Source organism: Takifugu rubripes, chromosome 5 (genome assembly GCF_901000725.2).
Source record: "Takifugu rubripes chromosome 5, fTakRub1.2, whole genome shotgun sequence".
Lineage (NCBI taxonomy): Eukaryota > Metazoa > Chordata > Actinopteri > Tetraodontiformes > Tetraodontidae > Takifugu > Takifugu rubripes.
Genome location: NC_042289.1, coordinates 5162096 through 5380580, shown reverse-complemented (window position 1 = coordinate 5380580; position 218485 = coordinate 5162096). Strand labels below are relative to the sequence as shown.

The following is a 218485-nucleotide window of genomic DNA, read 5'->3' as shown; positions in this document are numbered from 1 at the left end:
AACGTAGTTTCTTTTATTGGCAATTTGTTTCAATGGATAAATTAAACCTGTGTGCGCGTGGATGACTACCACCAAGAGACCAATCCGTGAGAGCTAGCGGCTACGCTAACGCCAGAGAGGAATCCGTAACTGTTGGGCTCTTTAAAACCCTCAAAACCCTTAAAACAGAGTCTCAGACTCTGTTTGTCTGACATCTGATCGGGTGAAACTCCGAATACATTGGCGCACATATTGGCGTTTTGCCATTTGCCCCTTTTGTCTCGATCGAGCGTGCGAGATGCTTTCAGATGTCGCTGTCTGGTGCATTCAACCAAAAGTTTGTCACTGTGGCAACAAAAGTGAGTGGTAATCTAAGAGTATCGAGCTGGTGAACGGTGTGTTCATAGATGGTTGTTCCTCTGTGCTCCCCACTCCGAACAGGAACACCAGTCCAGTGTAAACTGGTCTGCGGGCCATTATAATCCCTTTTGGAGTTATTTATTTTGGGTTTGTGGATTTATAGTCATGCGTCGGCTCCAGCCGTGGAGCCGTGGAGCCTATCAGCTGCAGACTGGAGGCTCTGAGTCACTCCGCTTTGACTGTGTGCATGTTTGCAGAGATGGTGGAGTGTTTGCAGTGGCCCCGAAGTCAAACGAGCGTTCATTATCCTGGATTTACTGTAATTGATTAAATAGGAGATCGTGGCGTGTTGTGTTTATTTTGATATTTAAAGCTTCGCAACAGAAATGTTGTCATTTCCATCCTGATAAGTGACATAAAACCCCACGTCATCAATCCCAACTGAGGTCCCTCAGATGTTTGGTGAATCTATATTAATGCATTAGTTCATTTCTGACCCTACTGACCTGCCCAGCTCTGGTATTGACAGCTCTTTGTAATTAATGTATTTGCATTATTTATGTTTGTTTTCTACCTCTCCTCCCTCTTCTCCTCTCCTCTCTCTGCCCATCCGGCCATCAGCAGGAGGGTCCCCCATATGAGCCTGGTCCTGCGCAAGAGTTCTTCCTGTTAAAAGGGAGCTCTTCCTTCTTTATTTGGGGGTCTGGTCCTGGGTTTCAGTAAGAGACAGTTTTGATTGTAACAGACACCGTATGAATGGATGAAAGGATTAAATTAAACCTATTTAATGCTTTTTTAGTTATATTTGTAGCCAGTAACATCCCTTTCATGCCAACTCCTGGTCAAACAAGAACAAATGACCTCTGTGACTCCAGTTCCTCACCACCTGCACAACTCATGTGTGTACTCTCAATGGATGACTTACTTCTGTGCTTCGCAGTGCAAAGAAACCCGGCGGAACGGTTCCGACTCGGTGCAACTTCTGCTCCCAGCGGACGCTCCGAACAACGCAGACCTGAGCGAGGAGTCAGCGGAGAGAGGAACGGCGCCTTCAGGCTGATGAAACTGGCAAGATAAGAAAAGAAAAGGGGCCTTTTCTCCTTTACATTATGGGTTTTTCTTTACATTGTGCTACAGCACAGGCTTTGGTTTGGTTTTAAGATGATTTTTCAGTGGTTTGGCTCTCTAAATGGAGGGAAATGGTGAATGAAACAGAAAGACCCATCAACCTGGAATGAGATGGCTTTGCTAACTGCAGCAATTAAAACCAAGTATTCCCAGGTCACAGTTCTGTCTTCATCACTGTGAGACACCGGAAGAAATCATGCAAAGCATCTGGTGGAGGCACCAAACAGCCCAGAGGCAGCACATTTACACAACTATCCTTCATCTGATGATATTATGTGTATGTGTATTAGGGTCAAAGGTCACTCTTCAATGACCTAACCATTTTCACGTTGTTAGCAAATACTGGGCAGGACCACATGGACGCCCTGTCAACCCAGGTTGGACCAGTCAGACGCTCTCCTTTGAAATTTCTGGCAGCATCTCCAGGCCCCTGAAAGTTAAGGAAGGCGCCGTCAGAGTAGTAAAATGGACGACGGAGACTTTTGATGGCTCATTTTCAAATTGTTAATTGGGTTTTATCTGTTTGGAACCACGATCTGATGGCACACTTTTATCTGTCTGTGGAACGGGCCATTAGACAGTCTAAAGTACCCCCATCAGGAGGGCTTAATGAAGTAATTACAGGAATTAACTGCTCGTGTTCAAGAACACGCTACAAATTTAGGGGCAAAATACGCATTCCTCTAGCAAAGTGAGGACATTTTGTCTGGTCCTGACAGCTCTGAACGTGTGTTTGAGGGTTCGGACTTGTTTTTAACGTTACGATAAGAACTGCGTCCAGGTTAGGAGCGATGGTTAGGGTGAGGAGCTCAGGAATGTCCTCACAAAGATAGATACATGTGTACGTGTGTGTGTGTGTGTGTCCCTCCCCTCATTCTCAGCTGTGAGCAGCGGGCTGAGCGATTGCTTTCTGTCACCTGTCCTCCTTCCCCCACCCCACCTGTCCTCATCGGCCCCTCCCGCAGCTCCAGACCCTTGGAGCCCGCATCTACTTTGCCATGAAGCCTCCTCCCCAGATGCCTCCTGTGGCGTCGGCTCCAATTCCACTCCGAGCTCAGCTGCGTGTTCAGAGGCCGCAGGCCTGGTCTGATTTTCGTCACTGCTGCGAACATCAGCAGCACTTCCTGCCTCGGGGGGAAACTAAAGGACAAAAGTCTAAACTTCGGAGTAATTTATCCTTTTCTCCTTTCCAGATAATCCCATTGTTCCACCTTAGGCACTGGTTCTTGAGGACGTATCAGTGCTGGTGATAAGCTGTCAGATGACATATCTTTTTTGATGTATCTTCTCTCTTTATATCCAGATTTATCTCTCAAACATGTGATCCCACCAGTCTGGATCAATAGGAATTTCTGTGCTTCCTACATTTGGTCATCCATCAGCCTGCGCTCTTTGCTCCACTCTGCTTCTTCTGGACCACTTCCCATCCCCCTATCCCATCTCATCATTCTCCACCCTGCCCTTCGCTGTGAATCCCACGCTTCCATCACACAGCCTGCCCTTCCCTGCTCTAGCCGTCCGCGCACCATTGATCCGACCGGAATTTGGTTCCAGGTTGGAAGTAAAACTGACAAACTCTGCCTTTTATCTCATCAGATTCCATTCTGCAGGATGGGGAATGGATGGATCCAGAATATGTGATGGAGATGACGCATTACAGACAAGTTGGTCATGAAAAAGACAAACTCTGAGAGGGAATCGTGCCATCTATCTCTGTTTCCTCATAAACAAACCCCACCACATCCTCCTCCTCCTCCTCCTCACTGCCTGCTGGATCCGGAGCCTCATTAAGCCTTCTGACGTATGCGAGGAGGGGGGAGATCCAGCACTTCTTGCTTGAGGGGGCTTCCCCTAGCAGCCATGCAGCACTCCTGTAGCTCACATGTGCAGCGTCTCACCAGCATATCTCAAGATTCTGTGAAATATGTATGTTGTTGATGTATTATTGAAACCTGGCAAAGAAGAAAAAGACACAGAGACACCATAAAGTAAAGAAGAGAGCATTGCATGAGAGAGGGAGAGAGGGGGGAGAGGGAGAGAGGGGGGGGGAGGGAGAGAGAGGGGGGGGGAGAGAGAGGGGGAGAGGAGAGAGAGAGGGGGGAGAGGGGGAGGGGGAGGGGGAGAGAGAGGGGGGAGAGAGAGAGGGAGAGAGAGAGGGGGGGAGAGAGAGAGAGGGAGAGAGAGGGAGAGAGGGGGAGAGAGAGAGGGAGAGAGGGGGGGAGAGGGGGAGAGGGGGGGGAGGGAGAGAGAGGGGGGAGAGGGAGAGAGGGGGGAGAGGGGGAGGGGGAGAGAGAGGGGGGAGAGAGAGAGGGAGAGAGAGAGGGGGGGAGAGAGAGAGAGGGAGAGAGGAGGAGAGAGGGGAGAGAGGGGGAGAGAGGGAGAGAGAGAGGGAGAAAGGGGGGAGAGGGGGGAGAGAGGGGGGAGAGAGAGGGGGGAGAGGGAGAGAGGGGGGGAGAGAGGGGGAGAGAGAGAGGGGGAGAGAGAGAGGTGAAGGAACATTACAACGAGCTTCCTGAGTGCTCAGCCATGTAGCTCAGTCATACGTGTTGGCATGTGAAGTGCACGTGTGTGTGTGTGTGTGTGTGTGTGTGTGTGTGTGTGTGTGTGTGTGTGTGTGTGTGTGTGTAATTTAGTAAGATCAGCTATCATCTGTAAATTGTTTGTTTACAGTTAATCATCTGTTGTCCCAGCTGCGTTCCCACACACACACACACACACACACAGATGGGAGATGTATGGTGATTAATGCTTCTAGGGTCCGGCTCGATGCACACGATATTCCTCCATGTTCCCACCTCGCCACGTCCACGCAGGGTCCCAGCTGCACCTGAGCGTTTCCATCAGCACCATCAGAGAAACGTCTCTTCGCCCTTCATGGGTTCCTCCAACAGAAGACACCAACTGCGTCGGCGGTGACACGCAATGAAACGATCAAAATTCCAAACGGCGTGGAACGTCAGTGACGTCTAGCCTGCGTCCCACGATGGAAGGCTTCAGTGGAGCGATGCAGTTATTTCTTCTGCCTCTGAGGGAACGCTGTGGGTCCACCATTAAACGGAGGTATCGGTGGCTTTAGCTTTTCAAGAGCTTCACGTGAGGCCTGATATGCTGCCGGATTATTTAGGTTCTTCACTGGAAATGACTCACAAACCCGCGTGGGTGTGTTTTTGGATCAGCTCTGAAGCCGGACGGATTCTCCGGAGTCTGCTTTCATTTTCCTCGAAATTCAAAGGAAAGGATGGACAGACAGACACCGCCCGCTACCCTGGACTCATTTTTGGTGCAGAGGCCTGTGGTTTGTGGGGGAGGGGAGAGTAGTAGGAATACAACCCCGCACGCCCGCCCGCACCCTGGCGGCGGACTTCAATCGCCAAAAAAAAAAAAAAAAAGGATCACGATCCTGAATGAACGAATCAAGATCAGGCTGAAAAGGTTTCAGATCATTTGGAGTTCCGATTGCCGACTTCATCTCTAGTGACGGGATCTCAACTATTAAGGGATGTAAAGACTGTGTGTGTGTGTGTGTGTGTGTGTGTGTGTGCGTGTGTGTGTGCGTGTGTGTGTGTGTGTGTGGGTCGATGGAAGTAAAGGTGACAGACAGAGAGACCCAGCAGATTCCCACTGCTGACTCATAAACTCCTGCCACACTTCCACACGACTCCTCGCAGTCCTCCCATACTCAGCTGTGTGATGACACACATGTGCATGCGTGTGCACGGGCGTGCGCGCACAGCTGTACATTCCAATCAGAGAGTTTTAACCCCCTCGCCCCCGTCAAAGGTCCCACCCGGCCCTGGAACAATCCCCCTCCCTTGATCCGTTAATACCCTCTTGCTGCCCCACCATCTGGACCAGTCAGCGCACCAGTCGGGAGCGGAGCCGCGCCTCCACTGTCCGAAAGGCGTAGCTGCTTTATAGCGTGCTAACGTGAGCCGGAGGGCCAAAGTGCGTTCAGTTATACTGTCAGACAGCGAGGACAGTTGCACGGTTGAAATATTTTGCGCATTAATATTCATTTTCCCGTATTAATATTCATTCAAGCTGTTAATTCATACACGACCGAAATTGGGGGATTAATATGTACCTTGAGTGACGGCGCCATACGTTTAGCATAATAATCACCTGCACCGTTTTCAGAGCAATATTGTACATTCTTGTCATTTAGCTCCGTGTTTAAAATTCCAGATTAAAATTCAAAAGGTTTTAATATATTCTCCAAGGAAACCATGAAAGATTTAGTGCACCAACTTGCAGGTCTGCGGTTCTAAAGCCAGGACACTGCAGAGCAGCTTTCTTTTTTATTAAATCCATTTTTAGGAGGAGGTTGGGAATCGCATAATGGCAGCGTGACACCTGAAGCTTCAGCCGGGACGTTCGCAGGCAGCATCATTTGTAATTTAACTCTGATGTCTTATTCCAGTCAGGGGTGGAGGAGCGGCTCCCGTCAGGCGGACCGAGGAGGGCAAATAGCGCGGCGAGCAATGAGCACGCCGAGGCCACAGCAGCTGATGGGCGCTAACGAGAGAGGGATGATACGGCTCCGTGGCTGTGAGTCATCAGAAGCTGGTGCATCCACCTAATCTGACCTGTATATTCTCCCTCTTTTGACTGTCTAATCATAGAACTTCCTGTTTAGGACGGCTTTATGTCTAATACAGTCCATTAGCTATGAAAGCTAAATCTGTAACGTTCATATCATAATAATGTATCATAATCTATAACGCTGAGCGTGTGTGCACAGCCGCTTCTGGGTTGAAAACATACATGACAACACGGACTAACTGGTTCTGACGTGTCCATAATAATCACAACACACACTCTTACTTTCCAGGTAATGGGTTCTAATCTTATATTACACACCTCCGAGAATCGATTAAATGGTGAGAAAAAGATGCTCCTATGTACGTGTGTGTGTGTGTGTGTGTGTGTGTGTGTGTGTGTGTGTGTGTGTGTGTGTGTGTGTGTGTGTGGCCAGAAGGTCCTTGTCTGGGCAGCTTCTCATAGATAATCCCCTCCATTTCTCACTCTCCCTGTGGCACAGTCACATTATTTTCTTCTCCTTTTTTCTTCTCGCTCCTTTCAAAATATTGTTCTCCTCCTACTGTGATGTGCTAAACTGCATGTGTGTGTGAGAGTGTGCACGCGGACGCGTGCATGTGTGGGATTTAAACATATGTTCATTAAAGGAGGATTATACTCCAGTGGTGTAATTCAACCTGCTGATACTGATCACACACACACACACACACACACACACACACACACACCCCTGACCCAGGGTTATGAGGCTGGTGATGCTAGTTCACTGGTCCGATATGCATCCTCCAATGATAATCATCTTCCTGCCCCACTGACCAATCAGCACACAGCTTCTAGGAACAGCTGGCCCCCCTCTCTAATCTCTCTCAGTATGACTTTTTTTCCTCAAACGCCGCCTTGAGGAAGGTGTGTGTCAGTCATCGCCGCGCCGCGTCTCATTGCCGTCCGGCGTTAGCAGAAAATGTAGCTGATGCGTGAACATCGCCTGGATCCAGATGATGTCTGCAGGAACGGCCCGCCGCTCTTCCACGGATGTGGGGAGAAAAAGGAGTTGACCACACAATAACCAGGAACGCTCGACTCAGCCGCCCCTTCACTCGTGCTGCACGCTGACGCAGGAGGACGCTGCACATCGACCCGTGCTTGGAGAGCAGACTCCAGAAAGAATCGCAAATGTTGGCGAGCCTCACAAACTTCCTCTCTGAGACCTGACCTTTCATGACCTCTGACACCGTCCCGTCCTGCACACCGCAGGTGGGACACATGGTGCCAAATGAGACCCGGCCTGCTTCAAAAAAGACCCCATAAACCCAGCTGCACAACGTAAACCTGTGTGTTCTTCAGGCAGGTGGGGGTCAAAGATGTCCCGTCCCCGGGGGGACCGACAGGGGTCCTGAGTCTTCAACCGGTGTGTAAACACACCGAGGCAGTGAGACGACACATGTGACCCACAAGCAGGAGATTTAAAAGTAGCCAGCAGCTGTCGTATTGAGCTTAGAGAATAGGCAGAAATGTTTGGGGGGGGGGGGGGGGGGGACGCATGTCCAAATAACGGCGGTGGTCATGGACAGTTATTGTCCCTTTGTTTCCTCTCCAAGTGAAACAGCAGTTACATACGGGCACAACGTGATTCTGACGCAGTGGAAAACAAGTCTTCTAATCATGTGTGTGTGTGTGTGTGTGTGCGTGTGTGTGTGTGTGTGTGTGTGTGTAATTTACGGGCATCAGGGAAGCTGTGCAGAGCAGCTGCTGTCATATCACAGATCAAAGGGGATTCCTAGACATGTTGATGGGAAGAGGGGGGGTGGTGAGGGGGGGTGGAGGGGCGTGGGGGGGGGGGGGGGGGGGGGGGCTCAGTGCATTAACGTGCCCCTGTGCCTCAGAACATAACCAGTGGTAAACAGTGATCTAGCGGTTTGTTCAATCAGGAAGTGGCCAACAGCCACAGGAACACCCTCTGGTTACCACGGTAACACCCTGTTACACCTGTGTTACCGTGTTACTCCCGTTGCTCAGTTGAAATGGAGTTCCTCACTGGTCCTCTCTCACCTGCTCGGTCCAGCCAACACACGCGTGCAGGTGTCACACACACGTGCACTGAAGCCGTGGTGTCGTCCCTGCCTGACGTCCCCGCCTGTCGTCCCCGCCTGACGTCCCCGCCTGACGTCCCCGCCTGACGTCCCCGCCTGACGTCCACGTCTGATGTCCCAGTTCTCTCCAGTTCCCTCCGCAGGGGCCAGTTTGTGTTTTTGCTCCGCGCCCAGCAGGTGTATCGAAGAGAGAGATGAAAGCTTCCATCTCTTTGTCCAAGGCCGGAAAAACTTAATGACGGAGGGAAAATCAAGTGCGGCTCTTTAAAAACATGGGCTCTCTCCTTCCTCGGAGCATTAGCACACATAAAAGGACTAGAATAGAACGCGGGATTTGGAAGGGCCTGTCTCCATAGCAACAATACACCTAACTGGTGTATTCAGATTTATTGTTAAAAAAATACTCAATGTACACTTTAAAGCTGGCCATGAAGACCTCTGTTGTTGTTCTACTGTAAACCCCCGTTAGTTCCTTCACCATTCACCGATCATCTCATATAATCTGCAGGATCAGATCCAGTAGATCTGCTCAGCTCATGGTTCGGGAGAGTAATCCAGCGCCCTGAACAGCATTCAATCAAAAGGATTTGACTGATCATTGAATTTTATTTAAAAGATTCTGTTGACGGCGCGTTCCAAAGCATCAAACCCGTGACTGAATAGATCCAAACAGCTGTAAATGAACTCCGACTGGAGTTCAACTCCGGCACGCTTGTGTGGGACCAGCGCCCGGGACTTAATATGTGAAGCACAGAAGAGCCTCGGTGGGAGGGAGGCATCAACTCTCTGCTGAGATTCCCTTCATTGAACGAACAGCACGACGCGGACGGACACGGCGGCGTGCCGACGGCCCCAAGCGGAGACAGAGACGAGGTGGACAGAGGCCGGAGCGCCGCCCGACCCACGGACCCAAGGCTGCCGAGGACAGACGACACTGCGGGGAAACACTGAGCTCCAACAGGTGTGTGTGTGTGTGTCTGTGTGTGTGTGTGTGTGTGTTTCCTGCTTATATAGGGGCATCAATTACTGCCATTGACCAACGGAGGATTTACTGAAAGAACCATCGCAACTACAGTCAGACAAATACACTCAAGTCATGGGGGGGGGGGGGTTCCAGCGTTCCAGGTGGAGCGGCTGGATTAAGATCGGCTTTTTTCCCTCCCTTCTATAAAGGAACACTTTATCGGGGCTGTTTCAGGTGAGGAGAAGCTCCGTATGAAACGGGCCGATAAGCTTCACACCGTCGCCTTTAAAAAGCTTCTAAAAAGCTTTAAAATAAAGTCTGTGAATATTAAACGTGCACAGCAGGTGAAAGGACGGTGGCACGGGCCGCGTTGGTGTCTGTCGTCGTCGTAACCACGGCTGCATCCATCCCAGGTTAAACCAAGTGTAAACTGGGAGGAGCATGACTCGGCTCTTTTGTCTCCCACGACACGACGCGGCAGGTAAAAGCGTGCTGGTGCCGGCGGCGGCGGCCCCTTTGATCACGGCGTAAATGGCGTCGCCCGGAGCAAACGTGGAAATCAAGTCTCCTCCGTCTCCTCCGCGTCTGAGATATTGTGTGTTGACACACCCGTGAACAAACACCCGCGCGACGCCGCCAGGCTTTAGACAAACGCCGGCGGGAAGAGTTGGTGGGAAGCTAGCGCGGGCTGGGAAGGGCGGAATAACTGGGAATACCTGGAAGCTCCCATTTCACCGCCACGCGCTGCTGTCACATTTGTTTAATGTAACAGTCCAACATTCTCTCCACTCTTTTCATTACGAGTGTTATTTATTCTAAAGAGAGTCAACAACATCAATCAGGCGCTGACGTTTTGAGCCGCTATTGCTAACGCGGATGTAAATAACAGCAATAAACTAGCGGACAGACAGCAGACCAGGCACCTTAATGTGAAGCATCAGAGTGTCAGGAACCCTCGTTAGAGAAGGAGATCCTGAGGAATAATTATAGTTTCTTGTATATTAGCGCTGAGCTGCGGCTAAACTGATCTAAAGTGTCGAGTCAGATCTGAAGGGATCTAAAGTCAGGGAGTTCTGACACCCCTGCTCTCTGCACCCGCTCCTTTATTTATGTCAAATACCATCAATCACTCGTTTCCTCCTCCTCTCTCCAATGTACAGACAGCGAGGGGCTCCATTATAAACACACACACACATACACACACACACGCAGAGGTGAGTGATGTCATGGGGGTTTGCAGGCGACCTGTCACTGAACCCGCAGGCCTCCTGTTACTGTAGGGCAGGAAATATGTGCTCACGGAACCGTCAGTGATGGATGAATTGTCACGTGCACATGCACGCGTGTGCGCACGGGTCACGTTTATACGGGGGAAGGGGGGCGACGCCGTGTGAGGTTTAAAGGCTCGGGGTAATTAAAGCAAGAGGTTTATTGAGTGTGTGTAAATGCGGAGGGACAGTAAATCTCAACACGTCACCACTCTGATTACTGACAACTCTTTAGTGTGCGCGTGCACGTGCGTGTGAGCATGTGTGCACCGCTATTGTAAGTCTGATGCTATTAGACTCATATCAGATGTACTATCAGACTATAGATCACATTTTAAAATAGCAGACGCAGATAGCGAACGCTCTTTCCCTCCATCGCAGCCTTTAATCAAAGCCTTTAAGAACCTTCTCATAGTCCCACATTTAAATTTGGGTTTTCTGTGGCAAAACTGTGGCTAAGAAGCAAACCAAAAGAAATGAAATTGGTCCGTCTCTTTGTATTCATGTAGCTAGCAGTTATGTTCTGCTTTAAGCTAGCAGGGACCACCCAAACACAGAATTCTGATGCCCAGAAAGGCAAACAGAGTCTTTTCTTCTAAAATATGTCTGCTGAAAAATGTGCCTGTGTCCAGTTTACCGCGTACGGAGCCTTTAAAAACCAGCTGTGACAGTTACAGAGGTCTGACGATGGCGTAAATAAGGGCTCGGGCCATCAGACCTGACCCCAGAATCCAGCAGGTGTGGCCACCCAGGCAGCGCCGCCACGCTGGGAGCTTCACACACACGCACACACACACACACACACACACACACGCTGAGGTCAGAACACGAGGTCGGGACTGGCCGTGGGTTATTGATGAGGCGGTGGGTGGAGGTTCCCCCCCGTCCAACCAAAACTGTTGAACTGTGAGGATCCAGATTAGGACCAAACACAGGAGACCCGGAAATCTGTTCATTGTCCCTCCCGCCGTCTGTGACAGCCATTACATAAGTAGCCGTCCTTCCTTACGTAAGCGCGACCAGGCGGCGATACAATCCAAGGCATTAAAGCACCTGGTTTTCTCCCCCGGTGGCCTGGATTCATCCTCACAATCCAACTGTGTTTATTCCAACACGTCCGTCCAGAGGGTGAAGGAACGCTGAAGCATCCCGGAAGGCTTTCGGGAACATCCCGACTCATTCACTATCTGTTTCTCCCTGTAGAGCCAACTTCACCCACCGCTGCAGCTAAAACGCTAACGCCTGTTTTTGACTCCAAAGGTGCTCGAGGCTGTTTTAGGGTTCACCAACAACCACGTGAGGGCAGATTCATCTGTCTAAGAAGGCCTGTTCTGCCTGCACCCTCATAAAGGCCTCGTGTTTCTACAAGGAAGCTAGCAAAACAGCACCAGTTGAGCACATTAGCTTCCCTTGTGGACCTACTTCAGCTGAAATAAATGAAAGTAAACAGCTATAATGCAGAGCAGTTGGAAGTCCGTTAAACACGATGAGACGGAGCAGCTTCAGTGTCTAAAGTTGCTCTGCTCCATCACAGAATGTGGTGAACCAACGTTAAAATCTGCCTAATTCAGCTGTCCGTCCTTTTAGAGACAGAGTTGTGCTAAATTAGCCGCCCCCTGACTTTTCTGTTCCTCTTTCCTGTCGGCAACATCGACCCCAAACTCTGACTCTTTAGGTAACAATTCCAACTATTTCGCTCTACAGGAGACGTCTGAATCATTTATCCGTGCGTAACCCAAAAGATTACAGCAAAACAGGTGATCCGTCACTTTGGATGACATCGATTATTCAGTCAAACCAACTAGAGGAGATTTTTTAAAAACATCCGTCCAGGGTGCAGCCACCAGCGCCTTGTTGTCCTCCTACCTTCAGCGCTGCTTCAGGCACCAAATGACCATTTTTACAGACTCCAAAGGCTCCGCCTCGGCTCTTTGATCTCCTTTACTGACAGCCCGCAGACGCCGCTCTCTGATGCGGCCGCTCAAATGGCGCGGCCTCCTGTCAGCAGCCACTGACGGAGGGAACTCGCCAAGAGTCGGAACCAGCCAGCCGGCGGCGGGAACGCTGTGTGCAAAACCGCACAGAAGAAACTGGCTTCCATGTGCATGTGAAATCATTTCATTCCCCCGACGTGCGCTAATCCTATAAAAGCACAGAGCTGTCAGGGTGCCTGGATGAGGGGATGGGGGGGGGGGCACAGTTAGGCTATAACTTTCCACCATGGGGCCGAGGTGCACAACGTACCACTCTGGTTCCTGGAGCGGAGACAACAAGGCTCAATTAAATGTCCAAATAAAGGGCGAGAAGAACCCGGAGGCTCCCGTACGGAGGTTATCCGTGTTTATCTCCGTGGCGACGGCCGCCCCTAAAAGGAAGCCAACCAGCACAACTTTTCGTACCTGAGCTCATAGGTCACCTGGAAATCATCGCCCCAATGGATTATGGGGGAACGAAACAGGGGCAGCCTGTGAGTGTTGCACGTTTGTGTGCTGGTGAAGGGAAATAAAAGTCATCAGAGCGGACTTTGACCTTTTTTAAATAAATAAAAAAGTATATATTTCATAATCTCATCAGCATCAGCTTGCAAGAGAAAGTAATTACTAAAGATTCAGATTCAGATTCAGATCCTTTATTGTCCCACACGGGAAAACGTCTTTTTTAAAAATATATATATATATACACACTGTATATCCTTATCTTTTATCGCAAATTACAGCATATTAGCCAAACAATTTGAATGAATAATGAGTTCTGGGTCATTTAAGGCAACAGATGAAGGTTTTAGACCTCATACACGTTAATGAACATGCTAATGTAGCATGTGTGTAGCATGCTAATGTAGCGTGTGTGTGTGTGTAGCATGCTAATGTGGCATGTGTAGCATGTTGCAGCGCTGGTCAACCAAGCGTAGAGCTTCAGCTGCTGCTACACTTAATTAAGGTTAATTTCCTCTGTTTAAACTCGAGGCGACGAGGTTTTTAACGATGTGGCGATTTTGAAGCCGTGTTCATTTCCATCCCGACAGTGATTTACAGCTCCTGCTGGGACTCGAGCACAAGCGGCGCGGCCGATGAGTTTTTCATCCCAGTTATTTTAGGACAACTTGTGAAGTTTCTGTTTCCCTGTGTGACGCGCGTCTTTGATCGCTCTGCTCCTTTGATGGTTTTTTGCTGCGTTCTTCTTTGATCCTGTCAACATCTTTGGCTCAGTGTGTTTTCGGTCCTTGCTCATCATGGGCTCGCTCTCATTTGGGGGGGAAAGAGAAAAGCATGTGTCAGAATAGCGCCGGTAATCTGCCTTCTCCTCCCACTTTATCCAGTTGATCCCAGTCATTAGACTGGATTCTCTGGAAGGAATCCTCTCTGAGGGGCTCTGGTTTCGGGGCGGATTTGTGACTCAGCAGCCATTTGGCTCCAGCTTGCATCACGACTGGTGTTCGAGTACAAGAGAGTATCAGCGCGTTTGTTTTACAGCGCTTTTTCTTTTCTGCAGCACATCTGTCTCCGAGGGGACGGTTGGACGCCGAGGAAGACTGATCCAGACACCAGGACTCGGGAAGAAGTGCGGAGCGAAGGAGGCTGAGGGCGAGGTCATGTGAGCTTCCCCAGGAGCTCTGGGGCGACTTCAGGCGGCGAGCTGAAACGGTGTTTTTAAAAAAAGAGAAAGAACATCTGTGTTTCCACTCTCGGCTTCGGTGTCGGGTCAATTTTCTCTCTCTCGCCCTTTCAAACTCGTCTTCTCTGCTAGGCAGAAATTGTGGAATAAATCCCTCCGGGAGCCGAGCGTGAACGCAGCGTTTCCTTTAAAGAACAGAGCGTTTGCCAGGTGCTACGTGCGCTATTATCTGTGAATCATGGCAGATCGCGTCGTCATCGGGAACATATAAAGGCCACAGATGAATGGTTTGTCCTCTTTGAAGTGGGAAAACTGGGCAAGCGGAAGAGTTTCACCAGTCTGTCGAGGACCACGGTGGAAGGACTGGGGGGACCGGGTCACAGCAGCTCCAGAACTGCCTCTTCTATAGGTTGGTCCTGGTCTGGAGTGCTCAAACAAAAGGGGTTCTAATTGATGCTAGTTTTGATAGAAGAGGAGTCAGACCAGTCAGGGTGGACGCTAACCCCTGTCCACCACTGAGCGTCCCACCTGGCCCACAAATTCCATCCCATCAGGCACGTTTGGGGCCTGCTGGGTTCCGTGGAGGCTCCACCTCCCAGCTGAGAGCACTTCAAGGATCTCGTGCTAACATCTGGGTGCCAGATTCCACATCACTGATCACTGCGCGGTCCTGGCTAATTAGCAAGCTGATCCACCTAGCGCATCTCCGCTAGCACCGGTGAGACGTCACATAAACGATCCAGAAAATCCTGTCAGCCCCCACGACTCCCAGCATGGAAGCACAGCAAAAACCAGTAAGATGGAAGACAGAAGGTGATAAATGAAGCCCAGTTCAGAGCAGCTCCCCATCAGGGAAGCCGGCGGCGGCGCCAAGGACGGGCGCGGCGTCGCCACGGCTCCCGTGTGCTGCCCTGCAGACGTTTGACAGCTCCCAGCAGCCGTTTTGCTACGGTCGCTCCTCTTCAGTCCATTTTCCTTTGGAGCCTTTCAGGGTTCAGCATCCTTTGGGACAAAGTTGCTATAAAGTCGTTCGTTCCTGTCAGCCTTCGTGTAAACACGCTCGTTTTCACGATGCAAAGCTAAAGGAGAGTGACGCGGCAAGATTAATGTCTCCAAAGCCAATATCCAACCTGCGTGGCACCAGCAGTTATTATTGCTCCCCTCGTTTCTGCTGCTCAACTCCCGGAGACGCTGAACTAGCTAAACGGCTAATGTAACGTACATATTTGCATACAGACAGGACTCATGTTGGCTCCTGAAAACAATGGATCCCAAATTACCTCCACACTCACTCCCGGCACAGTCTGGACCCCATCAAGCTAACGCGTGCACGCACACACACACACACACTGGAGCGACAAGTGGTTTCAAACCACAGAGAATCAGTAAAGCTAGCTGGGTAATTAGCTTGTTGGCAGGTATATAGATATACTGAGGTTCCTCTCATTCCAAATATTTATTTTTGATGGACAGGTCATGTGCACGGACACATGCACACGCACAGAGATGAGGTGATGGGTGAGGCCAACCATTCTTCCTCATTCCGCCGCTCCCTGAGGTGAAGCTAAAGCAGCAGAATTAGCCGCCTCACGCTTTCTTCTTCTTCTTTGATGATGATGAATTGATTTCAGTGATTCGAGGATCTCACATTGATCTGAGCAGTTAGCGTGCGGCGGCTAAGCTAACACCTTTACACAGCACGCTGTGCTTATCTTTAATGCATGAGAGGCCGTCACGGAGTCTGGAGCAGACAACGGATAATGAATATGGATCCAGACGCGTCTGGTCCCCCTTTTATTTCTCTCTCTCGGGCCCGACTTGTGGGCAGGAGTCAGAACCCAAACTGGTTCTGCATCCTGACGATGACAGAATTACATTTTTCCACTCACGGATGAGTTTTCCCTGTCCCGTCTCCTCGGAGGGCTACAGCCGATCCAGGTAGAAAGGGCCCATCTGCATCTGCTCCTTGGATAAAACCTGAATAAAGCGGATCGTGGGAGCTGGATCGGGATCATCAAAAACCTCGGCTGGTCCAGACTCCAGAGTGTCCTGTCTCCAGAGTGTCCTGTCTCCAGAGTGTCCTGTGTCCAGAGTGTCCTGTCTCCAGAGTGTCCTGTCTCCAGAGTGCCCTGTCTCCAGAGTGTCCTGTGTCCAGAGTGTCCTGTCTCCAGAGTGTCCTGTCTCCAGAGTGTCCTGTCTCCAGAGTGTCCTGTGTCCAGAGTGTCCTGTCTCCAGAGTGTCCTGTCTCCAGAGTGTCCTGTCTCCAGAGTGTCCTGTGTCCAGAGTGTCCTGTCTCCAGAGTGTCCTGTGTCCAGAGTGTCCTGTCTCCAGAGTGTCCTGTGTCCAGTATGTTCTGTCTCCAGAGTGTCCTGTGTCAAGTATGTTCTGTCTCCAGAGTGTCCTGTCTCCAGAGTGTCCTGTCTCCAGAATGTCCTGTCCTTCACAGTTGTTCCTCACCTTCTCAGCGGGGACGTGATGTGTTTGACCACACCCACTTCAGGAGGATTGACCACACCCACTTCAGAAGGATTGACCACACCCACTTCACCAGGATTGACCACACCCACTTCACCAGGATTGACCACACCCACTTTAAATGGACCAATCCCAGCAGTTCTCAGGCCTTCACTCCTCAGCTATGATCGGTTTCTCCTGGAACGCCATGGAAATATTCCTGAACGCTCCGGAGCCAAAGAGCGCAGCGGCGGCAGAATTAGCATTTTAGCCAGGCTGGGTCCTGTTCCCCGTTCCTCTGGAAGGATTTGGCCTTTATTAACGCCGGGATTACTGGGACGTAACAAGCTTACCGCCAGGCTGCGCAGCGAGACGCCGCATTACCGTCGTGTTGATCCAAACGGGATCCGTTTGTTTTGCTGCGCATTAAAGGGCAGGCGGCCATCAGCGCCCGCGTCGGAGATTTGGAAACCAAACTCGGAGTTTGGAGCAGCTGCCGTTGGATTTGTGCCGCACGTACGCGGTTTCTCTCTGATAATCTAGAGACAGGATCACACAAGATCCCCACCTGACCCGAAGACACCTTCTCCTGGTCCGCCTCCCATTTTTGCCGGACCAAATGAAAGCTGACAGGAATTATTGGACCAGGTTTTGACGAGGACCAGTGGGTGAGGAGAGGAACCCAGCCATCCCATCATGAACAGATTTGGTAACAGATCTCACCTCTGGCAAAAAATTGGAGGCGGACAACATGGAATCGGGTCAGGTTCTGGCCTTCGCTTTGAGGGCGTTGGACCCCCCCAGGAACACTTGGATTGGGTCCATTGCAGGAGAGCCCAGGATCAGGGCCAGATAGCCCAGGATCAGGGCCAGACAGCCCAGGATCAGGGCCGGATAGCCCAGGATCAGGGCCGGATAGCCCAGGATCAGGGCCAGACAGCCCAGGATCAGGGCCGGATAGCCCAGGATCAGGGCCAGACAGCCAAGGATCAGGGCCAGATAGCCCAGGATCAGGCCCGGATAGCCCAGGATCAGGGCCGGATAGCCCAGGATCAGGGCCAGACAGCCCAGGATCAGGGTCAGACAGCCCAGGATCAGGGCCAAATAGCCCAGGATCAGGGCCAGACAGCCCAGGATCAGGGCCGGACAGCCCAGGATTTCTCCGGTCTGGCCCGGTCTGTGCACGACTAGTGTGAAGGTCTTGGTGGCCCATAAAAAGGGATCTGGTCCTGAGAGGTTTGGAAATGGGGCTGTTTGATAGGTGCGTCTACATGGCTTTGGTGAGGCTTCAGACATTTGGGGGGGGGGCTCATCAGTTGACCTTATATTGTCCGGTCCAGGTCCAGGTCCAGTCTAGGTCAGTGGGGCTCAGGATCCAGCTCAAAGGACCCATTTTATCGGGGCTTTAAGGCTAAATCGGAGCCTCGCAGACCTCATGGGAACCAAGGCAGCCCTCAACTCTTAGTGCTATGTTCTTACGCTCAGGAAGTTGGTGCCAGAACCGGAGGAGCACCGCCGGTCCCGCACGGACAGAACCGGAGGAGCACCGCCGGTCCCGCACGGACAGAACCGGAGGAGCACCGCCGGTCCCGCACGGACAGAACCGGAGGAGCACCGCCGGTCCCACGCAGACAGGAAACAGACAACAGGGAACCTGGATGGTTCCTCTCGGCTGCTCCAGAATGGGATGTTTTTCTTCCGTGATGGTTGTTTGGGGCGACGGCTCCCCTCCGGCGCGGCGCCGCAGACGTATACGTCTGAGCTGCGCGTTATTGATGCGAAGGCGACAGCGGCGTCGGGGGACATAAAACTCCAGCGTGCTGCGTTTATTTCCACCGGAAAGGAGCGCGCTCGCGGCTGCAGGGCGGCTAATGAAGAGACACGTATATATTTCACTATGTGGGCCACGGGGAGGCGATGGAGGGGCGTTAACACAATTGTGATGACACGGAGAAGGTTGGCGAGGAGCAGGAGGAGTAAATAAAGGAGGGGGGGGGCAGAGGATGGCTAAGAACATCAGTATTCAGCCACAGCAGAGCTGCAGCCTGTCGCTGATGCTGCAGAGGCTCTGTTCAGATGGACCATAAGAGAGGCAAAGGTACACACACACACACACACACACACACACGCATGCACACACACACGCCTCGGTGTCTGAGGCCAGGCTGCGCCGCCACCGTCGAGGAGCCTTCTCAGGCTGCGCATCGAAGTTCAAGCATTCAAGCAGAGGAGCGGAGCGGCGGTGGGCGAGGGGGGGGGGGGGGGTGGAGGGGCTGTTGCCATGCAACCAGACAGTGCTGTTTGAGAGGATAACCAGCCGCTGAGTTACCACACGCCTGTGAACACACACAACCGGAGTCTTCACAGATCGGCTGACACACACGCACACGCACGCACACGCACGCACACACACACACACACTCTCTTATATTCCCGTTTTTGCTACTCTAACACTCCGTCTTACGAGTCCTTACTCTGCTAATCACATCCATATTTTGGTGCTTGATATGTAACAAATACACACACACACACATTTCTCTCCACCATCGGCACGTTCTTGACCTCAGGGTCAGTTTCCTCACAGGTCAGACGGTCCTCCGTCTGCTCTGGTGTGTCAGACCAGGAACAAAGATCCAAACGCATGAAGAGATCTCATTAGATCTCATTATTCACCTTCTATTCACCCAAAACCTGCTGGCGTTACGTTTCCTCTTAGATCTCAGAGACGTACCGTCGTCCCAACAGCACACACACACACACAATCACGTCCCATTGTGGATATTCTCATTCAAGGGGGGACATTTAATTTAAATCGGACTCTGGAGTTCATCCCCTTCCTTTGTTGATCCGCTACATTTGTTCCACAGTCAAAAAGAGAATGAAATGAAAGCTGACGCGACTCTTCTCCATCTCAGAACAACCGATGAGGTCGGCAGATGGAGAACTTCGTCTGTTTTGCCCGTGACGGCGTGTGATCCGCCTCTGGAATGTTCCCGGCACGCGTCTGAGGAGGGAAGAGGAGGCTCCCGCTTCCATCCCTTTAATCTTTGCTTTAATTCGCCGAGCGGCGTCTGATAGCGGCTATCATGGACGCCGTGCTTTCCCAGATAGCGCTTCTCCAGCGCTGGCGTTCGCTAACTGTATCAGATCTACCCCCCCCCCCCCCCAACCATCCACCCCCCACCCCACCCCACCTCCCCCCTCAAGTGCTGGTCTTCAAAGCAGGAGACAGAAGTCTTCAGCATCTCTGCAGCTCCTGAAATATAGATTCCACCGCCTGCGGAGCCGAGCGCGCCGCACCGCATCGACCGGGAGAGACGCAGCCGCATGGCGTTCTGGCGCTAGTAATTCCGTTAGCTGGATGCTAACAGCAACGATGGAAGCCTCTCCAGAGCCAGCGGCTCCACTCTAGATGCTGCAGGATGGATAAAGTGGGGTCATTACCCCTGATAGGACACCCGTCTGCCCTCGTCGGGGCAAATCAGACGGCTGAACTCCAAAAGAGACGGAGGAGCCGCTTTTGAAGCAGGGTCGGTTTTCTGCTCATTAACAGCAGAGAAAAAAGGAACTGGAGGGAAGAACAAACTGATTTGCGGACTAATCTGCTAACATTCCTCCATTTCGCTCTCTCTGCTCCGGCTTTCTGCCGGTTCCGGTTACTCCGCGGCCCATTTGAGCGGCCTTACGGTAAATATGGGGCCGGGAGCGTCGGAGGTGCTTCTCGCTCCATCAGCGGATAATGGAGCGAATGAGGAAGCTTTCCCCCAAAGTGGATGAGTGGATCTCCGGGCCGGGCTGGGCTGGAGGGGTCTCGCGGGACGACTCTCCGCCATCTCTCCGCTTTTCCAGCCACTCACCGCTTCCCTCCGGTCGTCCACGTCACGCTCGCGCGTCTGAGCTCCGTCTTTCATTTCCCCTCATGCCTGCGTTCATTATTAATTAGTTCAAAAACCCTCTCCAACCCTGAAGAGCTGCCCCGTGTGTGTGTGTGTGTGTGTGTGTGTGTGTGTGTGTGTGTGTGTGTGTGTGTGTGTGTTTGCGTGCGCGCCAAGTGGGATTTTGGGACCCACTTTACTCCTCTGACATCAGCAGTTGCCGGGTGTGTTCATAGCTACGGTGACCCTGTTTTCTGGGCGACGGCCATCATGTTGTCAGGGAAGCACTCAGGCTAATGGAGGAGCCGTATAAATGATGATACTTTGCCCCCCCCACTGTTCTCCTCTCTTGCCTCACTTACACACACACACACACACACACACACATAGGCATATGTTACTAATGGGCCTCCATAATAAATGGATTGCTCATTCCAGAGGCCGCTGCTCATAAATCGATGTTACCTGACCTGCTTTCTTTTGTTTACGCTGGCGCGCGCAGACGCGCACGCAGACGCGCACGCAGACGCGCACGCGGACGAAGTCGCAGCCGTGTCGTGGATCACCTGAGGCTCACAATCTATTGATTAACGGTTGAGGACGCGCGCTCCCCGCCGCCGCTGAGGCTTCGGCGTTTGGGATCGGGAGTGAAGTCATTATCAGTCCCGTCAGGATTTCCTCCGGCCGGCAGCAAAGACGGCGGGACGAAAGAAGACATCCAGGCGTGGCGCCACGCCGCGTGGCTTTCCACTGGGGTAAAGGTCAGGGGTCACACAAACATCATGGAAAGATGATTTAACCCCATAAGGCGTGAAGTTTGACCCTTTGAAACACCCTCCACCCCTCCCCCACACCGCTAAATGAACCTCTGGGGTCCCATGTCACCCAACGTCGCTATGGTAACCGTCCACCAGCTGTTGCAGCTATAAACTGCCAGAACTACAGTGTAAATGCCGACTATTAGGAATGATCAGTCACGCTGTTAGCTGAGGTGTGCGGAGCACAAGTCGACCCGGAGCGTCTCGGGGCTTTAAGCAGTCGACACCGGTGATCGAGGACCCGTCAGCAGCTAATTGGTCTGAAGTGGTGCTGAGTGCGACGGACCTCCGCTACATCAGAGCGCCATCGGAGCCCGAAAAGGACACGCTGCTAGCAGCCGCTAACACGGCCCGGTGGCCAATTACCAGCGTCTCTGGTCAAGTCACACTAAAATACAACCCCGTTTAGAAGAACAAGAGCCTTGAAAACATCCTCCGCAACATTTCTGATTGAGTGGTGATGAGATCTTCTGTTCAGCACGACGCTGGGAGATCGACCAGCGCGTTGTGGAGGAGCCCCAGATGGAGCACCACCCCAGGAGCAGCTCAATTGGGCACAGCAACCGAGGTGGACGAGCAGGCTGGAGCAGAAGGTCCGAGCTCTCTCCGCTGACCTGTTCAGGTAAAAGGGACGTTCATGCACGTGCATGCAGTCATGCATCTAAACCCCTCCCCCAGATAAACACACACACACACACACACACACACACACACACACACACACACACACACACACTCCTTGTTCTGTGATGACTGTAGGTCTTTAGAACCGACGGGTCAGGGAAGCTGAGCAGGGGAGGTTAAAGGGGGGAGGATGGAGAGCAGGTCTGCAGTAATAAAAAGGTCAAAGGTCAGGGTGTGTGTGTGTGGGGGGGGGGGGGTTGACAGAGCTGCTGGTTGGACAAATTCGGTCCATTAATTGGTCGAAGGCAGCAAAAGACCAGGGCCAATAAACCATCGAGGTCACATCGAGGATTCTGGTTAACCAGGGACGTCTTTGGGCCGCAATCTTTTAATGTCGTGTTCGGGGTTTGTTTGCTTGTTTGTTTGTTTGTTTGTTTGTTTTCATTTGATGTTTATTACCTTGCCTTGACTACGTCTCCGCCCGAGCTCGGCCTCATTTGCGCGCCGTTGGCTGGGATGTAGGAATAAATCTCACAGAAACCACGACAACAGAAAAACACGCTGCAGTGAACCAATGTCCTGCTCCCTCCTGGAGGTCATCAGGTGACGACCCCCCCTCCCAGTCCATCTACACACACGATCCGCCCAGCGTCCATGTCTCTGGATCGGAATCAACTGGAGACACAAAAAAAAAACCTCACCAAGAAGAAGCCTTCCCGTTCCTTTGTTAAACTGGGGGGTTGAAAGCCAACAGGAAGTTCCAGGAGGAGCAGGAAATGAGGAAATGATTTACATAAGACGGGAAGAATCTCAACTTTTCCCAGGTCTCAGAAACCTCATTTTAATGAAGTTTGACCCAGCTTTGGAGCGCCAAAAGCGCCGTAATGCTGCCGCCATCTGGACAAATTCAAGTACTGTGTCGGATACGGCGTTTACATCCTTTTTGGACTCTATGGGTAGCCGTAGGCAAAAGAAAACCGTCTCCTTGACAACCGTTGTAGTGTCAGCTAGTCGCTTTTAGCTCAAGTTATTCAAAGTGCATGTAAAATAAAGGGGAAACGAGAGGTCCTTCAATTCGGCGATCGGGAAACGAGGCCCTGATGGCTACAAGTAACCCGTCGGTGTTTCTCCTCTCTGTCAACGGACAAATTCAAGGAGCTAACGTGAGTAGCATTACTCGCATTAGCGGCTAAATTGAGCTAGCGTCAGCGACACTCGTATCAACACGCGTGAACGTCGTAAAAATTGCATTAGTCTCACCGACTCGGTCTCTTCAATGTGATCTTTTGGTTTATTACAGTTTCCGGAGTTTGATCATTTGTACTGCAAATTTTGTTTTGTCTACGGCCACGACTGGGTGCCCACCGCGGTGAGTAGCTGGCTAGCAAAACATTAGCCGAATGCTATTCGGTGCCTCTCATACTGTAATTTACCCATTAAACACACTAATTGTCGAGGTTATATCCTGTTCTTGATGGCGTAACAATAAATCGAATCTCATGTGTGTCACGTTACTATTTTTCTTGCCATCATTTCAGCCGAACATGTTTTTAAGGCTTAAAAGCCAATGTTATTGTGTTGGTATGTTGTGTTTTTATTAATTACAGGGGTTGGAGGAAGGAATAACTCAAATAACCTGCAAAGGAAAACAGTCCCCACACACCTTAATATGGAACTTCCCGTTAGAAACAACATTTAAGAGTACAAATCCCTCTGGATGTGAGCTTTACACGCACACTTGTTCTGCTGCCATTTTTTATTAAGTTTATAGATGTGTTATAAATCTGCCTTTGTTCTTCCAGGGCCTCAGCTGGTGTTAAGCGTGTACGGTCCAGATGTGTTCGGCAACGACGTGGTCAGGGGCTACGGAGCCACGCACATCCCCATAACACCCGGACAGTCTGTATCGCTTTCATCCGCCAAACTCGACCAGACGGGCGCCGGTTTCGCCTGAAACGTGTTTGTTTCCGCAGGCACACGAGAAGCGTCCCCATGTTTGTTCCAGAACCCACGTGGAGACTCCAGAAATTCACCAGGTGGGATCTTTGGTTGTCTCTGCAGCAGAGCCGGACGTCTGAATGTTGCACTAACTTGTCTCCTTCCCGTGAAGCTGGCTGTTGGGACGGCGGCCGGAATACACGGATCCCAAAGTGGTGGCCCACGGCGAGGGCAGAGAAGGTTGGTTCTTGCTTGGTTTCCTCCCTCCGACCACATCACCCCCCCCCCCTCCGTCTCTTCCGTTGCAGTGACGCGCGTGCGCTCCCAAGGCTTCGTCACCGTTTCCTTCCACATCATGACCAAAGACATGAAGAAGCTGGGCTACGACGTGGGGCCGTCCGGCGCCGAAAACACGCCCGGCTGGGCTGCAGAGTGACCCCAGAGTGACCCCTGGAATCCCAAAAGACTGTTTTACACCCCAACAGGTGCCTGGTTGTAGAAACGATCCACTTCTCCTCACTTTTACTGCCTTTTTACACTTTTTTTTACGAATAAATGAGAATCACCACACCCCCGCCTGAGATTATAGAGCTGAAGTGATACATTTTATTTTGAACCAAAGCAGCTACAGAGTGTGACCCGCTGCCTCCGCCTGTTTAGATGCTGTTAAAACACCACAGGGACTTTTCCTACAAAAACCCAGGACACAGAATCAGGGAGGAAACGGTCTGTTACAATAGTACAAATGATAAATTATATTATACAGTTATAATGCCAACAGGTGGAGCAGATGTCCGATAAAAAAAGGCAGCCTGCTCCCGGTACTATGACGATACGTAGACGGAGGTGAAGAAGACAGAACGCCGTTTATGCGTGATGACGACGCTCCACAAGCTGTTAGTCCCCCTGCTGAAAGCGTGGTGAATATATGCTAATACGCAGAGACCTTAGCTGCTTCCAGAGATCAAGAAAGTTCATCTGCAGTGTGGAATCCCACCGGCGCCCCCCTACATCATTTTTTTATTTTATTTTTTTTTAAAGTACATAAAAATCCCTTCTTGGCCACGTGACTGCAGCAAGGGTCAAAGGTCAGAGGCGACGTCGCAACATCTCGCTAAACGTGTTAGTTCGTTAGCAACTCTAACGGCAGAACGCACCCGGAGTTCTCTCGTCCTTCGCGCTCTCCAACGACTGCTTGCATATTCTGAGCTGATGTTAAAACGTTTGCTGGTCTCTGGAAGTCGAAGTCAAAGTCGCGCCCCCCCCCCAATAAAAAGCATCAAAATCATCGCCGTCCTCGGTGTTCCATAGGGAATAGTGTTCAGTAACCCTCCTTTAGCCTGAGAGAAGTAAAAGTCTGCATTTAGTGAAAATAGTGGGGTCCTGCAGCGTGACTGTCATACCACAGCAGACCAGGAGGGGGCGCCAAGTCACCCGAAAGGAAGAGAAGCAAGAGAGCCCCCCCACAGTAGAAACATTGGCAGTGAGAAACTGACAGAAGAAAGAATAAAAGTGACCAACAGGGAGGGTGCAGACATCATCCGCTGACACCAGCCCACCTCAGATAAATGTTCAGTTTGCTCTCAGTATTCAGCCAGTAACACGTTCACACACAAACTCATGGAGAACTCTAACATAAAGGTTCAGACACGACAATAATGGAGTTATTGAACCATGAACGGGGAAGAGGGAACAGTCAGTGAAGTGTGAGGCTACCAGAGGAGGCCGTCTGGGGGACTTCCAGACTTTGGTAACAGTTGTGCTAACAGAAAAGAGGGACAGACGACCCCGGAGCGACAAGATTAGTGACGCGCCGGCGGTCGGACATGCTAGCAACACCTTCAACACAAAGGCTTGGCTACACAGTTACATCAAAAAAGAAAATAAAAGACACCGTTAACAATCGCTTGGTTAGAAGCTGTGTTTCACTGTTGAACTTCCTGTACTACGAATCCACCAATCCTCAAAACTGTGTGTGTCACCCCCACTGGCTAATGTTCTTGTAGCTAGATTAGCACAGAAAATCCACTCAGAGGTAAACGCTCCATGATCCCCGGCAGCTGACTCCAATCCTAAGCTTTGCTAACGTGTAACTCACACCTCACACACACCGGAGTGGCTCAGCGCCACGTGGAAATGCTTGTGAGCGAGACGGTGCTTTCAACCGTGTCAAAGTGCGCCCTCTTCCCTTTAACCCTGGAAACGGCCTCTAAAGGTAACTAGCATGCGCTCAAAATAAAATAAAATACTGCTGCCGTAACGCTCGTTTATCAACAGTGCCTGCGCGGACACAAATAGCATCCTTAGCATAAAACCCCTTCCATGAGAAGTTCTTTGTTCATTCCACGACCGCCGCGGGTCGAAGCTCGTGTCCGAACTCGGGAAGGGGGGGGAACGTCCTCGATGATGGAAGTGACCAGTAATCACAGGTTGGTACCAAGAGCCATGCCGTTACATGTGATGCTAAGCGGCTAGCTCGTCTCCTTTTAGCTAAGGTGTGATGGTGAGTCCAACAGTCACAGATTTAAAAACAAAAACAGACAGAAATGTGCAAAATCCCCAGTAACATACAAACACAAGAGTAAAAACACGTCTGTCCGTCTCATCCGCAGTGGTGTGAGCGAGCGAGCGAGCGAAGCGCTGGAACAGTGTAAAAGCACTGATGGGCACCCGCGCACCAGCTAGGAGGGCTTATAAAAGATTAGCATGAGTCGAGATTACGATCCTGGCGTCCGTGGGGTCGCGCCCCTGCACAGGAGAGGAGCGCAGCGTCAGAGGCCCCCCCCCACCCCCCGGCACCGACCTGGAGGAGCAGCGGCCGTGGAGCGCTGACGGAGGGGAAAACGCCAGGATTAAACGGCCTAATTAGTTAAGAGGAAGCCTGACCTGACTAGTAGTTATAAAAGAGATACATGAGTAAGACATCTGGTTCTGTTTAGTCCTTCAGCTTTAAGGAGCCAAAGTGAGAGACTTTAAAAAGGGGGGGGGGACTACGTATGACCCCTCACAAGAGGAAGGGGTTGGTGGTTCCGGCGGGCTGCGCCCCAGCCTGGGGGGGGATGCTCATCAGGGGCTGGGGCATGGACGACGGGATCCCAGCGGTGGCGCCCCCGACGGCGCCCGCCGCCATCGCGGGCCCCGCGTGGCCCATGGGGGCCATCCCTGCCAGGGGGACCATGGTGATGGGCTGACCGGGCACGGAGGGGAAGGACACGGGCTCGGCCACGGCGCCGAAGCCCGCCGGCATCGGGCTCAGCCGCATCTGGTTGAGGGTGGGCGGAGCGGGCTGGCTCACCTGGAAGGGGTTGGCGTGGGTGGCCGGAGCGGCGCCGCCTGCACGGAGACGACAACAGGGTGAGAGCAAATTCTGGATGTGTCACAGCAGAAGCGTTGGGATCAGTGGGCGTCACCTTCCCCCCCACCTGTGGAAGCCAGGAACGGGTTGACGGCGGCCACGGGCTGGGCCGGCTTGGTCACCAGGGAGTCCAAGTTCACCAGGGCGGCGTTGGGACCCAGGAAGGACTCCGGGGTCTTTCTGGTGGGGTGTGTGGACATGGAGAGGCTGGTGGGGAGGGGGTCGAACAGGTCCAGGCTGCTGCTGTTGGCCAGGCTGGCCTGGGAGGGGCCAGAGGACGCCATGCCGCCGTCGCCTGGGAAACAAGGAGCACGCTGCCGAGTGTTTCTTTGAGGCAACAAAGGCAGGTACACTTTAGCATTAGCCCTGTAGCCCTAGTCCTGTAGCCCTAGCCCTGTAGCCTAGCCCTGTAGCCTAGCCCTGTAGCCCTAGCCCTGTAGCCCTAGCCCTGTAGCCTAGCCCTGTAGCCTAGCCCTGTAGCCCTAGCCCTGTAGCCCTAGCCCTGTAGCCTAGCCCTGTAGCCCTAGCCCTGTAGCCTAGCCCTGTAGCCTAGACCTGTAGCCCTAGCCCTGTAGCCCTAGCCCTGTAGCATTAACCCTGTAGCATTAGCCCTGTAGCATTAGCCCTGTAGCCCTAGCCCTGTAGCATTAACCCTGTAGCATTAGCCCTGTAGCATTAACCCTGTAGCATTAGCCCTGTAGCCTTAGCTCTGTAACCTAGCCCTGTAGCATTAGAAGTTAAATTATAGCCAATATTGTGTAAATGTCTGTAATAAACTTCAGGGTCATCAAACACTGTGGTTACCATGGTGACACCCGCCCCCACCATTCACAGCCCAGAACCAGCAGCTTTGGACAGCCCTGCTGGACCGTCCCCCCCCTGGACACGGATGCTGGCTCAGACCAGGACATTTCAGAGACAAAGGGGTGAGAAGTGGGCGGAGCCATAATGAGACGCGTGTGATGAGCCCGAGGCCTGAGACAAGGGGGACATTCCTACCCATAAACCCCGCGCTGACGCAGCAGCGTCGACTTTCCGCCCCCCCCCCGCGTCGCCATCCCACCCCCAGTTAAAACACACAGTCCCAGACCAGGACCAAACTGGCTGGAACCCTCTCCAGGGGAGACCAAGCCCGCGTTAGCATTTGCTGCTAAGCTAAAAGGAGGATTCCGTAAACAGCTGGCCCAGGTGTGTGGAGGGGGGGGGGGACACAGACAGAGACATGGGTGAGTACCAGCGAGGACAGAGGAGGACGAGCGCAGGCTGTCAAACTCGGAGAAGTCCTCTTTGGACGTACCGTTGGAGGCACGGAACAGCTCAAAGCTACCTGGGGGGGGAGACGCAGACAGACAGACATGAAAACAGACGGACAGATGGAAGGACTGGACGGGGGGGGGGACACTCTGGAGACGGCCACGTTATTACCGTGTTATTACAGTGGGCAGCGCTCACCTGTGGTGGAGGTCTTGGGCCGGGCTGCTGCGGAGCTCCAGGGGGCCGGGGCCGAGTCCGAAGCCCAGGGGTCGCTGCTCTTCAGGGGGGGCACCGAGGGGGTCGTCCCCCACGGGTCCACGGGGGCCGCCGGCTTAGGGCCCGGGCCTTGAGGACAGAGAGCACGAGTAAGAGAGGGCCGTCCTTCAGCCCAGCCTGTCAGCTCTGTTGCCGTGGCGACTGTGCTGCATGGAGTTGGAGCCTAACCCCGGAGCCTGGCCCCGCCCCTTAACCAACCCACGCCGCCTGCACCCCTCCCAGAGGGAGCGTCCTTCCTTCGGGACGCCCCCCCCCGACAGGCGGGGCAGGAATGCAGCCCGGCCAGTGCAGCAGCATTCCTGCTCAACACGACTCCCAGGCTGGACAACACGTCCACACGTCTGTCCCCCCCCCCACGAGCGTTCCTACCGTAGGACTGCCAGGGGTCTTCTGGTGCTGCTGTTGCCCTGGATACGACCCCTGACCCCCAGGGGTCCGCACTGGCACCAGGCTCTGGGACGTCCATCAGGTCCATTAAAGAGGACTTTGGCTGGAGGGAGGGGGGGGGGGGGGGGGGGGGGGGGGGGAGAGAGGGGGGGCTGTTTTCAGTGTGCTGGAGTTCCTCCACAGTTAATCTGCTGCATCACATCACAGTTGTCCCGCGTGCACGTGCACGTGCACGGCTGCGGCGGGACGCTGGGCTCCGCCCGGTGCCGCCGGGTCGGCCCGTTTACCTCTTTCCTCTTCTTCAGCTTCCCAGAATCGGGCCCCCCCCTTCTTGCTCTCCTCCAGGGCCATCTGGAGCCTCAGGTCGTCGCCTCTGCGCAGCCGCTCCTCCTGAACGTGCACAGAACAGTGAGTGCACGTGCACCCAGGGGCGTGTGCACGTGTGTGTGTGTGTGTGTGTGTGTGTGTGTGTGTGTGTGTACCTGCTCTGCAGCCTCTCTGCTCATGGCCAGAGCCAGCTGCAGCTGGAGCTCCTCCTCTCCGCTGGTCTGAGGTCGGGCCTGCTCCAGTTCTGAGCCCACGTTGGGGGACGTGGCTGTGAGGGAGGACCAAGAGAGGTCAAGAGAGGTCAACAGGGGTCAACAGAGGTCAACAGAGGTCATGTGACCATCAGGCCGACAGATTGGAGTTCGTGTGCAGCATCTAGCAAGTGAACAGCAGGTGGGAGGTGGGGGACCGGGTTCTTCTGGTCTCCGGTGGGAGGAGCCGGTGGGAGGAGGAGGAACGTTCTCCCTCGTCCTCTGATGAGGTTCGGAGCGGAAACGATCCCGAACTTGCTCCAACATGTCAAACATGTCTCTGACGTGCAGCCGGTTCCTGGGTCCAGCAGAAACATCCCAGTTTGGGTTTCTGCTTAAAAATGAGCCCTCGTCGTTTCCGTGGCAACCGTGACGGCCTCGCTATGACGCAACTCTCTCGGCTTCCTGGAGATTCCCTGATATGTGTTGGGGGGGGTCTAAGAGCACTTCCTGGGTCTACAGACCCAACAACGAGGCCTGTCGCATCATTTCCTGTGTTACATCACTTCCTTCCCCGTGTCTGATGGCACCTGCCGCCCCCCTAGATCAAGATCAAAGCAACAGCTTCGATGATGCCAGCTGGGGGGTTGAGGTGACAATCAGGAGGACGAGGAATGTGGCCCCCTCCAGATGGAGACGCCAGTGGAGGAGCAGAGGTCGCAGCCAAGGGGGAATCTGGGAAAATTCCATAAATGGAAGAAAATCCTGATTTCTGTGGATTCCTCCGAGAGCGCCGGCAGCTCAGGGACCAATGGGCCAGTCGGGGGGGGATCACACACACACACACACACACACACACACACACACACGTCCACAAGGTGAAGCAGTGCAGCGAACCACTGGGGGGTTCTGGACCGGCCCACCTCAAGTCGACCCACTTCCCATCGCTCACTTCTCAGAGGCCCTGATGGCCCACAGTAACGCGCACGTGCAGTAACGCGCACGTGCGCCGGGTCGGCCCGTGTGTGTTCACGTTACCGACACGCACGGTGGGGGGGGGGGGGGGTACTTACAGCCGTGGTAGGAGGCCGGGGAGCCGTCGGAGCGGCCGTACTCCTCGCTGTAGGACGTGGAGAGGTTGGGCTGGGAGGAGCCTCTGCCGAAGCCCATCTGGCTGCTGCCCGTGGACACCTGGGCCATCCGCTCTTTGGTCTTCAGCGCCTGGGACCTGTCACACACACACACACACACACACACACACACACACACACACACACACACAAACACACACGGGGTCAGAAAGCAGGGTACTTTCAGACGCTAAGCTAGAACACAGGGAGTAGCCGTTAGCGTTAGCTAAGCATCCGCCCGCATGAGCCGTACCGGCCAGCGCGGGACCCCCGGGGCCCGCCGGTGCTCACCTCTCTCCTTTGAGGCGCTCCTCGTCCTTGAGCAGCACCACCAGCTGCTTGCTCTTCTCCCGGACGTTGATGCCCTGGTCCTTCCCGTCCCGGTCCACGTACTGGAAGTCCTTCAGGGTCTGGATGGCGAAGATGTTCTCCTTGCACTGCAGCGCCACGCGCTCCGAGCCCGTCTTGATCAGGTAGTCCAGCAGCGTCAGCGCCTTGTAGACGTGGCGCCAGTTCTTGCCGTGGTCGTTGAGGCGCTTCCAGATCATGCTCATGATCTCGCTGAAGGCCACCACGTTGTAGGTGAGGTCGGCGATCTCCGACATGAGGGAGGAGGAGGGGCCCCAGGGGTCGTTGGAGGTCGCCTCGCGGACCTTCTTCTCCGCGTCGGAGTAGTTGTTCACCATGTTCTTCATCTGCCGGCGGATGGTGGAGCTCGGCATGGCGGCGGCGGCGGTCGGAAACGGGGCTGAGAGGAAGCAAAGGCGAGACGCGAGGGCGCCGCGCTACGTGTCCATGCACCCGCGGGGGGGGCGGTGGCGTGTCAGGGCGGGTCTGGCGAGGGTTTATCAGGCGTCTCTGGGCCGGTGCAGAGCTCCCGAGTCCTCCAGAGCAGCCGTCAGGACCATGTTCCGTCAGAGAGCGCCGGCCATCGCCTGCACAGGGGAGAGAGAGCAGCGTGAGTGGCGGCGTCCACGGCTGATGGCGAGGACGCAGCGCCACGTCCTGCGGTTCACGACCACCCCCAGGACTGCAGGCTCCGGACAACCATGGGAGTTTTACAGGACTCAGAGCAGGAAACCGGAGCGGTTTTCCCTGAACCAGGATACGGATTCAGCGCGTTCCCGCATCCGCTGCCGGAGGCTCCGGGAGTGATTTACGACTCCGGCCTCGGAACACATCGCAGCTCGCGGAGTCACTTCCTGTCCCGGGATGCCCCCCCCGATCCATTAGATGGCGGCATCACAGGGAAACGCCTTCGCGGGTTCTACCGACCCCCCCACCCCCACCTCCTGATCCCAGACGTGCGCCGGCACGCCCGCCGAGCGAGCGCTTCCAGGAAGAGTTCGGCGTGAACCCATCTGGGCTGGTTCCAGGGGCGGCGCCCTGCCCCCCCCCCCCCCCCGTTTAACCTGTTGCGTGAGGGCGGCGCTGCACAGCTGAGGAAGCTCCAGGAACAAGGAGCCCACTTGGCGCCCCCCCCCCCCACATCTGCTGCTATAATCACTGATTCAGTCGGGAGGAAGAGAGCGGGGCTTGTCTGCGGCCCCCCACCCCGGAACCCCCCCCCCCTGCATTTAGATGGCTCGAGCCGCCGGTGCTGCCCAGCCCGCCGGTCCTAAAGACGCCCCCCCCCTTCAGGGGATACAGAACCGGGATTTTCTAAACCAACTAAATACATTTGGGCCTCCACCTCACCCCCTGGGGGTCAAAGGTCAGCCGGACCCCCCCACGACCCGTTGCTCCGCCAGGCGACACATTCCAGCCCAGAACGCAACAAACCCCCCCCCAGGTCCTCTCCCACACTCAGCAACTCGCGCGTGCGCGCGCCGCGGGCGTGCACGGCGCCTCCCAGCTCTCCAACCGGTTCCGCTGCACCAGCTGAACGGCACCGATGACCTCATGCTGAAGGGATGAGGACCCCACCTGTGGGGGGGGGCACCGGGACAGATGTATAGGATCTATAGCATACCCCCCCCCCCCCAGAAACGGTCCGTAAGACAGCGGCCAAAGGGAGGGGGTGGGGGAGGGACCCAAAAATGTCAGAAATCCCGAAAGTATGCGGATGCAGGGCAGGAGCAGCCCGCCGGGGGGGCTCCTGCTGCGGGGAGAGCAGCCCGCCGGGGGGGCTCCTGCTGCGGGGAGAGCCGCTCAAAGTTCCCCGCTGGGCGGATCTGAAGCGGCGCGGCTCGAGCAAATCTCAGCGTCGCTTTCGCGTTAGCTAAACCCGGGTTAGCTCCGATTTCCGCCGGACTAAGTGCCTCGTTGAGGTTTACAAAGGGTTCCGCTCACTCGTGTGACTCGTTTGAATCGGTAAACTGGGTCAACTTTTGAGGGGAGCGTTTCTGGGTTCATCAACTAGCAACAATGGCAACTTATTGTTACCCCGAACGTTAGCGGCTTGGGTGCAAACTTGCGGCAAATAGTTATCCCGGGCTAGCCAAATAAGCTAGCAAAGAAGCAATAACTAGATGCAGAGTCATTTAGATGAAAAGGTTGGACGGGGAGTGATAGTGTCCACGTTATATTTGCTTTGGGGTGTGTTCTACAGAGCAGCTTCTGGTCGAAGAGTTATTAAATGATCTCGGTGTTCGCAACTTCGCTCCGAAAAGTTGGACCAACGCTAACGCTAGCCGAGTTACGCCAAGTTAGCAAACCTCGGATATCTTGCCTTTACCTCAGCCCAAACTGCCAAATATAGTCGAAGGCGACGGATTCCGTCCATATAAACAACGTTACGTACGAAGAATGAGAAGCATCGGTCACACGCAAAACATATTTTCGACATCAAATCAGACAGATAGCATCCGAAGCTAGCTAGCATCCTCTAAAGCTAACAGCCCAGACGGGTCCTCGGTGGAGACATCACCGGAGCGTTGAGCAAACTGGATTACAGGACAGCCTGGCAAAACAAAACAACTCGGCTGTTTTGAAAGCTGACTTACCAGCTCGTTTTGTAACACTTCAACTTCTACCGTCAGTCCGGGGCTGGTGAATTGCGAACGCGCCTGGCCAGTTCCCGGAGGGGGGAAACGAAAATCTGGTACTTATTTGTGCGCTTGGAGAGCTTGTTGCGCCTCCGCCGCCGTGTTGCTAATGCTAAGGCAGCTAACGCCAGGCTACACGTCTCTCCTCCTCCAGAACATGGCGGGCAGACCGGGGGGGGGGTGTTGGGAAAGGGTGTGACCACGGCGTCACCACTCGGTCGGGTCACCGTTCGTCTCAGCCAAGTTCTGAACACCATTACCGGGAAGACAAACCAAAGTTTGTCCCTTCTGCTTCAGTCCCTCCGCTCCGGGGGGTCTGTGGGAACCCGAACTGCGCGATTTCCCCCCGTTTTTACAGTGAAATTTGGCTGGTTGCACAAGCCCGTGCATTCCACGCTTTGTCAGCGCAAATGGTGGGCGAGTGCGTGAGTTACAGGTGTGTCCGTGCACAATCATCGCAGAGCAGCATTCCATCACCGGTTTTCCTGCCTGTATTTTAAACTAAAGAGGCCCAAACGTGCATACTTTAATGCTTCTATGAATAGACAGTTGTTTTAAGAAATAGTTGTTTTAAGAAACGCAACAGTGCCGCGTTTTGCAAATGTGCCCGGATAAACGGCACATTTGAAATCAACCACACCCTTTAATGGATGGCCGAGTCTTATCTTTTCACCTCTAAACAAGTTTGTTTGTGGAGGAATAAAGGTTCTAATTTGACCGAGAGGGTCGAGGCGCCGGCCTGGTCAGCATCCTGCAGCTCCCGCCTCGGCCAGCAGGGGTCAGTAGCGCCCCGCGTCTATTTCAGAGGCCTTTCAATTTCCGATTGAAACCAGTGAATAAAACTTCGGTTCTTCTTCTACGGTCCCTGTTTTTGATCAAGCACTCTCGAAGTTTAATTTAAACATAAATTAAATCTAATTAATACAAAACACCACAGCGATAGTGACCATCAGTCAGTCTGCTTTACAACTGAGTACTGTTATTGTGTAAACACACGGTTATTTCATCGATGCTAATATAATAATTATGTATAATATAATAATGCTGATAACAGTTTTTCCATAGGTCCTCGAACGCACCAGGAACCATATGGAATCACAGTTAAAAGGCTGCAACACGTGTGGATGATATATATTCTATAGAAGGTGTGAAACGCAGAGATAAAAAACTGTTTTGAAAGTGAGCAGTGCAAGAATTTACACATCTTATATTAAAGCAGTTTGATGTGGGAAAGGATTTTTTAAATGGCAGGATTCTGTCCTGGACATCTAGAGTCTAGATGAGCACCTAAACTACACGGAGCAAAGAGAGCAAGAAAAAAATATTTTAAAAAAAGCATTTTCTTATTATATTTTACCAAAGAAGGGAAATGAAAGCGTCATTGTAAGCTATTTAAAGAATTTCAAGAAAATCTACTTTGGAAAAATGTGCCGAATAACAAAATGTATGACTGACTGACTAAGAAGAGGTTATTAAGTGACACTTTCTGTCAGTGCACATAGGTTAAAATATTTTTAATATACAACAATAATGCAAAGCAATGTTTTAACGTACTTATTTCACATCTCAGAAACTTCTCCTGGTCAATTTGGTTGCATAAAATTGATGGAAATCGGGTCTTTTACATTCATGTCTTGCAACTGTATATCAGAAACATAAAGAGGTCATAAAGAGTTTGACATTTTTATTTTTGTCCCTCTGTGTTTTTACTTCACAAGTTTCTGTCCACATTTTCGCAGCACGAGCATGGGGGGGTGCAAAGGTGCCAATGCTTAAAATTCCTTTGAAAAAAAACCCCAAAACAAACATGAGCGGAGGTGCAAGAGGAGAAGAAGACAGGGAGAACGTGGCCGAGACACCTGACCCACACACGTTCTTCAACCATGATAACGGAGGACAGAACTGTGGAAGAAAACTCGTGAAAAACTTTCTTTTCATTGGTGTTTTTAAATAAAGGAAGTTGAAACTTGGCGTGCTAATCTGTTTCTCTCTCTCTCTCTCTCTCTCTGTCTCTCTCTGTCTGTGTGTGTCTCTCTCTCTCTCTCTCTCTTTCACACCCACCTGCATGTGTTCGGGGGTTTTACACAAGTACACCACAGAATTCAGAGTGAAACTGTGAATCTAAACCATTTCACACTAAGACTCATCAGAAATGCTAAGATCACTTTAAAAACGACACATACAACCAAAGCTTTTATTGTGCAGCTACACAAGCACAAACCAACTTCTTCAGCACCTTTGCCTAAATGCTCTGCATTATCAGGAACTTCTGGGAAATCACCCTCGAGCAGCGTGTCATGATCGATGTTTTTGCCTTTAGCCTGGACGCCAGTTGCACTTCCTGTCCTCTCCTGCTCATCCTCTTTTTGCCTTCCATCTCCGACCCACCGTCCCTCTTCTCATGCTTGAGTCAGTCCAGCCGCTGACGGGGGATTTCCTGGAGAGTTGCTGAAGCCGCACTTCTTTTCACTTCTCTTTATTTTTCTGCAGATGAGTCCCTGCCTTTCATCTGTAATTGTAATGAACTAAAACAGAAACAGCATTTCTTTCTTTCTATCCATCTATCTATCTATCTATCTATCTATCTATCTATCTATCTATCTATCTATCTATCTATCTATCTATCTATCTATCTATCTATCTATCTATCTATCTATCTATCTATCTATCTATCTATCTATCTATCTATCTATCTATCTATCTATCTATCTATCTATCTATCTATCTATCTATCTATCTATCTATCTATCTATCTATCTATCTATCTATCTATCCAATCACCAAATGGGTAATGTGCTGCTTTTGTATTGTGATACTTTTCCTTGTATCTCATTTCTTGCACATTTCCACCCACGGTGTTGTTATTGTTGGACCAGACCTGCATCACTGCTAAATATGGTCACATCCACCCCCCCACACCCCCCGGACTAATCGCTCGCCGTGGTCTCTCTCCATCTGACATTTGAACTCGGGCAACTCTGCAGAACCAGCTGCTTCGTCCCAGTGTTGAATCCTCAGGACAGGAGGCTGCCCCCCCCCCCCACCCCACCCCCCACCTTCAGGAGCAGTAACAGAGGAGATTTTGATGACATGTCGCCTCTGAACGTGCGACTCTGCAGCAGGGGAAGGCGACGGCAGGAAGTGTGAAGGCAAAAACCACAGTGGTGTGTGGAGCACCGAGTGATTGACAGCGAGACCGACGCCGACTCTGTGAGACAAATATACACGGAGGAAGTGCCTCCCACTCTCCTGCCCCCTACCTCTCTCTCCCTCTCTCCCCCCCCCTGAGCATTACTCATGGTAGCGTTGCCGAGCAGCAGCCAGTCGTGTCTTTCCCCGCGCTGGGCTCACTCCTTCCTTCATCCTCTCAGCTCCAGCAGACCAGACCTCCTCACCTTTCCTTAGCCTTCACATTCATTCGCCTTATTTATTTCTTTATTTTTCTCAATTCACCCCCCACCCCCACCCCCCACCCCATCTCCTCGCTCCTTGCTGGGGGCATCAGCAGGGGCATCAACTTTTGGTGGGTGCATGCGTGTGTCTGGGGTCTTCAGCATGGAAGCGGTGGCACTTTACACGTTCCGTGCCACTGAGGGCGACGAACTCAGCTTCAACAAGGGAGACGTACTCAAGGTAAGAGCTGTCGGACGTCCCTCACGTGATTCACATCTGGAAGCCGCACTTTTAGCAGTGACAAAGTCAGTGGCCTGTCCAGAGCAACGGCGAGCACGAGAGCTTGGTCCCAGGGATGCAGATTTCCTGTTGCAGCGCTTTTCCACCCCCCCATCAGAAGGATCTCTATCTTTTTAATTACTTCCACTGTTTTGGGATAGAGATAACAACTATCCTTCCTCTGTTAATAGCCGGGCATGCTAATTCGGCGTCAGTACAGCTGATCCTGAGATACATCCTGCACAGTTGCGAGTTGCTGTGTTAGAAAATCCCTCCTTCCATGACAGCAGGAGTAAACCGCTGCTTCCAAGAGCGAGAACACAACAGCTGTTCGAGAGTCTTAGAGCGATTGAACACAAGATGTGACTAATAGTTCCCTCACTGGGAAGGCGGCGGGTGATCAGCACACAGTTGCACAGCAGGGTTTTGTTTCAGGGTCAGTTCTAATCTGCCAAATCTGCCGTATGGGGCTTGTTTTAATTCCAGGATTGTGAGCCGTAGCGTTTTAGAAAGCTCTTCGGATGTTTCCGCAGCCTCGTTGTCTCTGTAGACTTGACGCAACTTTCATTCCTGCCAGAACATTTCATCTCCTCCATAAGTGTCCTCAACATTTGAACCCATCCTTTCATTTCAAGGGGTGTAGAATCTCAGCGTGAATCTCTACCATGCTCCAGACCACAAATCCATCTCCTTCAACTGGAAGGACTTCCCATAGGAACCTGGTTCTGCAGTTTTCTACTGCTTAAATGGGAGTTCTGGGAGGGTTAATCTTGATTTGAACAAAAGTAAGAGCCGCGTTCGAGCGATGAATATTTGAATATTCAGGTCTTGTGGTCACATCCTCTTTTGTAGTTGCATCTAAACGCCTCGGTGTTTGGGCGTGTAATGTGCCGTTAAATTTACCTCCGTAGTAAAATGAAATGTGTTTAAAGCTGTGGCCAAGTCTGACCCAAGGGACTCAAAAGTGGAGCGTGAAAACACACGTTGTTTTTGTTCTGCAAACACCAATGCAACAGCGCAGTGGTTTGGGGTTTCAGTTGGATTTAGATCAAACCCCAGATTCGTCTGTTGTGAGCTGCAAAGTGTCCAGGTTGATATTCAGCAGGGTAAATATTCCAGTAGGACACCGGCTTTCTTCTCAGGTATATATGATATATATAGTTGGGAAAGGGGTCGTTTGGAGAGGAATCAGTGGCTGTGGATAAATCCAGTATGGTTAAATTAGGAAGAAGAAGAAGAATAGACATGGATCAATGGGATCTGCCTGGGATCTTTTCCAATTTTCCCTGTTCAGATCAAGTGGGACAGTAATGATGCCAAAGTGGAATAAAATTACCTACAAAGCGTGGCAACTGCAATACGCTGAGAGACTTTGCTTTGTTTCTATAAAAATCACACTTTCACACGTCTATCACGCCACACATATTTGGGAAAAGCGGGACACGGGGCCCAAAAATAGTTCCCGAAGCTGCGACTTTGGCGTATCGGCCTTTTTCACTTCAAAGGAAAAGTTAAAAATGTACCAGCGAAAGACGACTGGAAGCTAGCTTCCTCATTTTAAACTCGTTTGATATTTCACCCCCACTTAATCCCATCTGCCCAGCCAAAGAACAGAACCCCGAGCTGGGCCCGCTGGAGGACGCACCGCCATCGCGGGCTTCGAACGCACCGCTTCACTGACGCCCTTTTATTTGAGAGACGCTAACAAGTCTAAATTAGAGTCAACAACTGATGGTTTTGGATTTGTTTAGGCTCATTAGAGCATGCAACCCCAGCTCCAGGATACCCCGGAGAGCCTAAATGACTCCTAAATGTGACAGAATGGTGGCAACAGTTGTAGTTTGGTGACTGAAGCTATATACAGCCAACCCTTCCACACCAGGTGACACTTTTTAAGTGCACATTAAATCGACGGTGCGTGAAATGAGGGTCCCACATGCACCGAGATGACTGAGCCAATGCGGAAAGAAAGTTCTCTCTTCATAATTCTCTTTTTTATTTCCCTGCGATAAAGGGAAGCCTCCAAACATCGGCTCTGAGGCGATAAAGACTGATGACACGACACGTGTCGCTGGAAAATAAGCGGGCCGCAGCCAAAACCCATCAAAATGCGACTGAAGGAAGATCTGAAACGAAGAAAGAACGGCGATGGATCGAGGACTGTTAAAATAGCAGAATGCCCTCAATACGTGACGCTCTTCTCCTGCAGCTCCACAGAATCCACACCTCTAAGCAGACGTGGCAGGCTGTTTAGATAAGCATTGCGCAACACTTGTGGTCCCTCTTTTTGCCTTCTTCAACCTTCACCGTCTTCACCGTTTCTTGACACTTCTCTGGCTGCTCAACAGATTCTGCATCAGGGCAGGAAAGGACGTTCCATTTGAGCAGAACCAAGAGTTCATCAAAAGTTGCAGCTGTCCTGCAAACAGGCAGTTTCACACCCGTTTGCTTCCTCCGCTCACCTGACGTCACTCGGCCCCCCACGCTGCTGCCTAATATTCTGTAATAATCACAAGTCTCAGACGGAACAAACTGCTTCACCTAAAGCTTCCTGCAGCTAAAATTCCCCTGTGTGCGATGGCGCGGCATCTGCGGGGGCTGTGAAATGGTGAGAGAGACAGAAAAAAAGGCCCAACCTGAAATCCCTCTTTGGAGCAGGTGTTCAGTACAGTCTGATCTAAATTCCCCTAAATCCTCCATAACAGAGCTTGAGAGCGGCGTGCGCTGGCAGTCGTGCGCGCTGCCAGGACGGGGTTCAAGAAGTTTCTGTTTATGATTGATATTTTTAATGTCTATCACAGTAATTAATGCGGATGTGTGTTTCCCCTTCCTGTGTCTAGATCACCAACATGGAGGATGACCCTAACTGGTACACAGCCGAGCTCCACAACAGGAAGGGCTTCGTGCCCAAAAACTACATCAACCTGCGGCCACACGCGTAAGCACGCGCGCACGCCTCCGACGTGCTCACGTTTCACCCATCTCGGACGCACGTGGCTCGGGGGGCTTTTCTGTCCTGCATCGGACATCTGCACTCTGGCATAAGGCAGCCTCCCCCAGAGGGACACACTCACTGGCTGCCTTATGTAACCACATCACACGTGTGTGTGTGTGTGTGTGTGTGGGGGGGGGGGGGGTCAAATGTATCTCCATTAGATGTTCATCCATCGGCTGGGTTCTACTTTATGATTGTGACAAAATTCTAAACGGTCCCTGCAGCCATCCGAGGGCCTCCGAGCTCATTAGGGAGGGAGCTGGAGCTCTCTGAGCACATGCAGCAGCTTTTGGGTTACGATCATACGATCATCGCGTATCCCTGACCCGCCTCAGCACACGGGTTCAAGGAGGCAGAGTCCCTCATTCCAACGTCCCCTGCAAACAGAGGGATGATTAAAAAAGAGAGAGCAAAGTTTCTGCATTGGTGCTTCGCTGCTGACAGCTGACGTCCACTATTTTGGGATTGGTGTTGTCTTAAAAATATCTCCTCCGACGAGCTAATTTTAGCTTTTCGCCCCGCTCTATTTTTACCTTCTCGTCTTTTTGCTCTGATGTGGATGTTATAAGTGATTGGATATAGGTTTGCTACGGAGCCTGTGTGTGCAGGCTTTGCAACACTGGACCTCATCCTCTCGTCTTCCTCCTCTTCCAGCTGGTTCGCCGGTCGAATATCCCGCAGTGTGGCAGAGAGCCGGCTCAGGCAGCGGGAATGTGGGGCCTTCCTGGTCCGAGAGAGCGAGAGCGCCCCCGGGGAGTTCTCCATGTCCGTCAGGTAAGGGACCACATTCAGGGTTTCCTTCCCTCACGTGAGACCTCTGGCACTCTGACACGCCAGTTTATCCGCTGGCACCATTAAAGTTTCATTCTGTCTAATTCAATTAGTGCGTCGGTGTAAACATGTTCAGTACACTGAGGCGTGCACAGCTCCGTACTGCCCCCCCCCCCTCTCCCCCCCCACAAACACACACACTACCTCATCAAATTTTCAGGCACATAACTACAATGTTGGTGGCTGTGAAGGCTGGGGGTGGGGATAAAGATTGGGGGGGGGGAATGTAGGATGTGCAACCCCTGTGGCCAGATGTCAGCTGATCCTGTTTGGCACGCTGCAGCATCTGGAGCTGCTGATGGGGAGCGATTAGTTGACTTGTCAGGGGGCGATGATCCGGGATGCAGCTGGGACCCAACCTCTCCTCTCTGGAGTCTGGACCTTTGGCTCAGGGACGCGTTTGGAAGTGAAACACCGAGGCCGTTAATCCGAAGTGGCTCACGCTGAGGGGTTAGGGGTGGGATTAATTGGTTTATTTGTGTCTGGTTCTGACAATGTCTGGGCATGATACGTCTCCCTGGGGGATTTAGGACGGGCTTTTTGGAAGCCGTAATGCAGGAAAGTAAAAATAACCACAAAGAATTAAGTTAGGCAAATGATAGGGAAGCTGTGTGGAGAATGGCCGAGAGGGCACGGAGAGGATCTGTGGGGAGACTTAAGAGGGTTTTGGTTCTTTGTCAAAGTCCCCCCGGCTGCTGATGTCGGATGGTTGAAAACTGGGTCAGGTGCGTGTGCATGTGTTCTCGCAGCGCCAGGGGCGTCTCAGCACAGCTCAGCTCCATCGCTCCACTGAAATCTGATACTGGCTATATCTTTTCTACCAGGGCATATTATATATTTCGCATGGCTAAGGGTTTTTACCCCTTTGGTTTCTATCTAGCTTAAACTTCAACTTAACGCTGCGAGGCAACTGTGCTATGCAGCGCGCGGCCCTGCTGACCTTAGCAACAGGACAACGGAGAGTTTGAGATGTTTTGCTGGCTGGAGATGAAGCCGTGGTGTAAAAAGCCTTTGTAGGGATGGTTGCAGGAGCACTTCTGCTATTTCTTTTTCTTTAAAATTCCAACTGGTGTTTTACGTTATCACCAACACTGAAATGAACCGAAGATTATGAAAATGTGGCTTTCGCTTTCCTGGAATGTCGAGTCTCACCCTCCCGTTCATGAACATCGACCCACAACTGCAGATCTGTGACACAGCATCAGCCCGTCGGGCCCTCCTTCACTTCCTTTCGCTCTGTGATTATCGTGAAATCTTGAGCTGCCTTCACTTCCTGTAGTGGAGAGCGCGGGCGTCAGTGTGGTTGTTGGATGTCTTGCTGAACTAAAGAGCTGCAGCCTGTTTCCTTTAGCCGAGCAGAGAACAAATGAGATTTGCTTTCGATTTTGTTCGAGCGCAGCAGACAGTAACGCGGCCCGACTGTGGCGGTGCAGCCCAGACTCACACTGCTGGAACTCTCATGGTGAAGCCGCCCATTTTAATCCCGCTCCAGGTGTCACTGACTCATGATTTCCAGTAGCTACAGTGCTGATTCAGACCTTTCGTTCAGCATCATCGATGCTTCTCTTCTGTCTTCAGAGGAGAAACAAAAATATCATTAACTGGCTCTGGATTATGCTCTTTTAACCATCATTGGTTCCCACATATAAGCTCCACAGGTTTTGTGTAATGAGCCAGACGAGCGAAAGATGCGTGACGGGCTGAGGAAATGAAATCTGTCAGCGCGGCCATGGATCAAGCTCCTTTCCTTCATGCTTCCACAGTAGACGGAGGCACCAAATGGTCTGATAAGACCAAAAGCAACATGATTGATCCCACTGATAAAGCTGCTGCTGTGTGAGCTGCAGCTAAAGTGTTCGTTAAGCATCTGAGAGAGCAGTCAGGGACCGACAAGTGCCACCTTTAGGATAACAGATAACCCCTCTAGCATCATTTTTAATGTTAGAGCAGCCCAACATCACGATTCATCATCACGTATCATAATTCTGTTGCCCCCCCCCACACACATGTGACGCTCTAGGTTACATTATTGTCAGATTCAGTCCTCATCAAGTGACTGTTTGAATGTGGGATGCTAAACGGGATACTTTAAGGATAGTGTCTCACAGAGTCAACCCATTTCTGCTTTTTCATTTATTATTTATGACTAAGAGGATTACTGAACCGTCGCACGGTTTTATAAGACAAACTAACTCCACTGTCTCTCTCACACACACACGCACGGGTACACACAGACACACACTTTTGTTATATTGTCTCCGTTAATCGGTCTCACTCTCATTATCCCTTAAGCTGTCTCTCTGTTCATGGCTTGAAAAAGAAAATAATCTCTGTTATCAAGAGCTTTAATTACACCAGATCGGGGGAGTCGCGAGGACACACATGATTGCTTGTGGTCTGTGCCAGTAACACTGGTTCTCTGGTTGGTAATTGTTTGATTTGGAATGATACTGAAATGGCCAATGTCATTTATTAATACCGTTTCATAGCATTTCTGGAAAAACAAAACCAAAAACATAAACCGCTGCTGGCTGCAGTAACCATGCCACACCGGTAGGGTGCAGCAAACAGTGGGGTTGAGTCGATCAAACTTTTTGTGCTGGTTGTGATATGCTGTGCACGTGAAGGAAAAAGGCCTGCAGCAAACACGGAGGCACAAGCGATCAGATTACAAACAGAAGAGAATGGAGAAGAAGGAGTCTGATAGACGGCCAGATAGACGAGAGGAATGCAGCCTGTGGAGGAGACAGACAGAAGTCTTTCAATTCTGACAGGGAGAAATGAGGACATACAAAGAGTGAAATAGAGGAGTCAGGCAGATGGGCAGCGTGGAGAAACTGAATGTCACCAAGTCATCGGGGAGTCGGTCCTGCTTGCCTGTGCAGATCAGTGTTTGAAGAGAGAGTGGGCCAGTGCTCTTTCTTTCTTACCCAAAGAGAACCTTGGTTAACTGAGGTGAACCAGCAAGAGTTGAGACACAATAATGGGGAATATATGCAATATTGCATCACCGTGGTGTTAAAACATGGGAGGAAATGATACTTTAGCCATTTGTAGAGTAACAGAAGTGGTTAAAATGGATGGATGTATCAGTATGCAGTTGCATAACAGTGAGAGGGTGGTGAAATGTTCAGACTTCTAAAGATACGCTGCCAAGTTTCTTAGCAACCACCAAGCAGCATAGGAGGGCAGGTAGCATTAGCAAATCTGGCCTCGCGCTGCATGCTCCGTCTAGGCTGTTTCATCCTATTTTGTCTCGGAGCAGCACAAAAGTGGTGAATCTAAATGAAGTGGACGGCACGTTGGTGCAGGCCAGGCCAGCTGACAGCTGTGGAGTCAAAGGGACAGCTTTGATGACGAAAGGCCGAGACTCTTGGTCCCGACCCAAATACCCTCTTCCAAATTTATCAAACGCTTAGAGCAATATGGGATGTGGGGACAGGATTATGTCTGGATGCCTGCATCAATCAAACCTGCTGTCACACACCGTATACGCACACACACACACACACACACACACACACACACACACACACACACACAGATCATTCTGCTGTCCTTTTAAGCTCTCCCTCTGCTTATTTCACAGTTACGGGGACCACGTTCAGCACTTCAAGGTGCTGCAGGACCGCGGCGGACAGTACTACGTGTGGGACGAACTCTTCCCGTCTCTGAACGAGCTGGTGGAGTTCTACCACTGCAACAGCATCGCCAGGGAGAGGACCGTGCTCCTGCGGGACCCCGAGCAGTTCGCCAGGGTGAGCAGCGTCTTTCGCCCAACGCCAACCTGGTTTCAGAGCCAACTGAAAATGCTGTTAGCGACACTGGCTCGGAGAGAGTGTTTGTTTGTTTGGCTTGTTTGAATTAGAATTACAGGCATTTCTAGTTTTACAATATTTAAGAGGCATAACAGGTTTTAAACAAGAGGATTTCTTGGATGAGCAGAAAGTAGCTTCTGTTTGAACAACCAAAAAAACTCCGCTTGCAACAAATATCTAATTCTGGGACAAGGATGAGTTCCGAATGAGCGGCTGTCTCCTCTGAATTATTGATGTGAAGCTGGGAAATGTTGCATCTGTGAGCTGTCAGGTGGGTCGTGGGATCGAACCGCGTTCTCTCACAGCCACGGATGCCTGAGAGGATTGGTTCCTCCATATGATTATTAATGATATCTGGGCTTCGGTGGGGATTTTTCTTTTTTTTTGTGGATAGCGAGTGAGATTGGATCAGTGCCTTCTCCCCCGACCAATCAAGTCCAAATACAAATCTTAAAAACCTGCTTCCATGCAGTCATCCCTATTGGTGACACTGGCCGTGCATGCAGAGGACATCCAGAAGGACCCCTGTAACTGAGAGACTGGGAGACAATGCCAAAAATCTTGAGCTAATCCCTTTTTCCCCCTGCGACCTCGCTTCATTGTGGCTTTCAGGCCTGTTCAAATCAAAGACTGTGAAGCTGTGACAGGTTAATTTTAACTTGCATGATTCACAAGCTTGTGGCCACGAGCTCACTGCAATTGTATACATTGAAAGGGAATAATACAATGCGTGCAATCACGCGGCCTCTGTGCTATAGAATGAGACAGAAAAACCCCCAACAGCTTTTCTCCAAATCTTTCTTCCTTTTTTAAATGAATAGAAGGCAGAAGCTCAGACGAGAACGAGACCGACGGACTGATGAGGAATCTCAGGAAGACCATCCTGTTTACACTGAAACATCGGAGGTTTTTTTGTCCCAGTATTTATATACACGTGTGCAAGACAAGGACCTGATTGGTGGAATTTTGCTCTCCGCCATCTCACCGCGGTCGGCAACACCTCTTCCATCATTACAGCCGGAGAGAGTCGGGGTTTATGCTTATTAAACGGGATTTGTCAGACAAAGCAGGGCGTTTGCATGTGAGCAGATCTGAGATCCGTCCTTCCTCAGAACCAGATTCCTGTGCAGAGATGCAGCTCAGGTGCGACTAAAGAGTTGAGCCCTGGCAGAATCACTGCATCCTCTAAAAAGGGCCGCGATTTAACAACGGATGCACGCTATTTACCACAAACGTCACGACAGCACTACTGATGATGTATCCAGGTCAGTTCTGAGGCTTCCACGCGATCCTTCAGTTTGCGTACATCCAGCTGTGCCTGAGGTCTGATCTGGGCACAACTGCTCTGAATCAGGATCTAATGAGGTCTGCGTGCCCAGGAAGTTAGGTTGACAGCCCTAAAGTACAACTATTTACTTTGTTACAGCTTCCTCACAATTCAATGAGAAGATCTGCAGCCAACCCAGCTTTAGCGCTGTTTGTTTATCTATTTTATTTATTTATTTTTATTGTTTATTCATGTTATTTAGATGGTTGTGGCGTCACTGCAGAACTGGTAAACTCACCTCCCAACAACGAAGACTCGCTTTTGGTGGGCGTGTGTAGTTTAATCTTGTCCAAAGCTCGTCTAGTTTTAGGGTTAGGGTTATGCACCGTTTAAACCGTCATTTCCCACCGCAGGGGGAACGCGAAAACATTCGCCAGGACTTTGAATCGGCCCCTGGAAGAATCGCTGGATTGAGTTAGCAGAGCTAAATGAAGGACGCCCGCTGAAACGAATCCCTGAATAGTAGAAGAAGCGTCATGAAATGATGAGAAGCCAAAGGATCACAATAGTCGCTACGGTTACCGGCTGACCTTAGGCTAAACTCTCAGCCGTTTGCTATGAAACCGCAGCCTGCAGGTTAACAAACACGCCACGCCGGCCGGCCTCGTCCGGGCCTTGGGCATAAACAAAGCTGCGACACCCACCCGAGCCTCTGTGGCCCAGCGCAAAAACCCTTTAACGTTTCCCTCGTTAATGTTTCACAGAGCGAAGCGACGCCGCGGCTCAGACAAACTGCCGGGAAGCTTTCGCTGCCCTGCTCCTCACACCTCATTTCGAGTTATCCCGCATCTCCATTCTCGTTTCGAAGGACCACGTTGTGTGCGTTAGGAGTACGTGAAATATTTATACCATAAGCACTTCCTCCGTTACGGGTGAAGCTTCATCCTAACACGCGCGTGTCAAACAGACACAGAAATAGCAGCCAAGCCTGCAGCTCAGTTTTGATCCCTGCGAGGTAATAAAAATCTGATAAAACAAGCTGGACAAAACCTCCTTTTTTTATTGATGTTAAGCAAAACAATCAGACAGACGTTGTGGAATTTATTGCGTGAGCGATGGATGTAGTGTAACAAAGAACCCAGACCTGTGATAGAGCTCTCATCTGAACGGCTTCCTGTCTAATGACAGGCTAGTTAGGCCTGTTTGTCTTGTGTCAGTGGTAGTCAGGATGGTTTTCCATCGGCTCGACTGCCTCTTTAATCCCCAATAATCCCAGTACAAAGAACATATTAAACAAGTTTAATATGTGTTCCCCTTTGGCTGGATCTTTGTTCGTCTATAAAACCACAACCACCTCATTTCCACGCTGCTGTTTTGGTCCATTCTATGCATATAAGGAGAGGAAGTAGTTTTACTGAGAGTGATTCAGTGCAGTTTTCTTTGGCAACTAGTAAACAAGCTTTTATAAATATATATACAGCTACTTTAAACAGTCGAGGGCCACCAGGCCTGTTTAGACTGTCAACAGACTGTGGAATTCAGTCTGTAGATGCTGCACAGATCTTCAGATTGAACTAATCCGTTGACCTCCTGAAAGTTGTGGAGGACATTTTGTGTCATGGCCGATTATCTGTCGGCGCCTTCTTGCTGTGCGCCGTTGTGTGATTTTAAAGAATCGCAGAGTTGCTTTCTAACGCTTCCACATCAGCAAGCTGTCCAACTCTCTAAGATCAGAGGGAATCTGCGTGGTTTGGTTGCCATTAACTCCTCCTCCTCTCCCCCCCCGCAGCGTCCTCACCACGGCCACGCCCTCTTCGACTTCACGCCTCAGCATCCCACCCAGCTGCACTTCCTCCGCGGCGATGTCATCGAGCTGCTCGACACCTCGGATCCGCTGCGCTGGAGGGGACGTTGCCACGGACACGTGGGCTTCTTCCCGCCTGAATACGTCCAGCCCATTTACCACTGCCAGTGACCCCACCTGTCAAACGGACCCGTTGGAGGGAAGTTCACCGCCGAGCGACCCCTGGCTTCCCCCCAGCACTGCTTCCTCCGCCCTCGTTAATATTTGGGGCTTATAAACGTGGGAAAAAATAAGAAATATGAGGACTGATTAACGTATCAGCCTGGACTGAGCGCCAGAATCTGGCATGTAGTGAACATGAGAGCCGGAGGTTCTGAGGATCCGGACAACAGCGGGTTCTCGCTGGTGTGGAAGGTGCTGTTGGAGAACACACGCAAAAACCTCTAAACTTCATGTAGGTACTCCTGGTAATGTGAGCGTATATGTGAGTAAGCCTGGGGGGTGTTTAATCTGAGAGGGGCACAAATCATCAGAATTAATCGATCTCTTTGGTTGTTTTGCATATTTATTCAGAATCGCCTGTAATCGTTGACGTGAAGCATTATAAGCAACGTCGTGGACCACAGCCACGTTTAATGTGATTATTAAGTGAGGAGAACCTCTGAACCAGGAAAAGAAACACGGTGATACATGTACTTATGTAATCTTGAAGCTGTCTGAGTTCTAAATGATTTATTGAAATGTAACGAAGGGCTTCCACTTGAGGTATCTTAATTAAACATCTATCTCCCAACGGCGTGAACATGTTTAACCCTTCGTCGCCGCACAGCCACACGTCTCTTAGTTTCAGATCAGTGTTGATGGTTGTGAAACTACTGCGATAATGGAGGAATCACCGTCACCAAACACGCCAGAATCATTTTGTTGGTTGGTAAAGTCAATCTAGTTAACGGAGGGGGAACTCGGAGAGTCGTTGAACCGGTAGATATGAATCTCAAATAGGTTGTTTCTGTGTTAACAGCTCTTAACTGGCAACATATCTGGCGCTGTGAACTCATGAGAAATATGTTTAAACAGTTTCTGATCCAGCATAGGACGTCAACCATCTTAGTCTAATTCCTATTTACATGAGATTCTGTTGCCTCTTTTTGGTTCTGATATGTTGTCACTGATCCTCTGATTATAGGTAAGAGACACGGAAAAATGAGCTGCTGCTAAGTAGCTCACCTGAAATAACTCCTAGCGTTAGCCTGCCTCTGTCTGAAATAATTAGACTCTGAACGCTCTTGCCATCCGGTCGGGACGTGTCTCACTTTGGAATCAGATTACGACAGGGTTTTATTTTAGAACCACGCTCAAAGGGGTGTGGGCATGGCAGTTGAAATGATGTATCACACATTTGCTTTCTCGTGTGACAAATATCAAAAGTGGACTGGCAGCAAGCATCCCTGTTTTGTCAGAACAAAAACTCTTGCACAATGTAGTGCATCTCTCCAATCTAACTAGCTAGCTTTAATCAAACAAATTGCTGATTACCAGCACTTGAGCTAGGCTAGTTAGCACTTAACAATTTGTGATGGTGTCAGCACAACGCTGAAAGATGTCTCTTCAGTGGTTCCATCGGGAACAGGTTTTTAGTCAGGACATGAAATAAAAGACAAATGCAAATATCCTCGACAGTAAAAATACACACAGGAGATGCAAACAAACAAAAAAAACACAAAGTTGAACCCATCTGACTGACCGATTTAGGCCTTTGCAGCAAAGGACACAGACACAAGAGAACCAGCCGAACGCCCTGTAAAACAAAGGCACAACAATAGGCCACATGGCCCTTTGCCAACGCCAAGGTCAGTAAATCAAATATGGCACTTGGTTGTTGATGAGTCAGTAAGACTTGCGACTCGGTCATGCGTGACCAAGAGTGACAAATGTAACGTTTACTGCTTCAGAAGCCTAGCGCTCCTTCAAAAGTTGCCATTGGGCAAATCAAGGAGCCAATGGTCGTTAAGGTGCTTGGGCACATCAGACCCGCAACCTGTTCTATCTGTGTCCTCGTTAACCTTATAAACTTATGACAGTCTGTCGTAATTACATTTCGCCAGGCACCCACAGTGAAGTTCAAAGGTTCCTCGTCATGTGGCGGCAGACCTCGGCTCGGCTCACGCGACGCTATCTAGGAAAATGTTTTGCGGTTAAAATGAGAGAATTAAAATATCCTTTTTAAAAAAAGATCTAGGTTTGTGTGTTTGATCTGGCAGTGGTTCAAGGGTGTGTTGTCTTTGAGTACTTCAGAAGCTACTTAAATACCTTCCATGGGAAAGAAGGCTGTATTTTGATCTCTGCTACCTGCTTCGATGACTTTACAGGACATGATTAAACAGGCCTGCCCAATAAACTTTAATGGTTTTCATGTGACATTTCGTCCGTGGGAGGAAAGAATGGTCCAGACACTGAAACAGAGCAAAGATGTGGCTTATAAGCGTTCAATTCCCCAACTGTTTTCCTCCTTTGTTTATCCCACAGTTTACTGGCGCTTATTCATCCACTTATCACTGTGTGATTATTTAAGATAATATGACTGATGTTTGTCACTTCTTTATTTCTGCTTGTCTAATTTAAAACATGTAACTAAATGCAGAACATCCATCGCAGGCTTGGTGTGCAGGGTTTTAGGATTTATCTCCAACGATTCTGAAAAAGTCCCTGTTTCAATTTGAGACATGATAATGACAAAGTAAGTGGCTACGTGCCCGCGCGAGCCCACGCGCGCCGCCCCAGCCTCCAGCTTCCGTGTGTTTCTGCGGGTAGGCGCGTATTTTATCGTAGGGAACACACCTGTGGGGCGGTGCTGCGGGAATTCACTCTCTCTCCCCGGCCTGACATGTTCAGTTTGCTTTGACAGTGGCCGGTGGTTCGGGCACCATGGTCGGCAGCCGGGTGTACAGCACGTGAAGTGTGGTTGGTTACGGGACACGTGTTATTTTACTAGCTCTGGTCACTCGGGGCTCGCAGCTTTCTCCGTCTCATGGCTCTGTCACAACTCCAGTGTTTGGATGAGAACCACGTCAACCCGCGGATCAACGAGTCCAAACCAGACTTCCTGTACTGCGAGGACCAGCGGCTCGCGCTGGAGACCCTGCTCCGACATGGTCGCGAGGCGTTTTTTAAATTCTTGGAATCTCGCGACCTGCGGGGCTTCCTCTCGGACCCCGAGCTGGAGACCCTCCGCGCTCTGGCGGAGCCTTATCAGCCAGACTCGGAGCTCTTCCCGGACAGCGCCGAGGACGACGACCGTCCGCTGTCGCTGCACTACTGGCCCGACCTGTCGGACACCTCCGTCCCCCAGATGGACCTGGGCTGGCCGGACAGCGAGTCCTACCGCGGGGTGACGCGCGCCACCGTTTACTGCCAGCCGCCGATCGGCGACCAGGCGCACATCAAAGAAGTTGTGAGGAGAATGATTGCGCAGGCGCAGAAGGTATGACAACGCTTCCAAAGTAAACATTCACCTGAGGTTCGCACGCCACCAGCGGGTTTTCAAGATATGTTTTGTCATTGTGAACATATGAAAAGTCTATTAAATGCCTCTATTGATGTTCACAAACATCTGTATGCACACACACAAGCCCCCCCACTTTTCATTTCCGGCACACGTTTATAGGATTGTCTGGCAGATGCCATGGCTGACAGTGGACATGAGGTCAGAGTACAGAGCCTGACCGGGAAAAGCTGTCAGACTAAAGTACACAGCGATTAAACTGGTTTATCAGAGAATGAGCGTGGCTCGCAGACCGGTTGTGACAGACACTGTATGAATTGGGTGTGAACCCAAGCAGGCAACATCTGTTTGAACGTGCGACTGTCTGTGGTGACAGTTACAATGAAACTACATTTCACCGAGGTGCAAAAGTAGTGGAAGTCTGAAGCGGCTTCTCACTCTCACACCACCACAAAAGCCTGCGGGTGCTCGGCTTTAGTTGAGAAAGGGATTTAATTGACAAAACAAAACTATATTGATATTTAACAGCTGTAATATAAGAGATAAACCTCAAACCTCAACTTTTTGTTGATGCTATTGCTTTTATTTCTGATTTAGAAGAATAATTTCATGGCATTACTCTGCTTTTCACTTGCTAATTTGTGTATCTAACTCTAAAGTAACAGTCAGTGTCTCTTATTTCCTCATAAATATCTTAAACATGGGCATTTCTGTGAAGAGAGAGAAGGATAATGTGTCGCACACAGAAGAGTTTGACAGTAAATTCAAGTCCTTGTAAACAGCCGATGTGGTGCGATTGGTGTTGCTGTCCCTCCCCAGGTGATCGCCGTGGTGATGGACGTCTTCACGGACGTGGATATCTTCCGCGATTTGCTGGACGTCGGCTTCAAGAAGAGAGTCTCGGTCTACATCCTGTTGGATCGCACAGCGTTACCCCATTTCCTGTCCATGTGTCAGAGGGCCAACATGCACACCGGACACCTTAAGGTGAGCCGCACACACACACACACACACACACACACACACACAGCGAGCGGCTTCAAGTGAAATAAGGTCCTTTATTCATAGTTCAGATTGGAGGGTGTTCTAGGCAATAGGGGCTGAAAATTTCAAGGCTTTTTCTCCGTTCCAGTCCAAACTCAAGGTGCAGACAGATGCAGAAGTGTCATTTGATCATAACGGTTTTCTATTCTGCATAAAATAACGGTGCATGAACAGGCAGGGACCAAGTCGAGGAGAGCCTTATAAACCAGCATCATTCAGTATGCGGCTTCATGCATTAAAGCATGAGAGAGACGTATGAACTCTTTCTGGAATATTCTCCAGGACAAGACACAAGTAAACTGAACTATTTTGGATTTTCCAGCATTTAAATCCAGCTTCAGTGTCTATAGGCTGGTGTGAACTAACTCCAGCCGTCTGAACACATTGGCTTGTACGAGCCAGCTCTGACCGTGTGGCTGCTTGTTCCAAGATTCCGATCTTAACAGTTTGGACTCAGATGAGCAACGCAAACTCAACCATGCCATTAAAGCCATGTCAGCCACGTCAGCAGTGACATTAAGCCATCCCATCAGGCCTTGGTTACTGCCCTTCCAGATGTCCCACCTGACACCGTTTGACTCCCAGACCTGCTCCCTGTTCAGCGCCACTGGAGGACTTAACAGCTTCAGGATATTCTTAGCAAGAAGTCGTGCAACCAGTCTGACAATGTTATGATTCTAGGGCTCCAGTCCAATAACAAGTCATGAAAAACGGGATCATGAGATGACGTAAACACAGCGCTCCTTTGAGGATTTGATCCAGCTTAAAAAAAAAACAACACTCCCATATAAATGCAAATCTATTTACCGTTTCTATTTTTAAAGAAAGACCATTGAAGTCAGGACAGGCAGCCTGTTAAATATTTGCATCTCATCCATATACATAAATAGAGCTTCTCCAGGACTGATCTACAGTAAAGGGCATTAGCCGCCCGTTTAAACCAGTTCAAGTGAATGGATCAGGTCACCGCGTCTTTGCAACATCTACTGATTGCCGATAAAGTTTCGTTGGGATTTCAGGGCGAAAAGCACAGAGCGTCATGTGGCGGTCATGTGACCTGCAGGTCAGGAACGCTGAGGTGTAGTGAGCCCAGATGAACGCCTGGAATCATCTTACTTCCATGCTAAGTCAGCGACGTGACACATTTCCGTGTGACAGATGAAACTGACGAATGTGTCGTCTGCGTGAGGCTGATTAATGCTGCGGCATCGGAATGCGCAGGGATATTAAACACAAGCAGGCAAACCGAGGCTGTATCATCAGATACGTACAACATTGCACTATTCCCGTTCATCATATCACCTTACGGACGTGCTACGTGCAGTCAGAACGGGCACACGCCTGACCACAGCTTAGCATAGCAACCTTGACTTAAGAGGAATGTGTGGAATAACAGCCCGGAATGTTCTGGAGGTGAAATTCAAATAAGTCTGAGTGGCACTAAGAGGACCTCGACACATGTGGAGACAGGGCGGTGCCGGCCTCAGGGACTCAACAGGTAAGAATCTGAGCCTGAATCACAGATGTGGATCTTAGGAATGCGGAGATCCGCCGAACGTGCTCTTCCTGGAGTTCCTAATGGGTTTTTTAGGCACAACTGCATGTGATATCTTGCAGGGGTGTTTAGCACCCATCAAGGAAGCAGCTCGCTGATACATTCTTTTAGTCTTCTGTCAAAAGAGGGCGTTTCTGGACCCGGGTGACCCTTAACCCCTGAGACCGTGGAAGGATGTAACTCCAGTTTCCCACCGTGGCCCCGTTATCCAGCATCCTTAATCCACTTCTCCGTCTGGACCTTTTCGGAATGACATCATTCTCCATGTGTTACAGCACCTTCGTGTTCGCTGCGCAGGAGGGTCTGAGTTCTACACCCGGTCCTCCACCAGGGTCAGGGGGCGCCTGGGACACCGCTTTATGTTCATAGATGGAGACAAAGCTGTTTCTGGGTCGTACAGGTGAGCGTCCTGCTGCCGGCTCCTTGTGTCGCGCCACAGCCGTCAAACGTTGTTGTCTTTGTTGTCGTGTAGTTTCACCTGGATGTCCTCGCGGCTCGACGGCAGCCTCGTCACCGTGGTCACAGGCCAGGCCGTGGAGACCTTCGACAAGCTCTTCCGTCACCTCTACGCGAACTCCAGCTGGGTTGATCTGCGCCAGGTTGCCATGGAGCCTGAACCTGAGAAGGATCCCCTCCCGCCGCCCCCCGCGGTGGCGCCCTCCTCTTCTGCTATTGCCATGAAACTATACAGCCCTAAATACGCTCTGGCTTTATGCGGCACCAGCGCCATCTCCAGCGCCCCCCCGGCCGCTGGCCAGGACGGCGGTGAAGAGGTCTCAAAGGATCCAGAGGATCCCAAGAAGAAGAGGTGCAGGGGAGCAGGTAAAGAAGAGCCCCCTCCCCTCCACCCCTGTCTGTCCAGTCTGGAAAAGGTGTGTTTGATAACGTTCCTGCCGACCTGGCCCGAGCCCGACCCCCCCGGTGATGTCATTGGCTTCATTAACATTCGGGACACCAGCAAACCGGTCCAGGCCCACCTGCAGAGGTCGGAGATGTTCGAAACCAGCAAGGTGATCAGGTTCAGCAGTCCGATCAGCATTCCGAAGGAGGTTTTGCCAGAGGTGGCAAAGCCCAGGCAGCTCACTGCTGCACAGGATACGATCCCAGCTGGGGGGGAAGGGCGCGCACGGCCTGGTGGCCCCAGGAGCCCTGAACACAACACTCCCAGCTGGGAAATGCAGCCTACGGCTGCCAGAACGCGTGGATGTGAACAGGATGTCAGCAGCAGCACGCCCGGAGCCTCCAGCGGCGAGGGACTAAGACCCACCACTCCACTTCAGTCCTCGATCCCTCCTGGATCCAGCGCTAACGTGGGTGACGGTAACGTGATTAGCAGTGGTTCCACCAGAACACCAACCTCACCACTAACCCGTGAGCCCACCGGCTCAGGTGAAGGTGTGCACGCCAGTAAAATGACCCCCGGTCTCCACACCCCAAACTCTTCCTCTCCCACCTGTGCGCCACTGTGTTCTTCAAGCTCTCCTCTCCTCAAATCTCCTCCAAATCCTGGATCCTCGTCTTCTCCGGTCCCAAAACCTCGTACGGTCCAGCTGGTCATCGAGGACGCCGTCCACGAGGACGGCCAGAAGCAGCAGGTGGTCAGCATCGTCAGGGGGCAGCAGACCGGCGCGGAGCGGCGGGGCCAGGACACACCTGCTGCAGCGATGGACCGTTGCCCTGTAGAAGAGTCCCAGAAACTCCAGAACTGTGCTGAACCCGTGAGGGAAGGAAAGCCCGGTGGGGCTCAGGACAAGGTGCTTGGGAATTCCCGGGAGACGGTGATCCAGGAAGTTGTCAAAGAGAAACCGAAATCCAAGCAGGCGTCCAGGTCAGGTGATTTCAGCGCTGCTGCAACAGGGAGGAGGAGCACGGAAAGAGGTGTGGCAGGCTTCGGCTGTCAGGAAGTGACACGTGCAAACAGGAAGAGTGCGGAGAAACCCAAAATGAGGCTCTCCGGTGGACACGCCCTTCAGGAAACGCCCCGAACGGCACCGACTGAAGGTTTCAGCCCTGCACCGGATAAAGCAAACGTGCTCGCTGGTGCTTGCACCCGAGCACACGGTGCAGCTCTGAACCGGCCCAAGATCTCGGAACCTCCCCCTATCTCGCTGGACGTCCCGCCCAGGAATGGCTTCCCGGACGCCCAACTGCCCCCTCCGTCCCCTCCAGGACGCACCCCGTCGGCGCCCTCTCCAGACCCACGGCCGCACGCACCAGACGGCGGGGCGTGCACGCCAGACGTCCGCACGCCAGACGTCCGCACGCCAGACGTCCGCACGCCAGACGTCCGCACGCCAGACGTCCGCACGCCTACTTCCGACATCAGCGACGAGTGCGCCTCCTCCAGAACCCTCTCCACCACTTCGGACGAGTATTACGAATGCAGCGACGACCCTTTTAACGAGGCTTTCCAATGGTCAGATATTGATGAGCGAGACAGGAGAGAATCATCCACAGGTGACAGGCGTGGAGAGAAGATGGCGGCCAGAAATGAGCCGCCTAGCGTATCGCTTTCGTCCCTGTTCGACGACAAAATGGTCAAGCTAAAGGAAAAGGAAAGAAACTCGACAAGTGGCCCTTTTAAAAATGGCAGCCTTCTGCCAGAGGTGCTGCCTGAGGAGAGCAGGAAAAGCCCTTCAAAGGCTCCAAGACTGGATGACTTAGGAGGAACCAGCGAGTCCAAACCATCATCCACAGGTGACACGCGGGAAGAGAAGGTGACGGCCCGGAATGACAAGAGAGATGCAATCAAAGAGAGATCAAAGAGGGGCGGGATCAAAGAAACTGAGGAACAGAAGGTATCGATCTATCCATCTTGCTATTTGTCTAGCTAGCTATCTATCTTAGCTAGCCAGCTAGCTATCTATCTTAGCTAGGATAGATAGGTTTTGTGTTTTTTTTAGGTTTTGTGTGCTCTCGTGTGCGTTTGTGCACCAGCAGAGCGTCACTAAGCCAAAACACGCGACCGTTGTTCATTATTGAGCAGAGAGGCCGCCTGAATCGAAGTGACACACTCAATCAGGCGCTTGCTCACGTTCTCGCCAGCTGCAATTTTTATGAGCATGAAACTTTGATGCCCCCGCGCCCGTTCCGGCCTCCCTCTTTCACGCGCCGCTCAGCCCACTGCGAGCTGTGCGTCTAGCGGTTGTTCACTCAAGCCCGGCGAGGAGCTGTTGGCGTGTTTAAGCCCGTCGTGCAAGATTACCGGCAGCGACGATGAAAGGCAACCATCCCAGTGATCTCTCTAAACGTGGCCCATCAGCTGGTGGTGGGCTCTATTAGGGCGTTCCTTTCTAACCTTTAGGGCGGATGATTCCGGTCCGGTCCTCTGGAACGACAGCACAATGACGTGTGTTCTTTCCTGTCCTAGCTGTCTCCTACTCCACTCCAGCCGGACAGAGGAGCAGGTCCACCCTCCCCTCGAACCATCCAGGCTCCAAACGGAATCCTTCCCAGGGTTACAGACAACCCGGAGTCTCCTGGAAGACCCCCTAAACCTCCTCCGCCAGGAGAGGGTCAAAGGCAGACGGCGAAACCCAGACAGCGGCACGCTAAAACCCCCATCCCGCAATTCCAGACTTCCCACACGCTAGCCGCGGCGCCGCGGCCGCATCCAGATTCCCAGAGGCCGACGTTCCCGGCAGAGGAGACGCAGCGGCGAGTGGACGGGAAGACTCTCCTCAGCTCGACGTTTCACCATTTGTACAGCTTGAAGGAGAAGATTAACAAACTGCCGGCACAGAGCAAAAGAGGCAGCGGCAGCTCCTCCACGAAGACACGCAAGAGCAGCGGCTAGTCAGGGGTCGTGGGCCGCCCTCCTCAGACTGTAGGAAGTCCGTCCTGGACCGTCCTGGACCCAAAGGTGCTAGCTGAGCTGTGTTGTGAATGTGATGAAGCTGCTCGGGGCTGATTTTGACGCTGGATCACCGATGATTTCGCTGTGTAAGATCTGCTCATCTTCATCCTCATGAAACAGGAAACTGCTTCTTTCCTCTTGCTTCTCCGAAGCCTCCAGTTTCCGCCCCGGTGCTCTGCCACGTGGAGCTCCTGGTCGGTCTCCACCCTCACTCAGGCCTCAGCTCCAGCTGCTCCTTGGCCTCCTGAACTCTCCTCAGAACAGGACTAACGCTCCCCTTCTGCTCAGATGAAGAGATGGTGGCTGCCATTTTCTCCAGGTGGCGGCGTTCCTCTGTGAATCGCAGCCATTGTGGAAGCTCCGTGTTGGGTTTCCTGCTGGATGAGTGGCGAGCGGCCTCAGAAGCATCAGCGGGGCGGCCCGGCGTGCTGGCGCTGCCTCTGACGCGTCCAAGCGCCCGGATTAGCATAAGAATGGGAAGAAAAGAGCCTCGCAGCTGCACGGTTGATAATTATTCCGCCAGGATTCATCTTTGCTGCTTTCTGTAGGAAATGTGCTGAACCTGGTCCTGGAATGTCAGCAGCTGGAACCTTCATCTCACACATGGCTTCATGCATTTACTGGCTAACGTTGACGTTATTTATTACCCAGCATACACCTCTGTAAATATATACATGTAAAGGTGCGTTCTTTGATCCTTCATGGAAATGATTTACTTTGGAAATTGTCTCTGGGATTATGTTTAATGATGTGGATTTGCAAACCCGGATGTTTTTAGCCTCCCGAGGGTGATTGAGGATTCAGATGCTGATTAACAGCATTTTAGACGTATTGAATGGCGGTTGGATAATGGGGGAAACATTTAAAACATCGTGCAAAGATGGGAAACATCGTGAGGGAAGGAAATATGGTGAAACTGCTCAAGTCTCTTCAAAGGCAGGGAAAATCTTCCCGGAGTGAAAGGAGACTGGGATCACCTGCAGGTTTTGAGGTCACGTTGAGATTTAATGAGTCACTGTGGACCATTAAAGTATTTTTGTACCAGTGGTAGATGTATCAGCTCGTCCTTCTTATGCTCTTTCTGCCCAATAAGCACCACTTCTTCATTTGGAACGCGCTGCTTCCGATCCTCAGGTGTGCTCTCCATCACTCCGAGGGGGGTCGGGGCTTTAGCCGCTAGCACAGCAGAGGCTCCTCACTGCTGCTCCTCAACATTTCCATCATCGTTAGCATCCGTTGCTCTCCGAAAATAAGCTTCCTAGTTCGTCTTGAGCCACCAAAAAGTTGCAAATGACGCCTCAAAGGTCACATCTTTCATTTACTATCAATCATTAATGAATTATCGCTATCTTTTATGCTAGCAAAATGCTTTGAGAGCCCTGTCCAGTGACCACAGGTGTGTGTTCAGCCTGTTGGTGTCACATTTATGGTGACACACACACACACACACACCAGTCGTGGAAGTGTTTTTTCATGACATTTCACTGGTTGATAGTGATTCTGGCCCCATCCCAGAATAGAACATCAAACACATTCAAACACTCATTGAAATAGAAGCCATCACTTTTCCCTCCAGCTATTTATATGGAGATGAGAGGCTTGTTTACTGAGCACACACACACACACACACACACACGCACGCACGCATGCACAGTGGCGTGTTGCACTCATCCTAATCTCCCTTCGGCTGAGGCCTCCGAGCTCATCTATGATCGTGTCACAATCCCGCTGAGCCTCAGGGGCCACAGTTCGCGAAATGACGGTATAGGTACACACACACACACACACACACACACTTCCCCTCACAGTCACGTAAGTGTGCATCATATTTCCCCTACAGATGAACAGATTTAGGAGCCGCGGATGTGAGTCACACTTTAATGGTTGTGGCTTCACGCTCACTCGGCCCAGCGAGTAATGAAGCATCGTATTAGCCTGGCTGGACTCAGTCAATGACTCAGTTCTCTCATCGCCTCCTTTTCCTAACTTTGTCATTTGAATATGTTCCCTACTTCCCTAATAAGGTCCGGTGGAAGCCTTTTATCACATTAAGCAGGTTAGCTGCAGCAGTTAGCAACATTGTAACAACATTTGTTACAATCTGTGGAGCCCCGGGACCTTACAGAAGAGAGGGTGTAATAATACGGTAATAATAACAGACATTAGTCTGTGATACTGATGGTGGAGTTCACCCAGCATGTTGGGGGGGGGGGGGGCGTCGGGCCCCCATAGAGAGAGGGAGAGAAACCACCAACGCAGAATCACCACAGATCTGCGGCGGCGGCTCGCATGCATACTTGCATGCACAGCGGTCTCATCACCTGTGTGTCTGTCCTCGGGGGAAGAACGTGCGGTGGACGCCGCGGTCGCCACGGACGGCAGCTCTCTCAAGGCCTGCCGTCCTTCGCAGGCCCCACAACACTTCCTCCATGATAGCAGCTGGCAGGGCGTCAGAGCCACTTAGAGGACGAATGCACAAGTGTTTGGGTTTAAAAGGAACACGTGCAGACAAAAGCTGCACGTCACTCAGGTGACTCTGTCCCTGGATGTGTGTTATTTACACATATCCTACATTTGTGTAGAGGGTTTATTCTGGATGAACTTGCATACAATGCAAACATGCATTAATGAAAATTAGGCGTGTTCATCAAACCACTCACGAATATTGTCTGAAACCTTGAACTGCTCGGTGTTCGGGGTGGGATGCAGGTGTTGAGAGCCAAATCATTGGAACAGACGAGGGATTATTATTAAAACTCCTTAATGTGTTCAAGGTGCACAGGTTTGGTTGGCGTTGGCGGCCGTTGTGATGCAGTCCTGGGAGGAAACAGTATTTATCTCTCTATTGAGGAATGAAAAAAGGGCGATAAAAGACACAGACGCCCAATAGTCACCTCATCTGGTCTGCAGCTGATATTCAGAGCGACGTTTAATTAATCCTGGAAGAAAAGGTCACGGGGAAGGTGACGCTGACGGACGGGGCGTCTCTGGGCGCAGCTTCATTAACCCACGACAGGAACGTTAATTCATCCAGAGCAGATTCAGTGTTCCACCTGCACAGTCGCCTGTGGAGGGTTACCTTTGCCTTTTATCCAGGGGTTGAAGCAGTTTTCCCAGACATTCCTAATGGAGTGGAAGATGCAGGGATCCATCCTCATCTGCAGAGCCATGTCCTCGCCTAATTACCCATGCAGCTCCTCTCCAGATGAGACGGTGCTTCATTGTTCCACCGTCATCAGGTTTGACATAGTGTAGGATGTGGAGGCCATTGTTGCCCACGGAGCTCATCAAGACTGAAATAGTCCCGAATAAAAGAGTACGATCATGTACGCTACACAGCAGGATCTGGTCCTGCTGGTGCCCTCAGACAGAACGCATGTAAAATAGAAATCAAATAAAAGCGTGACAATGAAATCTTTAGAAGTAAGAATTTAACAAGGTTCTCAAGTTATGCGTTATACTACGGGGGTTTTTAGGTGTCGGTGTATACTCGGTATTCAAACTCTTGTGGAATCCAGTGATCACATTTGCATTTTATGTAAATAACAAACAGCAGTTATTCCAACACGAGATGACCTCAGTTCTTCCGCCATGGTCGTAAAGGCGACCTTTGTCTCCCCCTAGTGGGCAGCAATGCGAAGTGCACTGCATCCGATACACGGAAACGTTTACAAATGAATCACGAACATCCGAAAATCACGAATCTGATTTTACTAAGATGTTTTAGAGACATGAATAATAAATGAATCCCCTTCCCTTGGTGAAAGCAGTTTCTGCCCGGAAGGACGCAAAGCTGGGGGCCTGGATTCGCCCCTCCCTGCTGCTCCGGAATAAGACTCATCGCTGCTCCTGGATCAGATCATCTAAAAATCCGAGTGAATGAACCAGGCAGAGAGGAGCGATTGGTCTGTTTGAATATGTTTATTATCTTTTAAAAATAAGTATTAATGAGAAATTACAAAAACGCAGGATATCTGATCGTCAACAGCCAATGCAATGGATGCAACGCTTCCTTATTTCACAGGTCGACAGGCTCAGGCCTGCAGGGCGTTTCTTCAGCATAGATATGATATCCGTGTGACACCAACACAATGATTTGTCCCTCACTGCTAACACGTGGTGATCATGTTTCTTTTCCCAGTGCAACAGCTTTAACATCTATCTTAGGTCATTGCTAAGGCACTTTCTGAAGAAGCTTGTTTAACCCTTTCTTCGCTTACACACATCCACACATCATCTACTGCACTTAAACCGGTTGATGAAAATCGGGGGAACTGGAGTTTTGACATTCATCCCCGCTCTGTCGCTGACGTCAGGCGTTTGATTGGTGGGATTTTTACTGCATGACATGAAATCACAAAAAGCTTCATTGAGAATATTTGCAGCTCACACGAATAGACACAACTGCTAAATAAGTTACAAAACGGTTTTTCTTCTTCTTACAAAGACAAATATTAACATCTGTATAACAGCTGCTGCGACCTTAAAGCAGCCTGTGGATTAAACAGTTTAACAGTAACATGTAGCCCCATGGAAAAACACCAACACTCATATTGTCTGCAGCTTTGTGCTTCAATAAGGTCAAATTTTCAAGTACGGATTATGGTCACCCTAATGCATGATTGAAGAATGCAGCGGCTGAGGAGGGGCAGAGGAGAAGGGACCGAGGTGGAGGCCTGGAGGGTTCCGCTGCAACCACACCTTTCACCCCCGGCATCGTTGTCGTGCGCAGGGACGACCAGCAGGGGGCGCGCCCGCCCCGCGCTCCTGCAGCCATGACAAGGCAGTTGCATAGCTGATGCCTGACCTCGCGAGGCGGTGCTCAGACACCTCAGCGGGCTGCAATTTCATGAGAAGGTAACGAAGCATCCAGCTCCCAGGCAGCTTCACAGAAAACACACGGATACTTTAGACTTCAATACAGTACAAGTCATGTGGAAATCCCAGAAATAAAGGCAAAAGAAATGGCACCGCAGCGATTATCGAGGATGGAAGAGGCGACTTCAAGGACTGCAACTGAAAGAGGGAGTGTAACGTCAAGTGAGGGGGTTGTTTTTCTTTCGTTAGGACAGCAGGATATCCCACTGAACCACTCGAGGAGATGAGGAAAATCAGGTCTAAAAACATCGGATCCTTCAGCTTCCTTTTTGAGTAGTCGGCCGCTTATTTATTTACAGCGGCTCGTCTCCTGCACACCAGCAGCAGTCCGCCTGTCCATGCAGATAAAGTGAGACGCTGCGTTCAGACAGCGCTCCGCCGATTGTCACACGCTCCCTAAGGAGACCCTCCTCTGCTTGATGATTGGGAATGGGAAGATTTCAGCCGTTCCCCCACATGACTGCTGCAGCCACTGGATTGTTAGTCATGGAAAAGCTTTTAATTAGCGTTTCATCCAACCCAATTAATTGGTCTCCTTCTCTGGGGTGTGAGGGAGATGGAGAGTGTATGTGTGTGTGTGTGTGTGTGTGTGTGTGAGAGGCTCCCCTCTAGGCCGGTGCACTAATGCTCATCACCACAGCGCTGACAGAACGCCACGCTTCCTGGAGCTGCCATCGATCGCTCCTCCGTGGACCGGGCTGGCATGTGCACAATACAGAGGCCGTAAATCCAAATATTTAGGGCCTATTTAGGCTTTAAGAGAGGATCAATCCAAAGAGGGAGAAGTTCACTAAATGAGGAGAAGCAATAATCGCCATCATCATCCCGCCCATCCCCCCCCCCCATGGAGCACAGCAGAGATGTGTGTGTGATCTCTGTGCAAGGGATGGGGGATGGGGAAAGGAACAGGGAGAGCGTGTGGTGTGTGCAGAAGTGTGGACAGGTGAGCCGAGGTGACCCGGGCCAAGGTGACCCGGGCCAGGCCGGGCCGGGCCGGGCCGCTCTCTGCTCCACCGGACAGACGCTGCTGCCAGATCTTAATCCGCATTGTTGGACTTTCCCTCTTTACATAACCTCTCCAAAGATTAAAGATTTGTGTTTTTCCATATTCAAATCCCTCTCCGGAGGATTTCCATCAGTTAAGGAAGCGCGGCCCCCCGTAGAGGGATGGTAGGCCCGCCCGCTGCGCCGCCGGGAGGGGGCGGGGCTTGGAATAAAGTGTGCTTCTCTTCATGTGTGGAGCTTATGAGGTCAGACAGCGGAGTGCACAATGCACTCCTCAGCTGCGGCGTGCCGAACCTCCTCACGCACACGCTCCGCTGCACTAAAACGCACGTGAATGTTGCTCTCGTGCGCCCCCCCCCCCCCCCATCTCGCTCTGAGCTCGGACCAGCCAGCAGCGGCGGGGACCGGATCGAGTGGAAAATAGGAGATTCTGTGGTTTCAGTAGAAAAAATAGACATTTTCGAGGCAAATAAAACATCTTTGGCACTTCTGAAAACACAGCATACGGAACGACGGTCGGACGCTCCGGGCTCATCCGCACACGAGCCTGGCGAGTCCCGGGTGGATCTGGGCCTCCACCGGCCCGTACTCCACCATCTCCCCGTCCACGGTGATCATGCCCTGCGGGGAGATGGGCTCCAGCCGCAGCGCCCTCACCTTCTCGTACACCAGGTGAGGGCAGCCGCACGCCAAGTGGGCGCCCTTCTCCATGGCGAGGAACAGCCGCAGGAGGGCGGGACGGGAGATGCCCGCCGTCACGTAGAACAGGTGGATGAAGCCGTCGTCCGCGCTGGCGCCGGGGGCCGTCCACAGGTCCTCAGCGAGGTGCGACTGGTAAATGGCCAGGACCAGCACAAAGTCTTCCTCCCGCACCACCGTCCAGCCCTCCGGGACCGGCTGGTCCAGGCCGGCGAGGAGGGAGTCCGGCGGCGCTCCGGATCTGCCGCCGCTTTGGGCTTCGGCTCTTTTCGTGGTGATGGCGTTGTTGGAGGAGTTGGCGATGCTGTTGTGGTTGGAGTTGGCGCTCGTGTGATTGCGGTGGGAGTTCTGGTTGGGAGAGGCGTTCGGGAGCTGCTGGCACGGGAGGGAAGAGCAGAGGGAGGGGCGCTGGGGCGCGGCGGGGGGGTGGACGGCCTTGGCGTTCCCTTTGGGGTATCTCGGCGCCTCCTTCACGGGCAGGTACGCCAGCCGGCCCTGGTACACTCGGAGGGTGGCCAGGCGCACCAGCGTGCCCATCAGGAAGCGGATGGCCCCCACGTGACGGTACTTCTCGCTCTCGATGTCCACGTCGGCCACGAAGCCCCAGGCCAGGGACAGGAAGGAGAAGAGGTGCTGCTGGGAGGCCAGGTGGATGGAGACCAGGTCCAGGGGCCCCACCAGACCTTTGCACAGCATGAACCCGCAGCTGAGGAGCAGCTCTTCATTCCACGCCGGAGGAGACCTGAGGGCGAGATGATGACGTGAACCCAGCCCCTTTTTCCCCGGGTAAAAGACTGTGCTCCACCACCCAGTTCTCCAGCCCCCCCCCCCCCCCCCCCCCCCCCTATGAAAAGACCCCCCAGACTAGGTGCCTTTTTAGGGACCCGGGTTGTTGCAATGCTTTTTCCTTGGTAATTCTGAAGGAAGCGCTCGAGGTTTTTAAAAATAAAAGTTCCTCTGGTGGCATTTGGTCTCAACAGCCAAACGGGCTCATTAGGAGGAGACTTCAGGTGCTGAAGTTCAGCCCCAGCCACAGTTTGGAAGTGGGTCCCTGTGTTCCGTCTCCCAGAACCTGCGGAGGAACAATGGCGGAAGCGCCGCCTGCTCCTAAACACATGACATCGCCCCTCTGAGTTATCTGCCGCCTGAGATGACCTCAGCGACCCCCCCTCCCTCCAGTATAATTACAGAACAAGGAGATAAATCCCTTTTTTAGAGTAAAAGGAGGAATGTTCTCTTTCTCTGTTGATTCATGCATTTAAATAGCTCATTAGCAGACGGACTCACTGTGAATAGTGGTGGACGGAGGCAGCCAGGGCGTTACCTGAGCCCCCCGGCAGGATGCCCAGAGGGGTCTGGATGGCCTGCTCCCAGTCCTCCCTGTCCATCAGACCATTGATCACCTGGATGGAACAGAACAGGGCAAAGGAGCCACATCAGGGTGCTGCATATGCACCCATCAGAGAGTCCATGTGACTACATCAAGAATCTGGTCCAGTCACGGACGACAGAGTTGAAATGAGGGTTATTATTCCAAAATAAACCTGAAGAAATGGTAAAACAGAGGGGTGATAAAAGAGCACCTGGGAGGAATCGGATCAGGTCCGATGCCTTTACGTGCACTTCAGGAACGTAGGAATAAGTAATGACGTGAGTTTTAGCCTGGGCTGATGCTAGTTTCCACTGCTGCTTATTGTCGCCCGCTCACATTCAGGCGACAGCGCTCCCTTTTGTTTCAGCCCATCCAGATATAAAAGAACTACAGAAATAAATCGGATTAACGTGCACACGGAGAGTTTTAGGGAGAAACCAGGCCCGCTGATCCGGTTTCCTCCAACAGGATTAAATCATTAAAGGAGAGAAATGTTTGCGGTTGTATAAATGATGTTGTGCTACTTGATGAAAAAAGAAGAAAATAACAACAGTAATGAGAATAATCCTGCGGAAACGAAGCCGAAGCTGAAACGGTGCGTTTAAGTGTCTGCGTTTGCAGTGGAACCCCAAGAGAGAGTTTATTGATTAGCGCTGAAAGCGCCGCCGACCTCGAACAGCAGCCCGTCTCCCGACATGATGACCAGAGCGTCCCACTGCGACAGGTCGGCCTTCCTCACCAGCTCCCGTGCGTGGTTCTGGTGTTCTGGACAAACACGGAGAAGGACAAATGTCAATGCAAACCGGGTCGAGGACGGGAGGGGACAGAAGACGCGCCGAGGGGGAGGGGGATTACTCAGAGAGGTTCTGCTCCCCCTCCGCGTGGTCGGCGGCCAATGGGGCGGGGCTTAGACGCCCCGGAAACATCTGTGGCTCGCCAGCGTGTGCGCACGTGTTCGAGGTTAGCGTGCGCGGTGTAGCGTAAGTGGCGCTTAATGCGCTTGCTCTTCTGTGAGCTCGTGGGGGGGGGTTGTGCCATCACGAAGTAAGCAAGCTTGAACTCCTTTAGAGGAGGAGCTGCTCCTCGGAGCCGAGTCAGCACTCCGGGCGTGCCGGAGCTTCGCTCCAGAGGCTGCTGGCAAACAACCGGCGTGGAACCGGAGGCGGCGACGGCGGCGGCGCCGGGCCCCTGCCTCTATTGATCCACTCTGGGCAGATATGAGTGTGTGGACCTTAAATGATGGATGCGTGTAACAGATCTATAACGCGTCGCCGCTCTGCGAATGTGACGACGTCAGCAGAGCTGAGGCCGAAATGACCCCTTTGATGTTTCAAATGGCAGAGGGCCGCCCTGCCGCGGGGCTACAGATGCTACGTGCTAACCCCCGCGTCGCGGCCACGGTCCACCTCGACGTGGGACCGGTTCGGACGGGCTCCATCGATTCTCCTGCTTGCTGCAGCCTCTGCGGGCGCCGTGCTGGGAGGTCGCCCAGGGTGAGGACGGAGCCGAGGCTTCATACAGTATGTAGAAGCTACATGCTGACACAGGAGGAGCCTCCGCAGGAACACGGCCCTCCCCGGGGCGAGGCTGCGCCACACGCGTTGCGGTCCCGGCGAAAACCCCTCGCTCGCTCCTGGTCCTGACCATCTCAGCACAGTCTGTCGCCGACCCATTTCCCCCCCCCCCCCCCCTTTCTCTTTCCTGTTTTCTTCCTCGACGTCAAGAAGAGCTCATCTCTATTCATCCGCCGACCTTCCTCGAAGCCCCAGGAGTCCAAACAGAAGCGCGCGCGTCAGCACTGGGGTAAACAAGCAGAACAAACACAACAGCCTTTCCCTCCGCGGTTACAAGAGAACCCGCCGGTTCTGTCAGGCGGCGTTAGCTGTCGAGCTAAAGCGGGAGCTAAAAACCCATATGATGTGGTGTTTTTGCTTCCCTCTTCCTCTGGCATTGAAGTCTGCCCCCGTTTCCTGACAGCTCATTGTTATTCCCAAAAAGGTTCACTTGGAGTTGAGCGCCTGTGATGGCAGCAGCGTCGCGCGGCAGACGCCGCCGAAGGCCGCCGCCATTTGACGGCGTTGCAGACGCGGAACAGCCGGAGAGACTGAAACATGATTTTAATGAACTTCAGTGTGCGTGAGCTCCATCTTCAGGGGTGTGTGTGTGTGAGTGTGTGAGTTTGGAATCTGGATGACATCAGGAATGCACCAGGATGAGGGTTTGCGGTACGTGCGTGAGCGCCGCTGACCTGTGATGACGAGCTTGTAGGGCACGGCGGCCTCGGTGAGCATCCCCTGGACGTGGCCGCTGAAGAGCTGGAGGGCCTGGCCGCGGCCGCTGTGAGGGTTGACCAGGATCATGACCCTGCAGGGCCGACGCACCTCGCTGTACACCACACCTGCACGTGAGCAAGGGCGGAAATGAGACCACCAGTCTACAGATTAAGGCTAGCATAGAGGGAGGCTAAATGCTAAGGTGAGGTGCAGTTTTATTTGACAAATCCAGACTAACGTGCTTCAGAGGGAATATATTAATTGTTATTAATAGTTAGTGACACTTTATTCAGACTCTTGAGAACATCCTCCTGTTGCTCAGGGAGAAATCTGCACTTAGCACTTTGCTCGAGGGCATTTCATAGCTGGGACGCTAGGCTTACCTTTCAGATGTCTTTATCAGGTTGGGGGAAAAGGGGAGGTATAAAAATAAACTTATACAATAACCGAGTTAGATGGAAGTTGTCAATAAATGATAAAAGTAATAAATGAAACATGTGGAAGCTGGGTTAATACAACGATACCACACTGCGCCTGCTGAAATGGCAGCTAGCAACCAGTTAGCAGATAGTATACATGTTTAAGAGTTTCTGGTTTTGTGAGTTCCACCCAAGAAACCGGTGATATTTATTTGCCAACCGTTTGTTAGGCTAAGCTAAGGGCAGGTTGGCTAATGCAAGATAAACACCACTTCCATGGCTGTGGACACTAAAAATTTGGACTCGTTTACTTCTGGCTGGCCTGTAAAAACACTAATTATACATGAGAACAAGCAAACTTTTGATAAACAGGTTAAGTAAGTTTCCCCTACATGACTTCACAACATAAGTAAACAGCTCTAAGAGTTCCATTTGAAGGCGGGGGTAAGTAAATACCAGTGCTGGCTACCGTCGAGGCTGTTTTTGCACCTGTTGCGTAACAGGCTGTTAAAGTTCTCTTTCAATGGTGATATTGTTGCTTTTTAAACCCGTTAGAGTGGGACAGACGTGTCGATGCCTTCATAAACTTGCATCCAAACAAACGGAAGATGATTCCTAGAATAAACCGAGCAGAGGTGGTTTTGTGGGCTTACCCCAGCTTCCGATTCCACAGTGGAAGGAATTTTCCAAAGTCATGTGATGCTAAAAAACACACTAAATGTTTGATCTTAAAGTAGCATCACTGCGCTCAAACATATCATTAGCCTATAGCAGTTTTCGGACGAGCCCCTGGTGTCGGTCTTATCTCCCTCCGAGGAGGAAATATCCAAACGGAGGCAAAAATTAGCTGTGGGTGGTGGCTTTAAATGACTCTAATTTTCTGGTTGCGATATCCCATCAGCCAATGCAGAGATGGCTCCTCCACCTCCTCCGGTGATCAGGTTGGTTCTGATGCAATGCAAAAGGAGCCACTGGCTTTTTCTGCAGACGTCCTTGACCTTTAAAATAGACACAGACTCACCAGAGAGCAAGTCTGAGTGGATCAGAGTGGGCAGAGGCTATTTTTGGTGTTTGCCCAGGGCAGAAACTATCAATTTCCACCAGTTTTTAGCTGTGGGCGATGACTGTTCGCACAGTTGAAGCGGCCCAAAAAGCGAGCGGGTTTGGAGGGAGGCTGTCATATACCGGCCACCTCGACTCACGCGAGGAGACGTTAGCGAAACCTCTCGGGGAAAGAGGTGCAAAACGCTTCGGGAAGAGCGAGGGCGGAGTGTGAAAACACACGGGCAGATGTGATCCCCGGCTTCCATACGCAAACACACACGCACGAATACAAGGTAGCTATTGTGTCGGCACACAATGTGGCTTTGAGGGACAAAAGCTGCTGTATAGGCGTCCAGAACAGAGTGGAAACAGCCTTTTGACACTCAAGTATGCTGGGCTCAACAGCCCCGACACCCTGCATTAACCCACAGGAGGCCTTCAAATGTCAACACTCAACAAACGTGTTTGCATCCTCCTCCCGCGGCTCACGTGGGAATTTAGCTCGTTTCTTTTCCCCCTCCGTGTGCTTTGCTCGCACCAGCAGCGGCCCCCGTGTCCCCAGGTCTTTGAACCGCCGCAAAAACAGCAACTTGGCCTGAAATAACCTGAATGTGCCCAGAAAACAGGGGGTGGAGGGACTTTTATTACATTTACTTTAATTAGACTTAATAATGGGAGATATACGCATGAAAATGGGTATTTAATCTGAGCAACAAGGCTGGTATGAGGAGAAAACTGCATGTCATTAACTGATTTTAGATGGTGACGCAGATCCAGGATGGTCAGATAATTACTAGGAAAAAATAATGAAAGCGACTTTAATTTATCATTTCTCCCACTCTCGTGTTTTAAGTTGTTACGTTTTCACCTTCTGATCATGTTCAAACCATAAAAGGCACAAATGTAGACAGTGGGGAAGGGGAGCGTTTGCAAAACACAACTCTAAAAATAATAACACGAAGATTGTTGATGAGGCTGCACAGAAAAGACCCCACAAGGATAGCAGAACCAATGCACGCCTGCCGTGTGTGTCAGGAAGATCGATTTGGAGGGATAAGGGTGTGTGTGTTTGTGTGTGTGTCTGTGTAAAGTCTGTGACATGAAGGCTAAAACCTGCAGACAGATCCTGTCCACATTTTCCACAAACACACACACACACACACACGCACACACACACACACACACACACACCGGAGATGAGCCGTCATCCCGCCGCCACATCAGTATCCCGATGGCTCCTGAACACTGCTGCCCCTTCAGCGCAGGTGGGATTTACACAGCTCGGAAAAGCCTCACGGGGGGAAAAACAAACACGTGGGACGTGTCGGCGTCCTTCAGCGGCGGCTCCACATCCAGACGGGACTGTCAACCAGGTGACGCTCCAAGGTCGGAGCGTCTGTTCCCGCTCCGGAGCGCACGAGCCCCGGTGCCCGCTGATGCGTCGCCAGGCCAGAGGCGGCGGCCGCTGACAGGCCATCGCAGCCGCTTGTCAGCGAACCGGGGACGGGGGCTCCTCGGGGACCGAGATGCTGCGGCGGCGGGGGTCAGAGGTCGCGCGGTGACGAGGGGGAGGTTTATGCCGGCGTCCAACGCTGCAGACTGGGGCTGGCAGCCGCTTGCGGATTTCGGAATATTGCGCTAACGGAATCAAAAGCAAGCAGCCACCTACAGCGAATAGCATTAAATATGCAGCTGGTCTCCCGGGAGACGGCTGGAGTAAAGTCAGACCCGGTAACCATCAACTCCTCCCTTTGCCTGTGATCTCACCGAGGTTCTTCGGGGGGGGGGGGGGGGGGGGGTCTATATCGCCGCGTATGCGCTTCATTATTCACGGCTCATTGGTTCCAATGAACCCTCACTGGAAGTGAAACAGCCTCTGAGGCTCTGCAGCCTTCGACGCCTCAGCATCAATCAGGAGCGGCGCCTGTCCGGCGCTCTTCATCCAACCGTTGCTCCTGCACGGCCAGCTGAGGTGGTGCGCAATTAACTGGGGGGGTAAATACGCCAAAAGGGGTGAGTTAGTATCGCTGAGGTGAGGGCGGGCGCTGCATCACATCAAATATGCTGCTAAATGCTTTATTATTGGCTGGCCCCGATCCGGGAACGCTAAAACAAGCTCATCCATTAATGATGCCGCCGCGTCCTGACTGGGAAGCTGAGCTGCGGAGGGGGAGAAGAGACAAAATAGAATAAAAGAGAGAGTTTAGATGATCCGCTTGATGAGCGGCAGCGCGTTGATGGGCGGGCCCTGGTGATGCTCTCAGGTTACCTCAGGGCGCCTGGAGCTGGCTGGAGAACAGAGGAAGACGCTCCTCTTCGTCGCCGGCCCCTCCTGCACCTGGAGGCCCCTGACCTCCTTCCATTAATGTCCTCCCGTCCAACATTCCCGATTCTTCACCGTCAGGTCAAATATCCGGAGCTCCTCTTCTCTTCATACTTTAAACAGCCTCTCATGTGAACCGGGAATTGGGGGGGGGGACGCCACAGGAGCCGACGTGGAGCTTTTGCATCCAATTATTTGGCGTGAGCAACAGCCGGGTACCTCTTTCCTCCCAGATGATTGACAGAATCAGCCACATAAACACTTTTCGTGCGGCGTTGGCGTTAATTACTCTCTGGTGGTGTCCCAGGGTGGCACAGAGGCGCTAATGAGGTTGGAAAGACGAAGGAAGCCGAGGACACGGCTATTTTAAACAGAGGGAGACGACGGAACCCGACGAGACAGACAAGAAAAGCGGGATGGAGAACAGGCCCTGCGGTGTTGTGGTGGGAGGGTTGAGCCATTTAAAGCCTGTAAATGAGCTCTTTTGTGCTCCAAATTCCATGAAAGAGGCTGCTGATCACCTTTCGGGGCAGGTGGAGCAGGTTACTGGGAGGAATGTGTGCACCACGTCGGACCAGTTTGTAGCAACAGGATGGATCGTGGGAATTGCAGGTTGAAACTTGCAGTTAAAAAAACAAAAGCACGCGCGCGCACGCGAGGAGAACGCACGCAAAGTTGCATCCAAAGACACCGATGACCTGCGGGTTGCCATGTTAAGGGGCTGCTTTCCCCCACTCACCGTCTCTCCGGGGCGCCTGCAGCGCCGAAGCCTCCCTGATGGCCCGAGCCCACATCTCCGCCTCCCGCAGGTTCGCGACCGGGTCCTGGACCAGCGCGACCCGAAAGCACTGCTCCACTCTCTGCCGGGCCACCCCGGCGCTCATCCACCGCCTCTTGAACGGGTAGAAATAGGCGGTGAAGTAGGCCCCGGCGTCCGCGCCGTCCGGCCCTCCGTGCGCCCGGCAGCCGACACAGTCCGCCAGGTGAAACACTACCTTCGTCCGGCCGGGTGACGCGGAGATCTTCTGGATGGACAGGGCGCTCTCCGTCAAGCTGACCGAGTACCGGACCCTGTCGTTCAGCATGTCGGTGAACTCCCCGTACAACACGCCCACCGGCCCGTTCCGGTGGCGGGATGGGTCCGGTTCAGATGCGTCTTTCTCCATCCCGGACGGAGAGAGCGCGGCGCGTCCCGCAGGCCGGTGTGCGTTTGGCGGTGCGCTGCGAACTGTGAGCCTGTGCCTGCCTGCCGTGGGACTCTTTGAGTGTCTTACAGCATCTTTCCTAGTCCAGAGTCTCTCCCTAGTGACCGAAACAAGGAATGGCAGTGATGGAGGAGTGTCGCTCCGCTCTCCTCGGAACACTTTTGCGCGCCTGCTCTGACCCCAGGTGGCGTCAATCACTCAGCTAATTTAAAGTTGACCCGGCCAAGATGTTTTATCTTACAAATCTAACCAGTTCTCCTCTTTTTGTGTAATTTTTTAACCACATAAATCGAAGTAAGAGGAGGCCAATTTTAGCAAAATTGGTTTGATCTCTCTTAGACGTCACCAGACGTTTAAACCTTAAAGAAAACATCGGGAGGTTTGTTTTATCCCCTCATTTAGCAGATATACGTTTAAAAATATTTGCATAATAAACGTCTCTCAGCGTGCCCTTCAAGAGTAGCCTGGAGAAAATTAGTTTTTTCCTAAAAGTATATTTTGGTATGAGGGAGATACTAAAAAGAATAGGGAGTAATAAATATTGGGCATAGTTGTAATAAATAGAGCAACTTCTGCCACGCCCACGGATGTCACGTGGGTAATGACGTGGCCGCTACATATCTGCCTACTTTGCCGAACTTCCTGTCTCGCGCTATGTACTGGCGGCGTGAAGGTTGTCCGTGAGAAGGCACCATTATGCTGCTTTCATATGCAGGGATAAATTTATACATTGGTCCGGATTTTTATGTAGATGAGCCGCCATGAACAGGTAATCTGATCTCTAGTTGGGGCAAATTCAAGTGTTCCGGAGGCGGTTATGAAGAAATATGCGGCCCTATTAGCCGTTAGCCACTACTGAGGCTAACCCGCACGTGCTGCAAGACCACGCCGGACTGACTTCTTTACTCATCATTCTTGCTCGGCTTAATGTTGCAAATAAAAGGTAATGTTGACAAAATAGCTGCTTGCTGTGCTTTTAACCGTCTGCGGTGCATATGATGATTTTGTTATCCCTGTCTGAATTAAGTGTGGACACAATGGTATCTGATCTGCACTGTCGTGTGTTATCGCGTATTATAGTGTTTACAATCGGTAATGGGGAAAAAATTGTTCTGTTGCAGGCCGATCTTCTATTCCACGTGTGGATGAAGGAGTATCGAAAGGTTTGTACTAACACGTTTAGGATTCCAGTTGGTTTCAGTGATGAGAAGTGCTGCATAGGAAGTGCCGTCTGACACGATAACTGACGATGGCACAAGCTGCTCTGAGAAACCTGCCAAACCTTGTCTTTGGTGACTCTTAATCCGGTTATGTGATCCATGCATCCAATGTCTTCTTACAGGTGTTTGCCTCTGCAACGTCGAAACCGCAAGATGGCACGTGGGCGTTGAAAGGAGAACAGGTAAATGAAGCAAGGCCTACAGTAAAACACGATGGAGCCCATGATGATACAAGTTATCCCTGTCTGAACCTAAGTGTGGAGTCATGGTAACCTGAGGCTCAAGTGCTGAGACACAAGGACGGCATACTTTTTTTTGTGTTGTAACCATCTCCTTTACTTCTGACTTCAGGTACAAACTATGGCGGAGTGGACACGGGCTTGATCCAGAAGACCGGTGCCACCATGAACATAACAAGAAAGCACTGATACAAAATTGTAACGCCACTATAGCTAAATCACTGATGGCCTGTGTGTGCAAGCATTCTCTTTAAATTTTCTAAATAGATCTTCTCCTCTTGAAGGTTTCCTTGGTCCTGTGGGCATAAGACATTTTAGGTCGGTTAGGAGAAAAGATTAATAAAAGCACGTTCAAACAAGTCGTCTGTGTCAACTCTTGTTTCGCATGAAGGCAAATTCAGCTAAACATCTTAATCTGAGGAGTTAATTGCTTTTGAACCACATCTAAACTCACAAGTAAATTATAGATAAGTTCTCAAACACTAACTGCACATGTTGGTTATAAAGTATGTACACGCGGAGTGTGAGGCGTTACCTTCTGTGCCATGTACCCCCACATGGCAACAAAAGCATCGTAACACATGGACTCTTGGTCCAGGGCGGGGTTGGAGGGGGGTGGACATGCAGGGCTTGGCAATGGTGGATACAGATCTGCAGATAGACAATTTTTGTCCTTTGCTCCATATTAAATTATTCCGTGGAGTCACTGAGTCCATATCTGATCTAACCTGGCAAAATGGATGGTTCCACCCGAGGTGCAGCTGTGACTGGAGGCTCAGTTCTCCACTGCTCCGACACCTTCTGCACTTGACTGATCCTCAACTGCTCCTGTGTGTCAGAAGGGTCAGTGTTCAGACCAGATGGGCCCCTGATCCTCCCGTCGGTGATGACACATGCCTGCAGGACGTGCTGTTCCCGCTTCCACAGCTGCTCTTTCCGCCTGTGGATGTCGGTGAGCTGCGCCTCATGCTCCGCCTCCACGCTCTTGGCTTCCTGTAGTGCGTGCTCTCCCTTCTCATACTTTTGGACAGCCAGCTGCCGAGTACAGAAGATGGAGGGGTTACATTTTACTCCTATTAATGTTTGGAAGATCATGGGGGGGGGGTTACCTTTCTGAGAGCCTCCACCTCCTGGATCTGGGTGTTGAGTCTGGATTCCATGCTGCCAATTTTCTTCTTGCTGCTCTCCAGCTCTTCCCTCAGCTGTTCCAAACTCTCCCTCTCTTGTGCCAAAGCGTTCTCCTTTTGCTTCAGCTCTGCCGCGTGCACCTTCAGTTCAGCTTGTTCCTACAACATCCCATAATGTTGACACGCGCAGAGGCATCCCGAATCAGTCCCAACAACAGCAGCGTGTAAAACCGGAGCGTAAACACTGACGTTGGCCAGACTGATGATGGCGCTCTCTCTCTTCTCCAGCAGGCCGCCGACCTCCTTCTCCAGCTGCTCCTGCCTCTGCTTCTCGGCGCTGTGGAAGTTGGCCCACTCGGCATCCAGCCTCCTCCTCTCCGCTGCGCAGTGCTCCATCACCGACGCCTGCTCCTCCACGAGTGCGCTCTGACGCAGATAGAGGTCAGCGCGCCCGGCACATGCTCTCAGATGGAGTGCACTAGACCCTCCTCACCTTAGCTCTTTCCAGCTCCTCTTTCTCTTTGCCGACGGCGCGTCGCTCTTCCTCCAAGCACCTTCGGATCGACTCGGCCTTGGCCTCTTCCGCCGTCGCCTTCCACCGTTCCTAAGGCACAGACAAATGTGTTTGCGCGTCTTCCACCGCGCTGCGGCGGCGCTTGAAAGCACCGCGGTAAAGCCAGCTCCGTCCTCACCTTCTCGAGCTGCCTCTCCTGCTCTCTGAGCTGCGTGTGCATCCTGGAGATGATGTCCTTCAGGAACGCCCTCTCCTCCACCGCGGCCTTCTGCTGCTCTGCCAGACGGTCCTGCATCACCGAGAAAGAGCAGAGCTCTCCGAGGTGAGAGGAGAACTGCTCCATCTGCTCGGTGACAACTGTGAGAGACCTGGGGGGCAGAAAAAGCAGGAACATGTTTATTTGTGCAGTTTTAAACAAGAGGAGAGAAAGGAACCCACATACCTTGCCTGGGAGGTTGCACTTTTAACCACATCGATCTCATCGTTCTTCAAGCGCTTCAGGTGCTGGATCTGGTCCTCGTGGTCTTTCCTCATCTCAGAGATCGAGTTCCTTGATTGTAAATACGAATATTATGCACCAGTCTTTTGCTGCCTTCCAGTGCGCTGCTACAGCGAGCACTGCCCTCAAGTATAGCTGAATTTCTATCATGTACGTACATTTTATCATAAGAATTTTCTTTTAGTAAAGAAGCTGCGTTACTCGTTGTCATTTCCTTTGCATATTAATCAATTCAATAATAAAAAAGTGGCTTCAATTGGACTGTATATCTTGCCGTACCTGTGGACGTCTCTGAGTTGCTCCACCTCCTGGTCCCTGTCTCGCTTGGCCTGGTCCAGTTTGCGCTGGTACTCAGCTTGCTGCTCCGAGAGCCGTCCCTTCAGGCCTTCACACTCCTGTCGCGCCAGCGTCTCTCTCTGGGCTGCCGATTCTTCCAACCATTTCATTTTAGTCCTGAGAAGCAGGAAAAACATGTCTAAATATAGAACATCAACGCATAGTTTGTGGTATGGAGCACATGTGTTTGCATGTGTAATTTACTGACTTGTATGTGTTTTCCATGAGCTCCACGTCCTGTTTATGCTTTAACTGGACATTCTCCAGCAACATTTTGCTTTGTTCTTGGGCCAGTTCCAGGGTCTTCACCTGGGCAACAACACACAGGAGGGTCAGACTCTGCGGACTCTACTCGGCAAAAACACAGCAGCTCTAAATGTCCCTTTGGTGTGTCACCTGTCCTTCCAGCTGGATGATGCGAGCCTGTAAAGCCTGATCGCCCCCTGGCTGCTGCTGTCTCTCTCTCACTCTCTGTAGATCCCCTGGCTCTGTGAGGCCCCTGTTACTTTGTAGCTGCACCACCTTCAGAACAGAAATCAAAAAATGAATCAATAGGCAGGTAAAGGGACCGTGGTTCCTGACAGAAACTGGGAAATATATATCAACAGAACCACCCACAAGCTGACAAATGTAAGATTACCTGTTGCTGGCCAGATGTTGCTGAAGTTCTCACTCGGTTTAGCTGTGAAGCTGCTGTTATGAAAAGGAGAAACAACCAAAAAGACTTCTTTATATTAAAATCCTGTTTGCATAGTGAGCAGCTCTAAAAGTGAGCTTTATTTGGTCCCCCTAAAAGGGCAGAACATTCGCAGAACATCAACAACTCCTGGTTCCGCCAGGAAAAAGGGTCTGATGTTCCACTTTAGCACAGAGAGTGAGGCTGAAGTCAGAGTATTGTATTGGGTTTGCGGGATAGGGAATGCAATAAGGATCCAAAGTTCACTTCCAAAACAATAAATAATAGAAAAATCAGCTGGTATTAGAAACTGGGAGTGAAGGCGAGGAACTCGGCGTACCTTGATAGGTTCCCTTTTCATCGGTGGAGAAAATGCTGTGACCGGGCTGCTCAGGAAAGCTGCCAGTGGATCAGAACACCGCGTCACGACTGTGTCCAACGGGGACATCATTCTGCTTAAACTAAAAGACGATGCACCTACCTCGTTTCTTTAACGGATGGGAGAGACTCCCGCCGGCCCCTGGGGGCGCCTGACGTGGCATCATTGCTGTAGAATCATAATAAACTAATCAGCCTGAGTGGACACACGAGCACGGTAAGACAGCTGTAAATCCACGCTACCTGACGGTCGACTCCAGATCCAGGTCCTGTCTCGGGCCTGAGTCTTCGGCTCTAATACGCGTCTTCCGTCTCAGCACCGCTGCTAACCAGTCATCTTCCTCCCCCTTGTGTTGGTCTTTAGAGGCCTCCGGCTGAACTTCCTTGGCAGCGTCATCAGTGTGGGCCGAGGCCTGTCTGTCAGTCGAGGGGGGTCTTCTCTCTGATGAGGCAGACTCAGACAGAGCCTTTCTTCTCAGTGTCCCTGGGAGCCAGTCATCTTTGTCTTCCTCTTTAAAGTGGCTTTTCAAGGATTCCTGCTTGGTTTCATTGAGGACTTCGTCCGTCGGGGCTGAACGTTTCGTTGCTTCAGCAGATGTGATGTTGGTGTCAGCTGGGGAAGGTCTTCTCTCCAACACAGGAGCCTCTGCTGGGGTTTTGGTGTTGATGGCATCCGCTGCTGGGACGTCATCATCTGATCGGAGTCCTAACCAATCAGATGCTCTATGGTCTCTGGATGAGGAGGTGGGTTTGGGTTTCTTCTCAGGTAAACTGATGTCAGGTTCCTCTGAGGAAAACCTAAGACAGAATTAAATTTAATAATATTTTCTTGAACCCAGAAACTTTCTTGAATAGCAAAAATGAACAGTAGAGCTCTCACACCTGAGAGATGGTCTGCTGGACGGTTGCCCTCGAAGTTTTGGTCCCAAAGAGGGCTGATAGGATCCGAATGCCAGGTCCTCTTGCAAAGCTGATACTGAACAGGGGAAAAGCTTGATACAGAGTTGCAGAACAAAGGAACTGACCTGAAGTCATGGGAGGCCAGCACCTACATCTTTAAAGGATATTTACACTAAGGTCACGGTGCACACGTACCTTTCCCAGAAGTGTTCACTCTTTGCTTTTCTTCAACCAGAGGATCCTTCTCTCTGGTCTGAGGTCGCTCCAAAGGACGCGGGGAATTCAGATTTTCCAGAATGTCATCTACTCTGGTCCGAACTCTCTGCCGGGGTCCAGCCCTGGGGTCAGAGAGAAACGTCTCAAAGTTGTTGTTTTTTAACAATCAATCTAACGACCTTTTTTCTAAAAAAAAAAAAAAAAAAAAAATTCATCTATTAATCCTCAGGTGACCAGAAAAGGGAAACCCTTCAGCAGGGTAGAGAAGGTGGACGTGACTACTACAAAACGAAAATTCAATGTAAATGTGTCTGAGGCTCCATTGGAATAAAATCTTCGGTCACTTTAAAATTTCAACATTCCACATATTTTTAGGTCAAAAAGAGCACACGTCCAGGCAAAGAGGGACGTCTGGTCACCCGAGACATTGCCAGGATCGCGATCGCTTCAAACAGTCATTGATTTAGTGGCCAGTCTGGTCAGATTAACGGCTGTTAGATAGTCGGTCTTGCATAGGACGGCCTCTCACAGCCTCTGTCCTCTAGTCCAAACGCAGCACCCACCCGTCATTGTTGAGCCATGAAACCGGTTCAGTTTTCTTGGAGTTGTTGTTGTTGTTGCTGTCAAAACCAAGGGCGTCCAGCAGGTCATCCGTGTGGTCGTCATCAAACAAAAGGGGGTTCCGTTTTCTCCCCAACTCCGCTGAGGAATATACACACGGCAAAAATACATCATTGGTGTGTTTGCATCACTGGAGGAAAAAGTTAAAAATAGAAAACTGTTGAAGACTCACATGTTTTAGTTCTTAAGAGAGGAGACGATGAAGGTCTGGACTCTTGAACGTTTCCTCCAGAACCAGGCTTGGTCTCTTTTAAAAGCAGCTCATCTTGTCGATTATCTGAATGAGCGGGAATTACGTGTTTCTCATACAAGTTGTATGTTTTAAATTTATTTTAGAAATTCATTACTTAGGCAACGCAGCTGACTGTTACAGGGTTCGACGCATGTATGTTTAAAGGTTAATGAACAGCTCCTCAGTCATACCTTCCGCATGTGACATCTGTCCAAGAGCTTCAAGGTCTACTTCTTCTACAGCAGGATGAGACAAAGCAAAGCACTTAGCAAACACCTCCAATGTACCACAAACCCCAGGAGGGACGAAGTCCACGAGGCTCCCTCACCGGTGAAGGTGACCTTCTTCTTTGCAGTAGAACCAGAGGCAGAGTTTGGCCTATTTGCTGTCGCTGTGACGTCTGAGTAAAAGGTAAGGGAAGCCACAGATTGAATGCAGTTTTAACAGTTCTATGGTTGCATCTGTTCTGATGACAGTTACCTGCCCCCTCTGGTTCCACATCGCTTCCTGTCGTGGCTGGGTAACTCTTTGGCTTCTCGATTCCAAATGGCTTATTTTTTGCAGGCGCTTTTGTTGGCTTTTTTGACAGGAAGCGTTCAGCCTCCAGCTCATCATAGTCCTGCACAAAGATGAAGTGTTTGTACAGACAAAAACTTTGCTTTGGCTCCGAGTTTTTGGCTAATATTTCATACCACTAGTGTCTTCAGTATTTCAGCAGGATCTGCATCTGAGATGTCAGAGTCCTTGGAAATAAGGGAAGAAAAAAAACAAGCTCGAACAACAATCGATTGGTTGTTACATTTGTTTCCTCCGTCTGTGAAAATACCTCATTGCTCCAGCGATTCTGCTTCATGTCAGTGTCAGAGGAGCTGGAAAATCGAAACAAAACACAAGATCAGAAGAATAATTTAGGATCCATGGTCGTAACGGATTACCTCCTTAAACTTACCGGTTCAGTGGTTTTCCAAGAGCCACATTACCTTTTGCTTGATATTCTGTTGATTGACAAATGATCACAATGCATTACCTGTTTAATATTAACTGTGGCAAAACGATAATACAGGTGGATTTAAAATAATAAGAGGCAACTGACTTTTGTCATCAAGCAACATGTCCAGCGAGTCCTTATCATCCAATAAACCTAGGTGAAACCCATTAAAGGTTGATTAATTAAATATTTCTTGAGTACCTGTGGTCATCACTATAACTGATGGGTGTGGGGACCTATATAAAAAGTAATACAGATTATAGCTGTGAAGAAGGAACTTTGTAATCATACTACAGAGACAACCTGATTTTAATGTCTTTACTTACTTGTGAATGTTTTGGTCTTCGTCTTTGAAGCCTGAAATTATTTTTAAAATAAAAACCTGTTTTACAACTGGAATACAACAAAGTAGCAGAAAAGCCAGTGGTCCCCATGCAACCACACTACAGCCAGTGATGGCCTCACCATAGCAACAGGCAGGATCACCGAGACCGTTCCAACCTCAGGCACTCTTTTCTTCTTCAAATAATTCCATTTGCTTTGAAAAGTGCAACGCGCCTTTGTCAAGCATCACGACACATTTGTCAACTTTTGCTCTTTTTTTATACTGACAGTGGAACTTCTGTGTGTTCTGAGGCGATTTGTGGCTATTTTATCTGCTTTTTACGTTGATTGAATTAGACCATTTATCGCCGGCGGATTAGTTATCCACTTAGCTTAAGCTAGGCTACATGGCTACCCCCATGTCCCCCGGAGATGACCAGTAAATAATGCCCCTGTTCCACTAGTACATACTCAGCACGACTCGGCTCGGCACGGCACAGTTTGGAGACGTTTCATAGAGGTACTTGGGCCGAGTCGGTACTTTCTTTGGCACCTACTCGGTCGGGGCTCCAAGCGTTCTTCTTCTGCGTATTAAGGCGGGTGGCACCAGCGTCGAGGTGCAATACCGCCACCTAAGTTGGAGTGTGGTAGAGCAGAATGGCAATACTAAACAAAACAAAAATCGTCTTTTTTCCCTTGTGGATATATTTTTTTAACTACGCTTTTGTTGTAAATTGCCATATTTAATTTGGCATTAATTGTCTTTAAGCGCTGATCATGTAAAATGATGTTCTGTCCTCCTGCCAACATGATTGTAGAGACCTGTTGGATGTGGGATCTATTTTGAGCAGTATTAATCCCCCCCCAGACACACTTAATTCCCCCTTTGCTGTCCTCACCTTGTATTTGCCAACTCTGAGTGTAGATTTTGACCTGTATTCCCTGTATCCCACTTTTTTAAAATTTAAAGCCTATTTTGCTTGTAGTGACTAATTATATTCAGGCTTTTGTCTGTATAAAATTTTATATATTTCTTTAATGATTTCCTGTCAGCTCTGGCGTGTAAAAGACTCAATCAACCTTATTGGGGATGCACAATCTGTCCATTTAATGGCCTTCTATATTTGATTCTTCTGTCCACTGTGAAGCTGCTGAAATTGCCGTAATTTCGACTTTAAACACCGATAATTGAACTTGGACGATAAAGGAAAAACCTGGTTTCAACAAAGGTTAAAATTTTGAACTGATTAAATCCAATAGAGGCAGCTCTATTTAGCATCAAAGAGAAATGCATTTTTATATGAATAAGGATGCAGCTGTGGTCCCTTCCAGGACTTTCTCATTGTAGATACGAGAAATGTTTTAAGAACATATCAAAGATTTCGAGCACTACTGTTGTTTTTAAGTCACAATTTGTCCCAAATCATGCACGATTACCATTAAATGTGTTGTTTTGTATATATGTATTATTGCCACCAGGAGGCAGCAGAGTTTTAACATACTCAACTCGAATCACTAGTTTTTGTTTATGATGACAAATTAATGTAAAAGAATTTGCAAAAATACCTGAAAATTCAGAGGTACAATGCAAGCAGATACAGCGGCCAGGGGTTAGTGGACTGAACTACTCAACAAAGGAGACTAATCTACTCAACTGACCCGACTGACACTATTCACACAAATGTTATCATATATCATATAAATGTTTGTTCTAATTAGTTCTGGGTGTAAAGTAAAAATTTCATTTGACCTCCATTTGACCTGGTTCTGTCATCCATCAGTCCTCTGTGGCATTCAGGTATTTGCACCTCATTTTTTAGAGATTTAGAGAGGACACTGTGAGATTCCTCAACGTGACAACAGCCTATGCTGCTCAGCCTGTGTTCACCATATGATTATATGATCAGATGGCACACTTCAAAGATGTGTCCTTAAATATGCATTTCAAGAGTGGAAATGTGTGTGGGTCATGGAACTCAGATAGACTAACTATATTTATAATCCTGAAATAATAGAAATGCACAATAAAGCAAATAATCAGCAAATTGTTCAAGACCAGACCAGAAAAAATACACAAAGGCTTTTCTTTTTTTTTTACATTTATTTAGTTTGCTTACATTGTGAGAACAACATCCTTTTGAGATGAAGAGAATACACTGTACCTGCAGCAGCACACGACCTCAGTCTCTACTCCAAATGAATTTAACTATATGATTGCTATTTCCTACCATGCATCGCCTTCAAAACCAGCAATACATGAACTCAAAGAGACGTTTTGTTTGCTTTTGTAGGACCAAGGTGTGGGACATTCCCAATCAGTTGGAATCTTGATCCCATCTGTTCCGCAGCAAAAGCTAAAGAAAAATAAAATTGAGCTGCACACATGGGATTTGTCTCCCCTGGTCGTAATTGGAGCCTCTGTCATCCGCATGTGGTCAAGTTGGAGCCACGTGTGTGTGTGAAGCAGAATCTGCTGGAGGGAAACAAAAAGGGCTTTAGGTTGCTTTTCTTGTAAAATCCTCTGATTCGTTCAGAACCAAACGTGGTAAAAGGAGGAATGCTCAGTTGGCTTTGAAGAGCACGGGGGGACAAAACATGCAAGGTCACGATTGTAGCAGGTAAAATAACAACCTCAAAACAGCGAATCACGATGACGCGGCTGAAAACGTCCGCCTCAGAACAGATGAGAGGTAACTCAAAGGAGCTATCTTATCGGCCTGCACACCAGCCCTTTATGGCCGTTCATGACCATTTATGACTGTATTGAAACATTCTGTATGTGAGTATTGGGATGGGATGCATTTATAATAACCTGCCCAAGAAACGGCAGATTGTTGTGAATCATTTAGTATTAGCGATGACGCTGTGAATACTTAAAAGCTAAATGTGGGGCAGACATCTTAGAGCTTCATGCATCTGTGCCTCTGTAACATGCTCCACTGCTCCAATATGCTCGCACGCACACACACACACACACACACACACACGCACACGCACACGCACACACGCACACACGCACACACGCGCGCACACGCGCACACGCGCGCACACACACACACACACACACACACACACACACACACACACACACAGAGTTGTAAGACTAATGCTATCGTTGGTGGTCTTTGGTGGTTGTTGGAAGTATTGTGCATTATTGAAGGGGTGTGGATCCTCACCCCTTTAAAAATGCACATGACCTCCACCGACCACCAACGACAGCATTCAGAAAACCAGCACAGAGCGTATAAGAGGTGACAGTTTTTTCAAATGACTGTTGCATATCTTTGTCACACATTGAACAGTGTTTCTAATTAGATCTGACATGTGTAGGTGTGTGTGTGTGTGTGTTTGGGGGGGGGGGGGGTGTTATGTTGTCTGGGCCTATGTTTTTATAAAAACTCATTAAAAGAACCCTTTAAGCTGCTGGATAGCTTTAATTCTACCCTCTTTTTTGTCTGTTTATCACCTGTGTGTTCCTACCCTGTTATGGGTTGTGATCTCTGGTGCTCTTCCTGTCTGACGCCTCCTTCTCACAAGCCTCTTTTTGCCTGCGACAGTTGAGAAAAACAACAACATACTTGTTGTCACGCACCTTGGGAATATTTCAAAGCTCTTTTTGTTTCACCCGCACCTTGAAGGTTCTGATTCTGATTCTGATTCTGAAGGACGCGTCACCTGGGCGTAACTCTGACAGCAGGGCTGCAGTGGATGCATTTTGAGTGGATTATAAATCAATGTTGCAGATCTCATGTCTCAGGCTGAGCTATTTATTTGGACTTAAAGTGCTGACTAAGGCAAAAGTGCAAACTCATTAACCTGTTCCTGCCGAGGTGAAGCAGGATAATTGTACCTGAACTTCAGATCAGATCACAGACCCTCATCATGCTTCCTTCATCCACACACTCCTGAGCAACTCACGGTTTGATTTTGCTGGAGAATCTCTGCCGCAGGATCAGAGCGATGGTGGTGAGGACCGCCAAGGTGGTGCACATGGTCCTGACCCCCGGCGACCTCCGCCGGGGCTTCGGGATCGATGGGGCTGCAGAGCTCAAGGCACCGGGGCCTCTCCCATTGGAAGGCTCGAACGGTGACAGGCAGCAGCGACGGCGGCGAAACAGTCCCAACTATTCCTGTCTTCCCTCCTGGCTCTGACTCACGGTTGGGGAGATTAGCACGGGGGATTAGCTTGGATCAAAGCGGAAGACGGATCTGGATGGAAGGACTCGGAGGTAAACAGAGCATGCTGTTTATTCTCTTCTTTTAAAAAACCCACTGTCATCGACATAGCGCATCGATTCCAGGCAGCATGTTTCTTTCCCCCCCTCTGTGTGTTTGTGAAGCAACCCTGTGATTTCGTGTCACAACACTGACTGGAGGGATTAACCGTCCCCTTAACTGATGGCATTCTTGACTGTATGGAGACAAAAGATGTTGTTTCACAGCTAATCCCTTCACACTTTAGGTTAATAGAAACGTGCGCCAGCAGCAGTGCAGGTGGATCCAGTTGAAACGGACACATTGAAATGATGCAAACTCTTTCTTGCCATGTTTTTATTCCAAATTTACAGATACAAAGGTGAGTCACAATGAAAATGAAGACGTACAGTATAAAGGTGTATGAAAATATCTCTTCATGTCACACAAGTTGATACTTGATACTAAAAATGATATTTTTATGTACAGCATGCCCTATGTAACGGCAGGTTCTGGATATACAAAGGCACATCCAAGTTACATGTCGCTATCTTGTTTAACTTGTGGTTTTGCTTCTTCCTCTCCATCCCAAACACGTTTCCTCCTTGACAAAAATAAAGGCCTGACTTTTTAACCTCCCCCTCCTTCTCAGTAAATTTTGTTGCATAATCCCAAAAAGAGCCTCTGATGCATCATTGCTTCACTCCCCACGCTCCAATAATACTCTGCATTCTTCCCAAAGGTTAGTCCGGTCAATTCATCTCTCCCCTGAATCTTTTCTTGATCCGGTGAACCGATGACCTTCACTCTGCTGAGGACGACAGCTTCGTCCAGCCCGCTTCCTCGTAGACAGCGGCGACAGCGCAGCACATGTTAGCCAAGAGTTTTGTCCACGCCGACGCCACCTCTGCTGTGATGATCTCTGTGAACGCCTCTCCGAGGACCTCTAGTATGACACCGCTGAGGATCTGCACAATACACAAAACAATACAGCTGCTTGAAAGGTTCCTGGAAAGTCACTTTTGAGAGTGCACGGCCTCAGTTTCAGCATGGGTTTGAACCGGCTTCACGTTCTGCTGTAAACAGGATTCCAGATGGACCCGACCACACAGCGACTTTCAAACGCCAAGTCAAAACAGGCTACTGGGGATATAAGTGCTGCCACCTTCTGGTGATGCAGAACTATGGCTGTTGTCCTACTATACATTCAACCAAATCTTGAGCCAAGTATTAAGGATATTTACTTTTTTCTGGAAAAGAAAAGAGAAAACATACGGTTAAGGATTTAAGATTAAGGAAGGAACAACCAAACACTTCAATAATACACTTCAGTACTGCGAGGAATGAGACTATGATGAGGAATGACAGACCCTGTTCTGGAATGGTGTTCTGGAATGGTTCTGCCGATCTACACACCCAACCTAATCACCAGAAGAACTTTGCTGTCGGCGTGTCACATGTGTAATTAGAGTCGTTCGGTTTATGTGACAGGCATGCTAAAGGGCCGCAACGATATGAATTTTGATAAAGCCTCAGACGCAAACTGCAGACAACCTCCTCGAAAAGCTTGTTTATGCTGGAATCCAAGCACCAATGTAATATGCTCATCCAGGAAACACGCTCTCTAAGCATGGCCTGTGTGGTCAAGGTGTTTGGAGATGAGGCTTAATTCTGGGACCATGACAAATGCTGCCTGCAAGCCTGAATACAGTAAACTGGAGGATGTTTATAGGCATTAATGAAGGGTACCTGACACTCTTTTTAAGAAGCGATTTGCACATTTCCAATTGGCTGCTTATATATCAGGGCACTGGCATCACTCCATGGCAGACAGGGACTCTTATAGTGTTGATACCTCAATTGCCAGCTGAAAGTGCCAGAGAATATTTTTTGTTTTCTTGGCTATTGCATTTCTGTTTGCAAGTTCAAAGCTTTTTTTTGCCTTTATGGAATTGCTCTGTTGTAGGAAGTTGGATGACTGAATAAATATGAAGCGCCAAGCTTGAGTTGACTCGTATCGAGTAAATCAAGTTTTTTATGCACATAAACCAAGGAATAATAGTAAACCTAATAGATAAAGATAGAAGTATGATCCATGATTATTTAAGATTTGAGATGTATTCCAAAGCCAGTAGAGAGGTTAGAGGGGGTGTTGTGTGTTTATCTAGTTTTGTTGAAGACATCTGGCAGCGATTTGTACCAACTGGGACCATAAAAGAAGAAACTGGCCGGCATCAACACAAGAGTAATCAAGCGCGGAGCTCGTAAGTGCATCAGTTCTGAAGTTCTCCAGGGTTGAAAAGGGCTCTAGTGCTGAAAGATGAAGTTGAAAGAACAGAGCTCTGACAAGAAAATCAATCTGCTCATCACATTTATAAAATAAAAGCATGAAAGTATGAAAACTGAGCGTGTGATTATCTGAAAATATCTGACTAAATTCACGATGCACCTCCTCTTTGTTGCAGTTTTGAGAGTCATGTATTGTATCAACGGAAACACCAAAGTGTGTGTTTGGGTCACTTCCATTTCACCTTAAAGTACTTTGGGTCCACCTTGTGCCTCAGTGCGTGGGCCCTGCCCACCGACTTCAGCGCCGAAGCCATGGCGTCGGCGTCGTCGAGGTTCTCCACCAGTGTGTTGATGGTAGTCATGACTCGGTGAGCGTGCTTTCTGAGCTGGATACTTCGCTGCATCTCCTCCGGCTCCTCGATGTCCTTGAAGTCCTTGAAAAGCTGCTTGGATGAGGGGAAACTCACAAACAACCTGCAAAAAAACCAGGCAGCTTGGTGAGAGAGGACAGAATTCAGCTGCTCTGCTGATCTCGGGATCTTCATCGCGGACAAGCAGGTGTTCATTTTTTGCTGGTACATAAATATTAACACTGACGCGGGAGTGCTGCACTCTTTCTCTCGGAGGCCTGGACTCTACAAAACAACCTCGCATAGTTCCGTCTAAATCAATGTCTCTGGAATCGCTGTGTGTTGCCTAACAATAACACAGTGGTGCTCCACTAATGAAAGTGCTGCAATATTTATCAATTTGCAGCATTACTGGATGTCAGTGGCAACATTCCCAGGACAACTTGTATTTACTTAACATTCCCTATAGCATCCAATGGCCAGCAGAAGCCAAAAGTCATGGTTTTAGGCGTCAAACTGTACATGTGCGGTAATGTATTTCTTCCGTGTAGGATTTTCCTGTGCTTTAAACTGTAATTCTGCATGTTATTTAAACAGTGAGTCAAAACAGGGGATATTTGTAACGTATCAAATGTTCTGAATATCTCAGTTTGATTCCTTCGCTCTGAATAAATGGTGCGTTGTTCAACCAGAGTTGTTATAAGAGGATTAATAATTACAGATATAAATTCATCTTCACATATTTGGGATTCAGGAATCCGTCGCGTCACAGCTGTTTTTATTGCCATTAGTAACGGCAGGACGGGATTTCTAAACACAACTCAATTTCTGTTGCTTTCATTTCCCCTCACGCGGTGGAAATCGTTCAAATTCAACTTGACTTTAGTTGTTTTTCAGTGGTTTCAGTTGTTGCTGTTCTTTGGTCATCCAGTTTTACTAAATACGCCGCTGTCTGATATGGATTTGACCTCAAGCCCACCTGCACACTAAATCACCTGCGTTATCTGTCCTGTATTCAGAGATAAGAAGTTCACATGTAAACATGTTCCGATGCATCAGTTGGTATAAACATGTCAGGCCAAACAGGATTCCGACACGCCCTGACTGCTGAGACGGGTATGTATGCATTTCAATTCTGATTTCTTTGGTCAGGGTCCACAGTCAACACTCAGAGGTTCAGCAATCTAACAACACCCCCCCTCCCCCCCACACACACACACACAATCTGGGACCGAGGCCAACACATGTGCCGTCCCACCTCCTCCTCCATCTGCAGTAACAACTGTTCTAGAAGGCCATGCAAATCTTTTCTTGCACATGCAGATGAGGCTTCCTGTGCATGCTCTATGATTTTGAGGTGGAGAAGGCGTCCTTGATCGGAAACGAAAAGTAATGAGGTGGCATTTATCTCCCCGGCTCCTAATTGAATGACCCGTGCATGCATATAAATCGCCTCATTAGTGTTTTGCACCTAGGCTCTTAATCCGCTCTTATCCACTCTTCAAAACTAACCGAAGAGACGAATCCGGAGAAAGTTTCTACAGCCATGATTTCCCTCTTTACACCCAGAAGACAGCTTGTTTGAAGAATTTAAGTGGCCTCCAAGGGTCAGCGGGGAGGCAACATCTGCTGTTGTGGCTGACCGGAAGGATTTACTGGCGTGGCGCTAATGTGTCAATCCCCATTCCTCAAAATCTTTGGTCCTGGTGGGCCAACGAGGAGGAAGACATGCAGGAAAATAAACATTCAGACTGCATTTAAACATTAAAATCACTGATATCAAATCTATAGGTGGGGATTCTTTAGTAATAAGTCGAAATCATGTGACTTGAAAGCCAATGTGATCTGATAGTGACTCGTTTTTAAAGTCTTATGACCTCATGAACGCAATGAGAGTCTCATCACACACACACACACACGCACACACACATTTGCATATTTTAAGAGATGTAAAGTCAGCTGGAATAACTGAATTTGAAATGAATGATGAGTGATGCAAGAGGAAAGTATTGATTTGTAGCTGCAGAAGCTTCTGACAGTGACTGATTCACGTTATAATCATTAACCAAAGGCAGATAAAGTGAAATGTCAGGAGGGACCACCGGGCTGCGGTCCTGGCTTTACAAGAAATGACCTCCAAAGAGGGGAGAGGAGCCTTCTGGAGCGCCAGAAACGTCTCCCTGATGGATGACGCTGTTTACCCTTTGCTTTCACTATTTGAAAAAATGGGATTACAGGAAAGGAGGAGATCTGAGGATATGTTATGCAAGAAATATGACCAGCTCTGGCCTTTTGGACAGGTTGTATAAACCATTAGGATAAGGAGTTTTCAGGGGGCAGAGAAGCAGGGCATGTGTCCGGCAGGTGCAGTTATATTACCCAGGGAACCAGTAAAGCTTAAAAAAAAGATGAGCAGAGTGATTTTATAAAAAGTGCTGCTGCCTCTTCACCTTTGCCTCTAAGCACAACTTGAATTTGCAACCGTAAAAGAGGACAGGGAATGTGAGGAAGATGTATACCTGACCAGTATGGCCACCCCGGCATCATCGCAGCTCTGGAAGACTACGGCCCAGGAGTCCTGGATCATCACCTTCTCCTTGTCAGTCAGCGGGCTCGGACGCTCCACGTGGTCCAGCTCTCCATCCCCCTGCATCCTTTCCATCTGGGAGCACAGTCGTGCACGCGTCTGTCACAGCCTGACAGAAAACCCTCCCCTCGTAAACAAACCCCTGTCCTCACCTCTGCTGTCCGGTGTAGCGTCTCCTTCTTTGTGACAGACAATTCCTTCCCTTCCCTCCTTTGTTCGGAGGTTGTCTTTGCTCTCCACCTCTAAATCGCTGGTGAACGAGTGTGAGTGAAGAACAAGCTTACACACACACACATGGACACACACAAGAACTACAGGCAGCGAGTAGGGAGGAGCCTCTGTACACTCCCTCTTACATTCGCCCCTCCCTCCCCTTCCTCTCCCTCATTACCCCGCTCACCTTTGCACAATAGGTGTGCTTTGAGGAAACGCGATACGACAAATCCTCCATAAGGGAATTCAGCTGCAACCTGAGATGAGGTTGTCAAAGCCAAATAAAGGGCTACATTGTGACGCTTTCACTTCAGATTAAGATTAGGTTGGGGTGATGTTCTCTTTTCCCACAGGGCTGTCTAATTTTAAAAGAATTCTGACTTCAGATTAAACAGCTTGTGTCAGATTTATGAAACTGTGCCATCAGAATCAAGTGTTTTAGCTCTTTTCTTCTGTTTTTTTTCCCGGGGACACTCTGCAATGCATGCCTGCGTTAACCTTTGTCACAGCAGGCACTATCAGCAGGAATTCTCACTTTGTTGTCACAGCTGAAGCTGGGTAAGCTTGTGGCCTTTGCAAAAGGAGGTCAATTAGCTGAAGTAATATTTTAATGGAGACGCTTTTGGAGCAGAAGGAATTCAAATAAGATGGAGTGAGATCTAAACCCAGGTGGGGCTCTTCAGTACAGCCATGTTAAACATTGACGGCACGTATACGACAATGTGTGAAATCTGTGCTTGTGATCTGTGTGATTTTTAATGTTTAAATGGGGGGTGTGATGTGTTCTCTGTGAATAGAGTTCAGCAACGTCATCAGCTGAATGACGGGTCAATGAACGGTAATTCATAAGGTCAACATCTTAAGTCTAGTTGAAGTAGACGGATCACATCATGCATCACTTTGTACATAATCAGTGACAGTCAATAATGATAATCAAATACTGTCACGGGCACACAGGTAAAAGAGATTAAAATGGAATGTGATTTGTTGGTTTTGTTTGAGTGAATCTTTTCTCACATGATGCTTATAGGTACCAGCAGCACTAATTAGTTACTGAAAATGCAATAAAATCATGCTATTTTCCATCTTTGGTATTAATGATCATATTTATACAAGATGGAGCAGGACAAGGAATGTCACCGAAATAGGTGAAATTATAGGATAAAAACACAAATAAAAAAGGGTTGAGAAGGATTAAAAAAAAGAATACATTTACAAGAAGAAATACTTGGAGAATCATAACAACGGCAATAAACACAAGGGTGAAAGGCAAAACTTCATTTTATCTTTATTGTCTCGTTAATAGATTACTTTAATCGAGGGTGAGTAAGCAGTGACATCTGGCGGAATGTTTAAGTACTACTATCAATATGTCTATTAAGTAAATACATATTCATACAAAAATGTTCCAACTAAAAATAATAATAATAATAATAATAATCCTCTTAAATTTCAAAGAAACGGGGCCGTCATAATTCTTCTATTGTCTTGTTACAATTTCTTTTATTGAGTTCATTACGTTAGCTTTTACTGAACATCACTATTTAAATGACTTTAAATTATGTAGAAAATTATTAAAATAAAAATGTAAAATAAATGCCTTTCAAGTGTATAACTTCCGGTTCAATCCCAACGCGTCGGCGCATGAAACAAATGTCCTAAGCCAGCACCCGTAGTTGTGGACGTAGACCATATGCTATTGTAGTATTGGCTAGACCAGGCTCAATATACGAAATTATTTTAGCGGTAGTTCTAGCGCTTTTTATTTGGCACAAACGGTTATTAATAAAGCATTAAAAACATTTCGTTCTTTTACGTCAAAGACAAAATTTTGTTGTTGCGAAAGGACGCTATCAGCTCAAGTCAGTGCCAGTTGCTAGCGCTAGCAAGATAGTCGGCTAGCTACAACGTCATAAGGAGTGGGAAACTAAATCATTTTTTGAATAAAAGGGATACTTCTGCCATTTCCAAGGACGATGAATGCCCCTAAAAGTGGTTATCGAGTCTTCTCCGCAAATTCATCTGTTGCGTGTACAGAATTGGCCAAGAAAATAACAGAGTAAGAACAACGTCAAGTTTCAGTAAAAAGTAACGAAAGAGAAACATGGCATCGGCTGGAAGATAAAGGACAGACAACGTGTATCATGTGGCAGTATTGTGTGACTTTGACTCTACTCATCTGGGGCCAATAGGTTCCGATTAAATGGATCATTGAACGAGCCAAGTTTAGACCGAGCAACGCCATTTATCACTGGTTTCTTTTCATCTGAAATACTCTGCTCTTGTTTTACAGACGGCTTGGAGTTGAACTTGGCAAATCTGTCGTTTTTCAGGAGTCCAACAGAGGTAATGAGAACATTATTCTCAGCACTGCAAAGCAACGCCATTTTAACTGTCAATGCATTGGAATCTTTGATTCAAGCCAGACCTCATTGTTTAACCCAGCTTAGTTCAACAATCATCCTTCTGTAACACTTTTCTCAATGCTCAGTCTGTAACTTCACTGATTGGAAACAGGGATTTGAGCTGTGAAAAAGCTGAGGAGCAGAACTCAATGACGGTTGTGTGTGATATATGTCGCAGGACGGAACCAGGAGGTGATCACGGGGGCCTGTAACAGCCACAAAAGCCCATAAGGAGATTTGAAAAAACGTAGACATTCCTTTGCCAAGTTAAAACGGGCGGCAGAAACTCAGTTGCTTGAGTTGTGATTGAGAGTTTCTGGCCCGATTCTGCCTCCTACATGTCTAAGTGTCGTTGGGTGAGATTTTAAACCCCCTCCTGAAGCTGCCTCTCCAGCGTATGAAGGTTTCTTCTGCATTTATGGAGAGAGTTGTTGGCCCACACAGCTCCTCAAGTGTGAGGCGAACCAAGGTCGTTATAATTATGCAACGTAGAACGCGCTGAAACCTCGATAAATGCTTCATGAGAACTTTAAACTAAGGCTGACTTAATTGTGTCGTGTTTTCTTGACCACAGAAACTCGAGTGGATGTAAAAGAATCAGTTCGTGGACAGACTATCTTCATTATTCAGACCATTCCACGGTGAGTGGTAGGGAATTGGGTTTCTGGTACTCTGCTTCATTATTAGACAAACGCAGCTGTTTTCAGTGGTCTTTTCGTGTCTCCATGTTGCCCAGCGTCACTAATTTGTCTGTTTTTGGATCAACCAGAGATGTCAACACAGCTATAATGGAGCTGCTGATCATGGCCTACGCCCTCAAGACCTCCTGTGCTAAGAACATCATTGGAGTGATTCCTTACTTCCCCTACAGCAAACAGTGCAAGATGAGAAAAAGAGGCTCGATAGTGAGCAAGCTCTTAGCGTCCATGCTGGCGAAAGCAGGTAAAGCCGACAAAATGAGTGCCCGCGAGTGCGGCCTGCGTTTACTCCGCTCCTCGACTGTCTTTGTACTCTGCAGGTTTGACACACATCATCACCATGGACTTGCACCAGAAGGAGATTCAGGGTTTCTTCACCTTCCCAGTGGACAACCTGCGCGCCTCTCCTTTCCTGATTCAGTACATCCAGGAAGAGGTGATAGTTTTATTCACGTGTGCGTAAATGAGACGGACTCTGATTGTATTCAGGATCCCTGCAGCTTTGCACCGAGTAGCTTCGATGTCACGCATATATATTTACATGGGGGTGGGCCGCCTTCTCCCAACCACACCGGTCAGATTTATGTGACTTGCTGACTCACTCGACAAGCTTGCGCCCGTCCAGAGCACATAAGAGATCCTGTTCAAGCAGTATGAGTGAAGGGAGGAGGGACTGTTGTAAAAACATTAAACAGTGTGTCGGAGTCCCTGAAGGGACTGATGGTTGTCTTGGATCTGTTAAACCAAAGCAAATAATGTTTGTTTCTTTTGTCCTGGCAGATTCCTGATTACAGAAATGCAATAATTGTGGCAAAGTCTCCCTCCGCAGCTAAAAGGTAAGGACAGCTCAGAAAGAGATTAAAAAAAGGATAGTCTCCATCTCTGAAGGTCTGCGTTGACCTTTCCAGGGCTCAGTCCTACGCTGAGCGGCTGCGTTTGGGCCTGGCTGTCATCCACGGCGAGGCTCAGTGCTCCGAGTCTGACATGGCCGATGGGAGACACTCCCCTCCCTGCGTACGCAACACCACCGGACACACGGGGCTCGAGCTCCCTTGTAAGAACGCCTGTCTTTTTTTTGTGTAGATTTGTGCATTTAATGTCTGTTAATGTAGTTACCATAGTCACAGTAGGAGTCTTCTGTTCAGAATTCTAAGTTGCACTAGTCGAGCCTCACAGGGCCCCTGGTGGTATGGAACTCATACATCAACCATACTCCAAAAATGTTCCCTTTTTCTGTTGCTGCATGTTTGACTCCAACAGATCCACCACTCGTACCCATGCTGCATCCTCCACCAACCGCAACGCTAAACCTACTAAGAGCGCCATATTTAATCGCCACATATCCAGTCTCCTCCCGATTCCCATTCACCTTTGTTAATTTGAGATCCTCGTTTTGCTCAGATATACTAACAAGGCTTTGCCATTTAGTTTTTGACACTTATTGCAGTGGGAATTAAGGCCGTTATATATCGCTATCAAATGCTTGTGTAATCGGCAAATTACTCCAAAGTGTTTGTATCCGGCGTTATTATTTATTAAAAATGTGTTTTGAATCTCACACTTGACTTTTAAAAAATCCTCCTTTTGAGCACAAACGCGGTCTCACGTAGACTAAGTGGAGGTAACGGTTACACGCGCCTGATGTGTTGAAATTGTGGCGCCAAAGGGAGGATTTTCTGAGTCTGGTCGTTATATTTTTGTTCTGTCAAATGTGTGTGCATTTGTGTTAACGTGGTGTCTATTTGTTGGCAATAGCAGGCAAACAACAAGCTCCGTTCCCTGGCATAGAGCTCCCAAGTACGAGCGTAAACTTAACTCACACCTGACTTTAAAACGACTCCTCCTCAAATGGGCCCTCGTGTTGTGCATGCAGAGAAAAGAGGTTTGTGCCACATCCAGTGAAACCACAGTCTGGCTTCAGGAGGGGGGGGAAGCATCAGAATCTGACTCTTTTCCAGGCCAAACCGCTGTGGAATCCACCACCATCAATCCCAAAACACTCCTCTCAGATACTAGACTGCGAGTTCTACTGGATGGTCAAACCTTTCTGTGTTGTTTGTGGTCTGATTTTGTTTTATTGCTAGCTCCACGAATCAAACCAGAACCCCCCCCTCCCCCTTCTTTTTTCTTTTTTATATTTCAATACCCGGACCTTATCTTGCCAATCAACACACGGTGCTGATTAACCACGATAAAGCTGATTAACATTTGCTCATGGCTGCATGTGAAAACAATGAAGCATGCTTTACAACCTCCCATCTAATGACCGGATGAAGACCTGACAGATGGAATGTTGGTGCGTCCCACTTCCCGTCGGACCGATTAACGGGCTTTCTTCTTTTCATGTCTGATCGGACCTTCCCCAGGTGGCTCGTCGCAGTTTCCCCCGTAAAGCCGCGGAGGCACCCGCGAGCTGCTAACCACGTGGCTTTTGCTGTGTTACGGTCGAGAGTGCTCAGTTTGTGTGCGGCACTGCGGGTTTTCTGATGCTGTGCGACTCACGGTACTCAGCAAAGTGTCCTGCAAGGCATGCTCCACCTCTTCTCTGTTGCTGTATTCCTTTTTTTCCTCCCCGATCAGCTTGGCCGGCTGATTGTTAACCACTGGATTGTATCCTGATAACCTTTGGATGACTACTTTTACATGCACAGCAATGCTTGAAAGGCAACCGCTGATACCGGCTGCGATGCAGCTGATCCCAAACCAGCACAACCGTGCACACACACACACACACACACTTTGGTTTCGTCCACCGACTCGAGCCGTCATTCCCGTCTCGCTGCTGCGCTCAGTTAAGACTGAAACGTCTCGCTGGTTGACAGAACGCAGCTGTTGCGTCGGCGTGACGGGCGTGCGCGGTGCGTTGCAGCTGTTGCGTGCATGTAAAAGCATTCAGAGCCGGCAGTGCTGTTGGTCCTGCTCCCAGCACACCTGCAAGTATGTGTGAAGGAGCCTTCATGAGTGCTTGTCAGCAGCTGTGGTCCTGTGTGAAACCAGACTTTCTGATGCACCGCGGCTGGTGCGCAGGCCGCCGCGGCGGTCCTGCCTCGGCCTGGGGCTGCCTGCGTCAAGGCGGCGAGTCTTTACCTCCTGATTGGGTATACTGGGCAGAAAACCAGTATCATGGTTATGCATGGCATGTGCTGTACTAAGTTTGTCCCTCTGGGTAAATCCTCTAGGGGTAGGTGGGGTACAATGGGGGGACAAGTTGCAGAAGGTGATTCTTAGCCGTCGCAGAACATTTGCACCTTTGTGCACAGTAGAGATAGACCACTCAAAATCAGAGAGAAAGACTTTTCGACCCATTTTACCCAATCTACTTTTCTGATCTGGAATGCAACAGCTTTGGCCTTTGTTTCCAGGTGCGCACGGGTAACCACCTCTTGCTTTCCCCCACAGTGATGATGGCCAAGGAAAAACCACCTATTACTGTAGTCGGAGACGTGGGAGGGAGGATCGCCATCATCGTGGTAAGAGGCTACGAGCTGATGCCCTGACGGCGACACTGGTTGTTTCACAGCTCCAATATGAAGCCAGTTCACTTCCCACCTGGCCAATAGTGATAATCCAGATTTAAAATGGAAGAGTCAAGGCATCAGAGCATCAGAAAGCAGGAAACTGTTGGCAGTCTCGCGTCGACCAAGCTTTATTATGAACGGAGACACGGCTCAGCACAGTGGTTAATCTCAGCTCACTAATGAGCTGGCTCATCGCTCCCATGCTGATTTAAAACACAAGTAAGAGATAAAAATACGTTCTGTCCCCCCCCCCCCCCCTCTCCCACCCAGGATGACATCATAGATGATGTTGGAGACTTTGTTGCAGCTGCAGAGATCCTGAAAGAAAGAGGAGCCTATAAGATTTACATCATGGCCACACATGGACTGCTGTCTGCCGACGCTCCTCGCCTCATCGAGGAGTCTGCTATTGATGAGGTGAGCCCGCCTCAACCCCACTTTCAGTGGCTCCTTTTGCTCTTAGTAGTATTTTGGGTGGGGGGTGGTTATTTTGAACGGCATCTCTTTGACCATTAGGTTCTGGTTTTACTTCCTTGTTTTCAAACGTTCAGGAAGTTTAGGGCTTCCCTTGTTTTTATAATCAGAATAATGTACTGTAATCGGTGCCATTTAAATGGAGAGCAGCTTTAATCTTTGTGGTCATGTGACACATCCCCTCCCTCTCTCCCAGGTGGTGGTGACCAACACCGTCCCCCACGAAGTCCAGAAGCTCCAGTGTCCCAAAATCAAGACGGTGGACGTTAGCATGATCCTGGCCGAGGCCATCCGCCGCATCCACAACGGAGAGTCCATGGCCTACCTGTTCCGCAACATCGCCGTGGACGACTAGAGCCACCCGCGCGAGGTGGGTCCGACAGGCAGCGGGGGCGCCTTCCTCCCAGCGCTGTAAAAAAAACAAAATGCAAGCGTCACACCCGGTGTAAAATAGAACTAGATCCTTTTAAAGCACATGCAATCCTGTGAATCGACTGCGTGATTGAACTCGGTTCTGATGTTGGTAAATGTGCCCTGTTCTCCTGAAAGAGGATACTAGAACAAACAGGTGATGTCAGACACCTTTGGACATGTAATGAATTTGTTAAACAAAAGAGATAATTTATGGAAGTTTACTTTAATTGTTTTTTTTTCTTTACTGACGCTCTAATGTGAGCTCAACAGACACTCGTTAGATCCCAGTTCTGCTTCTCCTTATTTTGTTCTGCATGTGCGGTCTCATTCAAAACACCCCAGGTGTTCCGGTAGCTCTCTTCCACCCCAGAGGTGTAACACTAATCCCTGGCTGAGCTGAGGTGTTCGGGTGGAGGAGTCAGCAGGTTTTCAGTTCATCTCCAGAAGAACTCTCACCACTTGTAAGCCCGTCACTAATGTGATGTGAGCGAGTGAACGTGCACCTTCATTCCCAAAAGAATTGTATTCCTTTAAAGACATCCTGCCAGGGATTTAAAAAAAAGGAGCCTAGAAATTAAATGGCATTCTTTGCCTTGATAACCACTTTTAATTGCAGTCAGGACACCTCAAAGGACTTTATTAATGATTGAGCACACCCAGCTTTTTGTCAGATCAATGTCATTTTAATTTTAATTCAGCATAGATCGACCTGACCTGCATCTTCAGGTGAAAGCCAGGGGTCACTTCATAAATATCCAGCACCACGCTCCCTCCGTCGACATGTTTGCTGCCTCCTGACTCACTAAAGGTGGGTGGGGGGGGTGACCCGGACTGTTCAATGCCAGCAGTAGACGCTTATTAAAAACAAAACAAACTGAACAAAACTGTGTTGGGATCATATTTAGAACAAAATGATGGTCTCTGTCTGAAACGTCACAGTTCAGATGGCAATAAAAAGGATTTTCTACAGTTTTACAGTGCATAGGTTAGCAGCATCCTGATCAGAGACTGTGCATGTGCTCTGAGCACGTGGAAAAGAGCAGCTGGGAGACTTTAAACAGAGCCGCTTGTCAGACAATAACTTGAAAAGGTTGATTATTACTAGAGTACTTACGCTGAAGACAGCCCTACAAAACAGACGTGTGGCATTTTATAAAATTGAATTTGTTGTTTTTCCCCCCCTTCGAGGTCATTTTGTGACGCTGTACTTGCCGATTTGAGCCTTTTGCTCAGGGAAACATACCTGCAAAGCTAATGCACGTTTGCTTGATCTGTGCGCGGTGTGTTGAGAACACGCTGAGAATGTCTCCTAAACCAGCAGGGCTGGATTTCCTGATCCTTTTCCAGTTAGTTAGACCCACTCCTGTACCCCCCCCCCCGCTGCAGTATTTAGGGGTCCGCATGCTGCGATGCTAAAGCTTGCAGGCTCTCCTCTTGGATGCGGTCGCCGTGCCGGCTCAGATGGATCCGCGTCCTCCATCGTGTTCTCTGTGCTCCGTGTTCCCCTGTCCTGCCTGTGATGTCCAGGTTGTCTAATTTAAAACCTTAGAAAACATTATGTCTGACTCTGATGGTTGTCAGCGTATTTGGGAATAAAACTTGCCTCTTGTACCTGGTCTGAATCCGTTTTTCAATCCACATTAATGGTTCAATGCTTCTATTTACATTAGCAGATATATTGTAGCATGATACAAGCACAAGACTTTACACCTAAATGTTAGCGTCTGCTGAGGTTACCGTCGGAGATCCTGTACTCGTTCAGAACTTCTCAGGACTTGTAACCACACTGAGGAGCTTTGACCAAGTGAAGGAGCAGAGACAACCCAAGCTGTCCATCCAGCAGGAGCAAGGTCAGCCGGGCGCGGACCCTCCAGGGCGACTGGGCTCCTGTCCGCAAGGTCGGAGGCTCCTCTCCGGAGGCAGAGTGTCAGGAGCTGAGAGCTTCTGACGGTTTCAACGGGACGCAAAGAGGAAGCAGACGGCTACTAATCACAGGTCACTTCCTCCTCCTGGTTCTGTCGAAACAATGCACCTTTTCTCCAAACCTTTCACAAAAAGAGGAATGAAAACCTTTTTCTCTCTCGCGTGGGGCTTTTTTGAAAGTCCGCGGTGAAAAGGCGTAACTGTAACTGTTGAAAGGTGCTGGAAACACAGGTGGTCTGTACACTCTGCAGCATCTCGCATATGCAGATCCACAATCTTCACAATCACCCTCTGAGCAATGGAAGGACCACTATAACCTGGTTTTGATGACTTTATAATAGTAGTTTGCATCTAACAAAGCCAGGTAGTGTTATAACATTTAATACATTTTGTATGAATTAATTTGCAGTTGCTTTTTACAGGCCGTCAGGCGCTGACAGAACCCACCACTAGAGGGCAGTACAAATCAATGAAATAGTCTCTTCCATGTTCCATGTTTTTCCTATCTTTGTGAGGACTCGACATAATGCATTTCCCAGCCGCTAAACCTAAACATCAATCACAACAAGATGCCTTAATCTAACCCGATGCTGGATGCTGGTCCTCACTAACTTCTATGTGGAAAACACAGTTGTTCATCTATCATTGTGAGGTCTTGTATACATACTGATCTTTTAGCTAAATCAGGTTTTAACCCTCAATTAAAACTAATTCTTACCCTTCAAACAGCCATTTAAATTGCTAGTTTACATATTCTGGTGTATGGCTAAGTGGGATTTATACCATATATTTATGTTCAACTAGGAAATTAAAACTACCTTGCAAATAACACAGACTCGTCTCTTTAAGATTTGAGTTTTATTCAGTTTTTAAAATACAATTTATTGGAGTGAAGTTTTAACAGATTTGTGGTTGGTGGGAATTTGTTTTAAATTCTTCTGTTACGATAATTTTAATACAAATAACCTCAGTTGTGTGGCAAAGGGGGGGGGAAATATCTTTATTGGTAAAGTACAGGAAAATAACAGTCATCAAAGTGTTTTCAACGGTAACAAAGCATTTCTCATCATGGGCAAAAAACATTTTCATCAAAACAGTCCAAGTTAAAACGGCAAACAGACGTTCGCTCAAATACTCGTGGTTATTGCACATGTCACCAACCAGAAGCATCAGGACTTCAGGACACACACATCTGCTTTACCGCTGGTGTTAAACACAGCTGACCTGCACCTTTATCTCTCGCCTCTTCTGGTCATGGCGCCGTCCTGCCGCGCGAGGACGGTCATGTGTTCTTAGTTCCTCCTCATCTGAGGAAACATCTGCCTCACTATGAGACGCTGCAGCTGTTGTTCTTGTTCAGACGGGGCTGCTGGCTGCCCTCCACGGTGTCCCGTCTCCGGCAGAGCGCCGGGCTGAGCCAGCTGGGCAGGTTGGCCTGGCTCAGCAGCTCCCTGAAGCTCTCCACCACGTTGATGTTGTCTTTGGCGGACGACTCCATGAAGCTGTGGTTCCAGTCCAGCTCCACCGTGGACAGCACGTCCTCGCTGGACAGCTGCCGCTCGCTCTGGCGGTCTATCTTGTTGCCGATCACCAGGATAGGCGTGAACTTGTCTTCCTTGACCTCCAGGATCTCCTCGCGCAGGCTTTTGACCGCCTCCAGTGACTGGGGGTCGTCCACGGCGTAGACCAGGGCGAAGGCGTCGCTGTTCTGGATGGAGAGCTTGCGCATGGCCGGGAAGGAGTAGCTGCCGCTGGTGTCCATGATGCTGATGGTGACTTTGACGCCCCCCACCACGTACTCCTTCCTGTGGAGCTCCTCCACCGTGCGCCGGTGCTTGGGCTCAAAGGTGTCTTTGAGGAAGCGCTGGATGAGGGCCGTCTTGCCCACCCCGGCCGCCCCCAGAAACACCAGCCGCACCTCGGTCTTCTCCTTCACTTTGAAAGACATGCCGCTCAGTCTGAAGACTCGCTCTCACAGCTGATGATGGGCGCGCACGCCTCTCCAAGATCGCTGCATTTATGCTCCCACGGCAACCGCCCCTCTCTTATCCCAGCCAATCAGCAGGGCACGGCACTCCCCAACGCACCCACACACACACGCACGCACGCACGCACGCACACGCACACACACACGCACACACACTCTGCCACTCACAAATAGACGAGACTAAAAACTAGGCTAATGATCTTTTCTGGGATCTGTGCAACCTCATGTGCTGCCCGTGGTCGTGGGTGTAGGTCAGGTCAAGTGGCGATGGTGAAATAGGGAGGTTGGAAAAAAACAAGGGAATAATTCTTGATAAATAATAAATAGACCAAGAAGAGAAATAATTAATACATTTTGCTCAAGAAGCAAAGAACTGACGATCCAGGTCTGATGCATATAAATGACCGCTAATGGAAGTGGATCTTGTTGTTTATGTTGTTTATGTTTATGACATACGTCTGGACTGTATAGATCTGCACTCTCGGCTCATATCCAGACAAAAGGGTCCTCGCTGAGGCGCCTCAACAGAGCCACTTTCAGCCGAACAAGGACAGAACCAAAGATGGGAACAGGCAGCACCGACTGTCTGCAAATGGATCTCGAATGTCAGCAGATGTGAGATGCACTGAATAAAATGGCTAATGAGAAATATCACCATCTTCATGACCCCCCCGAACTGGTTTTCACATCATCCCAGAGGCATATGCTGGAAATTAGGTGGGGGTTGTTATAATGCGAAATGTTCTCCATGCAGAGACTTTGTCACTTGTTGCTATGATACCTCAGAGGTGTCAAAGGAGAAATCCACACATGGGTTCAGTGTCCCACTGGTGGAGGTTCAGCCCGGTGGGGGGGCTAATTGGACAAATTAAAAGCACATTACCTGTCAGTCAGATTTCCAGGTGATTCATTGCAGGCTAATGGCCCTTAGTTTATATTCAGGCTCTCTCCCGTATTTGTCTGTCTGTCTGTCTGTCTGCGAGAGCATCTCGGCTCCGAACTTTGCGACCTCGGCGTCCCTTTTCTCTGCAAGCGTTCTGAGCCGAAAGCCCAAAGTCTCCGAGCAATTCGGCTTCAACTCACCAGTTCATCACTTGATCAAACACAAAGAAACAGACTGTCAAACAGACTGTGCGGCTTGGGGACCTTTCCTCCTCACACAACCTGGAGCAGATAAGAGAAATAGTTGCAGCAAAGCTATGAAATAATAACTCAAGCAGCACAAAAGTTTTAGCGTATCATCGACATGTTTGGAAATCCACCATTGCAGCTAGCGTCATTTCTCATTTGGTGAAAGAGGAAAACTATGAGTTGCTTTAGATCAGGACATCTCAGTTATAGGATCTTTTTGGCGCGAATGCATTCATAAACACGGTTGCAGCGCCGTTGCCTCGCAGCCAGGAGGTCGCAGGTTTGATCCCCAGCAGACCATCCGGGGCAGGTCGGCCCTCGGAGGCTGCAGCGGCTCAGGACCGATCCTCCATCACTACGATGCACAACGGATATAAAATGACTGATTTTAGCTGTAGACCATCACACTTTGAAGGAATGACCCTTTAGAATGAACCGCTGAAAGGTCAAAGGTCATGTCTTGGTCGCCTCAACTCTACCCATTGGGCTACTAAGCTACGATCATGCAGACCAATACAAGCACGACATAAATATCAAAAACAATTAAGACATGAGTTAAAAGTAAAGCTGGAATCAAGAACAGCAGCACTGAGAGCCTCTTAGCTCCTTTCTTTCTATATTTCAGAGGTTTTTCCACCGTAACCCTTGAACAAAAATGAATACTGGTTTGTTCCTTTGTCATGATACAAAGAATTATTGATCATTATGGGATTCTGCTTCCACAGGCAGCTTAAAGAAGTTCCTGTTCTCCTCTTTCTATGTGTTGCCTGTTCCATAACCTCTCTCCTGCATGGTTATTGGACCTAAAGAGCTCATGGTTTCCGTTGCATAACTGCTTGATAAACCAACACAGTAGTAATAACAAGTTACGACCGCGTGTTAATGTTCAATATTTGAACCAGGGCTGTTCCACTTGTTGCCGGCCCTGCCCACAAGTCACACAGTCGTGCTATTATTCAGCTCGCAGGGGAACACGATGACTCCGCGCTCGGAACCTGGAGGTTTGCGCTCGCAAGGTCAGTCGCCAAAACAAACTGTTCCATATCATCTGGGAGTGTCCGCGTTTAAAACATTATGATCTGTAGGCAAACAGAAGGGACCTGTGTCATCACAGACAACAGTGAGCCGGGCTGGGAGAGAGAGTCTGGAGTCAGATGGGCCATTCATTAATAATCTCATTAACGTGACGGTTGTTAGGTTATAAGTTCACCGCCCGCTGACGTAACTGCTTGATTATGTCCGAAAACTGACGATGCGACTCGGATCTCCGCGTCCTCGTCAACAAGAAGTACGGGACAGAAACCTGACAGGATCCCGATAACACCAGTTCATTCCTAATCCCCCTCTCTTAATCCTCCCTTTTCATGTGGCGGCTTTGTGGCCTCCGAACACGAAGGCTGCGCGTCCAGGGCGGCGAGCGGCGCACGTTCGGGCCGCAGGGGGAGCAGCTCTGGGACATGCTGTTCTGATGGGAGGAACAGGTTTTATTAGTGCACATATGGGCGACGGCAGCGCCCCCCCCCCCCCCGGATGAGTCGGCGGTTCATCGCAGGGCCCTATGTGAGTATTTGTGGGTTGCTCAAAGGTACCTCAGCAGTGATCTGAAGTTGTTCTGACACCTTCCCCAACAACCACAACACCATGCCTGTTTTGTGCGTAGTGGGGCTCGAACCGAGAACCCTCGGTCCGCTCCATGAGATGGTGGATGGGGAACGCCAACAGCTTCGAGGGAACAGGACGCCTCCGTCGCATCTTCACAAGTCCCTGGATCCATCTGATCACTGCTCACCAATCACTGCAGGACATGCTGCATACCCCCCATACACACACACACACACACACACACACACACACACACACACACACACACACACATACCCCTAACCCTAACCCTAACACATTATATTGGCATGTATTCTATGCACTGACCACCAGTTCTTGCCGTGACTTCATAATGTCTCCTATGGATGAATAAACCCCTCCCTCCTTCCCTCCCTCACTCCCTCCCTCCCTCCCTCCCTCACTCCCTCACTCCCTCCTTCCCTCCCTCCTTCCCTCCCTCCCTCCTCCATTCTTCCCTCCCTCCCTCCTTCCCTCTCTCCCTTCCTCCCTCCCTCACTCCCTCACTCCCTCCCTCCCCTGAACCCGGTCCCTCTGAAGCGACCACTGTTTGCTTCTGCGACAGCTGGAATCCAGAATCCCGGCGATTATTGCCCACAGTGACTCATAACAATAGCCCCGGATCAAACGCCTCCGGGGGCATCTGTGATGTCTGAGTCCAACAGCACAGTTCATGTGAATTATGACTCAGGTTTATGATTTCGTCTCCCTCCGTCATAAAAAAGTTCCTGTGGAAATCTCCATTTTCCTCCGTGCTTGGAGGAGAAATAACCGGTGCATTTACGTGCACTTTGTCCCAAATATGGACTTCAAATAGAATGCTCGAAATGTCTTACTCATTTAATCTTATCTGCCATCTCAGACCAATTTGGGATTAATTAGTATAAGGTTTAAGAACGTTCTGGTGTTAGCCACAAGCTATAATATCAGATCATTAGAAGAAAATGCATTCTCATAGCCCCAGATGGAGCGTCAGGTAGCTAAAATGCACGTGAAGCAGTTTAGCTGTATAAAGTGGGAGGATGCTGATGTATTTATTTGAGCTTTTGAATTTTAAAGGCTCACATTTAGGAGCTCTGACAGACACGCCGATACTCTACTGGGAGTCCTTCAGGTCCCTCTGTACCATTTCATATTTCTTCAGTGTCTGTTGATTCTTCTCAAATTAACGCCATGGAGCTCTGGTTTACCCTTCGATCCGTCAGGAAGGTGAGGTGATGCTAAAGTCCCCCTCGGATTAGGTTGTTTTTCTTCTTAGCCAGGTCCTGCTGAGCTTCAGGGAGAGACTCTAAATCTCTTCTGCGTCTCCTCTATTGAGGGAAATCTTCGTTTTCTGCGTAAAAGGAGGAAACAGAGAACAAAGGCATCAAAAGAAGCAGCTAATGCTAATGAGGATAATTTGTGTTGTCTTTTTTTTTTTTTTTTGCAGGTCTGTGCGTCTATAATGTGCCTTTCTGAGGTCAAGACCCGCCCCCTCAGGAAAGAGTTTCTGACTCCAGGCTGTTCAACATTAGAACCCAACTCCCTCTGCTTGAAGTGAAGCCCTCTGCGTCATTCATCACCTTCCCGGGCAAAAGGTTGCGCTCTTCTAGCCGCCGAGGCTAACGGTTTCCTCATTGCCACTTTTCTGAGCGATCCACATGTGGCTGCGTGTGAGATAAAGGGAGGCGGAGGAGTCCTCGGATCTGATGCTGTGAACGTCCACCGAAGCTCTGAAGACCGTCCCCGAGCAGAGGAGATGCCTGCAGGCGCTCAACGACCTTGATGAAATTTCCATGAATGTGCCCAAAGGGATTTTTTTTGTCTCAAACTATTATAGAATTTCTCCAAAAAAAGAGGGAATAGTAGTTTATGTAAATGCTCATTCTGTATGGATGCTGCCTGGTGTCCTGTGTGTGTTTGCATTAATAAATAATATTGATCTGCTGTGCTGGGTCCAGTTCCCCGACAGGCCCTCCTGCTCCATCGGTGAAGTTTTACGCCGATGATTGATTATTCTACACGTCTTCATCACACTCCCCCATTGAACATGCACGTTCAACACCCACAGCGGTGCGCTGCCGTTAATTAAAAGGCCCTCAGGTAACAGGAACCATCTCTGAAAATAAGACATCAAATTCTACTTAATTGGAAAGTTTAACCGTTGAATTCTTGAACTCCGCAGGAGGAAGGAAGGAAAACAGCTGTGGAGGCTGAAACATAACGGCAGCAAATGGTTAAAATTGTCTCCAAACGCCCCCGACGCAAGGACGCCGCGCTCGCTCTCTGAGGAGAAGGCGCCTCAGGTAGCGTGAACGGCGGCCGGCTCCCCTGTTTGGGCTCGAACACATGACCAGCAGCTTTGTTTGACTGTGTAATGCAGCTAGCTCCGCCATCGGGGGCGTGCCGACGCTCTTCTGGGTCCAGCACATCTGGATTTCTGCGTGTTGCTCAAGGGAAAGTTTCTTTTTCACTCATTATGTCTCCAGCTCGCTTCATGATAAAGTGGTTTTGGTCTCTTGACACCTTGGCAACGGTTCATTTCCCTCTGCTTTACAACCAAGACGGAGCTGAACATCTTTACGCCTACGACATCTTCACACCTACAGTGTACACAGAAATGTAAAGCAATGGCGTTTAGCAGCAGCGGTAATATGCGCTACGTGCACATTAGCATTTCTTTTTCTGTATCCGTGCGCTCCAGGCCGGGCTCTCATTAGCAGGTGTTTGGAGCTCAGGATCTGAAGGCAGAGGAGCCGTCAGTGGTCAGACACCGGAGGAGGGGGCTCGTTACATAAAATAATTGGAGTCTTATGTAACTTGGAAAGGCGTTAGCTGCTGTGGCGGCTCCCCTCCTGCAGGAGGTCCACTTTGGCTAACTTTTGTCGCTTTTTCGTCGGGTTCACTTGAGTTTCTTTGGAAGTCACGGGTGTCCGTGAAAACTCTTTTGGTGTCAGCTGAATTTTGCTGACGATTACTAGCTGTTAGCGGCTGCCAATCTGTATTTTTTGGTCTGTATTCATCTCTCTCTCTCTCTCTCTCTCTCTCTCAGAACTGTTCTTTTGAAAGCAAAGGTGTCTTTATTTGAAGAGGCTCTATCAATGTGTGAATATAAATATATGCAGGAGGAGAAGAGGCTGGTGCACAGGTTCAGAGGTGGCCGCTCCAGCACAGGTACTTGCAGTTTTCTCAGAACGCACCTTCCATTCACGTGGGAACGAGACCAGGAGGAGCCGTGAACTCGGGTCTGGGTTCACGCGCTCTTTGATGATGTCATTTATCCTTTTGTGTCATGTCAGCAGCCAGGGTCTGCGGAGCTGCAGAGCCGTCAGGGCGGCGTGTTTACATCTAAATCGGAGTGAATGCGTGAGGCTCCTGCTTCGGTTCAGCTTCTTTTTTTTTATGTGCAAAATCGGATCGATTAAAACCATCGCTTGTTAATGTTTCCATGAGAGAGCTGCTCTTCGCCGAGCGCCTTTGAGAGACTGCTTATCTTTAATTAAATACAAAAAAGGGGAAAAAAAGTGTTGCCATCGAGGCTTCAGCAACTTCACCATGGCAACGATTCTTCAGTCAAGGTGAACCTTGATTTAGCCCTGTTGTGTTTCTCCCAACAGCATTATTATGTGTGCTGGCCTGGTATTGAATATAAGAAACCATGAAGGGTTGGGGGTTGGGGTGCTGAAACTAGGCAGTTTGATTATTGGTATACAGTATTCCACATTGCTGGAGTCAGCACTCTCACCTCACAGCAAGAAGGTGTTGGGTTCGAATCCTGTCTGGACCAGGGCCCTGGGTTCCCCCCTGCTACTTCCTCCCACAGATCTACATTTATGGTTGTTTGTGTTCGACTCGTCCGGGGAAACAGGAAGCAGAGGGATGAGAAAGACCAGCGGGAAAGAAACTGCTGCTTTGAATATGCAGAGGAGGAAACTTTTCACATCTCTTTGATCAGCGTGCCTTGTTTTGGTGAAGCAAACTGAAAGTTAGTCTTATGGTGACACGGTGGTGGAGAAGGGCATTGGTTTAATCCCCTGCTACAACAGGCACTGAGCCAAGATATACCGGCTCCACCTTAATGCAGTTGTGATGGAAAAGGAATTCCCTTAATCGTGATGGCTCAGTGCTGCACCTCAAACAAGTCAAACAAAACCACCAGCTGGCGGCACTAGTCAGCCCTCTCCGTGTGTTCAGCCCCCCCCCCCCCCCCCCCCCCACCATCAAAAGACGATAACAAATTCTTTTCCTTAGTTCTTGTCCTGGCTTCCTGATTTGGGAAATTTCTTCTCGCTACGTTTTATCTCACTTGCTAAGAGTAAAAATACAACGTGGTAGTTGGTTAGCTGACTAGCATGCTAGCTCTGTGCATGTTTGATATCACTGACTGCAGGTACCTCCAAGGGTTAAACATTCTATACCCCTACTAATGCACGCAGCCAGGTGATAATAGAGGGGTTGATGTGTTGAATACCGGGCTTGTATAAACACACTCACGTGCACGCTGCTCTCCCACATTCATCTACTGAATTGATTTCCCGCCTCCTTGACTGTCGCTTCATCTGCGGTGGATCGATTTTGTTGACGCTCCGCTCAAGCAAATAGATCCCACATCAGCGTTCCGTCCCGAGTAACTCTTCCGCGGCTCGTATCTGGGCTCGGGGGGGGTCTCCCCGGGTCAGGGTGGCTCTTCACTGCCACTCCAGCAGCCCCCAGTGCTGTCAGACCTTCATGAAGGTTGTTTATACGTCTCACTTAAGCAGCTCAATAAGAACCAAACGAGAAAATAACACTTTATTTTAGTTTTTAGTAAAAACACCGTGGAACAATAGTGTGTTCTGCTATGTCCCAGATTATTGCAGATTATAGTCACGCTATTGTGATTTATTTAACCCTAACTGGAGAAAGAGAGAGAGATAGAAAGAGAGAAAGAGAGAGAATTATCTTTACATACATATTGATTTTAGCGGAACAGTGAGCATTCAATTGATAAAAAAAACACAATGCAAAATTTTAAAAAAAAGGTCGGCATTGTTTCTGAAGGCGAAGTGGTTTGTGTGACTGTTACGTGTCACTGTGTACGGACTGTCGACCTAAAACATTTCTGTTGTGCTTAAAAGCCCCTTTTTTTCATTCCCGCGTTCAAACACCGCCCCCTCTGGTCTGCAGGGTGAACTGCACGAACAGTGAATGCAAAATCTGGCAATGCGACACGGTCCCCCTCTCACGGTCCTGAAACTGGTGATATTCATGTCACCAGTTTCAGGACCACCATTTCTAATGCGACCAGGACCCCCTGCAGGGTGGCCCCCCGTCTCGATGGCTCCTGCCCTCCGCCCACTGATACGTTTTTACTGGCCAGGTACATCTGGCGAGAGGGGATCCATAGCGAGCACTGGAAGGGCTTGTCCGTGGTCTCCTTCTTGACCCCCACCACGCTGCAGATGTTGTACCGTCCGTCCAGGTCCTGCTGGTCCTGCCAGAGGGACGAATCCGTCAGGTTGACGTCCTCTCTCACCCAGTGCACCACCCCGGCGGGGTAAACGCCGCTGAAGCAGCAGCTGGCGTGGGTCTCGTTGATGGAGGGGGCCACTGACCCGAAGCACTCTGTAACGATTCGTCACTTTTAATTTGGCGGGACGAGGTCAGAGGTCAGAAAGGACCCAGATGTGCTCACCTTGCACTGTGACCACACTTCGGTTGTGAGCTACTCCCATGTTAGAGTGAAGCTTGCACATGTATTCGCCCTGGTCGACCGGCATCACGCTGACCAGAGTCAGAGCGAGGCTGCGGCGGGGGGGCTCCTCTGCACTCTCACACCAGGGGCTGGAGTCGTTGTAATGACAGGTTTTATTTTTAAACAACCAAGAGAACCGTTTGATATCCATCTGGGGGGGACCGGTGGCCTCGCACGTCAGTGTCACGTTGTCGCCGCACCGCGACCTCAGCACCTGCGGCACCGTCCGCAGCTCCACAGCGCCCCCCACTGGAACCGAGAGGGAGAACAAGGCTTATAACCCGGACCCAGACTATCAGAAGTACAGAGCATCGTTAATCATGTTTGATAAGCAGTTTGATTAAAATTCGGTGCTTTTAAAAAGGTTTTTGCCTACAATAAATGGTTTAGTTGTTAACTTAAACTGGGTTAGAGTCAGAGGTTTGCACGTTCTTTATTTATAGAACGCATGAAATGATCTTGACATAAACAATAACTGGGAATAAATGGGCCTAAAACTGATATTCAACAACATTCTTTAAGTGCGGTCATGAAAGTAAGTGCAAATACTGCTCATGCGTGTTCTGCAAGGTCGTTATCACATCCGATGCCCACGATCACAGCTTATATCTATCATTCAACCCCCAATGTGGTTTTTAAACTGTCCATTTATAGCAGTTTTCCTAAATAATAATCCTAAATAAGGCCCCTAATTAAGGGCAAACTAGAGATGCAGGAAGAGGAGTGCTGGTTTCTGGGATGGGTCAAAACCTGCGCGCATTCCTCTGCTCAGTCTACGTGCTTCCGGTCTTTATTCTTTATTCTAAATACAGTAAATGCAGAGAAAACCCTGAGAAGTCCTCTCTTCTTCAATAAAAGTTAGAAAGTCTCACCAGCAGCGAGGACCGCTGAACAGAACCAGGCGACTGTGAGCCAGCTGATAAGATTCGGCCTCCTCATGCCGGACCAGGAGCCCATGTCACAGATCTGTGTGGAGATCAGGTCCAGATGAATGAAGAGTCACAGTAGTGGATAGAGAGAGAGCTGCTCGCTGCTCACGCCGCTGCTCTGCTGTGCACTCACACAGAAACCACCTGCACGGCTGAGGTTCTGGAAAAACCTCAGAGCGTGCTGCCAGGCTTTCGGAACAAGATTTAACATGCCCCGGAATGGATACGCGCAAAAAACGCAAGGGTGAGCGGAGATATTCTAGTTTGTCGAGTTCCCGTCCAACAGTTCCCGTCTTCTTGCTGACTGGCAGCGAGTCCATGCACGCCAACAGGCTGAACAAACTGTCCTCCCAAGTGTTTCACTCACCGGTTGTCCCAGTATTACGAGAAAAGGTGGAAGTCATGACACCAAAGCCAACAATAAATCTGCTTCTGCCAACCAGAAACGGCCAGATGTGATATTTATCCTTCATGTGCTTTACACTGATACTTTTGCTTCTATGCATTATTTAGGTGGGTTTAGCCAGCAACATTTAGGTAAATAAACAGAGCATTCAGACCGTTTTAAATGAATCACTTAACAAAGAAAGTGTATCCGGCAAAGCAAACACAGAGAGTAATTATTAATTCCCAGCAGGAAAGTGCTGACAGTCATTTATTTAAGTGATCTTACAGCAGGTAACAGAAGCGGCTGCAGACCCATCAGGCAGAGGTTGAGCGCTGAGGACACCTAGTGGACAGGTGATGGCACTGCACATACCTCACAATCAGAATATCCCATCTTTGCGAAATATTGACATGAAGTGTTGATGATCCTTATATGAGATCGTGTTTCGTCTTGACTTGTTTTCAAAACGACAATAAGAGGCCCAATTAAAGGTGCTGGAATATCAGTTAGCATTGATTTGACCTTTTTCCTCCCGGTACAATATTCCAGTCGATAGCCACACCGCTGCTACTGCTGCAATGGCAACATACACTAATACCGGCTGTCAAGCAGCTACTCACGGTTGCATGTGTGGCTCCATTTATATTTTGTCACGTTAATCACATCATAATGTGATTAATTTTCAGGACAGCTGCATGAATGTTTCAGTGGAGCAACAGTGCGGGCCCTTCTAAGCCGGGCCACAGATGAATTATGATGACATTTAAAGCATTAGCTGTGAAGCCAATGCAAGCAGACTCATTTAATGTCAATACTGAAACCGCGGCCCCTTTATTGTTTTCTCCTTACAAGCACTGATGCGCGTTATTCATTTGCTTTCTTGCCATTTTCAGACATTTTCTTCATTAAAAGGAAACAACGCAAACATCTCGAGTTGGGGCTAAATTGAATTTCCAACCACTTGAGCAGAGTATTCTGTTTGCCCCCATATGAAAATGAACCAAAAGCTTTTCTCTGATTACACTTAAGGAGACTCTAAGTGATTACAAACAACATCCTGTAGTCGTTGTTTTAGGAGCAATTTCACTTGGTTTGCACTTTTGCCGCAGTAAGAAAAACCAGGCGGGGCTGAAATTCTGTCTTTAAGATTCCTTTTCTGATTTGCTCCAATATTCCCCAAAGTAAAACGAGGACGCACTACAAATGAAATCAGTTTATTTACTTTTGTGATCATTTTTGGGGATATTGAGAGAAGTGGTGCATGATGTGCATAGTTTAACAGCTGACTTAGAAAATACACCGTGAAAAGGTTGCCACGGCGACAGAAGTTGCTGTCCTGTAAGCCAGTGCTAGATGTGAGTGTTGATGATGTTTTTAGTCATTCACTACTCAACTTTTCTATAAAACAGCAGTTTGAATCGAAGGTAAAATCTCCGTTTTATTGCTCAAAATCTCAGTGAAAACAGAGGAAACTGATCAACAACAAATTCTTAATCAGTGAGACTCTAATCATTGAACTGTGTGTAAGATAATGTATTTTCAAAGAGTAAACAAGGTGCATAAGAAAGAAAAGGTTTACCTCTCCCACCAGCCCACATTCTGAACCGTTTCTGTCTGTTTTGGCACACATGCTGCATGCTCTGGACAATGTTTAAAAAAAGAAAAGAAAAAGATTTTTTTTCCTGGACTGGTTGCACATTTGAGAATTTAGATTGTGACACAAATTCCCACAAAAGGAACCCGTGTCTTTTCATGCCGAGCTTCTCCCTGCAGGGCAGCCTGCAGAGTCTCTGGCTGGCTGGAGGTGTAGTTCCCCCTCAGCCCGTTTGGGGTCGCTGCTGAGCTGCAGCAGCCTGCCGGAGCTGTCCGCGGTGCTGAACTCTTTGAGTTGTTACGAGGGAGAAAAATAGATAGAATAAAATCCAATAAAGCCCAGTAATAAATTTATAACACTGTCATAAATACTAGTTGATATCATAATGACTTTAAATTCATTTATCCTTAATTTATGTATGTTTTGAGACATGAACATTGTCCTAACAAACTATATAATAATAAGGATTGAATAGACCTCTCTACTTGTAGACAGTTTTATTTTATTTTATTTTATTTTCATGAACTTTGGTTTGAGCAGCCTGAAAAGGCACCTCTAGGCGGCGCTGCTGCTCACCGAGGCGCGGGGAGAGAGAGAGGGATCTGACGCTGAAAGGAGGAGAAGGTTGGCCAGTTTTCAGGAGATTCTTCTGATCCTGCACATCGGAGCCGGATTACAGCGCACTCACAGGAGTTGTCGGGAGATCCACTCATGGACGGTGATTAAAAATCGCTGTCTTTTCTTCTTTCTTTCTTTTGGGTCTACAGTTTTGGGTTGTTTTTTTTTTTAAATCCCCAAACCCCGAACCGGCGACTGCCGATCCCCTCCCGCGGTGGAGCCTCTGGAGGAAGTTGCGCAGGCAGCTGTCGAGCACAGAAGTTTCCCCGTTTCCGTCGGGGTCTGACACCAACAGCGGACTCCCGGGTGAAAAGTTGTCTCTTTGAAAACCTCACGCCACGCAGACCGGCAAAAATGCCGAGGAGACCCGTGCGCGCGCAATGATCGCGAACAGCGGCGACCTTTCCATGATGGTTAGAAGATGCCTCCTCACTTTCAAGCCGTTCAGGTAAAAACACACCCTTTCCTTCCCCCCTTTCGCCCCTTCCTCGCCTTCATTTCAACACCAGCAGCTGTGAAATCGCTAGAAACTGCGGAACCAAACCCAAACTGGGTCGTGCGTCCGCGTCAGTTAATTCAGGTTTGTATTTTAATCACCTGGAACAACTGGCTCCCCGCTGTGCGCAGCGCAAAGTTTCCCATCTGCTGCTCCAGAAGAACGAAGACAAACGGAGCCTCGTTAGACACCCGGAAATATCCAGGAACGATTCGTCCGCAGTAGCAATAAAACAGGCTGGGAGGCGGTTTGCTGCGCTATGACCTGCTCACCCGCGTGTCCTTCCGCTGTTTGTCTTGATTTTACCGCGTAGCTTTGCCAGTTTCAGCCCTGTCAAAGTTTCAGTGTGACCAGAGGGAGACTCCTGCGTGACATTTTGCCCATTTTCTCCACGTTCCCAGCAGCTTGCCCAGGTGTCACTGCAGACAGGATCTGAACACACCAGCGAGGACCTCAGAACCAGTTGTGGTCCAACCACGGTGCAGTTGTTCAGACACCAGGTCCTAGTTTCTGAGCCTCTGCTGCTCACCTGCCTGCTGCTGAGCTGAAAGGCGAGCCGTGGTGTGTTTCCCCCAGCGTGACTCTTGGAGCGTGCAGACAAACACGTTTTCAGGCTAAACCCTCCAAATTTGTCTTTTTTGTTGTTCCTCCCGCTCAACACGCATCCGCCATCTGCCCGGACGTTAGTGCGTTCCCTGTCGGACGTTAGCTCGCGGAGCGCCCAGCCCGTCCCTGTACAGGCTCGTTCCAGCCGACATGCTCCGGTGTTTCTTTTGCTTCAGGGAAAACAAACCCCAAAACGGGAGCTTTGCTCTGTTCCGCTCGAGTTAACGCGACACCCCGTGTCTGTTTCTGCAGGATCTTTGTGGTGGGGATCGGTTTCTTCAGCCTCTGCTTTCTAATGACCTCTCTCGGGGGTCAGTTCTCCGCCAAGAGGCCCGGCGACCCCCCCTTCACCGTTCGAGCCGAAGGTAAGTTGCTCCGGCTGTGCCCTGCGCCCATAATGACAAGGCTGGCCCCCCTGCTGGGGGCTCAGCGAGGCTCCCTTGATTGCTACCAGCGGGCTGACAGATCTGCACACTCTGCTCATCAGGGGTCCATCAGGGGGTCCTCTGCTCACTACACCTCCATCTCGCTCTCCCCATCTTTTCCTGCATTAGCTACTTCCACCTCACGTGCCCTCTTTGACCTGCATCCGTTGTTCCTGCCCGTCCCGCCCCGGTGCGCGTGGCGCCCTTTTTTCTTGCCTTCTTCTGTTTGAAAGATTCTGTGGCGAAAATCTTCCCTCAACCTACATTTTGAGGACGTCTTTTGTAGCATGAAACAAGCAGCCGGGACATTAGAGGAACGAGGCCGTCGTCTCAAAGCGACGCCGTAACTGGAAGAGGGTCATTTTGCAGACAAAGGGAGGTTCTGCTTCGGCGCACAAGCTCCCATTACGCCGCGTGTAATCGTCCATTTAGAATTCAGCACTTACTGTGAAACTCCCCTGAAATTCGAGGTCAGCTGGTGGGGAAACGCTCCATGCGACGCCTGCACGGGACCGATCCCGGCGGCCGGCAGGGCTGAGGATAAATGACGTACAACTGTAATGCGTCAGCTTCACAGCGACCTTAAATCGTCTCTTCTGAAAGTCTGGCTGCGGCTTTCTGAACGTTTGAAATCAAGTGGCTCCAAACTAGGGAGGGGATAAAGCTCCAGGAACCTAAAGGTGTAGAATCAAGGCGCTGAGGGGAGAGTTTCAATGGTTAAGTAAGTTTCCACATCTAACAGCTGTTTGTCAGCTTATTTTTCCAGATGATTTCAGAGACGTGGCTAGCTAACATTAGCATTGCAAGTCCAACCCGTGCCAGGGACGCCTAATGGGTTCAGAACCACACTATCTTCCTGAGCACCTTGGGATGGTGCCTGCACATCTAAGACGCTGCAGCAGAAAGCAATTGGGTGGATCTCTGTTAGCTTTTGGACTGTTGCCTCTCACCTTTTTTTGCCCCCATCTGGCGCCTGCGTTGATCCCGCGCGTGTCATCCACCGCGATGGGCACCAGCTGGCGCGGGAGGAGGCCAATAGGAGCCTCTCCCGACCCATCCGAGGACACCAGTTTGTGTTTGTAGCTGTTGAGATCGAGAGGGCGATAATAACCTCCCCTCCAGTCAGTGAACAGCTTCTCAACAGGTTTTTTATTTATTTATTTTTAAATTTGAATATGCTGAAAGATGGGCTGGCATCCATTGTGTTGATGAAGTGAACCAACACCAATTATGCCCATGAGAGGCAATTTCACAGAGATTACATTCATGAAACAGTGTAGCAGCATGAAGACCAGATAAAGTGATGCCGGTGGAAGAAAGAGGAGCTAGCTTATTAACTAGCTGCTCAGCTGCTGCAGCCAAGGGACGGCATCAGGCCTCAAGCTCATTAAACACACCTTAGTCTAACAGACCAGCAGGGGAATGCAAACCCCCCCATTTGTGCCCATGTGTTTGTGCGTGTTTGGGAATGGGGATTAGCTACGCGAGTGTTAGCGTGCTAGAAATGAACGTGCAGGACGTGTTCGTCTGCAGCCACGCCGTCAACGCAACATCCTGGCTGAGCCTGAGAAGAGTGGAGGGGAAAGGTTGAGAAGAAAAATGGGCAATTAAGGTTTTTCTGTCCAGCCCTACTCACACCCGACTCAAGTTTATGATCGATGCCCCTAAAATTACCGTGAGCAAAAGTGCTGCGCTCTTTTCCTGGCACGCTCTCTCCCTCGCCCCTGATTTAAAATGCATGCATTTCTTTCATTATGTCTCTCAGAAGGTACAGGAAGCTAATGATGTGAGAAAGAGGTAAGGGGAGACCAGAGGGAGACGGCTCCTATCAGAGTGGGGGAGCATGAAAGGCGGAGGCATTTGATCCGAGATATCTTAAAGGCTCCAGAGGTGCACCGTAGCTTTCTAACAAGCTCTTTGAAGACCACCTCCACAGCATGTCCTTTCACTCTGAGGCCTTAATGCAGCTTTGCAACAAAGAGGGAACAGGGACCTCCGATGCTTTCATGTTTTAACCCGGCCTGAGTATGTTAATGTTTTCTGTGTTCTGGTCCTTGAACGCCATTACGGGGGATTTTGAGCATCATATGTATATATAAGTGTGTGTGTGTGTGTGTGTGTGTGTGTGTGTGTGTGTGTTTGTGTCTATTGAGCACCAAGACACTCTTTCCATTTACAAAATGAGGACATTTTGGCCAAGTGGGTCCCTTTTTCCTGGTCCTCACAACTTCAAAGGGCTGTTTGAGGGTTAAGGCATGGTTTTAAATTTGAAGTTAGAATTGGATTGAGGTTAGGATGAAGGGGTTTAGTTGGGATAATTAGGGGGTTAGTTGGGTTTGACTAAGGAGCTAAGGATGTCTCACATCTATGAAGGTCCACATCAGGATAGTGATACGAGGATGTGTGTGTGTATGTGTGTGTGTGTCTGTGTGTGCGTGCGTGCGTGTGTGTGTGACAAACATTATAGAAATAACAACAACACACCTCGAGTCCCCCAGTGAGCAGCATCAGGTGTGCAGCCGCCCTCGTGTTTGCATTCACACCAGATGCTTCCACAGAGGTCTTTTGTCATTATTATTTCCCGCCTCAGCAGTTTTCAGTTGTCGATGCATGAAAATCGGTCCGGCCTGACAATGCGCCGGGCGTGCTGGGCGGCGGTCACTCCAGGCGGAGGGAATGCAGGAATCTGTTTTATATGAACAACAAAAGGGGGAAAAAAAGGCCGATAAATATCGCGTCATCCTGCCTGATGAAGTGTTGCAGCAGGAACAAGAGGGCGGCACGGCGGCCGGATCCAGGAGCTGAAGGAGCGAGGCGCTGAGTGTCTGGCGTCACCTGCAGAGGAACAGCAGCGAGCTGCCACCAGGCAGGTACGACAGGAGACGCTCGATTGTTGTTCTGCTCGGGGTGCAGATGACAACAGCTGCATTATGGTCCTCACAGCGGCGGCCGGCCTCTCGCAGGAATTAGAAAAGACGTTCGTGACAGAAGGTGCGTTGGTGGAAAACAAGGCTGGGCTCACTGGATTAAACTGTCGTCTGGGAAAAGCAGTTTTACATCTAATACGTACACGACTTACCTAAGAGCACCATCTCCTCTCCTCTCCTCTCCTCTCCTCTCCTCTCCTCTCCTCTCCTCTCCCTCTCTTCTCCCCTCCTCTCCTCTCCTCTCCCTCTCCTCTCCTCTCCTCTCCTCTCCTCTCCTCTCCTCTCCTCTCCTCTCCCTCTCCCCTCCCCTCCCCTCCCTTCCCCTCCTCTCCCTCTCCCTCTCCCTCTCCTCTCCTCTCCTCTCCTCTCCTCTCCTCTCCTCTCCTCTCCTCTCCTCTCCTCTCCTCTCCTCTCCTCTCCCTCTCCCTCTCCTCTCCTCTCCTCTCCCCCTCAAGTGGTCATGTTCAGATGAACCTAGAAAAAGGCCACCAAGTACAAGACTGTGTTGGAGACAATATCTCTGCCATCTGATTGGCCGATGTCACTGTCCGAACAGGAAGTGCTAATTCATTCAAAACCATCAAAGCTCCATAGTTAGTAGAGGAGCGGCTGTTCTGGACTCTCTGGAGCCCGTGTGGAGAGTTCTAGTCCAGACCAGTATATAAAATTTGGTCCAAAATGTGCAAATATATTCTTCACTTGATCTTATTCTTGTTCGGTGACAGCTGAATGGAATCGTTATAGACATTTCTTTATCTGTCCCCAAGGACAAAATTCAGTTTCACAACCCCCCCCCCCCCATATATTCACCAAGCATCAGACAGACACATACATCACACACCGGATGTCAACAAGGCTAACAGCAATTGTTGGACAAGACTGAGCCAGAAACAGCACCAAGATCAGCCGGGTTTAGTAGTTACAATAGATGGGGGTGGGGGTGGGGGGCAACATGGAGTCCTTTGAATTTCCGAGTGGCTGACAGCACAGGCATATTTTCAAGGCACATTTTTATGCACATCTTTGTAGAAAATTGATTTTAAAACATATATCTCACAGAAAAATAGACCTTAAAGGCAGCATGGTAAAGAAAATGAGCTGGAGCCCAAGATGGAGCCTTGAGGGACCCCGTGTGGCCCAGTGAAGCTGCAGCTGAGGAAGGATGGCCTGGCCAGAAGAGGCCCTTTCTGGCAGCTGTGGGAGATGCTATTGATGTTTAGATCCAGGAAAGAGCTGAGGTGCTGTAGCTGGTGGAGCTACTACAGGAATGTATAGGAAAAACAAACTCAAAGCAGTCCAACTGGTCCTTTTCCTGCTCCACACCAGCGCCTTTGGTTCTGCACCAACCAGCAAAGCGAGCTGATGGCGAAGAGATGAAACAGACGTTTATTAAACATGGTAGAAAGCGACACGAGGAAACAACACTGGGCCACTGACAGCAGAGAAGGAGGCAGAAATGGAGTTATATAAAGAAGGAAGGGGGCGGAGACAGTCAGACTCCAGGCAGGTGAGGAAAGAACACACACACACCAGACTCATCTACATAAATAAACACCAATTTCCCCTCATGGTGTGAGTCAGGCTCCAGATATTTGTAGAACCGTTGGGCCCGGTAGAGTCTCAGGAGCGGGAGGTGTCGTGGATGACGAGCTGCTTTTTTCTTTTATGCATTTGTCTGTCTGAAGAAGCAGAACTGCTCTCATGAAGAGACACTCGAGACACTGCAGATTGACTCTCTTCAAACATGTACGCAACCTTTGTGTTGGCTCCCAGAGCTCAGATCAGCAGTGCCCAGTGTTTTTTGATGGGGGGGGCTTTGGTTAGCGTCCGTCAATGCCACGCAAGAGGAAGAAGACGCTGGAAAAAAAAAGGAGGAAGCGTAGAGGTGATAGTTTTTCCTTTTCTCCAGCCTGTCGGGCCCAATAAGAGGTGTAGGAGTGGGGGGGCGCACTGCAGCTAGGTTGAATGACAGAGGTTTAAGGGGGGGGTAAAAACTCCATTTCAATCAGCTTTCCCTGTAATGAATATTTGAATCAGGACGGAAAGGTTGGGTTTGTGCAGGGCCGAAGGGAAAGTGTGAATTTCTTCTGGTGACAGATGAAGATGGAAAGCTTTGACCCCACCCCCTCAACCTCCCTCCCCCCTCCACGGGAGAGATGGAGAGATTTATTTATTTGGCTCTCGATTGTGCCGACGGGAAGGCGACATCGGTCCCCCATAAATCAGCTCCACTGCCATCATCAGTGAGGCTGCTGAATGAGTTAGCGAGTGTCAACGGGCGTCATTTCAGTCCTCCCAAGCTCGTGCTGTATTTTCTCCCACCAAGATTTATTCCAGAATACCTGCTGGGGCGTGGTTCCCCCTGAGATGCCTAAGCAGACATGATTACCTTATCTGTGTCCGCATCGCCGGCTGCTTTAGTTCAGCCGCCAGGCCTCCTCCCCGAGCACCAGTGTGCATGAAAACGATCTGGCCTGGGTTCATTTTGCTGCACATGTAAAGTTCGAGTGCCGTTGCATCTTTCTTGCATCAGTTCATTTTACCGTGTGTTTTGGCACTTTGCACGATTGTCTTCAGCTTAGTGCGTTGCGGGGGTGGCTGGGCGCCTGGAACAACGTTCCCCTGCTCTCTTGGATTCACGTCTCTGCTGGTACATCCTTTGCAGCTCCTCGCCTGCATGCATGCCAGAATACACGTCCATATTGAAGTACTGTAGCTTATACTTCCTTTTTTCAAAAACAAAAGCAAAAAACAACAACAATATGAGTTCGTGTGTTTGACAGATTTTCAGGGTCATACTGCAGGATGGTGCAACTATGTAATGAAACGCTATCTGATGTCTTAAATCTATCGGGAGTGTGAGATCTGACGGGGGCTTTTAATCCAGGCAACGGCTGAGCGCACAGATAATCAGTCCTGATCATTAAAATCAGGGTTGTAAACGCAGGCAGAGATCAGAGTGTCTGTCAGGCTGCAGGGGGAAGGAAAGCACAGCAAATTTACACAGTGGGGCGGGGGGATACGCAGATATTAATCAGATAGGTGAGAGGAAGAGAGAGAAGGAAGTGAGCAAACAATAGAAACAGGAACTAATTATGTGATCAGACAACCCACAGACCTGACGCATCCAGACCCTGGGATGGAAGTTTAGATCCATCCATCCATCCATCCATCCATCCATCCATCCATCCATCCATCCATCCATCCATCCATCCATCCATCCGTCCGTCCAGAGGCCCCCAAGTGCAGACATCAAAGGGTATTGAACATGCAGTTCCACTCACGACCACTAGGGCGTCCAAACCACAGACAAACTCTGTTCACCAGCACTTAAACATAGCAGCTATGGGGCAAGAAGGCTGCAGGAGGTGTGGAGTGGATGATGTTTCATGTCCTTCGGGAACTCTGGTTCAAGTCTGAAAACTTGCTCTTTGTTTTGTGGAGAGTCAGTCCTCGCTGGCTCCAAGACCTCCTGATTAGAAGTAAGTGGTAATTCTGTGGTAAACACAGAAAATCAATATTGGTTTTACAAAGATCCTCAGCAGGGTTTTGCTGGTCATGGTTCATAAACAAATCCCAGCGTTGGCGTGACCAAACAAGTTGGCTGTCGTTGATAAGAAGGTTCTGGGGTGAACCTGAGAACTATACGATGTACAAATGATGTGGCTTGATGGTGCTGGGAACAGCTGCCAAAGCACTAATTTCATTGTTAATCACACTACTGTGGTAAATGAAATTAAAAAAACACAGTTCACTGCTCGGTCAGGATGCATATTGAACATTCTTCAGCGGTGGATACAAACAGAAACACTGGGGGAGAGCTGCAAATGAGAGAAGGTACATAGTGTTAACTAGGTGATGAGAGGATGTTGTTTTTCCACATTTTAAATTTATGAGCCTGGCTTTTAACGTCTATTTTTAGATAATAGGGGAGGTGTGTGAGCAGACAGCTGGACAGGAGCGCTCCGCCGCAGGCTGAAGTTGTATATGTCTCATTATTGACCAGGATTCACCCATTAATGGACACTTTCCTCGAAAAACAACCATTCTTCTACCCTGAAGGCGGCCGACTGAGATACTTCAATGGTCATTTAATACATTTAAAATCCCCTAAAACTGTCTGTTCCATGGAAAAAAGTGAGCACTGACCAGAATTAATCAAAGTTGGTGTATGGCACTTTAAAGGTTGTCTGCATCACTCGAAAGTTTAAAAAAGAACATCCAACAGAAGCAATCTGTCATTATTTTCTAAAATAGTTGCAACAAACCCAGGCCCAGGTCGGGAGCTCACAATCAAACACCAGGATCAAAATACTGGTAATTATCTTGGCAGTGGGTTTGAGGAGTGGAGATCCAGTTGGAATTTGCTCATTATATCGATTTCTCCCCAGTTCCTTCAAAGCCAGAGCTGAGATTAGCCAGAATTAAACCGGCCCTTAATTAGCCTCCATGCGAACGCTCTCCACATTAGCTTGATAGCATCGAGCGTGCACGAGAAAAACAAAACACATTCGTCAACGTCCCCCTCCGCTCGTGCGGCAGCTGATCCGCCCCGTGATTGCAAACATACAGGCGGCTTAGTTTTGAAAACACGCCACGCCGGGAGGGCGTCTGCTCTCAGTAACGGTGATTTATGAGCGCGTTGTGCGTGCGAGCAGCGCCGCTGCCAATGCTCTTCCCACACGTGAGCCCCGAGGCTTCAGCTGCAGTGAAGAACATTCTGCAAATCCAACAGTTTACCAGCAACCAAAGACCTTCTTTTGCTGTGTAAACCCCTTCAAGGTGGCATCATTTCGCTTTTCATACGGAGAGAAGTGACAGCAGACAACACATATCTGGGGTTTTTGCCTTAAAAGGGGCTCAACTTTACTCCGCCTTTGTGTTTTGTGGCGCCGGCGTAGCAGTTTTTGTTACCGCAGCTCAGGTGTGATTTATAGGGACGTTCAAGGACAACGGAAAGAGCTCATGAAACTTTAAAAACGCACCACATGTAGTGCTTAACTCAGCTTTTGGGTCCAATCTTTCGATTTTATTCCCTGCATCATTCTTCTCTCCAAACGAGTTGACAGAGCTGCATACATGAATTTGAATTAATTTGAAGTCTGTTTTCTGGCTGAGGAAAAAGAAAACATTTCTATAACTGCTGAATTATTCAAACAGAGGCCTTTTTTCGGCCCGGTTGGCGGAATATATTCCAGAAAGGAATGAAACTTCCAAGAGAGAAGCAGAAAATATGGACCGGCAATAAAGGGAAGAGGCTTGAAAAGAGATTTGGTGCTTCTCTAACACAATTAGCTCTTCTGCTAACGCGTATCACTGCAGCGTTTTCATATTTTTTCTTCTGTTTCATTAAATTTGGGAGAACACACTCCTATACGCACAGAGCCGGAGAAGCTGGAGGTCTCTGCCTCCCTGGGCCTTATTTTATTTGCGGGTGATGTAATAGGATTTGTTTTTGGAGGAAAGGTGACTTTGACCCCGGGCAGTGATAAATGAACTCAGGAGGAAGAAGTGATCGTTCCTAAACCTTAATACGCTTGATGAAGCTGCGGCGAAGGACGAGGTTTATTTACTCCCAGTCGTTGGGAACAATAGCGGCCCGTCGTTTGTTTCGGGAGGTTTTCAGAGGGATTCACGGTGTCGTTTCCCAGACTCGACGTGACACCGACACTAAACAACAGATGTTTTTTGGTTGCTAGACTTTTATTGTTTTGCTTATTAGTGGTTAAGAATTCTGATTTGAGTTTTAAAATAGGCCAACAATCGTACCTTTACCTGTATTTAATGCTACCTTTCACCATTGGTGTACAACTGTGCTGCAGCTACGTGCTCATAATAATGATATTAGGATTACAGCTAACGTGTTCATCCACAGTGATGCTCATTCAGGACATCGATTCAAAGCTGTCTGGCTTCTTTTATTTGTGGCCGCGGGCTACTTAATTGACTTGATGTTCATTAAAGCTTATCGTTAATAATGTGGGCCGAGGAGGAAGCTGAGACAGATAGTCTGCTGGAAGCTGGCTGTGTGCTGGAACATTGTTCCACCTGCCTTCTTCTCAGCAACTTGGCAGCTGTCCTGGAGCAGGAAATCTAAAGTTAGAGAACCAGGGAAGCACTGGAACCAATACAGCAACGTATTAGCTTGAGCCTGACTTTCCTCTAAATTTGAACTGAAACATGAGATTTAGCAAAAAAAACCAACAAATTAAGTGCATGTTAGCACAAACCTTTGCTGGAATAACAAACTGCTGGTATATAATATACAGAACCCTTGAAGGGGGAGGTTTAAATATACACGGTAGTGGGAGGAGCTAATTAGACACAGGTAAGAGATGCGGAGCTAACAAGCTAAGGTGTGGGAGGGGGCAGGAAACACCCAGGGGGAATCAGACATTGACAGTGGAGCTGAACCAAAGTGTAAATATGAACCTCAACACGCTCGCATGCTTGTGTTTTACAGTGCTCGGTGGCCCTGAATCTCGGGGGGTGCTGAGGAAAATCAGCGAGATGCTGGAGGTGATTTTAAAGCGGATGGACGCCCTGTCAAAGCTGGGGAACACCACTGACGCTCACAGGCTGGAGGAGCTCAGCTCGGCCTTGGACAGGTAAAGCATCGCTTTGGCCGCCTCGTCTGCAAGGTCTTATTTATCTGAGCGGTAGTTGAATTGAGTTTCCAACACAATTTCAAATTTGCAGGTTAGCTGGACGAATTTCTTGCTGCCCTTGGAAAAACTTCACAACAAAGAAAACAAAAATCATACTGGTGCCCTCCAAGCACCGGTATGATTTTCTGACCAGATGAAGTAATTGTATTATTTTTACTGAACCTGGATGGTACAGGAAGTCTTCGCATCTCACTTCACACAGTTTACACGCAGATTTACACAGATGATCACGCCGGGGGCTCACATACATCTGTAAAAGATCTGGAAGAGCTACTGTATGTTAAGATTTTGCTCAAGGACAGAAGGGGCCCAGGATCAAGCCCACAACCTCCAGAATCACTTTGAACCATTTACTGCAGGTTAAAAATAGCCGAGGACAATCAAGCTTGGTTTATAATGGAACATTCTGTTTAGAAACTACTTTGAATTAATGACCCAAAATGCCAGGCACAACATGCTAACACCAATTAACACCAATCAACAGAGTAAGCTGATAGGTCTGGATTTTGTCAAATTTGGCCCAAAAAATCGGGTATGATAGTTTCCAACAGGAAATGTCACCATCTTTTCTTTAGAGTTTATCTTTACTGGCTTTACTTGTGCTTAGCTACAATTAGCATTAGCTATACTTAATTTGCTGGGTCTGTCGTCAACCTCAGACCTTGAAAGCCTGGAAGGCAGGAGGAGGAGCAGAAAGGTTGAGGCCGAGTCTTTCTTCACCCATCTTTCTATTTACCCCATTAGCCCAAACAGGTTTTTTTCGGTTTTACGCTCGGCTCCCTTGACGTTTACCTCCGTACGTGTTCCTCTAAAAATGTGGCTGCCCGCTGTGAAAACAGAACGAGGTGGAAAAAGACACAGTCAAAATAAACTTGCAGAAGGGGAGTGGTACCTTTTGTTTCAACAGTTTTTGCAAGGGGCTTTTAATGAAAAGCAAATTTTTTGAGCAGCATTAGCATCGAGTAGCAACCACAGTGGTTCTAAACTCACTAGGGTGATGTGGGGTTACATACTCCAAATGAAGGGAAACGTATTATTATTAAAAGCAAACTCAGTATTATTCTCATATCAAATGCTAACTTCCTGCTGATACCAAATCACTGCTAAGGAATTTGACAAGTGCACGCAGGTATGACTGTTTCATTGAGCCGCTGCGCCTATTTGCACTATAAAAGCTATTTCCTAATTAAGTGATCATGTATAATCATGCTGCTGATGGCAGCTCAGACCAGTCAACCTCAACTGCGGCACTGTAGAGGACTTCAAGGATGTAAAGTTTAAGATATGCAGTGGGCCAAACACACACCCTGGGGCATCCCCGTGGGGAGTCTTTGCGGAGACTAAGGGGAGAAAAATCTTTCCTCTCTCATCTGTTAGGTATAACAGAGAAGAGCGCATATCTTGCAGGACAAGTTGAACCTTCCAGGTCTGGCTTGTGGGTGCTCTGCAGTTGCCGTGGCAACAAATTTTTTTTTCAAATGGCCCTGCCTGCTCAGGGTTTGAGTAAAGGAAGTTAAAGTCTGCCTCTCCTTTTTTCCTCTTGGATATCATCTAACTCGTCTTCAGGAACGATCCATTCTGAAATCAAACATTTGAAATTCGTGCACACACACACACACACACACACACACACACACACACACACAGACACTCAAAATCGTCGCAGGAAATATTTATCGTTCGATTAAAACACCATTTGTGATTATTTTATCCGGTGTTTCATTTCAGACCTGCACGATTTTATTTCCACCACGGGCCGCCAGTGGATTCCCTCCATCACATAATCGTAACATTTAATTGGCCTCTTGGGGACAAAATTGGAGAAATGGCGATGGCACAAGCCAAACAGATTTGGAAAGCAAGCAGCTGTAAAAGCGATGCACCGGGAGCTTTTCTCTTCATGTGACGCGGGTGATTGAAATGCTGTGCGTGGCTCCGGGTCAGCTCTGGAGGTGGGTGTGTGGAGGCTTCGAGGATGCGTTTCTCCCGTCTTTAAGGCTGTTAAAAGCTATTAGCTTAACAGCTCGTGCTTCTCCAGATCCCCTGCAGTGTAAATATGGGATAACACCACGTGAGAGCACGGATTATCATCGGCAGTAACAAACAGCCAAAGCTTCAGCGCCCGGCGGTAATTATCGCTGCTCTGTGTTTGGACTGTGTGCCTTTGACATGGTCTCTCTGTAGTTGTCCGTTAATCTGCCCCGACCTGCTGATGTGAAGCATCCTGCAGCGAGGTCGAGCCACCGCACCACCGGGGGGGCCCTGCTTTTCCTTTTGTGATGATGTATGGACGATCCTCGAGATGAGCCTAGGCGGCAGGTCAATAAGATGATAATCCCTCAGATTCCGCCAAACGGTCTTCCAATGACAGGAGCGGTAATGTCCTCGGCATGGCTGTAAATCTCCACTTCACATTTCCCTTTTGTCCTTCACTCGTAAAATCCTGAAATTCAAAGTTGATGACTCTTGGCAGGGGAAAATCATCCACTCCTCATTAGGTCACACAAGGATGAGCTAGACTGATGATACTCATCCAGCCGTGGCAACAAGGAGCTAGACTCTAATATTTGCTTTTGTGTATTTTCTTTTCTTTTTATGTTTCTATTTTATCTATCAACTGCAAATGCCCCCATTGTGGGGACATTTTATATTATTTTGACTTTAAGGCAACTTTTCCCAAATAGGTCCACATTAAAGGCTGTGTGTGTGTGTGTGTGTGTGAACAGGATCCAGCCTATCGGGCTGGTGGAGCGGATTCAGGCCATAGCCCAGAACATGTCAGACATGGCAGTAAAGGTGGAGCAGATCTTACAGCGAAGCATCTCCACCAACAAAGGTTTGGCATTAACACACACTTCTATCTTTGTGAGGACTCTCGCTGATACAATGCATTGCCAAGGGCCTAGCCCCCAGGTCACCACTAAACCCCCGTAATTTCCTCTCTTTGTAAAAACGTCCCCACATCACCAGTAAATTGACGCGTGACCTCCTGGCCTGTTCAGGAACACGAGCGCGCTGCGGCCATTGTAGTCGCCATTCCCTCTCTGTTCTGCCACACTTGAATAGTTCATGTCTTGCATTAGCCGAGCGTACTGGAGACTTCAGATGTTATTCGTGGCGCAGATGCCAAACAACCTGCAGGAACCCTGTCCAAGGTGAGAGCGTTCCGCTGCAGCCTTTTGTTGCCACATTATACTCCCCTGACTGCAGGACGTTTCAATCATGGTGATGAATTACCAGGCAGCTAATGGGATCCCGGCCCGGCGACTCTCTACATTCACCCTAATTTCACTTTCTTTATTTAGTGTTTGACACGAAGAAGCTGGACAGTGAAATTATTCCCATTACGTGGCGACCTCCTACATCCACTGCTTCAACTTTAATTCTCCTCGGTTCAACGACTCTCGAAACGCCCGCGGATAATTTGTCTGTTGTCGTAACCTGTGGTGCCATTTCAACGAGGAAGAGCCGAGGCCCAGCTGACTTCTGACGCTGGCGAGCGGCTGCGCTTTTGGAGGCGAGGGGGGTCCATCGTTATCATGTTAATAAGACAGAATGGTGGGCAATTATTTGTTGATTGTGCTCCTCGGTGCTTGGCTGGGCGCCGTCGGAGGAGACGCGGCTGCTCCTTTAATTAGGCTCGCTCGTGCCTGGTTTCAAGCGTGGGGGGGAGGGGGGGTAGGAAAGAGAATGAGACAGGAAGAGGGAAATTAAACGGGGGGGGGGGGGTTATGAGTCATGATAAGTCATATATCCACAGCCAGCAAGACGAGCGGAAGAGAGCCTTCAACCATCAGCAGGAAGGGGCGGAGCTTTTAGAGGACCTTAGTCGGCTCCATGCTTTAATGCGAAAGATTCACAGATTCCCGGCCCCGGGGGGGTTGTTGTGGAGATCGACTGATCAATAATCAAGCAAGACTCTCAAAGAGAGCCTGTTAGAACTGAAGAACGTAATAAACCCCCCATAAATTCATATAGACTGACAGAGTTTATTGATAATAAATGAAGCAATAAAAGTGAATATATTGGGGTTTTATTGGCCTCCTTGGAGTTTTATGTCATCAGTGAAGACACTGAAGCGCACGCTCACTGATTGGGCGTGTGTGTGTGTGCGTGTGCATGTGTGTAGGCTTCGATAGATATCTCTCATCCCTCTTTCCTCCAGTCAGGGAGGGGGTGTTCGGGCAGTGCGAGACTCCTAAAGATCCACGCTACCCTGACTGTTCCAGCAAGATGGATGTAAGTCTTCTTTTTCTTTCACTTCAGTCTTCTCTAAATTAAGCTTTTATTGAGAATGGAAGACCAACGATAGAAATCAGAAGAGCGCAATTAAAGAAGTAACACCACCAAATGAATGAAACAATTACAAGATTAATTAACATCTGCTGTTGAAGCTCTAAAGTCCCCAGATGGGATAAAGGTTGGGAGTTTAGGAGCAACCATCCGTCTTAATTCCAAACCAATTCCACCGGCGGAGCAAACACCTTCCCCTTCTGCTCATGACTCACCAAAGTGCGGAATGAATGCTGCTAGAAGGAAAACATGGTCTGCTTATTAATTTTAGAAGAACAAGGATCCTTAATAAGTCCCAAGTAATCGGAAAGGTCTGTATTTACAATGCGTAAACGTGTGACATTAAAGTGCGTTAGCGGCCCCGGACAGGCTCTCTGAGCTTCCCTACCTCTCCTGCTGCCAACCCACTTTCCAATTCTTGGAGCACGACCATGACATTAACCCAAAAACCCTCCGACCAGTCAATCCCAGTTACCGTGGACACCCAGACCCAAATGGGCGCATTTACACCGAGCGGTATGATTTTATTCAGCGTAGCGTGACACACATGACTACCCCACTACAAGGATGATGATATGAAGTGTTTCTTATTAGCCCACCCGTGAGCACAGAAGCAGCCATCCACGCAGACAGTCCACAGCCAGTCATCCAACACCATATGAAGGCTTTTAATTAGAAATTTCCGGGCCGCGTGGGCAGTGCGCGCCACCTGTTCTTAGATAAAAACACAGATGTTGCTTCAGTTTATGATAAAAGTCTTTAATATTTAAGCAGTGAGGCAGACTGGAGCTCTGAAGTTTCACTGTTGCGAGGCGCTTTTGAAAGCAGCCACAAATCTGCCTTTTATTGGCCTAAAACACCATTTAAAGGAGCATTACACGATTGGTTTCAGCAAGATGTCATTTTTGCCTTAAATCATTGGCATCTGCCCTTGATCTGCTAGTTGCCTGCCCTCCTGGATACACTGTAGAGGACTCTGCTCTCTGGGTGAAACATGGGGGGGGGGGATATGGGGGTGGGGGGCACGGGGCTGGGCAGCAAAACATAACAAACCATCACTGAGAAGATGATTGGGAGAGCAGGAGTTAGCCTAGCCATCTTAACGAAGTTAGCGTAGCATGGATCCGCCATTGATTTTGCCTGTTGATGACAGGTACAATCACATTAGGGGGGGGGGGGGACTCGTTTTATATTAACTTCAAACATCAAAGGATGTGACATCCTGCCAGATCACATAGTTCACCTTTAAGGTCTGTAAAACCCGCTTTTCTCGAGTGTTCACTTCATTATCGCATCATCAGGTGTCCCGTTTGCTAACAACCTCCTGGTGTCCCTCCAGTGGATGCGCGCCCGCTGGACCTCAGACCCTTGCTACGCCTTCTACGGGGTGGACGGCTCCGACTGCTCCTTCCTCGTCTACCTGAGCGAGGTGGAGTGGTTCTGCCCCCCGCTGGCCTGGAGGAACCACACAGCCACACCTGCCCCGAAGCCTCTCCCAAGGATCCAGGTGAGATGGCGAACGGTGAAACGCAGTCTGCTCCCTTCACACCCGTCAGGCATAAGAAGAAGAGGAGGGACTGTGGGGGCTGTATGCACCGTGTCAGCCATTTAGCAGCGATGAGGGACGTTGTCTTTATCCTTTACTCGCTCCTCTCACCTAAAGAGTCCATCCTGTCCTCACCATCTGTCCGTTCAGTACCGTCGGCAGCAGAGCCCGGGGGGGGGGGGGGGCTGCTTCTGCAGCTATAGGTTCTGCACTAATTGCCAGACTGCGTTCACCGAGACGAGCCTAAAGGCTGGGTGCTCTCAATTTGCCTCATTGGAGACTTCATGAGAGCTGCGGCGCCTCGCCAACTGCGGCGCGGCTCTGCCTACTGTTTTATTTTGCTTTTGAAAGATTTCCAAAGCTTTTGTTGTCAGCAGCACGGCGGCCGCGTCTGCTCCATATGCTCTTAGGTGCTCTGCGCTCCCCTGCGCAGTTACTGCACTGATGAATAATAGCATGCAGGTGCTTCACTGTTGCGGGCTGATTAGTGGGCAGCAAAGCCAATAGTAAAAGAAGAGCGGGGTATTTATGAGGAATCCTCCAGGCACACTCTCTGAATCTGGACTAATAAAGCACAGTGGACTCTGAGCTCTGCAGTCTTCCCGCCTCAGTGAAAAGGAGACACAGCCCGATACACCCGTTTATTAAATCTCACTGCAAACGACAGATATTAATGAAAAAGTCAGCACGGAGCTTCATAATCATGGGTCAGCACCATAATTAGGAGGAAATATGCAGTAATTATGACAATTTATTTTAATTAGTCCGATTAATGTTAAATAATGTTGCACAAGAGGAACATTAAGTGGAAAATGGAAACTAGTCTAGCCGTAGTTTGGACTTTTAATGAGTTAGCAATAAGAAATCCATCTAAACATTCACACCTTGAGTACAAGAATGTTGCTCCATCCTTTTTTTACAGTAACCCAGCCTGTCCAAACTGACCTAAATACAAATCGCATAATTTGTTCATATCTCTGATGTAATCGATCGTGTTTTTTATGAACATGATGAACGTTCCCACTGGCTTTTTACCACCAGACGCCACCGACTCCATCATACCTGACCTTTAACGCCCCCTTTGGAAGGAGATTTGATTATACCTATGGTTCTTTTTCTCTTTTACATACGAGGACACGCATCATTAGAGGCGTGTAAAACATAAATTGTGAACCGAACATTACGGATGAAACTTCCCGCCTTGTTTCTGCGACGCGCCGATGTCGTGGTCATGAAGTCCTCATAAAGAATCTCTGCTGATGTTCTTTAAACACGTCAGAGAGCAATATTCTAACGTGACACGTGTTAGAAGTTCCCCTGCTATGCTAGATGCTAGATGGTTTTTATTACACTCTTAGTCACATTAGACAAACTTCTGAGCCTCAGGCCCGAGTTAAGAATCAGAAAAGCCGCTAAACCCGCTGCAAAAATGCAACACTAATCCAATCCGAATCACGCTGCAGCGCCAATCTTCTGCACAGGCCGTCTTCCAGTCCGACATCGGCGGTCTGATGGAACAAGTGGGAACGGGGAAGGAATCGCTCAGCTTCATGAAGAGACGCATGCGCAGGCTGGCATCGCAGTGGGCGTCGGCCGCCCGGCGGCTGGATGACAAACTACGCAACCAGTGGCGAGGGCAGAAAAGGGTGAGTAGGAGACACACCGGGGCAGAAACCCAACAAACTGGTGTTTGTGATGTGGGTTCGCTGTATTTCCATCGTCAGATACCGTGGCGTTAATCCTTCTGTTTAGACATGAAAGGAAAAGCCTTGATCAAAGCGTCGCGCGCCAGCCAGACCGCGCTTTGATGTCCGCCCGTGTGACTGCAGCCGAAACAACGGCGACATTTTGTTGGAACAACATTTTGCCGTCTTCTCTGCAGCTCCTGGCTGCGAACGGCTGAATGTGGAGTCGGAGACATAAGTAGCTAATGATGCACACTGGCTCTTAGCAGACATTGATCGGCTCCGCTGCACTTTCCCGCCTGACATTTACAGGAACATTTCCTCGAGGTGCCAGCGAGAGCTTGTGGCAGGAGCAGCCAAAATGGCAATGACTTTGGAGCAAGCGCCGCCCCCGCCCCGCCAGCACGGTTGTTAAATCCTTTGAGAGACAGGGCCGTGCATGGTAAAGCTTTACTGTCCGCCCCACGCTTCGGAAGCGTTTCAGTTACATCTCTTTTTTGATTCCTTTTAGACGTACCGTGTTTATTTGTGTGTGTTGGTAATGATGTGCAGGCTGCAGCGACTATTTTCCCTTTTTTCCCCACTCCCCTTGAAGTTCATGGTCAAAAAAAAGCAACCAAGAGGAAAATAATGGACTGATTCATTTTGGCAAAGTACGTCATGAAATTAAGCTTTTAAACTGTTTCAGGTATAATGTTGCTCATTGCCTGACAAGTGGGCTACTTCTACTGCTAAGACACTAACGGCAGGACTGTATGACACCAGGAAGTCTTCAAAGACGGAATAACTTTCCCTCAGTGACTAAACGTGCTGCTAGCGTAATAGACAGGGTCCAGGGTGACCTTCCTCTAGTTGCCGTCATGGAATTTCCAGAGCATTTTTGAGTCAATTGAATGGAATAATCATAAATCACAGTGAGCTTCATGAACTGTACTTCTTGGAGGTTAAAGGTCAGTGTCACATTCCTAAATCAAACTTAAGCGTCAATGTTCGAAAGCCCACACTGTTTATATTATTGTATACGGTTAGAGTTTATCTAAGTAGTATGTTTATTCATTGTTATTTAGTTTTCCTTGAAGTTTCATATTTCCGATGCTCTCGGATGCAACACAGATGTCCGACGCTCTTGAACGCACCACTGCCGTCTGTGCAGGCGGTACTTTAATTAGTTAATTGTTCACACCCGATGCAACTGTAGAGAGTGCGTGTCCATTCAGATGCAGCTACGCTGAGATAATTTCACCTTTTCTGCCTAATTTTCTTCATTCGCCTGTGCTCCTGTGGTTTATTGCTGTGTGTGAATGCCATAAGGTAAGGAGTTGGCAGTGCATAGTTGTACTTATTTAGTTGTGTATAAGCTAACTTTATGTTAATGTGTGTTCAAGCTAATAATAATATCTAAATGTCTTGTGTTAGGTGATTTGTTGTGGGATAAATGGGAATTGAATTGTACTGCTTCATTTGCGGTGTTGCTCATTTGATTGTGTTTGTGTATTTGATGTGTGCTTGCTGTGTTGATGGATATTCGTTGCGTTGTTGTTGCAGACCACAGCAGAATAAATCATAATCCACAACCTGGACATCTGTATTCGTGTTCTTTAATTTGGACACCAACATCCCACATCTTGCCGCTCTAAACCAGTTAAATTCCTGGAGACCCCAACCTCTCCTTTTTATGGTCCTTCGAGCCGGATTAGAGTATCAATCAAGGTATGGAACCTGCAGATGTCCCGTCTGAGCCCGCACCCCAACGTGCTTCGGAGAGAGAGAGACGCCCCCCAGCCTACTTGACTGACTATGTGGTTGCAACACTCCCTTCAGAGGGACAAACCCATACCACACAACAAGCTCTCTCCTCCCAGCGATCACGTAGTGGGAGATCATGCTCATCTCAGAAGAGCTGCGACTCCAGATCAACACGATCATCTCGCTCGTTCTCGAGCAGATTCCCCTCTAACGTTCTCTCAGAACTGGAAGCAGCACAGCTGGAAGAGCGAGTGAAACAGATGGAGCTTGAGGAGTTACAACAGCGTCTAGAAGAGGACAACCAAATAGAACATGAACGTCTGCGACTTCAATCTCAAGCCAGAGAGGCCCAGCAGCTGCAGGAGGAAGCCATCAGAACGCAGGAAACGTTAACAAGACAGCTTGAGAGCCGACGACAGCTAAAGAAGAGAGCGAACCAGCTGGAAATAGCGAAGATGGTTACTTCTCTCCTGAAAGAGAAAGCACAGGACCCTGGTGGTGCCAGATCCTCACCCTGTCCATCAGATCATAGTGAGGCAAGGCAACCTGTACCTCAACCTGCAGCGCCCCATGCGACTCCGCCTCCAGCTCCAGTGACTCTACCTTCAGCCAGCCAACACGCGGTTCTGCCTCCAGCTGCTCAGACTTCACTTCAAGCACCACATGTAGCTCCGCCCTCTACGCCATATCCATCTCTTCCTCCATTACCACATCGTGCCCTTCCTCCAGTATCCCTGCCTTGTAGTTCAGCGCCAGTGAACTACTACTCTGCTCCAATTTCATATCCATTTCACCCAGCGCAGTATCTCCGCTCCAGTGCAGCCTTCACCTGCCCGGTTGAAGCAGAGTCGTGCTCCACTACAGCGCTGCCTCAACTACAGACGGCTGATGGGTTCCCACTCAGTGCCACATCCTATGGCATCCCCAAACCTATGATCCCCTTCTTCGAGAGTGGTAAAGAAAGTGACTTTGCGCTACTGAGGATGGCACTTGACAACCTGCTGAATAGTCATCTGCATTTGAGTGAGCAGTACAAGTATCAAGTGCTTCTGGGACACCTGAAGCTACCTAGTGCGCTTCAATTAGCCAAAGCCTATATGCATGACCCAAGGCCGTACACAGCGGCTATGCAGGCACTGCAAGATAAGTACGGTCAACCTCGTCAGCTCGTCCAAAGTGAACTCGGTGCGATCCTTAACGCGCCAGCCCTCAAGTTCGGAGACTCCGAGGCATTTGATGCGTTTGCTTTGTCCATTCAAACGCTAGTAGGCATGCTTAGGACCCTAGAGGGACAGAATGGCTATGAGTTAAGATGTGGATCCCATGTCGACCGGCTATTGGGCAAGATGCCGCCAAGCTACCGCGACGGGTTTGTGGAATACTGTCTGAACCAAGGTATCCTTCGGACAGGTACGGACCAGACCTATACTCTGCCTGATCTGAGCGTCTGGCTTCAGATGAAATCCCAAGCCAAACGCATAGCTGGTAGAGCTGCTTCTCTCTATAACTTTGAAGCACCCAAGCCACCAAAGAAGGACCAACGTCCCTTCAACAAATCGAAGGAGAAATCCACAGCATTCCTCCTCACTGCCAGTGATAATCAAGATCTCAAAGGACGTCCAGCACCCATGAAGTTCTCATCCAAACCAAAACCATACTGCCCTCACTGCGACAATAAGGAGCACTTTCTGAATGCTTGCGCAGAATTCAAGAAACTGAACACAGAGCAGATCGTGAGGTGGATAAGGGACGGACAGCGGTGTTGGAAGTGCGGACGATCTCACAAGCCTGAGGTTTGTACCCTCAAGCGGCCTTGCAATACCTGCAAAGAACAACATCTGACAGTATTACACAACGCAGTCCAGCATACCCAGAAGAGTGTGCTTATGGTGACCGCTCCAACTACAAAGGTGTACTTAGATAGACCAAACAGATCCCCCAAGGTGATGCTGAAGGTTGTGAAAGTCTTACTTCATGCTGGGGACAGAGTGTTGGAGACGTATGCAGTGCTAGACGATGGTTCAGAGCGAAGCATCATATTGCCACAAGCTGTACAACGTCTGAACCTCACCGCGCAGCCTGAAACGCTTACCGTCCGAACTGTTCACCAAGAGGTAGTGCAGCTTCAAGGCGCTTCAGTTACCCTTTACGTTTCCTCACTGCTCAAACCTGAAGAGAGGTATCATATACACCATGCATTCACCTCAGAGAATTTAGGTCTCTCAGAGCATTCCTATCCAGTGAGGTCTCTCCAACAGAAATATAAGCACCTCCGCAACTTACCTTTGCCTCCTGTAGAACATGCTCAACCTCTGCTGCTCATTGGATCTGATCTGCCTCATCTCCTGACACCCATAGAGCCGGTGCGGACAGGTCCACCAGGAGGGCCCATCGCAGTCCATACCCAGCTTGGCTGGTCACTTCAAGGTCCCACCAATATCGACCAAGTTCCCGCCTCCGAGCAGCAGTGCCTATTCACAGTAACAGACTCACCAACCTGTGAACTCTTTAAGAATGTTGAACGTCTATGGCAGATCGATACGCTGCCCTACGCAAGCAAGAAGCAGGTGACCCGATCGAAGCAAGATCAGCAAGCCCTAGCCTTACTCCAGTCATCCACCGTTAGAATCACTGTTGATGGGATACAAAGATATGCTACACCGTTGCTTCGTCGTGTCAACTCCGCCACTCTCCAAGCCCCTATGGAAACTGTGTTGTCTAGTCTTCGTAGCACAGAGAGGAGACTTGCCAAAGACCCACAACGCGCTGAGGCGTACTGTCAAGAGATCAGGGAGCTAGAGAGGATGGGCTACGTAGCAGTGGTGCCACCTGAGGTAGCTACATCAACCCCAGAATCCTGGTATATACCTCACCATATGGTTCGGCACAACAACAAGGACAGGATCGTCTTCAACTGTTCCTTCCGGCACGAAGGGAAGTCTCTGAACGAACTTCTCCTCCCTGGACCTACCCTAGGCCCATCATTGCTTGGAGTCCTCATTCGGTTTCGGCAGTACCCAGTAGCGGTGAGCGGTGACATCAAAGGCATGTTCCACCAGATACGCCTTCTGCCAGCCGACAAACCAGTTCTGCGTTTCATCTGGCGGGATATGAAGAGGACTGAGGAGCCTAAGATCTACGAATGGCAAGTTCTGCCGTTCGGCACTACGTGCAGCCCCTGCTGTGCCATCTACGCCCTGCAACGGCACGTCCAAAATACAAGTGAGTCCAACAGCGACCTCATTGATATTGTTGAGCAGTCATTCTACGTGGATAACTGTCTCCACAGCACCCACTCAAAGGAGGAAGCTAAGGATATTGTTGATCGCCTGCGCCATCTACTCCACACCGGAGGCTTCGAAATACGCCAGTGGGCTAGTAACGTTCCTGCCGTTATCGAACATCTTCCATCCAACATCAGATCTGAGAGCAGTGAGCTATGGCTTTCCCAATACAGTACGGACTTGCAGGAACCAACTCTTGGGTTACGTTGGGACTGCATCCATGACACGTTGAAGTACAAACATAGACCAGTGGAGAGAACTGAACCTACGTTGAGGAACGTTTACAGGGTACTTGCCTGTCAGTATGACCCACTAGGTTATATTGTACCATTCACCACAAGGGCCAAGATTCTGGTTCAGGATCTTTGGAAGGCACAAATTGGCTGGGATGACCCGATCCAGCCACAGAGCCTCCGTGACAGATGGCTCACTTGGGAGCGTGAGATTCCTGATCTCATCCAGATGGAGATTCCCAGATGTTATGCACCAGTGCCTGCAGACTCATCGACATCTATCAGAGATCTTCACATCTTCTGTGATGCTTCTGAGAGAGCATATGGATCTGTTGCCTATCTACGGACAGAAGATGCTCAGAAGCAAGTGCATGTTTCTTTCGTCCTAGCTCGATCCCGTGTGGCACCAAAGAAGCAACTTTCCATGCCACGGTTAGAGTTGAGTGCTGCACTCACCGGTGCTCAACTAGCCAGCGTCCTTCAGACTGAGCTCACCTTACCCATCAGGACGATCATTCTCTGGTCAGACTCCACTACTGTTCTCCACTGGATCACGTCCGAATCTTGCCAATATAAGGTTTTTGTGGGCACACGTGTGGCAGAAATACAGAGTCTCACGGACGTGAGTAACTGGAGGTATGTGGATACTGCGAACAATCCTGCAGATGATATCACGCGGGGCAAGACCCTGAAGGAGTTATCTCGACCACACCGCTGGCACCAAGGTCCTGCCTTCTTACGTCAGACAGAGGATCACTGGCCGACCAGCCCATCTTCCTATCCAGAGGCAGATGATAGTGAATTGAAGAAATCCTCCTTCTGTGGACATGTGACTGTTGATTCTTGTCCTCAACTCCCCGAGGTCAGCATGTTCTCCACATGGAAGGAACTCATGCAAGCAACAGTGCGGTTCCTACACGGGGCGGCTGATCCAAACTATGACTCGCTCCACGAAGCAGCTGATTACATCAAAGCTGAGAATCTCCTCCTAAAACAGGCGCAGTTGGAGTCATTCCCGGAAGAGGTCAAGGCGCTCATCACCGACCGACCCTTGCCAACCTCCAGTAGATTGGGCTCCCTATCTCCTGAGTATGATAAGGATACAGGGCTCATCAGAGTTGGGGGGAGGTTACGAAGAGCAGAGCAGCTAGAACTAGACACCATCCACCCAGTCTTGCTAGATCCAAAGCATCCCTTGACCAATCTAATCATCCAGGATTTCGATGAGACCCTCCTGCATCCTGGCCCTGAACGAGTGCTGGCAGAGCTACGTCGTCGGTTTTGGATATTGCGGGGCAGGGAAGCTGTCAAGAGGCAGCAGAGTCGCTGCATGCAGTGCCAGGCATGGCGTGCCAATCCTTCTGTCCCTAAGATGGCTGATTTGCCACCTGCTCGTCTGCGCTTATATAAACCACCCTTTTATTCAACCGGAGTAGATTGCTTCGGGCCCTTCACGGTGAAGATCGGACGCCGAACAGAGAAGCGTTGGGGCATTGTCTTCAAGTGCATGACAACCAGATGTGTGCATCTAGATCTCCTGGAAAGTCTCGACACCGATGCTTTTCTGATGTCTTTACGCCGTTTCGTCGCCAGAAGAGGCAAACCCTTTGAACTCCTGTCCGACAACGGCACAAACTTCGTCGGTGGAGCTCGAGAGCTACGCGAAGCTTTTGAGACCATGGCTCCGCACTTAAAGGAACAGCTTGCGAAACAGAAGATCGAGTTCTGTTTCAATCCCCCCAGTGCTCCCCACTTCGGTGGAGCGTGGGAAAGAGAAGTGCGGTCCGTGAAGACAGCTCTCAAGGTAGTTCTTAAGGAACAGACCGTACCGGAGACGGTGCTCCAGACAGTCCTTGTGGAGGTAGAGGGCATCCTGAATGCAAAGCCTCTTGGCTATGTCTCATCTGACCTAGCTGATCCAGACCCTATCACACCTAGCATTCTGCTGATGGGACGCTATGATGCGTCACTTCCTCAGGTCATATATGACTCTAATGACACCCTTGGGAATCGCAGATGGCGGCACAGCCAAGTTCTTGTCGATCGCTTCTGGACCAGATTCATCAGTCACTACCTGCCTAGTCTACAGGAGAGACAGAAGTGGCAGAGAGATGGCAAACATCTTGAACCAAATCAAGTGGTGCTTATTGTGGATCCCCAACTCCCGCGGGCTTTATGGCCTGTCGGGAAGGTGACTGCCACTTACCCTGGAGCTGATGGACGCATCCGAACTGCTGCCATTGAGGTCAAAGATCGGACATACATTCGACCAGTAGCTCGTCTGGTCCAGCTCCCTAAGCTCGAAGACAGAGCTACAGATCCACCTGCCTGAGTGGTCTTTCTACCTTGGATACGACTGTCTATGCAGACAGTCGGGGGCGGCTGTGTTCGAAAGCCCACACTGTTTATATTATTGTATACGGTTAGAGTTTATCTAAGTAGTATGTTTATTCATTGTTATTTAGTTTTCCTTGAAGTTTCATATTTCCGATGCTCTCGGATGCAACACAGATGTCCGACGCTCTTGAACGCACCACTGCCGTCTGTGCAGGCGGTACTTTAATTAGTTAATTGTTCACACCCGATGCAACTGTAGAGAGTGCGTGTCCATTCAGATGCAGCTACGCTGAGATAATTTCACCTTTTCTGCCTAATTTTCTTCATTCGCCTGTGCTCCTGTGGTTTATTGCTGTGTGTGAATGCCATAAGGTAAGGAGTTGGCAGTGCATAGTTGTACTTATTTAGTTGTGTATAAGCTAACTTTATGTTAATGTGTGTTCAAGCTAATAATAATATCTAAATGTCTTGTGTTAGGTGATTTGTTGTGGGATAAATGGGAATTGAATTGTACTGCTTCATTTGCGGTGTTGCTCATTTGATTGTGTTTGTGTATTTGATGTGTGCTTGCTGTGTTGATGGATATTCGTTGCGTTGTTGTTGCAGACCACAGCAGAATAAATCATAATCCACAACCTGGACATCTGTATTCGTGTTCTTTAATTTGGACACCAACATCCCACATCTTGCCGCTCTAAACCAGTTAAATTCCTGGAGACCCCAACCTCTCCTTTTTAGTCAAATTAAAAACCTTGACCACAGTTGAGCTGTGGGCTTGAGCATTTTGTTATAATGAAAATCGAAATCAAAAACAGAAAATGAGGCAGTTTCCTGTGGTTTAGTGTGGATTGGTGCCATTTATCCTGGTTTCCATCAGGGAACGTTTCTAGAACGCTACTTTTTTCTCTTTTGCTAGTTTCTTGATAAGATGATAATAACAATAAGCAAATGAATATAAGTGTCATGTGAATGAGGCACGTTGAAACATTCCGAAATGATTGTTTTCATTATGTTTCATTATCATTAAAGAAAGTTATTTTCACAATGACACATTTCTTAAGAAAGATAAGAGTTCTGTGATGGTTAATTTCACTGTCCATTCAGTCGGCTGGAGCGCATTTGACTGTCACCTAGCAACAGGAGCCACTAAGATAAAAGGCTAGGCTAGGCATTTTTAGGCTAGGTTAGGAGCTCTCGGGTGTTATTATCTCGGCTGGATATGCCACCAAATAAGTTACAAGGCAGGACAGAAGTGGTCTGGAACTACAACACTACTACTACAACACTCTGAAGGAGTGGCTGATCACTACTGTAAATGTCAGCTTCACTCAACTGTGACGTCAGACAGCTATAAAACCGTTATCTACTAAGTCGTCTGTACCTGGTTAGAAAGTCTTGAATCTAAAAAAAGCTCAAATGCAGCAATGAAAGCCTCTGATTAAGAGCATTTAACGATATGAAAAAAGCTGTTTTTCTTTTTTTAAAAGCTGCTATCATTATACACAGTTTGCAACAATCCCAAGATCCTATAAAACTTGCTTCTATATAAAGATGATAAATAAGCCCCGCCCCCTCAGTGTAAAGCTCCAATGCCTCTGAATGACTGCAGGCAGGGAACTGGAAGGGTGTCAAGGATTGCGAAATCATCCTGCATGTTTATTTTATTTCTCTTTTAGATCAGTTTTTTTTTTCAAGGATTATTATTTGGAACAAGAGTCCTTGAAAAACATGTCAGCGCGCAGCACGGGGCCTTCAGTTAGGCAAGGGCATAAAACTCTGTAGATGAATCCCAGCCAATCATAATGGTGCTGCAGGAGAAGACAGGAGCATAGACAAGGTGAGGTTCTTTCATTCCCTCTCCTGCTAGTCCTCGCTTGTGGACGGTGAAGCTAACAGGCTATGATTCCCTAAAATATTGGTCAGTTTCCCAGAAAAGTTACTGGTCTAAATTTCTTGCTAATGTTGCACCACCAACACATTTCTGAACAAATCTCTGGTCTTTGGTTCTGAGGCTAACTTTTCCCCAATTTCCGAATAATTGAAAACAGTCATCTGCATAAAAGTCAGATTTCATTAGACGTTTAACAGCCCTGAAATTCCATTGCAGCATTTAAAACTCCTGCCTATCGCTCTGCATATCAATCAGGGCCTCGGCAGGTCAGTTTTCATTTCAGAAGCACCCACAGTTCGTTGTAATTCTTGGCCGCTGCATCGGTGCGAATATGCCGTCAGTCGGGGTTCCAGCTCATTATAGAGGGAATCGTTTAAAAGTCTGACGTCGGTGATCCGTGCCAAACATCTGAAAGGGAGAATCAAATCGCTCTGACAGAATCTCGGCGATTCACAAGGTCCTCGGTTGGTTTCCACCGCTGATACTGAAGCAGCAGATTTAAAAATGAAAAAAGAATATCTCTCTTTAACCTGTTACAGATACTGGTTCACGTTGGATTCCTGACCGAAGAGTCTGGGGACGTCTTCAGTCCCAAGGTGCTGAAGGGGGGCCCTCTAGGAGAGATGGTGCAGTGGGCTGATATCCTGACGGCCCTTCACGTGCTGGGACACAACCTGAAGATCTCGGTCTCTCTGAAGGAGCTGCACGGGTGAGTTGGATCTCTTTTTTTCCCCTGGACAATCGTCTCAGCTGTATCGGCGGCGCTGAGCAGAAAATGCTCCACAATTGGGCTTTAGCGCCTCGCTGTTTTCGCCCGCCATTGGCCGCGCTGAGATAAGCTATCTGTGCTTCCTGCGGAGAGCCGCTCCAGCCCAACGGCTCGGCGGCATCTCCCGAATCTGTGCAGCTCGCTCCTGCCGCAGCTCGCCGACTCGGAGCGATAACGTGTGCGTGTTGCTTGTCATCAGGAGCTTAGGGCCTTGTGAGCCTGTGGAGACGCACACACACACACACACACACAGATTCTCAGTTGTTTATCTGCAAATATCAACTATCGATTGTCATCCTGCACCTTTTTCCATCTGAACCGCTCTGCCTTTGTGCGGTCGGCTCGAGAAAATGACCGCGAGGTCTGTCGATGGTCTTCCGCCGGTGGGTGGTGCGAAGACGGAGCAGCCGGGGCCAAGCAATAACGCGCACGCCATCGAGCGCTGCAGGACTCCGCCGCCGCAGGGAGGATGTAGGTGCATCGACGATTTGGAGCCCTTTGAACTTGAAATTTTCGACCACAGAGAGAAGCCGCTTTAATGGCAAAAGGCCGGCGGGGGGAGAAAGGTGGTTGTGCTGGGAGCGCCCCCGCTGGTCGATCTATCATTTACCCTCTAATTGGTGTCGTGGTGCATTGAGCGGTGGCCCCTGTCCTTTTGAGAATATTATCACAGGTGTTTTAAAGAGAGGCCCTCTCACGAAAACAGCAGTGGAGGTTGCGGCAGCTGAATAAAGGTGTGTGTGTGCGTGTGTGTGTGTGTGGGTGTGTGCGGGGGGGGAGGCTAAAGCATTGGGAGATAGTTGAGAATTTACTGGTATATGATGCCCATTAATCTGAGCGTGCGATGGCATTCCATTAGCACTGATATTGCACTCTATTCATGAGGACATAAAAAGTTCTGCCTCAGAAAATAAAATGGGGGGGGGGGGGCTGAAGAATAACTGAGCCGTCTTTGCCTGGAAAGTACATCCAGGTGTCCGTGTCCCAGTCATATTTATGGGCCGCTTAAAAGAGATGCTTCGAGGCAGATGCTCAGCATCTAGTATAAATACACATTTCTGTGCGCGTTAATGGCTGGGAGGGGAAAAACGCCCAAATTTCTCTAAATCCCTCACTCCTGCTCTCCTACGCACTATTAAACTGACAGATCGTTATGTGGGTTGTGCTCCTGCAGGTTCCCTCAGGCGTGGATCTGTTTACATTTCTTGCTCCCTTGCTTTTCCACTCTGGCTGTAAATAAGGGGCTTAACATCCCTGGATGTCCTGCTGCTTCTGATATCTCCAACCTTGTTTTTTATTCTTCCGTCTCCAGCAGTTTGATTAGCCAAATCCTGGTTCCAGTGGGAGGCGGGCTGTTGCTTTCCAGCCTTTAATTGCCTCTAATTGTCAACTTTCACGCTCGCTGGTGTTTTCTTTGGGCCGTCGTGTTTCTCGCCGTCTTGCTTCGTCGCATCGGTTCTGCTCGCATGTTTTCCCCTGTTGCGTGTCTTCGCTGACATGCAACAGCAGGATTTGGACAGACCCGTGTTGGGAGTCACCATCCTCAGGAAGGGAAAGGGCATTCGCTGCACGAGCTCACGCTCGGAATGCAGAATTTTACACTTCATTGTGCCTTTTCTTTACACTTAATGGCCAAAATCATATAATATGGGGAATTTTAGGAGCAAATGCTGTATCGATCTAGAATTGAGAAATGTTTAAAGATCAATAAATAGGATGCAATCATAAATACATGCTGACCTCGTTGTGACTGATGCTTTCAAACATTCCTTTTAATAACATCTCAACCTCAGTCCTTTTAGGACTGATTTGTGCCGATTTGACATTTTTACTGAACATAAAATAACATATTTTAAGGCTGTTGAATCAAAAAGTCTTCAATGGAAAAATCTGGAAAAACAAGTTTAACAAGGATGTGAGAAATCAGGGCTGCGCGGACATGAATATAAGAACTAGAGCATGAATCGTGATGGTGTAGGTGGGTGCAGACAGGAGACACACACACACACACACACACACACACACACAGAAATCCAGTGGGAGGTGGATGAAGGCAGGTCTGTGCATTGCTCCTTTCTATACACTCCAGCATGTCTTGGCTGCATCTTTTCTTAATATAGCTGCTGCTACCAGTTTGTCCACCACATAGAGGAGTCGTCCGCGTCGAGCTTTGAGGCAGCGCCGTCAGGTCTAGTTCGGGTTTCATTGTTTTCCACCAGACTGAAAAAGCCTTTTAGGACCAGTTTCGTGTGTCGATTGCATAAAAAAGTGTCCTCTTTTGATTAAAATGCGCCCAAGCCCCCGTAAATGTGACAGCTTTCCTCCACTTTTTATTCAATCAACACCAGCAGGGGCTACATGTAGAACCCCAGACCCCCCATCCCCCCAAACAGTTCCTGCTGTTCAGCCAGCAGTTAGACAAGCTGAGAGCCAGAGATGCAGGAGGAGAGGAGGGCGATACGCAGGAGCTGATGTCTGCTCTCACTGCTTCGGCTCTACAGATGCCCCCTGGAATAAAAACAGTTTGTAATTATTGGGGCTGTTCCAAACTCTCAGCATTAATCTTAAGTATCGGAGTTAAAGAGGTTAGCAGCTCAGCAGAGGAGATGAGACTCGTTGTTTCTATTCCCCTTTAATTATTTTACTGTGTTTTACAGTTTTATTGCCTTTGATTCTTTGTGTGCCCCGTTATTAAAGGCTGCCACTATCCATCTTTTTACCCCTCTTGTCTGTGTTTTTCTTCCCTACTGTGCATCATCGCCCAGCGCCTCATCGCTGGTTGGGCCTGTTTGTGTTGTTTGGAGTGGGGAGTGACGTTTTGTCGCGTCATTTCTCCCGGCGACCCCACCTGTAGGGAAGCCAGCTGTCACATCTGCTCAGGGGATCTCCCGTCATCTCCTCCCCCAGTGACACGGGTAATTAGCCGCCGTCTCCACACCTGTGGAGGCGCCTGTCAGAGAGCAAACCAGGGATAACGATCCGTCCTCACGCTCCATCTCTTTCTGTTTGAGACACTCTTCGCTTTTTCCTGTAATTTGACGTACGCCGTGCCGATGGCCTCAAACATGTCTCTGCAGGGGTATTAAGCCCCCCCGCTTCACCACTGTGACAGGCTTTGTCCTGCTGCCCACCTGATGCCTCTTTGTGTTGATGCCGTGAGCCTCGACAGCAGAGCTAATCAGCATTGCGGTGACTGATGGATGGTGGCATTTGATGATCAATTTGTTACTGATTGCACAGTAGATAGATTGTTTTTAGCGGAGAGTGCTTCGAAATGCCTTTTGCGCAGTTATTTGGTTTAAAAGGGCAAACCAGGATGTTATGTGGTGATGTTATGTAGCCTAGCATGCTACAGGTCCTTCTTCTCCCTGCCATCATCATTCACCACACAGCGTCCCCTCCCTTCAAGCCTCAGTACATCCTCCACCCAGGCATCAGTCTGTTGTTTGCAGTCTATTTCTTAAACCTTCACCTCTCCTTTGTAGTGCTGATACAAACCAGCCACATTTAAATGCATTTAAAGCCTCATTTCCATAATGAGTCCAGACATTGTGATTTGTCCTGAAGGACACATTGCAACTTTTAAGTATCTTTGCTATCTTTTAATGTGTTCCTGAAGCCTGCTTATGGGGCTGGAAGGAGCATAATTCCCTGTTTTTTCCTCACATTTAAAAGAAAATGTCAGGGTGGTTCTGTTACAGCGTCTGGAAGACAGTTAAATAACGGTGTCAGGTTTTTGCTGCAGACACGGCAGTTATCGTTGGTTTTGTTCTTTTTGAAATGTGCTGATAATAACAGAAGGTTGGAAAAGAAAAAAGAACCCCAACCTAATAATAATGCCAGCGCTCCCACCGTAGGTGGTGCCTGTTCCAGCCTGGGCGCTACCGTTTCCACCCTCTCAGCTCGTTTGTGCGCTTTAATCCCTTTACTCATACCCTTAAAGTGTGCGGCGATTTGCATATATCCAATTAAACCCCTGAACAGCAGCAGCTTCAGAGGACCAGCGCAGGAGCGCAGTCACGTACCGACGTGCACTCGGCACTGTAATGCATCCGCCCTCACTCCAGCGCACGCTGGCGTTAAGGGAGGAGTTTACACTTTAATGTAAACTTGAGCCATCCACACAAACAAACATCCATCTGTCTGTCTGTCTGTCTGCCTGTCTGTCTGTCTATCTATCTGCCTGTCTGTCTATCTATCTGTCTGTCTGTCTGTCTATCTATCTGTCTGTCTGTCTGTCTGCCTGTCTGCCTGTCTATCTATCTATCTATTTGCCTTTTTTATCTTCATGCCTCTGTAACTTTGTCTTTCTCTCCTTGGCCCATTTCCATCTCATCCGACGTTCACCTGACTGCATACTTCACAATAAAGAAAACAGGAGCTTCAGCGAGGTGTGCTCCAGGCTGTTTTGTGCGTAGCCTGTGCAGAGTGTGCAGTTTGCGTGCGCGTGTGACTGCATCTTAAAGCTGACAAGCTCTTCCTCATTATCCCATCCGCTGTAGGGGAACTGGAAGCCATTTCTGTTTCCACAAGGCTGCACCGCTGACTAAATATGTTCAGTCTAAGGAAAGATCGATCGGCTCTTGTTCTGCAGGTGTGTGTGTGTGTGTGTGTGTGTGTGGTTTAGATTGTGCAGAATGTGTGTCTGAGGCAGGTAGTGACAGAAAGATGGAGTGTGTGGTCATGGTTCTTTTATGACTGCTGGAAAGGATTTCAGAATGTAGTTACTGTGACGCTAAAAAGACTTAAATCTTCTGTTTTTCCCACATTGACTGGAAATTAGAGTAAATTTCTCAAACCTTGATTCAATTTTCAACTTAAGTGACATACTGCGGGAAAATTGGTTGAATTCTTACAGATCCTACTTGGCGTTTCTCGGGCAAAATCACATTTACGTGTGCTAACCCTTAACCTTTGTTTTTCTATCTTTGTGAGGACTTTCATAGGCTTAATGCATTCCCCATCCCTTTACATTAAGCCCAACCACCCCCTTACCTTGACCCGATTCTACATAGAATTCGAATCTCAACCCTAAAACCTTCTTAACCCTCAGTCTGCCCTTTGAAGTCGTGAGGACCAGCCAAAGTGTCTTCACTTCCCAAAAATGTCGAATTAGGATTTTCCTACTGAGTATGTAGCAAGTACAAGATCACACACATTGAAGTAGCACTAGAAGCTCTTTGGATCTTATAAAATTTAACATCTTATGAGAGAAACAGAAACAGACACACTTGAAGGTTTCTCCCAAAATCAGCACAAGGGGCTTCATTTCAAATCTCAAAACCTTGCAAGTGAAATGGACCGCTGTGGCACTCTTTATGAAATAGCACAGTTAGCGTAGCCCCCTGAAAAATCCAGATTGGTCATTAATAAAGCAACCAGCCGTCTATTTGCATCTTTCATGAAAGTGTTTGATTCCAGTGTATAGCACGCCTCAGATAATAAGCTTTCTATTATTGCAACACATGCATAAACTGGGTCACTCCCTGGTGAGACGGAGCGACCGCGTCAAATTCTGAGTTATTTGAAAGGAGCCGCCACGTTTCCCAGCACTGTCGTTCTTCCTGCCTTCTGCCTCTTTTCCCCGAGTCAACTCCAGTCCCGTTTTCATTGAAATCGAGGCAGAACCGCAGAAGTCACCGGATTATCTAAATGGATTTTCAGCTTGTGTTTTTTGCTGTACTCGTGGTCAATGAAGGCTCTCCATTCGAGCCTGAATTAGCAAATTAGCAGCACTCCACTTACAGACACGTCCGTGACCTGAAGCTGCGTAAGGAATATATATGTATAATCTAGTCTCCAGCAGTTGCGCAGTTCTGGCTCAAATCAGAACCGATAATCCAGTCCCAGTGCGTCCGAAAAAGACACGGCTGATTCAAGCTGGCGGTGCAGACGTAGCCTGAGAGGGTGCGAGTGCAGCTTAGAGGGTCCACGTCACGTTGAGTAACCTTAACCCTCTCGCTGATCAGCACCTCTCACCCTCCTGCAGGTTTTTGGGGGTCCCCCCAGGACGAGGGAGCTGTCCTCTGACGGGCTCTCTGCCCTTTGACCTCATCTACACGGACTACCACGGCCTGCAGCAGATGAAGCAGCACATGGGCCTGTCGCTGAGGAAATACAAGTGAGTCCTGTTTTTTAAATCCAGACATGCCCCCTCGGCTTTTCTTGCCCACATCGAGCGGTTGTGCCTTGAACCCCCTTTGAGTCACCAGTAGCCTTTCTGATGAAACGCTCCACTATTGGCTTATTGGCTGGCTTCAGTCACAGGCCTGTAGATTTACCCCGCATCAGCAAAATTCTCCCCTTGGAGGGGGATCCAATTTGGCCTCTTTTCCACAGCGATCAATCAGGTATTTTCTCCACGCCACACAGAGGAGGGCTGTCTGCCTGGAATGATTGATTTAGCTCATGCGCATTTATGCACCATAATAAAAAGCTGCTGTATTTATAAATGATGAAATAATGCGATGCAGCATCCTCTGGCTCTTTTCTGGGTTTTATTTATTTATTTATTTTTACTAGTTTCTAATGTTGTTTTTTTACCCCTCTGGGTCCTGGAGTCATGGGAACAAATCCAGAAAGTCAACAGCATAAACAGATTTGACTGTCACTCTGGGAGTTGAGGGCATATCCACAATAAAAGGGGGAAAGAACAACCTTTATTTTTCATTCGATTCTCTGTGTGAAGGAGCCGGATGGTGATGCATTCATTAACCAGCGCGATAAATCTTTCCCGTTCCGTTGCATTGTAAATTATCCTAAACGAGGCCCTGGCAGAGAGCTGGACCGGCTCGGAGTCCAAGGTCAGCGGATTGACCGGCTCTCCTCGGCTTCCTTTTCCAGCGATGCACCAATACTTTAATCACCGCTACAGCCCTGGCAGCAATTAACAATGCAGGTTGCAGCTTTAAAAAACTGCACCAATTGATTTTAAAATTCCCAGTGTGGATAAATATGCACTGCTGATAAAGTGCTGACCCAACGGCTCTGAAGCGAGCGCGGGTGTGCTGGTGCTGTGAGCCAAGGCCACGATCGACAAGGGATTCAGAAGCGTGTTCCTATTTTGATGTAGAAATAAAGCTCAGTGAATGAACACTGTGATTCAAATGGTCATTCCTCCATTCGTCCCGCCGTCCGTCCGTCCATCCATCCATATATTTGTGGGAGGGAGCCAGAGTACTGGAGAGAACCCACTCAGACATAGGGAGAACACACAGAAAAGCCTCTGGACCCCTGCGGGGATTTGAACCATCACCTTTGAGGCGATGCGGCACCAGCCTGCCGTCCCACGTTTGTAACATGCTCTACAAAACGTTCGTATGTGTACATCCTATTTCCAAAGGGGTTTTGTATGTGTTACAGTTATGCTGACACACAGACACACACACACGCAGGCACACACACTCACGCATGCACACGCTCTTACTCAGCTGAGAGAATTATTTTCTCTCTCTCGGTCTCTTAGATTTCAGAGACCGTCTTTGTTCTTATTTTAGCTCAGCCTATTTATGTCGTCCCAGGTGCCACATCCGCGTGATTGACACCTTCGGCACAGAGCCCGCCTACAACCACGAGGAGTACGCCACCCTGCACGGCTACAGGACCAACTGGGGCTACTGGAACCTGCACGGCCAGCAGTACATGACCATGTTCCGTATGTGATCTCACCATTTTCTACAAAATACAATCACACTGTATATAACAGTCATTTCATCACGGCTTGAGCTGCGCCTAATGCGAACACCTTTTCAGCTCAGATTTGAGATTTTCAGATAAAAATACATTATTTCCTCCCTCCCTAATGTGTCCCCCCCCCCCCCCCAAGCTGCTCGCCTGTTCTCATTCACGGTGTTTTTTTGTGACGCAAGAGCCGTTTCCCATTGTCCGAAAGCTCTTACAGCAAAGCCGTTGAGAAGGGGAGTTGCTTTTCTGCTTAGCACTGAAGCTAACAGGTGTGACCCAACGCAGAACAGGAAAAAAGCTTATTTAGCTGCATTTGAATGTATCAATGTTTATCAGAATTGCCTATTGAACGATGCACGTGGGGATGATTCTGCTCTGCTGGTTGGAGATCGGCAGCATCTCCATGAATGACCTTTTCCCGCCACTGTCTCTGGCAGCGCACACTCCCGATAACTCTTTCATGGGTTTCGTTGCGGAGGAGTTGAACGAGACGGAGCGCCTCGCCATCCAGCGGAACAAACTAAACAATATGGCCGTCGTGTACGGGAAGGAAGCCAGCATGTGGAAGGTCAGTTTCCGCGACGGTTTATTTCAAGCGTTTCATTTAAAAACATTTCGAATAAACTGGTCGTGTGACGTCGTGGACAAAAGCGGACGGGCAGATTCCGACGGCAGCCCCGAAGGACACGTGAATGAGTCACGGTAACGATTCCCGCGCCGCTCAGGCTGGTTGGCGTGGGAATAAAGCGGGAAGAGGGTTGAAACGCACGGAGGCTTGACAGACTTCACAGTGTAAACTGTAGAAAAACCCATCAGACGCTCTTCAAACGGGGCCTCTCCTCCAGGAATCTGGTCTGAAGTGTGAAGCTCCAGTGGAACGAGTGGGGTTTTTTTCTGTTTGGAGTACATTTTCTCCTGGAGATCCTCGCGCGGTTCCTCGCTCGTTTGTTTCTTTTGAAGCGCGCTCCCTCGAGGTGTTGTCGGCCGGGCCGGCGCCAGCGCTGGATCCCTCCTTTATAGTGCGAGAGCTCCGTCAGAGTGTTGTGTTGTGAAAGTGTTTGAGTCCCTCCAGATGATGCATGAAGCTTGGAGGGTGACTGGAGGCTTTAGGGTCTTGAAAAGCTCCTCTGAGAGAATCTTTCCTTGTTCTCACCTTGTATCTGTTCTCTGTTTATCATCCCTCAATGGCGGACCCACACAGCTGCACGTAAGTAGTTCTAAACCCTTTTTCTTGCCTTCAGTTTGTTCTCAACCCCATTTCTGTTACGTGGATTCGAGCCCATACCTCATAATGAAATCATTTTCGTTCTATAATATTGCAAAGAGCTTCATTTAAACGCAGTGGAAAAAACAAATTAATGAAGTTGAGAAGGTTTTTAATTAACTGGGGCAATAATCCAAACGTGTTTCATTATCGGAGGAGATTTTAGCGGCTTTACTGCGAGAGGGTGATTTTTATCTCTCAAAGTGATTTAAATGCCTCAAGATCAGGAATAATACTCGTAATTTACGATGGCTGGAGGATATGAATAAAAATGAATTCGCTGGAAATATGGGATGTGACATTTTCAAAGTTGACTGAAGTCTCCCGAAGAAGTTCACAATCATCACCACTCGCCACGATGACGGCGCCAGGGCGAACGTGCCCCCGAAACCTGTCTTTTCTTGAATTTCTGAGCTGATCTACTCCTTCTTTTGCTTTCCCCTCCAGCGTTTAGCTGTCACTACGTGAGCATTTGTAATGGTTCCTGCTAGAAAAGGGCAGCATTTCCTAGCTCCAACCTGCGAGCACTTTCAGAACAAATCACCCTCGTACTACCTGCCCTCTCTCGCTGAACAGGGGAAGGCGACCTTCCTGACCACTCTGCATCGCTACATGGAGATCCACGGGACCGTATACTTCGAGACGCAGCGCCCGCCCGAAGTGCCCGCTTTTGTCAAGAACCACGGCCTGCTAGCGCAGGCCGAGCTGCAGCAGCTGCTCCGGAGGGCCAAGGTGGGAGGCATGAGCGCGACCTTCGGGGGTTCAGTGATGAAGATTACCTTTATGATAATAATTACAAGTTATTTATCCACTTGCTTGAATCAAGTGGCTCAAACTCAAGTTTTCCTGCTTTATATTTGTTTTCCTTTGTCCAGCTGTTTATTGGATTCGGCTTCCCCTATGAAGGCCCCGCCCCTTTAGAGGCCATCGCCAATGGCTGCATCTTCCTGCAGCCCAAGTTCAACCCCCCTCACAGCTCGCTGAATCACGAGTTCTTCAGGGGGAAGCCCACCTCCAGAAAGGTAATCGCCCCACATCCACTCACATCAGACGCGGCGTCGTTCATCCGAGTGATCGCGATCCTCTCTGGTCCCTCAGGTGTCCTCCCAACACCCGTACGCAGAGCAGCACGTCGGCAGGCCGCACGTCTACACGGTGGACTTCAACAACTCAGAGGAGTTTGACGCGGCGATCCGGGAGATCATGAGGATCGACGTGAGTTTCTGTTGTTGTCCTTCAACACAAGGACCGCCCCACATCCTGGTCCTTCAGGGTCAGTGACGGTGACAGTAATTTGCTCTGAACCGCTTCAAGCGCCTGGACCGTCATCTTCAATAAAGCTGTTAATCATGTCATCTGCCAGCACAGCAAAGGGCGCCGGCGGCTCCCTTTCTGCGCCCTTAATTGCCTGAAATATTAAGAGGCTTAGTTAATACACACATGTGAATACACACCTGGGTTTATGTGGCGTTTCCTCAATGGTCGGCGCCACAGGCGGCGAGCATGTGTCTACAGCTGACTGTGTTAATCAATCACGCTGTGCTCAAACTGTCCCAGCGAGCACACAGCCGTGCGTGCCGCTGCGTGCCGGGTGGGCCAACGAGACGTGCTTTCCTGCTGGTGAAGGCAGAAAGGAGGACCATTCAAGGTTCTGATGAATGGTGGAAAGTGGATTTGGGGGTGCTTCATTCAGAACTCCAGAATCTGCCAAGTGACGACTGAGCTGTTATTGGCATAGAGCTCTGGATATATACAGTATATATATATATATATATATGTATGTATGCATATATATATGTATATATATATATTGAAGAGCTTAGATTTAGGTCAGTGTGACCTGATGAAATGCCTGACAAGAAAAGGTTTTTCTCTCATTTCAGTGATGCTTTGGCTGGACCTTCAAAGTTTCCCCGTTGGCGACATTTTGTGTGTTACGAGCTGTGGCAGGAAAATGTGGCTGTAATCGCCGTGAATCACAGCCGTCACGAGCCATCAGGAGTGTGTTTGCAGCGCTGAAAACTAAAGGGAAAAAGCTCCACTTTGTCAAGTTCGGGTCCTCGTGGGGCGACAGAAGCGGGACCGTGTGTGTCTGTCTCCACATCTTTTTTGATGTGAAATCAGACGAAGAGCAAAACCTTTTATATGAAAAAGCCACTTTTTCAGGCTAAAACACTTGCACAATGCTATTTGTTAATAGTTAATGTCTAAATACATAAAACTATATTTCTAAACTATGTATCATCACATCTAACTAGGTATTGCCTCCAGAATGGGTTTACTAGCATTTTTCTTACTTTTAATCCTGCAATAAGATTAAGACCTAGAAGACTGTAACAGCAGCTGCACAACAGAGACACTATACAAATTTCTTGCCTTGAGAGTTTTGAAGAAATGATGAAAGTATTAGCTGCAGGTCTTCCAGCATAGCTCACTTACCCCGGCTGCACACTTATTTTCAGGACTGTGAAGCTATGAACAGCAATCAGCCTTCTATAAACCCGTTTTATTTGATTCCTGTATCGTTGTGAACTCAAAAGCCCGCTGATTGCACTGACCTGTGGACCTCTGGTCAGTTAGCGTTTGCGGAGCTCCAGCTTGGCTCCCCTGGAGGTCGAGCAGTGCTCTTCAGTTGGCCCGATATTGACTCGTCATTATGACGCTCCGTCGATTGCAATGCGGCTGCTCCGTGGACAGACATTGGAGGGCAGAGCACAGTTCCAATTGGAAAAGGTTTGTTTGCAGTGCGTCTGACCATAATTGCAGTAGAATGTCACAAAGAGCTCTGTAAACACAGCACTTACTGGCCGCGGGTCAGCAGAGCGTGCAGCCGGGCAGCTGTTGGAGCAGCTATGAAATATCTGCAACATCTGCCACATCCTGCACACCAGCCGAGCGGTCTGGGCAGCGTTCTGGACCTGAGCGGGGGAGCGAGCGCGCGCGGAGCTCCTTTCATTCCATCCATGATGGCAGAAGGCGACCACGCTCGCTCGGACCTCCGTGGCCGAGCCCCAGCGTTAGTGTTAATCGCCTGTATCCCCAAGTCGTTTCGCAGAAACGTTTTCCCGCCCCTGCGCTCTCCTCGTCCTCGGTGAAACCTTTATTCTTTTCTCTCCCGCCTCGGATTCTATTATATAAAGATGCCCAAAAGGCAAATTGCATAGCTGAATAGCTGATGATGTGCTAGATGCATTTCATTAAACTCGGAAGAAATAAAGTAATAAGAGAGCGCTAAAAGAAACACAACACCGCGAGGAACCATTTATCACTTTAAAAGCCCCAGTGCTTAGAAAAGCTCGATAACAAACAATGAAATCTGAGTTTAGGGACTGAGAATGTGTCGCGTCCAGATATAAAACTACAGCGTCTTTCTCACGGGGGGGTTCGGCGGGCTGTCGCCGTCAGCTGTGACTGAATTTAAATGTATCGTGTTGTGGTAAAAAGCGAGTGAGTGAGTGAGTGAGCGACAGGGCTGAACGGGGGTGATAACCTGCCCCCCGAGAACCCCTGAGCCTCTGCCACCCCCCTCCCCCACCCCCACCCCCCTGGTGTATGAAGTCATTGATTTTCTCATACACCTGCCGAAATGATATAAGCCTCTCCCAAATTACGCTAATGACTCTGTTAGCCTTGATGAACTAATAAATTTTCAGGTCCCATAAAAGTGATGCTTTTACTGTGGACACGTGCGTATTTACCCTCCCCTCCCCTCCCCCGTTTGTCCATCTGTCCGTCCAGGTGGAGCCGTACCTGCCCTACGAGTACACGTGCGAGGGGATGCTGGAAAGACTCCACGCCTACATTCAAAATCAGGTGGGTGGTAATAAGGTGATGAGGTTATTGTGAGGGTTCATATGTTGCCTAGCAACATCAAATGACCCTAGAATCACAAGATGAAACGTTTGGCTTTGCGTCGGACGTGGCGACACCCCGTTGCACAAGCAAACACCAACAATGCCCCCAAAGGTCCGACGGCTGCCAAGTCTCTCCAGTTTTGTTGTTTGTTTTGAAATTGGCACCGGAATTTGAAATTTATTGCTCGTTCTGCAGGAACGATAAATTATATCTGACAAATGGTCCAAAGAAACTCAAATGAGTTTTCCTGTTGACAACTGTAGTGGAGACGAGGAGCAGCATCGACCTAGAGCTAATATAAATATGCTGCTTCCGGGTGAATGACGGTCAGTTTAATTTTCAGACAGCAGGTTATTAAATACATTGCACTCTGACCCTTTAATGGCTTTTAATGCTCTACTGGGACCGGACATTGTAAACCAAAAGCTTTGTAGTATCTCAGCATCTTTTCAGAGCTGATTACAGGAATTATTTTAGCATTTTTATTTCTCTTCAATTGATTTCAAAGGTGGATATCAAAGGTGGTGAATAACCATTAATCTGGCCAATGAAAGAAAGCCGTTATTAAACTTTTTTCCCAGCAACCTTTCCAGGGGTTTTTCCATTGCTTGGCCGCGGTATTTATTCCCGTTTTTCTCTGCCAGGGGCAGCTATTAAATTCTTAGCAGGGACCAGCTGGAAGCATAATGGACTATCACCGTGACTAATTTTTCTCAATGATGGTTCCGGGGGAACGGGAACCAATGAGAAAAATAATGGTCATGTATAAACATGGACTTCAGGCGCGGCTATCTCACAATCAATCAGGAGACAAGCTGCTGTTGCTGCGGCAGCTGTGCAGCCAAAAATAGCAACTAATAATGATGTCGGCACATTTTCGCGACGAAAGCATCAATTTTTCTGTTTCAGGTGTTGCTGCAGCCGTCAGGTGTGATTTGTGATTGTTGACAAAACGTGATATAAAAAAAAATAAAGGAAAACTTTTTAGCATTGCTCAAACAGAGTGTGTGCGCACACACACACACACACACGTTTGTTTTGCAGTCAGTCAAATATCACCGTTTTGGCTCATTTTGTCCTTTGCACCACGCAGGACTTTTGCTCTCCTGAAGCTCCCTTTCCTCCAGTAAATTCCTCCGGGACCTGGAGTCCCTCTGGTCCCTTCGTCCCCCAGCCGAACTCCAGCGTCCTCGCCTGGGCCTCCAACGCCAGCGACTTCCCATCGTGGCCGCCGCTCAGCGCGCTGCGCCTGGTGGCCTCGCTGGAGGGCCAGTCGTGCGTGGAGGCGTGCCAGAACGCGGAGCTGTTCTGCGAGCCCGCCTTGTTCCGCTTCATCAACATCAGAGAGGCCTTCAACGCGTACGGCCTGACCTCGAGTGAAACGTTTGATGATGCCGCACATTTTGTTGGATGATCCAGTAGCGTTTGATAGACCTGGAGACTCTTTTGGCGTGTCGTGCGTCGGAACTCTAACGGACATTCTTCTTCTTTGCCTCCAGGCTGGACTTCCCGTGTGAAGGTCTGGACTCCGAGATGAACCACCTTCTCCCGGCCTTCTCGGCAGAGCAAGCTGAGTGCGGCCTTCAGCAGGACCCGCTGCTGTTCAGCTGCGCCGGCTCCAGCATCAAATACCGGCGCCTTTGTCCCTGCAGGGACTATCGGAACGGCCAGGTGGCGCTGTGCAGGGACTGCTTATGACCAGCAGGGGGCCGGCGGTTGGAGACGAGCTCCCTCGGGTGCCGCGGTGTACCTGAAGACAGCTGCTGAAAGGTCTGAACAGCGACCCTGTTCCCTTACCTCCGATCAAGATCTGGCTGCCAAAGTGGGCGAGATTGTCAAACCTCTCAGGGACGTGCATGATCGTGCTCTAAAACAGGCACGTTTGAAGCCCGTGTACCCGTTTACATGTTTGCGTCAGGACTGCTTTACTCTACCGGATGCTGAAGAAACATGATTTAAAGGAAAAACGGTAAAAAGTGACAGATGCTCGAATTTCACAAGTGTGTTGACTTTGTGTTGCGTTGATCTGTACAGTCACATCTAGTTTGATATTTGTACTAGATGCACCAGAGCCATTTGTTGAGGTGTGCAGTGCTATTTTCCATGTTCTGTAATGATATATTTATACATATGTGTTGTTTAATAAAGAAAGTGATCCAATCAGTGCTGCAGTCATTGACTTTCTCACCTCCGGCAGGCAAAAGGTCTCCACCGTTGTCTTGAAGTGAAGTAAAAAAAACAAGAAATGTTTGAAAAATAGCTTTCTTGCCGGTTTTATAAGAACTGTTTCAGCCTCTCAGAAGGCAGCCTGAGTGTTTTATAATCTTCGTGTCAAAGCAGGCATCACTGTGAGAGTAACACAGACAGATATCAGCCTTCTGCTCAGGGATTAGCCGCAGAATGACTCCACTTGTTCTCAGATCAAAATCACAATATTGAATTCACTCTGCAAGGGCTGGCAGCCGTTCCCCCCTGCCAGACCCGGCTTTCTGCTGGGTCAGGAACAGAGCCAACAAGCTGGGTTGAGACACTCCAATAAGTCTACCAGCCCACCTAACTCATTGATTGAGTGTGTTTTTCTCCTGCGGGCAAGGTTCCCAAACCAGGCTACAAGAGGACAGACCTTCAATAAAAGCTCAATAAACGTCGATATGAAAGCGTGACAGTTTCCTGGGACAGCAGTAGCGGTTCTTGAGGTCCAGGTTCTTGCTGAAGGACAGGTCAACACGCCGAGCCTTTATGGAGCGGCCACATCAGCCCCTCAGCCACAACACTTCAGAGCTATTGTGCTCAATATCTTTAGCCGCTTCTCATTAGATCCCCGATTACACAGCCCTGTTTTAGTCACCTTTGACCTCTCAAAGTTCAAAGGCAATAGCCGATCCTGGACCATAGATGCCGCTGCGGTAACCGGTTGCACGTATCATGTGAGGCTTAAACCAGCAACCTTCGTGCCACCTGAGCCACACATGTCCTGTATGATGCCCCACAGGGCCGAGGGAGATGCTGCCGCTGCGCTCCAGTCGGAGTCCCCCCAGGAGGATAAGAGGATTTTAATGAGACAGTTGCAACTTGGCAGGTTTTTTTTTTTTTTTTTAATGGAATGATGAATCTGGTGTTGGTTTGACCGATCATGTGGACCCTTTCACAATATGGCCCCCCTCCCCATCCATTTATTATACCTGGACTGATATTCAGCTGCCACCTGATCCACAGAACCCAAAGACAAAAGCCTTTTATGTGCGTGTCTAGGGATAAATTAGACTATAAAGATAAAAAGAAAGCCCTTTTGTGCTATTTTTCTCTCTTTTTAAACTCAACTCCTCTTTCCTTTCAACTGTATCATTACAGTTTTCGAACCTGTACCGATCCGTCCCGCCGATGAGCTGCCCGTGGGGTACGATGGCGTGCAAACAGAGGACTGGTGCAGGCAGATGGTGGTTGGGCCGGAGCGTGGAAGCTGAGCTCGCAGGCATGCGTAGGCACTGGCAGTCCAGGCGTGAGCCAACACACATTAGCTCTGGAGCCAAACACAACAGCCCAACGGTAACATGTGGAACAAAGCAGCGAGCTGCCGGCGAGTCATCACCATGGTTACAAGGAGAACAGGATTTCTGGTGCTGAAACTGAAGAGAGGGCAGGTGGAAGACACCGTGGAAGAGCTGGAGCCTCGGCTCTCTTGGACCTCCTGCCCTTCATATTTGTCTTGCTATGCCGCCTGAGCACATAAGCTATTAGGAATATAAAGATTTACAGGTTATAGCGGGTTATTTAGCTACCAGCTGGCTCCTCACCAGGCGGATTATATTAAGTTTCATGATATTCTTTCTGCAGCTGTGTGGGTTCGACTCAGGCGCTCCATTTTTCTGAATCACCATTACTGTCATTGTTTCATACATAAATGTCTCGATGTGTAAAAATTCTAACTGTCTGCGTCAGCCTCAACCTGCGCCAGGCACTAAGAGCAGCGATCACACAGGATTCTAAACTCACAAAAAACAAAGTAAAAACATCTCGTCACAGGAAGAAACTTTTCAAGGGTAAAGAGGATGAGATCAGTAGTCTGACAGCCTGGAGGGGTGAAAAACTAAAGCTGCTCTGCAGTCTGGTCTGCTGGTGCAACAGTAGATACATCTGTTATCTTTTTTCCAGACGGGTGAGCAGGCTGTGGTTGGGTTCGCTCACACTTTGGGCCCAGTGCAGCATCTCGCCAAACAGCTCTGATATCAGGAGGATGATGTGAACCGGCTAAAGCCGCGGGTGGCTTTTGATCACACCCCCTCAGAGATGTTCTCTCCGAACCCCGCTGGCATGTGATGAAGAACGCGTCCTGTTTGCAGAAGGAGCCCCTCCTTACACTTTTCTAATGTTGCGATGAAGCACCAAGGCACTCCTAATAATAAGCCCCTTCAGTCCCCGGAGCTTTGTACATTCACACAGGTGCACGGTGCTATAACAGACCGAATCGTCCTGTTACTGCCATTTTAAGGGTTATAATTAGCATTAGTCTTCACAGCTACTTTTTTTTAACACCTGAAAATAAGAAAAGATTCGTCAGGACACCGCTCCACGTGTGCTCTGCTCCTTCTGTTTCGCTGTCTGTCTGGATTTACAGGATCAGCTGCGCCTCCTCCTCCTCCTCCTCACCTCTGCACCTTATTCTTCCAGGGGAAGAATAAAAATATCTCCGTGCCCCCCCCGTTTCGCATGTTTCGCTCTGTCCTTTGACCCCCCCTGGATCCAGCGTCCTCATTCATCTTGGCTTACAGATCTCCACCTTGACATCTCCCCGTCGTCCCGTCTTCATTATGACCAATTAACCACGCTTTACATGAATACGGTACATTTGAGACTCCTCCGTTGTTGCCTTGCGGCTGTTTGGCAGCGAAGCAAACGTGCGTGTGTGTTCTGAGAAGTGCGTGTCACCGTGGAGCTCGTTGCGTGCACGAGTTTGTGGCGCACAAAACCCATTTCAGCACAATAATAATGTGCGTCTGAAAAAACGAGCCTAATGGAGCGTGAATGTTTTCGCTGCTGAACACGAGAGAGTCATTTGTGGAATCGCTTATTTAGAGCGTTTTTTCATGGTATTACAGGAGCCTTGATAAAATAGCTGTTTTTATTTTTATTTTTTGCTGCAGCCACAGAGCCGTAGTTCCAATAAAGCAACATAAATCAGCCACATCTCCGAGGCGGCTGCAACAGAATATCACCTGTCAGACACCTATGCTGTCTTTCCCCCCCCACTCTTTCCCCCCGCTGTCTCCGCACCACACATAAACACAATTAATTCCAGTTGTCTTGTCTAATTACGTGGATTAATTGCACGGTTTTAAAAAGTTATTCTCTTCACTCGAGACAGCGACGGAACCCGGCGTCGCCTGCAGGAAGGAGCGCTGCGTGTCTCTGTTGTACCTGCACAACGGCTCCCGGGGCTTCGGGGCTCGGGGTTTTGCCTCCTTTTTTGCCCTTTTTTTGCAGGGATGAATGCGAACGCAGCGCCGGGAGTGATGGATGGCTCACCGTTCACGGGGCTCTGCGGCTGAACGATAAGACCCTCCTGTCAGCCTCCGTGCAGCCTTGCCTCACAGCTGCAGGAGGCGTGCACGGAGGCAGCAAAGGGACTCTTTTGACTCACGCTGGTCAGGCCATCAGAGGGAAATCAGGACTCCGAAGCCACTTGATAGCTAACTTTGGTATGGCTGCTTAGATGTGCGCGATACACGTTCGTGCACGTCCATCTAACAGTGCTGTTCTTGGGGCGGGGGGGGGGGGGGGGGGGGGGGGGGGGGGCGCTTTTGGCGTGCAGAGCCCCGTAACGGCGACCCAATGGGAGCCACAGTTGGTACCCAGCATGTGAGGGGTGCACAGAGACGGGTTGGCACCAGTCATCCGCCCTGCAGACCCGACTGTCGCGTGCAGTGATGGAGGTGGACAGGACAGACTGGATGAAGATGGTTAACGCTTCCCTGAGCTTCCCGAGCTGTCTGAGGGAGCACATCTGGGCTGAGCCATTGTGACAAGAGCAGCTTAAGGAACTCGGACAAATGACAGACAGTTCTGTTAGGCTGCTTTTCCTGGTCGAGTAGGACGTGTGAAATCAAACCAATTATGCCCCAGAATGTAGAAGAAACATTTTGCTTTAGATGACAGTAAACATCATTACCATTTTGCTTTAGATGACAGTAAACATCATCACCATTTTGCTTTAGATGACAGTAAACACGCCGGGTTGTCTCTGACTCCTGTGATGACTGTGGCCTTGAATTCTATTATAGTCCTCTTTCAATCTCACAGGTTTTGATGGAGTTGCTTTGCTATACGTAGTGAGTGCAGCCAGAGACACGAGCTCAACAGAAATGGGCAATTTCTCTTTCTTTGGTTCTTTTTTTTTATATGTCGCTTGGTTTGAAAGCCCAAAAGTCCCTTTCAGTAGCTCCAGGAGTGCCAGCGCATCCGCATGCTTCCAGTAAACAGGAGCTAGAGTACCGTAGATCCGCTCGACGCCCGCATTTGATGGCTTTATGAGAGAGAAAGCTGCGCCCTTCTAATAAACAGGCAGCTGATTTCAAAGGGCATAAATTGCTGTGATATATACAAAATGATTTTCCATCCAGATAAGATAAGCTCACTTCTGAGGGGAGACAGGGCTTCATCAAATTCTGTCAACAAACCGAGGAGATGCATTTTAAAAAGTTTAGCCCTTTGAAACTACTGGAAAAAAAACTGGAAACTTTCCTCTTTTTAGAAAAAATAAATAAAAAATTGAGTCTGTAATGACTTCATCAGAGTCCTCCACCCATTTCTTTTACCCCCTACTGGCTGTTGTTAAATAGCAAAAAGGTCACAGATCACAGGACACACACACACATACACACACACACACACACACACACACACACACTGCGAGCAGCACAGGACACACAAGGGAAAGCTAGCAATCCAAGAAATTGAACCCAGAAACTTCTGGATATGAGGAAAGGATGTTCTTCCATTAAAAGAGAGGAGAGGGAAAGAGCACATGGGGAATCAACCGTAAATGAGGAAGTTCTGCATAATCCCTGACTGTGGAGATCTACAGTGGAGCTAGAAGTGACAGTCAGACTCAGGGGTCGGGGGGGTCACGGTGCACTCACTCTCTGCTAATGAGATATCTGGTCCCACCGGCTGCCACTGCCGCTGACACCCAGAATGCAGCTGTCACCGCTGCCGTGCTGCTCTGTAAAGGCCATCCCATTACTGAAACCACAAACTTCGCCACGTAGGAAACTCAAAAAAACCCACGCGGAAGAGCGGTGACAGCTCTGGACCGAGCGAGGGGACAAATGGTCCAGGGCCCGGATCAGGGGGGGAGTCCTCATCCAGTTTAGACAGCTCATCCACCCTGGTGACTGTGTTTTCTAGGTGGAATGTCAGTCTGGGATGGGGGGGGGAGAGGAGGGTCCCAGACAGACACATCAGAGGCCAATCCTGGGAAGGCGTGAGGATTGTTTCCGGACAGCGATAAAGTTCTACAAGTTAACACCAGAGAATTTAGAAGGGAACTAAAACCTAAAAAACCTGTTTTTCCCCTCAGAGTTGCTGTTTTTGTTGGACTGATCAAAGGTTCCCCCAGTCTGGCAGCAGTGTGTAGTGTGTTCTCATGCGTTATTTAGTGATCACAGGACTGATGCAGAATGGAAGAGGCCTGCAGTGGTGGTGGTGGTGGTGGTGGTGGGGAGGGACACTTGAGGCCCTGCCTCACACTCACCAGCAGGGCAAGATAACAAGATGCTGGGCTTCATTCCATATTCAAGGAGTGTAAACAGAAGGTGGAGAGGCTGTCCTGCTCCTCATTACTCCTGAGCTCCCGGAGCACATCGGGATACAACTGTAGACTAGAATCAATAATACATGTGTGTGTGTGTGTGTGTACATATCAGGCACCAATATATACATTCTATGAACAAAAGGAGGGAATTTCAAACAAGTGAGGACATTTTATCATGGTCCTAACAACTTCAACAGACTGTTAGAGGGTTAAGACATGGTCAGTTGGTGGTTTGGCTTTGGGTAAGGAGCTGTGGAATGTATGATGTCTATGAAAGTCCTCACTAAGACAAAGGATATGTGTGTGTGTGTGTGTGCGTGTGTGTGTGTGTGTGTGTGTGTGTGTTCGTGTTCTTGTACTTGCAAATTGACTACCAAAATCTTCATTCTACTAGAAAACTGAGGACATTTTTGGGGATTAAGGACATTTTAACCCATCCTCACTAGTTCAAATTATACATGAGTATTGTGGACACACACACACACACACACACACACACACACACACACACACACACACACACACACACACACAATCCTTTCATGTGAAACTATGCGGAAAAACATTCAAGGACAAAATATTTTGTATGACAATAATCAACCATTCCAGACGTGACACATGCACTAATGAAAAAACAAGAAGATTAGCATCAAACCGGAGGACTGTGGGGAGGTCATGGAATTGGAGCTGTTGTTTCAAAAAATGCCAGTTCGCTTATTCACACGAGAAAACAGCAGCCCATGCGCCTCAAACTTTCCAAGGTCGCGTTGGAAAGGTGATGAAGCACATCCGCTGTCCCAAACTCTGTTGTCAGGGCTTTGGGGGTCGGGGGGGTCAGTTTGGAATGGTCACATCTGCATACAGGTGCAACAGTGGCATCATCTCCAGATGTAGTGTGAGGTAATTACACAGGTAAGATCCAGTTGCTGAGGGAGGTGAGTCCAGGACAACATGACACGTCGTCACGGTGACACTTTCACCTTTATACAGCCTAAACTACATGTCATTGAACTAGCTGTTTTACTGTTCTGAGGCTACAGCGTTGATGTTTTGCTTGGCTAACTGTTACTGACTCTGCACACACACATTCTTTTGCATTATGGGGGGGGGGCATATTGTTTGAAACGTCAAACGTCTGCTTGAGAATGAACCCATGCTAATTAAAAGCTGTACAGCAAAAGCGGAGCGCGTACCAGCGATTAGCCTGCTCCCCCCTTGTAACCGTCGATGGTGCTGACAGGGAACCTGTTGATTAATCTGCATCCGACAAAGAGACGCTGGAATAATGGCGGAGCCGTGACAGCGCACCTGATGCAACCTGATCCGTCCTTCAAAATCTCTGGATTCTCCTTTGGACGCTCCGCACAATCCCGCGCTCCGCCTCATTTGAATATGAAAGGCCACAGCGGGCCCACGCCGTGGTGATTGATTATCAGCAGGCTGTGAGAATGTTTGTCACAGTTCCGTGCCGCAGACCCCGCCGGGGCTTGTTTTTAATATCAGAAACGCGCTATTGATTTGCTGTTTAACAATTTTGAGCTGAGGCGCGGACCGCCTGCCGTTATGGAGCAAAAACTCCGCAGATATCGATTTTAAACTGTAATGTTCCTTTTTTGGAGTCCACATCGGAGTGTTATATCCAGAGTAAAGAAACGGAGGACTGGTTCTGAGAACGTGCATCATGGGCCTCTTCAGCCTGATCATGGTGACTACCGGTCCTCGCTTTGGCTGATTCCGGCACCTCCTTCGGCTCGTTTCTTTTCCTGCTCGCCGTTTCCTCTTTAATCAGACGCTGGAATGAACTACAATCAGCTGTAATTATTTCACCGCACACCGAGCCAGTAACTTACTTCGCCAGTCTTGGAAGGCTAATTTTAAGATTCCCCGCTGTGTTTAATATTTCTTTGAACAAGGCTGCGCCACGGGAAGGACTTTTGTACTATTTTTTTTAAAATTGTAACTGAGCATGACGAGATTTCACGTTGTAGTTTTCCTCTCCGGTTCAACTTAACCCCCCACGGGGCTTCAGCCGTAGCTGCTGATGTACAGTCTTCTGCGACTGGAGGGTCGCTGAACGTCCAGGAACCAGATAGACACTTTAAAATCACAAAAATGCCTCCATTAAACAGCAACCACCCTCCCCCCTCGCCTCTGGGGACACATGCATTGATTTCTCATCAGGTTATGCTTTTCTTTTTTGGTAAAACATGGTCAGTAAATCAGAACCAATCTGAATCTACTCCGCCTGTGTTCTGTGATAAAGACGCTGCTCCTGTTTTTGTTATCAAGCAGGTGTAGAATCTCCTGGTTATTGATTTGTTTTCCTTCCAACAAGCTTTAAGATTAGAATCAGGATGCTGCTTATACACAAGGCTAGAGTTTGGGTGTGTGTGTGTGTGTGTGTGTGTGTGTGTGTGTGTGTGCGTGTGTGTGTGTGTGTGTGTGTGTGTGTGTGTGTGTGTGTGTGTGTGTGTGTGTGGACGCACAAGACCAGCAGAAGAGCTCATTTCACCTCACAGGTCCTCGCTATTGCATCCATATCACACGGGCTGAATTAAAGCCTTACAGGCTATCAGATGGCTCCCCTATAGGAAGCACATTTCAGATTCTGACATGATGCAGTTATTTATACGCACTTTTGTTCCGGCCTTGGGTTTACGATGGGCCCTTGATACTCCGGGGATGATGAATAATAACGGACCCTTCGGCATTAAGGAGATATTATCTTACGCACTCATCTCAGAGACGCTCTGAATATGAAGATCACACAGCTCCGCTCACGATGGAACCCAAAGGAAGACATTTCCGTAGGTGAAACCGAATGACGTTCTTCTCTTCAGTTTTCCAGTGATTGATAACGGATCGTGGACCCCTCCAGTGGAGGACGACCTCCTGTCTCCGCCACCTCATGACTGCAATGGCGCTGCTAACAGAGGAGTCATTTCCATTTTTAATGGCATTTGCCCCCACTTGACATTTCTGCTGCTGTCGTGTGACCTTCCGACTCCTAAATGTCACCAGTAATCACTACGGCGCTCCTCCACCTTGATCCCGGCTTGACCTTTTCATGTCTGCTGGATGTTCTTGTTCATCGGGATCGTGGTCACGACATCTGTCACAGCCTCTCCAAAATTCTTTTAAAAAAGCTCACTTTCAAATGGTATTTGTGGCTTCAACTTTCACAGAAACACAGAAACTGCAGGTGTCGTTGCACAAGCCTCTGATGTTATTTTAGTTTACAGATTCTACATTTGTGCGAGCGGAAGCTTCATTAATTAATTGAGTTTTGGATTACTGGCTGTGTGTTTAGAGATTTATTGCCAGAGGTTTCAGCTTCACTCAGCCAGAGATGCGCGGAGCAGGAATAAAATCTGTGTTCTGCAGGGTTCAGAAAGGAAATTCAGCCGGTTCGCTTCAGCCATCACTCACCTTAATTAGACAAGATCACTTAGAGGAGTTTAAAAAAAAAAAAGAAAGAGTGATGAGCTCGGAGGCGTGATGAGCCAAGCTGAAATGAGATGCCTGAAAACTTTAGCGTTCACACTTCCCTTTAGCTGGACTTTAATTATTGCCAACAGATTATGCCAGAAAGTGCCAGTAATATTCTTCTTTGGCAGAACCGGATGAGTCACTGGCACCATCATGAGCACTCTCGTGGAAATACGGCGGGCCTGAACTTCACCACACTCTCTGCTGTCATAAAAGAGCAGAGGATGCTTTTTGATGCCCTTCCAGGATGATTATGGTGTGAAGTGGAGAGGTAGTACGTTTAGACTGGTGGCAAAGACAGAAGGAGAAGAAAGAGAGAGAAAAACTGGCCTTCATGTTGGTTTCCTCAGGCCCGTGACGCATTCCACAGTTGAGGAGAATCTGTTGAGAGGTTTATACGTCTTGGTGTGAATATCTAAAACCATAGATGTTTGACTGAGGAAAGGGCTCGTCGTCTCTTAGGACGTCTCCTTTTGTAACTGAGTACCTTGTGCAGGCTGCCAGATGCATAATCACCTTGGATACATTCTCCAGGAAGCAGCTTCAGGCCTGGACTGCAGATGGGTACAAAGGGCCGAACTACCAGTACCTTTATAAAAGCACATCAGTGAGAAGCTTGCTATTATATTTACCGTTTTCCACATACGTTTAAAGTAGTTATGTATCTAATTTTTAATATATTTAATATATAATATTTGTATACACACACACACACACACACACACACACATATACATATTTGGACCTTCCTCAAGACGGTAGGAACTTCACTCTGAGTAATAAAGTGTTGATATGCATCGAATCCAATCCATATTTAAATTCGGACGCCACGAGGAAGTGACGTCAAAAACCGGACCTTTCACAATAAAACGCCGGAACCCAGGAGCGCTGATTTCCGGGTTTGCCGGAGGGGGCGTGGCCGAAGCGTCCAGGCTGATGGAGGAGTTTAGTTTTATTCGACTGTTTCCAGCGTTCACCAGAATGTCTCCAGTCAGCTGACGGTATGGACGCCACACGGAGAATTTGACCACCACAGAATCTCCTAAACAACCTCCGGTGTGATTTAAGCCGCCGTAAGTCTTTTTCTCCTGTACTTTGTTGAGGCACTTTATTTTGCGTGTGGAGCCTGCACTTTAAAGCGCATCCAGATGCAAAGCCGCCTTCATAAACTTCTTTTCTGCCATTGTTCTGCTGTTCTCACGGTATTTTTGTCGGTTTTAGCTGAATACCAGTCAGCGTCCACCATGGTGCAGGAATACCAGTCCCCAGTGCGGGTCTACAAGCACCCATTTGAGTTGATAATGGCGGTGAGTAGCCTGCACAACATCCCACAACATTTCCACAGCATTCTGGAACTTTCACGGCTGAATAAAGTCACATCTGCGGGCTTCATTCTGCTCCTCATCAAACTGAAAGAGAAACATATGATTATATTCGGCATTACGGGTCTTAAAACGCTTCCTTCCAAAGGAGGCTGCAGTAAATACAATGAAATGAGTGTTTTAATGGATTTCTCTCAATACTCGGCTGTAATCTTTCGGTGGTGTGCTTGATTAAGTGGCCTACAGCTTTCACTGACTGTGCACTTCAACAAAACCTCTGTTCTCCTGTTTTTCTCAACCCTCTGTTCTTATGTAACCCTTTTATAAACTTGGGAAAGATAAGCCTTGCTGAGCTGTCTGGTCGACCAAACCATACATGGCCACAGTTTTAGCCAGTATTCAGCACACAGCGAACCTGCTTTCACTTTGACTAAATGGGTTTAGGAACCAAGAATAAAAGTAGGACGGCTTAAAAGCAGGAGAAGTCTGTTTTTACCCACTTTTACTGGGTTTTCCTTCAGTTACACATTAAGGAGCCGAAATATGCGACACCCTCATGGGGCGAATGTGAACTGTAACTAACTGTCCCGATTGTGAGCCTCCTTTTCCCACAAAAGACCCTCTGAAATTCCTCCTACGCCTCTGCGCATTATTCCGAATGATCTAGACGATAGGCGTAACTGAGAGTCACGGCCCCTGTGACAATATCCCGGCTTCAGCGGCATAAAGGAGAGCGCGGAATGGAAAGCGGGCCACATCCTCCGCTCCTATTCATCTGTTTGCTTGATCGTTGCTCCCCTGGCTCAGCCTGTCACCGACGGTCTCCAGGTTATTACCCGGAGTCTTTATTCCCGTCAGGGATATTTGGTGAATATTCAACCAGCGCTACGACATTGTGGCCCCCCACTCAGCACAGAAATGTGGGGTTTTAGACGGAGGTGCTGGAATTTGCCTGTCTGGGCTCGACGCCCGCAGAGTTCAATCAGCTGCAGACGTTCAACTGTGAGGGGTGCTGGAAATTAAATTTCCTGACATTAGACCAAATCTCCTGTTTCCACTGTTTGTACCGTTGCGTAACACAGCTCGGCGTCTTCTGTTTACCCGGGAAAGCTTCTCATTAATTTGCTGAGCGACTAATTCCCTTTAATTAATTCGGATTTCTCATGTGTTGCAAGGTGCACACGTGTTTACTTTCTTTCTCGCCTGCAAATAAGAGCTCTTCCTGCTACTATTTTTTTTGCTCAACGTCCTGGACTGGCCCGGATTTCCTGGCCCATTACAGCCTTTATTCTTTCCCGCTCTTGGTTACTTATTAACAAGCATTTATCAGCAAAAACACCTCCACTCATTGCACAGCCTCAGGGAGACCATGACTGGTCAATATTGACAGGTGAGTTACGGCGGTTATAACACAAGCCGCTGTTTGACATATGTCCGACTACACGTTCCCAAAAAGGTCCTCTGGTGCCCTGGGAGACCTCGCTGGACTGGCAGAAATGTTTTTACACACTTCACTGTTGGTGTGGAAGGAAAACAGCAGGCTGGGTGTTGGTTTCAGAACTTCTGGGTATGAAACATGGACGGGGAAAAATAAATTGGCTGTGATATTTTTGGATTCAAATGTGACAGTCTCTGTTTTTGCTGCTGGCAGAAAGTCTGAAGTAAGACATTTTCTAAAATGAATGATTGATGATCCCTATTTCCTTCATCTGCATGTGAATTGTTCCCTCTGCCCAGGCCTACATGAGGAGGTTCCCAAAGTGTCCCCTGATCCCGGTGTTTGTCGACAGCGAAGTCATCGGCGAAAACCACAGCGACGACGGCGCCGTGTCGGTGACGGAGAGGCGCTGCGTGATTGACATAGAAGCCCCGCGGCTTCTCAAGCGGGTACTTGCCCTGCACGTCCTGGGATGGCGGCGCTGTGCGGATTCAAAAATGAACCCAGTGAATCTCCTGTGTGCAGATCGCAGGTGTGGATTACCTGTACTTCCTCCAAAAGAACACGCTAAATCGCAGGGACAGGACGCTCCAGATTGAAGTCCACAACGAGACCTTTTCCAGCAGAGTGGTCGTCCGCGAGTGCTGCAACTACACGGTGAGCGTCCGAACCCGGAGCTGAGCTAACCTAACCGTGCCTCATTCAATACACTTGCAGAGCCAAAAAACAAGAAAGTGATGATAATATATTGTCCCTTTTTCAGGTGCATCCAGAGAACGAGGACTGGACGTGCTTTGAACAGACCGCCAGCCTGGATATAAAGTCTTTCTTTGGCTTTGAGTCCACAGCAGAGAAGATAGCCATGAAACAGTACGCCAGCAGCATCAAGAAGGTTTGTGAGTCTGCATCTGGCGTTTAGTTCTTCTTTGTCTGTTCTGCGTCCCGGTGTTTATTTGGAAGTATCCCCTCTGTCACCCGCTCAGTCCCAGACCTTGTCTGCTCTCTGTTTTGAAGGGGAAAGAAATTATTGAATACTACCTCAGGGAGCTGGAAGAAGAAGGGGTGACCTACATACCTCGCTGGACCCCGCCTGTTGTCTCCAGCACGGCCATGGCCGTCCCAGTAAAGGCCGGGCCCGACAGTAGAGACCCCACCTATACATCAGAACAGGTCGTCGGCACCCCTGATGGTAGGTCCAGTAAGTGTTGATGTTCCCCTGACTTGTTTGCTTTGATTCCTCAAATGAAAGCAGAGGATTGTACAGAGACCCGGATCCTTTTAACCCGCAGATATGGATCAAAAGCCTTAAAGCACAAGAGTATATTGCAGTGCTGATCCAGGTTTTGTGGTGGATTTGAAGATCGAAGATTTCCTTTCCCATAAGCCACTTTTAAATCTCCTCTTCATGACTGACATTTGATTCAGGGTGATGGCGGCGCCATTCTGAACAGTTTTCACCCTCATTACACCTCTGTGACCTTTACAGAGGAGGCCCATCAGGCCCAGGTTGTCCTGTGGAAGAGCGGGAGCTGTCACCTCAACATGAGGGAAAGAGCATGAACCTCCCATGTGGTTTTACAACCGCCTCGGAAATGGAAACGGAGTGACTTTCATCACCTTCCCACGCATCTGCTCTGGGAAAGGGATCACATTTATAGAGCAAAGGAGGATATAAAACCAATATAAATATTGGCGTAGCTCGCCGCAGCTGTTAAGATGATGGATCTGAAGATGCTTTGTTGTCGTGAAGCTTGAATTGCCTTTTAACCAGGTCGTCTGCTGGGGTTTGATCAAAAGGGGACGTGTCTTTTGTGTCTTCCCCACAGACAAGCTGGACGCCGACTACATCCGACGTTACTTGGGCGAGTTAACGCCTCTGCAGGAGAGCTGTTTAATTCGGCTGCGCCAGTGGCTCCAGGAAACCCACAAGGGCAAGGTCACACAGTTTTCTTTAACTACAGAGCCACTAATCCAGTTATGTAAAACACAGAATTATGCACAGACGCTCAGTCTAGACTGCTTTTGATGAACGGCAGTCTCCCAACATGTCGGCTAAAATGCTTTCAATGACGCTTTGACCCCCACTCTGCTGCGCAGATCCCTAAAGACCAACATGTGCTGCGCTTCCTGAGGGCCCGTGACTTCAGCCTGGACAAGGCCAGGGAGCTCTTGTGCCACTCCCTCACCTGGAGGAAGCAGCACAAGGTGGATTTCCTGTTGGACACGTGGGAGCGCCCGCAGCTGCTCCAGGATTATTACAGCGGAGGCTGGCATCACCACGACAAAGGTAGCCCCCCCACCCCCCCAACCCCAACCTCTCATTTATCTGTGCCCCGCTGTGGCGGATGTAAGGAGGTCGGTCAGGCATAGACGGAAAAAGCTGAGCTCCAGGTGTCGTGGCTGAAAATGAGTCACCGGTGTTAATGGCTCAGCTCAAGCCATTTAAATGTCATGTTGGACACGGTGGACGTCCTCCCCTTTACACAGCCTGTTGCACTTTGTCCTGTAATCTCTGATTTCCTCCGTTTTTGTCCAGACGGCCGTCCTCTCTACGTGTTGCGTCTGGGACAAATGGACACAAAGGGCCTGGTGCGAGCCCTGGGAGAGGAGGTGCTACTGAGACAGGTAACCCAAAAATATCTCGTCTTCAGGGAGCTCTGCAACCATTTGATTGCATCTTCAGTTGGACTCATACCTATTAAACCCTCCGACTCAGATCCTGTCCATCAACGAGGAGGGGCTGAGACGCTGCGAGGAAAACACCAGGTTCTTTGGTCGACCAATCAGGTGCCAGAATTGATGCTTTTAGTTTCTGGTGGTTAAGGTACAGACATGTGTGCGTGTTGGTGCTCACGTAACATGTGCCATTACACAGCTGCTGGACCTGCCTGGTGGACATGGAGGGCCTCAACATGCGCCACCTCTGGAGACCAGGGGTTAAAGCCCTGCTGAGGATCATCGAGGTGGTGGAGGCCAACTACCCCGAGACGCTGGGCCGCCTGCTGATACTGAGGGTGCCTCGAGTGTTCCCAGTCCTCTGGACCCTGGTGAGACTGGAAAAAGTTACTGACGCATGGGGTTTAGCATGTAAGCTTTGTGGAGCGACTGGGCGCTTCACAGAGAGCGATCAGAGCTGAACAGCAGATGATAAAGCATGTTGTTTCCTATCAAAGGTCTTAAAATAGCTGATGCAGCTTCCTCAGTCAGCCTTGAGGGTTTAGATCCAAACACTGTCTCTATGGGCTTAAACAAGCACTCTGAAATAAACACAAGACTGTTGCCTGAATGGCACAAAGGGCACAGCGGCACATACAGGGCTTACAGCTCTGATTTTAATAGAAGATATGCTACAGAAAAGTAATAAAAAATACATTTTTCCACCACATAAAGCTACAGAGATACAGGCCAGGGATCAAGGTTAAATTCATCTTATTTTTGATGTGGCCCATTCATTTATAATGACACACCAAGGAGACTCATCTCTAGAACAATGAGATGGTCCCTAAAATGACCCCTGAGGCACACCTTATCTGATTCAAGAGGAAAGCACGAGGTGTGCAGTAAGTTATTTGATAGAACATAAAGACCCTGCAGAAGCCAGGCAGAAATCCCACCCTGACGTGCTGTTGCTGTCGGTCTTTTTAAAACCAGCTCTGAGTACAGCGAAACAGTGAGTCCACAGTGATTTTTTTTTTTTTTTTTCTCTCATCAAGATTCAGCCTTCCCCTCCATCCTGGTTCTTTTGTTTGCATCTTTTGTTAGTTGCACGGTTCAGATTGATGTGCTCCCAGATGGAGATGCTCTCTTTGTTTTGGCTTTGTTTCTCTTCAGGCCCACCCTGAAGTGCACATTTTTTCCCCCTCAAACCTTCAAAACAAACATCCTCCTTTTTTAAAATAATAAATATAACCTTGTTAGTGGTGCAGGGCTTTTGGGGGACCCCGTTTCCACCCGTATGTTATATGTAACGCTTCAGATGGCATATACGCTGCCTGCTGAGGTTAATAATAAAGCCCTCATTGACTAATTTCTGGGTAGACACTTGTTCAGTTTTATTAATGCAATAGCTGAATGTGTGCAGGCAAATAGTGAATAAGAGGAGCAGCACGGTGGTGGATCTGCAACACATTGTGGAATTTGTTTCTTAGTATGTAGCTGTTCAGTATCTATTAGAGTGAATGCATGTGTAATAGGGTGGAACTTGTATAATAGTACAAGCACAGCAGCATAAATGAAGACACTAACAGTGATAAAAATCAGTGGAGCTGTGCTAAAATATTAATAAAGAGAGATGCCGTGACTTAATGCATATTGATGCCGCTGATATTTAAGTTGTGCGCTTTTCCTGCAAATAGACCTACTGTCCAATATTTCCAGCGTTAAAGACTTTGGCTTCATGCTGTAGTGCAGAATTGATGCCTTATTCTGCATTATGGATGTGGCATTTCAGTGTAATGGAGAGCTTTGAGTGATGTAAAGACTCTGCAGAGAGGTTAACCAGCTCCAGCCACACCAGGGGCCAACCAAAATGAAACTAGGGGTTGTTCTATTGATGGGGAAGAAAGCCTTGATGAACCGTTATGTTGTCTGATGTCGTCTGGATGCAGGTCAGTCCACTGATTGATGAGAACACGCGCAAGAAGTTCCTCATATTTGCTGGAAATGACTACCAGGGTCCAGGGGGACTGGTGGACTACATGGATAAAGAAATCATCCCTGACTTCTTGGGAGGGGAGTGCATGGTGAGGGGGGCCGAACACCAACTCTGCATTGCCACAAAACGAGATCAATTTCTCCACTCACAGTAATGACTGTTGGCTGTTTTTCCAAGTGTGAGGTGCCTGAAGGAGGTTTGGTCCCTAAATCTCTGTACCGAACGGCAGAGGAGATGGAGAGCGAGGAAAACCACCTGCTGACCGACTCCATCTATAAAAGTGCCAGCATTTTTAAAGCTGCTCCGTTTGAGGTACCCTGTCCCAGTTGTGCTGATCCTCCTGAAGGCTGCGGTTTTATACAGTGGGTTATACTGCCACCAGCTGGAGGAAACCGATACTGCAGGCCACTCTTAACAAGACGTGATTAATGGCCCTCTGTTCCCAGTTCTGTGTTTCTAATCTCCAGACATCTTCCTGCAGATGGTAATCGAGATCACCGAGGCCTCCTCCGTCATCACTTGGGACTTTGACGTATCTAAAGGAGATGTTATTTTCACCATCTACCACTCCAGGAGAGCTCCACAGGTGCCCAAGAAGGACACCCTGGGAGCCCACACCCTCCCTTCCCTGGGAACTGTGAACATCCAGGTGATAGACAAGAGCTGGATACTGGGGAAGGACTACAGCATGGTGGAACGTGCACTCACCTGCAGTGAGGGGGAGAGCATACAGGTCAGAGGCGGGACAATTCATTTCCACACTTTCCGCCCGTTGCTTTAAAGCGGCTGATGCTGGAGCTGTCGTCCGTTTAATCAGGGCTCCCACGTAACACGCTGGCCTGGCTTCTACATCCTCCAGTGGCGCTTCCACAGCCCCCCTGCTGGCACCGCCTCCAACATTTCCCGGGTGGATGATGTTCTGGCCTCGCTGCAGGTCTCCTCGCACAAGTGCAAGATCATGTACTACACCGAGGTGCTGGCCTCCCATGACTTCAGGTCAGTTCCTTCGTCTGCTCCCCTGTATCAAGCAGCTCCTCCTTTGGTATTTGGGTTGATTGCAATCTCTTTGGTGAGTAGTTGATGACTGTTTCTTACTCTCCCAGGGGGTCCATGACCAGCCTAGAGTCTTGTCATAGTGGCTTCTCTCAGCTCAGTGCTGCCACCACTGCCTCCAGCCAATCACAGACCAGCTCCTCCATCTCCAGGTAGCGGCAGGTGCAAGTCGACCTGCTGACCTTCAACTCCAACCGTGTCTTAAAAACAGTTTCGGGTTCACGAATCAGAATTTCGAGAACAACTTGACATAAATGTCACTTTTCTGGTTTACTATAATGTGTCCGTGTGTGTCCATGTGTGTTTGTCTCACCTTGGTTGTGTTCACCTGTGTTTTTGTTTCTCGTCCATGCCCTGATAGTAAGCGCACATCAGTCCTTACTGTATTACTGACTTGTCCACTAGATGGCAGTGTGCGTCGTCGATCTAAGCTGCATTTCATGTGTTCACCGCGCTTTGCCTCACACTGTAAGCACAAAGAATGAATTAAATAAAGAATTTCTCACAAGAATTCAGCCTGAGCTGTGGAACGTGTCCTCCAGCTGTGTTGACTGCAGAGCTGCTGCGTCTGGAGTTAATTGGAATAATTGCAGATCTGAGTTGAATAAATTATGTTTATAGAAAGAGATAACGTGTTAAAAATGAGTGGGGATGTGAAGTCCCATTTCAAGTAATCCCCTTCTCTCCCTCTCTCCTTCGTGTAATATTGCTTCGCGGGCTTGTTAGCGCGTCGTGGCTGATTTGAATGCGGAAATGTGCCGCCATTTGTGACCTGGCATATAGCCAGGCAGACACCTCATTTGAATTAATTGTGTTTAATTTCCATAAACTTATTAGAGGCTTTCGGCTAAAGTTTAATTGGAATATTTTTTTATTTTATTTTAACGTTTGTCTTCTTGGTAAGCTAATGTCTGTCCCGGTGCCGCTCGGCCCGGCCCGGCCCTGGTCCGAGTGGTTTTCTGATCGCATCTGTACCTGCTGGCGGGATGCTCCAAAGAGGAAGTGGACAGACTTCGCCTGAAGCATATTTGCTGAATTATTCAGCTTGTTCTAATGACCTCCCAAGACACACATTGTCCACATAAATAGGAGCAGCTCTCTCCTGATCTGGGTAATTTGCTGTTGGAACCTTTTTCTGAGCTGGATGATCTTTTATGCTCCTTGGAAAACGAGCTTTATTTTGCACGTGGCTGCAGAACGCTGATTAAACTGCATGTGCTAAATAGGTTAGAAGCTTGGCATGACCTGACGCGGCCTTCCCAACACATGTGGCACCTGTCATTTACGGATATAATTAATATAAAAACAGCAATTGCGTATAAAGTATGTGAGAGAAGACAAACACCACTTCATTAAAACCCTGCGAGCCTGGCTGCATTAGTCTTCTGTCGTGACCTGATTGACTCTACAGGTGTGGTGGTTGCCATGACCACCGTCCCGATAACCTCGGGTTCTGGCTTTTGCACCTGTTGATTGGTTTCTTCAGCCACCTGCTGCTTTTCAGCAGGACAAAGGAAGAGGCCTTCAACTGTTATTGACCGTGACCTCGTCTTTCATCATCGCTATCCGTCACATGGGAGCGCCCGGTAACACTCTCCAGAGCTTCCTGTTGCTCTTATGTGCACCTGTTGTCAGTGATATACACTAACATCCACCTGTTCCCTCTGTTGTCATGGAATATTTTGGTATATTGATATTTTTGTTCTGCATGAGATTGAGCTGAATGTCAGAGGAGCCGAATCAAACAAAACAAAACCTGAAATTGTGACAAAACAGAAGTTGCGTGAAAGGAATTAGTCCAATTAAAGTCCCTCTTGGTGGCAGCAGTGCGTCCATCTTGTTGCGCAGCGGAAGCAATACAGACCTGAGGAAGTTGCCAAAGTCGGCGCGGTGCGTTCAAGGTCCAAAGCAGCCCCTGATGAGTCCCACCAGGTGCGCTGAACAAAACCCCGCAAGGTAAAAGGAAATGAATCCAATTTCCTAACCTGGAGCCAGCGAACGTGCTGGAAATGAATTAGTGATACGGCGAACTTCCTTTCAAAGATGGCGTCCATGTGATGTGATGCTGGAACGCACTCGAGTCTCCTGTTGCATCCCTCAGCGGGGGAGCCTCCACTGGGACCGCGTGCCTCATCATGAATCATGTCAGCCCAGCAGTCGGCGCGAGGCTGATTCCTGCTCGTGCATTTCACAATAACCGCTCGTGCGTCACGCCGCCGTGCACTCGCAGGGGGAGCGTGATACAACGCGCTTGATCCTCCGACGACATATGTTCCCGACACGAGTTGGTTTTCCTCAGGAAGAGGAGCTGGTTTAGCATCGCTGTGCGCGGGCTCTTGAAGCCCTGCTGCCCTCTGACCTTTCTGGTAATTGGAAAAATGTGCCCAGATTAGTGTGCAATAACTTGTTTGGGAGGGTGGGAAACTTGCGCGAGTGTGTGTGTGTGTGTGTTCAGTCTTGTTTCTGCTACCTATTGAGGCCCGGAATACAAATTTTTCCACCAATGCGAGGACGTTTTGCCTGATCCTCCCAACTTCAATGGTTTTTAAGGGGTCAGAATCTTTAACCCTAAGGTTCGCGTTTGAGTCCAGGTTAGGGGCTGGAGAATGGTACAACACAAGTCTCCACAAGGATAGAAGTCCAAGTGTGTGTGGTTGAATCGAGGACGTGCGTCGTGCGTCGTGCTCACGGTGAGACGCAGCGAGCATTTAATACCTGCTCCGTCTGAGTTGTGGGCCTGTCTGTTAAGCTGATCTCACATCCGCCGCGTTCAAATTCATTTTCCGAGTTGATGCACTCCGGGGGCTGATTAATATGTCCACAAACAAATAGAGCCAGTCATGTCTGCTTATCCCTGATGCCTCACACCAGCTCTCACATCTTGTAATATTGATTTTTCTCTGCACCAACTGAGACCATCAATCTAGGTCCAATTTGGGCCCATTTCGGAGCTCCGGCCTCATTCTCAGCCGTGTCAACGCTCTGTTTAAGTCAAACGCCTTTTTCTCTTTCTTTTTTTTTAAAATCGGTTTCCGAATGTCGGAGCGGGTTTCCATTTCTCTCGCGATCTGCGGGTTCACCGACTTCTGCGGCTGACATTTCCATTGCTCTGGTGATAACTCCACACTGGAGAGGGAGGAGGGGGTCAATAACGGCCTCTCTAAATGCTACAGGGGGAGATCGCTTTTATGCCAAATCCGAGGGGGAAAAGAGTGTTGTGCAATTTTGAAAGTTCTAAAATGTGTCAATTATTCATCTAAGATGGTCTTTTCAGAGGTGCGTTGAACCTGCAGAGCTTTGGAAAAGTTTCTGGAGTTCAGACAAAATGTTTTCTATCATCATCTTCTTTAGTCGGGCTTGTATCATTAAACTATGTTTAAATAGTTCAATTATAGCCAAGTTAAAGTTGCCCATTTTTAAACACATGAATGGAGATTTGCCCTGTTTTGGTCGCTCCCTCTAGCGGGAGAGCGTGGAACTACACGTTACTATGGTTCTGGACTTCTTCTTTTCTTGGGTCTTTCCTTGCCACCTGTTTCTTGGACTCTTTTGCTGAACACCTCATTTTAGTTCCAGTATTTAGATGCAGTATTTATGAAGGGGAGTAAATAATAAGAGAGGATGAGGAACAGTTGCTTGTGCGTGAGAGGAAGAATTCCCTGACACCCAGTCACCGGTGCGACGCCTCTCTCCCTCCCGCCTGCAGCTGCTGAGACTCTCAGACTCTCATCTGATGGTGTGAATCAAACTAACCTCCGCGGACAGAAAGAAGAGCCATTAGCGTACCGCATGATGGTGGGGGGGCAACCCAGGATGATTGGATCATACGTGCTCGGTGAAGCAGATAACCTGGACACGTAATGGTTCACACTGTACTATTTCACCCCTGATTAGTTTTAGTGCCAATCAGAAAACGGCGCGTGTTATTAAAGCAGCGGCGGGACAGCCAGGGAAATATGCTCAGTTGCCTTCTCAGTGAAAATTAGATAACCTCAGTCCCCCCCCCCGAGGTCCAGATCACCTCTGACCAACGGCAGCTAGAGGTGGAGAGTTTTTGGGGACATTTTGGGCCTTTTGTTAATGAGACTGAAATCAGGGGAGGCGGATTGATGATGAATGGAGCTTCGCCGGACCCTCAGCGGAGGGGTAGAGCGCCGTAGATCAGAGCCCCGGTGTCAACTGACCAAAACGTACTCTTTTCTGGACTCTCCTGTCAAACACTCCGGAGGGAAACATCTTTGGGAGACAGCCAAGGTGAAATACACTTCCTGACAGAGGAGCCTCCTTTATGTACCCGCGGGACGCCTCGTCACACGTCACGGCCGAAATAACCCTGGGCTGGCGTGTTTGTCACCGTTTCCACCTGCAAATTGGCCATTTGCATATTGAAATGAGAGGTTATGAAACTCTGCCCCCCCCCCCCCACACACACACACCTCCCCTCGTCCTGCCCTGTGTGTGTCCAGCCTACACACGCTCTGCTTATAATTGCCTCCAGCAGCTTTGGCTCGGGACCCGAGCTCTTTCAGCAGTGATCTCTTAAGCCTATTACACACTTGTTGCGTGAAGACGGCCCACGCCACGAGGGTGAAATCCCCCGGCGCCGCTCGCCTTGGCGGCGCCGCGTCCTGTTTGTGCTGACACATCGCGCGGGGCTTTTGTTCCGTGGCTCATTAGCAGCGCTTCATCTAACAGGCGGAGATGGTTCATTGTTGGTGCTGGAGGTTGGGCCAATGGCGCCGCCGGCGAGACCGCGGTGGAGAAGCTGTGAGTGGACTCATGTCACGAGGTGCCAGCGAGCAGCCTGGTGCATTAGCGAAATGGACTCCTGAGCACCTGTTGCTTCAGAGAGGTGACCTTGCTCCGCTCGCGGCCTCCACCTTGGGGGCTTTTATTAAAACGCGGTTTCAAATGTGTCCTAAACACGCCAAGGATGCTCATTTCAGTGAGGAGCAGCTTCCTGAGGACACAGACAAGAGGCAGCCCTGATCTCCAGCCTGCTCTCCCTCTAGTTCTCGTTGTGATAACGATGCTGGGAGACGACAAATACGAGAGAAGCTTCTCGCTCCTGCGGCTTCTCGGAACCTGTGGCCGCACGACTTCACCATCCCTAACAACAAATTTAACGAATAACAGCGGGGCCTCCGGCGCCGGTGGAGCAGCACTGATTTTTGGTCAGTTGTCTTCTCCTAGTGTTGCCTAGTAACAATTATTAAAGCATAGCACGCTGCTTTGTGTGCGTGTGTATGTGTGTGTGTGTGTGTGTCTACAAAAAGGGAAAAAATCCCTGACATTGTGGCACCTTCTGCAAAACACCTTTTGTCTGATCGGGCTCGGCAGACATAAACAGGCAGCCGGGGAGTGAACGGCTGGATTAACAAACCAGAATCCATCAAATTTTAATGAATATTCTGGAAACCTTGTAACCCGAACATCAGGCAGGAGGCTCCAGGGGGAGCGCAGTGATTCTTTCTTCCTCGTGTCCTATAATACAGGCGGACTCCCACCAGTGCTGCGGGGGCGGATGTGGCCGTCACAAAAGCCGGCCAGACCTGTTAAAGGTTTCCTGCAAGGTTTTTGCTCCGGCTGGTTAAATTGCTCGTGGAATTTGTTAAAGTAAGAGTTCCATGACGTTTGGCTACCAAATATCAATGGATTTACGACAAACACGGTTCTAAATGTGATCTAAGGAGGCTGCTGCTCTATTTACCAGGCTGGCACAAACATGTGCTTTGATGTGATTGGATGTTTCTTTGATTTTAAATGCTTTGAATTAAGCTGCTTTGTTCTTTTTCAAGGGTGACCTCAAGTCTGTCTCCTCTCAGCTCTGGTAAATTCTGGTGATCTGCTTATTCTAAGCTAGTCTCTCGGGTATTATCTGCCCCCCCGACAACTCAAAGATCATCCTATAAAGTTGCTTTTATCACGACGCGTAGGCCTTTGTTCTCCCTCTTTGATGGAGTCCAGAAAGCGTCTGGTCCATATCAAACATCTCCATCAACTCCATCCGAAGGTTCCTGGCAGAGCCGTCGTGACTCAGCGGGGGAGGGTGTGAAAGAAATATATGAAAGTCCTTTCTCCAGAAGTTTGTCCTGATCCCTTCCACCCAATCTCCATTTGAAGCGGACCCCCGCGTCCCCCTGCTCTCTCACTCTTCCCACTGCCGCGACACATTTGTAAATGATCCATTAAGTTTTTTATCTGCCGGTCTCTTCCCTCCATTCAGCAGTAATAAAATTCATTATGGCGCCTCCCTTTAGGTGAGAGCTCGATGTGCTCGGAATTTCATTCTCGCGCTCCCGGGGGCAACGGCGCTGAAATGTAATTTCATTTTAACTAGTTTTCCCTGAGACCTGGGAGGTCTCTCGGTCCACCGAGACGTGGCCCTAACACGCGACTCAGCCAGCGAGTCTTCATTATGTCTTGGCGGGTTGAGGAGCGGCGTTTTGTTTACCTGCCATGTTGGACAACCGCTAGCCGCCGCGGCGCTGAACCTCTTCAGGTATAAAAATAACACTTTCATAACAGTTGTTTGCTGCTGACAGGGAGCGCAGGGCTTCTCCTCGCTAAATCAATTATCGATGGCGCCGCTGTTGTGTCTCGCTCCGGTGGAGACGCGTGTCACCGCGGAGCGGGGAAACAGCGTTTTAAGTGGTTTTAATGTAAGCCCACTTCAAGGGAACACGCCAGAACAGCGTCATTTGCTACAGAAACGGGACTCTTTGATGGCGTCCGTGGCTAATTGGCCTCAGGCTCTGCGTATTTCTAATCCAAAGTGAAGTCTAATTTTGTGTTCCTCAATGTAATGAGTTGTCCAAACCCCCCCATCTCATAAAAACAATGAATGAAGCAAATTACAGGCATCTGTCTCAGTTTAATGTCTTTAAAATGAATATCTTTGTGTTTTTTTTACGAATCCCAACTTGACGTGTGAACAATCGCGTTAGCTCCTGTATGCTTTTGGTAGCCTGTTACAGGTTTAGTGGAGTCAGATACCAATAAAGCTCTTATGGCCCCCCAAAGGCACCTAAAGGTAGATAGAGAGGTGGAAAACAAGACGATGAGCTACAGGGGAGGAGCAGTCAGGCGTTTTATAGCAAAAGCAAATAAACTACCGTTGTTGTGACCACTGGGAACCTGCGAGGCCCAGATTAGCAACGCGGCGCGTTAGCGCCCCTGAATCAGTCTGTGAAGTCACGTTTTAATGAAGTGAAAATCAAATCCATTTGTTAAAAGCCTCTTTCTATGTAACCGAGGTCACCCTCAGCATTCACATAAAGACAGTGAAGGCGAGCGTGCTGAACCATTGGAGAACGCCGCTGGTGAAATCGCACAACTCAGTCATGTAGGAGCGGCAATCATTAAAGTAACAATGCCGCCGAGGCAGCTGATCAAAAGTAGGCAAGAAAACTAAAGGCGGCACTTCAGGGCTGCTTTATCCAGCATTTTCTGGGGGAACACCACAAATTCAGAGGGCTCCTCTGAATATTTAAAGCCCTTTCCTCCACTTCAAAGCGTCTCTGTTACCTGGCATGTAAGAGAAATCCCTCACCAATGTTCCCATCCCTCCATCATCCTGTTTTTTAAACTTTGTTAGAATGTAGTCCAGGTTAAAGTAAATATTATATACATTTATTATATTATACATCCTGAATTCTGCCTTCCATCCGGCGGGTTGAACTCAGAGATCAAGAACGGGGCAGTTGTGATTTATGGGCTCTCACTCCTGCGGCACAAATTAGCGGGAGCGTAGTTCAATTACGCTCAGAGGAAGTCAGGGGCAACCATTATAATGAGGGTCATCGGGGCAGAGCGGGGACAGGAGGCGAGGAAGGAGACCCACAACCAGCCCCCCAGTGGAGAGAAGGAGCGGCACGTTCTCTGCATCCCCACTGGCCTTCGTCACCTTCCTGTATCGTTGCGTCAATACTCAGCCCCGTGTGGTTAACCTCTGGTTAGCTCACGTGATTATTGGTTTGCTCCGTTAATTACGGAGCAAACCCTTCCTTTTATTTACAGATTTCCAGTTAACTAATACTCACAACGATGGCTCTTATTACTTCAGGACACACTAAATGGTTTCCACGTGTTATGGACTCACTCAGCAATAATCAATAGCTTTGCTGAAAAGCACGGGGGGGTGGGGGGGGGGGGGGGGGGGGTGGGGGTGCGGGGGGGCTCACCTGTTATCAGCGATGCCTTCAGCACAATGCAAGTGTTCAGTAGTCGGTGACGGAGGCGTCGTTAAGGGCGACTCGCACGTGGAAGCAGTGGCAGGAGCCGTGAGATAAAGAGAGGGGTGATTAAGAGAGGTGTGTTGACCTTGTGGTGGGGGGGTGAGGAGAGGATCAAGACTTAAAGCTGCACATGCAATTAAAACTGACTTGACTGATGCGTGGTCTAAAGAGACGCTTGGATCCTCGCTACCCAGCGTGGTGGTTTGGTTATTTTATTGACATTATAAATCCAGAAGTGCTGAAAATGGGCCTCAGTTGTCATTTCCTGTTTGGCTTTTCTTTTGCTTTTAAAGGAAAAGAGAGTAACAATCAAAGCGACAGGGGGCTCCATCATTGACGCATTCCCCCCCACCCCAACCATTTATGGATATTTGATTCTCCTCTACAAACCCCGACAGCGCCACCGTCGCTCTGAGCCTCTGGTTCTCATCCAGGAGGCTGTTGCATCATGGCAGAGGAACAGTGTGAGTACAGCAGGAGGGGCTCAGCACCTCCCCTTTACTGATTACAGTAACCTAGAGACTCCTGATCGGTGCAGCCACCCCTGGGGGCTCATACGTAGTCTGCTAACGTCTGCACCAAGTCAGGGGGGAGAACTGTCCCAATGCTGCACTGACTGGGTAGATTTTCTATAGATTATGTCGCAATCATCCATAAACTACCTCAAATCTACCTCAAATCTCAGGCTGAGGCTAAACCTGCACAGCGTAGACACCCCAGAGATGAGGAGGTCCACTCCTTCACCGTTCTCGGCCCGAGCATCTACAGAGCAGGTGAACGGAGCGCCGCCCGCTCGCTCGCTCATCCGTTCTGAGCTGCCGCAGGAGGACGGCGTCCACCATCACAGAGATGGATCTCCTGATCACTTCTGTTTCTATTAATCACCATCTAGAGAAGCCGCCGGCGCCGATCCCAACTCATCTCCATAAATCAGAGGAACCGGTTTGCGTCAGACCCTGTTGGGCGTCGCTGTGGTGACCTCATCTGCCCGTGCCCGAGTCCTCGCGGGGCGTCGACCCTCAGCGCTCCTCTGGCGGGTGCGCGTCGGCGTCATTATTCACCGGCCTCATCGGTGACGGCGCGTCGACCTTCAGCGGCGTGAACTGAAGAGGCCCCTCGACTGTTTATTACCAGGCGTTCGGCGTTGGTTCACTTGGAGCCACGTCACTGTTCCAGACCCGGGGCGACGGCCCTCTTGTGTTTTAAATAACAGAGATGATTATATTCTAACAGGGCTTCTATTATCTCTGAAGGTTTCGCATTCGGTCTTTTATCTAAAGGGCCACACACGCAAAGGTCGATTCACGCCTCGCTCGTCCTCGTGGGAGCTGCTTCTTTTTAGCTGTTTCTCTTTTGCCTGGCTGGACAACAGAGTTTAATAATCTCAAATAAAGTCCCGAAAAGGTTGCCTAAACATGAGTAATGCGATGTTTACGGAGGCAGAGTAGAGAGGACAGATTTCTCTGATTAATCACCAGCGCTGAGCGTTCAGCACTGCAGCTGCAGCAATTAAAAAATAAAGTAAATAAAGCAAAGTTTCTAATCACTCACCGCTGGGGAAGCTTCTGGAAACAGTCTGTTTTTGCTGCTTCTGTACATATTTGCTATCCACAACAGTGGAATCGCTCTCATATTGAGAGGTTGATTAGCTTCAGGAGCCGCGGCGCAACTCTGATCTTCGTTTTGCGGAAGCTCCGAAATTAAATTTGGAGGGCAAATTTGACAACACTGAGTGCAACAGCAGTGACGGGTTGGAGGGGAATAAATTTCCATTCGGATGCAGAACAAAATCCAATATGTTTCTTTTCGCTGTTTCTTCCTATAATGAAGGCTAATGATGCTATAGGCAGTGGCCGTTTACATCAACGCTTGTCACAGTTTACATTAGTAAAACTTTGGAGAGAGAGAAAAAAGACTAGATTGGAATAACTGAACTCAGCTGAATGAGCTGCAAAGGAATTAGCGAATTAGCAAGATCCATTCGTCGTAGCCTGTTGATACACATCAGAGCAAAAAGCAGCTGCTTGCTCTCCGGAACCAAAGGCTTTTGGATCAGATGTCTTGCTGTCTGATTAAAGACAGTTTTAGAATAAATTAAGGTTCACAAGTGTTGCCCTTAGATCTCGTTCTGTTTGAACGCACGGTTGATATTTCAGCGATAGCAGCATCAAGGACGGCCTCCAGCGCTGCGCGCACGCACTCCAGTATCACATCCATAACCGTATGGTTGAAACCACCACCAGGAATGGTTTAGCATCTCTCACCAGGGAGCATCAAATTGGGGTTTTGGACGACAATTTAGCTTATCCAGAGAAGCTAACGCGGAAATGTTCAGCAATGGTGGATCTGCCCTCTCCAAACTTTGCTGAACAGGAATAAACTTTGTTAGCTCCTGCAAGGTTTACTCGTCTTTAGCTAACTATCTAACTATCTCTAAAATCTTTATTCATAGTCAGCAAGCTAATCTAACACTACATTTAGAAGATACAAAATACTGTTACCATTTTTTATTTTCATAACGCTGAGTCAGACGATTTGTATTCTGAAGATAAAAACGACTTCTTCACTATTGCTGTGTAAAGGGCGCGGCTATTGTGCGGCATTTAATGAACTGGACAGAGTAATAATTCATTTCCTTTTCCAGAGCTGACCTTGAGCTTTGCTTCACACATCAAACCTCCCGGATTCTACGTTGGCAACAGCTGCGCAGCATTCCTTTTGAACTCCCTCCAAACGAACCAAACGTGACTTTTGACTGCTCCGTTCTGGCGGCTTTAATCACCCATTGCCCCAAAAGTGTTTGTTATATAATCTAATGACGATCTTGGGTGAAGGTGGTTGATCAAATGACCTTGGATTAGAAGACCGCTGGCCTGGGTGCAGCACCAGCACCCTGGGATTATAAAGCGCTGTGCTGCCGACACCACACGCCAGATCCTCCGCGTTCACAGATCTGTCATCCCCGAGGCTGGACTGATAAATGTAAATAAAGTGGGTAAATCAGTTTACTGCAGAAGAAATATAGTCCCTCATTCGATTTGTGCCGAGCACTGAGCTGGAAAACAGTCCGGATCGGATGTGCAGAGGTCAGCAATCTCCTAGTTTGTCATATTATTGCCGGGATCTGGCTATTACAGCTTAATCTGAGACGCCTTTGAACCGCTGTAATGTCATTTCCATCAATAAATACCAGATTAACAGTGAGTATCAAACACCGATGCAATTCAGGGGGTTTTTGATGGCGACAAAATGGAGAAATTATGCGTTTGGCTGACTTCTGACTCAGTACAAGTGATTAAATCTATGATTTCTCTGAGAAATATACCTGATTTGCTGCTGGTTAACATGTCTTGATCAGCCGCTCCGGCTCCGTTTCAGCTTTACACACAAGTTTGGATTCTTTTTTTGCTGGTTTCGCCTGCAGCGCGAGCTTCTTGGTGACCTACTTACCACTTAATAGCGGTTAGCCTGACAGCAAATCAGCCACATAAGTGAGTATTGCTGAAGCAGATAATTGACACGTTGCTGTCGGATCGGTAGCTCATCCTGAGAGGCTTCATTGTTGCTGTTGGCACCAAGAACAGAGCAGCTGCAGCTCCAAACAAAGCTATTAAATGCGCTGCCATACCTGAACAATATACGATGGAAGGCAGCTAATGGAGGCAGCTAATGGAGGCGTACAGACAGGCGCGTATGCCTGCATCCTCTTTAAAAGTACTGTTGCTCCTCTGGGGAGTTCCCTGTCGCAGCGGCAGACTCTAACGAAGCCCAACTTTATTAGCGTTTTCAGGGCGATTCTGGCTGTCCCGGGCGACCCAGGCCAAGGAAAGGGCAGAACCAGGCATGTGCAGTAAGGGCTATTTTTAATCACCCTAAAGGTTAGAAATAAAGAAATACGCTAATGATGCTGGCTGCCGTATCCTCTTTAAAGACACTTTCTGTCTGCGTCCCCACCTCCTCTGCATTCGACCCAGCTCGTGTCTTTCTTCCAGCAACTTATAGTGCGCTATACATTTAACACATATAGTAAAATCCAGCAGTTTCAGAGAAGCATACATTTAAGGAGGCTTTCGGCGAGGTAATGGGGCTCCTCTCTCCGTGACAGCAATTAACGGTGGACAGATTAGATGGCCGCAGCTCTAATGCCTGTTAGCCACGAGCGCCAGGATGATCCTCTGTGACTCCATCGTCACTAAAAACCAGCACGTCTACTTAGTTTTTGACCCCCAATTGATTTTTTTGTCCCGGCGCTTTTTCCTTCTTTTTGCTTTCCCCCCTCCCGTCAGCTAATTGAATGACACCTCAAAAGCGGCGTTTAACCTGTTTAATGCATTATTCAGGGCGAGTTTAGGGGAGCACCACCTCGTGGCGTTCGCTCGCCACCTAATGAAGCGCTTTAAAATCGGGACTAATTCACAACGGGCCCATTTAAGTTCAGGACAACATTCAGAACTGGCTCCTGGACAAGAGAGTTTAAAGCATGAGCTAAAGTAGCCTGACTCTGCCCTCTTTGACCCTTGACCCTAAGCCCCAATCCTGCTGGGGGGTTGGGCACCTGTGCCCGTGTCCGCCGCCTCACTCAGGTGGACAGTATCAACTGTTTAAACTGTCCCGTCTCAGCTTCATGTGCCAAATCGGGTCGATTCCAGAGGTTTTCTACACACACACAAAAAAAAGATAACAATCAGTAATAAAGAATCAGGTGATAAAATGAGAAATTATATTCAATTTATTACCCACGGGAACATTAATTTCTGCCCGATCGCTTTCCGTGCTTTGATATTCTCTAAATTTATAGCAGCGGCATCCATTATTCATATTTTATTATGATGTTTCTCCTCCAAATATGCTGATTCACCCCCCCTTCAGATATCGATTAATTTTAAAGCCATCTTTCAGTGACTTGGAGGGAGCTTCATGGACATGCTGGTGGGCAGCAGAGAGTTTTTGCTGAAAAGTTGTCCATGAGGAGGGTGGGAGAAGGTCGGAGATGTGGCCCACGCACCCACACGGGCTGCAGGTTGCTCATTAGGGGTGTGTAGAGAAGGTGGGACAGCCATCCCAGAGTCCCTGGCAATTACAGGTTCCCTGTCAGAACGGGCTCTATTAGGGGAAGCGGTCACACTGTCAGCTCTCCTGAGTCTGCAGGACGTTCCTGGAGTTAGCATGGTTGCTACAGGTGAGCGGGGTTCGATTCCTCGCCCTCCGAGAGCCGGTCAATTAAACCAAACTCTGCCTGCGTCGTAACCAGAGGAAGACGTCAATCCTGTGTGTCTAAATGAGGCCTTTTATTGCGCCGCTTGCTGTTTGAGTTGTTGCCAGGGTTCCAACCGTTCCGTAGTTAACGTTATTTTTTTTTTATTTTTTTTCTTTGATCACGGCAGGCTGGGAGGACTGACAGCAGGAACAACCCTGACGTTACTGGGTGAAATCACCAAGACAGCAATCAGTGGTAGAGCTACTAAAGCTGCGCTTCCTCCCCAGGATTGTAGGTGTATCGAATTATATAGTCGTCATATATTCTGTCATATAAATGGTGTACGTAATAGTTTCATGGTTTCAAGGAAGGATGGTGGATTCTTCAAATCCCCTTTGTGAAAGTATGTGGACACACACACCTAATTGTGTGCGCACTCACGCCCCCTCTGAGTTTCCTGAAATGTCCTTGAACTCAACACCATTTATCTTTTCTTTTTAATCATACAAAAAAGGCACTTTTGACCTTAAAACTTAAAAGGTCGCTCTCCGCCCCAGCGCCCAGCGAAAATAAATGTGGAGCTTTTGGCTGCCTTCACTTTTTCCGCGGAGCATGTGTAAACACTGGTGTCGTGTCTTGACAGTTTCGGCGCGAGCCGCTCGCTAGAGCGCCCGGAGCTGCTCTTCATGGCTCAGGGGTCATGAATTATTCAGGAAATATGGTGCAAAAGAGCAAACTCTCATTGTTCAGCCGCAGCTCCGCTGTGCGTGGAAGGACTGCCCGTTTCGGATCAACAGAGAACAGCCCCGACCCTCCTCAGACTGACTGATCATTGATACCGAAGAGCATGGATCCGCTAGCCAACAGATTCCTTCAGCCTCTGAAAGACTGATGTTTCAGAAAAATGCTAACCAAGCTTCAGCTCTTACTATAGAATTGACTGACTGAAGTTTGCCAACACATCTGTGGAGTCTTTACAGCCTCCAAACAGTAGCTGGCGCCATTCACACCACGTGCTCAAGCACCTGCTCTAGCTTCTTTGGTTGCAGTTAGCTTAAGCAAACGACCACATTCTGGAGATTCCTGTGGAAAAGTTAGGAGTTAGGGTTTAGGGGATAGGGGTTAGGGGTCAGGAGATAGGGTTTACACACACAACAACACAACCTGTAAACCCCGACTGCAGAGAATCAACATCCTTCAGCTGTTTGGCTCGATAGACTCACCTTCACCTTCACATAAGCTGATGAAATTTGTTTGCCCAGGGTCCCGGATACCTCTCACCTTACCCATGAGGTTAAAGAGACTGTTTTATTGACTCTACACTCTCTTCCATCCTCATTTGAATGTAGTCTGTTGTTATAGGCGAGGACACCTGACACCGGTGCTGATGCTGACCGTGATACCGAGGACAGACGTTAAGGACGGACTGTTCCTCCGCGGTAGTTTTCTGATTGACCTAATTCATGAAAACAGCTCCCGGCATCGCTCCCAGAGGGCGCCGGGACCGTGGCCTTTATCAGAAACCCTCCCGTTGTGCCGGCTTCTGTCACAGGACGCCTGCGGATGAAAACCCCAGCGAAGGCAGGCTGCCAAAAGGACCGCGAGTCAGATAGGGATGGAGGGAGATGGGCGGCGGAGAGGAGGCAGAATTATGCAGCGTTCATCCATCGGATTTATGGTGGATGTTATTGATGCCAGCATCCTTGCGGTAATTACAGGCAGGGATGGAGGGCTGTTTTTAATCACGCTCCAGCATTTCCTGCTTTGCATCTCGCGCAGCAGAGATGAATCAACAAAAATAGGAAACAAAGGGGGGAAAAAGTCCAGAATTTACAGTGGAAATGAATCATTCCCATGCTTCTTCCAAAGCGTACACGCTGATTGATAGTGTGGCTGGGCGATTGTGCTGATGTATTATTGACACAAGAGTTTCATATGGATTCACACCAGCAGAACACCTATATGTAAATCTAACAGCCTTAGATGGATCGAGTCCATCGCGGCGCTCTTCTGTTTCTACTCTGCGTAACAGATGGAATATTTAAAGAGGATGTAGATAAATCCCCCAAACCTTACCCTTTAGCGTGCGTGGAGGAAAAACATGCAGTGAGCTGCAGAGCGCGGCACGCCGCCAGAGAGCTGGCGCTGCCAAGAAGTGTTGGAATGCATCATCCCTGCTCTGCCATCCTTGCAGAGAGAGGGAGAGAGAGAGAGAGAGAGAGAGAGAGAGAGAGCGAGAGAGAGAGAGAGAGAGAGAGGGGTCCAAAGATGTAGCACTGCACAGCTCCAGGCTCCCATTATCACCCCCACACATACACACACTCCTTAAAGGTCATTAAGGGTCATTAAAAAGTTGAGTCATGGATAGAAGTGATTGATGTTATGTCGATGCTCAGCTGATCATTACCAGAAGCTGACAAAACCGCCTGTAAAGCGGATCAATAAATCCCTTTCGGGCTGTTCCCGCCACCTCCCGAGGCCCCAGAGCTGCAACGTTCACCCTGGGTTTGAACCAGTGTCGCTCAGGCTGTGTTTTCAGCCTCCACCCGCAGTATTTAGCTGCTCTCTGCCGCAACGTCTGCATTCCCCCGAGGATTCCTGCTGATCAGGCACAGGCGCGGACGTCAGCGCGACGGAGCGGCGGCACGGATTCGGGCAGCGCGTTAGATCTAATCACCCTTAGTTACAGATACTTGGACGACGACGTTGGAGCATTATTTTTCGTGTTTTTGTTTGAAAATTGCCGTCAGATGAATTTGGCCGCGACTCTGTTTACCACAGAAGCTCCAAAAGTTCCCCCCACAGACTCTTATTCTCATTTCGGAGCTACTTTCCAATGCAAGATAATAAAAAAGATCATTTGTGGGCTTTGATTGTTGTGTTAGGATTTTCACAGAATACACCACATATTAGCGCAGCTATGAACCATTCTTATTGATCGGGGCCTTGAGGACACATTTATTGAACATCTCCTCTTTATTGAAAGTCTTTAAAAGCCACACATTCTTAAAATGGACCCCCCTCAAAAATCCCCCCCATCCTTACTAAATCACTAGCTATCCATGTGCTCTGTTGCAAACAATCGAAGCTAATAACAGCCATGTTTGAAGAAAAACACCTCAAGAAGACGAAATAATTAGAAGTGTGACGGATTTCGCGCTTTTCCCTCGAGCCAGCACATTGTTGATATTTTGGACTTTGACACGCTGGAAGAGGAATTTCCCGCGTCGGGCGATGATGAATAATTCATCCGGTGGCACGGAGGGTTGAGCAGCACCCTGACAGCTGCAGAAGGAGCTCTACGATTAAGGACGAGTATGGATATGTGTCTCATGTTTATTCGGCTGCACCGGGACGCGCTCGTCTTTCTGTCGCTGGTGAAACTTTGCACGTCAACAGGGAGCCGCCATGACAGGACAGGTGGACTGACAGGACTCCCGGGGGTTCTAAAAATGAAGAATAGACGCTCCGGGAATCCAATATGAGCCATAAAAATCATGAAAAATGGGAATAATAGTGGGGGGAAGAGAGCTTTGGAGTCATCACTGTTTCCTGTTGGAGCAGATAATCTATCCAACATTAAAAAATGCGTTGCTCGGAGGCACGGAAAAATGGATCAGCTGATTGTGTGTCACCAGCGTGATCATTCTTCAACTAAAGGAGCTCGTATTCAGCATCAGAGGGACAGGTTTGATTTCCCTCCCCTCCCGCGCAGACTTTGTGTTTGCTCGTCCCCTCATGAATATTTCATCAGCCACTTGATGAGACGCTTCGTCTGTTTGCCTCATAAAGCGCAGCGAGCAGTCTTTGGGTCGGGGTGCCAGATATTTAGCGCGCCCGTCCCAGTTCGTCGACGGAAAGTATCGTCAGATGCTTCTCTCTTTGACGCAGGACTCGTCCAGTTCTCAACTCGCGCTCCGACGAGCGACTGAAATCGATCAAGAGGAGCGCTAATCGAAGCAGTCATCGTCATTACGCACATTCTTCTCTGCAACAATCCTGCTCCTGTGTTGCTCACGATACAAGCTGAGAACATCCGATCAGGTTGCGGAGCAAATGAGACAACCTTAAACCCAAGCTCAGAATCTCCTAGCCTGATTCCACACTATCTTAATGCAGCCACAAAGTGGCATTTGTTTTAGAAAAACTGCAAAATATTGGCCAGTCTCTCTCTAAATTATGTCAATCAGGTGTGTAGCCGTGTGATAATTGGTCACAACGTGAGTGAGCAAGTTTGATATAGATGCATCTGCATTAAAATACCTCAAATGTCAAGCATTTATGACACTTTTAGGACAGTAACATTGAAGATAAGGTGAATTTCATGTGATTTGATTAAAATTTAGAAGCAGACACAACGTGCTCGCCAAAAGTATAGCTCTGACTAATATGTGGGTCAACAGTATAAAGACCTCATGGAGGCGAACCCTCTTCTCTGGGTCAACAGGGTGGGTGTGTGGTGGAGGAAGTCGACTTTCTCCCAGTCCTACAGCGCACAACGTACACGCAAGTCTGTCGGTGCATGTTTGTGTGTACGCGAAATGCGAGCCCCATCCTGCCACCCTAGCTGCCTGTAATGGCTGCGCTAAAGGTGGGAGCCATGACGTGCAGCTCGTCTGGGGAAAAACCTTATCGACGTAAAGGCGACGCTTTATTCCGAAGCGAGAGATGGGAGACCAATTTGCGAGACACAGGACCCGACTGCGGCGGCACCGAATGACCTTGCTAACAATTAAGGAAGACCCTCAGACCCCCCCCACCCATTCACCCACCAACCCACACACACAATGATCTGATGCAGGAGATCAGTCAGTCGTGAGTCATTTGCAGAGAAAGTGTGTGACTCAGATGTGTGACCTGTAACTGTTGACAGGAAAGGGTGTGTGTTGAAGGTCCGGCTCATCAGAACCGACTTTTCTTTCCTCACTGAGCCTCCAGATTTTTGCAACTTGAAGCGGAATCAATTATCATCAGCACCTCCTCCGCAAACGTTTCTGTTGATTTCTAACGCTGCTTTTCCCCCACTAAGAGTCTTTGACATTGAGAAATATATGGATGTATTCAGAATAATAACTTCGGAATGGCCGCATATTTTTAAATGTTTTAAGAATTGTGGATTCAGAAATCTGACTGACTGGAGTGGAAGCTCGTTTCGGGGATTTTTAAAACTTTTTCGACATGTTCAGTTTTTGAAGAAGTTGTTCCAATGAGGTCAGGGTCAGACGTTTTTAATCAGAAGGGAATGCTCAACAAGGTTTTGATGCTTTTTCCTCATTTATATTGTCACGCTGTTCCAAATAAATTCTTTTTCTAGAGGTGGCAGAAGACAGAAGAAAGCTCCCTATGTCAGCTCTTCCTATGCCAATTTTATACAAAAGCGTCACCTTTGCTCTGTGCACGTTAGCGCTCCAATGTATCGCACAAATTTGAGGCAGTACAAATTTTTGTACATCGTCGCAGCCTCAGCTAGCTGTTCCTCATAACTTTCCTTGCTCTTCACACCGGCGGGAAATCGGAAATGATCAATCGCACAGCAGTCATCAGGCACCACAGAGAATAAAAGTTCCGTATGGACGGAGCACCAAGAACAAGCTGCGAGAACCCCCAAAACAGTCCTGGGGGAGAAAACAAACTTCTCCATTGTTGCAGAGCTCTCCAACTAAAGAGGCTCTATCGTCGTGGCTGGAGGATGATCCCATAGAAACGCTGTAGTATCACTTCGATTAGCAACCAAATGGCATTGATTATAGCAGGCATGTTGAAGGGTCGGCTACACGCTGGTGTCAGCCAATCAGATCGTGAGTGTGGAGCTAACACGTTAATCTGTGCGTCGAATAAATATCTTTGGACCTGAGTATGATTCAAGTATCACAATTTATTACAAAAACTATTTTTTTCCTCTGTCAGTGCTGCCATGCTTTAAGCATACAACAATATGGTATAAAATCTCAACCCAGGAGTAGGAAGGTAAAAGCAAAGGTCAGGGAAGCTAACACAGCATTTACAGAAGTTAAGACATGCTGTTACTGTACAGAGGACATTCCCAGGAAAACACAAACATCTGCAAAATGCCTCATTTCCACCAATGAACTGCATTTTACACCAAATAATCTAATCCAAACATATTCGGTGTTGGATGTGACACCTTTTTTTTGGGGAGGTGGGGGATGAATTCACAAGGAAGTGAAGGAAACACATTGGAAATAATAACAAATGTGCTGATCTATTCTTCTTTTGACAGCCCAAGGCACTCAGGCTTCAACGTTGGCAATAATAATCTTCACACAAAAATCACATCAAGCAGGTGGTGGTGGAGAAATGAAAGTGAGAGAGAAACAATGTTGTCGACTTCATAACGTCTTGAAAAAAATAAACCCAATCCCTTCTTTAAAGACATCCGCCTTGTCCCTTTTCACAGTGAAAATGACCGAGCCGTCCTGACCCAAACACAACTCTCTCCGCGCCGTTGGATCGCGTCACTTCTAGTCGCTTTTAGATGCTTTGCCGACATTTTGGGGATCTCTGAGACGCGTCTCCGAAGAGTCACGGCCACACCACAAGAGGAAGCTTGTTCTCCCGAAGCAGCGCGGAGTGCCTTAGCGTGTCCAGTAACGGTGAACCTGCCTCCCCACATAAAATTGCGGCGGAGGGAAAACTCTCAAGGGTCTGTGAATACTGCTCGAAATATCTAGATACAATCGTTTCCTTATCTTTCAAACTTCAAGGTTACCAAGCGACTCCCCCTGGCATTCAGTTGAGCTGGCGACAGGCTTCAAATGTCCACTTCGAGGCGCCGCCGTAAATTTCCAGGCTTGTCTCCATCCAGGCAAAAACGTTGCCCACCTGGGCTTTGCTGCTGCACGTTGCCAGATTATATATCTCCCCGACGGACAGTTTACGATCCCAGATGTGGAAATTCGCCAGGTCCCCTACGAAGGCCTGCGTGGCATCAAACCCTCCTCCGAGCATGTCCTGTGGTGAAGACAGATAGATTTAATCAAAGCTGATGGGATTCTCAAGCCTCAGGCTGCTACATGGACCGAAGCACCTGCGCAGATGATGTGAACCTTTTTTTAAAAAAAAAATGAAATTAAATGACGGTAATCTTCACTCCACTTGGATGCTTGATGAGATCTGGTTATATGTGATTAAACTAATAACACAAATTAAAGATGAAATTATAGACTCACTCTTCTTGCGTCACTGTTAAGCATATTAAACGCTACTTTATGGCTACTTTCCCATTCAGGTTTGGAGACTCAATGTGACTTCCTCCTCGGGGGGGGTCGTTCAGATCGGATTGGGCTACGACAGCAGCAGCAGCTACATTAGCATTGTGACATCACAGCAGCGTGATAAAACTTAGCGCGCCCCTATAGTAAGTGAATAAGAAGGGCACGAAGAGAAAAAAGGTCCCCTGGGTCACACGTGCCACCAGTATTCACAAAAATAGAAATGCGAGCGCCAACGAATCCTCTTCTGCCAAAATAGAATTGCGCCGTGCCTCAAATCCTCTCTCTGTGGTAATCCGCTGCATGTAAAAATGATTCATAGAGAGCTGATGACTCTGACAGCCAAAATAACCCCATCTGCCACCTGGAGGAGTTCAAATCTGCCGCAATGAAAAATGTACCTCAATTTTCTTTCTTTTTACTCTTCACACTTTGATGGCTTCCCGAACCCAAAAAGCACCTGAAGCAGATGTGTGTGTTTGTATCGTTGCCGTCGTTACCTGCTCCTGGCCGAGGATCAGCAGGCCCTGGGGCTTGATGGGATGATAGGGAGCCAGATTCTCCCCGCTCCCCCTCTTGACTCCATCCTGAAAAGCCTCCCAGACCCCATCGCGGGTGGTCCAGGTCACGCAGATGTGGTGCCACTTCCCGTCGTTAATGAGGAAAGGCAGCTTCGCCACCTGGAGGAAGTAAACGAGCACAAGCTGGAATCGCTTTCGAAAACTCAACGCGATGGCACCACCGCATGGGTTTCAAACGCACCTTATCGTTGATCAGGATCTCCATGGGGCTGTTCCCCCATTCTATGAGGACCAGCTCATTGGCTTGACCAGGAACGGCGTATGAGAACGGCGTGCCCACTCCGGGAGACGCATTGGATTTGAGCCACATGCACACGGTGAGGGCGTACATCTCCGGCAGACTCTTCTTCACTTTTGCGTACATGTAGTTGGTCCTCATGGGGAAGGTGAGCTGAAATTTATCCAGAGGTCTGTTTTCCCTTTGACCTGCGTGGAAAGAGGGAGAAATGAACAGGCTTTGGAGAGTGAAACCATTCTTTCATTCCTGCCACATGTCGGAGATTTAAAGAGGAATTATACATTACACAACAAATCCACAATCGTGACGCTCCAGATTTGCTTTAATCCCGCGTGGTAAGGCTGTCACAGGAGTATTGGAGATGGGTTTGTCAGGCTTCATCCCCTGATTTGTTCCTGCATCACACCCCTATACCAACGCGGGCGCTTCTTTTTCTGTCCCAAATGTATCCTTTATTTGCATTCTCTCCTCCCCCCAACAATGCTCTATTTGCGTATTGCAGCGATATTAATCCGGACCTTCACGTTTCGAGCAGAGTTAAACCGTTAAGTAAAACTGCCGAGGCCGTATTTTTGTCTTTTCCTCTCATGTCGGACTACCTTTCTCCAGGTCGGTGATCCTCTGGTGCAGAGAGGTGAGGGTGGACTCCACTCGGCCGCGCTGCTCCGTCTCGTTGCGCATCCCCAGCTTCCCCTCCTCGATGCTGTTTACCCGGGACAGCACCTGCTTCTCCAAGTCGTCGATCCTGCTCTGGAGCAGATCTTTCAGGCTGTTCGCCTGCGCCGACTTGTTACTTCTGCTGATTTGCTGTCGGGAGAAGCGTTTTGGGTCAACAGACCGTTTTGGATGTTGCTTTTTTTTTTTTTACCTTATCATTGGTTTTAATGTCTCATTTAAGCAACTTCCCGTGCGCTCGCGCGTCAGTGCGGAATTATAAACCACAGACATTCGTAAATTGTCTCTAAATCTGTAAAATATTTCATAGCTTTGCGCAAAGTCCCCCAAAGTGCCAAAAAGACAGAGAGACAGAGAGGGAGAGAGAGACACACGGAGAGAGAGAGGGAGGGAGAGACGATGATGAGAGAAAAAGGTTCCCCGCTGCCTACCTCCAGGTTTTCTAAGCGCTGCTTCAGCGACTGCAAAGTCTGCGAGAGCTGCGTCAAAGTGTCCGCGGGGCCCCTCGACACATCCCCCATCGTGTTTTTGGTGCCAGCCTCTTTCCTCCTGCCCCCGGGCCGCGCGTCCCCAGGCTCGGCGCCGCTCTGGCTCTCGCAGCGGGCCAACTTTGAGGTCAGCTCCCTGATGGTCTCCTTTTGGTTCATGATGGTCTCCTTTTGCTGCAGAACCGTCTCCCGCAGCTGAATGACGGTGCTCTTCAAGTCGTCCCCTGGCACGCTGTTCTGCAAAGTGGCCGCGCATATGTCCATGTTCTTGGGCACGGACGTGCAGATGAACTGCGTCTGTCCGCCGAAGTCTTGGGAAGAACTTTCCGAAAGCAGGCAAAGAAAGAGGAAAAGCCTCCAGCTGACGGCGCTCTTCGCGGCCTGCATGTCGGCGTCGGTGCGGGGCTGTGATTTGGCTCGGCTCGGCGCGCTTGTGTCCCCCCACCTGGTTGTATTACGCGTGTGGAAGCGCGGCCGCTTTTATACAGCGAGCCCGGTTCTGCGCAGAGATGCTTCACTGCATCACAGGGTGGGGGGGAGGAGGAGGAGGAGCGGAGGGAGGAAAAGCCGCGCCGTCCCTGTTTAATCGGCTCCAGAAACCGGCGTCATCCCTTCAAAAGATGAAAACCCATTTTGCTTTCAGGCTCCCACGTGTTAAATCTTTCATCGCTCTGAATATTTGTCATTTCTCCGTGTGTATTATTCATCTGGAAAACGCGTGTTTTGTGGACAAGGTGGAAGAGTGCCGGCGCCAGCTGTGGTGGTCTTTGCGCGTGTCCTCGCGCACGCGCGCCGGCGCAGAGTAGAAGCGGCAGCAGCGTGATTTCAGGTAATAAGGGGTGAGTCTGAACGCACCGTCACCGCAGAGGCGCGCTCACCTGTTAATGTCATCGTGACGCACAGAAGCCATGACTTTCCCTCTCTCCCTCCACTGCTGTATCATCAAACTTCTAAAATACTCATCTTCCCCCGAGTTATTTGCCTTATCTTTAATTCAAGAGGGAGAATTCCATTATTTTGTTCCTTGCCAAATCAGCTTTTATTTATGCGCCCTATAAAACCTGTCCAAATAAAATTGATTCCCATGGGGGGGGGGGGGGGAGGATGGGGACAAAAGGGTATTAGTTGGTGGAGGATTGATAAGTAAATAGTTAGTTGAAGTGCTGCAGAACCCACCGGAAGTGTTATGAGATCAAACGTGGCAAAACAACGTGGTGCTTTTAAGGGAATTAGAGTAAATCCTGCTCTCAGACAGCACCTTTACTCTCCTTAAAGATGTGCTGCCTGTTTATGCTCACATAAACAGCTTTCACACGTCAATAAATTGATGCTGCTGTAATCTCAAAGCACGTTACGCAAAGTGAAAAGACCTAAGAAGGTGTGACATAACTTATGTCGTGTTGGCTCTGAAGGATTATGGTCCATTTTAAATCAAGCAACATTTTTTAAGGGGAATTGAGAGGAGGGGGAGATTTAGGAACTCTTTTTGGGAGAGTGTTTTCAGGATGTAGATTAAACGTTTTAATGGATAAAATGGAAGAACATGAGGAAAAACACCACTCGCCACTCGAGCCTTTCAAAAATTCTGCAAATTCCTCTCGTCTGGTTGCCGTTAAGAGGCAGGAAGGTGTCAATATAATCAGAGGGTAGGAAAACAAATGCAAAAGAAAGGGTCCAGAAACACTGTGAGGTTCCACAGCACAGTTCTTCACGTCTGAGCAAACCACCGCCTCCTGCTTAAGGGTCCAAAATGATCAGAACAGCTGACGGAGCTGAAAGGATCGACCACGAGCTCTGCAGGTGGGCGCCCTGAGCACCCCGAATATCAGAGGTGAGTCGGCCTTCAAACCTGTCTGTAGGTGAATATTCAATTTGTCCACCACTACCTGTCGGACTTTGCTTTGTAGTTTAGTTCATTTCCTGTTTAATTGTGATAGTCTCATGATCTCATATTTCCTTCTATTTTAGAAAATTCCCCTTATGTATCTCACCTGTGTGTTGTTGTCCCCCCCCCCCCGGGTGTAAATAAGCCAGTCTGCCTGGTCATCGTGATGGTGCAGCATTTCTTACCCTGCGTTTTGACCTTTGTTCCTGGATCTTGAGATTTCTGCCTGCCTGGTTTTTGACTGAATAAAGATGCTGAGGACTGTTTTACCCCTGTGTGCTGCTGACAGTGTTGGCTCATTTCCTGGGACCTTCAAAACTCCTGTGACTTCTGCGACACAGGCGGCAGCAGATCTGTCCGGTTCAGTTTCCGACTGGCTTGCCGGATGGGGATGAGGTCTGGACTTTGAAGGGGGCCAGTAACTCCAATTCAAACAGGGACTAAAGAACCCTCTTCCTGTAACTGGGGTCTCATCACATGGCCGACACTGTCAGCTTAAATGTGTGGATTGTGTAACGCCCCTGTGGGGCCGCAGGAGCGTCACAGAACGTCCAAAGCTTTGCTCTCATTGTGAATTCATTGTTCAGCGCGTCGCCCACACAAGCGAGTCTCCGAGCCGCTGGCGTGAAGGAGAAAAAGCCTCCTCAGAAACACTCTGCACCTCGGCGGATCACCTCCGCCCCTCCTCTGCTCACTTCCCCTCCTACGGGCACGCGGTGGTGTGATCGAGCCGTACCTCCGAGCGCGTTGCCGTTGCGTCGCCTTTGCAGAGGCAAATGATTATTTTCCTCTGGAAGCCACAGTTTCACCCTGGAAGCACAACGACGGGAAGGGAAAAAAAAGAAAAAACAGCAACATGGTAGAAGCTATTGAATTTTAATGCTGTTGTGTTTTCCGCCACGCTGCCTTTGAAATAATAATAGGGTTTGAATGAGATGATTATTTGTCGGCAAAGACCTGGCGCTGGCCCTGATCCGTGGCGTCGGAGATGCTAATCTCACACCAGCAACAGCTGTTATGGCGCCCTTGTGCCGCGCGGCCTTGGGCCTCTCTGTCCACCTGCTGTGGTGAATATCTTTTTAATAATTCATTCAATCACTGCGCAAATTCATTCCCTGACGCTGCAGATCGATACTTTCAATCCCGGGCGCCCCGCCTCGGTTCTTTCTTCGGCCTTCTGCGCAGAACACTTGTGCTTATTTTAAACTTTTTTTTCACCGCGAGATCGTGTCGAACGTCTATTAAATAAACTCTTCACACGAGGCCGTTGATGACATAAAGGCCAGGCAGCGCTTTTTTATTTCCTAGGCACAAAAGAATGAAAACATGAAGCTGCGGCACATATAAAGAGTAATTCATCTGCAACGTCTAGTGTTCTGTGTAGCGTAGCATCCTTTATGCTCTCTCCTCACCTCCGCCGCGGCTCCTCTCTCGATGTAGGTTTCCAGTTGTTGCACAGCTGCCCTGCGACACCGAGGAGGGAGCGGAACGCCTGCTCCTGTTTCGGTTCTGCGATGGCTGACGTGTTTTTGGTGCCGTGGCTTCAGCTGCGTCACCTGCTGTTCAAACTCTGCCCTTGTGACAGAAGGATGTTCTCCAAAGAAGCGCTTCTATCGTCACACTGCAGAGGGATCGGGCTCTTTTCTGTGTGACGCTTCCGACCTTCAGAGGTCGCACGAGCGCAGCTACTGGGGTTAATTTAACATCCTAGTTTACAGATCCATACAGTTACACATCCATCATCCATCCACCATCTATCCATCCATCCATCCATCCATCCATCCATCCATCCATTCATCCATTCATCCATCCATCCATCCATTCATCCATTCATCCATTCATCCATCCACACATCCATCCATTCATCCATCCATCATCCATCCATCCATCCATCCACACATCCATCATCCATCCATCCACCATCTATCCATCCATCTATCCATCCATCCATCATCCATCCATCCATCCACCATCCATCCACACATCCATCATCCATCCATCCACCATTCATCTATCCATCCATCCATCATCCATCCATCCATCCACCATCCATCCATCCATCCATCATCCATCCATCCATCCATCCATACATACATCCACACATCCATCATCCATCCACCCATCCATCTACCCATCCATCCATCCATCCATCCATCCATACATACATACATACATACATACATACATACATCCACACATCCATCCATCCATCATCCATCCATCCATCCATCCATCAATCATCCATCCATACATACATACATCCATCCACACATCCATCAATCATCCATTCATCCATCCATCATCCATCCATCCATCCATCCATCCATCCATCCATCCATCCATCCATCATCCATCCATCCATCCATCCATCCATCCATCCATCCATCCATCCATCCATCCATCATCCATCCATCCATCCATCCATCCATCCATCCATCCATCCATCCATCCATCCACATACCATCCATCCATCATCATATGATTTCAAGATTTCTTCGTGTTTCTTGCTGCTGTCTCTTGCTCAGGGGTCAGACTCCTGTAAAGCGCCCAGAGATGTGACTATAACAGATGCCATATAAATAAAGTTGAATTAAAGTGCACCGAATTGAATTTCCATGGCAACCAGCTTCTACTGTAACATCGCAGCCAGCGTGTGCATGCCCAGAGCAGTCATGATAGATCTTCAACTATTGCTGTCCTAAAGCCTTTTTTAAAGGATGATTAGAACAAAGCCACAGGGACGTTTTCCTAATAATGTGACCGGTAGCTACACTTTAGCAGTTCATGCTAGCCGAAGCTAATGGTCACTAAAAGAGGGTTTCCTTCACAGGGAGCGATTGTTTCCTGCAGACATATAAAGATTTCACCAGTTCTATCAACACAGAGTTAAACTGCTTTTTTTGCATCACATTCTGGGGACATGTTCACTACACAGCTGCCATGTCAGGGTCAGTGGGACCACCAGGCAGTTAGTTACAGCCAGAAAAATGTCATGCAGCTGCCAGGGCTAAGTAAAAAAACACCCTGGGAGGCTAATTAAGACAAAGGAATTCCTCCAGATTACTGCGGTTTTTATTTATTTATTTCCGAATGGAGTCATTTCCTATGATTCCCCGCCTTTATGTTTTATTAAAGATTGATTAAGTTATGTTTCCCTCAGCAGGAGCAGCTTGAAATTAACGTAATGCATCATCCGGCGTGTGTTTACTGCGGCGCTTGTGATACTTAAGCTAAACGTTACCCGGATATATTCATGTGACGCTGTCATATTAAATATAAAAGACAGAAAACAAAAATTGCTACATGTGGAGTTAAAGATGGCCAGTCTCATTCTTTGAAAATGAATTTGGTGTTTTATTTCTCTGGTGAATGTGACGGAAAGCTTTATAATCTCCTATCTGTGTGTGGATAAACAGGGTCTTTGGGACGATACTGATTGCTTTTGTGCATTGGTGCATATTCTGATGATATTATATTAACTTTAATGACTTGCAGTTTCCTGCTTTTGCTGGTGTGTGTTTGCTTTTCTCTCACTCCAAAGTAATTTCTTGCTCTGGCAGAAATTACCTAAAAAACCCCACTTTCTGTAAAAACACACCAGTCACGCGGATATCATGAATCCCATAACTGAGAATCCATCCATAAGCCTTCTGACACTTGTGTTCCTATCCCATTTATGGGATACCGTGCAGCTTTATTCCGGCTCCTTCTCTCGGCTGCCGTCTCTCGGTCCCCTGGGTTGGCCGGACAGGCCCACATATCTATCGGAAGACTGTCAAAATGTTTGTGTTGCTCAGCTGGGGGGAACAGATAAGCTGGCTGCAGCCTGCTAACTCTGGGATCTGTGGGCTGTCCAGGTGCCTCAGTGGTTCAGTCTAGCTGTGGACATCTGTGCGCTGTTCAGAGTGTCTTATAAAACCATTTTCATCCTCTGTCTCTGGATCTATTCAGAGTTGCAGCAGGAGGACCAGCCGGTGGCCCTTTTGTTAGCATGCTGGATATCAGCGCTGTTAATGAGCGGGCAGCCAGTGACCCCACAGGGCTCGTCCCTGTGGGAACGTCCCTCAGGAGGAGGCTCTTCCTGGAGGAGCCGGGGAAGAGTTAACGCCTCAAATATGATACACAGACAACGCCTTCTACTGACACCCTGGACCACTGGCCTCATCTTAGGAGCTCAGGCTGGCTCAAGTAACTCCATCACCGCCTCAGCCGACCCCACTAGCACCACGGCCAAAGAGACGCCACCCATGCGAGGAGGCAGTGGGCGATCTGCCCCACAGGAGGAGCCGTATCCCTCACAAATAAAGAAATGGGGGAAAACATGTCAGCGCAGAGCTTCCATTTGCAGCTTCTGCCACATCACAAGGGGGGGGGAAAAGATAATATCTGACATTTTTATGGGTTGCCATTTCCATGAGCACAGTTTTGACTTCAACATCAGTTTTTCCAAAGGTGCATCGATGGGTGGAAGCCACTTAAGGAACACCGGTTCTGTTGTCTACTGCCTCCACTAACATAAGTGCTTCTTTCCATCCAAATAAGCCCAGATGGTTGTTACTTATGCAGCCTCTACATGTCAACTCTTTCTTCATAAAGCTGAACTTTAGGTTGTAATCAGTCGCCTCACATCCGACTCCAACCATGCGAGACCCTGTTGTGGGATGTTCCTCTCCTTTCTGCGTCGTCTGATCGTTTCCAGTTTCCATAAGTTCTCGACACTTTCACGCAGACGCAGTGTTGTTTACCACACAACATAAGGTATGCAAATGTTTGTGGGATGGCGTCCGTGGCGGCGAGCAGCTGGCCGGGCACGGGAGCTGTGTAGGTGTGAGCCTTCTGCTCGTGCACCAGGCGCACAAGCGTGACGCGCTGTCAAGAGCTGCAGTCTAATGAAGGCATGTGCACTTTTTTTCTTTCTTTTTGGAGGCGGATGACTGACTCGCTCAGTGCTCCAGCCTGGCAACATCTCTCTGCAGGTGCAGCTGAAAACATCACACCGCATATCACGCTCGGCGAGAGTGAAAGCAAAAGTTGGGTCTTACCGACTTATTAAGATTCAAACCTGCCCACACAAGCCTGCAGAAGGAAGATTCCTGCTGGAGCCACCGCAGACAATTACAGAAGTCATAAACAGGGGCGAAATATTTGCCACCGCCACTCGGATCAGCTCATTATGATGCAGATATTCGAAAAGCCGTGACAAGGCACGAAGTCTAAGATGGGTCTTAATTAAAAGGACCCTCATGAGTTTTAGAGCAGCGGAGTGAAGCGACTGTGCGAAAGAGCGGGTCTGAATGTCAGTGCTCTGTTGTGAGGACGACTCCAGATTTTAATCATCTTCCACTCATCAGAGGAGGGAAGCTCGGAGAGGAGAGAAGAGAAAACAGGCAGAAACAAAAAAATTTGCTTCATTTAATGATGCTTGTGTAGAGAACACAACAACCTCAAAACACACCATAATGCGTGTGTTTTACATCAGCTGGGTATTAGTTGGACATAAATGAGATGGTAGTAGCCCCGCCCCTTTTATTCAATTACAAACTTGATTGATATTAAAACAAATATCTCTTTTACCACAGGCCAAAAGTCCCGCTAAACCTGCAAACATTCGTATTTTTAGTTGGTGAAAATGGCTTTAATCAAGATTCGATCTTGGGGGAGACCCGGATTTTTAGCGGCCCTGGTTCAGATGTGAACGCTCCGTCCGGACTGACGTGGGGATTTGGGACCGTTTCCTGGTGACGATGGCTGGCGTAACCACCATCAGGCCTCCACCATCTGCCATCTCAGCCAAAAACTTCCTCCGTCCGCTGGGCGGAATTGTAACCCCCGGGTTTGCAAACCGCATTTGTGGTCCCAAAAGCTCCTTATGCCAACATTAAAAGATAGTTTTGGCTTATTTATTAATTGGGTTTTTTTCCTTCCTTTTGCCACCAGACAAACACGCAGATGTTAGAGGACTTGGGCCAGTAATGCTAATATGAATGATGCAAGACATCTAAACAAACACACATGAATATAAACAGCAGGAAACACTCTTTATCTGACCTGATAACTCAACTGGGCAGCAGCTGTACGTCAACGTAAGGCTGCCTAAAAGACGTTGCCCAAGCATCCATACATTATCTATGGGTAAGGCTGAGCCTGTACAAATATAGCCTTGTGTATCTCAGTGTGATGCTGGGAAAAGGCTGACGATAAAATGCCTGCACGCAAAGTCTCGGCCGCGTGCGCACAGTCACGTATCGTCAGCTCCAAGAGAACACTCTCTCCCCATTCAGAGATGCAGTTAAAAGCAAAAACAACGACGCTTCCTTATGTAATATACTGTAGGTAAAAGATACAGTTTTAGATGACGCTCGTGTCCTTGCTCTGGTGGCGCTCAGGTAATGTGTGACTAACTTTCATTACCCATTGTTGATCTATAATGCAGAGAGGCTGCGGGCGTTCGAGGCTTCCTGCCACGAGTGAGACGCAGCGGGCACGCCACATGCAGGTGAGGGCGGCTTCCACGTGAATTACAGGAGACGCATGGGGACGTTCATTTGACGCAATGTCTGACGAGGAGAATCGGAGGCCACAGCAGTGACGCACTATCTCTTCCATCAGGGTGGCTTCCTGGTTCCGCGTCTGTCCCGTTCCGTCGTCAGGAGAGGCGAGGTGAGGGATGCGATGAGGGTACCTGGGTATTCAATCACAACCACATTCACACTCTCGCAGGGACTCACGGCGCGTTTTGGGCTGCAGAATAGAAGAACAAGGGGAAATAGCCAAGGATTTCAATAAAATGGGTTTTTGTTGAGCTGAGGTCAGAAGTTAAATGGATCTCACTGGTGGGCTGCTGGGATGGTTCATGCTTGAGAGCATCAACTGTTGCATAAATCTGTGCCTCTCCTACATCGCTGCACCGGGACCCTTAAACGCCTGCATGTGTGCGTGTGTGTTCTAGCACACATTACATAGTGAGCAGAGGTGATTCTTGTGCATGTTCTCCCAACTGTAAAGGCCTGTTCGAGGATTATGGCTTGTTTTAAGGGTTCAGGGGGCTCAGGTTGGGGTTCTGTTAAAGTTCGGGTTGAACTATTTAGTCCACTTTGGGTTGGGGAACACATTACGGCAATGAAAGAGGTAGCAGTGTGTGTGTGTGTGTGTGTGTGTGTGTGTGTGTGTGTGTGTGTGTGTGTGTGTGTGTGTGTGTGAAGGAGTGGGATCAGTGCCTCAACATGAAGGCTCCTCCGCCAGAGAACACTCATCCTCGCCTCTGTGCAGAATAATAAAAATGTGTCGAAAAGTGCAGGGAAATATTTCTGTGCTCTCTGTGGGGAATCGAGCATAGACGGCAGCAGCCCCCCCCCCCCCCCCCCCCCCCATCTGTAAGGGTGCTGCTGTCGAAGCCTCATCCTCATCCTCATCCTCCCCTCTCGCTCTGGTTTGTCTTGTTAATTCGCTGGATGTTCCCCGCTGAAACCGCTGCACTCGCTTCTGTCAGAGCTTCACTCAGGCTGGAATCGGAGAGCCCCCTTTTGCCCAGTTACATCAATAATACAACTGAAGCAACCCCCTCCCACACACACACACACACACACACACCCACACACACAACCACTTGGGTCTAAAAATAGACCTCTTTTTTCGGGCTGAATAATTCATTTGGGCTCTCTGTTTCTCTACCCTTTCCTCTGACCCCTTTTTCAGTCTAAAGTCTTGAACAGGTGATACGTAAATATGTCAGCAAGCTTTCACACGCTTGTTTATTCCTCGTTAATGCTACGGCCGGCCAAGACTCCGGTTTTCCAGCCAACTCTTCTCCGAGCAGATGTGTGCACCTCAACGTGGGTCGATCAGGTCTTCTGATGTCCGGAGCCCTAAATTAATCTTACAGACATTTATTTTGCAAATGTTATTTTAGGTAGTGTCTCAATTTTACCAACCAACCAAATTTATCGCCTCTTCGAGGACGGCGTTGTGGCGTTTCAGACTGCTTTTCACATCTTTATTGATAAATTGATAAATGGACACCTCATTAGCATGAGGAAGACCTGTAGGTCTTTAGAACTTTCTGGAAATTAGCAGCTTTTATGCATTTTGAAAAGGAGCACGGGACACGTGGGATGTTGTAAACCCTGTAGTTTCCATTCCAGGCCACTAGTTGGTGGTGTATTTGTGCGATATGACGACATTTGCAGGGACACTTCCTTCTTCAGGCACACGGCAGCAATAAGAAGTAAAGAGATTTAAAATGGCAAACAGGCAACATGTTATTGGAGGTGCGTGTCGACTTATCAAGCTTTAGGTCCGGTTAGAAATACGATGGAGGCAACTTGAAGAAGAATAAGGACAAGAGGAATTGTATCTTATTCACTTTCAGTTTTGGCTTTTTTCAATGGTTTGTCCATAACCACGAAGACACCCTTAAAGGTGGTGCTGGAGGTCAGACTGGCTCCCGATCATCAACACCGCAGGCGCTACAGGTAGCATCCGTTTCCATTAGCGCGATAGATAACAGCAATGTGGAATCTCCCGGCTACAGAGCGCTGGTGTGTTTGTGCGAGTTGCGCCACATACATGCAGGTTCTGTGCATTCAGCCAACAGATTTCTCTCCTTTTGTGCTAGCCTCTACATAACACAGCTTATGCTATGCATACATTACAGGTGCGGCTGGAATCGGGTCTTTTCAGACATGTCTCACAGAAGATTGTTGTGAGAACTGGTGTCTTCCGTCTCCCACGTCTGCACTCTAAACTTATATTTTTAGTTATCTCGAAAATATAAAAACAGCAACGCGGTTCTTCCTGTTCCCGACAACGTCTTTGGATGCGCCTGTAAACACAACCCATCCTGTACCTAAACATTAAAATTTCAGCAGTGTCGTCAACTTCGGCATCTGGCCTCCCCCAGCCTGACTTTTTCCTTCACACGAGATCAAAAACTCGAAAAGTTCATTCAGTTTCTGACAATCTGGCAGGGTGGGAATCCTTTTTAGATTTTCTGTTTGTTTGTTTTAGCGGAGATGGGCTGGGAATGCATCAGGGAAATTACAGACTGCAGCTCAAATCGAGTTTGTCTGAACGGCTGCTGAGTTAAGACCGTTTAACTATCTGCCTATAATCAAGTTTCTCTTTCCCATTAAAATAATTATCTTTGCTTCATTCTTGCTCTTTCAATATGCAGTAGTTAGCCGCCGGCTTAAAAACTAGCCGTGCAGAGAGCTGAGATCCACTCGACCCGCTGATTTATCAGATGTTAAAGTTCCGAAAACAACTCCCAGGTTATTAAAATTAGTACTTAACGTGGTCTGGGTAGCTGACACCGAGAGCAGCCACAGCGAGAAGCAAATGTTCTGTTTATTGTTCATAAAAGTCTTAGAATCTAGACCAGGTTTTTGGACAAAGGTCAAGACGTCAAAATCCTTGAGCCTTCTGTTGCGTACTTAAAGCCGTTCCAGAATATTCTTCCATACGAACGTCAACGTTTCCGATCGAAGCTTGAAATAAATAGTGTCCCGTGTTTTACTGCCCATTAAAAGAATGAAAAAGATGTCACATGACCCCTGATTCCGCCCGTGGGGTCTAATGCTAGCATGCTAACTGTGTAACTGGGTGGTGATTGACATCACCAAAACCGTTAAGTTTAAAAGTTAATCTGTTCCAAAGAAGTAAAACTGCCTGAGCTGAGCGTTGAACCCGTCACATCTTCCCTCTGTATTTCTGTATTTCTGAGGAGCCGGAGTGTCTCACCTGCTCCTGTGCTGCCGGCTCAGGCAGCCGAGGGTCTTCCGGCTGTCAGAGGAAGCTTGTGTGATGAGTTCGCGCTGCGAGAAACGTCGCACTGATGCGGCGACGCTGCTGCCGACAGGCTCTCTGATAGCAGTTGTTTACGCTGTTAAAAGGCGACACATCAGGGCAGAAGCCGGGGAGCGAAGGCTCCTTGTGCTCCCGTACTGCTTCATAACTGGTGTAGGTGGTTTTGGGTTCGATTCCCACCTTCCTCTATGGGATTTGCTCACTCTCCAAAGTCAGGGTCTTAAAAACATGCCCATTCTTCTGAACCAGGATGCTAAACCAACTCTCAGCGTGCCTGTGGTTAACAGGAAATGGATGGTTCCAGTTCCAGCTCAGCTTCCTCTTGCCTTTAAACAGCAGGGCGAGAAAATGAACGTTTTTAATTACTTTATGCTCATAAATCATTCCGGGTTATTGTCTTAAGATGTGTGCAAACGTTTTCCCAGCGGAGCGTAATGAGATGTGCAAATGCGATTTTGCACGCAGGGCTGCGATGACGCTGGTGCGCCGCTCCTCCATTAGCGAGGCTCCCCGGCAGAGACCGCTGCAGCGCTCCTGCGTCCACACACTCCGACCCTTCACTCAGCGGGGTCGGACCCACTGACACCCCTTCCTCTGTGGCTACGTCAAACTCGATTCTTTATGATGCAGACGTGGTGAAACAATCATTTCTACCCGTTTTTCAAACCCAGGGAGCCGAGTCAAAGCCCCAGCCTCCCGAGCTATAATAGGAAAATAATAATGGCAAATATCAGGACTCCCCGCTCCAGCAAAAGAGGGAGGGGAAAATATCTTCCCAAACTCATATGCAAGGTTTTTGTGCAGAGGTTCTGGGATAAATAAGGTTTCTGGTGAACATCCAGGGGGAACGAGTTATATCCGGCTTTATAAGACACAAATTGTTACCTTTGGAATGTTTAGATGCAGCTGCTGTGTAATTGGGCCCTATTTTAGCCCCTGATGGACTAAGAGACGATGTTTTGAAAGTCCTCTCACCGTTTTCCCCACAGCAAAGTATACTAGTATCCTCGGACACAGAAGGTTCTAACTCATTGTTAGTGGAACAAAACTCATCTGGATCCCTCGCTGACCCACGGGGTCGTAACTCCCCCTGAACTGGGAGAAAATGGGCCCAGTTAGCATTTCTGCTCATGCAAAAAATAGAGCCTGTCGTTGAAGAGGCATGTTAATGTGAGCAGTTCTCTGATGAATCCCCCGACCCTTAATTAATATTGAACTTTCTTATCCACCCTGTGTCCCAGTTTTCTCCAGAGATAGATGACGGACTCACACACACACACATGCACACGCACTTGCACAGTGCCAATGATCGATGGAGACAACAGTGGTAATGCCTTAACGGGTAAGGATGGAGGGCAATCATTGGCCATCGATCCAGGCGACGGTGGAGCCGGTGTTTGTGCCACTGGAGGCGATGGCTCACTGATCCGTTATTGTTCGTACACGAGTGTGAGATGAGGTCACAGGCGTCGTTAATTACAACTGACTGGGCAACACAAAAGCAGAATCTATCCCTACGCGTGATCTCTACATCATCGCCGAGCAACCGTCGGGCCATCAACAGCCGCTACATATTTGCCGCGCACATTTTGCAGCTCAGACCCCTGCTAGCATCCCGTCGGCGGCGCCGCGCGGGTCGACTCGCTCTTCTCTCCTTTTTAACATGTGGAGCGTCTTTTATGGGTCTGGTGCCTCAGCTCCAACCCGCACAATTGGTTTCCCGCCGTCGGCTCAATTCGCTGCGCGACAACACAACAGCGGGATTCCGCTACCACGCCGCCTACTTAGCAGGCGCGCTATTTCACGCTTTGTTTTCCTTTTTTAACGAGGATTCGAACCTCGACGGGATTCTGGACGTGCTGTCTCACTGTGTGTGGATGTTGGAGTGGAATTTCATCATGTGGTGGGGGGAGTATTTTGTGCTTTAGCTAAATGCTAAAAGCCTGTATTCTCCCAGAAGACTTCATATAGTGTTTAGTGGTACATCTTCCAAACAGCCCTGGGTTACTCTACATGCATAAAGCAGTGCCTCTATTTATTCCCTAAAAGCCTCGTTCTTTGGCTATTCGGGATGAGGAAAGCAACAGAGCATCTTCTTTCAAGTGGACACAGAGTGGAACATTTTAATGTCTTCTACTCTGTGATGGCCGAGGAGATAGACATCCCAAAATCTGAACTACTGAAGTAATCAAGCGTTAAATGGCAGATTTTTTCAGTTCGATCCCTTATGCTAGCTAGCATAAGTTTATATTGGCTTTTTGAGAGGCTGAGTTCATGTAGGTCGCTGCCACCTTGTATTTCTCTCATGTTTTTGCTCCATTTAAAACAGAAAGAATTCCTTCAATGGTACATGAATATCAAGAGCCTCTAATGTTCAGGAGCCCATCTGACATCAGGGACAGACCCCAGAGCTGCCTTTTCAAGCTCGGTGTGCTTGACGGGTGCCAGCTCTGCTCTGCCTCGTAGCCTTTGTGCGTCAGTGGGCAAGCAGGCCTGCATGTAAAGTGCGGCGCTGCATATTTATGCCAGAAAACTGGCGATGCTGAGCTGACGCTGTAGAATCTCTAAAACTGATGTGAATCTCTCTGATGCTGAGTGCTGTGCGTATGTGTAAGGCGCTGTTAGCTCAGTGGCTAATCAAAGACCAACAGACAAGGTTACCTGGCTGCCATCCATTTTTAATCAGCTGAATCAGCAGTATTGATGCCATTAAAATGTCAAACAGGAAGTGACATCATGGTCAGATCTTTCATCCAGTTAAAAAAACAAAATCTCCCAATTTCACAACCAGTTACGACACTTGTAAGAAAACCACTGAAGTAACTGCTTTAAAATACCCCGGCAACATCCTGGGAATTTAAGGCTTCTGCGCAAAAGTTGATTAAATAAAAATACTTCTTTCATCTGACTTGGAGATAACAGCACTTCACCCTAATAGACGCGTCTGAAATCCGATATAAGGGCCGAGATCATATAGGAGGAGCGGTTGTGTACGCAACAGGGCAACTTTTGAAAAGCAGAAACGGTTTTTGATGACTCCTCAAACGAGCTGATGAGAACAAAAGCACCGGCCTTATCATCCGTGACTCAACGGGCTTCTGTGAGCAGGCAAACATGTGGACTATTTCAGGCCATGTGGTCTCAGCCGACGACCCGCTGTGCCTGTCTGATCTCTGGTGAGAAACGGGAGCTCTGGCTGAGTGGTCACGAACCTCCCACGTCGTTACTCTGCAGTGGGTGGACGCGCAGCGAGCGCTAGGGCCGCGCTTTAACATCAGAGGCTAATGCAGCCGCGTGCTAAGCTCGCCGGGGTTTTTCCTGTTTCAATGCTCCGGACCGCTTTGCTTTTTGGTCTCTTTCATCCGAAAACAGGGGGGAGAAAAAGACATCCTGGTCGGCCTTTGCAGCATCGCAGAAACTCCACTTACGAGGTGAAAGTCTTTGGTTTTCAGGTGCAGGTTGGACCGAAGAGCTGCAAACAGGAAATGTGAGGTTTTGCAGACGGGGGGCTGTTCTGGGTCCTGAACCGGCCCGACCTTGTCAATCCTCGCTCCTGACCCCTCTCAGCCTCTCTGTTTGTGCTCCATTCCCACTGCTTTGTTGGTCTAGCCCAGGTTAGCTCTAATCTGTCAGCAGAGTGCTTCCAGATGGCCATATCCATACCAGAGTTTCCCCCCCGGTCCCAGTAAATTACCTAAAGATTCCTTCCCCACCCTCATGGCACCTGTGCAACAATGGACACCTCCAAGTGCAAATGAGCGGACTTTTCATGGCATGATTGGACCCAAAATGGCAGCACTCACAGCAGAGCGCCTGCCCAGTGCCGGGTCGAGCCGCCGTTAGCATGTTTATGTTCAAGGATGGGATAATGAAGAGCTTTTACATTTTTAAAGGTGACATTTTCCTCGTCCGCCTCTAAAGGTCAGCCCTTATTGGGCCGAACATGTTCCCGACTCACCGGAGCTGGTGTAAGACTGTCAAATTTGCAGTATTCCGACGCAGCGCGGGTCTCGGCGACGGAGCGGCAGAGTGTCCTTGAGACATATGCTCGCTCTCTAATTAAAAGGGAGTTCTAGAAAAGCCCAGAGCAGAGATTCTTAATGAAAGTGTTTGTTAATGCTGCGATACTCTGACAGCCTGATAGCACCATCCACGGGGACGGACATGGATTCCAGCTAAAAAGGATTTGCACTGTTATCATTAGAGGAGATTGTGGAATCATATGGTGGAGGAAGGAAAAGTCGAGATGATCCGATCTGTCCGGGGTTTAGCCAGAAACCTGTTCATTAGCAAACACAATGGCCAGGTTTTACATTTTCACAGGAGCATGTGTTCAATTCTAACAAAGTTTCCCAAAGTTGACCGAGTGGCAGAGCCCCAGCAGCTGGTAGAACGTGGTTAATGAGGTTGCCTGGCAACAGGTCAGCAAGATGAGTTGGTGAAAGACGGCATCCCGGGAGAGGCCCGGAATGGACGGATTCAACGGCTGCGCTGGCAACTAACTCACAATTTCTGTCAGCCGCGATGGTTTTCGGAGTGAAACTGTTTTTGGGCGCCTGCAGCGAGCGATACGATATTTCTTCTCTATTAACATAAACCACATAAACCAGAGGTTTCAAGACCATTTTGATGTTTAGGTCACAACAGGTGGCCAATTTAAAAAAATAAGATTTAGGTGCTCCTCACACAGGTGTGAGTGTGAGTGTGAGTGTGAGTGTGTGTGTGCTTTTAACCTTGCCTGCTGTTTTTACCTCAGGTTGCTTCTGATAGCATCTGTAGGAAGAGTATTTTCCTCAATTACGCTCCAGCTGGTGCCCGTCAGCAGAACTTTGGCAGAAACCGACACGCGGAGGGTCCACACTGACACCGGATTTATTTAGGAAAGGCACGCCGTTACCTCTGGAACATCCCATCATTGTTGCCCTTTCTTTTACCTGCTGGAACGCTGCCTCCTCTACATGGCCTTCCAGGTGGAGGACGCCGCTAAGAAACCAGAGAGAGCTGATTCGTCCCGACTCCGTGTGCACCGCGAGCAAAATTTGATACAATCGGATCAATTAAACATCGACTAGGCGTCGTCGATAAAGCCTGCGGAACCCAACTGCAGTCTGCCGTCAAGAACAGGCCCGAAAGCTTTGCGGGCAGCCTTGAAGGCGGCCACGCGTCAAGCTAATAACAGCCAATTAGAGTAAAATCAGAGGACAGGACAAATTAAAACGATTCACCTGGTGCCTCCATCCACAGCTCGTACACCCAATTCTGGTTTGAAGAGCCAGTTTATGGAGTTTATCCTCTCTCTCTCTCTCTCTTTCTCTCTCATGGCTGCGAACTAAACAAGCCAACTTGGCTCCAAGACGCCCAACATGGTCAAGACGGACGGTTGCGTGGACGGACGTCCTCGGAGTGTCCCTCCACCCCTGAAGAGGACGCAGTCTGCAGCGTTATTAACGAGCTCGTTCTCCAAACAGAGGTGGAAATAAAGTCCCCCCCCGTCGTCTCTGCTTCATTTCCAGCTGTTAGCTCATGCGGGATGTGTAAGTGGAGCCGCACATTAGATGAATGTGGGAGAAAAAGCCCCGGAATGCGGCGGTGAGTCAGCGCGGCACATGCCACGGCAGCTCAGCCCTTGTTTGCACCTCGGATGACAAATTCCGCAGCACGACCGAGTCCACCCACGACCCGAATCTCCCGCTCACTCTCCGCAGCGTGGCGCGCTCCTCCACAGTCACGATGCAAAAAAAACCAAGCGATACTACTCTTTTAACACTCTTTGGACACTTTTGTTGTATTTTTTTTAATTCTGTTTGCTGCTGTAAACTCTGGTGAAAACAGCCGGTTAGATATGTTTTCATTCGATCAAGGATATTTACTTTAATGGCTCTTTTTGTCTCCGTTGCTGCGGTTTTTTTGTTGTTGTTGCACACAGGCAACAACGGCGGCTATTCGCCGTCATTGTTTGCATGGAGGCGTAGATGCCTGCATGAAGGTTGTTGGACTGTGTGCGGCCTTTCTCTCTTGTTCCCTCCTCTCTGTGGCCATTATGGCCCATAAAAGCAATTTTAGGTGTATTTACATCGTGAAAATAGCTGTAAACTCAAAGACCTTGCACCACGTTTCCCTAGTTGAACTCTTTTTCCTACAAAAGTAAAACAAACTTTTTAGAATCATTGTACACGACAATATTGTGTGATTTACTACATTGTTCTTCCTAAACTTTGACTTTAAAGCTGCGTTTTTTTAAAAAACTTTTTTATTTATTCAGGCAGAACAGTTTTATTTCAACCACTTTTGATGCTGCGTGGCACAAAAACTCTGGCATAAAGTGAAATAAAACTTGGTGAGATGGGATGGATGGAGATTTTAGGAGTAATCCAGATCGAGAAGCAGATGGAGACATTAATTTTGTGTTGAGCTGAAGTATTTGCTCTTCTCAGGAACATTCTGCTGAAATTTATATTGTTTTTAATGGGAAATTATACTCAAAGGGTGTGTGTGTGTGTGTGTGTGTGTGTGTGTGTGTGTGTGTGTGTGTGTGTGTGTGTGTGTTTGCTCCATTTTGAGTATCAAATTATTCATTCTCCTAGCAAAGTGAGGACCTTTCTGCTAAGTGAGGACTGGTCCTCACAACTTCAGAAGTCTGTTTGAGGGTTTAGTTTTGAAGTCAGGCTTGGGTTTAGGTTTGGGTCCTCACTCTGACACACATGCAAACCTGCTTGTGTGTTCGGGTGTGTGTTTGGGTGATGCGGGGGAGTGTAGAGAACACGAGGCCTCTGACATTTGTCGTGGCCCAGATAGCAGCTGCTGGTGCCATGAAGCAGCAGCCAGCTGGACGGATGGACGCTGTCCTACATAGCAGCTGGCCGGCTTAAAATGGTCCAACAATTAACCTGCAAGTGGTACAAAGATCGGGGATGACTCAACTACCGAGGGAGCGCGCCTGAAACCAGGGCCAGGAACACAAGTGTGACCAATCTGCAGCCAAACCCCCCCAGATCGGCTTTACTTACAAACCATGGTGGGTGAAACGAAGTATAAAAGTCCAGCCAAAGAGCAGAAATCAACACCTCAGCTGAACTTTGGGAAGTGTGATCCATGAACAGGCACACACACACACACACACACACACACGAGCTGAAGGCAGCATTGTTGTGTTTGTTTTTAACATTGTTGGATAAGTATTTGGGTTTTTCCATCATTTACTGGATCACTTTTTGCCGTGTTTGATGACAGCGAGGACCACGAGGCAAAAAAAAAAAACGACCTGAAGAAAATTCCAAACGGGGAAAAAAGGAGGAGGAAACGCCACAACCTGAAAACGCGCTCGCCGCCTCTCGCCGATGCCCCCTCCAGCTCGACCCGTCCTCGCCGGGGAGCCAAATGAGTGTGAAGAGCTCTCGGACGCCGCGGCTAACGCCGAGAGGAGCTCTTGTTTATCCCTCCGCTGCTTGGATTGAACCGAAGCGAGAGAACGGGCGTGCTGGTCGCCGGATCTACCTCCGCCGTCGCAGGAACACGCCTCTCTGAGCCCTGTGACGCCGAGCTGCGCTGGCAGCTGTTGTTGCCTTCAGATTTATTTTGCAGGAGAAGCTGGACGGCGGATAGATAAACCAGTACGGGGGCCGACAGCTGTGTGCCAGGCACTGGTTTCATGCGTGGAGATGGATATCTTCTCCCCCTGCAGCCCTCCAGCTGTCAGCCGGGCCCTTGAATTATCAATCAATTCAGTGTTGATAGAAGGTTCATCTGGTTAGTTCGGATTGTGTTGTTGTGGGTTTCTTTCTTTCCTTCTTTTCGCTGCTGATTCTGTTGAGGCCGGGGCGTAAATTCTGGTGAGGGTGGAGGGAGAAGTGGGGGGTGGGGGGGGGGGGGGGGGGGGGGGGGGGGGGGGGGGGGGGGCTGACATTCATGCAAAAGAAATGAAAGCAGAGATGGGAGCGAAGCTGGCCATCTCTGGAGAGCAGAGGCAGAGAAGGTCAGGGGAACGAGGGGCCGCCGCTCCACAAATTACCACTCAGCTGGTCATCGACGTTTCTGGATAATTTGCGGCCCGGCGGGAGACGGGAACGAGCGGTGATTGTATTGGATAGATATGAGGGGGAAAATATCAGCCTGGACTTTTCCCTGGATCTATAAGGAGAACGCTGACACTGGAAAGGTGCTGGAGATATGAGCTGTCTGGGGGGGGCGGATCGCATGGATGCTATAGCACAACACCGTCTCTGATGCTGCTGTGCAAAT

The 218485-nt window shown here is 49.0% G+C and overlaps 14 protein-coding genes, 4 long non-coding RNA genes and 3 other non-coding genes across 30 annotated transcripts; 12 read left to right on the top strand and 9 right to left on the bottom strand.

Moving 5' to 3' along the window:
- Positions 1-22656: 22656 nt before the first annotated feature.
- Positions 22657-24238, top strand: b9d1 (B9 protein domain 1). The gene is made up of 7 exons (XM_003979608.3): positions 22657-22877; positions 23015-23083; positions 23322-23433; positions 23517-23613; positions 23688-23750; positions 23825-23892; positions 23961-24238. Exons 1-7 carry the CDS (start codon positions 22815-22817, stop codon positions 24086-24088), a joined length of 600 nt encoding a protein of 199 aa, XP_003979657.1. The 5' UTR covers positions 22657-22814; the 3' UTR covers positions 24089-24238.
- On the bottom strand, positions 24231-34007 carry epn2 (epsin 2). The gene is made up of 11 exons (XM_029836680.1): positions 33518-34007; positions 30864-31507; positions 30516-30670; positions 29407-29519; positions 29212-29314; positions 28907-29027; positions 28736-28836; positions 28460-28606; positions 28242-28334; positions 27075-27302; positions 24231-26985 (listed from the first exon to the last, which is right to left on the bottom strand). Exons 2-11 carry the CDS (start codon positions 31292-31294, stop codon positions 26657-26659), a joined length of 1821 nt encoding a protein of 606 aa, XP_029692540.1. The 5' UTR covers positions 31295-31507; positions 33518-34007; the 3' UTR covers positions 24231-26656.
- A 2875-nt stretch (positions 34008-36882) lies between these two features.
- On the top strand, positions 36883-48740 carry grapa (GRB2 related adaptor protein a). The gene is made up of 5 exons (XM_003964524.3): positions 36883-37192; positions 40072-40169; positions 40881-41000; positions 44647-44815; positions 47932-48740. Exons 1-5 carry the CDS (start codon positions 37091-37093, stop codon positions 48115-48117), a joined length of 675 nt encoding a protein of 224 aa, XP_003964573.1. The 5' UTR covers positions 36883-37090; the 3' UTR covers positions 48118-48740.
- A 118-nt stretch (positions 48741-48858) lies between these two features.
- On the top strand, positions 48859-58953 carry fam83ga (family with sequence similarity 83 member Ga). Of its 2 annotated transcripts, XM_029835912.1 has the most exons (6): positions 48859-51427; positions 52268-52435; positions 54323-54447; positions 54520-56276; positions 56307-56845; positions 57418-58953. In XM_029835912.1, the coding sequence occupies exons 1-6, from the start codon at positions 50975-50977 to the stop codon at positions 57841-57843; spliced, it is 3468 nt and encodes a 1155-aa protein (XP_029691772.1). In that variant the 5' UTR covers positions 48859-50974; the 3' UTR covers positions 57844-58953. The 2 variants fall into 2 exon arrangements, with proteins under 2 accessions (XP_029691772.1, XP_003964574.2); XM_003964525.3 differs by having other exon boundaries at positions 54520-56845.
- Positions 58954-61809: 2856 nt separating this feature from the next.
- On the bottom strand, positions 61810-73359 carry sphk1 (sphingosine kinase 1). Of its 3 annotated transcripts, none has more exons than XM_003964526.3 (5): positions 72656-73356; positions 68106-68255; positions 66528-66622; positions 65773-65888; positions 61810-65227 (listed from the first exon to the last, which is right to left on the bottom strand). In XM_003964526.3, the coding sequence occupies exons 1-5, from the start codon at positions 73080-73082 to the stop codon at positions 64318-64320; spliced, it is 1698 nt and encodes a 565-aa protein (XP_003964575.2). In that variant the 5' UTR covers positions 73083-73356; the 3' UTR covers positions 61810-64317. The 3 variants fall into 3 exon arrangements, with proteins under 3 accessions (XP_003964575.2, XP_011602134.2, XP_029691777.1); XM_011603832.2 differs by lacking the exon at positions 72656-73356 and adding an exon at positions 69203-69404; XM_029835917.1 differs by lacking the exon at positions 66528-66622 and having other exon boundaries at positions 65810-65888; positions 72656-73359.
- Positions 73360-73740: 381 nt separating this feature from the next.
- On the top strand, positions 73741-74939 carry LOC105416431 (uncharacterized). The gene is made up of 4 exons (XR_003888426.1): positions 73741-74064; positions 74243-74284; positions 74464-74523; positions 74693-74939. It is a non-coding gene; the product is annotated as an uncharacterized lncRNA (long non-coding RNA).
- LOC115250083 (small nucleolar RNA R38) lies at positions 74109-74178 on the top strand. The gene has a single exon (XR_003888644.1). It is a non-coding gene; the product is annotated as a small nucleolar RNA R38 (small nucleolar RNA).
- LOC115250084 (small nucleolar RNA SNORD49) lies at positions 74318-74391 on the top strand. Its single transcript, XR_003888645.1, has one exon. It is a non-coding gene; the product is annotated as a small nucleolar RNA SNORD49 (small nucleolar RNA).
- On the top strand, positions 74556-74625 carry LOC115250095 (small nucleolar RNA R38). The gene has a single exon (XR_003888656.1). It is a non-coding gene; the product is annotated as a small nucleolar RNA R38 (small nucleolar RNA).
- On the bottom strand, positions 74651-81991 carry fbf1 (Fas binding factor 1). 4 transcript variants are annotated; one of them, XM_029835914.1, is made up of 29 exons: positions 81533-81991; positions 81394-81424; positions 81173-81303; positions 81029-81074; positions 80906-80948; positions 80772-80822; positions 80560-80698; positions 80408-80479; positions 80271-80315; positions 80020-80124; positions 79790-79928; positions 79206-79348; positions 78993-79086; positions 78354-78908; positions 78214-78279; positions 78073-78131; positions 77697-77749; positions 77453-77578; positions 77265-77365; positions 77000-77173; positions 76664-76771; positions 76400-76589; positions 76201-76311; positions 75957-76133; positions 75690-75866; positions 75478-75615; positions 75309-75408; positions 75116-75231; positions 74651-74876 (listed from the first exon to the last, which is right to left on the bottom strand). In XM_029835914.1, exons 3-29 carry the CDS (start codon positions 81189-81191, stop codon positions 74799-74801), a joined length of 3225 nt encoding a protein of 1074 aa, XP_029691774.1. In that variant the 5' UTR covers positions 81192-81303; positions 81394-81424; positions 81533-81991; the 3' UTR covers positions 74651-74798. The 4 variants fall into 4 exon arrangements, with proteins under 4 accessions (XP_029691774.1, XP_011602133.2, XP_029691773.1 ...); XM_011603831.2 differs by having other exon boundaries at positions 81173-81220; XM_029835913.1 differs by having other exon boundaries at positions 77697-77746; positions 81173-81220.
- Positions 81992-83477: 1486 nt separating this feature from the next.
- Positions 83478-85733, bottom strand: LOC115249905 (uncharacterized). The gene is made up of 3 exons (XR_003888520.1): positions 85310-85733; positions 84872-84939; positions 83478-83861 (listed from the first exon to the last, which is right to left on the bottom strand). It is a non-coding gene; the product is annotated as an uncharacterized lncRNA (long non-coding RNA).
- A 182-nt stretch (positions 85734-85915) lies between these two features.
- Positions 85916-91123, bottom strand: cygb2 (cytoglobin 2). The gene is made up of 4 exons (XM_003964492.3): positions 90964-91123; positions 90744-90886; positions 88117-88348; positions 85916-86553 (listed from the first exon to the last, which is right to left on the bottom strand). The coding sequence occupies exons 2-4, from the start codon at positions 90884-90886 to the stop codon at positions 86389-86391; spliced, it is 540 nt and encodes a 179-aa protein (XP_003964541.1). The 5' UTR covers positions 90964-91123; the 3' UTR covers positions 85916-86388.
- A 1545-nt stretch (positions 91124-92668) lies between these two features.
- On the top strand, positions 92669-100144 carry LOC101072238 (phosphoribosyl pyrophosphate synthase-associated protein 1). Of its 2 annotated transcripts, XM_011603833.2 has the most exons (11): positions 92669-93083; positions 93318-93370; positions 94004-94070; positions 94199-94371; positions 94448-94563; positions 94908-94963; positions 95036-95181; positions 95883-95924; positions 97527-97597; positions 97916-98062; positions 98316-100144. In XM_011603833.2, exons 1-11 carry the CDS (start codon positions 93001-93003, stop codon positions 98472-98474), a joined length of 1113 nt encoding a protein of 370 aa, XP_011602135.1. In that variant the 5' UTR covers positions 92669-93000; the 3' UTR covers positions 98475-100144. The 2 variants fall into 2 exon arrangements, with proteins under 2 accessions (XP_011602135.1, XP_003964542.1); XM_003964493.3 differs by lacking the exon at positions 95883-95924 and having other exon boundaries at positions 92670-93083.
- A 1286-nt stretch (positions 100145-101430) lies between these two features.
- Positions 101431-102444, bottom strand: rasd4 (rasd family member 4). The gene has a single exon (XM_003964495.3). The coding sequence runs from the start codon at positions 102402-102404 to the stop codon at positions 101784-101786; it is 621 nt and encodes a 206-aa protein (XP_003964544.2). The 5' UTR covers positions 102405-102444; the 3' UTR covers positions 101431-101783.
- Positions 102445-109943: 7499 nt separating this feature from the next.
- LOC101063277 (uncharacterized) lies at positions 109944-112125 on the bottom strand. Its single transcript, XM_003964528.3, has 3 exons — positions 111780-112125; positions 110848-111156; positions 109944-110777 (listed from the first exon to the last, which is right to left on the bottom strand). Exons 1-3 carry the CDS (start codon positions 111862-111864, stop codon positions 110419-110421), a joined length of 753 nt encoding a protein of 250 aa, XP_003964577.1. The 5' UTR covers positions 111865-112125; the 3' UTR covers positions 109944-110418.
- A 2231-nt stretch (positions 112126-114356) lies between these two features.
- Positions 114357-158300, top strand: LOC101072839 (alpha-1,6-mannosylglycoprotein 6-beta-N-acetylglucosaminyltransferase B). Of its 2 annotated transcripts, XM_029836556.1 has the most exons (18): positions 114357-114884; positions 115791-115903; positions 125354-125498; positions 128285-128394; positions 129724-129797; positions 131191-131358; positions 132879-133043; positions 143113-143282; positions 149332-149463; positions 150863-150996; positions 151463-151593; positions 152227-152232; positions 152866-153021; positions 153165-153311; positions 153388-153504; positions 156028-156102; positions 157238-157503; positions 157644-158300. In XM_029836556.1, exons 1-18 carry the CDS (start codon positions 114817-114819, stop codon positions 157840-157842), a joined length of 2376 nt encoding a protein of 791 aa, XP_029692416.1. In that variant the 5' UTR covers positions 114357-114816; the 3' UTR covers positions 157843-158300. The 2 variants fall into 2 exon arrangements, with proteins under 2 accessions (XP_029692416.1, XP_011602137.2); XM_011603835.2 differs by lacking the exon at positions 152227-152232 and having other exon boundaries at positions 114817-114884; positions 157644-157842.
- LOC115249925 (uncharacterized) lies at positions 130590-131213 on the bottom strand. Its single transcript, XR_003888538.1, has 2 exons — positions 131095-131213; positions 130590-130991 (listed from the first exon to the last, which is right to left on the bottom strand). It is a non-coding gene; the product is annotated as an uncharacterized lncRNA (long non-coding RNA).
- Positions 136758-141404, top strand: LOC115249924 (uncharacterized). 2 transcript variants are annotated; one of them, XM_029836554.1, is made up of 2 exons: positions 136758-141054; positions 141289-141404. In XM_029836554.1, exon 1 carries the CDS (start codon positions 136775-136777, stop codon positions 140675-140677), a length of 3903 nt encoding a protein of 1300 aa, XP_029692414.1. In that variant the 5' UTR covers positions 136758-136774; the 3' UTR covers positions 140678-141054; positions 141289-141404. The 2 variants fall into 2 exon arrangements, with proteins under 2 accessions (XP_029692414.1, XP_029692415.1); XM_029836555.1 differs by having other exon boundaries at positions 136758-139903; positions 140207-141323.
- A 10046-nt stretch (positions 158301-168346) lies between the features above and the next one.
- LOC101073061 (SEC14-like protein 1) lies at positions 168347-176431 on the top strand. Its single transcript, XM_003964496.3, has 16 exons — positions 168347-168516; positions 168665-168750; positions 170503-170652; positions 170729-170860; positions 170967-171095; positions 171218-171392; positions 172030-172139; positions 172301-172490; positions 172740-172828; positions 172920-172990; positions 173079-173250; positions 174811-174945; positions 175035-175169; positions 175339-175590; positions 175675-175853; positions 175961-176431. Exons 2-16 carry the CDS (start codon positions 168688-168690, stop codon positions 176064-176066), a joined length of 2088 nt encoding a protein of 695 aa, XP_003964545.2. The 5' UTR covers positions 168347-168516; positions 168665-168687; the 3' UTR covers positions 176067-176431.
- A 5504-nt stretch (positions 176432-181935) lies between these two features.
- Positions 181936-185450, top strand: LOC115249927 (uncharacterized). The gene is made up of 4 exons (XR_003888541.1): positions 181936-182412; positions 184441-184611; positions 184833-184920; positions 185040-185450. It is a non-coding gene; the product is annotated as an uncharacterized lncRNA (long non-coding RNA).
- A 9118-nt stretch (positions 185451-194568) lies between these two features.
- nptx1l (neuronal pentraxin 1 like) lies at positions 194569-199031 on the bottom strand. The gene is made up of 5 exons (XM_011603836.2): positions 198502-199031; positions 197995-198202; positions 197339-197583; positions 197077-197256; positions 194569-196316 (listed from the first exon to the last, which is right to left on the bottom strand). The coding sequence occupies exons 1-5, from the start codon at positions 198943-198945 to the stop codon at positions 196095-196097; spliced, it is 1299 nt and encodes a 432-aa protein (XP_011602138.1). The 5' UTR covers positions 198946-199031; the 3' UTR covers positions 194569-196094.
- Between the last annotated feature and the right edge of the window lie 19454 nt (positions 199032-218485).

What these genes read in the sequence shown, in the direction of transcription:
- b9d1 (XM_003979608.3), top strand. Translation starts at nt 22,815, where the DNA reads ATGGCTACAAGTAACCCGTCGGTGTTTCTCCTCTCTGTCAACGGACAA. An exon ending in GACAAATTCAAGGAGCTAAC is followed by an intron (nt 22,878 to 23,014) that starts GTGAGTAGCATT and finishes GGTTTATTACAG; the next exon opens with TTTCCGGAGTTTGATCATTT. An exon ending in ACGACTGGGTGCCCACCGCG is followed by an intron (nt 23,084 to 23,321) that starts GTGAGTAGCTGG and finishes TATTAATTACAG; the next exon opens with GGGTTGGAGGAAGGAATAAC.
- epn2 (XM_029836680.1), bottom strand. Translation starts at nt 31,294, where the DNA reads ATGCCGAGCTCCACCATCCGCCGGCAGATGAAGAACATGGTGAACAAC. An exon ending in GAGCGCCTCAAAGGAGAGAG is followed by an intron (nt 30,671 to 30,863) that starts GTGAGCACCGGC and finishes TGTGTGTGACAG; the next exon opens with GTCCCAGGCGCTGAAGACCA. An exon ending in GAGGGGTGCAGGCGGCGTGG is followed by an intron (nt 28,607 to 28,735) that starts GTTGGTTAAGGG and finishes TCTGTCCTCAAG; the next exon opens with GCCCGGGCCCTAAGCCGGCG.
- grapa (XM_003964524.3), top strand. Translation starts at nt 37,091, where the DNA reads ATGCGTGTGTCTGGGGTCTTCAGCATGGAAGCGGTGGCACTTTACACG. An exon ending in ATCAACCTGCGGCCACACGC is followed by an intron (nt 40,170 to 40,880) that starts GTAAGCACGCGC and finishes CTCCTCTTCCAG; the next exon opens with CTGGTTCGCCGGTCGAATAT. An exon ending in ACCCCGAGCAGTTCGCCAGG is followed by an intron (nt 44,816 to 47,931) that starts GTGAGCAGCGTC and finishes CCCCCCCCGCAG; the next exon opens with CGTCCTCACCACGGCCACGC.
- fam83ga (XM_003964525.3), top strand. Translation starts at nt 50,975, where the DNA reads ATGGCTCTGTCACAACTCCAGTGTTTGGATGAGAACCACGTCAACCCG. An exon ending in TGATTGCGCAGGCGCAGAAG is followed by an intron (nt 51,428 to 52,267) that starts GTATGACAACGC and finishes GTCCCTCCCCAG; the next exon opens with GTGATCGCCGTGGTGATGGA. An exon ending in AAGAAACTGAGGAACAGAAG is followed by an intron (nt 56,846 to 57,417) that starts GTATCGATCTAT and finishes TTCCTGTCCTAG; the next exon opens with CTGTCTCCTACTCCACTCCA.
- sphk1 (XM_003964526.3), bottom strand. Translation starts at nt 73,082, where the DNA reads ATGGAGAAAGACGCATCTGAACCGGACCCATCCCGCCACCGGAACGGG. An exon ending in GCAGGCGCCCCGGAGAGACG is followed by an intron (nt 68,256 to 72,655) that starts GTGAGTGGGGGA and finishes GCTCACGTGCAG; the next exon opens with GTGTGGTGTACAGCGAGGTG. An exon ending in GAGACGGGCTGCTGTTCGAG is followed by an intron (nt 65,889 to 66,527) that starts GTCGGCGGCGCT and finishes TGTTCCATCCAG; the next exon opens with GTGATCAATGGTCTGATGGA.
- fbf1 (XM_011603831.2), bottom strand. An exon ending in TCTCTTAAGAACTAAAACAT is followed by an intron (nt 79,929 to 80,019) that starts GTGAGTCTTCAA and finishes TATATTCCTCAG; the next exon opens with CGGAGTTGGGGAGAAAACGG. An exon ending in CAACATCTGGCCAGCAACAG is followed by an intron (nt 77,579 to 77,696) that starts GTAATCTTACAT and finishes TCTGTTCTGAAG; the next exon opens with GTGGTGCAGCTACAAAGTAA.
- cygb2 (XM_003964492.3), bottom strand. Translation starts at nt 90,886, where the DNA reads ATGGAAAGGATGCAGGGGGATGGAGAGCTGGACCACGTGGAGCGTCCG. An exon ending in GGGGTGGCCATACTGGTCAG is followed by an intron (nt 88,349 to 90,743) that starts GTATACATCTTC and finishes GTTTTTTTGCAG; the next exon opens with GTTGTTTGTGAGTTTCCCCT. An exon ending in TGGACCCAAAGTACTTTAAG is followed by an intron (nt 86,554 to 88,116) that starts GTGAAATGGAAG and finishes TGTATTGTGCAG; the next exon opens with ATCCTCAGCGGTGTCATACT.
- LOC101072238 (XM_011603833.2), top strand. Translation starts at nt 93,001, where the DNA reads ATGAATGCCCCTAAAAGTGGTTATCGAGTCTTCTCCGCAAATTCATCT. An exon ending in TTGGCCAAGAAAATAACAGA is followed by an intron (nt 93,084 to 93,317) that starts GTAAGAACAACG and finishes CTTGTTTTACAG; the next exon opens with ACGGCTTGGAGTTGAACTTG. An exon ending in AGGAGTCTGCTATTGATGAG is followed by an intron (nt 98,063 to 98,315) that starts GTGAGCCCGCCT and finishes CCTCTCTCCCAG; the next exon opens with GTGGTGGTGACCAACACCGT.
- rasd4 (XM_003964495.3), bottom strand. Translation starts at nt 102,404, where the DNA reads ATGTCTTTCAAAGTGAAGGAGAAGACCGAGGTGCGGCTGGTGTTTCTG.
- LOC101063277 (XM_003964528.3), bottom strand. Translation starts at nt 111,864, where the DNA reads ATGGGCTCCTGGTCCGGCATGAGGAGGCCGAATCTTATCAGCTGGCTC. An exon ending in TTCAGCGGTCCTCGCTGCTG is followed by an intron (nt 111,157 to 111,779) that starts GTGAGACTTTCT and finishes TCTCGGTTCCAG; the next exon opens with TGGGGGGCGCTGTGGAGCTG. An exon ending in AAGTGTGGTCACAGTGCAAG is followed by an intron (nt 110,778 to 110,847) that starts GTGAGCACATCT and finishes GAATCGTTACAG; the next exon opens with AGTGCTTCGGGTCAGTGGCC.
- LOC101072839 (XM_029836556.1), top strand. Translation starts at nt 114,817, where the DNA reads ATGATCGCGAACAGCGGCGACCTTTCCATGATGGTTAGAAGATGCCTC. An exon ending in CTCAGCTCGGCCTTGGACAG is followed by an intron (nt 125,499 to 128,284) that starts GTAAAGCATCGC and finishes GTGTGTGAACAG; the next exon opens with GATCCAGCCTATCGGGCTGG. An exon ending in CTGTCGCTGAGGAAATACAA is followed by an intron (nt 149,464 to 150,862) that starts GTGAGTCCTGTT and finishes ATGTCGTCCCAG; the next exon opens with GTGCCACATCCGCGTGATTG.
- LOC115249924 (XM_029836554.1), top strand. Translation starts at nt 136,775, where the DNA reads ATGCTGAAGGTTGTGAAAGTCTTACTTCATGCTGGGGACAGAGTGTTG.
- LOC101073061 (XM_003964496.3), top strand. Translation starts at nt 168,688, where the DNA reads ATGGTGCAGGAATACCAGTCCCCAGTGCGGGTCTACAAGCACCCATTT. An exon ending in CTGGCATCACCACGACAAAG is followed by an intron (nt 172,491 to 172,739) that starts GTAGCCCCCCCA and finishes GTTTTTGTCCAG; the next exon opens with ACGGCCGTCCTCTCTACGTG. An exon ending in TCCCAGTCCTCTGGACCCTG is followed by an intron (nt 173,251 to 174,810) that starts GTGAGACTGGAA and finishes GTCTGGATGCAG; the next exon opens with GTCAGTCCACTGATTGATGA.
- nptx1l (XM_011603836.2), bottom strand. Translation starts at nt 198,945, where the DNA reads ATGCAGGCCGCGAAGAGCGCCGTCAGCTGGAGGCTTTTCCTCTTTCTT. An exon ending in AGCGCTTAGAAAACCTGGAG is followed by an intron (nt 198,203 to 198,501) that starts GTAGGCAGCGGG and finishes TTCTCCCGACAG; the next exon opens with CAAATCAGCAGAAGTAACAA. An exon ending in GATCACCGACCTGGAGAAAG is followed by an intron (nt 197,584 to 197,994) that starts GTAGTCCGACAT and finishes CTTTCCACGCAG; the next exon opens with GTCAAAGGGAAAACAGACCT.